Source organism: Phoca vitulina, unplaced genomic scaffold (genome assembly GCF_004348235.1).
Source record: "Phoca vitulina isolate PV1807 unplaced genomic scaffold, GSC_HSeal_1.0 scaffold7, whole genome shotgun sequence".
NCBI classification, from domain to species: domain Eukaryota; kingdom Metazoa; phylum Chordata; class Mammalia; order Carnivora; family Phocidae; genus Phoca; species Phoca vitulina.
The window spans coordinates 59,301,469-59,587,693 of record NW_022589710.1 but is presented as its reverse complement, the minus strand read 5'-3'; the positions used below and the strand labels follow the sequence as shown (position 1 = coordinate 59,587,693).

General features: G+C 48.9%; 4 protein-coding genes across 8 annotated transcripts in view; 3 read left to right on the top strand and 1 right to left on the bottom strand.

Moving 5' to 3' along the window:
- The window catches only part of PPP4R3A (protein phosphatase 4 regulatory subunit 3A), a 38,053-nt gene extending 21,826 nt beyond the window's left edge, over nucleotides 1–16,227 (top strand). Inside the window, exons 5-15 of one of the 2 annotated variants that reach the window (XM_032405796.1) lie at nucleotides 1,214–1,291; nucleotides 1,372–1,488; nucleotides 2,103–2,219; nucleotides 4,028–4,159; nucleotides 4,261–4,363; nucleotides 5,570–5,728; nucleotides 10,739–10,908; nucleotides 12,004–12,146; nucleotides 12,887–13,077; nucleotides 13,679–13,905; nucleotides 14,976–16,227. In XM_032405796.1, the coding sequence (XP_032261687.1) occupies nucleotides 1,214–1,291; nucleotides 1,372–1,488; nucleotides 2,103–2,219; nucleotides 4,028–4,159; nucleotides 4,261–4,363; nucleotides 5,570–5,728; nucleotides 10,739–10,908; nucleotides 12,004–12,146; nucleotides 12,887–13,077; nucleotides 13,679–13,905; nucleotides 14,976–15,086 (1,548 nt within the window). In that variant the 3' untranslated portion in view covers nucleotides 15,087–16,227. Of the gene's footprint in view, nucleotides 1–1,213; nucleotides 1,292–1,371; nucleotides 1,489–2,102; nucleotides 2,259–4,027; nucleotides 4,160–4,260; nucleotides 4,364–5,569; nucleotides 5,729–10,738; nucleotides 10,909–12,003; nucleotides 12,147–12,886; nucleotides 13,078–13,678; nucleotides 13,906–14,975 lie in introns of both variants that reach the window. The other variant, XM_032405795.1, reaches the window with a different exon arrangement.
- Nucleotides 16,228–83,404: 67,177 nt separating this feature from the next.
- Nucleotides 83,405–207,026, top strand: CCDC88C (coiled-coil domain containing 88C). The gene is made up of 30 exons (XM_032405794.1): nucleotides 83,405–83,608; nucleotides 84,376–84,476; nucleotides 91,509–91,617; nucleotides 134,284–134,353; nucleotides 146,545–146,603; nucleotides 147,375–147,458; nucleotides 149,775–149,915; nucleotides 150,201–150,385; nucleotides 151,064–151,145; nucleotides 151,736–151,894; nucleotides 159,900–160,046; nucleotides 160,559–160,703; nucleotides 164,061–164,245; nucleotides 167,628–167,765; nucleotides 168,800–169,870; nucleotides 172,103–172,230; nucleotides 173,294–173,435; nucleotides 174,264–174,452; nucleotides 176,043–176,204; nucleotides 177,386–177,663; nucleotides 180,666–180,809; nucleotides 182,968–183,154; nucleotides 184,762–184,907; nucleotides 187,354–187,443; nucleotides 188,766–189,001; nucleotides 193,703–193,891; nucleotides 196,498–196,563; nucleotides 199,367–199,435; nucleotides 201,086–201,375; nucleotides 204,596–207,026. Exons 1-30 carry the CDS (start codon nucleotides 83,549–83,551, stop codon nucleotides 205,613–205,615), a joined length of 6,072 nt encoding a protein of 2,023 aa, XP_032261685.1. The 5' UTR covers nucleotides 83,405–83,548; the 3' UTR covers nucleotides 205,616–207,026.
- Nucleotides 207,027–225,760: 18,734 nt separating this feature from the next.
- Nucleotides 225,761–244,216, top strand: GPR68 (G protein-coupled receptor 68). 4 transcript variants are annotated; one of them, XM_032405793.1, is made up of 5 exons: nucleotides 225,761–225,865; nucleotides 227,560–227,762; nucleotides 231,213–231,273; nucleotides 233,248–233,392; nucleotides 237,558–241,002. In XM_032405793.1, exon 5 carries the CDS (start codon nucleotides 237,694–237,696, stop codon nucleotides 238,774–238,776), a length of 1,083 nt encoding a protein of 360 aa, XP_032261684.1. In that variant the 5' UTR covers nucleotides 225,761–225,865; nucleotides 227,560–227,762; nucleotides 231,213–231,273; nucleotides 233,248–233,392; nucleotides 237,558–237,693; the 3' UTR covers nucleotides 238,777–241,002. The 4 variants fall into 4 exon arrangements, 3 of the variants coding, with proteins under 3 accessions (XP_032261684.1, XP_032261683.1, XP_032261682.1); XR_004299592.1 differs by lacking the exons at nucleotides 225,761–225,865; nucleotides 227,560–227,762; nucleotides 231,213–231,273; nucleotides 233,248–233,392 and adding exons at nucleotides 229,449–229,865; nucleotides 243,166–244,216 and having other exon boundaries at nucleotides 237,558–239,320; XM_032405792.1 differs by lacking the exons at nucleotides 225,761–225,865; nucleotides 227,560–227,762; nucleotides 233,248–233,392 and adding an exon at nucleotides 229,449–229,865.
- Nucleotides 244,217–244,357: 141 nt separating this feature from the next.
- On the bottom strand, nucleotides 244,358–285,537 carry DGLUCY (D-glutamate cyclase). The gene is given in 14 exon segments (XM_032404690.1): nucleotides 244,358–244,770; nucleotides 250,323–250,474; nucleotides 255,068–255,187; nucleotides 258,076–258,224; nucleotides 262,354–262,453; nucleotides 266,741–266,863; nucleotides 266,866–267,000; nucleotides 271,991–272,212; nucleotides 275,686–275,808; nucleotides 277,146–277,227; nucleotides 277,229–277,294; nucleotides 279,636–279,834; nucleotides 281,582–281,735; nucleotides 285,432–285,537. Coding segments are annotated over 14 exon segments (1,881 nt in total). The 3' UTR covers nucleotides 244,358–244,620.
- Nucleotides 285,538–286,225: the final 688 nt, after the last annotated feature.

Genomic DNA, 286,225 nt, shown 5'->3' with positions numbered 1-286,225 from the left:
CATAATACTATTAAACATTCCTTTTTTTTTTTCTTAAACATTTTTATTCTCTCAACTTCTGTACCCCCAAATGCAGCAGTTCAGAGACTATCATTTGATTTCCAGTTGGTGGGATATATTAGATCTGGGCTGCATCTTGAAGTTACATGCCATCTGAAGTATGGCATGTTTTGTACATTTTAGAAAAAGTAAAAGTAGGAATAACCAATTTAATATCACAGAAAATATTTCCTAAGAATCTGCAACAGTGAATATGGAGTTTATAATCTAATGGGAGATTACACATACATACATTTATACCTATGTAGATATATTTAGACTTAGGCATGTCTGTAGGGCTGAAGTAGTGCTGAATCTAGTACTAGCTGAGATAGTATGGAATTAAAGTATAACACCGTCTTAGTTAAAAATAGTGATGGAAAAACTTTTGAACAGGTTATCAGGAAGGTCTCTGCCACCTCCTGTGGTTGGTCTTTGGGTAAATTTCTTAATCTGTCTCAATTATAAAATGAGGTAAGATAACATCTGAGGTTCTTTCCAAGTTCTGTACTGACTTACCCAGATTAGTATCCTAGGAGAGAACCTCTTTAATCTTTTTTGAAATAATGCATATTAAATTCTGTGTGTCTGTATGGGATATCGTCAGATAATAAGTGTTTCTTTTAAAGCTCTGCATTTACCTTTTTAAATAACTGAATCATTTTCTGTGTCTTTAAAACATGAAAGCTTTATCTTAATTTTCACCTTCATTTGAGAGGTTGTAGAACCTTAACCTCTAAAGGTAAGATTTTAAAACTCTGCAAATGAGGGGTTTGCAAACTATGGCCCATATCTGTTTTTATAAATAAAGTTTTATTTGAACATAGCCACACTCATTTGCATATTGTCTATGGCTATTTCCTACTGTAATAACAGAGCTGAATAGTTGTGGTAGAGACCATATGGTCCACAAAGCCTACTACACTCACAGTGTGGCCCTTAAATAAACTTAGGAAATCAGGCCTTGCCAAAATATAAAGAATAATCTTCCTATATAAATCCCCAGTTTATTCTTTAATAGTTTGGTTATTCCTTCTCTCTTTTAAAAAAAACACCATTGCCAGTACCATCTTTCCTTTTTCCTAAGTTAGTGCAATTTATATTCTACAGTATCTGAAAATTATGTTTTAATATACTCTTACCATTAGCATAAATTTATCCTTTGATTTAACAGGAGGATGAAAAATTTCTGACAGATTTGTTTGCACAACTAACAGATGAAGCAACAGATGAGGAAAAAAGACAGGAATTGGTAAGAAATTTGATACTTAGGAAAGGCACAAAGCTAAAACAGATCTTTAATATATTCACCTGTCCTTTTCCTTATTTTAGGTTAACTTTTTAAAAGAATTTTGTGCGTTTTCCCAAACGCTACAACCTCAAAACAGAGATGCTTTTTTCAAGACTTTGTCAAATATGGGCATATTACCAGCTTTAGAAGTCATCCTTGTAAGTTTGTTTCTCCTAATATTTAATTACCATTACATATTTTTAATTTTTAAATTTTTATTTTTTAAGATTTTAGTTATTTGATAGCACGAGCAGGGGGAGGGGCACAGAGGGAGAGGGAAAAGCAGACTCCCTGCTGAGCCAGGACCCTGAGATTGTGACCTGAGCCAAATTCAGCCACTTAACTGTACGAGCCAGCTGGGCGCCCCAATTACCATTATATTTTTAATGCACAAAAGTATATTTTTATGTAATGTGCAGTGGAAGTGTTTGACTATAGCCAGTATTTAATATTAGCTGTGTATTACATAAAGTAAAAAAGCTGTAAAATTCTAGTATATTAGAGAGTCCTTACACATTACTGAAAGAATATTCAGAGGGATTTTCCATACTTTTAATAATAAATTGTTAATTTTGCAGCCTGTTGAAATGTTAAGGGAAGTAAACAAGAATAAAAGAAAGTAACTTTATTCATTGAACAAGTTTTATATGCCAGACTTCCTTCACCTCTCTTACTGCACTGTTTTCTTACAATTTGTTAGATTTTGGATTTACATAGCTATAAGGTCCGTATTTTTATAATTGTAGGAGAAATAAGTGCTTTTTATCTGCAGGGCATGGATGATACACAGGTGCGAAGTGCTGCTACTGATATATTCTCATACTTGGTTGAATATAATCCATCCATGGTACGAGAGTTTGTCATGCAGGAGGCACAACAGAATGATGATGTAAGTAAGAAGTTAACAGAGCAAAAAATAACCAACAAGGTAAATATTATTTGCACTAACAGTAAGTATTTATACATGGGGAGCTATAACTGTATTTATTATTTATTTTTTTAGATTTAAATAGCTGATATTTGGGGAAAGTGTAGCCAGAATGTCAAATGGCTTATTTTTCCCTAAATTGGCTCCTATCTCAGTTTACAGATTGTGTCTTAACAGCAGTTGTTAATGTTCAGCTGTGTCTTTTTAAGCTTCTGAGATCACGTTTCTTAATTCTGTCATTAACTTGAGACGTTGTCTTGTTTTAATCATTTAATCAATAAGTTGTTCTATATGTGGAATTATAAGTAACTTCCCTAGGAAAACATTGACTTTGCTAGGGATAGATTCTCAAAATCACCAAGAATGAAGGAATGAAACACAGTCCCTTGGAAAAGTGTTTAGGGTACTTTCTTTACTGCCTAACCATAAGGAACAAGCTGTTGTCTTGTTCATACACACACATCAGTTTTAAAGTAAGTGAGGGAATCTTTCCTGATAACGTGAAGGGCGCTCCTGGCGTTTATGGTACATGGCATGTGCAGCAGCCCCAGATGTGTGTGCTCCTCTGTTGTAGAACATTAAACCAATGATACCGATTTTTTTTTTCCTTCCTTCCCCCAAAATCTTACAAGTAACTTTTAAGAATAAACTGATATATTTTGCCCTCAACTGCATCTTAAAAGGGGAGGGGGGAATCCTCTTAGGAAAAAAAAAATCTATGCACAATTCCTACTGTATTTTTACAAAATGAGAAAATAGACTTCTGCCTTTAAAAAAATCTTAATGTGTTATGTCAAAGTGAAGTGGAATGCCTAGTAACTTCTGTATTTAAGGTTTTTGGGTGTTTTGTTTTTTTAATGGCCAGGATAAGTGTGGAAAAGTACCAGTTTGAACTGTTGAATATTATGTCACATTTTTCTTTAATAAAATAGTCTTATCCAGAAAACCAAAATACTGGTATTAATTTAAAATAAAGGCTATTCTTGCTGGCCCTGAAATCCACTAGTTGCACATACAGTGATGTACTTCGCTCACATGCAGTAGGCCTCTGGATTCCCAGTCTCAGTCTTTAGGTCCATCCTACCACTGCGTATACAGACAAAGCAGAGATTTCCTCACTGCATCCCTTTCTGTTTGTAGTTACTCCTTGGGTCAGGAACACCAGTCATAGAGCCTCAGGCAAACTAGTAATCAATTTTCAATGACATTTGGCATCTATGTAACAGATTTGTTCTCTGTGCTAAGTACCATAATCTTGTTGCCCCTAATTTCACACATTTGGGTACCAATTAAATTTACTTTAAATGGAAACTATGTATCATTTCCATAAATGGAGAACAAATACAGATCTTATTTGCCATGCCATAAATAGAAGGACTCTATAGAAATGCAGTGAAAGTAGAACAATGGCGTAAATTCTAGCTAAATATTCTATTAAACTGAAGGTCCGTTAGCTTTCTTCAGAAGGGAGATTTTGTTATCAAGAGGTGTAAAGATTAGCACCGAACAAAGCTAGTTTTTGCTTTAATCAAAGGGACTTAAAGATAGTAGAGAAAGAAACTTTCTTTTCTGTATTACTTAAGAGTAAATGTGCCTGTACCACACTTTAGGGAAACACTGCCATATATCCTATTAAAGAAATTGGTCGTTTCATTTTGATTGCAGTTAACAAGACAGCTAGAGCTAGGTATAATGCTGTAACATGTCATAGTATGTGCTTTTCCATTCTCATAGTAAGTGATCCTTATTGTGTGTACTTTTCTCACCAGGATATTTTGCTCATCAACCTCATTATAGAACATATGATTTGTGATACAGACCCTGAACTTGGAGGAGCAGTCCAACTTATGGGCCTGCTTCGAACTTTAGTTGACCCAGAAAACATGTTAGCTACTGCCAATGTAAGCCACGGGCATTTTTCTCTTTTTCATACTAGTATGTTGTTTATTACTGGTAGGAACCAGTGCAGTTAAAATTCATGGAAGTGTTTTTGATTCCTTAGAAAACAGAGAAGACTGAATTTCTGGGTTTCTTTTACAAGCACTGTATGCATGTCCTCACTGCTCCCTTACTGGCAAATACAACAGAAGATAAACCTAGCAAAGGTAAGATATTGCAGGTTGGTAGTAAGGTTCTTTGTTCTTGAATTCTAAAACTCAGAGTTGATTTGGTTAACACAGAGGTGTAATAATATATTTTCAAAAAAGGTGTTCAAGGTAGAATTTAAAGTGCTATAATTGGAGATAAAAAATGTAAACATGGAGATAATTGTTGCTTTTAGAATTTAAAAACAATTTTCTGTTAAAGCAGTATTTACACAGGTTAAATAAATGGAAGTAATTGTGAAAAAATTTTAGTTATTTGTACTCCAGATGTGTAGAGGAAAGCTGCTTACTGTTAACCTTTCTTTTGCATTGAGGATTATTCATAGGTTAAGGATTATTCTTATTTCTGCATTTTATTCCTTTAGCTTTAGCTTGCATAGTGTGTGTTTAATTCAGAAGGTAGTTTTAGGGTCTTCAATGGGAAATCTCCTGTTGACATTTCAAGAATATTATTTTGCCATATGAATTATCAGTATAGCATAACTTAAGACAGCACTTAGAAAGTAAATGTTAAATTTACCCTTTTTTGTGATCTAGAATCACGTCTTGGAAACGTGATACTCATTTTTCCTGTCTACTTTATTCATATTAGGTAAAGCTTGAGGCTCCTTTCAAACACATATATTTAGTTCTTCAAACGTTTATTAAAAAACAAAAAAAAAACTCATTGTCTGGAAGGTACTGTGCTGTAATCTTTAGGGGCTAAATGGGGGGAATAAAAAAGTGAGTACAATACTTCCAGAGGCTTACTGCCTGGTGAGGAAGAAAAGTAAGCCAATAATTATAATCCAGTGTGGATTCATTCTATATAATAAAGGACATTGGAATCATAAGAGCAGAGAGAGAGTAATTCCACCAAAGACCAGATGGGATCTTTCCGGATCTCCTACGCTGTGTGTACATCTTACGAGGGCTGTGTTAAGACACGGTAGAGCATTTTTGCACTTGGGAATAAAGCAGATCTAATAGATTGGTGTCCCAGCTCTGCCTTATTATTCAGACTTGGGTTTTGTGAAACTAATTTGTCAGAGTTAAGAAAATGTAAAGCACAGTTCTTGGGGCACGTGGTAGGGATTCAGTGTTTGTTCCCCTTTCCTTAAGTTTAAAATTTTGGGTCAACAGAAAGGATTTTACTTGGTTGGAATTTGGATACTTAAATTTAGAAAGGGAAAGAATATTAGTCATTAAATTGTGTTTTGTTTTTAGATGATTTTCAGACTGCCCAGTTGTTGGCACTTGTACTGGAATTGTTAACATTTTGTGTGGAGCACCATACCTACCACATAAAGAACTACATTATTAATAAGGACATCCTCCGGAGAGTGCTGGTTCTTATGGCCTCCAAGCATGCTTTCTTGGCATTATGTAAGTGTTGCTTCCGATAGAATTATTATCTATATCTTATCATGTTGTTGGTACCTTTGGGTCTTATTACCTGAGAAGAAAAGATCACTGATTTCAGGTCAAGGAGACCTAGATTCTAACAGGAAACTACACCAATTACATAGTTTTGCCAGAGTTGGAGATAATTTTCCTCATTTGCATCTTTCCCCACATACAGCAAAGGGCTCAGTGTGTATCCACAAAATATGTGAGGTATTCTATTCCACTATTAAAATGGCACCTAAGATCATTTTACCTCAGTTACGTTTTTAGTACTGCCTTCCTCATTACAAATTAGGAATTCTTGTGAATCTTATTAAATCATGAAGAACATTTTTGTAATTTGGAAAATCTGTAGCTAATGGCACTGAGTTGCTAAAACACATTGGGAGTTAGAATGCCCAGCACAAGTGTCTGTAGATGGTCCATTCATTAATTGCACAAGTATTTTTTCTCCACCCTATTGAGATACATTTGACATAAAACATTTTGTTACCTCAGATATTTTAAGAGCAAGGGTGCCAAACTTCAGAAGTGACCAGATCTACCCTGCGCTCTTTACACGACCTGCAAGCTGAAAAGTAGTTTTTAGGTTTCTTAAAGGGTTGTTTAAAAAAAAATACAAAAAACAAGTAGAGGCCATATGTGGCCTATGAAGCCTAAAATGTGTACATGTAAACCATATTTATGGGTAAAGTTGGTCAACTCTTAGAGCAACAGATATGTTCTTGGTTATGTATTCTTTTCAAAAATTAACTGTGTTCTTAAGGCCCTAGTTTGTTGAAGTAAAACATGTTTCAGAATTGGAAATAGGTTATTTAAGAATATTCTTGAGCACAGCAGCCAGCCTTCTTTGGTAAGTCGACAGACCAAGTTTGGGGGTACCTTAGAGGCTCAATAAAATATGTCTGCTGGTAACTTCTGTCTTTTGGTTTCTGTAGGTAAGTTTGGTTGTTTGATGGCATCACAATCATTCACTGTTCAGAGGCCTGAACCATATATATCCATTTTTGCTAATATCCTAAAATTAGAAAAACATGGTTTATAAGGATGTTTCTGATGTTGATTTGCTCTACAGTATTTTATCTTTAATATTAGAAATAGGTATCCTTCTAAAATCATTAAACTTTCCATCAGGGTAACAGTTATAGTTGTCTTAGTTTTTCTGGCTAATGTATACACTGTGGGATGGACTGAGAATACGTGTCTTCATGGTATATTTTCATTTTCCAACTTTCAGATATTTAGTGCAGTTACTTTTCTGTTGCTTGTCCAGGAACTCTGATGTTACCTTAGTAATCTTTTTCAGCCAAAAGTAACAGGGAGCATTTTGTGGCATTAACCTAGACTGCTAAGGACAGCAAAAATGAATGGATTATTTGGTTCTACTATATTAATATTCATGAGCTTAGCATTTGCAAAAGAAGAGCTTTTAAGCTCATATTCATTTTTCTTATACACCTACTACAGCAAAAGAGAGCCCCATGTTGAGAGGGAGTTCGTAACATTTCTTTCATGTCAACACAAAGTTTTTGTTCAAGTGTGGGAAAGAGAGGTTAGGACAGAATGGAAAAACTAAATGAGTAAGTTAATCAGTTTTATTTCGATAAATGTATTAAACACATGCTACCATATTTTATCAGTTTTAAGCAGTATTGTAGCCAATGAGGTTTATCCGAGGCACGATTATTGCTAAACTCTGCATTTTAGACATTTATCGTCTCTCAGATCAAGGTGAGTCTTACATTAATGGCATGTCATTGTAATTGATAGTTCTGTTGGTTTTTTTTAGTGGTAGAGAAAGTTTTTTGCAGTCAGGGGCATCTTAGATTTGATGAAGATGCTAGATACCGGAAATTACAAGGAAAACACAGACCATTAAGACCCAGACTCAGCTATCAAGGGGTTTTGAGTTCATTATAGTCATGGAAAAATCAAAATGTCAAAAGTACTATATTGAGGTGTGTTTGGAAGCATAGTGGCAGTAATTTATTCCTACACGAATGAGTCAGATCAGGAAAATTTCACAAGAGAGGTAAATTGGGTTGTCTTGGTCCTGGGAGAACGTGACCTTCTTGGTTGAAGGCACGGCTGACATACAGATGTGGGAAACGCGCCGCGTGGTAACGGTTTGGTGTAGGGAGAACACACGAATCCAGTAGGAGAGTGCAGGGAAGGAAAAGGCTTTTCAGTTCAGTTCATCTCGTTATTTTGCTTGCAGTATTATAAAGAAATTTTCTCAACAATTTAATGACAACTATGAAGATATACTTTATAAGGAAGGTTTATATTGTAGGAAACTAAGCATGTTAGCACAATTTTAGTTACGTTTTATTATTGTTTGGTTTAACGATAACTCAGTTTGGAAAATGCTGACTCTTAAATGATTCTATGTGGCTGTCTTCCCAGATTGAGAACATGAGTAGTTTGTGGAAGAAGATGCCAGTCATTAGGAATGAGCACTCTAGGACTGACTGTAAGAGAGTTTTTGATCAAGTATTTTTAAGAGAGCTAAGTGGGAGATTTAGGATATTTTCAGTCTTCTAAGATTATACACTGAAAATGTTAGGTACAGTGTTTAAGGGAGGGTTTCATAAGTAAGTTTAGATGCCCAATTGTAAGGAAAAAAGATGAGTGGTTAAATCTAAACAGTTTGGGGACTTACAGAACGTCTCCTTTTTTATATCTGATGCTTATTAGAATGCTTTTATCCTATTGAAAGACAACAAATCAGGTCCACAGGTGAGACCAGCAATCCTTTCAAAATGTAGGTCTTTATAAGCTTAGATATATACATATGCCAGTTTTAGCAGTCTTATTTCTTTCCTTGGCCTTTCACGATTCATGTTGTCTAGCCTTTTGTTAAAAATATGGAAATCTATGACAGGAATGAAATAAAAATTTTATTGTAGATGCTTTTATTCAGCCATCATAAGTTACATATGAGGCAAAAAGTCTCAACTTGTGACATGAAATCTCATGTTGTGTTAATGTAAAGATGAATTATTTGTTTTAGAGATGATTGAAACAAAGCACCAGAGATTCCTGACATGTTAATGAAGGTTAGAGATAAGAAGGGAAGCAGAGTGCACTTTACATTGGAAGTCCTACAGTTCTGCCAATGTGACCTGTCCCACAGGCTTTCTCTAATTTCCTTTGAGCAGTTGGACTTCATAGAGCTCGCTGGTAAATTTTTGAAAGCAACTTTTATTCAGCAGCAAGTAGTGGTTGGCTATTCTCGATGCAGGTTTCTTTTGGGAGAGGGATTTGAATGGAAATAACCCAGTTCTGGATATAAATGGGGCAAATTCGCGGAAATGAGGAGCAAAACAAAGACCGTTAGAACCATCTCTGTCTACACTGGCAGTTTCTGGACAGAACTGCTCTGGAGGAGATAGTGGGGCCACTGCATACCTTGGTCTTAGTGAATTCTAGGAAGGGAGGTTGTTTTCACTTACCTAGGAATTGCATGCGGCCCACAGGGTTCAGCTAGTGTGTGTTGTGGTAGGACACAAGTCTCCACGAAGCCTGCATAGTTGGAGTACCAACTCTTAAAATAACAGCTCTTGCCTTAATTACTAAAAACTTCACATTTGGCCTGAGCTCTGAAGTATTGATTTCTATTCTAACAAATGGAACTGCCTCATTAGTTACTTCGTCAAGTGACATTACAAAACACCAAACTCTAAAATCACTGCTTTGGGAAGATAAACCCTTGTTAGACTTTGACTTAACACACAGGTGCCTCTTACTGTTTAAAATGTCTTATTTGACCATGGTTATGTATTTGAAAATAATTCAGTAGAGTTTAAAAAAATGCAATTACTATTCTATAAATTATATTGAAACTCCCTGCCCAGAGTGTCACTTTAGAAAGAGACACTCTTAAATAAGTTGCATTGTTAAGGCAGTTTATAGCCAACTGTACCTAATTGGGCATTCACTTGTGGACCTCTTTTCTGCCAACTAAAGAAACATTGAGCTGCTTTACTCCTCTGCCTTCCCACCCAGAAACCGTGTCACCATGGTTGCCTGGCTACCTGCTCATGAAGGACTTGATTAATAACAAATTGGCAATTTAACGAGCCACTTCCATGATCTCCAAAGAAACCAAAATACAAACACAATATTTAATCTTGCCAACCGAAGACGATGTGACTGCATGAAGTGAGTATGCTTTTTTGAACTGTTTACAATAAGTGGGGCATTAACTTACTGACAAACTCCATGTAGGTAAAGAGGGCTTTGTCTAGCTGTCGAGTATATTTGGATCTTGACGAATGGTGACTAAGTAACTCCCCATACCTCAAGATGTAAATATACCTTTTAATCTGTAAGTTAAAGCCTAATTAATTGTAAAAAGGAAAATTAGGAAAAAAAATTAAAAAGCATACTCGCTGCAATAAGCATAGAGGACCACATTTTAAACACAACATCCTCTAAATTTATTTCTACACTATGGGAAGGCAAGTTTTGGGTCTTGCAGAGTTTTGTGGGTTTATAGTAGTTCTCTCAACAATCCACAAACCAACCAACGTAAACCCAGAACTCTAATGCAAAATAGTAAGAGTGTCCAAAAATAATGATCAAATTATACAGTGGATTGCCCTAATAAAACGATGGTTTTTCTGTTGTTTTTAAGGTGTATGTAAAAGGATATATTTATAATTTTCTCATCTTAAGTTGTACGAAGTTAATTCATATGTTAGCCCTATTTTAGCTCTTATTTTAGATGTAAAGTACATTTTGGTCACTAGTAAATTCCAGAGTTTTTCTGGCTCTCCAAGACTTGTGTTCTATAATGACATACACTACTTCTAGGGTACGTTTTTCTGATAACCCTCTTGCAGTCCTTATCTTTAGGTTCATGCTTCTGGAAGCAGTAACATATCACTGCACGAAGAATTATATTTATTAAGCAGGTCTTTTTTAATAAGTCTAAAATATGGAAGTATGGTATGTAATTTGAACAATAATGCCTCTGTGTTTCAGGTGCTCTTCGTTTTAAGAGAAAGATTATTGGATTAAAAGATGAGTTTTATAACCGCTACATAATGAAAAGTTTTTTGTTTGAACCAGTAGTCAAAGCATTTCTCAACAATGGATCCCGCTACAATCTGATGAACTCTGCCATTATAGAGATGTTTGAATTTATTAGAGTGGTAGGTTCTGTATTGTTGGAATGTTGGTTTTAACTGTTTGAGAATATTGAATATGCATTATTGGTATTTTGGCTTATTTGAGATTATATTTGAAGAAAATTTTTAAAAGAAGCTTGTAGGAATTCAGTTCAAAGTAATGAAAACCAAAACAATCTCTCGGCAGCTGTGAATCCTTCGTAGGATGGCTTGAATGAAAACTGATCTAACACTGTCCTGGTACGCCACTCATTTTAAGAAAGTAGAATGACAGTTGATAGAAAGTATTTGATGTGGTTTTATTGTTTTGTTTTTAACTCTGAGGTTTTCTGACTGGACTTTGTCCTCTATATTTTTTAAGAACTTTTTTTTTTTTAAAGATTTTATTTTTTGACAGAGACACAGCGAGAGAGGGATCACAAGCAGGGGGAGTGGGAGAGGGAGAAGCAGGCCTCCCACAGAGCAGGGAGCCCAATGTGGGGCTCGATCCCAGGACCCTGGGATCATGACCTGAGCCGAAGGCAGACGCTTAACGACTGAGCCACCCAGGCGCCCCTTCAGAACAATTGCGTAACAAACTTGATGCCCTCTGTATTTTTTAAGAACAATTTCATAACAAACTTGATTCTTTACTAATATAATAGTAGTCGGCTTGTGGTTCTCCCACAACTGTGTGTCAGAATTATCTGTGGCATGCTTTTTTAAAAAAATTATGGTAAAGTGTTTATCATGTAAAATTTGCCTTTTTAAGTGTAAGTGTACAATTCCTTGGCATTAAGTACACTCACACTGTTGTGCAACTATTCCCACTGTCCATCTCTAGCACTTCCCTGTGATGTGCCGATCCCACCCCCACACTTACTTGAGTAGAAGACATCTGGGGTGGGACCTGGGCATTTACGTGAGGAAGACCCATAGTTAATTCTGAGACACAGCAAATCAGAGACTATGGAGTAGTGAGTTATGCCCATTTTCATTGTTTTGTTATCTCTAAGATTGGCTGATAATTTTGTGAAGTTAAACTATTTGGGGCAGGTTTATGAATTGCCTGTGATTAAGCCTATCTTGCTAAAATAACATTTTTCCTATCGTATTTTTCATTATAATTCTTTTCTATAGGAAGATATAAAATCATTAACTGCTCATGTCATTGAAAATTACTGGAAAGCACTGGAAGATGTAGATTATGTACAGACATTTAAAGGACTGAAACTGAGATTTGAACAACAAAGAGAAAGGCAGGATAATCCCAAACTTGACAGGTAAATTACCACATTTTTTTTTTTTTTTTATTCATTCAAGTTGTATGGTGGTGCCTCTTTTTGCTTGTTTCGTATTATTTGGCTTGGCTGGGGGAGGGGATGAGCAGTGGTTGTAGCTTTCTGTAATGGCCAATATGAATATTTTCCTGAAGGTGTGTGTGGTGTTAGTAGGATCTGTAGACGCTTCCTCAGGCATATATTAAGTTAGATAATGAAAAAGAAAACCCAACCACTTAACGTGGTAGTGGGGCTTCATGTGTCCAAAAGTAAAATCAAAATAAGGTATATTTTAAAGTCCATGAATTAGGACTTGTTCGTTTCTGATGTTAACAAGTTTAATAACTGATCCATAATAGTACAGTTTCCATAATAGTTTGATTCCACTAGTTAACACTAGAAATGGTGGAGTGTTTAGTTCTATGAAAAGTCTGGTTCTTCATTAGCCTCTCTGTATATAAATCTCTTATCTCCTTGATCTATTAAAACGATCTAATTTGGAGCACCATTTGAAGACTAAGAGTATCTTGGGATAAGTCTCTCTTTTTTTTTTAAGATTTTATTTACTAGAGCACGGTGGGGGAGAGGGAGAAGCAGACTCCCTGCTGAGCTGGGAGCCCAATGAGGGACTTGATCCCAGGACCCTGAGATCATGACCTAAGCTGAAGGCAGACGCTTAACCAACTGAGCCACCTAGGCACCCCGAGTCTATTTACTTTCTTCTCTTTTCTCTTTACTCCTAGTATGCGTTCCATTTTGAGGAATCACAGATATCGAAGAGATGCCAGAACACTAGAAGATGAAGAAGAGATGTGGTTTAACACAGATGAAGATGACATGGAAGATGGAGAAGCTGTCGTGTCTCCATCTGACAAAACTAAAAATGATGATGATATTATGGATCCAATAAGTAAATTCATGGAAAGGAAGAAATGTATGTTGAAAAGATGGGCAAGGGAAAATGGTGGCTTTCCCATTCTAGGCTTATTCTGTATTTCTTGACAAAATGAGGAGTATCTACTTTGTCATGACAGATTTTAGAGACTTTGTTGCTTTCTAGAATGTGAATTAATAGCTGTGGGTGAAAGTATGGACCAAATTTTCTTTTTTTTTTTTTTTTTTTTAAAGATTTTTATTTATTTATTTGACAGAGACACAGCAAGAGAGGGGACACAAGCAGGGGGAGTGGGAGAGGGAGAAGCAGGCTTCCTACTGAGCAGGGAGCCCGATGCGGGGCTCGATCCCAGGACCCTGGGATCATGACCTGAGCCGAAGGCAGACGCTTAACGACTGAGCCACCCAGGCGCCCCTGGACCAAATTTCCTTAATCTGACTTGACCCAGGAGAAATACCTTATTTCAGGAAGGGGAGGGACACTGAATACTGAAGGTCTCATTCCTTCTCAGTAGTGAACTGAACTTGTGTTTTTCCCTAGCAAGGGAGTGAGCTAGTTAATTGTGGTTTAGTGCCACCTCATTTGGGGGGATTAAAAAAAGAGGATGGGTGACAACTATTGACAATATTCTTATTTTTAGTAAAAGAAAGTGAGGAAAAAGAGGTGCTTCTGAAAACGAATCTTTCTGGTCGGCAGAGCCCAAGTTTCAAGCTTTCCCTCTCTAGTGGAACCAAGACTTCTCTCACCAGCCAGTCACCTGCAACCAATCTGCCTGGTTCGCCAGGCTCCCCGGGATCCCCAGGATCCCCAGGATCTCCAGGCTCTGTCCCTAAAAGTACATCTCAGACGGCAGCTATTACTACCAAGGTACATTCTGACTTCCAGGCCCGTGTCATACCACCTTTCTCAACAGTAATCGTGACTAAGATTTCCTTTGGTTACCGTCTTTTGGAACTGATCTAACCTTTCTGAACGAGAGAGAATAATTCTCCCACTACTACCTGTATGTATGGAAAACTTGAGCAATTTCTCAAAGGTTTTTATAACCAACACAAAAGGCTAAATGAATTATTATGGTTATTTGCATTTTAGAACTCAGGTTCAGATTTGTGTCAGAACATTTACAGAAATTTTAAAGTTACTCTTTACCAACTTTCCCAATTAATACCCAGCTAAAGACTTGTGTGGAGGCAAGATCAATATCTGGACACTCCTAACACTGTTTTGTCAAGCAAGATTTATAAAAAAGAATTAACCATCTATCATTAACATTTCATAAGAAAGGATCACAATTTTAACACCAAAAATGTGGACAAGACATAATCTCAGAATAAAAACCAATTCTTTTCACTACCTCCTACTGTCCTGGATTAGCAGTTAACAGACTGGCATTTGGGATGGGTTGATCTAAACCAGGAATAGAGTGCCCCATACACAGTTCCTTTTACTTTGACATGAGCATGAGACCCCTGAGGGCTAAGAATTGAATCCATGTTAAAATGAAGGTGTGGGCTGAGGGCAGAGCAGGGTGAATTTTTCCACACCCACCCACACAGAAGAGCTACAGTGGTTTCTGGCGAAGGCAGGGGTATAAAAGGATGCCAGGAGGAAAGGCAGACTCGCCTTCCTAACTTCTCGGTCTGCCCTTACGTCTAGTAGTCTGTCTGTTGTAGTTTTCAAGATTTTGCTAATGCATTGTTAAGTCTTAGAAAAACAGTAATTATTAAATTGAAAAGGTTTTATCTCCTGGCTCATTTGCTAAATTTATAAACTAAAAATTTTATTACGGAAAATATAGGAAAAATACAATGACTTTCAGTTGCATATAATCTCACCATCCAGAAATAACCACATTTAGTATATAGGGGTGGGGGGGCGGGAATCTGTATCCTTTACCTAGTGTTAAGGTTTTTTAGAAGCTACATTTTTCTTAACAGGGAGGCCTCGTGGGTCTGGTAGATTATCCCGATGATGATGAAGATGATGATGAGGATGAAGACAAGGAAGACACGCTACCATTGTCAAAGAAAGCAAAGTTTGAGTCCTAATAATGGCAACGGCCTATGATCAGTACCTTTTGAGAAAACTGGTTCTCCACCCCTCCCCCCTACAAAATCCACAACAAAGCAGTGGTCTCTTGTGAATGACTGAAACAGATCAGCCTCGCACACTTGACTTCTGCTCATCAAGTGCCAATTCAATGGAGCAGGAGGAGGGGATACTATACGTTTAGGGGAAAGACTTAAGCCTTTGAGCTCTCCAGCTTGGACCACACATTGCCCTTTTCTCAGGGAAGGAAATGGAAACAAAAAGCCAACAGGGCAGGGGTTTTGTAAGTGGAACTCTGGATTGACTGGTCAGTTGCTACAATCAGAATATGATTTCTCGGACCATGTTTGAGACTCAGAAGAACAGGCTTTTGTGCCGTAATTCTTCTCCAGTTAAGAATGCCAGCAGTTTCTTTGTATGAAGAGACCTGCCTTTAAAATCACACGTTCTCAACATTTTAGTCACGCTACAACAGGTTTGGAAAACCTCTGGGGGAGGGGCGCATATAAAGTTTCCTCTTTTTTATCTGTTCCCTTTGCCCTTCAAACTGCAGATTTTTTTTTTTTTAAAGTGGGGATGTGTCCCTACTTGATTAAAGATTGAGTGGAATTCTAGATGTGGTCATTTGTGTCATAATTTTTTTTGTTTCATTTTGTTTTTGATTTTTTTTCTCCCCTGAGTGTATGCTTAGTTGTTGAGTATATATATTTGGGACCATTAAAACTTTTTTTGATGTAATATAACCTAACGTTGTGCTGGTACCTGTTTTACCATGTGTAATTTTTGTTCACATCACAGTTCTTAATTTGTTTAGAGTTTTATGAAAGATGGTATAGTTTTTATTGACAAAAACAAAGTAATCTTACAACTATGTGCATACAAAAGCAATACTATTTTGTGACTAAATATTTTATATTAAAATTTACATCAGCAACTGTCGAGAATTCAGGGAAATAGAGTGGAATTTAAAATTTCAACAGTTTTGTTAAACCTAGAAACGTGAAATTAGTATTCCAAAGAGATTCTGAAATTTCATATCTTGGGAAAATGACGGTACATTAAATCAAAATTGAGGCTGGATGATTTAAAAATAACATTTGACTTTTGAATAATAAAAAGAAAAGTGAAGAGTAAGAGAAATTGTATTAGTTGTATGTTTCTTTTTTTTTTTTTTTAACCACTCCCTTTGGAATACCAGCTGGAGTTGTAAGTGGTGGTTCCTAATAAATACTTGGCCAAAGGACCATCAGATAATTCCCTTGTTACAACAGTATTTTTAAATAGGTTCTTTTTATGGTCTTAGGTGTGCTAAAATTAAGGAAATGAAAACAAATACTTTAATGTCACATTCCCTTTTTTTTTAATAAGCTCTTAGAACTTACTGAAGAATGTGTTTGCAAATGTGAATAAAAATCCATACCCAGGAAAGGATACTTATTATTTTAAGTATCATCCACTTTGAGTGTCTAACAAGCACTGTGTGCTCTGTCTTCTCTTTTGCTTAGTCCTCCGTAAATTCAAACGTGTGGTACCAAAAACAAGGTTCCACTGAATAGCTGGATAGAAAACCACAAAGTGATAACTTGCTACAGTCACAAAACGAGTTCTATTGTTGGCTATTTTTTTAACAGAAATTTTAGGTGCATAATTAACTATAAGAGTTTAAGTGTATTTCACTACAGTATAGAGCTACTTGTGAGTCCCAAGTTCTGGCTATTAATAATTGAAGTTAATCAAGTTATCTTGAAAATAAAAGAGAAGAAAGATCTTAAGTTTAATTATATTACGTCTTCCTTTGTGTCTTAACCATACTGACTTTTCTGGCTAGGCTGTTGGAACGCTTACTTGTCTTGGTATTCTGAGGGTTCTTGAGAAGAGGGGAGGAGCATCCCACGTTTTCGTAAGTTCTGATCCAGTATTTAAAAAAAGCATTAATTATTGGCCTTCAACATGTAAGAGGTTCCCCTTCACTGACGGGACGGTTGCATTTTCTTAGCTATTAGTGATTACAGTTACTGAAGCAGAAAATTGACACAAGTCGCTGTAACAGAAATTAGGTCTAAAACAGCCTGTCATTTCATAGAGGGAGAACTTAGCAATAAATCGCTAGAAAGACACCACCACTGGAATTGACAAGTCCACCTGATTCAGAAGTCTGTGGTGTTGAACAGATACTGTCTTGGTAATGGATGTAAATACCATGGTGTGAACAGTTAGTTAGAAATTGTTATTTTCCATTTTAATGCTATGTATTGGCTCTTTTGCTCATGTTGCAATGTTGAAAATGAAAAAAATAATTTCACTTCCCATGTGATTACCCAACAACTTCTGACAAAGACAGACTTATAATTAACTGCAGGAAACACCTTGATGTCCTGTCTTGCCCAGAAATGCTACCCTGTTTTTTTTGTTTTTTTTCTTATAGAATTGAAGCCTGACTCTACTCAAATCCTGCACACAATTTTCTCTAGAAGTCAATTTTTGTGAATCTGGAAATGAAGGAGAGGCATGGAATGGGGAAACATTCCTATTTTTCTTCTTAATTGATTTAAAGCAGTAGTGTTTGTAAAGTTTGCAAGATTAGAACAAGCAGTTTAAACTGGAAGGTATTTTTAAGTGGAAAACCTCAGTCAACAGAGTTCTATATTTACCATAAATAACTTTAAAACTGCATTGTCAAAATCACTTGAAGGAAAATTCAGGACCTTCAAAATTCTTAATATACAAGGTTATATTAACTTTTTCTGCCCTAACATCCATTTTGAGCAAGAGGATTATAAAAACAAATTTTTATGGGATGGATTAATGTCTGCCTTTACACTGGGACGCTGAGAGAACATGAGGAAGTGGGGCAATAGTAAGTATACTGTGATACCCAGTGGTAAACCAGTTTGATTCCTCTTTGGCTTTAATGCTTCATCTTGGTTGTTGAGAATGATAATTAAAAGGAAACTACGTGTAGAACACCTCTCTTCGGATAGATAAATGTCTACTGGAGTTGGGTGTCTCGGTCCTTAAAATAGCTCTGGTTGGAGAGACCAGTTTCCTTGACCTTTTCGCTGCCCTAGGTAAGTTCTTCCACGGACTCAGGGAATACATGATGCTCCAACGTGATGCTAAGTGGGTTCTGGTTTAACGTACATTCCCGCTATATTAAAGAAACTGCTCTGGTGTATCACATTCTACCTACCAATTGAATGGACCCTTTTCCATTCCTTATATTTCTTGACCCTTAGGTAAGAAATCCTAAAGCACATAGTGTTAACAGAGGCCAAGGTGTGGAGAGTAGCCAATACTGCCTTTCTATCCCCTGACAGCTCCCCTCTCTACCCTTTAAATGCTGGGATTCTCTACCACCTCACCTTGGGTGCTCAGCTTCCTAAGCTCCAGCCAGGGCACCTTCCTTTGCTATCCCTGACCCGATCATGCATGTTGGGCCCTAAGAGACTGCCTGAACCTGTCCTGTGCCCCTCTGAGTGCTCTTCCTGCCTTGCCTGCTGATAAACTTCTCTTCATCTTTCAGCATTTGGAAGCGTGCCCCTGACACTGTTCCTTCCTTGAGGAAGGGGTTATATCCTTTTCAACTTTGTCTCCATAGTATCTGGCATGATACCTAGCCCACACATGGCCCTCTAACATGTTTACTGGGTGGATGAAAAGAAGACCGAGTAATGTGCACACAGAATACACAGACTGGGAAAGTCTTTTGGCTGATGCCCTTGGAGAGTCACAAGTTTGACTCATTCTTGACCATGAGATTCCCTCTTTGTGGTTGGAAAGAGAGGGCTTGAGGACCCTGTCCTGTCCTTTGTACCTTTGGGCCTTAGGTTAGTGATACCAACAAGGGGCAATTTTAAGTTCACAGAATTACCCCATACTGAGTCATTTCAGCAACTCCTAAAATTCTATGTAAGCTTTCCTGGTCTGTTCCCTGGCTCCAGCATCTTTAACTCGTTAACTATGTCTCTTACTGGGTCTTCAGATCTTGATCTTCATCTGTAAGTTCAGACCACTGCTTTTATCACTGGACCTAGCCCTGAGCTACCGATTCCACAGAACACTCACCTACTGGGATCGGACTTTATTAAATCTCATTCTCCTATTAAACTTTTATATCTCGGTATATTTCTTGGAATGTGAGATCCTAAAAGGCAGACCCAGATATATGTGATCCTCTTTGTGCGGCTATTAGTATAACAACACAGATGATAGGTAGGTAGATACGTAGATAGTAAACAGGTTGGGCAGAGAGATTTCCTGTGTAGAATCAATTGATACTTGTCCCAGGAATGATAAAGAGCCTGGAAAATGTGATCACTCAAAAATTACAGCACTTCATTTTAGCATGAAGTATCTTTCTACAGGAATCTGCTTCTGTTACCTTACAGAAAAAAGCAGATTAATCTTACTTTAATGTTACTGTAATTCATAAATTGCTACTTCAGGTTTTCTCATCCTAAATTGTAAAGCACTACTCAAGAGGAAGATAAGGAAATAATGAGACAGTTCATTAACCAACCTCCAAGATGGTTCTGTTGGGTTTGCACTGTGAGGTGGGAGTCCCATCAAAACCAAGAGCCCAGAAAAATTTAGCTTTTAAGATTCCAGGGTGGCTTTCAAAAAGTTTAGGTAGAGAATGTGAGGAATTGCTATTAGTGAAAACATTTCACCCAAATCCACCCTGCCCCCACTGAAGCCTTTTGAGAACCTATTCTGGAAGGGTAATAGGGGTTGGGTGGGGTGGATAAAATAAACCAAAGAGGCTGAGGGAGTACTCAGGAAATTTCACAGTCTGTGCTCCATGCGTGTTGACTGATCAATGGAGTCTAAGAGCAGATTTCCTGGTAGAAATTGGTGAAAAGTTGAGAACATAGACAAAGTATTACGGAAACAGCACAGTCAGAAAGGCCTGGGTTTGAATTCTCACTCTGCTACTAAGACCTTAGGTAAGTTCCTTGAGCCTTGGTTTCCCCATCTCTCTAATGGAAGTGACGTCACAATACAAGTGTGAGGACTGCAGAGTAGGGGTGTGTGTGTGTGTGTGTGTGTGTGTGTGTGTGTGTGTGTGTTGTGTGGGGAGAGCGAGCGAGCAAGCGAGCAACTCCCAATGGTAGCTACTCAATGGAGGGTAGCTAATGTGTTATATCACCACAGTCCACACCTGGGTGGAGATGGCTATGGTGTGAAAACTTCACAACCTGAAACTGCCTGTTTTTAGAAGTCACTCATAGTCTATGCAGTGTAGGGCTCAGTATACAATATACTGGTTAAGAGTATACATCCCAGAATGGCACAATAAGGAGCTTAGCAAATCCTCCCTCAAAAAGCAATTTAAAAACTGGGCAAAATTGTCAGAATGAACCATTTCAGGACTCTGGAAGTTAGCCAAAGACATAACAAACTGAAAAAAGTTCGCTCAAGAATCTCAGTAAGAGGGCTGCCTCGGCTTGGTTGAGCGTCCGACTCTTGATTTCAGCTCAGGTCATGATCTCAGGGTCATGAGCTCAAGCTCCATGCCAGGCTCTGCGCTTAGCAGGGAGTCTGCTTCAGATTCTTTTTCTCCCTCTCTCTCTGCCACCCCCTGCCCCCCCCGCCAAATAAATAAATCTTAAAAAAAAAATCTGTAAGAACAGTGAACAGTCTGGGGTTTCTCCCATCCCCACCCTCCCCCACTCCCTCAGCTCAACCTGCTAGTGGTCCTGCCAGAGCAGGTCAGCTGTGAACACACTTTCATAACTGGAAGTGGCTCACTCCAAGTGCAGGAAAACACACATACTGGGTTGTTCACAGAAACAGTAGCTTGACCAAGAGAAAAAAGATGATTCAAATTATTAAATTCAGAAATGAAAGACATTTGGTTGGGGCCACTGTTACCAACTTTACAGAAATAAAAAAATTTCCTTTATAGTTCTTAATTTTAGAGAGAGTGTGTGCACGCAAGCAGGGAGGGGCAGAGGGAGAGACAATCTGAAGCAGACTCTGCACTGAGTGGGAGTGGGGAGCCTGACTTGATCCCACAACCATGAGGTCATGACCTGAGCTGAAACCAAGAGTTGGACGCTTAACCGACTGAGCCACCCAGGCGCCCCAATTATATCATGATTAACTGTACACCAATAAATTGACTAACTTAGATAAAATGGAAGATTGCTGAAAGACACAAACTACTGAAATTAACTCAAGAAGAAACAGGCAAAAATCTGAACAGACCAGTAATCAAAAACTTCCCAACAAAAGTCCAGTACCAGATGGCCACAGTGGTGAATTCTACCAAATATTTAAAGAATAATTAATATCAATTATCAAATTCTTCCACAAATCAGAAGAGGAAGGATCACTTCCAAACTCATTTTACAAGGCCCGCATTGCCCGGATATCAAAATCAGACAAGGACACCACAAGAAAGGAAAAATGACAAGCTAATATCGCCAATGAGCACTGACGCCAAAATCATCAACAACATATATTATCAAACCAAATTCAACAATACATTAGAAGGATCAAACACCATGATCACCTGGGATTTATTCCAGGTCTATAGGGATGGTTCAACATCCACAAATCAATCAATGTGATACATCAATAAAATGAAAGATAAAAATCACATGATCATCTCCATGGATACAGAAAAAGCATCTGACAAAATTCATCTGATTATGATTAAAACTCTCAGAAAAACGGGTATATATAGAGAGAAGACAATTCAACATAATAAAGGCCACATAGGACAAGCCCACAGCTAACATCGTGCTCAACGGTGAAAAGCTAAAAGCTTTTCCTCTAAGATCAGGGACAAGACAAAGATGCCCACTCTTGCCACTATTGCTCAGTATAGTACTGGAAGTCCTAGCCAAAAATATTAGGCAAAAAGAAAAATAAAAGACATCCAATTAGAAAGGAAGTAAAATTGTCAGTATTTGCAGAAGACAGGATATTATAGAGGCTCCACTAAAAATCTGTTAGAAGTAGTAAACAAATTCAGTAAAGATGCAGAATACAAAATCAATATATAAAATACAAATATATTTATATTTTATAATATATAAAATTCTGTTGCATTTCTACACACTAATGACAAACTCAGACAGTGAAATTAGGGCTCAGGACCAAAGTAGAGTAGGAAGATCCTGAGCTCACCTCCTCCCACAGACACCCAACTCTATACCTACATACAGAACCACCACCTCTGGGGAGGAACTAAGACCAGCAGAACAGATCACACCCAACCAAGGATATAAGAAAAAGCCACACGACAGGATGGAGGGGTGGAGATGTGGTTTGGTCAGGACCCACAACCCCACAAATATAGAGGTTCTTCCTGAAGAACGAGGGGTCTGGGCTCCACAGCTTGGGGACCTGCCCTGGGAAGATGAGCCCCATAGCACCTGGCTTTGAAAATGGAGGGAGGGGCTTAATGCCTGGGAAGAGCCTTCTGCTCTCAAACGGTGCCCCCACATCTCACTCTGAGTCCCTGTGCAGAGGCAGCACTTTGAAAAGTGCCTGGGTTCCATGTGAAGGAAATCCACTCTCTAATTTAGGGCATTGCCAAAGGGGCAGGGATCCACTGGAACATTCCCTGGTAATGTAAGACCTGGTGGGCGCCCTTTTGGGGGCTAGTGGGGGCAGGGCACTTACCTTCCACCGGCAGGCACCATTTCTGAATGTCTCCAGCTACTGTGCCAGCCCTGCTCACCCCTCCCTGGTGCTCCCCTGAGGACGTGTTCTGCCAACCCACTTGATAGGCCTGGAGCCCCTCGCAAGTGGCTCTCTGCCCCACCTCACGTGGCGGGCGGGCTCAGCCAGCACCGGGGCCCTGCAGAGCGCCCTTAACCCACACGGCAACGTGCCTGCACCTGTGGCGACCAGGCGCCCAGGCAGGCAAGCCAAGGCCATGCTTGCACCTGAGCACACCCAGGCCAGACCGGTTGCAGCGGGACCTCACAGGCCATCACTCTGCGGGACAGCCCCACACGCCAGCGAGCCTGCACCAGCTGTGACCCAGCGGACACTCTGAGGGCACCTGGCTTGGGTGACCAGGGAGGTTTGTGCTACTGGGCCCCAAAGGACACCTTCTGCATAAAGCCACTCCTTCAAAATCGGGGGAACTAACTGACCTACCTAATACGTAATAATTAGAGAATTGGGCAAAATGAGGAGACAAAGGAATATGTTCAAAATGAAAGAACAAGACAAAACCTCAGGAAAAAAAGGAAACATAAGAAATCAACCTCATAAAGAGTTAAAAGTAACAGTCATAAGGATGGATGCTCAATGAACTTCAGTGAAGAACAGATGAACACAGTGAGAACTTCAAAAAACAGAAAATATAAAAGGGAACCAACCAGAGCTGAAAAATATATTAAAAAATAAAAAAATACACTAGATAGAATCAACAGCAGATAAGAGGATACAGAACAGATCAGTGATCTGGAAGACAGGGTAGTGAAAATCATTCCAGCTGAACAGCAAAAAGAAAAAAAGAACATTAAAAAATGAGGATAGGCTAAGGAACCTCTAAGACAACATCAAGCATATTAACATTCACATTATAGAGGTCCCAGAAAAAGAAGAAAGGGGCAGAAAACTTATTTGAAGAAATAATGGCTGGAAACTTCCCTAACCTGGGAAAGAAAAGACATCAGGCCCAGGAAACACAGAGAGACCCAAATAAGATGAGCCCAAGGAGTCTACACCAAAACAGATAATAACCAAAATGTCAAAAATTAAAGAGAATCTTAAAAACAGTAAGAGAAAAAACAACTAGTTATATAAAAGGGAAACCCCATAAGGCTATCAGCTGATTTTTCAGCAGAAACTTCAGAAGGCAAGTAGGGAGTGGTAGGATATATTCAAAGAGGAAAAAGGGAAAAACCAACAACCAACCATACTCCACCTGGCAAGGTTATCATTCAGAATTGAAGGAGAAATAAGAGTTCCCCAAACAAACAAAAGTTAAAGTTCATCACTACTAAGCCAGCCTTACAAGTAATGTTAAAGGGACTTCCTTAAATGGAAAAGAAAAGGCCATAATATAAGAAAATTATAAAAGGAAAGAAGATCTCAAAAAGCAAACATGAAGGTAACAGATCAATCACTTCTAAAGCTAGCATAAACAGATCAGTCACTTATAAAGCAAGCATAAATGTTAAAAAGACAAAAGTAATAAAATAAATACATCCACAAAAATTAGGTAAGGATCTACACAATAAAAATTGGACAATATGACATCATACACATAAAACATTGAGGGGAAGGGAGGAAAAATATAGTGCTTTCAGAATGTGCTCGAACGTAAGTGATCATCAACTTAAAATAAATGGCTGTGTATGTAGGATGTTCTGTATGAACCTCATGGTAACCACAAACCAAAAAACTCAAAAAATAGACATACACAAAAAATAAAGGAATCCAAGCATAATGCTAAAGAAAGTCATTAAATCATAAAAGAGTAAGAGAAGAACAGAGAAGCATGACAAAAACAGCCAGAAAACAACAAAATGTCAACCAGTAATACATACCTACTAATAATTACTTTGAAAGTGACTGAATGGATAAAACAAACACAAAAACAGGACCCATCTACGTACTGCCCGCAAGACCCTCACTTCAAGCCTAAAGACAAATACAGACTGAAAGAAAAGAGATGGAAAAAGATATTCCATGCAAATGGAAGTGGAAAAAAAAAAAAAAGCAGCTTAGCAGTACTTAAATAGACTTTAAAATAAAGACCATACCAAGAGACAATAAGGTCATTCTGTAATGATAAAGGGATCAATCCAACAATAATATAGTAATTGTAACGATGTATTCACCCAACATAGGAGCACCTAAATATATAAAGCAAACATTAACAAACATAATAAGGGAAACGGACAGTAATGCGATAATAGTAGGGGACTTTAACACCCCATTTATATCAACGGATAAAGCATCCAACAGAAAAATCAATAAGGAAACAGTGGCTTTGAATGACACCTTAGCCGAAATAGACTTAACAGATAGTTATAGAACATCCCATCCAAAAAACCGCAGAATACATACCTTTTCAAGCACACATGGAAAAATCTCCAGGATAGATCACATGGTAGCCCACATAACAAGTCTCAATAAGTGTAAGAATACTGAAATTATATCAAGCATTATTTCTGACCATGCTGGCATGAAACCAGAACCAATTCAAGGAAAAAACTGGGAAAACACAAACATGTGAGGCTAAACAACATGCTATTAAACAACCAATGGGTCAACAAAGAAATCAAAGATGAAATAAAAAAAAATACCTTCAGACAAATGAAAATGGAAACACAGTTGTCCAAAATCTATGAGGTGCAGCAAAAACAGTTCTAAGGGGGAAGTTTACAGTGATACAGACCCACCTCAAGAAAAAAGAAAAATCTCAAACAATCTAACCTGACACCTAAAGAACTACAAAAAGATGGGACTGGAGGAGATTATGCTAAGTGAAATAAGTCAAGCAGAAAAAGTCAATCATCATATGGTATCACTTATTTATGGAACATAAGGAATAGTATGGAGGACAGTAGGAGAAGGAAGGGAAAAATGAAGGGGGTGGAATCGGAGGGGGAGATGAACCAGGAGAGACTATGGACTCTGAGAAACAAACTGAGGGTTTTAGAGGGGAGGGGGGTGGAAGGATGGGTTAGCCCGGTGATGGGTATTAAGGAGGGCACATACTGCATGGAGCTCCTGGTGTTATATGAAAACAATGAATCATGGAACAGTACATCAAAAACTAATGATGTACTATATGGTGACTAACATAATAAAATAAAATTAAAAATAAAATATATATTAAAAAAAAAAGAACTACAAAAATAAGAATAAACAAAGTCCTGGGGAGCCTGGGTGGCTCAGTCAGTTAGGCATCTGCCTTCAGCTTGGGTCATGATCCCGGGGGTCCTGGGGCTGGGCCCCACATCAGGCTCCCTGCTCAGCAGGGAGTCTGCTTTTCCCTCTCCCTCTGCCTTCCACTCCCCTGCTTATTCCCTCCCTCTCTCTCTCTTCCTCTTTCTCAAATGAATAAAATCTTTAAAAAAAAAGAATAAGCAAAGTCCAAACTTAGAAGGAAGGAAATAATAAAGAGCAGAGTGGAAATAAATGAAATAAAGACTAAGAAACAATAGAAATGATCAGTGAAACTAAGAGCTAGTTCTCTGAAAAGATAAGCATTTAGGCAAAGTCATCCCGAAAAAAGAGGACTCAAAATCAGAAATTAAACAGAAGTTACAACTAATACCCCAGAAACACAAAGGACAAGACACCACTGGAAACAATTATATGCCAGCAAATGTGATTTCCTTTAAGAAATGGATAAATTCCGAGAAATATACAAAATTCCACAACTCAAACAACCTGAGGAAATTACTATTAATGAAATTTAATCAATAATCAAAACTTTACAATGAACAGAGGCCCAGGACCAGACAGCTACATAGGTGAATTCTACTAATTTAAAGAGTTAATGCCTATCCTCAGACTATTCCAAAAAACTGAAGAGGAATGAACACTTCCAAACTTCTATGAGGCCAGCATTACACTGATACCAAAACCAAACACACCACAAGAGAAACTTATACGCCAATATTCCTGATAAACACTGATGCAAAAATCCTCAACATAATATTAACAAACCAAATGAACAATACATTAAAAGGATCATACACTACAATCAAGTGGGATTTAATCCAAGGATGCAAGGATGGTTCAATATTCATAAACCTCCCATGTGATACATTAACCAAAAGGCAAAAATCATATGATCATCTCAATAGATGCAGAGAAAGAATTTGACAAAATTCAATATCCAGTCATGATTTAAGAAAAAAAAAAAAACAAAACTGAGAAAAGTGAATATAGAGGGAACATATCTCAACATAATAAAGGCCAAATATAATAAACCACATTCAATGGTAACATCATAATCAATAGTAAAAAGCTGAAAGCTTTTCCTCTAAGATCAGAAATAAGACAAGGATGCCCACTCTTGCTAATTTTACTCAACAAAGCACTGGAAGTCTAAGCCACAGCAATCAGACAAGAAATAACAAGACATCCAAATTGGAAAAGAAGTAAAACTCACTATTTGCAGATGACATGATACTCCATATAGAAAATCCTGGACTCCATAAAACAGTACTAGAATAAATGAATTCAGTGAAGTTGAAGGATACAAAATTAATATACAGAAATCTGTTTCATTTCTATACACTAAAAAACTACCCAAAAGAGAAATTAAGAATATCATTCACAACTGCATCAAAACAATAAACAAAAACAAACCAACCTAGGAATAAATTTAACCAAGGTGAAAGACCTGTAGTCTGAAAACCAGAAGATATTAATGAAAGACACTGAAGGGGACACAAATAAATGGAAAGACATACCATGCTCATGGTTTGAGACAATTAGTAGTGTTAAAATGTCTGCACTACCCAAAGCAATCTAAAGATTCAATGCAATCTCCATTAAAATAATCATTGTAGAAATGCAAATCAAAACCTCAATGAGATATCAACTCACACCTGTCAGAATGGCTAGTATCAAAAAGACAAGTGTTGGCAAAGATGTGAAGAAAAGAGAACCCTTATGTATTGTTGGTGGGAATGCAAAATGGTACATACACGATGGAAAACAGTATGGAGGTTCCTCAAAAACATTAAACATAAAACTGGCGTATGAACTAACAGTTCCACTACTGGGTATTATCACAAGAAATCAAAAACACTAATTCAAAAAGATACATGCACCCCTTTGCTTGTAGCAGCATTATTTACAATAGCCAAAATATGGAAGCAGCCTAAGGGTCCTTCCATTAATAGATGAATGAAAGAGATATGGTATAGTGTGTACCACCCCCCCCCACACACACTGGAATATTACTTGGCCTTAAAAAGAATGAAATCTCCCATCTGCAGTAACATGGATTGACCCAGAAGGTATTACGCTCAGTGAAATAAGTCAGACAGAGAAAGACAAATTATGCAAAAAAGTGTGATTTTACTTATATGTGGAACCAAAAAAACCCAAAAGAAATGAACAAACAAAACAGAAACAGATTCACTGATGCAAAGAACAATGTGGTGGTTGCCAGACAGGAATAGGGTGGGTGATGGGAAAAGTACAGTAAAGAGATTAAAAGGTACAAACTTCTGGTTATAAAGTAACTAAGACACAGAGATACAATGTACAGCATAGGAAAGAGAGTGAACAATATATAACAACTTTGCATGGTGACAGATGGTAGCAAGATTTATCATGGTGATCACTTTGTAATATATATATACATATATATATGTTGTACACCTGCAGCTAATATAATATTCTATGTCAACTAGAATAAAAAAAGAAATTAAGAAAACCATCCCATTCACAACTGCACCAAAAAGAAAACACCTAGAAATAAATTTAAACAAGAAGGTGAAAAACCTATACACTGAAAACTATATAAGACATTGATGAAAGAAATTGAAGACACACAGAAAAGGGGAAATATTCTGTACTCATAAATTAGAAAAAAATAGTTGTTAATATGTCCATACTACCCAACACAATCCACAGATTCAATGCAATCCCTATCAAAATTCCAATGGCACTTTTTGCAGAAATAGAAAAAACAATGCTAAAATTTGTATGGAACTACAAAAGACCCCGAATACCCAAAGCAATCCTGGGAAAGAAGAACAAAGGGGAAGGCTTCACACTTCCTGTTTCAAACTATATTACAAAGCTATAATAATCAAAAGAATAGGATACTGGCATAACAACAGAAGCATAGATCAATGGAACAGAATAGAGAGCCCATAAATATACCCACAAATATATGATTAATTTACAACAGAGGGCAAGAATATACAATGGGAAAAGGACAGTCTCTTCAATAAGTGGTTCTGAGAAAACTGGATAATCACATGCAAAAGAATGAAACTGGACCACTAACTTACAGCATATGCAAAAATTAACTCAAAATGGATTAAAGACTTGAACATAATACCTGAAACCATAAAAACTCCTAGAAGAAAGCATAGGCAATAAGTTCCTTGAGATGAGTTTTGATATTTTGGGTCTGACACCAAAAGGAAAGGCAACAAAAGCAAAAAATAAACCAGTGGGACTATATCACATTAAAATGCTTCTACACAGCAAAGGAAACCATCAACAAAATGCAAAGGCAACCTATATTAAGTGGGAGAAAATATTTGCACACCATATCCAATCAAGGATTAATATGCAAAATATACAAAGAACTCATACAACTCAATACCAAACACAGCCCCAAACAATCCAATTAAAAAGTAGGCAGAAGATCTGAATAGACATTTTTCCAAAAAGACAAACTGATTGCCACAAGCACTTGAAAAAATGCTCAACATCACTAATCACCTGGAAATGCAAATAAAAACCAAAAGGAGATCTCACCTCACTCTTGTTAGAATAGTTATTATCAAAAAGAGATAATTAGGTTGGTGAGAATGTGGAGAAAAGGGAACCCTTGTACACTGATGGTGTGACTGTAACATTATGCCACCATTGGAAAAAGGATGGAGATTCCTCAAAAAATTACAGAGAATTATCATATGATTTAATAATTCCACTTCTGCATATCCAAAGGAAATGAAAAGACCATACACCCCCATATCACTGCAGCCTTCCTTACACTAGCCAAGACATAGAAGCAAGAACAGATAAAGAAAATGTGGTACATACATACGATGGAATATTCAGCCATAAAAAAAGGGAAATCTTGCCATTTGCAACAACATAGATGGATCCTAAGGGCATTATACTAAGTGAAATAAGTCCAAAAAAGACAAACATGATCTCCCATGTGGAATCTTTAAACAAATAAACTGACAGAGAACACACTGGTGGTTGCCAGAGGTAGGGAGTGGAGGGTGATGAGAGGAGTCAAAAGGTACAAGCTTCCAGTTATAAAATAAGTAAATTATGGGGATGTAATGTACAGCAGGGTGACTACAGTTAGAAATATTGTAGTATAGTATATTTGAAAGTTGCTAAGAGAGTAGATCCTAAAAGTTCTTGTCACAAAATAAAAAATTGGGGGAGGAGCAAGACGGCGGAGGAGTAGGAGACCTGGATTTCATCTGGTCCCAGGAATTCAGCTGGATAGGGATCAAACCATTCTGAACACCTACAAACTCAACAGGAGATCGAAGAAAAGAATAGCTGCAACTCTGTGATAGAAAAGTGACCACTTTCTGGAAGGTAGGACGTGCGGAGAAGTGAATCCCAGGCGTTATTCGGGAGGATAGACGGCGGGGGAGGGGCCTCCGTCGGCCGCTTCTGGCAAGTGATAGACCGCGGAGCACAAAATCGGAACTTTTAGAGTCGGCTCCGCAGAGGGACGTCACTCTGGTGGCGAAGTGGGGGGTGGAACCCTCGCGGGACAGTGTGGTCTCAGGACCCTCGGGGTCACAGAAAGACCGGGGGTGCCTGAGTGCGGCAGAGCTCCCAGGTATCGGAGCAGGGAAGCCGGCTGCAGAGACGGAGCCCAGGCGCGGGCTCTCAGCTCGGGGTTGTCATAGACCGTGATCCGCAGCACAGTCGGGCCACTGCTCCCCCAGCAGGGACCCAACAAGCGGCAGATCCGGGGAGACTCCCCTTCCTCCCCCGGGGAGGAGAGGTGCGGGAGTGCACCGCGGGGATCTGCTGGGTTTGGAGACTCCACCCGGGGTCGGGTGCCAGATAGAAAGGCGCGGTCACAGGCCGGGTGAGCACGGAGTGCGGCCGGAGACCGGGGAGACGGGAGTGACTGACTGCTTTTCTCTGGGGGCGCACTGAGGAGCGGGACCCCGAGTTCTCGGCTCCTCCGGGGCGGAGACTGGGAGGCCGCCATTTTCACTCTCCGCCTCCAAAGCTGTACGGAAAGCTTGCAGGGAACAAAAGCTCCGGAGAGCAAACCCGAGCAGATGACTTAGCCCGGACCGGCAAGGGCGGGGCAGTTCCGCCTCCGGCAAAGACATTTGGGAACCACGGCAACAGGCCCCTCCCCCAGAAGATCAGCGAGAACAGCCAGCCAAGACCAGGTTTACCGATCAATGAGAACGGCAGAACTCCAGCGCTAGGGGAATACTGCACATAGAATTCATTAAGCATTTGCCTTCGGCTCAGGTCATGGTCCCAGGGTCCTGGGATTAAGCCCCCCATCAGGCTCCCTGCTCAGTGGGAAGCCTGCTTCTCCCTCTCCCACTCCCCCTGCTTGTGTTCCCTCTCTTGCTGTGTCTGTCAAATAAATTAAAAAAAAAAAAAAAAGAATTCATGGCTTTTTCCCCATGATTCTTTAGTCTTTCAACTTTAATTTTTTAAAAATTTTTTTCTTTCCTTTTTTAACCAATTTCTTATTTTATCAACTCCTTTTCTAAATCTTTTTAATTTGCATTTTTACAGTTACATTCTATCCCTTCATTGTATTTAATCTTATTTTTGTGTATATCTATAAGCTTTTCTTTACAATTTTGACATGTAGTTTCTTCTAACAAACTGACCAAAATACACTCAGGAGATAGTGTACTGCTCTGTTCTGTTCAACTGTTTATATCCCTTCCTTTTTTGTTGTTAGTTTTTTTTCTTTTGTTTTTTTCTTGTCTTTTAATTTTCATTTTTACATTACATTCTACCCTTTCATTGTATCTAATTTTATTTTTGTACATAAATTTTTCTTTCTTTACAATTTTGGGATCTAGTTTTCTTTCTTTACAATTTTGGGATCTATTTTGGGACCAAAATACACACAGAATCCAGTGTATTGCTCTTCTCTGCTCACATGTCTGATTATATTCTTTTTTCTCTCCCCCACCGCCCCCCACAGTTTCGGGTCTCTTCTGATTTGTTTAGTGTATATTTCTCTGGGGTCACTGTTGCCATTTTAGTATTTTGTTCTCTCGTTCATCTATTCTTCTCTGGACAGAATGACAAGATGGAAAAACTCACCTCAAAAAAAGAGGCAGTACTGACTGCCAGGGACCTAATCAGGATGGACATAAGTAAGATGTCAGGACTAGAGTTCAGAATAACAATTATAAAGCTACTAGCTGGCCTTGAAAAAAAGCATAGAAGACACTATAGAATCCCTTTCTGAAGAAATAAAAGAACTAAAATATAACCAAGTTAAAATCAAAAAGGCTATTAATGAGATGCAATAAAAAGTGGAGGCTCTAACTGCTAGGATAAATGAGGCAAAAGAGAGAATTAGTGATATAGAAGACCAAATGATGGAGAAGAAAAAGGCTGAGAAAAAGGGAGAAACACCTACTGGATCACAAGGCGAGAATTCAAGAGATAAGTGATACCATAAAGCGAAATAATATTAGAATAATTGGGATCCCAGAAGAAGAGGAAAGAGAGAGAGGAGCAGAAGGTATACTGCAGCAAATTACAGCAGAGAACTTCCCTAATTTGTGGAAGAAAATGGGCATCAAAATCCAGGAGGCACAAAGAACCCCCCTCAAAAATCAATAAAAATAGGTCAACATCCCAACATCTAATAGTGAAATTTACAAATCTGAGAGACAGAGAAAATCGTGAAAGCAGCTGGGGAAAAGAGGTCTGTAACCTACAAAGGTAGAAACATTAAATCAGCAGCAAACCTATCCACAGAGACCTGGCAGGCCAGAAACGACTGGCAGGATATATTCAAGGTATATTCAAGGTGCTGAGAAAAATATGCAGCCAAGAATACTTTATCCAGCTAGGATGTGATTCAAAATAGAAGGAGTGATAAAAAGTTTCCAGGACAAACAGAAACTAAGAATTTGTGATCACCAAACCAGCCCTACAAGAAATATTAAAAGGGATCCTCTAAGCAAAGAGAGAGCCCAAAAGTCACATAGACCAGAAAGGAACACAGACAATATACAGTAACAGTCACCTTACAGGCAATACAATGGCACTAAATTCATATCTTTCAATAGTTACTCTGAATGTAAATGGGCTAAATGCTTCAATCAAAAGACAAAGGGTATCAGATTGGATAAAAAAGCAAGACCCATCAATATGCTGTCTGCAAGAGACTCATTTTAGACCCAAAGACACCTCCAGATTTAAAGTGAGAGGGTGGAAAACCATTTACCATGCTAATGGACATCAAAAGAAAGCTGGGGTGGCAATCCCCATATCAGACAAATCAGATTTTAAACCAAAGACTGTAATAAGACATGAGGAAGGACACTATATCATAATTAAAAGGTCTATCTAACAAGAAGATCTAACAATCGTAAATAATTATGCCCCTAACATGGGAGCAGCCAATTAATAAAAAAAAAATCAAAGAAACACATCAATAATAATACAATAATAGCAGGGGACTTTAACACCCCCCTCACTGCAATGGACAGATCATTTAAGCAGAAGATCAACAAGGAAATAAGGGCTTTGATGACACACTGGACCAGATGGACTTCATAGATATATTCAGAACATTCCATCCTAAAGCAACAGAATACACGTTCTTCTTGAGTGCACATGGAACATTCTCCAGAATAGATCACACCCTGGGTCACAAATCAGGTCTCAACCGGTACCAAAAGATTGGGATCATTCTCTGCATATTTTCGGACCACAGTGCTTTGAAACTGGAACTCAATCACAAGAGGAGAGTTGGAAAGAACTCAAATACATATACATGGAGGCTAAAGAGCATCCTACTAAAGAATGAATAGGTCAAAAAGGAAATTAAAGAAGAATTAAAAAAATCATGGAAACATAAACATGAAAACACAACTGTTCAAAATCCTTGGGATGCAGCAAAGGTGGTCCCAAGAGGGAAGTGTAGAGCAATACAAGCCTTTCTCAAGAAACAAGAAAGGCCTCAAATATACAACCTAACCTTACACCTGAAGGAGCTGGAGAAAGAACAGCAAATAAAGCCTAAACGCAGCAGGAGAACAGAAATAATAAAGATTAGAGCAGAAATCAATGAAATAGAAACCAAAAGAATAGAACAGATCAACGAAACTAGGAGCTGGTTCTTTGAAAGAATAAGACTGATAAACCCCTGGCCAGACTTATCAAAAAGAAAAGAGAAAGGACCCAAACAAATAAAATCATGAATGAAAGAGGAGAGATCACAACCAACACCAAAGAAATACAAACAATTATATATGTATTATGAGCAAATATATGCCCACAAATTAGACAATCTGGAAGAAATGGATGCATTCCTAGAGAGGTATAAACTACCAAAACTGAACCAGGAACAAACAGAAAACCTGAACAGACCCATAACCAGCAAGGAAATTGAAGCAGTAATCAAAAATCTCCCAACAAGAGCCCAGGGGCGGATGGCTTCCCAGGGAAATTCTAAGATACATTTAAATAACACTTAATACCTAATCTTCTGAAGCTGCTTCAAAAAATAAAAATGGTAGGATAACTTCCAAACTCTTTCTATGAGGCCAACATTACCTTGATTCCAAAACCAGACAAAGACTCCACTAAAAAGAATTACAGACCAATATCCCTGATGAACATGGATGCCAAAATTCTCACCAAAATACTAGCCAATAGGATCCAACAGTACATTAAAAGGATTATTCATCACAACCAAATGGGATTTATTCCTGGGCTGCAAGGGTGGTTCAACATCCACAAATTAATCAATGTGATATACTACATAAATAAAAGAAAGGACACGAACCATAAGATCCTCTCAATAGATGCAGAAAAAGCATTTGACAAAGTATAGCATCCTTTCTTGATTAAAACTCTTCAGTGTAGGGACAGAGGGAACATACCTCAACGTCATAAAAACCATTTATGAAAAGCCCACAGCGAATATCATTCTCAATGGGGAAAACTGCGAGCTTTTCCCTTAAGGTCAGGAACACAGCAGGGATGTCCACTATCACCACTGCTGTTCAACACAGTACTAGAAGTCCTAGCCTCAGCAATCAGACAACAAAAAGAAATAAAAGGCATCCGAATCAGCAAAGAAGTCAAATTCTCAGTCTTTACAGATGACGTGATACTCTATGTGGAAAACTCAAAGGACTCTACCCCAAAATTGCTAGAACTCATACAGGAACTCAGCAACATGGCAGGATATAAAAATCAATGCACAGAAATCAGTTGCATTTCTATACACTAACAATGAGACAGAGAGAAATTAAGGAATTGATCCCATTTACAATTGCACCAAAAAACCATAAGATACCTAGGAATAAACCTAACCAAAAAGGTAAAGGATCTATACTCTAAAAACTACAGAACACTTATGAAAGAAATTGAGGAAGACACAAAGAAATGGAAAAACATTCCCTGCTCATGGATTAGAAAAACAAATATTGTTAAAATTTATATGTTACCTAGAGCAATCTACACATTCAATGCAATCCCTATCAAAATACCATCAACTTTTTTCACAGAACTGGAACAAATAATCCTAAAATTTGTATGGAACCAGAAAAGATCCTGAATAGCCAAAGGAAGGCTGAAAAAGAAAACAAAGCTGGTGACATCACAATTCCAGACTTCAAGCTCTATTACAAAGCTGCAATAATCAAGACAGTATGGTACTGGCACAAAAACAGACATATAGATCAATGGAACAGAATAGAGAATTCAGAAATGGACCCTCAACTCTATGGTCAATTAATTTCAACAAAGCAGGGAAGAATATCCAATGGAAAAAAGACAGTCTCTTCAACAAATGATGTTGGGAAAATTGGACAGCCACATGGAGAAGAATGAAACTGGACCATTTTCTTACACCACACACAAAAATAGACTCAAAATGGATGAAAGACCTAAATGTGAGAAAGAATCCATCAAAATCCTAGAGGAGAACACAGGCAGGAACCTCTTCGACCTTGGCCGCAGCAACTTCTTGCTAGATACGTCTCCAAAGGCAAGGGAAGCAAGGGCAAAAATGAACTATTGGAACTTCATCAAGATAAAAATCTTTTGCATGGCAAAGGAAACAGTCAACAAAACCAGAAGACAATCAACAGAATGGGAGAAGATATCTGCAAATGACGTATCAGATAAAGAGCTGGTATCCAAAATCTATAAATAACTTATCAAACTCAACACCCAAAGAACAAATAATCCAATCAAGAAATGGGCAGAAGACATGAACAGACATTTCCTCAAAGAAGACATCCAAATGGCCAACAGACACATGAAAAAACGCTCTACATCACTTGGCATCAGGGAAATACAAATCAAAACCATAACACGATATGCCTCACACCAGTCAGAATGGCTATAATTAACAAGTCAGGAAACATCAGATGTTGGCGAGGATGCGGAGAAAGGGGAACCCTCCTACACTGTTGGTGGGAATGCAAGCTGGTACAGCCACTCTGGAAAACAGTATGGAGGTTCCTCAAAAAGTTGAAAATAGAGCTATCCTATGACCTAGCAATTGCACTACTGGGTATTTACCCCAAAGATACAAATGTAGTGATCTGAAGGGGCACCTGTACCCCAATGTTTATAGCAGCAATGTCCACAATAGCCAAACTATGGAAAGAGCCCAGATGTCCATCGACAGATGAATGGATAAAGTGTGGTGTATATATACAATGGAATATTACACAGCCATCAAAAAATGAAATCTTGCCATTTGCAACAACGTGGATGGAATTAGAGGGTATTATGTTAAGCGAAATAAGTCAATCAGAGAAAGACAATTATCATATGATCTCATTGATAGGTGGAATTTAAGAAACAAAACAGAGGATCATAGGGGAAGAGAGGAAAAAATAAGACGAAACCAGAGAGGGAGACAAACCATAAGAGACTCTTAACTATAGGAAACAAACTGAGGGTTGCTAGAGGGGAGGGGGGTAGAGGGATGGGATAACTGGGTGATTGACATTAAGGAGGGTGTATGATGTAATGAGCACTGGGTATTATATAAGACTGATGAATCACATGCCTGTACCTCTGAAACCAATAATACATTACATGTTAATGAATTGAATTTAAATTAAAAAATGTTTTAAAAAATCTGGAATATGTGTGGTGATAGATGTTAACTAGAGTTATTGTGGTGATCATTTTGCAGTATAGACAAATATAGCCTTATGTTGTACACCTGTAACTAATATAATGTTATATGTCATTGCATCTCAATAAAAGAGACAATTTGAACAGATCCATGTAACTAGTGTAGAGATTGAATTAGTTATCAAAAAACCACCCACAAATAAAAGCCCAGGTGAGATGGTTTCAGCACTGAATTCTCCAATTTTCACAAATTCTTCCAAAACATAGAAGAGGGTCACTTCCCAACTCAGTCTGTGAAGTCAGTATTCCTTGACACCAATTTCAGACAAAGTCACCACAAGAAAACCACAAAACACTAATCTCATACATATGGTCAAAACATTCACAACAAAATACTAAGAAATGAATCCAGCAACAAATAAAAAGTATTATACATCATGACCAAGCAGGATTTCTCCTAGAAAGGCAGTGACCCTAGTTGCTCATTTTGCTTGAAAGGCATTTAATAGCTGAAAATCAGTCATAATAACGGTATAATGCACCATGGTGAAATAACAAAATACAAGACTACATGATCATCTTAATACATGCTGAAAAAGCATTTGACAAAATTCAACTCTCTTTCATGTTAAAAACAAACTGGGGAGAGAGGAAACTTCCTCAACCTGATAAAGAGGATCTACAAAAAACCTACAGCTAATATTATACTTACTGAGGAAAGAATGTATGTTTCCACCTAAGAGCTTGTACAAAAAACTATCTGCTTTTGTTACTTCTATTCAACAGTGAGGCAGAGATTCTAGCCAGGGCAATTAGGCAAGAAAAAACAAAGGCATGTAGATTGGAAAGAGAAAAGTAAAACGATTTTGTAGAGAACACGATCTTGCACATAGAAAATACGAAGGAATCTATTATAAAACTATTAGAACCAATAAAGTTTCAGGATGCAAGATCAATATACAAAAATAACTTATATTTCTATACATTTGTAAGAAATAGTCCAAAAATGAAATAGAGAAAACAATTTATAGTAACATGCAAAATTAGAAAAAATTTAAAAGCCGTGCCTGAAAACTGTAAAATACTGTTCAAAGAAAGATCTAAACAAATGGACAAACATCCCACACTTACGCATTAGAAGACAATAAGATGGCAATACTTTTCAAACTGATTTACAGAGTTAATGCAATCTCTACCATAATCCCCAGCAGACTTCTTTGTAGAAATTGAAAAGCTACCTCTAAAATTTATATAGAATTTCAAGGCATTTAAAACATCTGAAACAACCTTCAGAAAGAAAAATAAAGTAGGATGAGATAGATTTCCAAATTTCAAAACTTACTAGAAAGCAACAGTAATCAAGACAGTGTGGTACTGGTATATAGAAATACAGATCAATGAATTGAAAGTTCAGAAGGAAAATCATGTATCTATGGTCAAGTGATTTTTTTTCTTTTTAAAAGATTTTTGTTTACTTGTGTGTGTGTGAGAGAGAGAGAGAGAAAGAGAGAGCGAGTGAACACACACACAAGCAGGGGGAGGGACACAGGGAGAAGCAGACTCCCTGCTGAACAGGGAGCCAGATATGGGGCTTGATCCCAGGACCCTGAGATCAAAGCTTGAGCCCAAGGCAGACGCTTAAATGACTGAGCCACCCAGGCGCCCCCAACTAGCGTTCTTATAAGAAAAGGAAATTAGATGTTAACTAACTGGAATTTAAATAAAAACTTGAAACAAACAAACAAACAAAAATAAGAGGAAATAAGGACAGAGAAACACACAGGCAAGATATAGGAGGACAACTATTTTTGAGCCAAGAGAGAGGCTTGAGAAGAAACCAAGCCTGCTGACACCTTGGTCTTAGACTTCTGGCCTCCAGAATTGTGAGAATATAAATTTGTTGTTTCAGCCATGCAGTCTGTGGTATTTTGATATGGCAGCCTTGGCAGACAAATACAATTGGAAAGGAAAATGATCCTGAAAATTGGAATGGGACGTATGTGAAGATCTTGATGAAGCTGGAGGCACTGAACTCCTTAATTCTTTTTTTTAAAGTAGACTCCATGAAGCCCAATGCGGGGCTCAAACTCATGACCGTGAGATCAAGACCTGAGATGAGATCAAGAGTTGGACCTTTTAACTGACTGAACCATGCAGGCTCCTGGAACCCCTTAATTCTGATGAATCTTCTTTGCCAGTGGAAGTAGCTGCTCCACCTTCATCTAAGGAGATGAACCCTGCTGTGCCTGAGAAAACTGTAATGGTCTCCCCAGACGTAGCGGCCTTGCAAGATGCTGCTGCCTCACCTCCCCATCTCCTCCCCATCCCCCTTAGCTTCTGGATCTATACAACTAGACTTGAGTCCCTACAGGCCCCTAAAGGTGAGGTACAAAGTGTGACCTGTGAGGAGGTCTGCAGCACTCCAAAAGAACTACACGATTTTCCCAATTCATACAGCCAGAAATCCAGGGAATCTATGTGGGAATGGATTTTATGGTATGCAATAATGGTGTAAAGAACATAGAGCTGGATCAAGCTGAAATTATTTACAGAGTCTACTAAGCATTCTGCATTTAATAAGTTGGACCTTAGGGGGCTAAAAGGGGTTTTAACAGTTCCGACTGGTTGGTTGACACATGGACCAAAAGCTGGGTACATTAAATTGAGTTGAAATGCCAGACGTGCCTTGGTAGACTGGAGCAGAATGGACTCGAAGGCTTGGGGATGCTGGAATGTTAGAGATGTTTGTCATTTAATATCTGCTCACCCGCTCTGGGTGGATACACCTATCACCGCAACTGTTAGAAATCTGTGCGTGGAGCCCCCGCACCCTTGAAGTGCTGTGTGGTCACTCTTTTCTGTAGGTGAGGAATTTCTGTGGGAACTGCTGCTAGTGCACTGGGAAATCTAAATGCACAGGAGTGACTAGATCCTGGGGTGGCGGGGGCCTAGTGGCTGCACGTGGAAAGAAATCCTTACAGTGGTCAGAACTCTGAGCAGTGACCCTAGGTGCTCATTTTGCTTGAAAGGAGAAATGGCCAGGTGTCCAATTATATCAATTTATCAGCTGTAACCAATGAGTTTGCTGGATGGTCAGAAACTGGAAAGGAACATGATTGGAAAACTGGTGACAATGAAATCTGAGGAAGAAGTATGTGGACAGACATCTCCGGGCAAAAACCCAAAGATACTTGTTTCCCATGTAAATGCTCACCAAAGGATGACCTCAGCAGAGGAAGATTTTAATCAAGTGCATATAATGGCTCATTCTTTGGGATACTAGCTTCTTTCCCCGATCACCCATTATCACCCCCTGAGCTCAAGAACAAAGTAGCCAGGGTAGCAAAGATGGAGGTTAGGCAGGGGCTCCAGCAACATGGACATCGAGTCACCAAAGCCAACGTGGCTATAGCCACTGTTGAATGTCCAATATGCCAGCAGCAGAGACCAACGCTGAGTCCTCCACGTGGGACCACTCCTTGGAGTGATCAGCCAGCTACCTGGTAGTAGGCTAATTACACTGGACTGCTTCCATCATGGAAAGGGAGTAATTTTTTTTTTCTTACTAGAATAGACATTTAATCTGAGTACAGATTTGCCTTCCCTGCACACATTGCTTTTCCCTAAATCATCTGTAGACTTACAGGATGCCTTATCCACCATCATGGTGCTCCACAGCCCTGCTTCTGATCAACGAACTCACTTCACAGCCAATGAAATGTGTGAATGAGCTCATGCTCACCGAATTCAGTAGTCTTCACATGTTCTTCACCACCCTGAAGTAGTTGGTTTGACAAAGGATGTTGGAATAGCCTTTTGAAGACACAGATACAGCATCAACTAGGTGGCAATACCTTGCAGAGGTGAAGCAAGTTTTACTAGAAAGCTGTATGTGCTCTGAATCAGCATCCATATGTGGTACTGTTTCTGCAATAGCCAGGGTTCACAGCTCCAGTACTCGAGGCTGGAAATGGGAGTGGTGCCACTATTACCCCTAGTGACCCACTAGCAAAACGTTTGCTTCCTGTCCCCACAACCTGATGCTCTGCTGGCCTGGAGGTCTTAGTTCCAAAGGGAGAAATACTTTTACCTAGAAACACAAAGATGATTTTATTAAACTGGAAGTTAAGACTGCCACCCAGCCACTTTGGACTCTTCATATCTCTGAATCAACAAACAAAAAGGGAGTTCAATGCTGGCTGGGGTGACTGATCCTGGTTACCCAGGGGAAATTGGACTACTACTCCACAATGGATGTAAGGAAGAGTATATCTGGAATACAGGAGATCTCTTAGGCATCTCATCTCTTAGTATTACCATGAACTGTGGTTAAAGTCAATGGAGAACTACAACAACCCAACTTATGCAGGACTTCCAATGGCCCAGACCCTTCAGGAATGAAGGTTTGAATCATACCACCCAACTGAGAGTAAAGAGCCATGACCACCCGACATGCTTGTGAGAGCAAAGGTAATGTGGAATGGCTAGTGGAAGAGGTAGTTATAAATACCAACTACAACAAGGTGATCAGTTACAAATGTGAGGACTATTTGGGCACCTGGGTGGCTCAGTTGGTTAAGCATCCAACTCTTGATTTTGGCTCAAGATCTCAGGGTAGTGAGATGGAGCGCCCCCCCCATCGGGTTCCACAGTCAGTACAAAGTCTGCTTGAGAGATTCTCTCTCTCCCTCCCCCTCTGTCCCTCTTCCTGCTTGTGCCCTTCTCTCAAAGAATAAATTAATAAAATCTTAAAAAGTGAGGACTATAATTGTCATGAATATACCTTCTTTATTTCGTTATGTGTGTATCTCAAATATCTTTGTTTTCTCTTACCACCTTATCATATAAGGTAAGATGTCCTGACTTTATATATTTAAGTGCTCTTAACTACATCAGAGTATTTCAGTTACAGGGTTTCAAGTAGAACAAATCACATCACACAAGGACTTCACATTCTCTTCCAGGGAAAAGTTCAGTACATTTTCAGTTGTACACAGGATAACTGTTACCATGTTAGGTGGAAGCATAACCTTGTTATTGTCTTTTTTCAAGGATCAAGTATCCTTTAAGGAAGTGTGTCTGGGTACCAAGTTGATGAGCAGTAGGCTTGTGATGGTTAATTTTACGCACCAACTCAGCTAGGCCACAGTACCCAGAGATTTCATCAAACATCTGAATATTGTAAAGTCATTTTTAGATGAGATTAACATTTATATCACCGGACTTTGAGTAAAGCAGATTGCCCTGCAGAGTGTGGGTGGGCCTCATCCAATCAGTTGAGGACACAGAGAAAATAACTTCAGTCACTGGAGGAGTAGGCAATTCTGCCTCTGGACTGTCTTTGGACAAGAGCTGCAACATCACCTCCTTCCTGGGTCTCTAGCCTGCTGGCCTAACCCTACAGATCTGGACTTGCTGGCCCCCACAATTGCAGGGGCCAATTCCTTAAAATAGATCCCCCCCACATCCTCTCCCTCTCTTGATATATCAATATATACATATGTATTAAATGTACATACAAATATGACTATACATACATATTATTGGTTCTGTTGCTCTGGAGAACTCTGAGTAATACAGATGCCAAGCTAAGATCACTCAACAGAGGAAAAATAGTTTTTTCAACAAATGGTGCTAAAACAATAGACAGGCACAAGCAAAAGAATGAAATTGCATCCTTACCTCATACAAAAATTAACTCATATTGGATCAAAGCCCTAAGTGTAAGAGTTAAAACTATGGAATTCTTACAAGAAAATATAGGAGTATATCTTTTTGATCTTGGATTTGGCAATGAGCCAAAAACATGAGCAACAAAAGAAAATTACATAAACAGGACTTCATTAAAATTTTAAAGTTTTGTACTTCAAAAGACAAAGTCAAGAGGGTGAAAAGATAACCCACAGAATGGGAAGAAATATTTTCAAATTATACACCTGGTAAGAGACTCATCTCAAATATGTAACATGAATTTGCAACTCAAAAGCAAAAAGACAAATAAGCCAACTAAAAAACGGCAAAGGATCTGAATAGACATTTATCCAAAAGATATACAAAAATTGTCAATAAGCACAGGAAAACTTGCTATACATCATTGGCCATCAGGGAACTGCAAATCAAAACCACAATGAGATGATACTTCATACCCACTAGGATGGCTGAGATCAAAAAGTCAGATAATAACAAGCACTGGCAAGCATATAGAGAGATCACACATACATAACTGGTGGAAATATAAAATAATGCATTTGGAAGACAGTCTGGCAGCTCCTAAAATTAAATAAAGACAGAATTACCATATCACCTAGCAATTCCATTCCTAGGCATATACCTTAGAGAAATGAAAACATATGCCCATACAAAAACCTGTACATGAATGTTTATGAGAGCATTATTCATAAGAGCCAATGGGTGGAAACAACCCAATGTACGTTAATTGATGAATGGATAAATAAAAAGTGGTATATGTCCACACAACATTCAATCAGAATAAGGAATAAAGTACTTTGAAAATATCACGCCAAGAGAAACAAGCCTGTAACAAAAAACTATATACTGTATAGTCCCATTTATATGAAATGTCCAGAATAGGCAAATCTAGACAGAAAGTAGATTAGTGGTTGCTTAGGGCTGGGGATGGGGGTATAAGGAGGTGATGGCTGGTCCAAGATGGCAACATATGAAGACCCTAAGCTCACCTCCTCCATGGACACACCAAGTCTATATCTACAAACAGAGCAATTCCTCCTGAAGGAAAACTGAGGGCTGACTGAACATCTTCTGCACAATAAAGGATAGAGGGACCACACAAAAAACAGGAGAGATGAGACACAGCCATGACAAGAACCACTCCCATTCATGCTCTGAACTGCCATGAGAAAGGACAGTACTGAGGGAGCCGAAGCAGATTTATCTGTCCTGGGGCACAGAAAAAAAGGTTGCAGTTTAAAAGGGCAACTAGAATACAAAGGAACTAGCCTTCTACCAAATGGTGGGGAACCTGTTGGAACTTTCCCAGGTTAAAGGGACTGATAAGCCCCACTGTTTACATACCCCCTCCACCTTGATGGTGCAGACAGGAGCAAGGTCTGGGCACCCTAGCTGGCTTGCCACCTGAGTGAGCCCTAGGCCCCTAAGTCTGTATCAGCCCGTCTTTCCAACGGGGAGGCTCCAGCACAGTACAAACCAGGACACCTCTAGACAGTATCCTCTACAACTCCAGTCATCTCAATAAGGCAACGCAGGCACAAAGCACCCTGGGATACCCCAACTCATACCTGCTTCAACTCCAGATTACTCACCAAGGCACCTGCTGCTTGGAGCACCCCAGAATCTTCCACACCACATCTGCTTCAGTTCCAGGTTTCCTGCCAAGGTCTGCACTGCACAGAGTGCCCCAAGACCTCTGGTCCACACCCTCCTCAGCAACAGCCATCCCACCAGGGCTGCCCCAGCTCAGAGTCCTGGGACCCCCAGTCCACAACTGCTACAGCTCCAGCCAGCCAGCCAGCCAGCGCCACCAGAAACACAGTCTACACAGGGAATGTCCCTATGCAAGGTCATTACTTCAACGTTCAAAGTAGCTGTTCTGCCTTATTCATAGAAATAAACACAGAAAGTCAAACAAAATGAGGAGACAGAAGAACACACTTCAAACAAAAGAATGAGACAAATGTGAGAAAAATAACTAAATGAACCAGAGTTAAGCAACCTACCTGATAAAGAGTTCAAAGTAATGGTCATAAAGATGCTGACTAAAGAGTGGATAAACTCAGCGAGAACTTCAACAAAAAGAAAATAAAAAAAAGGAATCAGAGTTAAAGAATGCAGCAACTTAAATGAAGAATACACTAGAGGGAATCAAGAGCAGATTAGAAGATGAAGAAGAAAGGATCAGCAATCTGGAGGACAAGATAATGGAAAGCACCAAGCTGAACAGCAGTAAGAAAAAAGAATTTTTAAAAAATGGGGGTAGGTTAAAGGAACTCTGGGACATCAAGTATATTGACATTTGCACTATAAGGAGTCCCATAAAAAGAAGAGAGAAAAGAGAAGAAAAATTACTTGAAATAATAGCTGAAAACATCCCTAACCTGGGGAAGAAAAAAAATATTCAAGTCCAAGATGCAGAGAGCTACAAATAAGATGAACCCAAGAGGTCCACACCAAGGCACATAATTAAAATGTGAAAGATTAAAAGATAAAGACAGAATCTTAAAAGCAGCAAGACAAAAGCAACTATTTACATATAAGGGTAACCCCATAAATCTATGAGCTGATTTTTCAGAAGAAACTTTACCGGCCAAAAGGAGTAACATGATATATTCAAAGTGCTAAAAGGAAGAAAGCTACAACAAGAAGACTCTTCCTGGCAAGGTTATAATTTGGAAATGAAGGAGAAGTAGAGTTCCCCAGACAAAGAAAGGTTAAAGAAGTTTATCACCACTAAACCAACCTTATAAGAAATGTTAAAGGAGGCGTGCCTGGCTGGCTCAGTCAGTAGAACATGCAACTCTTGATCTCAGGGTCAAGAATTCAAGACCCATGTTGGGTGTGAAGCCTACTTTAAGAAGAAAAAAGAAAAGAAAAAAGTATTAAAGAGATTTAAATGAAAAAGAAAAGGTCATAATTAAAAGAAAATTATGAAAGGAAAAATTTCATGAGTAAAACACATAAACGTAATAGATCAGTCTTAGTTAAGGGGACTCACAAAATAAAAAGATGTAAAATATGACAACATATACATAGAATGTGGGGTTGAGGGAGTAAAATTGAAGTTCTTTTAGAATGCGTTGGAACTTAAGTGACCATCAGCTTAATATGTATTGCTACACATGTGGGATGTTATATTCAAACCTCATGGTAATCACAAACCAAAATCTATAATAAATACATGCAGAGAAAGGAATCCAAGCACAACCCTAAAGAAAGTGAGCAAGAGAAAAAGAACAGAGAAGTACTACATAAACACAGAACATTTATTAAACTGGCAATGCAAACCTATCAATAATTACCTTAAATGTAAATGGTCTAAAAACTCCAATGAAAAGACATAGGGTAACTAAATGAATAAGAAATAAAAAAACAAGACCCATCTATATGCTGCCTACAAGAGACTCACTTCAGACCTAAAGACAAATACAGACTGAAAGTGAAAGGATGGAAAGATATTCCATGCAAATGGAAGCAGAAAAAAAATCCAGGGCAGCAATACATCAGATAAAATCAACTTTAAAACAAAAGCTATAACTAGAGAAAAGATCATTAAATAATAATAAAAGCTCAATCCAACAGGAGGATGTAACAACTGTAAATATCTATGCACCTAATAAGGGAGAATTTAAATATATAAAACAAGTATTAACAGACATACAAAGAAAAAAACTGACAGTAATACAAAAATAGCAGGAGAGTTTAACACTCATTTACAGCAATGGATACATCATCTAGACAGAATCAATAAGGAAAAAGTGTCTGAATGACACATTAGATCTAATAGACTTAACAGATATATACAAAACATTCCATCCAAAAAGAGAATATATATTGTTTTAAGTGTACATGGAACATTCTCCAAGACAGATCACATGTTAGGCCACAAAAGAAGGCTCAGTAAATTTAAGGAGAGTGAAATCATATCAAGCATCTTTTCTGACCACAATGGTTTTAAATTAGAAATCAATTACAAGAAAAAAACTGGAAAGAACACAAACATGCGAAGACTAAACAATACACTACTAAACAACCAATGGGTGAACAAAATAATCCAAGATGAAAAGAGAAAAAATACACAAAGACTAATAAAAATTTAAACACAATGGTCCAAAATCACTGGGATGCAACAAAATCAGGTCTAAGAGGGAATGGAGGTTCCTCAAGACGTTAAAAATAGAGCTACCCTACGACCAAGTGATTGCACTATTAGGTATTTACCCCAAAGATACAGATGTAGTAAAAACGCACCCCAATGTTCATAGCAGCAATGTCCACAACAGCCAAACTGTGGAAGGCACTGAGATGCCCTTCGGCAGGCAAACGGATAAGGAAGATGTGGTACATATATACAATGGATATTACTGAGCCATCAGAAAGGATGAATACCCACCATTTGCATCGACATGGATGGAACTGGAGAGGATTATGTTAAGTGAAATAAGTCAAGCAGAGAAAGACAATTATCATATGGTTTCACTCATATGTGGAACATAAGGAATAGAGCAGAGGACCACAGGGGAAGAGAGGGAAAACTGAATGGGAAGAAACCAGAGAGGGAGACAAACCATGAGAGACTCTGGACTCCAGGAAACAAACTGAAGGTTACAGAGGGGAAGGGGGGTGGGGGAAATGGAGTAGCTGGGTGATGGAGGGCACGTGTTGGGATGAGCACTGGGTGTTATATGCAACTAATGAATTGCTGAAAACTACAACAAAAAGTTATGATGTACTATGTGCTGGCTAACTGAACATAATAAAAGAAATAAATCCACAGTAAAAAAGAAAAAAAACCCAAAAACCTCCCAACACACAAAAGTCCCAGACTAGATAGATTCACAGGTGAATTCTACAAAACACATTTAAAGAAGAGTTAATTCCAATTCTCCTCAAACTATTCTAAAAAATAAAAGAGGAAGGAAAAATTTCAAATTCATTCTATGAGGTCAGTTATCACCCTGATACCACAACTAGATATAGACACTACAAAAAGAAAAAAGAAAACTACAGGCCAATAACCCTAATGAACACAGATGCAAAAGTCCTCAACAAAATATTAGCAAACTGAATTCAATAATATATTAAAAGGATCATTCACCACAATCAAGTGGGGTTTATTCCAGGGATGCAAGGATGGTCCAGTATCTATAATTCAATCAATGTGATACATCACATTAACAAAATGAAGGCTAAAAACCATATGATCACTTCAATAAATGCAGAAAAAATATCCAACAAAATTCAACATCTGTTCATAATATACACTCTTAATAAAGTGGACTTAGAGGGAACTTACCTCAATATAATAAAGGCCATATATGACAAACCCACAGCTAACACCATATTCAATCTAAGATCAGGAACAAGAGAAAGATGCCAACTTTTTTTTTTAAGATTTTGTTTTTTTATTTGAGAGTGAGAAAGAGCAAGCAAGTGTAGGGGGAAGAGCAGAGGCAGGGGGACAAGAAGACTCCACACTGAGTGCCAAGCCCAACACAGGGCTCAATCTCAGGACCCTCAGATCATGACCTGAGCTGAAATCAAGAGTCAGACACTTAACCGACTGAGCCACCCACGTGTCCCCAAGGATGCCGACTCTTACCACTTTTATTCAATATTGTACTGGAAGTGTTGTCAGTCAGACAAGAAATAAAAGGCAACCAAATAAGTAAGGAAGAAATAAAACTGTCATTTTTTACAGATGTCATTACACTATATATAGAAAACCTAAAGACTCCATCAAAAAACTATTGAAACTAATAAATTCAGTAACGTTTCAGGATACAAAATATAAGAAATCAGTTGCATTTTTACACACTAATAATGAAGTAGCAGGAAAAAAAATTAAGATAATTCTATTTATAATTGTACTAAAAAGAATAAATACCTAAGAATAAATTTAACAAGGAAGTGAAAGACCTGTATTCTCAAAATTATAAAAACACTGATGAAAGAAACTGGAGAGGACAAATGGAAAAATATACCATGCTCATGGATTTGAAGAATTAATACCTTCAAAATGTCCATACTACCCAATGGAATCTACAGATTCAATGCAATCCCTATCAAAATACCAAGAGTATCTTTTTTAAAGATTTTATTTGAGAGAGAGAGAGAGAGAGTGTGTGTGAGATGAGAGAGAGCACAAGCAGGGGATAGGGATAGAGGGAAAGGGAGAAACAGACTCCCCGCTGAGCAGGGAGCCCAATGTGGGACTTGATCCCAGCACTCCGGGATCTTTTTTTTTTTTTTTTTTTTTTAAGATTTTACTTATTTGCGAGGGAGAGAATGAGAGACAGCGTGAGAGGGAGGAGGGTCAGAGGGAGAAGCAGACTCCCTGCTGAGCAGGGAGCCCAATGTGGGACTCGATCCCGGGACTCCAGGATCATGACCTGAGCCAAAGACAGTCGCTTAACCAACTGAGCCACCCAGGTGCCCCAGGACTCTGGGATCTTGACCTGAGCTGAAGGCAGATGCTTAACCAACTGAGCCACCCAGGCGCCCTACCAAGAGTATTTTTCACAGAACTAGAATACTAAAATTTGTATGGAACCATAAAAGACCCTGAGTAACCTAAGTAATCTTAAGAAAAAATACAAAGCTGGAGGTATCACAAACCCAGGTTTCACGATACATTTCAAAGCTATAGTAATCAAAACAGCATGATACTGGCACAAATAGACACAGAGATCGATGGAACAGGATAGAGCCCAAAAATAAACCAATACTAATCTGGTCAATTAATATGCCACAAATGAGGTAAGAATATACAATGGGGAGAAGTCAGCCCCCTCAATAAGTGGTGTTGGGAAAACTGGATGACTACATGCAAAAGAATGAAACTGGACCACTCTCTTACACCTTACATAAAAATAAACTCAAAATGGATTAAAGACCTAAATATGAGAACTGAAATCATAAAACTCATTTTTTTCTTCAAATTTTTATTTGCATTCTAGTTCATCAACACAGTGCAATACTGGTTTCAGGAGAAGAATTCAGTGATTCATCAGTTACATACAACACCCAGTGCTCATCCTAACAAGTGCCCTCCTCATTACCCATCATACACCTAGCCCATCCCCCACCCACCTCTGTCCATCAACCCTCAGTTTGTTCACTATCACTGAGTCTCTTATGGTTGAAGAGTTAAGATGGCAGAGGAGTAGGGGGACCCTAAGCTTGTCTCATCCATCAAACACAGCTAGATGGTTATCAAATCATTCTGAACCAGAGGTGAGAGAACAAAAACTGCAAGTCTACAAGTAGAAAAGTGACCACCTTTTGGAAGGCAGGAGGTACAGAAGTGGACTTGGGGGTGATATAGCTGTGGATAAGGTGGCAGGGAGGAAGCCTGCTTACGGAGGCTACTGCAAACTATTATAAGCATGGAGTCCAAATCTGAACTTTTAGAAGTCTGCTATCACGGGGGATTTGCCTGGCTTAAAGGTGCTCAAGTAGCGAAGTAGGGAGGAGTCCCAGGTGTGAAGCACGGTCTGAGGATTCCTTAGGTCACAAGAAGAACAGGTGGTGCCAAAGTGCTGCACTGTTGCAAGGCATAGGATCTGGGACACCAGCTGAGAACAGTGAGTCTTGGTGCTGGCTTTCTGCTCTGGTATTGCCAAAAAATGCAATCGCTTTCTTGGGACAGGGCAGCAAAAGGCAAAAGCCTGGCGAGACCATCCCCCAGAGGAACAGTGTGGGTCCACATCAAGGGAGTCCCTAAAATTTGGAGTTCTGAAACTCCGTCGCATGCCTAAGATAAAAAAGCTTGGACACAGCAGGGTGAACGAACACAGGGTTGTGACAGAAACCGGGGACACAAGAGTGATTGATCTTCTGTGAGGGGGCTCATTGAAGAGTGGGGGTGGGGGTGGAATTTCAGCTCCTGGGCTAGAGAGCAGGGCACCACCATACTCATCCCGCCCATCAGCACTGAGTCTTCAGAGAGCAAAACAGCACCACCTGGTGGAGGCCAGAGCCACTTACACAGGGCCTGCCTCCCTGTGCACTGGAGGCGCATTTCCACTAGGGCAAGTCCACCTAAGAATCTGTCCAATAGGCCCCTTTCCCAGAAGACCAGCAAATAACTTGCTCATACCAAGTCTACTAATCACAGAGGGCTGCAAAGCTACAGCTCTAGGGGAAATGGGACCTAGCTTCCTTTTTACTTTTATTCTTTATTATTTTTTTCATTTTCTAATTTTTTTCAATTCTTAATTTTTAAAATTTTTATTTTTGGCGAGGATGTGGAGAAAGCGGAACCCTCTTACACTGCTGGTAGGAATGCACAACCACTCTGGAAAACAGTATGGAGGTTCCTCAAAAGTTAAAAATAGAGCTACCCTACGACCCAGGAATTGCACTACTAGGTATTTACCCAAAGGATACCAACAGTGATCCAAAGGGGTACATGCACTCCAATGTTTATAGCAGCAATGTCCACAGTAGCCAAACTATGGAAAGAGCCCAGATGTCCATCGACAGATGAATGGATTAAGAGGTGGTATATATATACAATGGAATATTACTCAGCCATCAAAGAAATGAGATCTCGCCATTTACAATGACATGGACAGAACTAGAGGGTATTATGCTAAGCGAAATAAGTAAATCAGAGAAAGATAATTATCATATGATTTCACTCATATGTGGAATTTAAGAAACAAGATGGAGGATCATAGGGGAAGGGAGGGGAAAAGGAAAAGACAAAATCAGAGAGGGAGACAAACCATAAGAGACTCTTCACTATAAGAAACAAACTGAAGGTTACTGGAGGGGAGGTAGGTGGGAGGTTGGGGTAAGAGAGTGATGGGCATTAAGGAGGGCACTTGATGGAATGAGCACTGGGTGTTATATGCAACTGATGAATCACTAAACTTTACATCTGAAACTAATAATACACTACATGTTAATTGAATTTAAATTTCAAAAGAAAAAATTTATTTTTATACATATACTTCATAAATACTTATTTTTTAGTTTTCATGTCATTTTATTTTTTTATTTTGGGATCTAGATCCTTTTAACAAGCAGACCAAAACATACCCAGGATCTAGTTTTTTTGGGGGGGGGGGGTTGTTTTGTTTTGTTTCCTCTTTCTTGCTTTCTTCTCTGGACAAAATGAGATGGAGAAATTCACCCCAAAAGAAGGAACAGGAGATAGAACTCATAGCCAGGAATTTAATGCGTACAGACAGAAGATGTCTGAACTAGAATTTCAAACAGCGATTATAAGGATACTAGCTGGGCTTGAAAAAAGCATAGAAGACACTAGAGAATCCTTTATTGCAGAGATAAACGAACTAAAATCTAATCAGGTCGAAATTAAAAATGCTTTTACCGAGATGCAATCTCAAATGGAGGCCATAAAAATCAGGATGGACTAATCAGAGGAGTGAATCAGTGATACAGAAGCTAAAATTATGGAAAATAATGAAGCTGAAAAGAAGAGAGAAAGAAAGGTAATGGACCATGAAGGTAGACTTAGGAAACTCAGTGACTTATTAAAACATAACAACATTCATATCATAGGAGTCCCAGAAGATGGAGAGAAAAAAAGGGCAGAAGGTTTATTTGAATTATAGCTGAAAACTTCCCTAATCTGCAGAAGGACACAAACATCAAAATCCAAGAAGCACAGAGATCTCCCATTAAATTCTACAAAAGCTGACCATTACTAAGGCATATCATAGTCAAATTCACAAAATACACAGACAAGGAAAGAATCCTAAAGGCAGCAAGCGAAAAAAAGTCCTTAACCTATAAGATAAGACAGATCAGGCTCACAGCAGATCTGTCCACAGAAACTGGACAGGCCAGAAAAAAGTGGCAGGAAATATTTAATGTGCTGAATGGGAAAAATATGCAGCCAAGAATTCTTTATCCAGCAAGGCTATTGTTCATAATAAAAGAAGAGATAAAGGATTTCCAAAACAAAAACTAAAGGAGTTCATGAGCACTAAACCAGCCTGGCAAGAAATTTTAAGGGGGACTCTTTGAGTGGAGGGAAAAAAAAAGACCCAAAGCAACAAAGACTAAAAAGGACCAGAGAACGTCACCAGAAACACCAACTCTACAAGTAACACAATGGCACTAAATTCATCTCTCTCAATAATCATCCTGAGTGTAAATGGACTAAGTGCACCAATCAAAAGACATAGGGTATCAGATGGATTATTAAAAAAAAAAAACTAGATCCATCTATATGCTGCCTATAAGAGACTCATTTTAGATCTAAAGACACCTGCAGACTGAAAGTGAGGGGAGAGAGAACCATCTATCATGCTAAGGGACATAAAAAAAAAAAAGCTAGAGTAGTCATACTTATATCAGAAAACTAGATTTTAAGACAAAGACCATAACAAGAGATGAAGAAGGGCATTATATAATTAAAGTGTCTACCCATCAAGATCTAACAATTATAAACATTTATGCCCCCAACTTGGGAGCACCCAAATATATAAATCAATTGATAATAAACATAAAGAAACTCATTGATAATACTATAATAATAGTAAGGAACTTTAACACCTCACTCACAGCAATGGACAGATCATCTAAGCAGAAAATCAACAAGGAAACAATGGCTTTGAATGACACACTGACTTAACAGATATATTCAGAATATTTCATCCTAAAGCAGAATACACATTCTTTTCAAGTTCACATGGAATATTCTCCAGAATAGATCACATACTGCGTCACAAATCAGCCCTCAACAAGTACAAAAAGATCAAGATCATACCGTACATACTTTCAGACTACAATGTTATGAAACTTGAAGTCAACCACAAGAAAAAATTTGGAAAGACCATAAATACATGGAGGTTAAAGAACATACTACTAAAGAATGAATGGGGGGTGCCTGAGTGGCTCAGTCGTTAAGTGTCTGCCTTCAGCTCAGGTCATGATCCCGGGGTCCTGGGATCGAGCCCCGCATCAGGCTCCCTGCTCAGTGGGAAGCCTGCTTCTCCCTCTCCCACTCCCCCTGCTTGTGTTCCCTCTCTCGCTGTGTCTCTCTCTGTCAAATAAATAAACCTTTAAAAAAAAAAAAAAAGAATGAATGGTTAACCAGGAAATCAAAGAAGGAATAAAAAATATATGGAAAAAAATAAAAATGAGAACACAACAGTCCAAAATCTTCGGGATATAGCAAAGGCAGTCCTAAGAGAGCAGTATATAGCAATATAGTCCTACCTCAAGAAGCAAGAAAAGTCTCAAATATACAGCCTAACCGTACACCTGAAGGACTAGAAAAGGAAGAGCAAATAAAGCCTAAAGCCAGCAGAAGGAAAATAATAAAGATTAGAGCAGAAATAAACAATATAGAAAACAAACAAACAAAACACAGTAGAACGGATTAACAAAACTAAGAGCTGATTCTTCAAAAGAATTAATAAAATTGACAAACCCCTAGCCAGGCTTATCAAAAAGAAAAGAGAAAGGACTTGAATAGATAAGATTACAAATGAAAGAGATCACAACCAACACCACAGAAATACGAACAGTTTTAAGAGAACTATGGAAAAATTATATGCCTACAAACTGGGCAACCTGGAAGAAATGGACAAATTCCTAGAAACCAACAGACTACCAAAACTGAAACAGGAAGAGATAGAAAATTTGAACAGACCCATACCAGCAAAGAAATTGAATCAGTTATCAAAAATCTCCCAGCAAACAAAAGTCCTGGGACAGATGACTTCCCAGGGGAATTTTACCAGACATTTAAAGAAGAGTTAATACCTATTCCTCTCAAACTGTTCCAAAAAAGAACGAACGAACGAAAGGAAGAAAGAAAGAGAGAAAAGGAAAGAAACGGAAGTAAAACTTCCAAACTCATTCTATGAAGCCAGCATTACCTTGATTCCAAAACCAAAGACCCCACTAAAAAGAAGAATTATAGGCCAATATCCCTGATGGATGCAAAAATTCTCAATAAAATATTAGCAAATTGAATTCAAGAGTACATTAAAAGAACTATTTACCACAATCAAGTGGGATTTATTCCTGGGCTGCAGGGGTGGTTCAATATTCACAAATCGATCAACATGATACATCACATTAATAAAATGAAGGATAAGAAACACATGATCCTGTCAATAGATGCAGAAAAAGCATTTCACAAAACACAGCATCCTTTCTTGATAAAAACCCTCCATAAAGCAGGAATAAATGGATCATATCTCAACATCATAAAGGCCATATATGAAAGACCCACAGCTAATATCATCTTCGATGGGGAAAAGATTAAAGCTTTTCCCTTACAGTCAAGAACAAGATAAGGATGTCCACTTTCATCATTACTATTTAACACAGTACTGGAAGTCTTAGTCTCAGCAATCAGACAACAAAAAGAAATAAAAGGCATCCAAAGTGGCAAGGAAGAAGTCAAACTTTGACTATCTGCAGATGACATGATACCCTATGTAGAGAACCCAAAAGACTCCACAAAAAAATCACTAGAACTAATAATATATGAATTCAGCAAAGTTGTGGGATATAAAAATCAATGTGTAGAATCTGTTGCATTTCTATACACCAATAACAAAGCAGCAGAAAAAGAAATCAAGGAATCAATCCCATTTGCAATTGCACCTAAAACAATAAGATACCTAGGAATAAACCCAACTAAAGAGGTAAAAAATCTGTACTCTGAAAACTATAGAACACTTATAAAAGAAATTGAAGAGGACACAAAGAAATGGAAAAGCATCCCATGCTCATGGATTGGAAAAACAAACATTGCTTTGGGAAGTATAGACATTTTAACAATCTACAAATCCCTATCAAAATACCACAATATTTTTCACAGAGCTAGAACATACAATCCTAAAATTTGTATGGAACTATGAAAGACCCCAAATAGCCAAAGCAATTCTGAAAAAGAAAAACAAAACTGGAAGCATCACGATTCCAGATTTCAAGCCATATTACAAAGCTGTAGTCATCGAGACAGTATGGTACTGGCACAAAAACGGACCAATGGAACAGAATAGGGAACCTAGAAATGAACTCATAACCATCTGGTCAACTAGTCTTTGACAAAGCAGGAAAGAATATCCAATGGAAAAAAAGACAGTCTCTTCAACAAATGATGTTGGGAAAACTGGACAGCAACATGCAGAAGAATGAAACTGGACGGCTTTCTTACATCATACATGAAAATACATTCAAAATGGATGAAATACCTAAATGCAGACAGGAAACCATCAAAATCCTAGCGAACACAGGCAGCAACTTCTTTGACCTTAGCTGTAGCAACTTCTTACTAGATACATCTCCAGAGGCAAGGGAAACAAAAGAAAAAAATGAACTATTGGGACTTTATCAAGATAAAAAGCTTCTATACAGCAAAGGAAACCATCAACAAAACTAAGAGTCAGCCTACAGAATCGGAGAAGATATTTGCAAATGACACCTCATAAAGGGTTAGTATCCAAAATCTATAAAGAACTTATCAAACTCAACACCCAAAAACAATTCAGTGAAGAAATGGGAAAGATATGCATAGACACTTTTCCAAAGAAAACATCCAGACAGCTAACAGACACATGAAAAGATGCTTAACATCACTTATCAGGGAAATACAAAACCACAATGCTACACCACCTCACACTGGTCAGAATGGCTAAATTTTTTAAGATTTTATTTATTTGTTTGAGAGAGTTTGAGAGAGAGAGATCATGAGCGGGGGGGGGGGGGGGTAGGGGGAGAAGTAGACTCCCCACTGAGCAGGGAGCCTGATGCAGGACTTGATCCCAGGACCCTGGAATCATGACCTGAGCCGAAGGCAGACACTTAACTGACTGAGCCACCCAACTGACTGAGCCCCAGAATGGCTAAAATTAGCAATACAAGAAACAACAGGTGTTGGCAAGGATGAGGAGAAAGGGGAACCCTCTTGTACTGGTGGTGGGAATGCAAACTGGTACACCCACTCTGGAGGACAGTTTGGAGTTTCCTCAAAAAGTTAAAAATAGACCTACCCTACAACCCAGCAATTGCACTACTAGGAATTTACCAATTTACCAAAGGATACAAAAATACAGATTTGAAGGGGCCTATGCACCCCGATGTTTACAGCATCATTATCAATAATAGCCAAACTATGGAGAGAGCCCAAATGTCCATCGACTGATGAATGGATAAAGAAGATGTGGTATATATATATACAATAGACTATTACTCAACCATAAAAAGGAATGAAATCTTGCCATTTGCAATGATGTGGATGGAACTAGAGTGTATCATGCTAAGTGAAATAAGTCAGAGAAAGACAAATACCACAGGATTTCACTCATATGTGGTATTTAAGAAAGAAAACAGAAGAACATATGGGAAGAGTGAAAAGAAAAAAAGGAGACAGGGAAACAAGCCATAAGAGACTCTTAACGACAGAGAACAAACAGGGTTGATGGAGGGAGATGGGTGGGGGATGGGCTAGATGGGTATAAAGGAGGGCACTTGATGGGATGAGCACTGGGTGTTCTATGTAAGTGATGAAGCACTGAATTCTACTCCAGAAACAAATATTATACTGTATGTTAACTAAAATTTAAAAAAACAACAACAGAGTCTCTTATGTTTTGTTTCTCTCTTTTCCCCCTCCCATATGTTCATCTGATTCATTTCTTAAATTCCACATATGAGTGAGATCATAGAAACCATAAAACTCCTTAAAGAAAACACAGACAGTGATCTTTTTGACATCAGCCTTAGCAACATTTTTCTAGTTGGGTTGTCTCAGGCAAGGGAAACCAAAGTAAAAACAAACGATTGGGACTACACGAAAATTAAAAGCTTTTGAACAGTGAAGGAAACCATCAACAAAACAACCCACTGAATAGGAAAAAATACTTGCAAATGATATAAATGATAGGGGGTTAATATCCAAAGTTCATAAAGAACTTATACAACTCAACACCAAAAATACGAATAATCTAATTAAAAAATGGGCAGAGAACGGGAACAACATTTCTCCAAAGAAGACAACAGATGGCCAACAGACACATGAAAAAATGCTCAATACCACTCATCATCAGGAAAATGCAAATCAAAATTGCAATGAGATATCACTTCACACTTGTCAGAATGACTAGTATGATAAAGACAAGAAATAAGTGTTAGCAAGAATGTAGAGAAAAGGGAACCCTCATGCACTGTTGGTAGGAATGTAAATTGGTGCAACCATGGCAGAAAACTATATGGAAGTTCCTCTAAAAATTAGAAATAGAAATACGGTATGATCGGATAATTCCACTACTGGGTATTTATCCAAAAATAAATGAAAATACTAATTCAGAAAGATACATGCACCCCTAGGTTTATTGCATCATTATTTACAAACAGCCAAGATATGGAAGCAACCTGAGTCCATTGATAGATGAATGGATAAAAAAGATATGGTGTATATACACAACGGAATCATATTCAGCCATAAAAAAAACAATGGAGATCTTCCCATTTGTCACAACATGGATGGACTTAGAGGGTATTTTATGCTAAGTGAAGTCAGACAGAGAAAAACAAATACCATATGACTTCGCTTATAAGTGGAATCTAAAAAACAACAAAAAATGCAACAGAATCATAAATACAGAGAGCTGGTGGTTGCCAGAAGGGAGGGTTTTGAGGAGATGGGCAAAATAGGAGAAGGAGATTAAGAAGTACTAACCTAGTTACATAGAAATAAGTCACAAGGATGAAAAGCACAGCATAAAATATAGTCAATGATATTGCAATAAATAACATCGTGTGGTGACAGATGGCACTACTTACAGGGGTGAGCACAAGCTTAATAACCCACAGAATTCCCCATTCACTATGTCATACACCTGAAACTAAGATAATTTTAACAATACTTTAATCAACAAAAGGTTTATTAGGTAGCTAATGAAGGTAGATAAAAGATCCAGGGTTTCTTTTTGAGGGGATAAAAAGCTCTTATCAATACCGACACCATAAATGTTAAAAGGATAAGAGACTAGTATGAACAACTTTATGCTCATTAATTTGACAATTTGAATGAAACAGAGAAATTCCTTAAAAGACACAAACTACCAAAGTTTAATCAAGAAGAAATAGATAACCCAGGGGCGCCTGGGTGGCTCAGTCAGTTAAGCGTCTGCCTTCGGCTCAGGTCATGATCCTGGGGTCCTGGGATCGAGCCCCGCATTGGACTCCCTGCTCAGTGGGGAGCCTGCTTCTCCCTCACCCGCTCCCCCTGCTTGTGCTCTCGGTCAAATAAATAAATAAAATCCTAAAAAAAAGAAGAAGAAATAGATAACCTGAATAGTTTGTATCTATTATAGAAATTAGATTTGTAGTTTAAAACCTTCCAGCAATAAAAACTGCAGGTTGAGATGTCTTAGGCAAATTGTACCAAATGTTTAAGAAACCATAATGCCAACTCTACACAGACTTTTTTAGGATATAAGAGGGAATATGTCCTAATTCATTTTAGAAGGTTAGCATCAACACCAAAATCAGAAAAAGACATTACAGAAAAAGAACACCACTAACCAATATCCCTCAAGAATACAGATGTGAAAATTCTCAGGAAATTACTAGCAAATTGAGAAGAGCACATAAAAGGAATCATGGCCAACCGGGGTTTATCCCAAGAATGCAAAGCTGGTTCAGCATTTGAAAAATCAATCAATGGAATCCACTATATTGATAAATGTGGGTATACAGCAATACATCACATTTTCATGGCAAAAACAAGCACCATAAGCCAAGTGAAAAATGATAAACTGGCAGAAAGTATGCGCAACATGTATCACAGATTATGGGACAAAACCTCTAATTCATGTGAAGAAACTTTAAAAAACATTTTAGACATCCAAAAATCCTGTAGAAAAAAATGGACAAAAGATATTTGAAAAGATAGATCACAAATAGAGATATCCAAAGGCAGCTTAGAAACATGATGTTCGAGGTCACTCCTAATTAGAGAAACCCAAATTCAAACCACAGGGAGATGCACTTCTCGTTGTCACACTGCGGACTCAAAAGCTGGACAACACCCTTTGTCGGTGGGGCAGTGGGAACATAGGCACTTTCATATATTTTTGGGACACTCACTTAGATCTTAACATTTGATCACAGAATGACGCGTTCAGAACTGCCGAGTTAGGACACCACTCAGAGCCTGCAACAGGCCCTAAAAACGTTTTGTCCTATTCTGGCTCTGCCATTATGAGCAGAGGTTCTGAGGTAACTTTCTCAGTGGCAAAATGAAGTCATTTTCCTGTTGATTTTTAAAAATCCCCTCAATCAGCCAGCCTTTGTTGAATATATGCTCACTCTCAGGTGCTGGACAATAAACAGAGGTCTCACCTACCTATAGACTATTACAAGTGAAATCGTACTACAAATGTGGATTCTGTCTAGTCACTCTGTGACATCTGGGTGGCCCTGTGCCTTTCAAACCTGCTTCTGCTCCATCACCCACATACTTCTGATGCCAGACGCCACTGAACACATTCATATTGTGACAGGTCTTCCAATCCTGCTCCTTTGCAGTGTATCCATCTTTGCCAAAATGGAGGTTCATGCTAGAGGCCAGCAAGTCATGACAGGGTGAATGGAAGCAATGCTGCCCAGAGCCCTGCTTCTCAAACTTTCAAGTGCACAAGCATCAGCTAGAGATCGCCTTAAGATGCAGATTCTAGTTCAAGGAGGTCTTGGGAGAGTTCTGAGATTCTGCATTTATCCCAAGCTCCTAGGTGATGCTAATGCTGCTGGTCCATAGCTTGGGTTTTGCCAAGCAAGGGGCCATGAGACAGACGTTTGGGTAGACTCCCCGGGGTTGGTGGCACAGTTCAGTCTCCACCTTCCGCCCCCCACATTCAATCAATCACCAACCTCTTCTCCACTTCCCCTGCTCTAGTCTGGACTCTAATTGTCCCTCCGGTGGATTATTGCAAAAGTCTCCAGACATATTTCTCAGCCTCTCCTGCGTCTTTAATCCATCCTTAGAGGTTACACAGAGATGATCTTCCTAAAACACAGACCTAGTCAGGTCCCATCCAGCCTCAGCCCTTTTGATGACTTCCCTTTTCCTCACATTAATGTCTAAACTCCTTGACTGGGCCCATCAGGCCCCTCACAGGCTGCGTCCTGCCTGCCTCACCAGCATCTCCCTCTCGATGTCTCCGCACATCAGGTCACCTGTAGTTCCTCCGTGGGCCTGTGCACATGGTATGCCCACCTCTCTGAAGGCAAACTCTTACCCTTAAAAATTCTGGTCCAATATCCACCCTCAGCAAAGTGAAGGGTTAATCACACCCTTCTCAGTACTATTTGTATACCTTACACGGGCTTTCTGAGACATCTTTGAAAGTGATTTTATTCACGTGCCGTCCCTCTATGCACCAGAAGCCTCCCAAGGTCAGGGATCATGTCCTAGCCTTCATCATGTTCTTCGTGAACACAGAATTTTTTTTAAAAAGATTTATTTGTCAGAGAGAGAGAGAGAGACCACAAGCAGGGGGAGTGGCCAGCAGAGGGAGAAGGAGAAGCAGGCTCCCCGCCGAGCAAGGAGCCTGATGCAGGACTCCATCCCAGGGCTCAGGAATCATGACCTGAGCCGAAGTCAGACGCTTAACTGACTGAGCCACCCAGGCATCCCAAGCACAGAGTTCTGAGTGACAGACAGATCCGCAATGTGGCACCTGTCTTCAAAGTCATCAGAAATAGCAAAAGACTCATTCAGGACGCCAGGCTCTGGGTCCCAAATCTGCTGATGCTCAGCAACTTCAGGCACAATATAAAGGAGAACACTTTGAAAACTAGCAAGTGCTGCAATAATCTGACCAATAAAAAAAAGCCTCCTTCAGCCAAATGCTTCCAGTCTGCCATGCACTTTCCACTCTCCTAATCTTCACAACAGTGAGGTAGGAGTGGAGCCCCACCGTGCAGAGATACACACCACAGCTAAGAGAAGTTAAGACTCTTACTTAAGGTGATACCCCTGGGATCCTTGTTGGCCCAGAATTTAGGCATCTTCCAGTAAGGTCTCATGCAAGGTATTCTCATTGCTTGAAAGTATAGTGCATTGTTTAATAACCCAGCCTCATAATAAATGACAACATTTATTTTTATTGCTCTATATATGGCTCTTAAAAATGCTAAATGTTAAACTTGACCTGTGTTCGTTTCTCACTCCCTCTTGAAAAAAGGTTCATATCTGCTTAGCATGGAGCAGAGGCTGGATGTTTATTAAATGCATCCACTGAGAACACGGTCTTCTAACTGTAAAACAGGAACAATGACAGTACCAATTCCATAGGGTTGTTGTAAGGACTGAGTAATGTAAAATGCTTAGTAAAAGGACTAGCAGGGGCACCTGAGTGGCTCAGTTGGTTGGGTGTCTGCCTTCGGCTCAGGTCGTGATCCTGGAGTCCCGGGATCGAGTCCCGCATCGGGCTTCTTGTTTGGTGGGGAGTCTGCTTCTCCCTCTCTGTCTGCCCCTCCCCCTCAACTCATGCTCACTCTAATAAATAAAATTTAAAAAAGAAAAGAAAAAGGGCTAGCAGAGTAAATACTAAGTATTTGCTATAAGTCGGGTTTTTTTTTAGGTGAACCCCATGTTAAATTGCTATTTTTGTAGTCAAATTTTGATAAATATCAACAATTTCATATGGTTCAACCTATACCTTTAACAGAAAGTCACAGGAAAAAAAGAAATTGGTTGACATATGTTTACTTAGGGTTCCTGGCTTTCAATATAACATTTATACTTCAGCATTGCCATGTTTTAGTGTATTAACTTCTGTTCTCTCAAAAAAATATTCTTCAAAATAGTTTATTGAAATTTCCCTCAAGTGGTGGTCTGACATAACCAAGAGTAGATTGGCATAGATACTCTCTTATGCATTACATCCCAAAGGACTCCAAGTCATTTACTCTGTCCCTGCATTTGACAATAATATTAACTTATTTCTATATTTAAGCATGTTCCAAAATGTCAGAGCTGTGACAGAATATAAAAATACCATAATCATCTTTTGTTATATATGTTCATATTCCATAACTTACTCACACTGATTTCTGCAGAGATGTATTTCTAAAAGGTTATATTTAAATTAAACCATTAAAATTCAAACGAAATGACAAAGTTAAATGAATTCAACTAAGAACTGACCACTTAAAGGATATTTGTGACAAACCCTACATGCATAAATACCCACTCAACTTACGAAGTTTTTTTTTTTTTTTTAAGATTTTATTTATTTGACAGAGAGAGACACAGTGAGAGAGGGAACACAAGCAGGGGGAGTGGGAGAGGGAGAAGCAGGCTTCCCGTGGAGCAGGGAGCCTGATGCGGGGCTTGATGCGGGGCTCGATCCCAGGACCCTGGGACCATGACCTGAGCCGAAGGCAGACGCTTAACGACTGAGCCACCCAGGCGCCCTGAAGATTAAGTTTTCTTATCAGCATTTGACTTTTAAAAAATATTTTTAAGCTTTTCCTCTAAGATCAGGAACAAGGGAAGGATGTGCATTTTCACCACCTCCATTCAACACAGTACTTCTAGCCAGAGCAATTAAACAAGAAATAAATGTTGTCCAAATTTGGAAGAAGTAAAATTACCTGCAGATGTTAGGATCTTAAGTGTAGAAAGCAATAAATATTCCACAAAAAGTGTTAGGATAAATAAATTCAACAAAGTAATAGGATATAAAATTAACACACAAAAATCAGGTTTGCTTCCATATATTTACAATGAATAATCAGAAAAGAAAATGAGAAAACAACTACATTTACAATAACATCAAAAAGAATAAAATACTTAGAAATGAACTTAATGGGAGAGATGAAAGACATGCAGGATGAAATCTACAAAAGGCTGCTGAAAGAAATTAAAAAAGACATATATAAATGGAATCACATCCCATGTTCATGGACTGGAAGACTTAATATTGTTAAAATATAGTATTACCCAAAGCAATCTACTAAATTTACCTAGTATAATCCCTATCAAAATCCCAATGACTTTTTTTTTGCAGAAATAGAAAAACTCATCCTAAAATCCACATGAAATCTCAAGGGACCCTGAGTAGTCAAAACAATTTTGAAAAAGAAGAACAAAACTGGAGGACTTGCATTTCCTGATTTCAAAACCTACTACATGACCAAACTAAGAGTTCTGTGAAAAGGTAAACAAATAGGCCTTTAGCTAGACTGAGGAAAAGAGAGGACCCAAATCAACAAAATTATAAATAAAAAAGGAGACATTACAACTGATACTACAGATACATAAAGGATCCTAAGAGGCTACTAGGCACTTTCAACTAGACACCAACAAACTGGACAACCTAGGAATCCTGGAAAAATTCTTAGAAACATTCAACCCACTAAGACTGAATCAGGAAGAAACAGAAAATCTGAATAGACCAAGCACTAATAAGAAGATTGGATCAATAATAAAAATTCTCCCAATGAAGAAAAGCCCAGGACCAGATGGCTTCACAGGTGAATTTTACCAAACATTTAAATAAGAATTATCACCAATCCTTCTCAAACTCTTCCAAAAAATAGAAGAGGAGGTCCAGTTCAAGATGGTGACAAAGAAATAGACATTTCAAGTAGATTATCATATGAATTAAGTCATATAAGAAAACAGATCAATACCTAGTGGAATATACTAGAAAATGTGAGTGATTAAAATATCAGGGGCACCTGGATGGCCCAATTGTTAAGTATCCGACCCTTGGTTTTGGCTCAGGTTGTGATCTTGGGGTCCTGAGATTGAGCCCTGTGTTGGGCTCTGCACTCAGCATGGAATCTGCTTGGGATTCTCACTTCCTCTGCATCTCCCCACTGTGTGCCCACTCTTTCTCTCTCCCTCTCTCTTAAATAAATGTTTCTAAAAAAATTCAGTAGGGGTGCCTGGGTGGCTGTCATTAAGCATCTGTCTTTGGCTCAGGTCATGATCCCAGGGTCCTGGGATCGAGCCCCGCATTGGGCTCCCTGCTCAGTGGGGAGCCTTCTTCTCCCTCTCCCTCTGCCTGCCACTCCCCCTGCTTGTGCTGTCAAATAAATAAATAAAATCTTAAAAAAAAATAAAAATAAAAATAATTCATTAATCAGCCATGTAACACATTCCATTAGCAGGGGAAAAAAAGGTGATGTAGGAAAATCCTGAACTCCCCTTTTCCCACGGACACACTGAATCTACTTGAAATAAGTTCCTATGGGGGGAAAAAACCCCACAAACCCCTAATAACTAGAGGAGGGACTTTTCATATTGGTCAAGTGAGAAGGAAATCACATAGAAGCAGGTAGGAAAGGCTGAGACACAATCTCACCATATATCCTTGCTGGTGGTGCAGCAACCCACACTCAGGAGGGAACTCAAAACCCCCAGATTCTCCCTAAGGGCTGAAGGGTTCATACCCCACATGTGGCACCTCAATGTTTAAGATCTGAACTTGAGAGACCAGCACCCAAAACATCTAGTTTTGAAAACCAATGGGCTTAAGCCTGTAACCATGGTGGAGCTGTGGCAAACTGAGAAGGAGCTCTTCAGCGGCTTGCATGGAGACTCCCTTGCCCCAGAGCACAGTTTTAAAAGCACCCCTACTTTATGTGAAGCAGGCTCATTTGATAATTTTAAAGCATCGGACTGAGGGGTAGGGGCCTGCTGGGATACTCTCCAAAAACAGAGGCTGGTGGGTGCCATTTTTATGCTCTACCTCTACCTTGCTAGAGCAGAAAAGTGCCATTTTTTTTTCTTTTTCTTTTCTCTCTTTTTGCCCTGCTCCCACCACCCCTGATGCCATCTTGACACCTACCCTGCCTTGTTCCAGCTAGCAGGTACCATGTCCACACTCCTCCTCCATGGCACTCTAGAATGCCAGGGTCTCCAGAGGGGGACCTCCTTCCTACATGCATCAGGTGCCCAGCCTTTACATCTGGTCATCTGGTTTTTGCAGATGCCACCCAGGGAATGCCCCTGACTGGTTCTGGAGGCAGGGGGTGGGGGTGGGGTCCATGGGTGTCCCCTGGGATTGTTAACAACCAGAGAAACAATCAGTTGGCAGACTACCACTCCCAGGGCATTGCATTAACAGCACATGAAAACAGCCCTAGTTCAGCTGTGCAAGAGGTCTATTTGCTTGTCCTGGAGCTTCAGCCTGAGGGGCAGGCTCCAGGTCTGGCACACATCTACGGGTCTCCTGAGGGGCTCTCAGGGAATGTAGGCTGGGGAGGCCATCTTTGGGTTCTCCCTCTTCCTCTGCCTCTCCCCACTGCTCCTGCTCTCTCTCTCACTCTGTATCTCTGTCTCAAATGAATGAATTAAAAAAATTCTAAAAAAAAAAAATAAAAAATGAAGATAGCCTGAGGCTTATGGGACATCAAAAGGACCAATATTTGCACTATAGGTGACCCCGAAGGAGAAGAAAGAGGGGCAGAAAACTCATTTTAAAAAATAATTGCTGAAAATGTCTCTAACTTCAGGAAGGAAACAGACATTCAGATCCAGGAAGCCAAAAAAGTTCCAAATAAGACAAATCCAAAGAGACCCACAAGATACATTATAATGGAAATGTCAAAAGTTAAAAACAAAGAATACTGAAAGCACCAAGAGGAAAAAAAAAACCAAAAAACAAAAAACTTGTTGCATACAGAGGAATCCCAACGAGACTATATGCAGATTTTTCAGCAGAAGCTTTGCAGGCTAGAAGGGAGAGTGGCATGATACATTCGAAGTGCTAAAAGACACCTGGCTGGGGACCAAACACTACCCACAACAGGCAAAGAGAGCCTGTGCAAACAAATGAACTGAAGGGACAAGAGGCCAGGACTCAAGAGCAGAGCATAGGCAGCACACATAGGAGACACTCCCTGAAGCACCAGGTGCTGTGGACAGGGGACACTGCACTGCAGGGCACTACAGGACCTCTTCTCCATAAGGCCATTACCTTCAAGAGCAAGAGATGCAGTTGACTCTCTTAACACAAAGAAACAGACACAGAATTAGACAAAATGAGGAGACAGAGGAATATGTCCCAAATGAAAGAAGAGGACCAAACCACAGCAAGAGACTTAAGTGAAACTGAAATAAGTAATATGCCTGATAGAGAATTTAAAGTAATAATCATGAAGACACTCACTGGACTTGAAAAAAGAGTGGAGGACATCTGGGCACCTGGTGGCTCAGTCAGTTAAGCAACTGACTCTTGATTTTGGCTCAGATCATGATCTCAGGGGTGTGAGACTGAGCCCCATGTTGGGCTCCTTGCTCAGTGGGGAGTCTGCTTGAGATTCTCTTCCTCCCTCTCCCTTTGCCCCTCCCCCTCCCAAGCACACACTCTAATAAGTCTATCTCTAAAAAAAAGAGTGGAAAGCATCAGTGAGACCCTTAAAAAAGAGATAAAAAAGAACTAATCAGAGATGAAGAACATAATATGTGAAATTAAAAATACACTGGATGGAATATATAGAAGGCTACAGGAAGCAGAGGAATAAATTAATGACCTGGAAGACAGAGTTATGAAAAGTAACCAAGCTGAGCAAATGAGAGAAAAAGAACTATTCAAATTGAGAATAGCCTAAGGGGACTCAGTGACTCCATCAAGCATAATAACATTCACATTATAGGGATCCCAGAAAAGAGAGAAAAGGGGGCAGAAAATTTATTTAAAGAAATAATAGCTGGGCACCTGGGTGGCTCAGTTGGTTAAGCGACTGCCTTCGGCTCAGGTCATGATCCTGGAGTCCCTGGATCAAGTCCCGCGTCGGACTCCCTGCTTGGCAGGGAGTCTGCTTCTCCCTCTGACCCTCCCCCCTCTCATGTGCTCTCTCTCATTCTCTCTCAGATTCTCTCTCCCTCTCCCTCTGCCTCACTCTCTCTCTCTCAAATAAATAAATAAAATCCTTAAAAAAAAAAAAAAGAAATAATAGCTGATGGGGTGTCTGGGTGGCATAGTGAGTTAAGCGTCTGAATCTTGGTTTTGGCTCAGGTTATGATCTCAGGGTCGTGAGACTGAGCCCCATGTCAGGCTCCACATTCAGCATGGAGTCTGCTTAAGACTCTTTCCCTCTCCCCCTGCCCTTCCTCCCTTTCTAAAATAAATAAATATTAAAAAAATAGAAAAATAATAGCTGAAAACGTCCTGAATCTGAGGAAGTAAACAGATATCCAGATCTAAGAGGCACAGAGATTCCCCCCCACCCCCACCACCAAAAGCATCCTGAAGAGGTCCACACCAAAATGGCAAAAAGTGATGACAAAGAAAAAAATTTTAAATGACCAAAAGAAGACAGTTCATACAAGGGAAACCCCATGCAGCTATCAGCAGATTTGTAAGCAGAAACTTTGCAAGTCAGAAGAGAATGGCATGATATATTCAAGGTGCTGAAAGGGAAAAATCCACAGCCAAGATAATCCATCCAGCAAGGCTATCATTCAAAATAGAAGGAAAGAGTTTCTCAAACAAAAACTAAAGGAGTTCATGACCATTAAACTAGCCCTACAAGAAATATTAAAGGGGACCCTTTGAGTGGAAAGATCGTAAATGAGAGTATGAAAAGCATGAAACACAAAAGGAGTAAAAATAAGTATTTCTGTAAAAAGTCAGTCAAGGATTCACAAAATAAAAGGATGTAAAATATGACACTTAACACGTTGGTGGGGTGGGAAGAGGAGAAAAGAATGGGCTTGAATTTAAATGACCATGAACTTAATATAGATTGCTATATGCAGAAGACATTATATATGAACCTAATGGTAACCACAAATCAAAAACCACTGATATGCAAAGAATAAAGAGAAGGAATCCACATATATCACTAAAGAAAACCAGCAACCATGAAAGAAAGAGAATAAAAGATTAGAAAGCTACAAAAACAACCACAAAACAAGTAACAAAATGACAATAAATATATATCAATAATTACGTCAAATGTAAATGGACTAAATGTTCCAATCAAAAGACATAGGGTGACAGAGTAGATTGAAAAAAAAAAATACAACCCATCTATATGCTGCCTACAAGAGACTCATTTAAGACCTAAAGACACCCTCAGATTGAAAGTGAGGGGATGGAAAAACATTTATCATGCAAATGGATGTCAAAAGAAAGCCAGAGTAGCAATACTTACATGAACAAAACAAACTTTAAAAGAGTCTGTAAAAAGAAACAAAAGGACACTATATAATAATAAAGGGCACAATATAACAATATTTAACAATTGTAAATATTTATGCACCCCACATGGGAGGACCCAAATACATAAAACAGTGAATAACAAACATAAATGAATTAATCAAGAGTAATACAATAATAGTAGGAAATTTTTTTTTTTAAGATTTTATTTATTTGACAGAGGGAAACACAGCGACAGAGGGAACACAAGCAGGGGGAGCGGGAGAGGGAGAAACAGGCTTCCCACAGAGCGAGGAGCCCGATGCAGGGCTCGATCCCAGGACCCTGAGATCATGACCTGAGCCGAAGGAAGATGCTTAACGACTGAGCCACCCAGGCGTCCCTAATAGTAGGAAATTTTAACACCCAATTTATGTCAATGGACAGATCCTCCGAACAGAAAATCAACAAGGAAACAGTGGCTTTAAATAACAGACTGGGTCAAATGGATTTAACAAACAAAACCCCAAACCAGCAGAAGGACAGAATAAAGATCAGAGCAGAAATAAATGATATAGGAACAAACAAATAAAACAGATCAATGAAACCAGAAGCTGGTCCTTTGAAAAGATCAAAAATATTTATAAACTTCTAGCCAGACTCATAAGAGAGCGAGACAGAGAGAATGACCCAAAGAATCACAGATGAGAGAGGAGGAAACACCACAGAAATAAAAATTGTAAGACAATATTATAAAAAATTATATGCCAACAAATTGGACAATCTAGAAGAAATGGATAAATTCTTAGAAATACATAACCTACCAAAACCAAAGCAAGGAGAAATAGATAATTTGAACAGACCAATTACCAGCAAATTGGATCAGTAATCAAAAAATTTCCCAACAGGGGCGCCTGGGTGGCTCAGTCATTAAGCGCCTGCCTTTGGCTCAGGTCATGATCCCAGGATCCTTGGATCGAGCCCCGCAACGGGCTCCCTGCTCAGCAGGAAGCCTGCTTCTCCCTCTCCCTCTCCCCCTGCTTGTGTTCCTTCTCTTGCTGTGTCTCTCTCTGTCAAATAAATAAATAAAATCTTTAAAAAAAAAAAAAATTCCCAACAAACAAAAGTCCAGGACCAGATAGCTGGTCCAGGACAAGATAGTTTGGTGAATTCTACCAAACATTTAAAGAAGAGTTAATACCTATTCCTCTCAAACTATCCCAAAAAATAGAAGAGAAAGGAAAACTTCCAAATTCATTCTGGGGCCAGTATCACCCTGTTACCAAAACCAGATAAAGGCACCACAAAAAAAGAGAACTATAGGCCAATATCTCTGATGAACATACAGCAAAAATCCTCAACGAAATACTAACAAACCAAATCCAACAATACATTAAAAAAAAATCATTCACCATGATCAAGTGGGATTTATCCAGGATGTAAGGGTGGTTCAATTTTTGCAAGTCAATCAGTGGGATACATCACATCAGTAAGATAAAAACCCTATGAGCATTTCAACAGATGCAGAAAAAGCATGACAAAGTACAACATCCCTTTGTGATAAAAATTCTCAACAAAGTAGGTCTAGAGGGAACATACCTCAACAGAATAAAGCCCTTATATGAAAAACCCAGTGTCTATCATACTCAATAGGGAAAAAACTGAAAGCTTTTCCCCTAAATTTAGGAACAAGAAAAGGGTGTCCATTCTCACCACCTTTATTCAACATAGTACTGGAATTAAACAAGAAAAAAAGAGGTAAAAGTCATCCAAAGTAGTAAGGAAGCAGTAAAATTTTCACTACTTGCAGATGATATTATATACAGAAATCCTGAAGACTCCACCAAAAACCTACTAGAACTGATAAATGAATTCAGTACAGTTGCAGGATACAAAATTAACATACAGAAATGTGTTGCATTCCTATATCCTAATAATGAAGCAGCAGAAAGTGAAATTAAGAAAACAATCCCATTTACAGCTGCAGCAAAAACAAAAAAGTACCTAGGAAAAAACTTAACCAAAGAGGTGAAAGACCTGTACTCTGAAAACTATAAAACACTGATGAAAGAAATTGAAGACAACACAAAATAGACGGAAGATGCTCACAGATTGGGAAAAACAAATACTGTTGAAATGTATATACTACCCAAAGAAACCTACAGATTTAATGCAATTCCTATCAAAGTACCAACAGCATTTTTTGCAGAATGAGAACAATCCTAAAATTTATATGGAACCAAGACCCCAAATAGCCAAAGCAATCTTGAAAACAAAAACAAAACTGGAGGTATTACAATTCCAGACTTCAAGTTATTTAAAGCTAGAGTAATCAAAATACTATGGTACTGGCACAGAAATAGACACGTAGATCAATGGAAGAGAATAGAAAATCCAGATATAAACCCACAATTATATGGTCAATTAATCTCTGACAAAGGAAGAAGGAACATAGAATGGGAAAAAGAGAGTCTCTTCAACAAATGATGTTGGGAAAACTGGACAGCTACATGCCAAATAATGAAACTGGACCATTTTCTTACACCATACACAAATATAAACTCGAAGTGAATTTAAAATCTAAACATGAGACCTTAAACTGTAAAAATCCTAGAAGACAGCAAAGGCAGTAATCTCTCTGACATAGGCCATAACATTTTCCTAGATACGACTCTTTTTTTTAAAAGATTTTATTTATTTATTTGACAGAGAGAGACACAGTGAGAGAGGGGACACAAGCAGGGGGAGTGGGAGAGGGAGAAGCAGGCTTCCTGCCAAGCAGGGAGCCCGATGCAGGGCTTGATCCCAGGATCCTGAGATCATGATATTATATACAGAAATAAATGTAGACGCCTGAGATGAAGGCAGACGCCCAATGACTGAGCCACCCAGGCGCCCCTCTAGATACGACTCTTCAGGCAAGGGAAATGAAAGCAAAAATAAACTATTAGGACTACATCAAAATAAAAAGCTTCTGCAAAGTGGAGGAAACAATCAAGAAAGCTAAAAAGCAACCTACAGAATGGGAGAAGATATTTGCAAATGACATATCTGATAAAGGGCTAGTATCTAAAATACAAAGAATTTATACAACTCAACAACCCCCAAAACCAAATAATCCAATTTAAAAATGGGCAGAAGACATGAACACACATTTCTCCAAAGAAGACATACAGATCGTCAATAGACGCATAAAAAGATGCTCAACATCACTCATCATCAGGGAAATGCAACTCAAAACTACAATGAGATATCACCTCACACCTGTCAGAATAGCTAAAATAAAAACCACAAGAAAAAACAAGTACTGGCAAGGATGTGGAGAAAAACAAACCCTCGTGCATGGTGGGTGGAAATGCAAACTGATGCAGCCTGAAGACAGTATGAAGGTTCCTCAAAAAGTTAGAAATAAAACGACCCTGAGATCCAGCAATCACACTACTGGGTATTTACCCAAAAAGTACAAAAACACTACATCAAAGGGATATATGCACCCCTATGTTTATGGCAGCATTATTTACAATAGCCAAATTATGGAAATAGGTCAAGTGTCCATCGACTGATGAATGAAGAAGATGTGGTGCGTATATGTACGATGGAATATTATTCAGTCATAAAAAAGAATGCAATCTTGCCATTTGCAACAGTGCAGATGGAGCTAGAGAGTATAATGCTAAGCAAAATAAGTCAGAGAAAAACAATTATATGATTTCACTCATAATGTGGAATTTAAGAAACAAAACAAATGAACAAAGGGAAAAAAAAAGAGACAAACGAAGAAACAGACTCTTACCTACAGAGAACAAGCTGCTGGTTACCAGTGGGGAGCTGGGTGGGGGGGTGAGTGAAACATATGATGGGGATGAAGAATACACTTACCATGATGAGCACTGAGTAATGTATAGAATTGGTGAATCACTATATTGTACTCCTGAAACTAATGTAACACTATATGTTAACTATCCTGGATTAAAATAAACTTAATTTAAAAAAAGTGCTAAAAGACACAACTTCCAACCAAAAATAATCCGCCTGGAAAAATTATTACTCAGGATTGAAGGAGAGAGAGAGTTTCCCAGACACGCAGAAGCTAAAGGATTTCATCATCACTAACCCAGCCCTAGAAGACACGTCGAAGGGACTTCTTTAGGCTGACTAGTAATGAGAAAACATATGACAGAAGAAACCTCACTGGCAAAGGTAAACATATAGTAAAGACAGTAGATGAATCACATAAAGCTAGTATGAAGGTTAAAAGACAAAAGTAGCAAAAATAACTATACAATAATTAGTAAAGGGATACACAACATTAAAAGATGTGAGACGTGACATCAAAAACATAAAACATGGGGGGGGTAGAAATGCAGAGCTTCAGAATGCCTTCAAACTTAAGTTGTTATCAATTTAAAATGTTATAAATAGACTGTTAGAAATGGTTTTAAGTAATCCTCATGGTAAGCACAAGCAAAACCTATAGCAGATACACAAAAGATAATGAGAAAGGAATCTAAGCACACCACTAAAGAAGTTCATCAAACCACAACAGAGAGCAAGAGAAAAATAGAAGAACTACAAAATACAAACAAATGGAAGATATTCATGCAGAGGAACTGGGCGAATATTGTTAAAATGTCCATACGATCCCCACAAACTACAGATTCAATTCCATTCCTATCAAATTCTAATAGCATTTTTCACAGAAGTAGAACAATCCTGGGGGCGCCTGGGTGGCTCAGTGGATTAAGCGTCTGCCTTCAGCTCGGGTCATGATCCTGGAGTCCCAGGATCAAGCCTCGGATCAGGCTCCCTGCTCAGAGGTGAGTCGGCTTCTCCCTCTGCCCCTCACCTCACTTGTGTGTGCGCACTCTCTCTCAAATAAATAAATTCTTTAAAAAAATCATTGACAACTCCTAATAAATTAATGGATCTCCAAATGATGCTAATATCACAGATGTTATGTGCCTCCTGGTGGAAGTACAGACCAACTCCCATGAAATATACTTGCCAAAAAAATATCAAATCTAGGGGTGTGTGGGTGTTTCAGTCAGTTAAGCATCTGCCTTTGGCTCAGGTCACGATCTCGGGGTCCTGGGATGGAGCCCCGCATCGGGCTCCCTGCTCAGCCGGGGAGTCTGCTTCTCCCTCTCCCTCTGCCCCTCCCCCTGCTCGTGCTTTCTCTCTCTCTCCTTCTTTCTCTTTCTCTCTCTCTCTCCATCAAATAAAATCTTGAAAAAAAGAACAATTCTAAAATTTGTATAGAACCACCAGACTATGAATAGCCAAACCAATCCTGAAAAACAACAACAAAGTGGGAAGCATCATGCTCTGATTTCAAACTACATGACAAAGCTACAGTAATCCAAACAGTATGTAGCAGCAAAAAAACAGACACACAGACCAAGGGGACACAATAGAGAGCCCAGAAATAAACCCATGCATAAATGGTCAATTAATTTACAACAAAGGAGCCAATGATACACAATGGGGCAAGGACAGCCTTCTCAGTAAGTGGTACTGTGAAAACTGAACAGCCACATGTAGAAATATGAAACTGGATGAGTATCTCATGCCATACATAAAAATTAGCTCAAAAGGAATTAAAGACTTGAACATAACACCTGAAACCGTAAAGCTCCTGAAAGAAAATACAGGCTGTAATCTCCGTGACATTGGTCTCGGTGCTACTTTTTAAATCTGACACCAAAAACAAAGGCAACAAAAGCAAAAATAAACAAATGGAACTACATCAAACTAAGATGCCTCTGCATAGTAAAAGAAACCATCAGCTAAATGGAAAAGGCAGCCTAATAAATGGGAGAAAATATTTGCAAATTATGTATCTGACAAAAGGTTAATAGCCCCAATATAAAAAGAACTCATACAATGATAACAAACAAGGGGGAAAAGAAAGCCCCCCAAACAGCCTGATTTGGAAATGGGAAGAATATCTGAATAGACATTTTTCCAAAGAGGGGCGCCTGGATAGCTCAGTCGGTTAAGCATCTGCCTTCCGCTCAGGTCATGATCCTGGGGTCCTGGGATTGAGTCCTGTGTGCAGCTCCCTGCTCAGCAGGGAGTCTGCTTTACCCTCTCTCCCTGCCACTCCCCCTGCTCGTGCTCGCTCTCTGTCAAATAAATAAAATCTTAAAAAAAAAGGACATTTTTCCAAAGAGACTTACATATGGCCGATATATGAAAAGATGCTCACAAACCACTAGGGAAAACAAATCAAAACCATAATGAGACATCACCTCACACCTGTTAGAATGGTTATTATCAAAAAGACAAATAATAAATGTTGGTGAGAATGTGGAGAAAAGGGAAACTTTGTGCACTATTGGTGGAAATGTAAATTAATGCAGCCCCTATGGAAAACAGTATGGCTCTTCCTCAAAAAATTAAAAATATAATTAACATTATGATCCAGCAACTCCACTTCTGGGTACTTATCTGAAGAAAACAAAAACATTAACTCAAAAAGATATATGCACCCCCATACCATGTTCATGGCGTTATTTACAAGAGCAAGATATGGAAACAACCTAAGTGTCCATCGACCAATGAATGGAGAAAGAAAATGTGGTACATATGTACAATGGCATTATTCAGCCGTAAGAAATAATGAAATGTTGCCATTTGCGACAACATGGATGGACCGTGAGAACATTGTGCTAAGTGAAGTCAAAGAAAAACAAATATGGTTTGATACAGTTTATATGTGGAATCTTAAAACAAACCAACCCACAGAGAACAGTCTGGAGGTTGGCAGTGGGGAGGGGGTTGTGGGGGGGGTAGGGAAATAGGTGAGTCAAAAGGTACAAACTCCCAGTTGTAAAATAAGTCAAGGGTATATAATGTACAGCTTGGTGACTATAGATAATACTGTATTGCCTATTTGAAAGTTGCTAACAGAGTAAATCTTAAAAGTTCTTCTGACAAGAAAAGAAATATTATAATCATGTACAGTGACATGTTAACTAGACTTATTGCGGTCACCACTTTGCAACACATACAAATACTGAATAATTATGAAGTATACCTGAAACTAACATGTTATTAATTATGTCTCAAAAAAACCCCCAAAATAAAAAACATAGAAGAGGAGGAAACATTCCTGAACTCATTTTACGAGGTTAGCATTACCTTGATATCAAAGCCAAAAAATTCTTAGTAAAATACTCGCAAACTGAACTCAGCAGCACATTAAAAAGATCATTCACCATGATCAAATGGAATTTATCCCTGGGATGCTAGGATGATTCAATATGCACAAATCAATGCGATACATCTTATAGAATGAAAGGAAAAAAAATCATATATCATTTCAATAGACACAGAAAAAGCATTTGACAAAATTCGACATCCATTCATGATAAAACCTCTTCACATATTAGGCGTAGAAGGAACATATCTCAACATAACAAAGGCCACATAGGACTAGCCCACAGCCAACATCATACTCAATGGTGAAAGGTTGGAAGCCTTTGCTCTAAGATCAGAAACAAGACAAGGGTGCCCACTCTCACTACTCCTATTCAACCTCATACTGGAAGTCCTAGCCAGAGTAATTGGGCAAGAAAAATAAATATAAGGGATCAGAAATGGAAAGGAAGAAGTGAAATTTTCTCTATTTGCAGATGACATGATTTTATATATAAAAAACCCTAACAGATCTAATCAACAAATTCAGTAAAGTTGCAGGATACAGAATTAACATACAAAAATTCGTAGCATTTGTATACAGTAATAATGAACTATTTGAAAAAGAAAAAAATCCTATTTATAATAGCATCAAAAACAATAAAATACTTAGGAACAATTTAGCCAAGACAGTGAAAGATCTCTATACCGAAAACTATAACACATGATGAAAAAAACAGAAGATACAAATAAATGTAAAGGTATCCTGTGTTCATAGATTGGAAGAATTAATATTGTTAAAGTGTCCATAGTACCCAAAGCCATCTATAGATTTAATGCAATCCCTATTAAGTTCCAATAGCATTTTTTAACAAGTAAAAAAAAAAAAATCATAAAATTTATATGGAACCACAAAAGACCCTGAATAGCTAAAGCAATTATGAGAAAGAACAAAGCAGGAGGCATCATAATCACTTCCTGATTTTAACCTATATTATAAAGATACAGTAATCAAAATACTATATTGGCATAAAAAACATCATATAGACCAAAGGAACAGAACTAAGACCCTAGAAATAAACCCTTGCATGTATGATCAACTAATATTTGACAAGGGAGCCAAGAATACTCAATGGAGAAAAGACAGTCTCTTCAATAAATGATGCCATGAAAAAGGATATTTATAGGTAAAAGAATGAAACTAGACCCCTATCTTACACCACTCACAAAATTTAACTCCAAATGGATTTACATTTAAATATAAGACTGGAAACCATGAAAATCCTAGAAGAAAATATAGGAAAAAAAGATTTTTTTTTTTTAAAGATTTTTTAAATTTATTTATTTGACAGAGAGAGAGATAGTGAGAGAGGGAACACAAGCGGGGGGAGTGGGAGAGGGAGAAGCAGGCTTCCCGCGGAGCAGGGAGCCCGATGCGGGCCTCGATCCCAGGACCCCGGGATCATGACCTGAGCCGAAGGCAGACACTTAACGACTGAGCCACCCAGGCGCCCAGGAAAAAAAGATTCTTGACATGGGTCTTTTTTTTTTAGATACGACACCTAAAGCACAAGTGACAAAATCAGAGATAAACAAGAGGGACTACATCAAACCAAAAAGTTTCTGCACAGCAAAAGAAATGATCAAGAAAATGAAAAGACAACCTACAGAATGGGAAAATATATTTGCAAACCATGTATCTGCTAAGGGATTCATATTCAAAATATATAATGAACTTACACAACTCAATAGCAAAAGAACAAATAATCCAATTAAAAAATGGGCAAAGGACCTGAATAGATATTTTTCCAAAGAAGATATAAGAATGGGGGTGCCTGGGTGGCTGAGTACATTAAGTGTCTGCCTTAGGCTCAGGTCATGATCTCAGGATCCTGGGATTGAGTCCTGCCTCAGGCTCCCCGCTCAGGGGGGGGTCTGCCCCTCCCTCCCCCCTCACTCGCGCTCCTGCATGCACTTTCTCTCCCAAAGAAATAAAATCTTAAAAAAAAAAAAAGACATAAGAATGGCCAATAGGTATATGAACAGATACTCAATATCACTAATCATTAGGGAAATGCAAATCAAAACTACGACAACATGTTACCTCACACCTGTCAGAATGACCAAACAGACAAGAGATAACAAGTGTTAACACAGATGTGGAGAAAAGGGAACCCTGGTGCACGGTTGGTGGGGATGTAAACTGGTGCAGTCACTGCAGAAAACAGTATGGAGGTTCCTCAAGAAATTAAAAATAGAACTACATATGATCCAGCAACTCCACTTCCGGGTATTTATCCAAAAAACCCAAAAACACTAACTCAAAAAGATATCTGCATACCCATGTTCATAGCAGCATTATTTACAACAGCCTAGACATGGAAACAACCTATGTGTCCATCCATTGATTGATGAATGGATAAATAATTTGTGGTACACATATACAGTGGAATACTATTCAGCCACAAAAAAGACTGAAATGTTGTCATTTGCAACAACATGGATGGACCCTGAGGGCATCATGCTAAGTGAACTAAGTCAGAGAAAGACCAATACCACATGATTTCACTTTTACATGGAATCTAAAAACAAAACACAAACCAAAAAGCCGCACGCAAACTTATAGAAAATGTGGTTCCCAGAGGCAGGGGCTGAGGGGGAGGGGAAATTGGATGAAGGTAGTCAAAAGGGGAAGATTGGATGAAGATGGTCAAAAGGTACAAACTTCCAGTTACAAGATAAATTAGTACTAGGAAATGTAATGTACAACATGGTGATTCTAGTTTACACTGTGTATGAAATGATAGGTGTTAACTACTTGTGGTCATTTCAAACATGTAAGTTAAATCGTTACACCCTTTAACATTGCTGTAGTTCAATTTTACCTCAAATTGTAAAAAGAAAATTTTAAAAGCCTACTCTAAAGCTACTGTAATCAAAACGCTGTGTATTAGCATAAAGACAGATGTCTAGACCAATAGAATTAAGAGTCCAGAGATAAACCTTTGCATAGAAGTTCAAATGATTTTTGACAAAATGACAAAATGGTGCCATGACCATTCATGGGGAACAGGTGGTCTTTTCAACAAACGATGTGGGGAAAACTGGATGACCCACATGCAGAAGAATGAAACTGAACCCTTAACTAAGACCACATACAAACATGAACTCAAAATGAATCAAGTACCTAAAACAATAAAATTTACAAGAAACCGTAAGACAAAAGCTTCATGATATTGGATTTGACAAAGAGCTCTTGGACATGATGCCATAGGCAACAAAAGAAAAAACAGACAAGTTGGACTTTGCGAACATTTTAAAAATTTGTATGTCAAGGGACACTAGAGAGTAAAAAAGGCAACCTATGGAACGAGAGAATATATTTGCAAATCACTTATCTGATAACGGATTCATGTTCAGACTATATATAGGACTCTTTAAATGTAACAACCAGGGGCGCCTGGGTGGCTCAGTCGTTAAGCGTCTGCCTTCAGCTCAGGTCATGATCCCAGGGTCCTGGGATCGAGCCCCGCATCGGGCTCCCTGCTCCGAGGGAAGCCTGCTTCTCCCTCTCCCACTCCCCCTGCTTGTGTTCCCTCTCTAGCTGTCTCTCTCTCTGTCAAATAAATAAACAAAATCTTAAAAAAAAAAAATAAAGGTAACAACCACCAAAGACATTCAAAAATAGACATTTCTCCAAACGGGAGATACGAATGGCAAGTACATGAAAAGATGCTCAACATCACGAATCATCACGGAAATGCAAATCAAAACTACAATGAGATACCATCACACCCATTAGGATGGCTATCAAACCAGAAAACAAGTGTTGCAGAGGGTGTGAAGAAATCAGAACCCTTGTGCTCTGCCGGTGGGATATAGAGGATACTGCCACTGTGGAAAATAGGATAGAGGCCCCCCCCCAAAACTAAAAATAGCATTACCATAGGATCCAGCAATCCCACTTCTGGGTATAAACTCAAAAGAACTGAAAGCAAGGTCTCAAAGAGGTAGTTGCACACTTGTGTTTATAGCAGCATTATTCACAATAGCTAAAGCATAGAAGCAATACAAGTATCTATTGATCAGTAAATGGATAAACGAAATGTGGTATATATGTACAATGGAATAATATTCAGCTTTAAAAAGGAAGGAAATTCTGCAATATGGTATAACATGGATGAACCTTGAAGACATTATGTTAAGGGAAATAAGCCAGTCACAAAAAGACAAATGCTGTCTGATTCCACTTATAGGAGGTACTCTGAATAGTCAAAATCCTAAAGACAGAAAGTGGGGGCGCCTGGGTGGCTCAGTTGGTTAAGCGACTGCCTTCGGCTCAGGTCATGATCCCAGGGTCCTGGGATCGAGTCCCACATCGGGCTCCCGGCTCAGCGGGGAGCCTGCTTCTCCCTCTAACCCTCTCCTCTCTCATGCTGTTTCTCTCTCGCTCGCTCTCCAATAAATAAATAAATAAAATCTTAAAAAAAAAAAAAATTTCAAATAAAGACAAAGTGGAATGGCGGTTGCCAGGGATTGGGGGGTGGGGAGGGAGAAGAGAGTGATGGTTTAATAGGTATAGAGTTTCAGATGTACAAAAGGAAAAGAGTGATGGAGATAAATGGTGGTGCTGGCTGCATGACAATGCGAATGTATTTAATTCTACTAAAGCTGTACACTCAATCGTTAAGATGGTTTTATGTTATATCTATTTTGATAAAATTGTTTTTAAATCATGAAAGTAATATACACTTGTTATAACAAAAAAATCAAATACAGAGACACGTTAACAAATAGCCATTCCTCCCTCAACCCCCAAGTTGTACAAATAATTTCAGCTCCTATCAGGTAACCTAGACATGCCATTAGCTTACAGTGCTGAGCCAGCATTTTCCAGGAAGGGAAGCTAAATTCCTTTTCAGAATGAAGAACATAATTAAAATAGTTCTGTCCAGGAAGCAATGTATAAAGCAGAGAAATTACTTTTTATGCAGAAATGAGCAAGAAAAAAAATTTTAAAGAAAGCGTTAAGTCTCAGAGTGAAAGCTAACGGGCATTCAGGCAGGGATGGAGGGACTGCTTAGTGGTTAGTAGGTGGTCTGCGTGTATGCTCCCTGAAGCTTATGCCCCACCCCAACGGAGACTTAGAGGAAACAATTCTTATTAAAGTAGTGATAGAACCCAGCAGAATATCAGGAAGATAGTCATTAAGATCTTTATAAACTGTTTTACATGCACCACCTTGACCTCCCAAAATTATAAAGTCATATAAGGGGAAAATGTTCTTATTCCAATTTTAGGGATTAAGAGGCTTCTAGGATGTACCCTGTCCAGGTCGTCCAGCCCTTCAAAGCTTTTCAACCCTGTAACCTGGGCACCATCTAGTTTACCGGACCCCCTGCCTCCCACGGAACAAGGATGCTGAGCTAGTTCTCTCTGGGTGAGGCAGGGTCGAGGCAATGAATGACGGATACATCAAAGATCATGAACCAACACAGCAGCTAACTGACCCCAAATCAGAAATTCCTGACCTGGCTGTGGCCCAGGGACTGCCAATATCCCCAGGGACAAATTCTCTCACCACGAGGAGAAATGCCTCACAATGGTCAGAAAGCATTCATTCATCCAATGTGCTTCTCAGTGTGAAATAGTATGCTTATCAAATAACTTCAGTCTCTCCAAAAGAGCTGGGGTCAATGTGAAAAACACTCTGGTCTCACAGGCATTCCATATTTTACAGAACAAGGACCTTCTAAACAAAGATGGATGTGGATACCCATCACACCTGTTTTCCAAACATTTTGTAAGTGCAATTAGGGAATTAATGCATTTCTGGTGCATAAGAAAACCACTATGATAGAAATTTTAGTTCCTCCGCACTGTCCCCCTTTTTACCCCAGTTACCTTGACTTCCACATTTCTCTTTAGGGACTCCTGATCTCCCCCCTTGGCTCCTGGGGCCACAATGTCACCGCCTCACGAGCCCCAGATGCGGCGGAATTCGGCTGCAATACCACACTTCACCGGCAGATGCCGCAGCCTCAACACTTGACAGCCAACTTTCAAATTACTAACAACACAACCGGCAGCCATTTAGTGCCTACTGTATACTTTTTTTTTTTTTTTTTTTAAGTAGGCTCGCGTCTAGTATGGATTTCAACCGGGGGCTCGAACTCATGACCTTGACATCAAGACCTGAGCTGAGGCCGAGTCAACTGCCTAACCGACTGAGTCACCCAGGAGCCTTGCCTACTGTATACTTGAAGAGCAATACACTAGGCTCTTCAGGTCAACCTCGCACCGGTTGGCTCATCCGGACAACTCGTGAGGACTAAATCGCATGAAGTGCTTTGAACAATGAACTGAATTGTAGTCTGAAATTATTACCAGCCCAAGGTGAAGTGACAGAGATGGACGGGAACTCGGGTCCACCGCAGCTGTCTCAGCAGGTCGGTCTGGGCCCAGGGCTTGCTTTCCATCCAGTTGGGACCACTGTCCTTTCTCCTGTGGCCCTCCACTAAGCTGCTATGTCCTCCAACTTGGAATCCGGGAGTTGGCTCTTCTACTGCAAAATGACGGTAGTTTAGGGGGTCGGGTCCCAGGTGGGGCGGGCCCAGGGCGGTTTGGCCACATCACCGGCCTCCTGCGGGAACTTCTAGAAGGCAGGTGGCGCGGTGGGACGCAAGAGGTCGCGCTCTTACGATCTAAACTCAACACTAAGTTTCCTCCTTTGACTCCCGGGCTCGCGCCCTACCTGCCCGCGAGACCGACCCCCCCCCCCCAACGTGAAGCACGCGGGCTCCGCTCTTCTGCCTCGGACCCTGGAGGCACCTGGGGGAGGGGGGGGGCTGGAGCTCCGCGCGGCCGATGGGCTGCACCTGCCCCGGGCCGGCAGTTTCGGGATCGGGCTCCGCCGTGCCCTAGCGCGCGGTGGGCCGGGGACGACTCCGGCTGGCAGCTGAGCCGCAGCCTCCGGCCCGCCCCCAGGGGAAGGCAGAAGGGCGCCAGCGCCCGCGCGCTCGGGCCCGCACTTGGCGTCCGGGGCCGCCGCAGGCGCACGCGCGCAGGGAGGCGCCACGTGCGGGGGCCCCAAGCGCGAAGGCTGCGCTCAGCGTGGGCGCGTGGCGGCGGCCCCACGTGCGGGTTGCCGGGGCGCCGCGAGGAGACGCCCCTCCCCCCGCACACGTGCGGGCCGCCGCCCCCTCCCGGCGCCCCGCGCAGCCGCGCCCGCGCCCGGGCTCCTGGCCCCGGCACCGCGAGGCGGCGCCCCGGCTGCCTCGGGCCGCCGAGGGGCGGGGCTGCCGCCCGCATTGTTCCTCCCCGAGTGGCGGGCCCTCCCCTTCCCCCAGCCCCGGGCGGGGCGCGGGGCCGCCGTAGCCGCGGAACGTGGGCTCGCGCCCCGCCTTTGTCTCCCGGGTGCGAGCCGCCGCAGCCCCGCGCCCGTTGCTCGCTGCCAGAGCCGCTTTGTGCCGCGGCGCGGGGGACCCGGGCGTGGAGCCGGCGGGCACAGCCTCAGCATGGACGTGACCGTCTCGGAGCTCATGGAGCTCTTCCTGCAGAGCCCGCTGGTGACCTGGGTGAGTGCGCCTAGCTCCCTGCCCCATTGTTGGTGCACCCGCTCCTTTCCCCGCTGCCTGCGGTAGCCGTACAAGCTCCCTTCCCGGGGTCCCGGGTAGCCTCCGGGACGCGGGGGATTCAGCAAGTGCTCCTGGCGGAGGTCGAGGTCTGAGCCCTGGGGTCTGGAGGCATTTCTAACTCGGGAGCCCGCGCGCCCAGTGCGGGACCTAGCCGCACTCCCGGCCCGGCCAAGGGCTGAGCGGGGACACCTGTTCCGACCGGGCGCTGGGCTACGTCCCCGGAGCGGACAGGGTCCGAGTAATCACCTGGGCGACCTATGGCTTGACCACTCGAGGAAAGGACCTACTCCCCAAAAATAGCCTCGTGCAGTTTCTGAACCTCTGAGACCAGCAGGTGGGTGGCGGTGGGGATTGGGGGGCTCCGAGTGAGCATGTGTACAGGCTGGAGTCGGCGTAGTCATTTCCAGTAGATTTAAGACGTGAGAAATTTATTAAAAAGTCCCTTTTGGTTTTGTTTTGTTTTTTCCGCTCTGGGACACTGGAGAGGAGTGTGGGGAGGAAGTTTTCCTCTTGTTATCTTGCGTCTGTTGCCCGGCGCGGGGTGGGGGTAGAGGCAGGGTGGGCTTGGCGCCTGCGGAAGAGTGGGTGGGCGGGCGTAGGTGACTCCCTTTTCCCACGCGGGCCCTGCCCGCATTTGCCCTGGAGAGCTTTAGACAGTGCGCTGGGGGTGACTTTCCTGTCTTTCTCTCCACGCCCCTTCCCGGCAGGTGAAAACTTTTGGCTCATTCGGCAGCGGCAACCAGGACAACCTGACAATGTACATGGATTTAGCGGACGGCATCTTTTTGAACCAAATCATGTTGCAAATGTAAGTTATTTACAGGGAAGAAGGAAAGAACGATGCTTCAGAAAGTTTAAGGTTGTAGTAATGGAGCATGGAGTTCAAACAGGAGGGTTCTTTGCCGGGCGGGGGGCCCTGGTGTCTCCGTATTAAGGTGACTTCTTTCCATTCGTTGGATATGAAGAATTCCAGGACAAAGGGGTTGGCAGCTTGTTTGGTAAAGGCAATTTGGAATTGAATGACTGTCATCCACATGGTGTAGATAACACAACCGACTTCGAACTCAGATACTTGAGGTTTGAGCAATGAAGTTAAAAAAAAAAAAACACCCTTTTTGGGGGCAAGGAACTGTAACAGAGTCTGGTTACAGGAAGTGTCTAGGGTGGACCCGGAGCATCCATGTGACTATAAAGTTTCACTGTAGGTTGGGATGCCTGTGTTTCTGAGCTCCTTTTCACTTCACCCTGAGTTTTCAGTTGCCCCGTAGCAAGTGCAATTGGTTAAGGCCCTTCTCATGACATGGATTTAAAGTTAACTGTGTTAAGAGAACCCCGGGAGTCAGAATGCTGTGGTACTGTTTGTCTTGAAGCCCTGAGCTTAAACGGTCTTGGTGGAAGTTAAACTTTCTAGCATGTGTGTTTGACCACATCCTTTGCTGCAGCTGAATTCTCTAGAGCCTGTGATTGACAGCCTGCCACATGTAGGTGTTGGCTCCTACGCCTGTATTCTGTTTTTAACTCAAAGTGCGGGGAACATATTGGAACTGACTGTCAGTATGATTCACAGGCACTGGAAGCAAAATAAAACGTAATGTTCTCTGGAGCAGCCGCTTATGCTCACCTACTCACCTGCAACTAAGCAAGTTGTCCTACTTGAGCAGGAACCCATTAGCTAATGAGAATCAGCTCTGTGGCCCACACAGGAGGAACAATTAACTTTGGCATATTCAGAAAGTGGTTTAAATAGATCTACCTAAAAAAGGTCTGTTTTGAAAATTAACTGGGAACACTGCTGCTTTTAATAAGTCATTTGATGTCATTAGTTTTTTTTTTAAGGCACAACTAATCTTACCTAAATCTTGTGTTTGATTAGATCCTAAAAAGACAAATGTGTTTCCAGCTTTGGCAGCACTTGTCTGAGAACATTGATGAAAAGGAGTTTCCTGGGGTTGCCTAGTGGCATATTTAAGTCCTGGCAACTCTTCCCCCCCCCCATTTTGGTGGACCCCGAAAATGACTAGATTCCATTGGTGCAGTGACCGCTGGGTCCTTACCCAAGCTTGTTTAATTAAAAACAGCAGTATCCCCAGCCTTTTCATTCAGTTTTTACACCCAGGCAGAGGGGAGAACAAAAGCCCTGGGACTGTTTCTCTTTCTTCCCTGACCTTTGGAATTCCTGAAGCGTTTACCACTTGCTTGTAAATCAGGAAAGCCTGTTGGACCATTCCTTTGAGAAATGCCCACTCATCACTGGTTCACACTTGGCCCATGGCTAAATTCAGTTTGAAGGGCGTCTCCACTTCCCTTGACAGTTTTTACATGTTCTCTCCTCTGTGAAATGCCAAGATAATCATCCTAGGGGTGGGAACTGAGAAGTTTGCAGCTCTTACGGCCTCACACCGTGCTTCTGGTGCCTTCTGGCCAGGGTCAGGAGCAGATGAAGGGACAACGGGAAGCCGTGTGGATGACTTCCCAGCCGAGGACATCAAGGAATGAGGGGCACCAGCAGCACACAGTTTACTGATTGGATGATCAGAATAACCCTGTTCCAGGTGATAGGATAGAAATCAGAACATTGGTTGCTCCTGGAGGTGGGTGGGGATTGTCTGGAAAGGAGACACAGGTGAACTTCTGGAGGGGAGGGGTGGTGATAATCTGTGTATTCACTGGAGTACATCTTATTTTTCAGAGCTTATCAAGCTATAACTTAAGATCTATGCATTTCAGTCTATGTAAAGATTACCTCAATTGAAAAACAGTATGCCAAAAACATAAAAATGTATTTCAGCCTTAGTATTGACAGCCTAGGTAGCCATCCTGGATATGAACTCTAGGTCTGTCTTCTACTGGTCAAGTGATGCTGGGCACGCCACTCAACAATTTAGTTTCCTCACCTGTACAATGGGAAGTAAAGTGCCTCCCTTAAGAGATGGTTGTGAGGATTAAATGGGATGATGTGTTAGCAATTAGCACAGTGCTTATCACTTAATAGGTACTAGTGTCAAATACAAACACTTCATCTTAATCCAGAAAGGATTTGAGGCACCCCCTAAGAATTTTTCCAGTCTTCCTTTCTCCCACATTCTTAGTCTCCTAGATTACTGCATCATTCTTAGCCTTGGCCCTCTCTCAAGGAGAACTAGAGCAAAACTGGACTCTAGGACCCACATCCAAGCCCCACATCTAACATTGTACATAAGCCTCTGTGTTCACTTCTGCAAGATGGAGAAATGTCAGGCTAACTAGCAGGTCAGTGATAAGGTTCTGTTCTACCTTATCTCCTCTGCTAGTAGCTCCAACTGTGTGCTATTATTTCAATAAAGTCTCCCCAAGTTGGTAGAACCTAGGAACATTGTAGAGAGCAGTATGCTAAGGGGGTATGGCGCTCAGATAAGAGGCGTGTTACCTAACACTTCAGAGCCATACGGAGGCTGGCGGGGGTCACGTGGCTGCACCTGGGCATTGTCTCTGGCAACTGAAGAAGGCTGCGGTCATACTCTCTTGGCCCTCGCCTCCCGGTGACATCAGTGCCTGGAAGCAGGAAAGCCCTGTGGGCTCAGCTTTCAGGGGAGGCCCAGGTGTAGGAGAATTCCCAGTGAAAGGCATTGAATGGCCTGGAGTAAGATGCACGGGGGGAACCTGGTAAATGCAGTCTTTCTGGGCGATCTGCTGGTACCCAAGGGAAAACAAGATTTCTCATTCACTTTGGGCACATTTCTCACTGTCTCGTAGGAAAGGTATTTAAGCGCTTGGACTCTGAAAGCACTGGGCAGACAAGTTCACATTCCCCTCTCTGCCACTTCTTAGTTCTGCCCCCTTGGGCAAATTACTTAAACTCTTTAAGCCTCAACTTCCTGATCCGTAATAAGGGGATGGTATTTTATAGACTTGGGAGGATTAAATAAGATTATGCATCTAGAAAATGCCCAACAAACATCCATCATCGTTGGGAGCGAGGCCTCGGGCCCGGTGTGTGTGTGTGTGTGTGTGTGTGTGTGCGCGCGCGCGCGCTCCCAGGTGCCTGAGCCTGTGTGCATCTGTACTTTTGAGAGTGGACACCTTCTGATTTGAGGCAGTGGCTGTTGAGTGCAGTTGGGAATTTGGACTTGGGCTTGAGAGCCTGGGCCTTTGCAAGGCCTGTGGTAAGTCCAGCATTATTTGCTTTGTTCAGACTTTACCCCTGGTGCTTACTGCAAAATTCAGGATAATATTCAGGGGTTGGAAACATCCTCAGGTCAAATGGGAGAGCTTCCTAAAAAAAATTTTTTTTTTTAATCTCTGTACCCAATGTGGGACTTGAACTCACAACCGCAAGATCAAGAGTCGTACGCTCCACCAGCCAAGCCAGCCAGGCTCCCCGAGTTTCCTACGTTTCTAAAAGGACAATTTTTCACCTAGCATGTTGGAAGAGGAGTTTTAGTCCCATTCTGTCTATATAAAAGCTGAGGGCAAGTACTTGTTAGTTGAATGAGTTTGTGTTGGCGGAAAAGTGTTGGAACAAAAAAGATTTTTGTGAACTTACATGATTTCCTTTTTTGGCTACAGAGTATGACATTCTTTATGGGGGCTTTGAGTCCTTAAAAAAATTACACCAAAAATTTACATTGGTTGTAAGAGTGTAGGAAGAGACAGATGAGCCAAATAAAATTGCCCACGATTTTACCATGTAGAGGTAGCAATGCTATTATTCTGGTGTCTTCTGATGTCTGTAGTATGTAGATATATGCTCCTTAAGGTATTTTTATGCGGACATGGGCTCGTGCTGTTGTCTTTTAGCATCCCTGTTTTTCAACCAGTGATACATTGTGGACATGGATGTCTCTGTGTCAATAGATCGTTTCTTGATTCATTTTTAAATTTTGGAAGTCTTTGGAATATAACTAAAAGTTGCGGGCTGGCTTTCCCAAGGGAGGGGGGCAAGGTTGCTATAAATGTAAATCATAACTCTTAAAAATTCTAGGGCAAGTTGATTTGCTTTTTTTCTAGTTAGAAGTTTTCGTTTCTGTTTTTTTTAAAGATTTATTTGAGGGACGCTTGGGTGGCTCAGTCAGTTAAGCATCTGCCTTCAGCCCAGGTCGTGATCTCAGGGTCCTGGGATCGAGCCCCATATCAGGCTCCCTGCTCAGGAGGGAGTCTGCTTCTCCCTCTGCCTGCTTTTCCCTCTGCTTGTGCTTTCTGCAAATAAATAAAATCTTTAAAAAAAATTTAAAAAAATAACAGATTTATTTGAGAGAGAGCATATGTGTGCATGGGGGTGGGGGGCAGAAGGGGAGAGAGAATCTCAAGCAGACTGCCTGCTGAATGAGGAGCCCAACCCCATGACCCCAAGATCATGACCTGAGCTGAGATCAGGAGTCAGATGCTCAACTGACTGAGCCACCCAGGCGCCCCTCTAGTTAGAAGTTTTTATAAGGAGGTGCTGAGGGCCCCACACTTTGGACTCCAAACTGTTCCTGAGTTTGGACAAGCTACCAGATGCTTGCACCCAGTGCCTCTCAAGCTACCAGATGCTTGCACCCAGTGCCTCTCTCCTGTCCTCTGACCTCTCCATATGGGGCTCTTGGCCTTTTGCATTCTCGGGCTATCATGAAAAAAAGACCTTTGTTAGTAATGATGGCTTTTGGGGACATGCAGTCGTGCAGTGGTTATAGGATGTCCTCTTCCTGGGATATAGGACCAAGTACGGGTCCAAGTTTGCCGGTGCAGACCTGGCCTTCTAGAATGACAGCCTAAGGCTGGAAGGATCCTGTCATCATTTTGCAGATGAGCACCCAGAGAACCTTGGCCAGTCTTGTGCCCCGGACTGACATCTGTGTCTCCTGCCCCATTTCCTGCAGCACAGAAAGTGGGGGTTCCTTGGTGCTGGGAGAGTGAGGATGAGCCTTCCTTAACCGTAGTTGACTTTTGTTTCCAATTATTTCTTCAAAGTCTCTCTACCTTGAGAGCCTTCGCTAAAGGATGGAGTACTAATGATCGTGATAATTAGTCTATATTACTCCTACGGTGAATGTCGAAGCTCTTTTGGAGTGTTGTTTCAGTTAGCTGAACTGGGAGAACAAAAGCAGAGCTGGGCAGAGGCTTCTCTGCTGTTATCTATGGGACACGCAGGTCCCCACCCCGTGTGTGTGCTGTACGTTTGCACACGCAGTGAATGTGCACCGTGTATTCCAGCACGTGTGCTGAGGCCCCCTGATTTAAAGCTGGGACTGCAGAAACAAAACAGAAAAAGCTCTGCTTGCTAAGTTCTGTTTTAAGAAGTACTTTCGTCACTTAATAAAATAGCTTTTCCTCTCTTGAGGCATCTAAAGAGAGGAGAAGTGAGCCTTAAGATAAATTGTTTGCCACGTTAAGTATACTTCTGTAGCTAAAAATGCCTTTGTGGTTTAAATTCTGAATGCCGCCTCTATTCCTAAATTAATTTTCACTGAACTGTTAACCTTTGTTTTCTCAGTAATGAATGGCTCCAAGAGAAACGTAACGTGCAAATGGCTTGGCCAGACTCCATTACTGTGTGGGGACAATAAGAAATGTCGTCACATGACGGTTGAAAAGAGATTCCCTGGTTGCCCCAACGTGCCCATGTGATTATTTTAGGGGATACAGGCTGGTTGAATAAAATCCGTAGCTATTACTGCGTGTTACAGTTAAAGGGCTTTGCAAACACACAGTGCAGGGTAGGGTCTCTTGGTGTATATGTCAAATATTTAATGGTCAGATTCTAAACAGTTCATATTATTAAAGAAAAAAGAAGATTGTACTTCCAGTGACGTCTGAAATGATTTCTACTTGTGGATTTTTTTGTCAATTTTGTGTTCATTACTGGCTTTGGAATGAGCGGCGTGGCATCGAGGTTGATCTCCTTAACTGCCCAACTCCGTCTGTGCTTCCGTCCCATTGCAGGGCAATTACTGAGGAAGAGGCTGACTCTGCCCTCGTCCCCGTCTCACAGGGCCGGGGATGACCGATGAAACCCTAAAAACAGCCCTCATTTGAATTAGTGACATGGGAGGGAGGGCTTTGTGTGATACATGGGCAGGTAGAAGCTAAATCCGGTCTACCCAGTCTATTCTCTTCACGTAAGAAATATTTTGAGAAATGTCCTGGATGTGGATGAGTGGAAATACAAATCACTTGATTCACATTTCTAGTTTCATCCCAACCAGACCCGACTTTTGCCCAAGATTGGAAAATAAATGACACCGTGGGGGTTTCCCACATGAATTATTTATATCTGTGCACTTAGCATTTCTTGTAGGGTACGTAAGACACCATGTCACGTCACAGACTCCTGCTGTTGGTTTTTCAAAGTAGAACTATGTCCCCGAAATGTAAATCACAGGCAGCACCAGCCCTAGACCAATCTGGTGACAGAGGTGGGGGACCCCAGTGAGATGGAACATGAATGATTTTGATTTATTAATTCAGAAAAATACTTTTTTTTTCCCCTTTCTTGGTATTTCCTATATTTTGGTTCAGCTTTTAATCTTTTTAATCTTGAAATCTATCTTGGGAGAGGTTATAAGTTTTTCACACAGTATCACTTTTGGTGTCTGCATTGGCCCTTGGTGATGGTTTATGGATGCTGCTAGCGGTTGGAACGGAAATAACAGACTCAGGGCCCATGATGGGTTGGTGCTGGGGGTGGGGAAGGAGGGAGGTGATGGGGGCCCCCCCCCTAAGGTCCATGGCTTGGCAGTAGCGGAATAAGGATTTGACTCGAGCCACATTGTCATAGCCTCGTAGTTACTGAGGCTGGGGCAGACTGAGCTGGCTCTCAGCTGGGAATGGGGGTGTGTGGCAAATGCCGGGATATGCAGTTTCCGTTCTCTTCCTTCTCCAGAGACCCCAGGCCAACAAATCAGCGCATCAACAAGCACGTTAACAACGATGTGAACCTCCGCATTCAGAACTTGACCATCTTGGTGAGAAACATTAAGACCTACTACCAGGTAAGGGCTGGGAACTCTGTTCCCCTGGGGTTCTGCTGTGCATCTGGTGGTATCGTCACTGAATGGTTTCCCCCACAGGAAGCCGAGAGGAAATGGTGTTCATGGTTAGGTATCTGCTTGCTCACGCTTAGTGTGTTTTCACTTGCATCCTTTTTTTTTTTTGGCATTGTGGGAAGGGTGTCAGATGTTGGATCACTTTGTCTAGCGAATGTCCTTTGAGCTGAGCGCAAAGCATTGTGCCCGGTATGGTGGGGGCCCCAGGGATGGTCCTTGATTCATGGCGGCGGCCCCAAGCATGCTCTTGAATGCGGACCCTGACGTGGTGTAGCCCACAGCTGAGTGAGTCTTTGTTCAGGAGCAACCGAAAGGGTGGAGGGAAAGAAGGGACCACAGAAGGGTTATGTTCGTGCCCCCAGCTTGTGGACAGGAGCACTGGGGTTTGTGGTGTGGAGTGACCACTTCGCAGGTGGTCCCTGTGTCTCAGCAGCAGATAGGTGATGGGTTGGGCAAGGGGACCTGATGGGGAAGGGCTGTTCAAATATCCATCCCAGCCTTTGGAAGGTCAGGTGAGAATCGTTGACGTTGATGGGAAATAGATTTAAACTGTGTCTCTCAGAGCCCTGGTTATTAAACTTAGCATGAACCTTTTCTCCACCCCCCCAACCCCTGGTGCATTTTTCTTGAAACCCCAGGTGAAACCCTAGTGACTCTGATTGACTTGAGGGTTAGGGGGCCCTAGTGTTCTCTGCTCAACACCCTCCTCTCCCGCTGGGGCATCTCTGTGGGTTCCCAGGACCTTAGGGAACACGGTTTGAGAACCACTGCTCAAGAACAAATCTTTTCCAGAATTCATGCTGGGGCTTCGCTGATTCCTTGGGCAGACTCTGCCTCTGGGACCTGTTCTTAGCATCAGCTTCCTGGACTGTAACTCATCTTGGTGCTGGAGTCTAGGGGCATTTTCAGAGTGGTGAAGTCCCTGTCAACATGTGGGAGCCCTCGGGCCACCGTGCTTCGCTCTCTGTCTTCATGCAGTCGTTGCTGGTTCTGAGGTCAGCTGAGGCCTCATGCTGCATGCTGGGCCGGCTCCTGCCGAGGGCTGTGGTTGCTGCAGAAGCCCTCCTTCTTCTGACTCAGTACGAGTTTGAAGACGGAGGGGAGAGGAAGGGAGTAGACAGTGTCCTGAGTTTTCCAAGATGATTGTTTCCATCCTACTCCCATCGAGGTCGGGGTGCATGAGAGGGGGTTACTGTGCTGGGATGCTTTCCCTGTGTGGCCAGTTCCGCAAACCACCTGTGCTCACAGCATGGACCATTGGTGGCCCAGCACTGTGGACTTCCTGAGCAGCCTCTCTGAGGCTTAGACCCAGCCCCATCCTTTTAGTCCCAGATAGATGCCAGCTGGGCTGAGGAGGGGGGCCTGGGCGAGCTGGATCTCTGGGGCTGAGTGGCTTGGTTTTCCTGCCTGAGGGGTGCCACACTCAGGCCCAGGCATGCTGTGGACAGGTGGGAAGTATTTAGCGAGTGTATCCCTGGGGATGGCCATGGGCAGGGGAAGCTGAGCAAAGGCAATGGGGCTATTAGTGAACTTGGGTCTGGGCATGGAGGGGGCTGTCTGGTGGCTGGGCCGGTGGTTCAGCATGTCCTCAGGGCTTGATCCCTATCTGCAGGCACCATTCATGGTGAGGTGCTTTGATGCTGTGTGCTAAGTGCAAGGGGAAGTGGATGGTGTAGGTAGCTCAAGAGACCCCTAACCCCTGCTGCAGAGGGGTGAGGAAGGCTTCTTGGAGGAGGGGCCACCTGAGTGGAATCCTGGTAGGTGACTAAGTTTCCGTGTTTGGAGGGTCATGGGAAAGAGAGAAGAGGAAAGGGGGTGGAGGTAGAGGAAGCCATGGAAGCATGAAACAGGTCTGTCCTTGATCTATCAAGGTCCGTGTTTCGTGCAGTTGCTCAGCAAAGGTCTGTTTTATCAAGTTTCAGATGACTCCAAACTTGGGAGGATGTGAACATGAGAGATACAGAAATTCGGAACAGGCTTGCAAGGCTGGCCAGAGCCAGTGGCGATCGCTCGACAGGTGTATCTTGGGCCGCAGGTGTGGCTGGGAGGTGGTAACCTCTCCCTGGTGGCAGCAATGAAGCTCTTGGTGGGGGCGAGCTCTCTGTGAGCAGCATGCAGCAGTCAGGCTCTTGCCGCAAGCTGTTGGCCACGCAGGGGCTGTCCTCTGCTCTTGCTGGCCCAGGGAGTCCCGCGCTGGTGGTGGGCAGTGGATCTGGGCTGGCCCGAGGGAGCTTGACACCCCCTTGAGACCGTGTCAGTTTGGAGGCAGATTGCTGCTCTGTGTAGAGTTCCAGAAGATGAGACACAGGGGGAGGAAAAGATGTCTCGCCCATTCTCAGGGCCCAGAAAGACTCACAGGTAGAAAGGAGGACCCTGCATCCTTGTTCTGCTTCTGCGCTGTTAACTCTTTGGGGTTGGTGTGCGTTGGCAGCCCCAGCCCGGGGCAAGGGTTTGCTGCAAGCATTTGGCTAAAGACTGCAGAGCCGTCCCTGCTCCTTGGTCAGTCCTGCTCCCTGGGAGAAAGCTAGTGGGCCGCTTCCCCTCTGGGCTGGCACAGGTTAGGTGTGTGGGCAGCTCTGGGTATTTTTTTCTTTCCGATTTATTGTAAAATAAAGTTAAGTCCTGGTCCTATAAGTAATAGGTGCTCTTTATGAACAGCTTGGAAAATAAGTAACAAGAAGAAAAGAACCACCCACAATCCCACCACCTAAAGACAATCCCTGGTAACATTTTTACTGTTTCCTTCCAGTTTTTGCATGAATAGTTTTTGTTTTATACTGTTGTGTTCGTGCTGTATATACAATTGCATATCCTGCCTTTTCCCTGCCCCCTGACATTCAAGTGTAAACATAATTGGTTGTTATTATAAGGGGTCATGAAAGAAAGTTTTCCAAGAGGAGTACTGCCTGAGTCCCCTTGTGAAAATGGCCCCTCAGCTTGGGAGGGCTCAGGATGAGGCAAGACAAAGGCTGTTCCTTACTGTTGCAGTGTGGCCTGGACGGGCGAGAGCTTGCCCCCCGAGTAAGTGGGACTCCCACTTGCCTGGGGCATTTTGGTAGACTCCTTGAGGTCACGGAATCCAGCCTTGGGTCTTGTTTGCCAAGCAACGGTTCTGCCCACTGGCTGTCCCCTTCTTAGGCACCATGGGGCAGGGACAGTTAGGATGGGGACCTCTCTGGAGCAGCACGGGGTTTATCGCACAAGGAAGCTCAAGTTTTGCCTCTGAAAACCTGTGGAGTTGGTGACTCTTGACCTTCTTCTGGGGCAGACAGTAGACGGTGGGTGAAAACCAGCATGGCCGGACTCAGTCTGACCACTGGTGTGTCAGCCAGGGTCTCAGGCTGCCTCCTGACCTGCTGCTTGGACTTCTGTGGGGCTGGGGCCTAGAACCTGCATTTTCAGAAGTTCCCAGCTTTTGGTCTTACCATCCTCCCAGCAGGCTGGGGAATCAGTGGACTTCTCAGAGCGTGGTCCCCAGACCTGCAGCATCAACATCACCTGGGAACTTGTTCGAAATGCCGATTGTCAGGCCCCTCCCCAGATCGGCTGTGGAGGTCCGGCTGGCTGTCTTCACAAGCCCTCCAGGTGATTCTGATGTACACTCTCGTGAGAACCAAGGGTTAAAACTGTTTCTAGTGACCTCCAGAAGAGGCATCTTCGGCCAGTTCCCCCCAGGTGACTCCTCTCCATCACGTCCAGCAGACGAACGTCTCATCTGTCCAGGGACAGGGAAGTAGAGAAGAGAATGCTTCGTTTAGTTGCTGCCTTTTACGGAAGAAAAGGCTGACAGCGCAAGGTGGAGGTACCCACCCGCTGCAGGACGAGCCTCCGCAGACGGAGGCACATCTGCTGGGAGGCCTGGAGGAAAGGCAAGCTTAGACCAGACCTGCATGCTGCCTCCAGCCACGTGGCGGGCCAGCTCTGAGCCCCGCCATCTCATGATGTTTGTTTTACTTGCTCAACAGCCAAACTCTTTTTCCTGAGTCTTTTTTTTTTTTTTAAGTTAAATTTTAGATTTATAGAATGGTTCTTTTTATATTCAGGTTCTTGAGTATTAAATGTATGTTGATTTGATAGTGGAGCCAGTGGGAGAGTGATCTCGTAGAAGCAGAAGTCCCTGGGGCAGCGATGGCTGGTGTGTGTTTATTCCTTGGGGGTTGTGCACGGTGTCCCACTGCCATTCCCTGCCCCGGACCCCCGCAGTCCTGTTCCTTCTCCCAACAGTTCAGACCTGCCGGTCACGTGAAGTTACTGAGGCTTCTTTGGCCTTATGCCAGTGGGAAGCACTTCAAACAGTGACCTGGGTAAATTCAGCGTGTGTTGATCTTTGTTGTCAGGTGTATATAGATCTCTGTCCTGAAATCGGGACCCTCAGGGGGATGTGGGGACCCACCTGGAGAACTTACCCTGAGGTGAGAAATTTGCAGAGTTTCTTGGAGCTGCTTCCCTTACGGATCACGTGCCAGAACAGTCTGCTTTCCTTCTCTGGGCTGGAGTTCTCATCTGTCCAGAAGAGGATGCGCCCCCCGTGGGCCTCAGATTCCACAGTCACACGATGGCCAGAACCAACCAAGATGTACAGGTCACTTCCAGGAAGCTTTGATTTACGAGGTCCTTGAACTTGGCTCTTCTGAGCTCTGGTCTCTCACCATGGTCAGAAGGCTTGGACCGACCCAGAATGTCGGGTTTTTTTTGTTTTTTTAAGATTTTATTTATTAGAGCATGAACAGTGGGGAGGGGGAGGGGGAGAGAGAGAGAAGGAGAAGCAGGGTCCCTGCTGAGCAGGGAGTCCAACGTGGGGCTCGATCTCAGGACCCTGATATCATGACCTGAGCCCAAAGCAGACGCTTAACCAACTGAGCCACCCAGGGATCCCGAATATTGTTCTTTACCTCGGAAGAAATAGCAGAATGAAGAGTCTGGGGTTGCTTTATCTTCTGTAGTCTTTTTCTTCATTGCTTTGAAAAATTAAAGTAGTACAGATGTTTCTAATGAACACTTGTGTATCTCTTAAAAATAAATATGAACACATGAATATAGTTCATATCTGCTTGAGGCTTTTTTCTCCCCTTAAATAAAATTTCTCTTATCAAAGTCCCCAGGATGCCTCCAATGTGTCCAGTTATCCTTCCCTCCCTCCCTGGAGATAATCCTCATTGTTAATTTCGTGGGTATCCAGTTCACATTTTTATACTCTTGCTCCATGTATATATACCTTTTCCCCACTCAGCATGTTTTTGAGATCTGTCCATTTTTGGTGGTGGTTGTATTAGATAAGCATGGGCTGACTAGTTAAAATTAGAATTAGCTCTAGAAATATGTGCGCTCAGTTTGAGACATGAAAGACACTTCAAAAGTAAGAATAGAAGGAAACGTACATTTGATATTGTTGGTGGGAACATGGAAAACTCGCATAGCTTTGTCTCATTCATGTGGTCAGTAGGGTTCAGTTAAAGTGAAGCTTCCGTAGGTGGGTGTGGCCTGCTTTCATGGATAGGAATGGTGTTCAGGGGAATTTACAACAGTCCACACAGGCCATTTCTACAGTACCAGGGGAATTTGCTTTATGACGAGCACAGTGTATCCCATTTGCAGGGGAGAGCTTTCGCCACTGTGTGGTTTTTTTTAAGATTTCCTTATTTTAGAGCGAGAGCAGGAGCAGAGGGGGAGGGGGAGGAGAAAGAGAAGCAGACTCCCCACTCAGCTCGGAACCGGAAGCTGGATTCCGGATGCTGGACTCTGGACACGGGGCTTGATCTCGTGACTCTGAGATCACGACCTGAGCTGAAATCAAGAGTCGGACACTTAGCTGACTGAGCCACCCAGGTGACCCTCTTTTTTTGGTTTTATAGAGGAGGGCTGTGAGGTTCCACCAGAAGAGGATGGATATTCTTGATTTTGTAGCTTATATTTGTAGTCTGAGGGACGTAAAAAGTAATATCTCTTATTATAAAAATATTTTCTGATTGCAGATTGGGAGAAATAAGGAAAATTAAGTTCACCCATTATCTCACCACTTAAAGATGCCGTTGTTAACATTTTGGTATTTAGGCCTTCCATCTTTGTGTCTGTGTGTGCATGGGTTTCAAAGTGTGGATCACCTTATCTATATTATGTGTAACCTGCTTTCTTATTTACTGTGTGGTGAGTGTTGTTCCATGTCATTAAATGTTCTTTTGTAATAGGAATTTTAGTGTCTACATGGCAGGCCCATCATGTGGCTCTACTGTTAGGTTGATACTGAGTTACTTGTGTCTCAGAATCATAAACACCGCCACCATGAACATACTTGGTACTTCACCCTTCCACCAAATGTTTTCATTTCCTTGGGATAAACGCCTGGTATGGAATTCCCGGGTCAAAGGGCATGAATACTCCAAGGACTTCTGTTCCTCGCTGCCAGGATGTCCTTTCTTGCCGACTTGCCCGTTCGCGTCCTTTGCGTATTGTGTTAAGGTACGCCGTGTTCTGTATTGCTGTTGAATGCATGATGAATATTTCGGTGTCTCTGCCATGCGGATGAAGGTCTGAGGTTTTTACTGTATGCCTGGGTGAGTTTCCTTGCATTGGGAGTACTGTCGGAGGCTGGTTTGGCGTCTCCAGCAGGACATCCTCCCGGCGATGGTGGCGCGCAGTGGCGGCACGGTGGTGAGGCTGGGTGGTCTTCATCAGAGAGGCCCCTGCGTCCTGTCCCCAGGTCAGCAGTGGGAGCTCTCTTTCTGCTGTGAACTTGACCCGGGAACTTTGCTGCTTCCCCGTGCCTGGGAGCTGTCCGTGTACAGTTCTAGAGGGAACCTTCCAGATTATGTGGGGAAGTGAGCCCGAGAGGGACGGTGGTCTTTGTGGACCCCTCCTTTCCTCTTTCCTTCTCACTTCCTGGCCCTCATTGTCTCTAGGGTAGTGATGAAATGGGGGATGAGGAAGCTCTGGGAGCCCAGAGAGGTGGGTGTCCCTTGCCAGGGGCTGCCTGGTTCTTTTCTCTTTCTTGTTCTTAAGGTCCTTCTCCATGTCTGAGATGCCCACATCTGGTGGCGTGGGAGAGAGGCCAGGTAAACCAGCTGCTGTAACAGTTGGGTGATCAGAGCCCAAGAAGGGGTAAAGCTCATGGGGAGCTTTCTGGAGTGGGTGACACTTGCCCTGAGTCTTGGAGGATTGGCAGGGAGCTAGACTGGCAGAAAATGGGGTTCATGGGGGGATGTCCTTGGAGAGGAAAGGCACCTGCAAAAATGTAGAGACATAAAATAGCCTGAGGGCTGATTAGATCACTTCAGGGTGGCTAGAGGTTGGGTGTCTTTTGCGGGTGGTGATGGGTGAGGCAGGAAGATGATGAGGTGCCGGGGCAGGAAGGGGGCAGTGGATGGCATGCTGATGAATTTAAATTTCATCCTGAAGGACTCCAGAGTCTTTGGGAGAATTTTTAAAAGGGAAAGTTGAACAAAGGAAATGCTGGCCACCATATCAAGAATGGATTGGTGTCAGGAGGGAGTTGGGGAGTCAGGGCAGATCATGGGGGCCTGGACCAAGGCAGGGGCAGAGGGGATGAGTTCTGAGAGATACCCATGGGGTATTGCCCACGCGGGGCCATGGACAGCAGCTTGCTAGGTGCCCCACCTGGAGCACGCATCTGAGGGCAGGGTAAATGTTTTCCCGGGCCTCGGACCTCTGAGGTCTGCAGCAGATCTGCCCCCACTCCCACCAGGGCCTCGGGGTTCAGGACCTGCCCCATGGGGGCTGAGTGGCAGTGGCTCTGGGTCAGCTGGGGGGGGCGCTGCAGGAAGGTGGTAGCTTTCAGGGCCACTAGAATTCCCCTTTTCTACACTAAACAGAAGGCATTTGCTCCTGACCTATGCCCCTCCCTGTCCTGCTGACCAGGGATGGAGCAAACAGGGCTGAGGACACCTGGTCATGTGCTTCATCACCCCAGACCTTTCCAGAGGCAGGTTTTGCTTCTGCAAAATGCGAGATCAAGTGTCAGATGGACTTGATTCCTTTGTCTTTTCTCCTTTTCGTTTTTAGAAGAAATGTTGTCAAGGCATATTGAACAGTAAGAAGGGACTTTGAAATTCAGCTTTTTGCCCCGGTCAGAAGCTTGCCAGAAGGTAACAGCGCCTCCTGTGAGCCGGGCTTAGGCTCTGTGGGGAAGAAATTGCTGTCTCCATTTTACAGATTAGGAAAGTGAGGCTCATCAAGTAAGATCTAGAAACAGCCCCAGAGAGCTGCAGGTTTCCTCGGGTGAAATGTCTTTCTGAAAATCTGGCTTTCTGCAATCCATCATGGAGGGAGATAGCTTGGTGTTGGCAGAACCACTGTTGTGTGAAGGTGGGCAGGGCCCCTCAGGATCTGCACGGACACCAGGGTGAGGGGGTTCTTGAGCCAGAAGTCTCGTGTTGTGGGCCAGGCTAGGAGTGCTGCTTCCTGAGGGTCTCCTGCTTAGGCTCCCCCTTGTTGAAAGCTAGATTTCACACCAGCCTGGAGCCCCAGAGCCCCAGAAGAAGGGACCGGATTGCTTCAGGCGCCTTCTGAAGTCAGCACTTTGGGGTTGGGCCGTGGGTGGGATGCAGGGACCAGCTGGCCTCAGGCTGCACCCCCAGAGCAGCGGGAAGCAGAGAACCAGGGCTAATTGCAGAGGGTGGGGAGGGGTGAAAGGTGGGTCTGATGTAATTAGTGGAGCTGGAACTTGGCCAGGCCATGGAGGCTGAAGGCGAGGAGGAGAGAGAGACAGACACACACACAGAGGCAGAGGAGGCGGGGAGAATATGTGTAGACACCATCTTTCTGGTGTCTGTGGGCTCCCCCTCTTGACCTTGAGTCCAGACCCTGAATCGTCGGGGCTTTCCCTCCTGGCCCTGAGCTGCCACGCTCTCCTTCCCTCCAAGGGACCGTGGGCTGCCACCTGGCTTGGGCACAGCACTGAGCGCGCATGCCCCGTACAGGATTGGCCCACTCAGACCTTTGTATCTGCAAATCCGAACTTGGTCCTGGCTCCTCTCCTTCCTCTGAATGGCACTTCTTTCCAGAATCCTGGTCTCTCACCATGGATTTACTTCTCTATGCCTTTTGTTCAAGGTTTCTCATAGCTTGGGGCCATGCCTTTAAGAAGTGTCCTTTTTCCAGCCTGGCACAGAAGAGACCCAGGGGTGGAAGTTGGGGGGGGGTACCCCCCCCTCACAGAACAAGTGGTCTGAATTTGTGCTTCCAACAAAATATCAGCTGAACCACGACTGTGAAGCGCTCAGATGCTGAAGGTGGACTGGGGTGCTTTTAGGGGGAGCGAACGGGCCTCCTTTTCAGTTAGCTCTTGTCGGTCACACATTCAGAACTGGGCTGTGAGCGTTCAGGGGCGTGGGAATCCAGCACTGCTGGGTGAATGAAGGTAGAAATGTATTTTGCTGTACACTAGACACCAGAGACGTGTAGGAAGTGGGAAGAGGTACCCATTCCTTTTGTGACGAGGAGGAGGGAAATGGATTTCTTGTTTTTAGGGGGGAAAAAAAAAAAAGTCTCTCCCTTGCCTTGGGTTTTGGTGTTCAGTGCCAAGATCAGCATGTTGGATGTTACAACTACTTTGTCAGGAGGAGTCTCCGAGGAACTTGCCTGGGCAGGCTGCGCCCCTCCGTAGAGCCGCCTGCATGGCTCACCTCCAGGGTTAATAACAGTTTTTGTTATTCAGCTGTTCTTTTTGGAAAGGCGGGGTTTTTCTTGCGACTGCACTGTAGCATTCAGGGCCTTGGTCCTTTCCCTTTATGGTCTTATTGGAGTCATTTTTCTGGTTTTGAGGAGAAAGACTAAGGAGGATGAGGAAGTGCTTGTCTGAAATCGGTGGGTTCACCAAGGATGATAGCGGTGTTGAAGAGGCCCCCGATTCGGAGTTTGGTGGTGATATTTTGAGGGCAGATGGAGGTTTCAGAAGGCCTGCCAGCTACACCCCGCTCGGGATTAGGTTTCTCAACAGGTTAAGGGGGGGGAGGGGAGGTGGTCTAAAGAGAGGGCCGTCCTGTGAGGGAAGAGATGGGGCACGGTGCGGCCTTGGAGGCCGGGAAGCCTCCCATTGCTTCTGTCCACCCGGAGAAGAGGCAGGGCTGAAAAAGAACAAGGCCTTCTTCACTGGGGGTCTCAGAACTGCCATCCAGGGAGCACAGGTTCCAGAGTAACCAGAAGTCTCCCGCCTGTGTGGGGAAAGCAAGGGGCTTTTATGAGAAAGAAGGGGGAATTGCATGATGTAGATCGGGGAGAGAAGAGGAAAAAAACGGCTAATTGGGGCTGACTGGCTGAGCTGCTTCTGATTACTGTCTCGTTGATTATTTTATCGATGCACCAAACAGAAGTGTCCCGGGTATGTGTTAATGAACCTTACTGACCTCCTGTGGTACAACTGTCAGTCGGCCTGTTGAAATGTTATGAGCAATTGCCTGTAGAACTCTTGCCCCTCTGGCCCAGGTCAAGAGTTCATGCGTTGGAAAGGAAAATGGAGCTTGAAAATGGGATCTCTTCTGTCCAGAAATTTTATACAGTTCCATCCACGCTTCACTGGCCGCCACCCGATGGGTCCTGGTGTTGGCTCTGGAGGGGGAGGGGTCAGGTTTGCTTTCTCACCTGGGGGGAGGAGGTCAGACGCTGCTGCTTCGTGGAAGTGGATGCGTGAGCTCGGGGATGGGGGGGCGGGTGAAAGCCAGGAAGGCCAGGAAGGTGAAGCCAGAGGGGGAAGAAAGAGATGGAAGCGTGGGGAGCGAAGGTGGAGGGCAGAAGTAAGGGCAAGCCCCACTGCTTTGTCAGGTTGGGTCATTGAATTCTTGCAGGGGTCTAGAGACTCGTGCATCATTGTTACTACCGTTGTGACTTAGGGTGCATCGTTTAACTTCACCTGTAAAATACGGGTGACACCATATTGCAGGTTGTCGTGACGCGTCACATGAAATAATGCCAAGTTTCTTGAGGCCGTGAGTGTTAATAGCGGTAGCCCCCAGGCTGACTTTGCAGTCGGTCTGTATCCTGCAGCTGCAAGGGCCAGGCACAGAGAGCCAGCAAGGAGAGCCCCTGCAGGCCTGTCTGCAGAGGCAGGAGGTAGAGGCGTGGGTTTCTTGGAGCTCACCGCTCACATTTGTGACCTTGGGGACCTTCATCTTCCGAGAGTCTTATCTGAGAAGAGGGTAGTAATAGCGCCTGCCTTAGGACTGTGAGGGGGGCTGAATGAGGGCCTTGTGCAGGTACCACGGGGGTAAGATGCCCACTGGTCGGGCAGAGGGGTCGTGAGCAGATCCGCCTCTCTGGGCGTGCTTCATTGGTTTATTAGTGGGTGGATTGAGGGAAGGGCCCTTCCCTGGGGTCCACTGTGATGTGTTTGGATCAGTCCAGGAAGCATGCACATATGTGCTTGACTTGCCCTACACGTTTTTCTCCTCTGTGATCTTTTTAAGTTTACTGTGTGCTTACAGTGCACTCAGCGTCTTAGACCCATTATCTCACGATTTTATCTGCCACCAGCAGTGAAGTATCTTAAAAGCAGGCACGGCATCTTTGCGTCTCGCCATACCAGCGAGGAAACGGGTCTACCAGTAGTGTGTATTAGAGACAAGACACAACACAACAGAACCCATGACTCTGGAGTGAGTAATTCAGAAAATCAGTCAGTCCTGGCATTCGGGCAACTCGTTATTGTACTGGGTCTGGACCCAGGGTCCTGTCTCTAGGCTAGAATGGCCCTACAAAGTTTGTTCTGTGTCCCTTGAGTGCCTGACACGTATCGGGGACTTAGGACCTGACGGTTGAGGAGATCAGAGATGCGGTGGGGCGGGGTGGGCTGGGGTGGCTGGGGCCTTTGAATCCCACTCTTCCAGGGCTCCCCTGCTGCTTTCACGCCAACCTGTAGGCTTTTCATGTGGTGTTGCGCTTTGTTGATGGACATGCCATATGTCAGGTACTGGGGAGGCTCAGTCCCTGGGGGGTGGAAATTACATTGATTGTTTTCAACTTTGTCTAGCCAGAGTGGCTCCCCTGAGCTTTGTAGTGTTTAGGCTTAATGACTTTAAAACTTTAAAAATGAATGCCTCCTTTCTAAACCACAGCAACCAAACAGGCTGCTCCTCCTGCTGACTTCCCTTTACAGTGTGGAATTGTGGCTGCTTCAGTTATCAGAAACTCTGAAGCCAGTTCGGCACTTCTGGTGCTAAGTTGGTCTTCTAGATGCTTCTCCCGCACCCCTTCCCCCTTTACAGTGAGAATTTGTGATGCTGGAATTTTATAGACTAGAGCTTACAAAATTGGACTTTTCAGATGGAAACTAAGTTGCAGCTGTGGATGTCCCAAGGTTGAGATGCCAAAACAAAGAAGAGGTGGTGGTTTCTGATAAGTCCAGGCTCTTCTTCAGCTGCCTGGGGCAGTTAATTCTGAACGGCTTGCCCACACTGTCCGAGGAAAGCAGATGGGGACGGAGGTGTAGGTCACCTGGGAGGAAGAGGTGCTTAGATCTGACCTGCTTCACCCATCATCACCTGTCCCTACCCTGGTTTTTTCCTTTGGGAGGTAAACTCTGAGGCTTTTACCTTGTCTGCCCCTGGCCCATATCCTGGGGAGGCCTCTGGACAGTGTCCTCCCCATTGTTGTGCAGACAGCAGGCAGTGAGGTCTCTCCTCCCCTGGGGCAAGCCATCTGACCCCCTTGGAGCCATTTCCTCCTTCGTCCGAGGGGGACAGCTGCCCTTGACTCCCTGGGTCAGAGAGCGTGCGCCAGGATGTGAAATGCCCAGCGTGGCACCTACTGCCGAGCTGAAGGCTGGTGCCGGTGGACTGGACCTGTTACCAGGCTGTAGCGCTGACTTTGCCCCCTCCGAGCCCCCGCCCCTTCCCCCTACACCCCTGCGTCTTGTCTTGGCACTTTCTCCCATCGGAGCACCTTCCCTTGGTCCACCTCCATGAACCTGTGTTTAATTATTTTCCTGATCCCCATCATTTCAGCGCCCGCCTGCTTTCTCTGGGTCCTGCCCCAGCTTGCAGGTTTTTCCCAGGGCAGGAACTGGCAGCCTTTAGTCCTCCCGGGGACTGGAGGGTTAATAAACGCTGGCTGTTGGGCCACCCTGCTACTTGGTGTGATCCCAAGAGCTGTGTCTGGAAGCAGCAGCTGGGGGCCAGGCTGAGAACTGCTCCAGGCAAGCTTTACAAGGCAGGCCGGACTCCAGTGTTCCCGCTGTAGCTCATTCCCTGCATAGAGACTCCGGGTCTTTATTGACCCTGGGACTCAAAAGGTGGGATGCATTGATTTCTAAAGGCAGAGTCACTTTGAGGAGCCCTTTAGCAGGCTTTTTAAACAGGAAGTAATGGGAATTGTCACCAGCAGAACCTTCTTTTCCCTGTGAAAGTATCCTCCTCTGGTTCTGACTGAGGTTTCCCTCCCTGCTCTTGGGAGGTCAAGGTCAGGACATGGGAGTTCCATGTTCATAACTACCCTCCACCTCCAAAGGGTATTGGGTTGGGTTCTTTTGGGAGTTGGGAGGGGGCGGGCACGTGGTGGAAAAGGGGTGATCCAGTGCCAAAGTTATAGGTCATTTACGTCCCCGGTGTGTTTGAGCTCCTAGGTACAGTCTCTGGAAGGGAGAACTTGAACCACCGGGGATAGCCAGGTTGGCAGGAACATGGTCAACTGGGAACAGCTATTATGGTGGTCCTGGTGGTGGCTGCCACGCTGAGAGTCCTCAGAGGGCTGGGAGCAGCCAGATGGAGTTGGGAAGTGAATTCATGATATAACTCTGAAATTGGAGTGTATGTTCAGATTTGGATGGGAAGAGTTGAGAACGTGTAAGCGATAACTACCAAAAGAAAGAGAGAGAGAAGAATATGTTATGTTCAGGAAAATTGAACTTTTAGTCTTTGAGTAGGCTATCTGATTTTAGAAATCTTTGGCTTAAAAAGCGAGGAACAACACCCATACTCATAGAAGCATTATTCATAAAAGCCAGGGGGTGGAAGTAACCCACGTCTCCATCTGTGGGTGGATGGATAACAAAATACATACATGCAATGGAATATTAACCTTAAAAAGGGAATTCTGACACATCCCACAGCATGATGAACCTAGATGACATGGTGCTCATGAAGTAAGCCAGTCACAGAGATACAAATGCTGCGTGATCCCACTTCTGTAAGGGACCTGGAGCAGTCAGATTCATTGAGATCAAAAGCAGAATGGTGGTTGCCGGGGGCTGGGGAACAGGGTGGAGGGAATGGGGAGTTACATTGTCCAATGGGATAGAGGTTGACTTTGCAAGATGAAGAGAATTCTGGAGGTTGGTATAATTGTGAGTGTACTTAACACTACTAAACTCTACACTTGAAATCGGTTAAGATGGCAAATGTGAATGTGTATTTCATGTGGTTTTATGTTGTGTGTTCTACCATAGTTTTACCAAAAAAAAAAAAAAGTACTGAACCCATACCCTTTCCTTGTGGAGGCCCCAGGTCCCTCTGCCTTCTGGTTCAGATTGGGGGCCTGTGACCCAGGGACAGGAAGTAGGATGTTTCCACTCCTTTCTCTGGGCTTTGGAAGAGTCCCTGTGTTGTTTTGGATTTATTTGTTTTTAACTCCTTTGGGCTCTGGGAATCCCCGTAATAGAATGAGACCGGCTGTTGGGTTTTTTGGGTTTTTTTTAAGATTTTATTTATTTGACAGAGAGAGAGACAGCAGGAGAGGGAACACAAGCAGGGGGAGTGGGAGAGGGAGAAGCGGGCTCCCTGCTGAGCAGGGAGCCCGACTCGGGACTCTATCCCAGGACCCTGGGATCATGACCTGAGCCAAAGGCAGACACTTAATGACTGAGCCACCCAGGCGCCCCTGGCTGTTGGCTTTTTTGCATATGATGCCTGGAAGTTGGCTTCAGTGACACTTTTTAGGAGGATGCTGCAGGGGTAGTTGTGGGCTTGCTAGGGTCTGGCCGTGTGGATTTGACACAGCCAGTTAGAGAATCAAGAGGTTGGACTACTGCATGCTCCCAGGAAACCTATGTATCACAGTCCCAAGGATTTCTGCGGGGGGGGGGGGGGGGGCTTTATTTAGAATTGACACCTGTGAGATGCCTGCATTTAACACAGAGCTTGAGGCATGCTTTGGGTGTTGCACTGAGTTAGATTGGGTCCCCACCCTCTCTAACACGGTAATGAGGTGGAGATATTGAAAGCATAAATTAAGAGGAGGAAAGAAGGTTTTTGTGGAACATGTGGCTATGTGCCAGACACTGGTCTCAAATATTTTCTGAAGGAATGAAGGGAGCATCTAATAAGAACGTACGTGATGTTGATCATCAAGGGCTTGAAACCCCAGCCCCAGCTTAAGAGCGGCGTGTGTCTGTCCCACCAGGTGGCTGGCTGACCATGTGTGGCTAGTTGAGCAGCATCAATCAGCATTTCTTTTATTTCCCTTTCCTTTTTCCTCCATCTTTTCTTTTTTTTTTTCCTTTTTCTTTTCTTGTTTGTTTTAAAAGAATAACCTTTTCACCTGGAGTCAGCATAGGGGTTTTTCCACATCAAAGCAATTAATCTGAAGTCCTGGCGGCCAAGATACTCCTGTGGATGATGGGATTGTCCTAGGAGATGAGGACTTTTTAGAAGCTCTTGCTTAAATCAAACCAGGCTTAAATTGTCAGACCAGAAGCATCCCTTTCTCCTTGAAGTCCTTTGGGTCTAGGTCAGTGACCTCAGCTTTGAATTTGGGATCACATCTGTCTAGAAGAGCAGGCCATGACTCCCCCTCCCCCCCGCCGCGGGAGAAGTAGTCCGTGACCCCCCCAAACCTTCCTCACGGGGAGGGTGAAGAGGGAGCTGGTCACCGAGGTGACGGCACACAGGCCCTCCTATTCCCATTTTAGTGTCTGGACTTGGAAAGTGGATGGAGCTGTTTTTCCTCCCAGTCCCCCCCGCCCCCCGACCTAGCCCTACATTGACCTATAAAGGCCCCACTGCACTTGGCTGTTGCTGCCACAGCCTTAATATGAACTAATTGGACCCTCCTCCAGGTGGAGGACAGGCATGCTCCCTGCGTTCCTCGGTCCGTCCTGGATCTGTGGTGGCCTGACATCCAGACTAATATCCTGCCTTGGGTTGGTGAACAATTGCCGGGGGAGAGGTCCTTTTCCATCTGGAAATGAGCTTTTTCCGAGCCTTCCTCCCCGCCCCCGAAGGAGATCTTGGCCTGCTCTACAGAACCAGGTATCTCGATGCTTCCTTTTCTGCCTTCTATTGTTACCACATAACAGGGTGGTATTCAGAATAAAACTTCACATAAAAAGAGAGAAGGCAGATGTCTCCCCACCATCCTGCCATCTCAGCACATTAAAGTGGTTGGAAGTTCACTGACCCTCCTAGCCTGTGGCTCTTCCCTGGGAAGGGAATCTCTGGCTTTCGCGGGGACAGCTGGGGGTTATTAATACCCAAGGAAGTGCTTCACACAGGCCCCAAAGGGGAGGAGTGAGCATCTCTCTCCCCAAGCATGCTTCTGGGGCACAGCCCACTGTGAGAACAGATCTCGGTCTTTATTTGGTTGAAACGTCATGTGTTAGAGTGTTTCGAGCCTTTTTTAGTCCTTTTCTGTGCTGCCCAAGTGGCTGACAGCTTGCCATGTGTATTTCTTGTTTACAGATCAGTTTGAGAGCTTTCTGTGAGCTGCTGAGTTACGGCCTGAGCCGCAGACACACGCACGGTCTGCTCTGAGCGGTTGCTGTAACTTGGGTCTCGCAGGAACGGCTGAAGTCCTCGGCCAGGATCTAGAGTCACGAGGGTGGAGCGCGACAGACACCCTGAGCCTGGGGTGTTTCTGGGGCTGGTGCCACCTGGTACCTGCCCGGACCTCAGAGTTCAGGGAGCCCAAGGATGTAGAAGCAGCATCGAAGCTCTGGAAAGCTGTGCTGAGGCTTTTACCTGGGAGAGGGGGTTGGGGTGGGGGGAACGGAAAAGTGGGAGAAGGGCTTGGCTGTGGCCACACGGTGAGTCAGTAGCCGAGCTGGAAATCAGCCCTTCTCCGTGACATGACCGACCTCTGCTCATACGTTGATTGGGGCTCACTTACCACCCCGATCCTCTCTCTTGCTGGCCAGAGGCACGGCTGGGACATGCCTGGGGCCTGATAATTGTTCCTCGGTGATGGTCATGCTCAGGAGACTGTAACGGGGGTGTTTAAGAACAAGCCCCGATGGGGTGTGGCTGGTAGTGTGAAAGCCAGAAGGGAAATGAGGAGTGGCCCAGTGCGGTGTTCTCACTCCGGAATACCCGAAGCTCCTAAAATGCAGCATGTGGACCCTCCCGCCCCAAAGTGAGAGATTCGGCTTTTAGCTGGTCCGGGTGGGCTTGGGTATTAATACTGTTTAAAAGCTCTCTTAGATGCTTCTAATCAGATGATTGTGATGAGCAGCCAGGCTGAGAACCACTCATCCTGTTCAGCCTGCTCCTTGTTTAGCAAGTGGGGAAACAGAAGCCCAGGGCCATGGAGTGGTTTTCTTCTGTCCCTCCAGCGATTTGGAGGCAGTGGACAGCTGAGTCTAGGATCCGAGGCCTGGCTCTCTGTCTGCCCCCTCCTTGCCTTGTTTCCCGGTCCGGCATCAGCCGGGAGATCTTCATGAGGCTGCGGAAAGTTGCCTGGGTGGCTGGCGTGCTTGCGTACTTCTTGTAGACAGATGGACCTGAGAACGCCCGAGTTTGCTTCTTGGGGCCATTTCCCAGCCTAACAAGACAGGGCAAGATGGCTCAGGTCTTTGAGTTTGCATCTGGCTTTGGAACTTCCGGGGCGGGGGTGGGGGAGTGGGGGGGACAGAAAGTGAGAGCTCATATGCATGCGGCAGCTGTCAGCGCTGTCCCAGAGTGCTTTTGTCTAGAGTGGGGTTCTTACAATGCACGCGGCTCAGGCGCTTTGGCCTGGGCGGGTTTCTGGGAGAGGACACAGTGGAGCCATAAACATCACCGAGCCCGTTGGCCAGGCCCCCAGGGCTGCAGGCTCCTCTACCGGGTCTTCCCATCACGGCAGCGCTGCGGAAAGCACCAGAGCTGTTAAAGCAGGGGACCAGGCCTAGCCTCCAGGGGCTCACCTTATCAACACAGGCCCTTTGAACCAGAACTGGCTTGTCCTTGTGCCCCTAAAGATAAGGCTGGAAAACATGCTGTTGCTAGCGACCTTGGAGGTTGTCCTTAGGCAAATGTATTGCTCCTGTTTGGGTGTAATTATCTTGTTTTAAGCTTTAACCATCCAGAGTGTCAGATGCTCTGCTCCCATTTTGCTCCTTCTCCGATGGAAGGCTTTTGCAGAAAACCCCGGGTGCTCATTGCCCCCAGTCACTACTCTGCTCCAGGCTGGCTGCCTCTCAGGAAGCCCTCCCTCTGCTGAGGGCCTGCTGTGTGCATACCGCTCTGCGTGGCACCCCTGAGAGGGTCTGCGATGCGGGAACTGAGGGGCCCAGTGGTTCAGCAACATAACTAGGCTGAGGTAGCACCTTCACCAGGTTCAGAGCCCAAACTACCCGATGGCAGATTTCACAAACAAGTTCAATGATCTTTGCACAAACACTTTTTGTTTCCAGCCCCATGGTTTGTTTCCTTTCCCAGCACGTGTCCTCGTGTTAGAAGCCGCCCATTTTGACGTGAATGGTTGCACCAAAAGCTGATGTCACCTTGGGCTTGTCACTCTACTTCTTTGTGCCTCAGTTTTTCTCGTTTGTAAAATGAGAATAATAAGGTTGGGCTGAGGATAAATAAGTCAACATATTGAAGAGGGCCTGGCACTTAGTACGTAAGTGTTGGTAGTCACTGTCATGATTGCGTCTGAGAGTAGAGGAGGCCCAGACCAGCCCACTGCGTCGGGTTCTGGCTGCCTTCCCTGGCTGGGTGGGGGGGGGGGGGGGGGGGCATAGGTAGCTCTAAGGCCCCTGAGGTGGTCTAGGAGGCTACACTGGCCCTCTGGGTCCCTCGGGTCATCCCAGCACAGGGTGTGAGGAGGAAGGGTGCCAGCCTAGGGAATTGGGGAGGATCTCCTCCGGTCTGAACAGTCATGCCCCTCCCCCCCCACCATGATGTGGGCATCGTAGGAAGCAGGCTGCACGGGCAGAAAACAGATTGGCCCCTAGAACGGAAACTGTCAACCACCAGAGCAGTGGGGAATCAGGATGTGACCATGATGAGGACGTGTGTGTGCACGCGTGTGCAAATACACACAGATCCTGTTGGTGCTGGCCTGAGTCTGCTGGCCACATTTACGTTACTTATAGGTTCATCGTAGGAGAGAGAAAGAGAACACTCAGTCATCAGAGGATCTATAAAAAGTGTGCGGTGAATGGTTCAGGGATTATCACCCCCATTTTACAGGTGAGGAGATGAGGCTTAGCTTCATTTCCATTGCCAAGTGGCTTACTCAGGGTCACAAGCAGCTCGTGGGTGTCAGACCTGAAACTGGAAACCAGGCCTTTCTGCTCTCGATGCATGTTCGCTTCTCTGCTACGTGGCCTCTGAAGTAAAAACGCACATGGGATTTTCTAGGTGATGGGAAAGGCAGGCGGGGATGTGCCACAAGCAGCAAGCCTTGTACCCCATGACATAAATGGACTTGCAAAGCCCCAGAATAGGGGCACCTGGCGGGCTGAGTTGGTTAAGCCTTTGACTCTCGATTCTGGCTCAGGTCATGATCTCAGGGTCGTGAGATCGAGCCCTGGCGTGGGGCTCCACACTCAATGTGGAGTCGGCTTCAGATTCTCTCTCTCCTCCTCCCTCTGCCCCTCCCCAGCTCATGCACACATACTCTCTCCCTCCCACCCCTAAATAAATAAAATTTAAAACAAAAAACTAAAACCCCCCGAATATCCAGACCCTTGGGCATACCCTGCACTTCCCAGGAAGGACACCAGCTTCTGGCTTCAAAGCCATCTACCAGCTGGTGACCTGAAGCCTGTCTCCAAGCCCAGGTTTCCTGGGGGCCATGGAGGGATGGAAACCCCCACCCCCACCCCCTCAGAGGGCCAGCAGAGTTGCAAGACACCTGGCACCTTGCGAGTTCCTGCCCGTTGGCTCCCTTTCTCCTTTGAGACTGCAGGTGGTTCCCAGCTTCATGATGCATGCCTGGAGACTGCTGTCTGTCGGGACCGGAACCAGAGGTGGTCTGGACCATGGGTCTGACGGGGAGGGGGTGCTGGGGAGGGCAGCCACGGTGCGGGGGGGGCATTGCTGCTGTTAAAGTTCCCTGTTTCAGCAGGACAAGAGAACGCTGCATATGGCAGAGATGGGAGAAGGTGTGTTGGGACGCTGGTTGGATGACATTTGTTGGTAGGCTCCTTGTTTTCCCAGCTTGTTAGAAGTATTCAGAGTCCTGTAGATAAAACAAACCCTGGCCAACAATGCTTTTGGAGTCTTGGAGACCCTTGAACCTTAATCTCAAAGCAGTACCAGCCTGGGGCACATGCTCCTGGTGGACCTTTTCTGTCAGAAAGGGAGAATTTGTGGGTGCTGGTCTTAACCGTGTGGTTCATTAGGAAAGGCTCTTGGGGATCTAAGTGCTCACATTGCAGTGCTTCATGGGGAGAAGTTACTTTGTTTTTTGTGTTTTTTAAAGATTTTATTAGCACAGAGGTGGGGGAGGGAGAGGGAGAAGCAGACTCCCCACTGAGCAGGGAGCCTGACACAGGGCTCGATCTAGGACCCTGGGATCATGATCTAAGCCAAAGGCAGACGCTTAACCAACTGCGAGCCACCCAGGCGCCCCAGGGAGATGCTACTTTGAAAGAAAACAAAGGAAAAGTTTATCTTTGGAGATGCTGGGTGGTTGGTGACCTCAGAGCCACCCCCATGCTGTGGGTTTGAGGTCTCACCGGATCCAGTCATGTGTCCCCCTGTGGGGTGACCGAGGGTGCAGTGGGCCTGGATCCACATGGGCTGTGACCAGGGAGGAAGGGAAGTGAGGATTTCAGAGCCCACCCGGATGAGCCTGATTCACCAGCTGGTGCAGGAGTGTGTGGCCACTGGGGATGTAGGGGTGTGGTGGAGGAGTAGTGAACTGCCCTGTCCTGTGCCCGCGCATAGCTCACAGCCCAGTAGTGGGAGTCAGGTCTTTCCTCCTGTGACTATTTGGAGGATCCCCATGGCTTGGATTTTGATGCCTTGATTCTCTCACCTTGGGCTTCCTGGAGGCACGAGAGCACCACGGTCCCCAGCTGTGGCGCTCTCCGAATGTCTCCCCAGGATGCACCAGTGCGCCGGGGTCTGCAGCCGTGGCTTTCCAGAAGGCCTTCCCTCACACGGGCTGCCGCCCTGGTCTTCATAATGGAAACGGAGGATGCTGCCGTTCTGCAGGCTTCACGGTGTCACCTGTTACTGGAGGAGGTGACGCACACGGACGGAGACATTTGTTTCTGTCTCCCCGGGAGAAAAACGGATCTCCTGTAGTTTGAGGTGATCACATTTCGGGGGTACCTCCTCTCCACGGGTGGCCCCCGCTCCCTGTCCTAGCATGCAGCTGACAATAAAGTGGTTCATGACCCGCGGGAGCGCTTGTGTCTTTTCCCAGCGCTTCATTTCTCCCCGAGAACGGCACTGTTCCCAGGGGTGTCCGGTTTCCCACTGCCATTCACCAAACACGGTCTTTAAGCGGCAGAAACTAGTTTTGCAGCGTAAACTGATACTTCCGTGGGGATTCTTCCGAAGAAGGATGGGGCAGCTTAATAAGTTACCGGCGGACCTTTGAGGAGGCCAGATGACCCTGGCTCCTGGCCTTTTCCCCCACCCCCTTTTTTTCTGGCTCCTTAACACTTGAGTGCACGCGCAGAATGAGGGAGGGCCTTGCCTCTCCTGGGCGTTGGCGGGGGAAGGGCTCGATCATCAAGGCCAGTCTTGCCTGGGGCCCTTCACTGTGAGGACCCCCCACTGGAGCAAGGCCGGCCTGGGCTTTAAACAGACCCCTTGGGAGGATGAGCCTTTCTGTCCACCTGACTGTTCCAGGCTGGTGAGGAGAACGGGGCTCCTGCAGGCAGCTGTGGGCTTTTAAGTTTCTTGGTTTTGTTTTTTTTTTTTTGCAAGGTTTGGCAGGAAGGCCCTGGAGCTCGGGAGCACGTCAGGTGCTGAGAGGAGGTGCAGTGAAGCATGGGAGCCAGACAGACCCTGGGGTCCTTCAGCAGATCTCAGCCTGACCTCAGAGGCTGTAGCACGAGAAGCTGGGCTGAGGGAGGGCAGCCCCAGCCTGGGAGTGTGGGGGGCAGGGATTTCAGCAGGGAGGACCTTGTTCTCTCCCTGAGGGCTTTGAGGGTAAGGGACAGGCCCCCAAGCAGGGGTGACCACCTCCTCTCCCTCCTATGGCACAGGTGTTTAAAGAGGCGCAGTCCGATGAGGCCGTGTGTTCTGAGTGGGATAAATCAGGATTTAAGCCTGGTGTGGGCAAGTCTGTGCCTCGTGTCCTGGAGGGCTGTGGTCTCCCCTTGGATTTTCTGTAGACCAGACAGTCTGTGGGACCCCGAGGAGCCTCCCCTCGTGCCTCACCCCTTCTCAGGCTGAAGTCAGATGGGGTTTTATCCCCCAACCTTGGCAGCTGTGTGTCTTTCCTCCTCCTCTGCCCTCTCCCTTGACTGCTGGGTGCTGTAGGGCGTAGGGTGGAAGGGGCTGGGCCCTGGGCCCCGAGGAAGGATGGAGATGGCAGACATCACCCCTGCTCGAGGAGCTTGGGTTAAGGTACCTTCAAACACAGTGGAGGCAGAGGCTGAGCGGGAGAGGAGACCGCCTTGTCAGGGCCTTAATTTGGAGAACACTTCAGAGTCCAAATACTGTGGGGGAGGATTCCTTGTTCCTACTTTGTGTGTAGTCTTCCCCGGGTGCTGTGTATTTACAGTGTCCTTAGAAACCATCTAGCCGGGGAGTGGCAGATGGGTTTACGCTTGGGTGCAGGGGGAGCGTTGTGGCAGCCCGGAGTCCTGTGTTGAGAAGGGCTGAAAGGCTGTGACCTGGATCTGTGGGAAATGGTGCTTTAACCAGTATTAGTGCCTGCCACAGAGGTGGAGGCAGGAGGAGGAGGAGGACGGGGGGGTGTTCCCTCTCATTTTGCAGATGAAGAAATGCAGGCCTGGAGAAGTTGTGACTAGCTCTGTGTTTAATGGTGAGTCTGGACCTAGAACCTAAGGCTGCTGAATCTCAGCCCAGGGCTCTGTCTACTGCCCGGACATTGAAGAACCCACCCTAGCTAGAGAGGCCAGACATGCAAGGGTGAAGCAGGGAGGGGAAAATAAGACTGGCCAGGATCAAATGGGCTGGTCAGAAAATACACCGAAGAAGGAATCAGAAAGGAGACTGGGAGATGGGCTTGAGCTGCGGGGGGGGGGGGGGGGGGGGGGGGGGGTGAGCTGGGTCTTGCAGGAGAGGGCCCATTTGGATAGAAGGCAATTCTGCCATCCCCCCCACTAGGCAAGCCTGGCCACCTAGGGCAGAACGTGCAGAAGCTGCTGCCTTGAGCCCTCTCTTGATGGGTGGGCTTTGAAGCACTGACCTTCAGTAGCAGGAGGAGTGTGTAACTTCCTGGGCATAGGGAAATGCAGAGTCTTAAGATAAAATCCTAAACCCAAAAGATGGTTTCCGTAGTTAGCTAGCTGGTTTGTCACACCTGCTGTGTCCTCAGCACCTGTGTGTTGGTGTTTCTGAGACTTGGGGTTTTCTCCCCACCCCCGCCCTGCCCCCAAGTGGCCCCTTTGGTGATGTGTGATGGGTTTGGTGGGTCACAGCCCCCTTCCTAGGATAGGCGGGGGATGGGAGACTCAGACTCCCCACAGAGAAGGCCCCTGCACCTTTAACTTCTCCCCATGTTACCACACCCCTGCATGTTGTCAGCCCCCGCCTGCCCCACGGCCTCAATTTCACATGCTCCTTGGCCAGTGGTTAGAGTCACAGAAGGAACAATTCGGCTTGGGCGTGCACATAGGAAACCCTCCCTGGAGCTTCTACAGGTCTCTGTATCCACGCTCTCCCCGCCCCTCCCCCTCCCCCCTTCTCTCCCACTTCCGGGCTGGCCTCCAAAAATGTACAGAGTGCTTCATTTTAAGAAGCACATAGGGAAAAAAAAAAAAAAAAATGAAAGCATGTACTTGTGGTTATGTAAGAAAATGCCAGTATTCTTTAGAGAAGTGTTCGATGGGGTGAAATGACGTGATGCTGGCGTTTGCGTTAAAATAATTTTTAGAGCAAAGGGAGACATGATGAACTGGATCTTGCTCATTGTTGGAGTGATGGGTACATAGGGCTTGCTTATTGCACTGTTGTCTCCTTTTATTTACATTTGAAAATTTCCACAATAACATTGTTGTAAAAGTGTATAGGATTTTTCTGGAAACTTTTCGGCTTGCGTGTCATTTTTGGTGCTCTTCCATTAAACTGCTCTACCTGCTTCGAGATGCACGTGTGACTCACACACTGGCACTTGGCTCTCGTGTCCTTGCTTCTCCCGCTGCTGTTGAAACAGAGGCGCTGCTTCATATACCGTTTTCTGGAAAGTTGGCAGAATGTTCAGCCACCCCAGGACGACCAGAATTCTATCCATAGCATTTTACAAAGGTTTTTGGGTGCTCTTGTATAAATAGTAACGTGAGCATTGTTTTTATTAGACAAGTATTTATTGAGCATCTATGTGTGAAGACCCAACAGATGTGAGGAAGTGACGTGGGGGAAGGGCCCTGTTAGGGTTGAGATGATGCGTGAAGCTGGAAGGTGGGGCCCCCAGGAGGGAGGGAGGGTCCTAGGGCCCCATGGCATAGCGTGGAGGTGCTTTGTCCAGTCCCCAACCATCTCACCTTGGCCTGATGTCCCGTAACACACTGAGCCCAGACCCCTTTGCCTTTATGTTCTCAGAGTAGACCCTTTCTCCAGTCATTAAACTACCGAAGGGCAGAGAACGTTCAGTTTTTTGTGTGTTGGATTCAAGCAGGCCTGCTGGAAATGGGAACAAGGCACTCCAATGGGAGGCCCAAGCACCAGTGTAGGTGCCTGACCTGGCCATGGAAGGCCATCGCTCTCACCCATCCCCGGAGCCAAGAATGAGAGCTGGAATGGAGGAGGAGGAGGCAAGCTCAAGGGGCCAACGCTTGTGTGGCCCCGTCCGCTGCCTCCTCGCATGGGCTCGAGTGGAGGAGCCCTGAGAGTTCAGGGCGGCGGAGGACGGAATGAGAAAACTCTGGCCGTGGAAGACCAGTTAGACTGGATCTCGAAACAACTCATCCTTAGCCCTGGGTGACGAAGGCAGGATCCCGTGCAGACTGGCCTGGGGTATCTAGGTTTTAGCCCTTGACATTTTCCTCTGTCCTGCTGAGGTGTCTTTGATGTCCCTCGGCCTGCAGCGTCATCCTACCTTTCCAGCCTTCTCCGTCTGGTGGGAGTTGGCCTGTCAAGTGGGAGGCCTTCGTGGTTGGGGACACAGGGTCTTAGAGTCAGGCTGGCGAAGGGTCAAGACCCGGCTCTTGCACGCATCTGGAGGTGGTGGTACTGGGTCAGCATTTGCTCCCAGGCTAACACGAGGCAGTTGGGAAGGATCAAAGCTCCTGGAGAACTCTTGTGTGTTGCTGTTCTGTTTGATTTTCTGTTTCTCAGCCCCTCCTGGAGGGAGTGCAGATTGGTGCAGCAACTTTGGAAAACAGTCTGGCATGAATGCCAAAAGTTCAGCATCTCCACATACCCTATGGTCCAGCTCATTTTACACCTAGGTGTATACCCGAGAGAATCTCGGGCGCGTGGACTCTAGGAGACTCATACAAGAATGTTCACGGCAGTTCTGTTCACAGTGGCAAAGACCTGGAAACAGCCCAGATGCCTATCAGTACGGGAATATGGATGAATACACTGAGATGTGGCCACACAATGGAATATCAGAGAGCTGTCCAAACAGATTACCTGCAGCAACGCACAGTGATGTAGATGAATTTTAGCAATTATCATAAATATTAGGTAAAAAGAGCATTCCCTTAGATTACATACAGTACCGTTCCTTTTCTTACAATGTTAAAAGCAAAAAAATGTGCTTTTTAGGAATATTTACAGATGAAGTAAAGCTGTTAAAAAAAAAGGCGGGGGAATGTGCATTTGTGATTCAGGATGGAGGTGTCCTAGATGGGAGGAGGCGGGGCGGGATGGGGGCACCATCTGGTTAGATAGATTATTGTCAAGGTCGTAGCCTGTGTTCAGGGCAGTGGGTTTGCAGGTGGTTATTACATTGTGAAAAGTAACTAAATGAAAGTGAGCCATGTGTGACCACAGAGGAGTGTCGTGAGCCAAGGATTATGATTAATAATTAACCCACTTCTGTGCCTGTAGGGTCCAACATACCCCCCCGCCCCCCAATGCCAAGTTAGTTTTAGTAAAGGCTGTGATGACCCAGTGTTCACGGGGAGGTGGGGGGGGGGTCCGCTTTTCCAGAACTGCCCTCCCCCTGCTGCTCTCGTCTCCCCCCGCCCCCAGCTCAGGCCTCCCTCTTCCACAATGCCTGCAGGCTGTAGCAACCTCCTCGGCTTGTGGCTCTGTTCTTCCTTAACCACTTGTTTCCTGTATGTCGAAGTGCCTGGTTAGAGACGGCCTCACCCACTAATCATTTCCACATGTGTGTGTCTTTCTAACGAGACAGCAATTTTAATGAGGCCAGAGGTCGAGTTTTATCTCTTAAATGGCAGATTCCTCCCCAGCTCCTGTCCACTCTCCCCTTCTCCCTTCATTAAAGCAGCTCCAGCCTCCCCAACGCTGCCGCTTACCCCACAGGGCTTGATAGTCACCACCAGCGAGGCAGGGCCCTGGGGCCTGTGCGATGTCTGTGGGCAGCATGGAGTGCCCCTTCCGGGAAGCCCTCCTGGAAGGCAGCTGCCTGCCTTTCTAAGCAGCTTCCTCCTGCCCTTGCTTGGAATGCCCCGCAGTGCCCAGGTCCCTGACACCTGGGGTGGGGTGGTGGGGGGGCTCTCGTGGTCGACCTGGCTTCTCATGTCTTGACTCTTGGGTCCGTCACTGCTGTCAGGTCTTCGTTACTCACAGATTACTGTCATTCTTGGGGCTATTATCACGTAACCACCCCCATCTCCGTAGTTTCTAGCACTGCAAGGTGCCTCATGACCGCACCGTGAGGCCTGTGGATTGTAAAAGGTCAGCGGGGTCTTAAATTGGCATCTGGACTCCAAGGAGCTAGCGTTGGGTCCCACACCGCACTCACCCGCAGGTGACCTGGGCGTCCCTTAACCCCTCTGAACTCCGCTAATCAGCATAGACTGTCAGCCAGCTGTTGGCATCCCCGTGTGCTGGGTGCTGTAACTTTCCCAGCAGCCCCACGAGCTCCGGAACGCCGCCACAGAGGAGTAAGGTCACCACTCGGCCTGCCCTCGGCAGCGGTGCCACTTCCCCGGATGGATTCGGGGGCCCCCGTGACCCACCTGCACCTGTTGAAGGTGCTCTGTTCCCGGCCTGATGCTGCCAGCCCTCGGCGGTCACTGCGACCCCCGACTTTCTAGAGGGAGCTCGGGGTGGACGGGGTGAGATGAGCTGAGCTCGCGCTTTCAGGTGGGGATGCTTTCTCATGGCTTCTGTTTCTCTTTATGTTCCTGTCTTCTAGCAGAGACCAGCGTCTCAGACACAGGGTGAGAGGCACTCTGTGCAGAGGGGGTAGGGGGCGATGCTAGCGTCGGGGCGCAGTGGAGGGGGTGACGGCTTGCGTGTGCGTGGGGCTGTAGCCAGCCAGCCTGCCTGCTTGGAGCCAATGGCCAGCCTCATTTTCTGGGGTCTTAACGGCCTGGGCAATGGCAGAGTGACTGTCGGAGGAAAGGCTTCCCTACCTCTGCGGACCCCGGGGAGTCCGCTGCGAGCTGAACCAGTGCTGCAGTTTACCCCTCAGCCTGTGGCCCCAGCGGGGAGGGCCCAGCACGTCCCACCTTTCTGCATCTTTCCTCTTTGCTCCTGGATGGGAGATGGGATTTATGACGACCAGCTGCTGGCCTTCCAGCATTCCTTCTCTCAGCGGCATTCATTCAGGAAGCATTTACTTGGAGCCTTCCTCAGGCCCGACCAGAGCCCTGTTCCTGACTCTGAGCTTGCTAGCGAGGGTGGTGGGTACGAGGCCGGCTCCACCATGAGTCTACGTTCACTCACTATCATGTCCCCGACTCCTGGCACACCGCCTGGAACAGACCCGGGCTCAGAAAACACTTGTTCACTGAATTCCCTAATGAGCATAAGAGTGAGACAGTCCACGAGTGTACAAAGCACGGGGGGACCGTGACTGAGTTTGGGAGGCAGATGCACTCCCTGCAAGCCAGATGTGAAATGGGCACCTGCCCCACTGAACACAAGATGGTGTGTACCCACTTGGACCAGGGTGAGATGTCCTCTCTCTCTCTCTCTCTCTCTCTCTCTCTCTCTCTCTCTCACTCTCTCACTCTCACAGACACACACACACACACAGCCTATCTAATGTAGGTGCTCAGTTAAGGTGCGTAGAGGAGTCTCATCATCTTCTGGCTTGGGCTGGGAGAGTCCACCTGCTGTGTGGCGGGACAGGCACAGACTGTCATCCTGCTTGATTTGAGCTCAGGAACAGCTGGTGAGGGTGCCTTTCTCTGCCTGAAGTGTAGGCGCTCAGCTCCCCGAGGGAAGCCGGAACAGCTGGCCTGCCTTGTGACCAGGGACTGGGGTGGGTCTGCATGCCTTCGTTTCCCCACCTCCTCCCAAATGTTCTTTGATTTTGGTGGTCCTTACACCCACCTTACCCACATCTGAAGGAAAGCTTCCCTCTTCTTTTTTAAAAGAAAAAGAAAAGGGCGTTTACCCCCGCCTCCCCGCCTGCCCCACTGCAGAAAGGCCCGGTTGGTCTAATTGCAGGGCATTGTTTCTGTCCCCCTCCTGTAGGGATCCACAGTCAGGCTGTTCACACAGTGAGGACACGTGCCAGCCTAGCTCCTCTGACAAACACGGAGTGAGCCCCTCCTTGTGCCATGCCCTGGGCGGGGAGGTGGTCCAGATCCCCTCCCTGGGGAACCCACAGCCTGGTACGGAGGCTTCAGAAGTGAAGCCGGTTTAGCAGAGGAAACTTAGTCCGCAGCTTTATAACGAGTGACTGAGCATTGCTGGTCCTTTTCCGCGTGTCCCCACAGCATTTTATACCACAGGCGGTTACAGCACTTTATCACACTGGGTTACACCAGGGAGTGCCCCGTGTCTTAATTTCTAGCTCGGGCAGACATCACTAATCGATGGTGGCACTCTCTGACTCTTGAGCCCTGGCCTCGGGATCCTCAACACCGTGCTCCAGGACCAGTCCCCGGGGCCTGGTGTCCAGGCTCAAAGTCTTTATAAGCCCTGTGTCCTGGTGAGTTCCTTGTGTGAGAGCTTGTGCCTCCTCAGGTTTCAGAATGGATGTCTGACCCTGGAAATGACACCACTCTCAGCGTGCATTGTGTTCAGTAGGACTGCACAGCATGTTCTAGCCACAAGACTTTCCCCCTTGCTGGTCCCTGTGGCTGGAATTGTCCTATTTCACATGTCCACCTGGCTCCTGCCCTCTCTCCACTCACGTTTGTCCCACCATCACTTCATCGGTGGGGTGGGGGGTGGGGACTACTTGGGCTACTTGTCTGTAATTTCTTTTTCCCTCACTCTTGTCTTGCCTGCTTATTTTTCTTAGCACTCAGTATTTCTTGGCACATACGTATGATATACTTACTGACCTCTTCATTGCCCTCATTTGCTGCCTTTTCCCCACCAACCGAAAATCGTTGTCGATCAAACAGATCTTGCATGGGCAAATAGCCAGCCAGCCAGTGGACCTGGGGTCCTGCCTGCTGGTTGGGAAGGCTGGCTCATTAGTCCCTCTGACTATTGTTCAAAAGCGAGTGTCTGTTGCCCTCTGGAAGAAGGGCGAGGCTGTGTTCAGTGGCCCGAGGTCCTGGGGCCTCTGTTTTCACCAGGCCCTCCCTCCTTGTGGTCACTGGGTTTGGTTTAGCCAGCAGTTAGTGAGTGCCTGTGGGCAGCAGGTGCAGAGGCCTGGGGTGGGGAGGGGGGATTCGGAGATGAGCACCTTATAGCAGCACCCCAAGACCCTGAGGTTCCCAGGCACCTCGAACTGACCATGGGGGTACACTGTGCCAGGGCTTGGGGGCCCAGAGGAGGGAGTTACTATTTCCAGCCAAGGAATTTGGGTAGGGGATGGCATTGGACTTGAATGCTGTAGGCTGGGGAGGATTGCCTCAAGTGTTGGGGGCAAGGGGGTTGAGCCGCCGCTGACCCCTTGTCCAGCTGCCTTGAAGTTGATGCCATGTGTTGAGATTTTCACTTCCTGCTGAAATGTTACTCATTACAGACTTGTCATTTCTTAACCTTCCTCCTCCCCAGTTTTTCAACTGTGTCCTGAGCTGCCCTCCCCCAGTTTCCTGCTATAGAATACATTTTTGGTAATAGAAAAAAAAAAGAACCTTCCAGAGTTTCTTGCTCTCTAGATGGAGTCTGGTCGTCAGTTGCAAACTCCCGTAACGATGAGAAGTGACCAGTTCTTACAAGATTTGCTTGCTTGTACCATCTGTTTGTTGTCTTCGTTGTTCCCAGGTGGGTGATCTGTATGACGGGAACGCTTCTGATGCTTGGACTCACGTGGTGACTATGTTTTTAGAAATGCTATGCCTTTGGGGTGCCTGGGTGGCTCAGTCGGTTAAACGTCTGCGGCTCAGGTCATGATCCCAGGGTCCTGGGATCAAGTCCCATGTCAGGCTCTCTGCTCAGAGAGCAGCCTGCTTCTCCCTCTGCCTGCCACTCTGCCTATTTGTGTTCTCTTTCTCTGTCTAATAAATAAAATTTTTAAAAAATGCTATGCCTTTAATAAAACGGACTAAATACGCTCTTCCCAGTCTTATGTCACTGAACATTGATTTGAGGATTAATTTACAGACCTGCTTGAGGAGTAAATGTGTTCTCCCCCTTCTACAATGTAGACCTTAGAGTTGTTTGAGTTTTTTCCCTCCACATGCAAGGGTCCCTGCGCTCCTGACCCAGCGGAAGGAGTCTGTAGCCCTCTGTGGGCGCTTCTCCCTTGGTTCACAGAAATCCCTCCTCTCGGAGCCAAAAGTCACCTCTCAGTAACTTGTACCATCTGTTTCACCTGCAGCTGGGGCGACAGAGGCCATAGTCCAGTCTTACCCAGCTCACTTCTAGTGGAGGCAGGCATCACTAATCAACCATGCGCACCCCCCCCCCCCCCCCCAGCCTAGGCCTGCCCTGAGCGTTCTCAGCACAGCACCCGCCAGCCCTTCTCTCCGCAGGCTGTCTGGTGTGCTTTTCCTCTAGAGACCGGAGGGAAAAGAGAGAAAGTAAGAGCAAGGAAAGGATGGTCAGGTGGTGTTCCTGTTAAGTCCTCCCTCTCGCCTGGACCTAATTCAGGGCCATAGAGAAGGAGAAGGGGTGTAGGGTGATCCTGGGGGTAGGGAGGGTTTCCCCCATTCCCGAGGACCTCCAGGGTGAACCCCCCACACCCAGATAGCTGTGGCTGTCTTCCATTATGGGTTCACTTCTGGTCTCTGCCGGCCTCCTGCGTGTGTGCCTCACAGAGCTGGTCTGAGTTGGGACCCTAAGCAGGAGGCAGGCGCGTGTCTAGAACAGGTGCCATGCTCCGTCTCCTGTAGCTTAGGGGTGGTGCCCACCTGCCTGCCCAGCCACCCGGCAGGGGGTTGGAGCTGAGGCCCAGCAGCAAGAGGCTGCTGGTGGACGTGGTTTGGGGACAGCAGAGTCACGGCTGCCACCGTGCAGCTGAGCATAGAGCACACATGCAGGGCCCCAGCTCCCTCTGCTGCTGCGTCTGGGACTGCGCTGGGGGGTCTGACTCCAGCGCCCACGTTGGGACACATGAGGTGGAGGAGCGCCTTCTGCTGCTTCCTCTGCCTTGTTGCCTCCTTTCCCTGCCGCCAACCTGACCCCGATCCATACTCACATGCCTGGATGGCACCTGCTCTTCTTTGTTCCACTGCAGCTCAGTGCCACCTCTTCCTGAAAGCCTTTTCGGATTAGCCTCTCCTGTTGTCCCTCAGGTCAGATGCCTCCCCTTCCCCTCTGGCTAGCGGGTCTGTCCCCTGGGTCTGTCTCCCAGGCAGAGCCCAGCCCATGCGCACACAACCTGGGCACCCCCACTGCTTCCTGCAGGTTTGCAGAGCTTGTCTGTCTGCATATCGTAGATTTGAGGACAGAGGTCTTCTCTTTGTAACCCCCACCGCGCGCGCACCAGCATACCGCCCGACACCCGTTAGGCGCCCAGAAGCACAGTGGTGTCCGTGAGAGCGACTGGCTGCCCGTCTGTTCTCCCTGCCCTGGGGAGATGGGTGTGTGGAAGCCTGGCTGACTTGGGAGTGTCGGTGCCTCGGGTCCTGCGACGCTCACATGGCGGGGTGCTGGGATGGCCTGGCTTCCCTGCCTGCCTTTCCGGGCCCTCGCAGGTCCTAGCAGGCCGCCACGTGCAGCTTGAGGCTCCGGGTACTCTCTGCCCCCCCTGCTCTGGCTTGTACCCTGGGACTGAGGGAGCTGCTGCAACACCGGCAGGTATGGGTGAGGGCTGCTGGGGTGTGTGCTGGGGCAGGAGAGAGCCACACCTCTTCCCCGAAGCTCTGTGGGCAGGCCCAGAGCAGAAGGTGCCCAGGAAATCAGCCCAGGGCCCCCCACCTGCAGGTGATGTAGGGGAGCAGTTTGGGTCCCTGGGACCAGGCAGCATTGGCGGCTCCTCTAGCCTTCCGCTGCACGCACGCTGCACGCACGCTGCACGCACGCTGCGCTCTGGCCGACAGGTGGTGCTGCCTGTGAGCCCCACGCCCGCCCTCACCTGCCCATCGACAGAAATGTCAACTCTTCCAAGAAGCCTGAAGAAAGGGATTCTCCAGTTGCTGGCCCACAGCTGTAAGATCCCTCACTGCCATGGATTGGGGTTCCTTGTGTCAACGCCAAGCACTGATGCTGATGTTCTTGCTGGGAGGAGAGCACAGGGCATGAGCCACTCCAGGCAATGAGTGTGAGGACAGGACCCCCCCCCCAACCCCCCCGCAGCCCCTGCTGGAGCATGTTCCTGGGTGTAGGAGGCCCTCAGTAGACACTGATGAATGGAAGTGAGCTCCTTGCTGTACTGGAAAGAGCGCTAGGGCAGAGTCAGAGGAGACCTGGGTTTCTAGAACCAGATGTGATGCTGCACCCCTATGATTTTCCTCTCTGGGCCTCAGTTTCCCTGCTCTGTAGGTAATCTGGAAGGCTCTTTCACTTTTAAAAGGTCGTCTCACTAGCCCCCTGCTGTTGGCTGGGATCTGTCGGCAGGGCTGTGTGTCCATCTGCTGGTCCACCTGGGACCCCTTGCCCCCGCTCCCTGCACCTGTGGTTCCTGTTCTTCCCTAGAACCCAACTTTGGCTACTGGTGACAGGCTTGTATTTACCATGTAAAGTGGTTTCTGAAACACCCATTTATGGGCAGAAATTCTTCTCAGAGGAGCTGAATGCAGCGCCCTCCCCATGCTTCTGGGGCTCCCTCATAACCGTTTTTGGTCCAGGGGCTCACAACAGGCACTTCCCAGCATCAGATAAGACAACTCCTCCCACAGAGCTTCCCAGGCATCACACCAGCCCTAAAGGGAAGGTGACAGGCCTTTGCGGGGACACTTGAGCATCCTCCAGCCCCCGTCCCTGTTGGGTTTCCCCTGGGTTCTTCTGGGCCGTGTGGGCACTTGCCCGGGTTCAGAGTTGGCAGCCCTGAGTTAGTAACTTCGTAAAGATGTGCGTGCTCCTCCGTGCCAACACCCTGTCTCCTTTCCCACTTCCCCTCCCCTGACTTTTGAAGGAGCCAGACATCCCTTAGAGATGGTCCTGGTCCTGGAACAGATGAGGGTGCGGCTTGCCTGAGGTCACACTGCAAGTAGCTTTGCCTGCACACAGTGGTGATTGTGTTTCCAGGGGCTCCTTCCCACAGGTCTGCTCCTCGATCCGCTCAGAGGAAATACTTATTTTCCTTTCTGTGAATAAAGCATGGTCTTAGTTTGTTTTTGTGCACAGAGCCATGAGGAGAGGCAGCTACGAACATGGGGGCAGGAGGTTTGCTCCTGCCGCAGTAACCCTGGATGGCCCAAGTCAGTAGCCTTAAATCATGGGTTGCAGAGATGCAGTGTGGCCTAGTTAGGGGAAACCAGTGCTCTTGGGCTCGTGTGACTCTGAACTGGTTTCAGGCCCTGGGGACCCCAGGATTAATTGAAAGGAGTTAGAACAGATGGATTGAATCTATCAGCAGCTTTACGTGACAGCCTCTTAACATAAAAGTACTTCATTACCCACTCATTTTGTCAGGACTCCCTGCCCCAGTCAGAGGGAATGCGGTACAAGCCAGAGCCCCTTGTCCAGATGGAATCACAAGCACGTGGCCCCACGGGCCCAGGCTTTGAACAGGCGGCCGAGGATAAATCATCAGGCTTACATCTCCTCCCAGCAGCTCAGTTAGAAACTCGTGCTCTCGGCAGTGATATCCCAGAAAGCGGGCTGGGGCGCATGGTGTTGGAGTCAGGTCCCTCTTGATCTCAGATGAGGTGATACTGTGGGGGGCAGGATTCGTCGGGGAGAGGGCAGCAGGCTGTAAGTACCGTGAATCCCTACGGAAGGTATGAGGCCAGCATCACCGATACGGAGTGCTCCAGTTTGGGCCACGGGGCAGTTGGCGTGGCCCCGGGGAGAGCTCACCACCCAGAGTGCCGTTCTTGGCCGTCGCTCTGGACCCTGCCACCAAGCCCCGTTACCAGCACTGTGCCGTGGTTCTCTCAGATTGGAAATCCTAGTGATTCTTTTCCTGACCGCCTCACGAGACTGTGGGGAGCAGGAAAGAGATGGGACCTTGATGCGGTTGGGTGTGTGTTTGGCAAGGCCAGGCTTTCAGGCAGTTTTTGTTTTTGACCGAGGAGTGTTGAAGGGCGTTAAGGAACCCCTCTCGGCCAGATCCAGGTGGGAGGTTTTGAGATGTGTCGTGTGGAGGACAGCTCATTGATGACATGAGCATAAACCGTGTGGTGCGTGCGGAGGACCCCGGCACTACCCCAGCTCTGTGGGTCTGGGGTGCTCCGTGAGCATCTCAGCCTTGTGGAGTCCCAGAGGCGTGTCACCTGTGTGAGCCCTTGCTAGTGCTGTGTACTTCCTAGCAAGGTTCTTGCTGTGGGGTTTAGACATCTCTTATAGGGCACTGGAATAGACACTGGGAGCACTGGAATTCGGGTGATATCTTTCCTGTCGGAGTCACTTATGTAATGTAGGAATTTTTAATGAGCCTTGTTTTGCTTTGTTTCCTCCTAGAATGATCATATTTGGGAATTAACAATGGAAAAGTATCCAAACCAGCACTGCAAACTCACTATGAGATGTTTTAACTTTTGTTAACATCTGCAGGCTGGTGAATCTTAAGGCATACATACAGCAGCTGATTTTGCCAGGGTTCCAGGCGAAGAGAGTTGAGTTACTTCCATCACGGTGGTGGAGCAAAGCAGGTGGTTTTTGGGACTTGATTCCCCTGTTAGTGTGAGAGAGACAGGACACCTCTTCCAAAAAAAAAAAAAAAGTTTTTTTTTTTAAAGTAGGCTCCATGCTGGGTGTGGAGCCTGATTTGGGGCTTAATTAAACTCACAACCCTGAGATCAAGACCTGAGCTGAGATCAAGACCTGAGCTGAGATCAGGAGTCAGATGCTTAATGGACTGAGACAGCCAGGCACCCCCTTTTTTAAAAATCTTAATATAAATTTTGAGGAATCTTTTCTGATCAGTCTGATTTTGTCAGTTGTCACCATAGCAGCTTTTCACTGCCTCTGAGTGGGGCGTTGAATGACAGGGCAAAATGTGAGAAGGCCACGAATGTGGGCAAATGAAGCATTTAGAATTCAGAGGAAAGAAAATGGTATGTGATTCGGGGCATCAAAGGTAGCTGCATGGAGAAGGTGATGTTTTCTATGAGCTTTGGAGGATGAATAGGATTCTGATGGGGAGGAGTGGAGGCTAGGGTTGTGGGGGGAAGAAAGTGTGCCCCAGTGGGAACTGCAAAGCGTGTATAGTACAGTGTAACCCTAGGCTTGACTTGTTGGCCCCATTTAGCAGTTCAGACATCTCTGGGCGTTCTCCTCCTGTGGGACTCCTAAGCGTTCTGCATAGCCCAGCTCAGAAGCCGCCTCCAGGAAGCCTTCCCAGACTTGCCTGGGCAGAGTTTGGCTGTGCTCCTTGTGCTGTGCTGCTCTGACCCCCACCCTCTGTGCTATGATTTTCTACCCCCCCTGCCTTTCCATTCAGGCTGAGAGTTCTCAGCTCACAGCACGGTGCTCAGCATGTGTCTTCTGAATATCTGAACTGCAGACGTAAAGGTGGGTTGGGTGTGCACTCAAAGCCGATACCATGCGTGTTTCTGATTTTCAGTATTGACTCTGAGAACGTGGCTAGGTCCATAACAAGGCTCTCTGTTTCTTTGGCTCTGTGGAAGGCACATTTTTCTGTTCGGACCATCCTGACCACCTCGGTAACCTTCTGGATGCCTCTGCTGGGTGATTGTCTTAACTTTTCGGGGATTTCCCCTCATTTACTCAACATCAGCTCCTATCCAAACCCCTATGGAGGGTCACTCGTGGGCCCGAAAACTTGACCTTTAGCAACACTTGTTTTGTCTTCCCAGCACAGTATCAAGCTACAAAACGGAGTTTCATTTGGAGGGGAGAAAAAGAATTCCTTCAGTGTCTTCATGACATCGTGTTCTTAATCCAACAGGCCACACACACACACACACACGTGTTTCCACCCTGCAACTTCTCCAGGACCTTGCATTTCTTCCACGGGGGGAGAAAATGACCTTTCTGTTTGAGTGGGCACAGAGGTCCAGCTGGGCGCTGGCAGGATGGTGAGCCTCTTCAGTGCGGCCTCTACATTGCCCCCAGGCAGTGGATGGAACTTTTCTGGGAGCCCTGAGCCTCGATCTTCAAGGGCCTGGGACTCTGGAGCCCACCCCGCCCCCCAGGGCCTCCCTGTAAGTCAGCCCTGCCCCCACTTCTGGTCCGGGGTCGCCTGGGTCCTGCTGGCTGGCATCTGCTCTTCCCAGCTGGGGGAGGCTTTGCATTTCCTGGTGGGAGATGCCAGAGTGCACTTCGATTTGGGAGCAGGGGGGTGGTGTTTTAAAAAATGGTAAGGCAGTTGATTTTCCTCTTGGATACATGGTGAATTGTCTCGAAGGAAAAGATAATTTTCATGAGCCTGTCATTTCGTAGCTCAGTCGCTGGCAGATGCATGCTGCGCGAGAAGCCGTGCCACGGGGTTCGAATAGCATCATTTAAGGTGGTATGAGCAACACAGGATCGGTAGAAAATGTTGGCAAATCTTGCCCTTGTCCTGGTGGCCCTAGGAAAGAATGTGCTGTCATTGTGGTAGATTCTCTTTGAGAGTTTCTCTTTCTTTACTAACATGCCTTCAGTACCGTACATGCAGTTGTGTATCCGTGTCTTAAGCATCTTTTGTGGTCTGACGAACCAGGATGAGCGCTGGGTCTCTGAGGACCTAACCAGCCCCCGGGACCCGTTTGAAGCCACAGTGTTGAGGTGCTTCTCCTCTATCACACGCCTCGTCGTACTTTCATTTGTATTTTGAGGTGTTGGGGGAGTGTTTTAGGCCCTCCTTTTAATATACTGTTGTTAACAGTTGTACTGTGAGGTGGACCGTTTACTAAGAGTTTGGGGTACATGCACTTATGCCCAGGGGTAAGTGTGTAGGGCATTTTAAGGGGCCTGAGCTGAGTCCCCTGTTCCTAAACGAAGAGAGGAGGTCCTGGGAGAAAGCACGGGCTCATTTTGGTTCTTCCAGGACATTCAGCTGCCATGGTCGGGTGGGTACACTCTCTGTAAGTCTTGAATGGGGACTGGCCAGAATGGAATTGGGGGGCCCACCTCCCACAGGGACCTAACAATTAAATGGAGTGACTGGACAGAATGCAGAAATTGAGCTTCATTTACAAGCCCTGGGAGCGAGGGGGTCACATCAGGCCCCTGCTGGGGTCCCTCCCGGGTCTCTCCCAGCCCCTGCAGTGCTGCCTCAGGCCTGTGACTCCCCCTCACTGTGTCCTCCTGCCTCTAGCCAGGCAGCGCTGTCCACAGGGCAGTGACAGAGCCTTCTCGCTCTTTTCATCCTGAGACTTTGCTGATAGCCGCTAAGTGCAGACGTTCGGGAAGCCTTGAACGTTCCCTGAGAGGAGTGAGGTTGGAGGGGATTTGAGGAGGGCTGGGGACTGGAGGGTGCCGAGGGTGTAGCCTGGCCTTGTGGCGCCAGCCCACATTGCGGCCCGGGTTTCAGAGACCAGCAGGACAAGCGTTTGGCGTCCCAGGCGGTGAAGCCATGCTCCTGGGTCCACCGTGGCCACCCGCTTAGTTGTAATCAAGTGTGAGGTGTGCGAGTAACCCGGCGCCTCTGGAATCTGCTCATCAGCACCTTCTGTCATCCTTCCTGTCACTGGCAGTGTTCCGTGGTCCGTGAGGCCCCGAATGGGGCTCCCCTCCGGTGTCCTGTGTTTTCCCTCCCCACTGAATACATGTGTACTTGTCAGGAGAGGATTCGAATAGGAAGGGAGCTGTTTCCTGCCACTCAGCCGCCTGGTTCTGTTCTCAGAACTTCTCCCCAGCCATGACCTCTAGAGCCAGGCCATGGGCCCTGCGTCGTCGCCCTTGGGATGCTGCTGAAATCAAGAAGCTGGGAATCCGACGGGGGCGGGGTGGGGGGGCAACCCTCCAGGCTTGTTGACACCACGTGCGAACACAGATGCGCGGCCCCTGGCGCCCACCAACGGGGGCGACAGACGCTCCCTGCGGTGTCCTGGCCGGCCCCTTCCCTCCCCCTGCGCGTAGGGCTGACGGCCTGGGAGGAACTTCGGAATTCTGATAAGATGCCAGCTCCTGGATTTGCAGCCAGGCTGCTTTCAGGTGGGCTCTCTCCCCTTTTTTACATCACAGAGCACTTTCCAGCCCTCGGCCGCTGAGAATCCTACACGCCCACCCTCCTCTCATCTGTTCTTGGGACTCTTAGTTTGTTTACAGCAGTTACCAGTGGGAATCTTCCAGGATGCGATGTGTGGCTTCGTTTATGAAAAGGAACATCTGGGGCTTCCCCAGCAGCTTTTGTTAGGATCCGATAACCCACTCAGAGGAGGGGATCAAAAGCCCCCCTGGACCTCCAGATTTAACCCTTCGTCCTCCCCACTCTCTGCAGAGGGTGAGGGTTCTGCCTCTTCCCTCCTGCCCATCAGGTCACAAGGATGTGGTGACAAGACCGAGGCTGCATGGAGGCTCGTGTGTGCCCTTATCCCTCGTCCTGGCCTCAGCCTGTGGCAGTGGCCTTGCTTTTGCTCTTTGCAAAACTGGGAGGGCTTGCTGGCAAATTTGAGGGCTGCTTAGAGCACACCCCTTGGCTTGTGTTTTCCGTCCTGGCTCTGTCCCACCCCACGCAGCCGGCCAGGGTGTGACCAGGTGCCCGCCGAGCCGGCCGGTGTCAGCTGCGGCCTGCACAGTGGCTTTCTGTTCTCAGTCCCGGGCGGGAGGGTCTCCTCGTCAGCAACCACCTCACGTCCCCACTAGATGGAGGGCCTGGCCTGTCGCCTTGGAGGCCCTGCCACCCCGAGGGGACTGACTGTCATGTCGGGGGCATGACAGCTGCTAGGCACATGTGGCTCTCTGGGGCCTCCTCGTGCGGCTGGTGTGACCGAGGACGTGAAATTTTAATGAAATTTGAAAACTGTTGTTTGATTCGGGCATCGGAAAACTTTTAACTGTGTTGGGGACAACTTGGGGGTGTGAAGCTACTTTGTGCAGATCGAGTGTTTCCGATGAAAATTTCGCATCTGGGTTGAGATGGGCCCTGGGTATAATCCCCTCACTGGCTCCCAAAGACCTTAGCCTGAGAGGAGAATGTAAAATATCTCCTTCATGATTTTATGTTGGTTATGTGGCGAAATGATGGTATTTTGGATACGTTGGCTTAACGTATCATTCGAGTATTTTGATACACACAGACACACCTTTTTTCCTTACCTTTTTTAGGGCGGCTACTAGAACATTTGAAATTAATGTATGTCTCGCGCTGTGTTTCTACTGGATGGCTCTGCTACCTCGGAGTCTGCTTTTGCCGAAAACGTGCTTGGCGGTTCTCTAGGGAGATGGTTAATGTCTCGGGAGTGCTTTGGGCCACAGGATTAGATCTGAGGAGACCCACGGTGTTTTTTTTTTTTATTTTTTTGAAAGGAACAAATTTTAAAAATCATCTGTTCATAAAATACTACTACTTGATTGCACAAGGGATACATTTCTTGTGGGAAAATTAAAAGTAAAACACCCTGTTTTGGGAGAATACGTGGGTTTTCTAGCAATAGTTTCTAGCAGTGTTTCCAACGACCTTTTGCTGAGATCATCATTAGCATAAAAATACCACCTCGTAGGGGCACCTGAGTGGCTCAGTCATTAAGCATCTGCCTTCGGCGGCTCGGGTCATGATCCCAGGGTCCTGGGATCGAGCCCCGCATCGGGCTCCCTGCTTGGCGGGAAGCCTGCTTCTCCCTCTCCCACTCCCTCTGCTTGTGTTCCCTCTCTCACTGTGTCTCTCTGTGTCAAATAAATAAATAAAATCTTTAAAAAAAAAAAAAATACCACCTCGTATTTTTGTATGAGTTCTTCGAGATGATTTCACGTTCTGTGTCTCCTTTATAAGTGTGAGCAGTCCGATCATCGCGCCGGTGCCCCAGACCCTTGGACAGTGACAGACGGAAACTAGCCCAGACTTCAAAAGGGGCTCTAGCTGGTTGGACGGTGATGACAGGTAAATCTTCCAGAAGCAGGGCTGAGCACTTGAGTTTAGTGTTGAGGCAGAAGAGCGACTCCGTGACCGAATGGGCTTAATCTGGCCTGGAGTCTTTACTTTTGCTGGATGAGCGAGCTGGAAAGTGGATTTTGCTGATTGTACTCTTCATGTGTGTTTTGCCCCAGGGTGAGACTGTGGAATCCTTTGGCAAGAGCATTCAGTTGAGAGACTGTTTTGTATGTGTGTTGACTTCTTTCGGGCCCCGAAGGAGGGCTGAGGCTCTCTACGGCTCACACTTGTGTCTAGCACAGGTATTTGCCAACGAAAAGTGCTTGAGAAAACATGAGCATCTCCTGTGGTGACCTGCGACCCCAGATAAAAAAAACGTTCGCCAGCATTGAGTGGAGAGGGGTCCGGTGTGTTTGGGTCCGCATCCACTCCTCTCCTCCCCCCCCCGCCCCAGTCTGGTGTAGACAGGAGCCATAGAAAGACACTGAGGGGGAGGATGAAATCATTTTATACATCTTTTGAAGGTGTTGGCCTCTCCGGGCATGCTTGCCAAGGCTACCACTCTGAGCTGACGATTTGGACATCGTTCTGGGGTGTTCACCTGGGCCCTGTGGGGTTAGGGGATTGTGTGATTGTCCCCGTTTTCTTCATCAGCCCTAGTTGGCAGTATATAGAATACAGAGATCCTCGTGTTCACATTGTGCAGCAGAGTGACGCTGGAAAAAAGCCGTCTCACTGGAAACATTTTTAAAAAGGCATAAGAGAGGGGCGCCTGGGTGGCTCAGTCATTAAGCATCTTCCTTCAGCTCAGGTCATGATCTCAAGGTCCTGGGATCCAGCCCCACGTCAGGCTTGATCAGCGGGGAGTCTGCTTGTCCTTATCCCTCTGCCCCTCCGCCCTCCTCGTGCTCTCTCTCAAATCTTTTCTTTAAAAAGGCGTAAGAGGAGCTTTGTTGGTGAAGAATTTCTGTAGTGACCACTTTTGGAAGAACTTCTGTAGTGACCACTTTTGTAATATGTTAAGCCTGAGAAAACCAACTCCTTACTTGTCTCCGTAAAAATGAGACTTTTATCTTCTGATTGGTGAAAAACAAGGCACATCAGGGCAGGGAAGAAGACCTGTCCCGAGAAGTGCTCTGGGAAACGGTGCATCGGGGCCAGCACACTCCGCTGGGGGAGCTTGTTAAAGAGCCCAGACATGGGGGACATGACTGATGGCTGGTGCCTGGGCCTTCTTTCAAAGCCCCTTGGTGTGAGGGCCAGAAGGCGGCTCATTTCCTCGCGCCACCTTTAACGGGTGCAGATTAGCTGTGATTTATCCCCTCTCCCGGGGAAGCCGCTGCTGTAAATGAGAGAAGTCTCCTCATTTACAGCTTGTACCAAAGACGTGCTGAATGCTAGGATCCTGAATCATCAGGTTATAAAGACTCTGTAGCTTATCTCTCATCTTTACTCTATTTTTTTTAATTGCACCAGCAAACCGTACAATAAAAATAAAGACCTCTCTTAAAAAGAAATTTACACCTAATCCTCCATCCCAGCTTGCAGTAGATCTTTTTCCCGAGGTCTCCATCCATCTGCAGGCATGATTTTTATTTGTTCATGATCAAGGTAGAAGTATAATTAACTTGGACTTTCCACGTTTATTTGTATCCTAAATATTCCTTCCTATTATAGAGGATCTTCATACCTAGCGCTTAATGGCCACACGCACGTTCATCCAGTGACTTGATAAACTGTAATTTTCTTAGTCATTCTTTAATTTTGTTTCCTGTTCTTAACGGTATCTTTCCCCCTTTGTTTCTGTAGGAAGTTCTCCAGCAGCTGATCGTAATGAATTTGCCCAATGTCTTGATGATTGGCAAAGACCCACTGTCTGGTGAGTGGAAGCTGCCCCCTGCGGTGCCCGGGGCAGTGCCACGGGCCCCGAGCAGCTGCCGGACGCACAGCTCTGACGACCAGCTCTGGGCCGGCATGGTGAAAACACGTGATCGTTCCGGCTAGCTTTTGAAGGGTGGTTTATTACCCTGAGGCAGGAAGCCAAGCGCGCCTTTTTTCCCCTTAAGAATGAGTCCTCCCAACCCCTCCTTTGCAAGTGCAGAGGCAGGCGAGGCCACCGCTTCCTCAGTCTTAGGGACCTGAGTCATGTGGTGGACTTGCTGGGGCTCTCTCCTTAGTGAGCGTGGAACCCACACCATCATGGGATGTGGTAGCTATTGGCAAGAAAGCATCTTTTGAGGGAACTAATGTTCCTTCCGCGGGGATCCCGCCACGCTTTCGTTCACCCTGTGCTGGATCTCTCCAGCATGTCCCATCTTGTATCTGTTTGCACGCCTCCCGCTGGTCTCTGGAGCCCACTTGGGCAAGGTTTCTAAGTCCTAGGCTGGGACACTTGGTGTGACTTTGAAGGACTGAAAAAAATGTCCTCCTGGACACCTTGCAGAAAATCAGAGCGTCGCTCATACCTGCCAGCTAACTCACCGGGTGAGTTGAAGAGGGTGGTGGATTTCTTCCCTGCCACATCTGTGTGCCTTGACCCGCATGCATGGCTCGTGGACGTCGGCGTGCAGGCCCCGGGGACAGCGTACTCGCCGGCTGGGACTTGTGTCGGTGGAGACCTGGTTGGCGTCGGTCTCTGGCCTCCTAGAATGGGTGAGGGTCCAGGAGTGCAGGAAAGACCCCACAGAGTGGTGGCTTTTACAGAAAGGACCGAAGCTTTCCTCTGTGGCATCTCCTCTTTCCCGCCGGCGTCTGGCCGCCCTTGCCCCTGTTCATGAGAGTAGCTAGTGTTGCCTCAGGACTGAAGGAGGAGGACCCTGAGGGATCGGCCCAGGACAGTTCTCACGGAGAAGTGGTATCTCAGTGCCGTGGTGCCCGAGAGCTGCAGTAGCCTCTGGAGCCACTGGTCAGCGGCAGCGGGTGTCCTCCGGGGGCCCCGCGGGCTGGCGTGTCTGCCTTTTCTCCATGTGAGCCGAAAGGAAGAGGTTTCTCGGGCCTCCCCTTAGTCTCTAGCATAGCTGGCCGTGAGCACCCACGGCCTTGCACAGCTGTGGTTTTGCAGCGGCCGCGCAGGCCCACCTGGTGGCTCCTGGTGGCGAACGCCCCCCCCCCCCCCCCCCCCCCCCCCCCCCGCCCCCGCCAGGTAGAGGATGCCCGATGCAACCCATCCCAGCCACAGCCCCGGGCCCCAGGGGCAGTTGGCACTCTCGCGTTTCCGTAGTAACGTCAGGAAAGTGGGGGGTCTGCTTTGCTGAGCAGAATTGTGCTGATTTATTCAGGGGCTGGTTTTATAGGGGCGCGGAGAGATGCCTGTGGGAGGTTGGTGGCTCAAGCTTAGTTCTGCTGCTCTGTCTGCTCTGGAGACAGCCAGAGGTGTAAGGTGAAAAGGCAGGCGAGGAGCAGGAAAGGAGGACGCTCCCTCCTTGAGCCCTTGGTGAGCCCGCCACGTGCTGGGCACCGTGTATGTGTTAAAACATGGGAATGGGATCGTGCTTCTGGGGTGCGGCTGCGCCATCCCATTTATAGATGAGAAGACAGAGGCTCGTAGGGTTTAAGTGACAAGCCCTCGGTCCTGTAGCCTGTAAGCAGACCCCCGGAGCCTGAGCTCCCCGTCGGTATCACATGCAGATGTGTCAGGTTGGGCCAGTGTTTGACCATTTTGACCTACAGACATGGCGGTGGCGTATGGTCCAGTCTAACGTCAAACACATCCACTCCCCCATCCAGCCACCCTGTCACGCTGTCGTGCTGTGTAGCTTGCCCACCCTCCTCCTGGTGGTGTCCCTTCTCTTCCCTGTCAGTGTCCCCACTCCCCCCCTTCCTGCTGCCATCTGGAAGCCTGTACTCCGGAGGCCCCTTCACCAACTACCTCCATACCCTGGGACCCTGGCTCCAGCCTCCCCCTCAGCAGAGTCTCTGCTCAGCCTCTGAACCACATGGGGCCGAGAGAGGTTGTCCATATGCAGAGGACACAGGTCCCCACTTTGGGTCTGTTGATGAGCAGAAGCATCTGCAAGGATTGGACACTGACTTGTTTTTGAAATTGCTTTATTGAGGTATAGTTTCATACCATAAAATTCACCCATCCTCAGTATACAACGTAGTGATTTTTTTTTTTTTAGTCATAAAGGTATAGAATTGTGCAACCTTCACCACAATTCAGGTTTAGAACATTGTGGAGGAGCTGCTTTTGAGCCTGTGACAGGTGAATGGAGTGTCCCTAGCACCGAATAGAATCAGTACACATCCGTCAAAAAGGTGGTGTCACCAGCTCTGAAGGAGAGGCTGGGAAGAGACCGTGCGCATCGGCCTGGCAGTGAGCTTGGGTTGGGGGGGTCCTCCAGGCAGGGCCTGTGCCGGGGGCTTAGGCAGGCTGCACACGGAGGGCTGGGGCCGCCTCACCACGGCGTCACGGCCGGGGAGCTGTGAGCTGGGCGCATGCTTGGGTAGGTTTTGACAGGGGCCCCACGGGGCCTCTGAGAACAGGGAGGTTGGCAAGGGAGACCCACCAGCAAGAAGACAGAGAGGCATATTTATGGAATAGTGTTTTCTGTTTTAAATTTTAAAATATAGATGAGTGAAGAAGCATTTTGGGTTTCTTTTTAAATAAAGAACAAAGTCGGTTTCTTTTTTGTGTGGTTGCCTAGAAGTGGGCTTGGGAGGTGGGAGGGGTGCTTTTTTACTAATTCTGCCACACATATCTTAGGAGCATGGCTGTGCTCTTTTTGGCTGATGTTGGCACCGTACTATTATTTATAACATTTCACAGTTTAGGGTTTTGTTTTGTTTTTGGTTGTGTGGGGGGCTTTTTTTTTCTCTTTTGGCAAATGCACCTCAATGGAGCTGGGTGCCGGGGGCGGGACAGGGCCCAGCAGAGCATCTAGACAAACAAACACACATACACACACACACACACACACACACACACGATATAATCTCTCATGAAGGCAGGAATCTTTGGGTTTTTTATTTTTATATTATTGCCAGTGTATTCCAGGTGTTTAGAGCAGTGCCTGGTACATAGTAGGTGCTCAATAAATAAAGCATGCATGCTGGAGACCCACCTTTATCTCCTCCTCTCTCCTGTCCCCACTTCCCTATTCCTTCAAGCCAGTGCTCCTGGCGAGTGTTAAACACATGCTCTCCCAGATGCAGAGGTCGAATGTCAATGGTCAGGGTCAAGTGAGAGTTGATCTCTGCCCAGGACCATGTGTGTGGCTCCACAAGGCCCGAGATGATACACTGGAAACTGCCCTCACCCCACCATCTTGCGCATCCATTAAGTACATTTGCGTGGTTTACCAGAGTCTGTTCTGGAAGAAGTCACGAGAACCAAGAGAGGGTGATGTCTGCTTTATCCGTAGAATGAGGGAAGGTTCTGGACCAGACCTAGACCAGCTCCCCGGTCCCTTCAAGCCCTGCTTTCCTCAGCAGCCAGGCCTGTCACCGTGCCACACAAAAAAAGACTAGATTTGCCTGACAGGAAGCCAGGGTGTTAGCGAATTAATTTCTCTGATGAATCATTCAGCAGTCACGCTGGAAGAGAGCATGGCTTTTCTTCCAAGGTTTGTATCCAAGTGCAGCAGTGGTTTTCTGACTTGTAAATGGCTGATCCCAGCTCAGACGTGCAGAACGGAAGGGAGGGAGGAACCCAGCCCAGAGAGGAGAGGGAACTCCTTCAGAGGCACACAGCTGTCACCATAAGTTCCGCAGATGGATATATACGTGGACAGGCAGGAGGGCGGCCACTGTCATCATTCCGCGTGGTGCTTCTTGTATTCTAGACACCTGGCGAGATTCCTGGGTCCATGGAGGGGCTGACCCCGGACCCTGCAGAGTGCTCTCTGTGAATACGGCTGGAACTTTGGAGGATAGCCTGGGGGATTCCATTTATTTCTTTTCAGTGGGCTTGCCCTTGGTCTTTAGATTTCTCCATATTCTGGGGGCCCTCGAAGGGCTTCCAGTGACAGAAAGCACCTTGGGACCTCAGAGCGTTCTGTGCCCACAGATGCTATGACTGTCCTTCCTCCCACCCCACGCAAGCCTCCATTTCGATTGCTGCTCTGGCTGAGGAGACTGGAGGGCCACTTTCCCCCCCCCCCCCCCCCAATAGAAGACTAGAATGGCCCTGTTCCCTTCCTTTTCTGAGCAGGCTACCCCTCAGCCAGAGGCCCCATAGAGAAACTCAGTCTGTCCCTCTCCTTCAGCTTTTGTGTCAAATGCCCACCCTCTCCCACTGGGTCCAGGGGCCCTGGAAACAAGTAGGCTGTCTCTGCTCAAGAAGCCCCCAGTCTTTTTTGGGGAAGGGACGGGAGGAAGGCAGTGTTGGTAACTACTAGATCTGTTCTAGGGTAAGAAATGATGTAAGTGCATTTTCCACAGAGTGCAGAGCAGATACTGCTCTCTGCCTGGGCAGGCCAGGAAGACTTCCTGGAGGAGGTGTGTGGCAGAGCGTCAGAAGGGAAGGTGTCCTGGGCCGGAGGAGCTCAGAGGGGTGGAACTGTGCTGGGAATCCCATGAGGGGCATCATACTTGGGACACTGGGAAGAAGTCCCCGTCACAGCTGAAGTTTACATTTCAAAGGCCGGAGGGAAAGGGGAACTCCCTGAAACTCCTGGAATTTAATATTTAACCCTCTCAGTGTTTGCTTGCTCTCCTGTCAGGGGCATCGTGGAAGTGCTTTTCAGATCCCATGAAAACCTTCCCTCGTAGTCCACACGGTGTGGCTCTGTGTTTTGATGATGAACAGGGAGCTTGTGCTGGGCCGGTATGCCCGTGGAAGCCAGGAAGAGGGCCCGGAGTCTGGCTTATTAGGAACAATCTTCTTGCCCCTGAGAAGTGTGCCCTTAAAGACCACAAGGACTGGCTTCCCTCCCCTGCCATCTTCCTGCAGTCCTGCCCTCCCCCCACATACCCTGCTTGCCAAGGGACGGGGTGGCAAAAGCATCCACCGTTGGGGGTTAATGAGAGATTCTTGGGTTCTTTCTCCAAACTTTTATTTTTTTCATTTCTCCCTAACTCTGATCTCGTCTTGTATGCATATGTTTTTATTTCTGTATTTATTACAAAAACCTCACGTCCTTGAAATGAAGAGGCGAGAAGTAAGCGAACAAAGGAAAACCAACCTTGCAGCCATTCGATCCTGTTCATGCTCCCCCCCCGTTCCCTCCTTGAGGGAACAGGCTCCGAAAGGCCCCCAAACCCTATTTCACATGGCGAGGCCACGTCCTGCTACTTTGCTTCTATGCTGCTGGCTGGACTCAGAGATGAGTTTTTCAGTCCCCTCTAGGACGCGGGGGTTGCCGGGCACTTGAGCTGCCAGCCAGCACTTGGCTTTTCCTGGAACGTGAAGAGCTTGGTTAACACCAGGCCTGGGCAGGCGTTCCAGCGCGGCCAGAGGCCGGCCTTCTGCACAGCCCACGGGATCTGCCTGGATACCAGCCTTTGTTTAGTAAACTTCTTAGCGCTGGTCTGGACACAGAGACTGCTCCCCGGCTTCGGAAACCACGCCATGGCTTCCAGCGGGACTGTGCCCTGTGGCCGTGGCCGTCCGCGGAGGAGGGACGAGATGTTATTTGTGAAAGGTCTTTATGGTCACTGATAGGATGTGGGCTTTGAGTTTTCCTCCTGGTGGCCGGGAGGGACCCTGCCTCACATCCTGTCCTGCCTGGGCCGCCACCTTCTCGCCTACAGCCTGTGCGAATGCTGGGTCTCTCGCTGAAGTCTGGTGGTCGATTCTGCTTTTTCTGGTCTTCTGGTGTTGGGTGCTCGGGAGAATTAGCTCTCCCCTGCTGTGGCTCAGGCAGGCTGGGTGCGGTGGGGAGCCCTTGTGGTGGGTGATGCCATCTGAGGGGCTTGGTGTGGCTGTTGCCGAGCTCTCGGTCACCTGGGAGCAGCTGCCTTCCGTCACTGGGCAGAGGCTTCTTGCTGCCCACACGGTGCTGCTGGGGTGTCCACGGGATGGGGGCAGGCTTGCTGTGGGTGGTGGACAGACACTGGAATGAGGGGCCCACTGGTCAGGCTGCGCTTGGGAGGCCTCTGCCCATTTCACACGGACATGTGACTCCGTACCTGCCAGAGTCCACCTGTGATAACCATTTATTTAATAATTAAATAAAAAAGGGGTTATGTTAATGCCTGGTGGGGGCCGCGTTCTGGGTGTAAGAAAGCTAGGTAAGGGTTTCACAGGGTTTGCTCTTCAGATGGGAGGTAGCAGGTGGAGGTCCCTGATTCAGACCGCATGGACCGGGACCGGTGTGCGGAGGGTCCCCATGGGCCCACCCACCAGGAACATGCCATCCACTCTGTTCCTCGGCAGTGCCCGGGAAGGTGACCCTGACTGCGAATATAGTAATAAACAGCAGTTTTTGATGTCAGCGGAGCCCCCAGGAGGGCCCGCAGAGCTGTGCCATGTGTGGGTGAGTCTCGGGGTGTCTACACTGAGGAGACACATACAGGGGTCATGCTCAGTGCAGTGCTGGTTTCCAGCCGACGAGACAGCCCCACAGTCACCCTTAGGGAATGGGTGGTTTTTTTTATTTTTTTATTTTTTTATTTTTTTTAAATTTTATTTATTTATTTATTTATTTATTTATTTATTTATTTATTTATTAATTAGAGAGTGAGCAGGAGAGAAACAGCATGAGAGGGGAGAGGGTCAGAGGGAGAAGCAGGCTCCCCGCTGAGCCGGGAGCCCGATGTGGGACTCGATCCCAGGACCCTGGGATCATGACCCGAGCTGAAGGCAGTCGCCCAACCGAGCCACCCAGGTGCCCTGGGTGTTTTTTTTTTAAATAAGAAACCGAGCAGAGCATAGTTGGTGATTGACTCTAGCACATAAGGCAGAGGAGAGCAGCATGTAGGATTAGTAAGAAAAAAATACGTACGTACGTAGGCGTGGTCTCCATCCCAGCAGGGAGGGAAAGTGAGCCCGTTCTCTGTGTTCTTCTACCCGGGGATTCGACGTGAACGGTTTAACGTGACTCGTCCAGGCAACAGGCACTGCCTAAGCTTACCTGGTTAACTGCCTGCTTACCTGATTAACTGCCTGCTTACCTGGTTAACTGCCTGCACGCCTGGTTAACTGCCTGCACACCTGGTTAACTGCCTGCTTACCTGGTTAACTGCACGCTGGCATGCTGGCATCAGATGCTCAACCAGGTAGAGCCTTGCTCTGGAAGGAACTGTGACCATCAGTAACGACAGGGATGGTAGGGAGTTAGGGCAAAGCAGGCGGTGACCAGCCCGGGACCCGATCTGAGTTCTGTGACTCCGCTTGTCTAAGCCTGTTCTTGTTTGTAAGATGGAGAGAATACTGTCCTCTGGGGATTCAGTCAAACGATCGTGTGATCTGTGCAAGGGCAGTCATGGTCTGTAGGCATGAAGGGCATGTGGGGAGGGCAGAATTAACTCCAATGAGTCCATTCTCCAGCCTGTGAGGGTTAAAACCTCAGCCTTGCCAGCAGTTTGCGGATCCTGGGCCTCTGTGGTTGTGGAGAGCAGACTTAGCGAGACAGGACTCTGGGTCATTACTTTTCTCTGGTCTTAACAGGTCATCGCCATGCCTTCCGACGTCAGCCAGGCGGAGGGTGTGCAACTGGGGGCAGGAGGAGCTCCATCTAAGAAGGGACTGGGTGTCCCCTTGCCCAAATCCCCACCTTCATACCGAAGTGATCATTGATAGAGGAAAAGCTTTATTTTCCGTATCCAGAGACCAGGAAGTGTGAACGTTCAGACGGCTGCCTCTTAGAGAATCAGAGTAGAGCCAAAAAGGACCCTAGAGATCACGTACCGGGCAGGGAAGATGGGTTTTGTAGCATGTGTCAACTTCCGCCGATTGGCAGCGGCTGTCATGTGCTCTGTTCAGAAGGATTCTGAGGCCTCGTTCCAGGCTCAGTAAGCAGCTGATGGGAATGCGGAGCCGCGTGTGCTACGGACACAAGATGAGAGGGGATTTTCCAACCCTGATCTAATCCAGCCGCCACGTTTTAGAAGTTCATGTACTTTAATTGTCAAACTAGCCTCCTGTCCCCACGCCCACCCTCACCACACGTGCGGTATCAGATAGTTTCCCTTCTGTTTTGGGAGCTGACCGCTGCAAACATCTGTAGCTTTGTATGTAGCTTAGATCAGCAGATGCATTCCGGCTCTGCGAAGAACAGCTGCTCTGAGTTTCTCTGCGTCGAGACTTCAGGAAGCAGGTAGTAAAGTAAGGTTTTTCTTAGACTCAGCCATTAGCTCAGGCTGTCATGGGATTCCCCCTGGGGTTGCGGGTAGAGGCAGAGGGTATCGGATGTTTTCAGCCCTCCCCCCACCCCTTGGTTGCTTGTGACTCACTCGGTACAGAAATCCACATCGCTTTGTACCCTGCCCCCATTTCTCGCTCTGAAAAGCCATCCTAGTGAGCTTAGCCAGGAAGCATTTATAATTTGACAGACGCCCTCTTCCCTTACCTCTGGGCCTTGCACGTGCTGATCCCCGCACCCGAAATGCTCTGGTTCACCTGCCTCCCACATCGCTCCTCATCCTCGGTTCTCAGCTCAGAGGTCACTTCCTTGAGGAAGCCTTGCCTGAGCCTTACTGCGAACTAGATGTCCTTCCTCTGGGTTTCCATAGCACTTATCAGCTTTTTAAAACTGCTGGTGGTCTTGGTCTGAGCTCAGAGGACTGTGTTGATTCCAGTTCTGTGCTCATCGATCCCCCGGCACGTAGTAGGGGCTTGGGAGGGCGTGGTCTGTAGGTCTGTTTCTTCTTTGCCGGCTTAACTGTGTCACTGAGCTAGCCTCGCTGGCAGGGACCCAGCACAGAGTCTTCTGGTATGTTTTGAAACTATTCAAAACCCACAATCTGGCAGATTTATGAAAATAGCAGTTCGCCTTACTGTTGAAATCTTGAGAGAAATTTGGTAGCAGCTTCCCGGGAAAAACGAGGGAACTTGTGCTCTTTTTTATTTATTTATTTTTTAAATTGCATGGGAATCTGTGGAGGGGTAAAAATCACAGGGTGCATTTGTTGTAAGCAAATGTTTGTATTTGCTTCGCCTGGTGAGACTGAGCACACACAGCATTGCTTCATTTGAACTGAGGGCAGAGGTGGGCGCCTGGGTGGTGTCTGCCTTTGGCTCAGGTCATGATCCCGGGGTCCTGGGATGGAGCCCCGCATCGGGCTCCCTGCTCAGAGGGGGGTTTGCTTCTCCCTCTGCCTCTGTGCTCTCTCTCTCTCAAATAAATAAAATCTTAAAAAGAAATGAATGACGGCAGAGGCAAATTTCCTAGGACCCCGTTCATCGCCAAAAAGTTAATTTTAAATAATTTTTTTCCGTGAAAATTTTTCGAAGACCCTCTCCCTTTAAACACTTTGCCCCGACTCTGTTCTAAAATGTAGCAAACAGGAATTCCATACTTTCCTAATGGGTGCGAGCGAGTGAGTGAATGACTCACGGTTGTCATTGTGTGTGGCTGCTCGGTGCTGAGGGAACAGAACCCTTTGTTCTTTTACCGAAAAGTCACAGAATGTAGTTTGAGCCCTTTGTGTGCGTGTGCACGGAGTTTCTGGTCCCTTCCCTGCAGTCAGGTAGCTGACTGATGCTCCTGATGTTGTTAGTGGGCCTGTTCGGTGGTGTTCCCGCAGTCAGTTTGCTGTTTTTATCCATCGTGAGCTGGGGAACGTGGATCATCGGAGTTTAAATTATTCTAAAGTATGATATAATTAGGACCTTTGGGGCCTTTCCTGTGAACAGAGTATGTAAAGATTCGCCGTGTGAACTCTGACTTCTGTCTGAGCCGATCTGAGACCTTCCAGATGCTTTCCTCCTGCATGTCTGCTCCCTGCTGGTTATATACCAGGTGCGTGGCCGGTGGAAGGTGAATCATCACTGGCAACACCTGGGGGGGGGGGGGCGGGGCTGCACCTTTTAGGTCCACCAAAGGCTTATGAGGGGCACTTGCCAGGTGTCTGGGGACTGATCGAGGGGACGGAGGTGAGAGCACTCACATGGCTGGATGCAGCACTGTGGCCAGGGAAAGATTTTGGTGAGACTGATTGCAGGCTTTGAATGTTCAGGTGGGCATTTCCTTGTTATCAAAACTAAAATCATGATTGATCATCAACTCAGCTTTAATGCAAAAGTTAGTCATTGTGGTCATGCATTTATTTATGTCTATGGATTAGAACCTCTTGGGCCAAGGAAAAGGCCTCCAGTTAAAAGAATGCATTAGTCTGAAAATTTTTCCGTTTCAAACATTGATAAAGTTCTGGACCTTATCAGCAAAGAGAAGGGCTTGACCATAGTACACTGATGTGCGGTGCCAAACCTTAAGCATATTCTTAGGACTGTGGATCTGCGTGCTCTGAAGAGTCCCTGAGGCCTAGTCCCCAACCCCTCCTGCCCACCTTCAGGCTAGAAGGTGAGAAGGGGGAGTGCAGTTTTGGTTGAGCTAATGCCCAGCCGCCATACCTGAGACTCAGCCATGATCTCGGGAAAAGCTGTGTTGAGCTATTTCTCAGTTGAGAAATATTAGGACAAGATCGCATGTCACTCCACACACACATTACGCCCAAGGACTGGAAATGAACCACAACACTGATTCTTGGGACTCAAGTTCGGTTTTTTCGTCCTGGTGGTCATTGGGGATACGTTGGGCCATATTTGCACAGAGTGAGCAGGTGCCGCTAAGTCTGTCGAGAACACCATGCTATTTGTGGTGTGTTGCTTCTCTCCCAAATAGAACAGGACACAATAAGAATGGGAGAGCCTTGTGGAATTTTTCACCTGCAAGCAAACTTGCACATCACCCAGTTCATCACACTGTAAGGTATGGAAACCGTTTCGTAGATACGGAGACCAAGCCTGCGAGACAGAGTTCGGCTTGTTGGAGTCACACCTCTTTGGGTGACCGAGCCGGTCTAGAGCCCAGTGTCTCTGTTTATTTACGTGATCAAAACTGATTAGGCCAGCAGGTGAGGATGCATTTGGCCTCAAGCATAATCAGAGAGACAAAACGCAGAACGACGAAATAAGATTTTTTTGGTCTCTCCGGCAAAACGGAGAAAGAGTGGGAGGATAGAGACGTGGGACAATGGGGGATTGGGACTTGCTGTTTTTCGGCTATGAGAAAGTAAAAGGGTAAAGCCTTTCTGCAGGGCAATTTATTAAAGAAGGAGGTAAGGATGTGCATAATTAGCCACTAAGGTGTTCTCTGTAGCAGTGTTCAGATTAAAATAGTGAAAACTTGAACCTCTCAAAGAGGATTGGTTGAATAAGTTTGTGGCCTTTGTATAAAGTCAATATGAGACCATCAAAAATGATGCATATAGGGGCGCCTGGGTGGCTCAGTCGGTTAAGCATCTGCCTTCGGCTCAGGTCATGATCCCAGAGTCCTGGGATGGAGTCCCCGTGTTGTGCTCTGCGCTCAGCAGGGAGTCTGCTTCTCCCTCTCCCTCTGCCCCTCTCCCCACTCATGCTCGCTTGCTCGCTCTCTCCCTCTCTCTCAAATGAATAAAATCTTAAAAAAAAATTGACACATACATGTTTGGGATCTGTTCTAGAATACTCCAGCCAAACACTGAGACAGAGAACGCGGGGGAGAGGGTGAACCGATGTGCAAACTGTTGATCATGTGAAGCGGGGTGATGGGGGTGGGGGGTTTGTTCCGCTATTCTCCCTTGTCTGTTTGACATTCTGCATGATGGAAAGGCAGAGTTATATACAGCCTTATTTTGGAGCACTCGGTATTTTCCTTGGGGATTACTCTCTCCCCTGTGCTTTGCTTCCCACACACCAAAAAGAGCTGCTGGTTCTGAAGTTCATTCATTATCATGAGAGGATATTTATGCTATCTGAATGGAAAAGGGCCACAGATAGCTACAGACAGAATTCTCATTTGTTTAAAAAATCAGCCCATACAAAGAAAACAGATGGGAGTGTGCACACCTAGATGGTTATCGCTGGACAGAAAGACTACTGTCTCTCTAGCTGGGTTTCACCTCCCCTCCCCGTGCTGCAGACACAGATCACTGGTGAAATTTTATGAACAGTTGAGCTTAACTAGATATGTTGCTCTTTTGGTTTAGGGAAGAGCATGGAAGAAATAAAGAAGCTGCTGCTGCTGGTACTAGGCTGTGCCGTCCAGGTAGGGATTGGGCCGGGGCCGGGGGGTGGGGGAGGGCCTGCTCTCAGCCATCGTGGGTTTGCAGTCGTGAGGTAGGAGTTCTTGGGTTCCTGGGAGAGTGGTGGCCACCATGTCTGGCACAGGGCACCTTGGGCCAGAGGGCAGGTGGGGACCCGTGGGCCATGATGCCATTAGCACCCTGTCCCCAGTATAGAAGCATCTGGAACTACGGCCTGTGGGCCACATTGACCTGCCACCTGTGAAGTCTTATGAACACAGCCATGCTCGCTCCTTTACATGTCCTCCGTGGCTGCATTCACGCCATAGTGGCAGAGCTGAGGCCAAATGGCCCACTGGGTCTGAGATTTTTTCCTTTTTTTTTTTTTTTTTTTTACATCTGGCCCTTTACAGATGAAGTTTGCCAGCCCCTGGCCTAGACCGGGTGTTCCTGCTCTTGTTTAAGAATCCCCTGGAGAGCTGATTAAAGTACAGACTTCAGCATCCGCTCCCCCCCTCAACACCTCCCCAGTGTTGTCAGTCTGGGATGAGCTTTTTCAAAATCACCCCCCAGGTGATTCTGCTGTAGGTCTGATACCGGTAGTCTGAGCAACTTGTAGAGAAGCCTCCGTGGGGGAGGGCTTCTGGGAGGACAGGAGCTTGCTTGGTTATGAAGGAGGAAGCCAGGAGAAGGCTTGGGTGGCTGGGCGGTTCGTTTTGAAACTATACTTTGGCGGCGGGGTGGTCCTAGGTTGCCCTCGCAGAGCTTCCATTAATACCTGTAACCCTCCACAGTGTGAGAGGAAGGAGGAATTTATTGAGAGAATCAAACAGCTGGACATTGAGACCCAAGCCGGGATCGTGGCCCACATACAGGAGGTAGGTGTGAGGCTCTGTGGGGTGTGGCGTGGACGGCGCTCCTGTGGCCTCCCGGAGCTGGGCACGCTCCACGGGGGAGAAGCTTAAACATCATGCTTCTGTTAGGATTCAGACGCCGCAGACGCATTGATTCTATTTGGAAAGGTAACCATCAGCAAGCTAAAATGGGGTAGAAATAAGAAAAAAATTTTTTTTAAACCCTCAATCAAGTCTTCTTTTGCCTCCTCTTCTTGCCTAATATGGACTCAAACTATTTTTAAGAGCTATCAAGTGGTTTAGGCTCAGAATTTGATTTACAGACCCTGAGAATGTCTTCTGGCAAATGTCACCCTCCTTAGAATGGTTGATCTTTATAGAGAGAGATTCTCTGCTTCTGTCAGTGACGTGGCAGAGAAACAAGCTGCCGTGCTTTAACTTGGGGAGTTAAAAACTGGCAAGTCCCAGAGGGCTTGTGCAGAGACCGAGTCTCCCGGATGGATGGGGTCAGGAGGGCTCTGCCTGAGAGCAGCCCCTCCGCCATTGCCCTTAGGTGGATGTGGTTTCCCTGGAAAATGAGCCTGGAGAGGCAAGTGCCCACCTGAAAATTGCCTTCCCTGACCTCCATACCATCCTCTCTCCAAAAGGAGCCCTGTATGCTTTAATCACCTCAGGAGATACGGTTCAGCCTCCAGTGTAATTGGACAGATGAAGTAAAGACACAAAAAAGACACGCAGAGGAGCTGGCAGAAGCAGCTGAGGGCAGAGGTCCCCGTGCTGGCACCGGGGACAGGCTGCTCCTGGGCTCGGGGGGGCTCCCACAGCTGCCCAGGGCGCTGCGCATGGGGGTGGTGAGCTCTGAGCCAGGATTTGAAGGAGGTGGATGCAGCTCGTTGCAGGTAGGGAGGGGGTCCATCAGGGAAAGTCAGTAATGTAACAGATATTGTCAACCGCCCGTATCAGGGGCTGACCAATGGTGAGCCTCAGAATGGTTCTGCTTTTTAATTTTCCTTGCACGTCTGTGTATTTTGAAAATTGTGTTTATTCCAGGGCCTGGGTCCTTGAGACTCACCAGGTCTTTCCACTTTCTGGCTTTCCTGCTCAGACAGCAGGATGTTAAAAAGAGCGAGAGAAGCGATGTGGCCAGAAAGGAGTCCTGCATGCCTCTCATGTGGTGACTGGTGGTGGGGGCTGGGCTTCACCATTAGCTGGGTGCTTCTTAAATGTTCGGGTGTGCAGAACTAGGGGAGGACGGGCACCAGCCTTTAATTAAAAGCTCCTTGGGGGACTGACATGCTCCTGGGGTTGAGCCCCTGCGCCCCCTCCACAGAGGCCTTTCTCCAGCCTTGGTTTGGGGGCAGGCCTAGCACCCAGCCTCCGCTCCGAGTCCTGAGTGCGCCCTGAACCACGGGATGAGATTTCTCCTGATCCTTCGTGATCAGCTGAATCTCAGTGTTTCCTTTGTAAGGTGGGGACAGGTAAGAAAGGGGTTGTCTTTGAGACACTAAAGGGCCCTATCTTTTGTTTTTGTTTAACTGTTTTCTGTCTCCATGTACTGCTCTGAAAAATTTAAGAACTTTTTTTGGTGTGCCTCACTGAGTGGATAGCCGTGGTTTCTTTTTATTTTCCCTGGTTGAAGCCTGAGTCCACGAATACTTCTCTTCCCAAAACTGAGACATCAGATACTCAAAATAGATCTTCTGCCCCCTTGGTAGGTCTGGAGGGGGAGGTGGCAAGAAGGTCAGGCTGGCAGAAGCCATAGAGAGGCTGCCCAGAACAGACATAGCTGGGGACCTCTGCTCACACCTGACGGAAAGGGGAAACCAGATGATCTTATGTGACCTGTGGGGATGAGATACAGGCTTACCTGAAGGTCGTTTTAGATTATGACCTATTTCCCCCCAAAATAAAATTGTCAAGTACCCAGCATTCTGACGTAAGAGTTTGATTTAACATTTGCCGTATTCACGTTTGATTTGAAGTAATAACACGGGGTCCCTCTCCTCCCCCTCAGAGCCCCTGAGGCGTCCCTTCCTTGTGTTGGAAGTTGACGGTGCTCCAGGAACAGTATCTGAGGACTGTTTAGGGAAAGACTATATTGTAGGAGCGCTTTCTGGCATTCAAGCAAAACCCAGGTCCTCTTAAAGGTGGTGTTGAAAGCGGGAGGGGTTTGTTGAAGGGAGCTTGCACCTGCTTACGCAGCGGCCTTCTGACGGCAGAGGATTTGTCGGTGAAGGGTTGATGGTGTCGGCGGAGTGAGTCGGCCAGGACCCCACCTCGCCTAACCAGGGGGTGGATGCTCCCGGCCGGCCTCTGCAGTGCCTACCTGTGTGCCCACAGGTGACCCACAACCAGGAGAACGTGTTCGACCTGCAGTGGCTGGAGCTCCCCGACGTGGCCCCAGAGGAGCTGGAGGCCCTCTCGAGGAACATGGTGTTTCATCTCAGGAGGCTCATCGATGAGCGAGACGAGTGCACGGAGGTGCGTCACCTGACACCCGCGGGAGAAGGTCCTAGAAATGCTGAGCTCTTGTCGGGGGCGGGGGGGGCTCCTCCAGTCACACGCTCCTGGTCGTCCCACTGGATATTTCGTCTCTTCTTAAAAACTCGCACCCCCTTTCTCCTGCCTCCCTCCCTCGTGGTTTCTCGCTCCCAGCCAGCCTCTTCTCTCACTTTCTCCTTGTCTTCCGACGAGTGTGGCCGTGTGCGCTGTGCGGGGTGCGCTGGTGAGACGGCTGCTTTCCCTCCTCTCTCCGCCCCGCCGCAGCTGATCGTGGACCTGACCCAGGAGCGGGACTACCTGCAAGCACAGCACCCGCCCAGCCCGCTCAAGTCCTCCAGCGCCGAGTCCACCCCCAGCCCCACCAGCAGCCTCTCCAGCGAGGACAAGCAGCACCTGGCCGTGGAGCTGGCCGACACCAAGGCCAGGCTGCGCCGCGTCAGGCAGGAGCTGTGAGTCTCCGGTGACCCTGGGCTGCCTTTCTGTGGTGTGGCCGTGTCTGTCGCGCGGTCTACTTCTGCGCCGTGCAGCTGACAGGAGCGCTCTGACGTGGGCCCCGGCGTCAGCGGGCTCAGCTCCGAGTGGGGTGGCTGTTTGCATGTGGACTGGTTGCCTCCCTGTCTGGGCTCCTGCCAGTCTGGGTTACCGATTGTCTACGGAAGTAGCCTCCTGTCCACACGAGTCCAGCTGGGGGCAGGAACGGTCACACACGGGGATGTTTTCTTGGCTGGAGGGAGGATGCAGTTCACCCCATCGGGTGAACCTGCTGTCCCATCTTTCCTACAGCAGGTGAATATCACTTCACCCCATCTCGGGAGCTGCCCGCCTCCCCCTCGCTGCCTGCCTGGCTATGGGGAATGCGTCTTTGGCCAGAGCCTCCTTACCTGGCCCACACCCTCAGAGGGAAATCCAGCAGAGTCTGGTGGGTGGGGTTTGAGAGCAGGCTTTAAAAAGTTAAAAATGGGAAAAGCATTTGAGTAGAAACCTTTTTGCAGGCTCCGTCTGCAGACTGCCCTCCTCACTCCCAGAAGTGTCCCCTTCCCTCTCCCTGCTCTGGTCTCATGAGGTGGGGGGCTGGGGGAGTGTTAACTGAGGAGGCCTCACTATGGCCCCTCCAAATTGCCCCCCAGGGAGGAGAAGACAGAACAGCTTGTGGACACCAGGCACGAGGTGGACCAGCTGGTGCTGGAGCTGCAGAAAGTCAAGCAGGAGGTGAGCGGGAGGGCCTGTGCGTGTGGCCAGGAGGAGCGGCTGCTGGTGGCTGGGCTCCCCGGTAACTGTGGCCTGGAGGCTTGGGAATGCAGCATCAGGAGCTTCCAGCAAAGGCCTGTTTCTGTCCGGCCCAAAGCAGCACTGCCTGAGAGCCACTTGTCTTAAGAACTGCTTTGGGGGGGGGGGGGCGCCTGGGTGGCTCAGCCGTTAAGCGTCTGCCTTCGGCTCAGGTCATGATCCCGGGGTCCTGGGATCGAGCCCCGCGTCGGGCTCCCTGCACCGCGGGGAAGCCTGCTTCTCCCTCTCCCACTCCCCCTGCTTGTGTTCCCTCTCTCGCTGTGTCTCTCTCTGTCAAATAAATAAATAAAAAATCTTAAAAAAAAAAAAAAAAACTGCTTTGGGGGGTGACCCTGTGTCTTCGTGACAGTGTATGGGGACCCCCCCACACACACACACAGACCTGCCCAGCCATCAGAACCTGGCTTCTCCTGGGACATCCTTGAAACATTACACGGCAGGCACTTGGCTCCCTCTTCCCTCCAAGGAGGGATGCCCTAACCTGGGTTCCCCTGCCTTTTCCCACCTTCCAGAACATCCAGCTGGCGGCTGATGCCCGCTCTGCTCGCGCCTATCGAGATGAGCTGGATTCCCTGAGGGAGAAGGCCAACCGCGTGGACAGGCTGGAGATGGAACTGGTGCGCTGCAAGGAGAAGCTGCACGACGTGGACTTCTATAAGGCCCGCATGGAGGTGAGCCTGCGCCTTCCAGACGCACCTGCGGGGTTTGGGGAAAAGGGAGCTGTAGGATCTCCACAGCGATGCTTTCCCCGTACCTCAGCCTGTCTGCGCTGCCCCAGAAGGCCCCTCTGTGCTCCTTGCCTGGCTGGAGGTGTCAGAGGGGTGAGGGAGGGGAGAGAACATGGTTCTGTAATGCAGAGCTCTGATTTCTTTTAGGATTTTTCCTTCTCCTGCTTCATACCACAGTGATGACCTTCTACGCAAGGATGATTTTTCTTCTTCTTGCTGTTTTCTCTGGTTAACTCTTGCCAGGACTCCGTTTCTTCATCCTTAAAATAGAGATAGTCCTACCACTTCGTGAGTTTTTTTCAGATGAAAGAGGCAGAATTCCTGGCACTTGGGCTGGTCCCATTATAAGCCCTCAGTCGTGGAACCCACTCGGATCCTGAGGTTCTGGGTGGATGGCAGCGGGTGGGGAGGGCATCAGGGCTAACGGGGGACTGGAGACCAAGACCCAGGTGGGGTCACTGATACTTCAGCCCCTCACCCATCAGCCGCAGGTTCTGGGACCCTCTTTTCCAAGGATTCGGGGATTTTACCCCCATCACCAATCCCACGGGGTCTGGAAGTAGTTGTCATGAGCTGGTAAAATCAGGATGTCAGCACAAACCAAATGGGCTTGTTTGGTAAGAAATAACCCCAGTTGCCACTCAGGAGGCTTTTGAGGGGACTGAACACAGGTCTGGGGAGCATGGTGGCCCTCTCCCAGCCGTGCTGCTGGCAGGCACGCTTGGGGAAGGCTGTGTGGCTGAAGACGCGGACCTGCTCTCCTGCTGCAGCCAGGCCCTGCCTCTGGGCCATGGGAGGAGGGTGGGGGAGACCGTGGGGCAGGCCCTGTTTGTTACCCCAGGAGTGTCTGTTCCCTGAGGAATGTGACACCCTACCTCCTGCGGAGAAGGCGCCTTTGGTGCTGCGGCCTTGGCCTGAGCCAGAGGTGGGGGTGGGACTCCAGCTCTGGCTTTGTCCTGGAAACGGTCCGCTGGCCATGCTGAATTTGAAAGGCATAAATCCCCGGCACAGACAGGTTCTGGGATGTGGGCACACACCGGGGCCTCTCATCACTTACTAGAAATGCCACAGTTGGGAGAAGGAGAGACAGTCTTGCACGTTTGCCCAGACTGCTGCCCTAGCATCCCCTCCTGCACATTGGGAGGACCTTACGCAGTCCCCAGATGGGATCAGAGGCGGAGTGTGGTTCCCACCTCTCGCCCCGACTCTGTCCCGTGGAGTGGGTGGCTGTCAGGATCCAGTCTCTGATCTCTGTGTTCACGCCTGGCCCTGTCCAAGCAGCCTTGCACGGTCCTCCGGACACAGCCCGTTAGCGCCTGTGGGCGCCCAGGCTGCACCAACAGCGAGGGATCCAGACACAAGATGATGCATGCCCTGCTTCATGGAGCTCCCAGACTTTCGGGGTTTCTCCTGGGACCCCCGGGGCCTCAGATTTCTCCAGTTCTCATATTTCTTGCCTCTCTGTAGTAACTGGAACATTTTTCACATTGATGAATGTCCTAGTGAAGAGTTATGGTGAGATTGGTAATGCCTTAAATTTTGCTTTAGTTTTTATTAACCACAAGAGAAATAGTGTGTGTCTGCGTGAGATTTTACTTGGGGGGCAGGCAGTGGCTTTGCAGCCCAGGCTGGCTGATGCAGTGGGACTGGTCCGTGGAGTCCAGGGCACTGTAGAGAGGATGGGTCTTGCTGTGCTCTGATGCCCATGATTACAGGGGTCAGCGGATGGGAGTACTTGGGCACTCATTTCCCCCCGGCCAGCCGCCTACCAGAGCACTCAGGTAGGTATGTGTTGGGAGTTAACCTGGAATGCAGCTCAGAGACCTCAAAACATGTTGCTTTGGGTTGAGAGCCAGCGGTATTTGGGGCCTGCAGGGATTGAGGTGGGCCACCTGCCCTGGAATGCGGGCGGGCCCAGGCCTGGACCACTCAGTCCCCCTAGGGCTGCGTGTCAAGGGACAGCGCCGCCTTGATGCACAGGTTTATTCGATGGGCCCATGTTTGTGTTTCAGTAAACAAGGTTGCCCAGGTTTATATGGAAAGTCAGATTTTCCAGAGTGTGCTAATACCCATTTCCAAGGGATTCACCGTAGGATTCCTGAATAATTTCTAAGTAATTAGAAGCACTCAATGACATACAGAAATGTGTCTGTGAATTGAGATTGACCTGCATGTGATAAAACCTGAGATTATAAAAGAGCCAAACATGATGTGTACACATCCAAAAACCAGAGACAAACTGGACAGAGAGCTGGGTAGATGGGTGGATGTGTGACAAAGCAAATAGAGCAAAACACTAATTACAGAATCTAGGTGGTATGTGCATGACGTTCAGAATACTTACTCCAACTTTTCAGTGTACTTTAAAATTTCCATAACGAAATACGGGGAGGGGGGTGGAAAGTGAAAAGCTAGCAGTGGGCGTTAACTCTTTTGAATAAGCTGATATGTGATTAACATTAACTTAATAATGAAATAATTTAAAGTATTAATCAGTTTAAAGCTATGAAACCGCTGCATGTGAGTGTTAGATCTCTATTTCTCAAGATGTGGTCTGTATCTACCTGTGTCCATGTCTATTCAGGAGGCCAGTTCAAAATGCAGATTCCTGGGCACCACCGTAGATCCTGGGAGTGGACCCCCAGGAATGTGCATTCTGTGGGCTCTCTCTCTTCTGCACTGCCAGGCATGAGGCCCCCAGTTGTAGATGGACGGGATATTTTTCTCCTTCCTGCTGGCTTTTCTCTGCCAGATGTGGGGTGGGCAGGGCTGATGGCAGGTCTGTGGGTGGAGCTTGGCCAGAGGCTTCCTGTGTGCACCTTGAGCCCCTGAGGGCAGGGACTGGGTCTTAACTCGACTGCATGCCCGGGGCCTGGCACTCACTAGGTGCTTCTTAATCGCCCCACAAGTCGGGTAAAGTGCCATTGCTCAGCAATAGAAAGACAGCCTGGGGAGGACAGGAAGAATCAAGAGCCTTTGTCCTCTCCCGAATGGAGTGGTGGTAGGTGTGAACGGGCAGGAGGGCAGCGAGAGGAGCATGATGGTTTTGTTTGTGCCAGCTCATGAATACCTACCCTGTAGGGGACCCAATTCTAGACACAGGGCATGGCAGATGGCCCAGGTGCCCTCCCCGAGAGCCTGACCAGTGTCACTGCTGAGAAGCACAGTAACACATATCACGGGGGCAGCGTGTGTTAGTGCCACATGGGAGGAAACGATAAAAGGCTTTGGAGTTCAGGGCGAGGGCAAGGTTAATTTTGGTTTGAAAAATATGGACCACAAGTTTCCATGTTTTGGTGTTAAGCTTCTGGCAGCTCTTCTGTGGCTCCTAGTCTGGTTTACTTAAGGGTTCACGCGGCGTGGGCATCCGTACGTACAGCAGGAAGCATGGGTGGGTGCACCGGTGGTCCTTGACTTCCCTTTGCAAGCAATGTGCAAGCAGGCATCCCACCTCACTGCTGCCATCGGGCCGTGTGGGAGGACGATGGAGGCAGAGAGGCTGCCTGGAGGTTCCTCTTGTCCCGTGTTCTGTTTCTGGCTGAAATTCCCAACAGCACAGGGCAGGCGCCTTGCTGCCGTCTGCGTCCTAAGCAGGGTCAAGGTAAGATGGGCCTTGTCCTCACTCCTCTGAGATTTATGGCTTTCTAGGCGGTGCTGGCTCCAAAGTAAACATAGTCTGAGAGGTGGAGACCGAGCAGGGCACAGTCCTAATTGCCACACCCCTTGCTGGGTGTTGGGTGAGGCTTGCCCCCATCTGTAAAACGGGGTGCCTGGCATTGTGCGTGGTATAAGGGTGTGTTTCCAGTGAGCTTATCCTAGCGAGACATGGGAGCCGATCGTGCAGCGAGGGGTGGGATGGGTTGTTGGCAAGGCAGTTGGGAGCTAGGTTCATGATCAGTCCACCCTGCCCCCCGCCCGGCCCCAGGGGCTTCCCATCCTCCAGAGCGTGTTTCCCCACCTGCCAGCATGTCTCCCCACTGCTGCCCAAAGGCAGGTTGAAGAATGAGGGCCTCTGTCCACCTTCTCTGTCGTTGCTCATTGACCCCAGGGCCTGCACACAAGATGCCATCCATAAGCATCTGAACTGGCTATTCAGCTTCCATCTGTCCTCTTTCACATCCCTCTGTCCTGCCACCACAATGACCCCTTCTAAGAGTTCCTCGGGCACCTTTGCATTGCTCTTGGGATAAAATCCACACTCTGCCCCTTGTCCAGCACTCCTCCACTTCTGGTCCCCCATGGGACTCTCTGCTCTGGCCATACTGAGTCCCCTTGAGGTCCCCCAGTGCCCCCCTGAGGCCTCCTGGGCCCAGCCCATCTCCCCCAGCAGGGCCAGATGAGGAGGGGGTAGGCCAAGCTCTGCGGGCCGCATCCCGGGGCCTTCTGAAGCTTCACATTTCCTGTAGGCCCCTTGCACACGCCCAGCGGTGTTCATCCTGTGTGGCTGGGATGATGTGTGTTCCTATGTCCCACCCACACCGGGAGCTCCTGGAAGCCCGGGTCTGTGCCTCACTGATCTGGAGCTTGAGTCGAGCATGTTGTATAGCTTGGGGATGGCCAAACTCCAGTCCATCCAAAGGTGAAATCCGGCCCCCCATCCATTCTTGTAAGCATAAAGTTTTATTGGAACATTGCCGCATCCATCCATGCACGTGTTTTCTGTGGCTGCTTTTGATAACACCTGCAGAGTTGAGGAGTTGTGACAGAAACTGATGACCTGAAAAGCCAAAAATACGGAGCTGTGTTCTGGCCCAGGGTGGTGCACAGCAAGGTTTTTAGATGAGCAGTAAGAACTGTATTTATGGAGCGTGCCAGGAACGGCTAAGCTCCAGCCACATCATCACACATAAACCTCATGATGGCCCACAAGCTTTAGCGGCCGCTGCAGGTTCCCCTCCTTTGTTCCAGATGAGAAAGCTGAGGATTCATTCATACCTCGTGCAGCTTGCCCTGTCAGTAAGGAGGCGGACCTGGCATTGAAATGTGTCTGTCTGCCTGCAGGGCCTCAGCCTTGAAGAGGAAGGAAATAAGGGAGGGGGGCTCACAGAGACTAAGGGGGTGCAGGGGAGAGGTGAAATGGGATTCGGGGAGAAGGGGTGACAGTGGAAGGGCAGAGGGGGGCCCCGCCTCCAGCAGTCCACATGGGAAATCGGACATCCGTGCTGTAAGCGGGGAATGTTCGTACTCAGGGAACGGAGTGAGAACCTTGGAGCCTTGATGTTCTTTCCACCTGTGACTTTGTGTTTCTTTGTGTAATTTAATGGGCTGGCTTTCGGTTGCTCTAGATGCCTGAGAGATGCACTGGGGACTGCGGTCTGAGCACGGTGGGGAGGAACCGGTTGTGTCTTCGATTCCACATTCCCCCAGCCCACTCTGCCACCACCGCCTCTGATGTTTGGTGCTCGTTGGGGGTCAAGGCGACCCCATGGAAATAAGCCAACCTGCTCACTGGGCCTCAGGCGCCGTGCACGGAGTACTTCACGGGCATTATTGCATCTGATTCCGTATCAGCCCCGTCGGGGTGCCTGTCATAGAAAGGGAGGGATCCCCGGTGGAGGGACGTGCACTTGCTTCACGTCCGCCAGCTAACAGCGAGTTGGCAGGCCTGGGAACTGGAGCCTATCAGCCCACATCCCCAGTCACTGCTCCCGGTCACTGGGCCAGATTAGCAGTGGCTGCTCTCGAGCCCCTGGGGGACCAGCCGTCAGGCCTGGCCTGTGACTGCCTAAATGTGGCCCCTCAGCTGTTCGCAGGGCTGGGTCAGGCCTTTAAATAGCGTCCCGGTTCAGTCGAGGTCAGGTCTGCAGGGGGGCGGGGTGGCTTCGGGCAGCTGCCCAGGGATGAGGAATAAGGATTCTCAGGCCTCCTGGCTGAGCCCGTGGCTTGCTGTAGGAGCTTGGGCACAACTTCGTGCGGATCTGGTTTCTCGCTTCTGAGCTAGTGGGGTGTACAAGGCAAGCTGAGGTATTTCTGTGGCCTTGTATACGGTGGAGGTTGAGGTGGAGGCCAGAAGATGGAGCTGTATTTGAATAGTAGTTAGAATCATCATGTTCCATGCTGTATTTCACTCCTGGGCACCCTTATTCATCCCTGCCTGTTGGAAGTCACTGAGTCCGTCAGGACCCATGTCACATGCCCTCTAACTGCTCCCCCCCCATGGCATGATTCAGCCAACAGGTGTTATTGAACACATCTCTGAGGCCCACAAGAGCAGAAATGGAACAGCCCTACCCTGAGGAATTTATGGTCTGGGGGAGAAGGGCAGGTCATGTTCCCTCACGGTGTGTCCCGGGCACTCTGGGAGCCCAAGTACCTGGCTCAGCAGGAAGGACAGAGTGAATTTGCAAGCCTTTCTCAGAGGGGGCAACTGAGGCTGGGTTTTGCAGGCTGATTAGGAGTTGGTTGTGGGGCTGAAGGGACAGCCTGTGCTGCAGGAGCTGAGGGCCTGGCAGTGAGGTGATAGTGGGGAGAGCTGGTGGGTGGGCCTCCTGGAACTCAGGGTGTGAACAGTGGGGGCAGTGGCCAGAGAGGGAGGGCCAAGGCTTCTTATGCTTGAAACCCACCTGTGTTCTCTGGCTCACCTCATTATTGCTGGTCGGGGCCTCTCTCCCCCATGAGCCCGTTGAGGATGGGTTGCAGGCAGCCAAGGGCAGTGGAGAGAACACAAATCTGGAGCTCTCGGGCCAGAATTCAAGTCCCAGCTTCGCCCCTCGCCAGCTTTGTGACTTTGGGCTCATTTCTTAATTTACCCAAGTAAGCCTCTTCATCTGTAGGAAGGGACTGTCCCTGCCTCCCTCTTGGGGCTGTTGGGACGAGTGAGGGAGGTAGGGGCAGGGCCAGCCGCACAGTGGACAGGGTCTCTGAGAGAGAGAGGGCACCTAGGTAATCCTGAGTCTTAAACCCTTCACAGCCACCAGCCTTTGATCAGAACCGTGACCACTGACCAGAAGGCACGTGGTTTCCCCTCTACCGAGAATCTTTGATGCAGGGAAAATGAACATGCAGTGGGTGGGGGGGGGGGGGCAAGCCTTTGAAAACTGCCACCAGGAAAAGTAGGCACATCCCCACATGTATGTGTTTGCACACTGTGAAGGCATTTGGGGACATTCAGTCCCCCCAACATACTGAATGGTGCTGGAAGGGCTCTGGGGAGAGGAGAGACCAAGAAGCCCCATAACTGGGGTGGGGAGGGGAGGAGAAATGGGGTGAATGAGCTGAACCCCACCTGGTGCAGGTGTAAGTGTCCAGCGGCCCCTCATGCATGAAGGGGCTCTGCGAGGAAATGGCCACCACGTTCCACACCTGGCACATGCCTAACACTCAGGGTGTGTGGTATGTAGTTGCGGGGTTCCCATTTTTTTGTGACTTAAGTCTCAGAGACTCCCCCTTTCCAGGAAGCTGCTGAGAACCGTTGCTCATCCAAGAGTACGTACGTAAAATGTTCTGGGTATGGAACGAAAGCTGATCTCAATAGCTCCTTTCTCCCAGGACCCTGATCACAAAATACGTGTTGAATCTGGAGGACTAGAATCAGCTCTCGAGCCTGGGACCGTTTCTCAGCCCCACCTCTTCCTGCTTAAGGAAACGGGGCTCGGCAAGGTCCCGTGTCTGTCGGCAGTGGCCGTTTGTCTGCCAAGATGAGGTTATAAATGCCAAGCGCCTTCCTACCACGGGCGGCATGAAGTAGACACCGAGGAAGTGTCCGCTGGAGGAGACACTGAATTCAGACATCTTCCTGATGCGTCGATTTTCTCTTTCAGTAGATGAACGCCTGTCTGGCCTGGCGTAGTGGGAGAGGTGAAGGTGCTGAGAGGTGGGGCCCTGCCCCCCCACCGCCACCCCCCAGTGCAGCGGCCTCACCCCTGCAGCGTGTGTTTGGGGCCTCGAGGCCTTGTCGTGAACCAGGTGCCTTCAGCTGATGGTTCTCGCGTGTGTCTTTGCGGAGCAGGAGCTGAGGGAAGACAACATCATCTTAATCGAGACCAAGGCCATGCTGGAGGAGCAGCTGACCGCGGCCCGGGCCCGGAGCGATAAGGTTCACGAGCTGGAGAAAGAGAACCTGCAGCTGAAGTCCAAGCTCCACGACCTGGAACTGGTACCGCCGGCTTCTGTCACCACATCCCACACAGATTGGGGCGCTTTCAGGTGGCCCGGGGGGCCGTGGAGGGGGCAGCAGTTGACTGCTCATGCCTTCCTGTAAAGATGGATGTACGGGTGTGTGTGTTGCAAGAAGGGTCTCGGCTGGCCTTCGCGGTGTGTGGGCTGAGCTGTGATTCGTGAGCCTCTTCAGGGCGAGTTGGGCCCGCTCAAGGGCCACAAAGCCGCCCGTCCTCACGGTACTTGCTTTAAAGCCCTGCTTTGTCTAGACAGCATTCAGTTAGAGACCTCAGGGCTCTGTTCGTCACCTAGGTCACCAGGGCAGGGTATCTTTTAGTGGCTGTAACTCTCACAGCTGGCTGTGGGGTTGCAGACATTTCCTTGCGGCTGTGGGGTTTGTTTTTTTTTCTTTTTTGGCAGTGAGCAGGTGTATGGAGTCCCTTCGTCCTGGGGGAAGGAGGGCAGGTGCCTGGGGGTTGGGGCCTCACTCCTTCCCTCTTTCTGCACCAGGACCGGGACACAGACAAGAAGCGAATTGAGGAGCTGCTAGAGGAAAATATGGTGCTCGAGATAGCCCAGAAGCAGAGCATGAACGAGTCCGCCCACCTTGGCTGGGAACTGGAGCAGCTATCCAAGAACGCAGAGCTGTCCGATGGTGGGTAGTGCCCGGTCTCTCCTGCCAGCCTGGCTGCAGCTCCTTCCTCAGCCGGGGAGCTGAACACTCGGCTCAGAATCTTCCATGTCTGTCTGTCCTTCCTCCCCAAGTAAATAGGAGTTCTTCAAGTGCCATTTGGAACGGTTTCATTACAGTTCTCCCCAAGGAGAACATGAGGTGTCTGGCAGGCTCAGTGTCGGGACATGAGAAGCAAATTAAGTGTTGCCCCAGCTTTCTCATTTCCCATATGGACCATCCTAGGAGCTTCCCGATTACAGCATGCTGACCCCCAGAGGACATCTTAGGCCTATCTGTGGATGGTTGAAAGCTCTGGATGGCAGGTGACATCCCCAGTGGTCATTAATCTCCACTGTAGATGTACCCCGGGCATCATTTCCTCTGTTCATTTGCATAATTGGGCAAGATGGATGCAGTCTGTTTTCTGTCTCTCTGGGTGGGGATTGCTAAGTGGCAGCTCCTCGCTGGACCCGGGCCTCTTCCTCTCCCCACCGTGCTTGCGCGGCCGCCACTGCCCAGCACCCCAGACGAGGTGTTGGCCCGGGGAAGGTGGGTGCGGCCGGAGTCAGCCCTGCAGCAGGAAGCTCCAGCACTGGGCAAACAATAAGCCAGTTCCTTTGTTCAAAAATAGTACTCATGCACCTGATAGTGCGAGTTAATGTTTACTTAGAACTTTACAGAGCGTTGGTAGGGCATTCGGCTGGTTTAGGGGTGGCTTATTCGATTCTAATAAACATCCCTAAGCATCATGGAAAGGTTGCTGAGAGCAGCTGGGTATTTCTCGTCTTCGGGCTGCGAACCTAAAATCAGTTGAGTAAACTATTAATCTGTGTGAGAAGTTAGTTCCATCCGTGCTTTGGTGCCCCGGTGCTGTGGGGGGAGGGGGTCACACGGATCCCCTCCTCTGGGAGTTGAGGTCCACTGGGGAGGACCGCTGCCCCCTGGTGGAGCAGAGAAGTGGTGCGGGCTGCCTAGGACAGTCTCAGACCAAACACGAGTGTTCCGGTGAGAGACCAGGGAGGCTGATGGGGTCGGAAGCCTCACCGACTCAGACTAAGTATGTTTGTGAGCCCTTTCAGGTCAAGGATGACGGTTTATTCTTGGTGGTCCCAACTCCTAGTGCTTAGCTGGGGGCTAATGGGCGTTGGTTTGAATGGCGGCATAATGGGAACAAAGCCAGGATGTACTTGTGCGTGTGTGGTGTGGTGGCTTCTCGAGTCAGAGCTAGTTGGCTAGATGACCTCCTTTAAACCTCAGTTTCCTTACCTGCAAAATGGGGGTAATGAAGCCGCCTCACAGGATTGCCGTGAGTTTCCAGTGACAGGAGGCGCGAAGCCTTACACTGTACCTGGCCCACAGGCACTCCGTAAAGGGCACCTTTCCTCTTGTCAGATCAGAACCCATCCCCCCCACGCACATACGCATATGCACATGCACACACACGCACCCCTTTCCCACGCCTCCCGATGGCTGGGGCTGCTAATGAGCATAGCACTCGGTGACAAGCCATTGGTTTTGTTTTGTTGTGTTTTTCTGATAAACTGTTGGGTCCTCATCATGGTCTCTGAGGCACTGCCTTTCACTGAAGAGGAAATGAGGTTTGTAATCAGTTCCATTGTTTAACTCGTGGAACCTTCACATTGATGCTGTGAGCACAGAGCCTCAGTTTGGGACGATGACAAAGTCTGGAGGTGGATGGCGGGGACGGTTGTAGGACAGTGAGAATGTATTTAATGCCACAGAGCTGTACGCTGAGGATGATTAAAATGGTAAATTTTATGTTCTGTGTATTTGACCACAGTTTAGAAATGTGATTTTTCCCATCGATGCTGCAGGGGTTCTGTCTGAGTGGTCACAGGTTCTGAGTCACTGGGGCCTCTGGTCAGGCTTGTTGCATTTGTAGCGCGGTCGAAGCCGAGCCCTCCATGCATGTGTGTCGGCGCTGGGATGGTCAGCCCTGTGCACGCTCCATCCACCTCCTCTGCTGCATGCCTGTTGTTGCTTGGGCTCTACAGGACACCCTGGCTTGTTGGGTCTGTCCTGCTGTCCTCGCTGGATGAGGAGAACTTAAAGACGGATACAGATGCCTTCTGGTTCTTATGAACAGACAGAGGATTTGAACGCACACGTTTTGTGTCCAGCTTGATGTGCTTGCTAGGAAGGAAGTACCTCTGTGTACCTCCAGCCCCTGGCGTGATGATAAGAAGCAGGTCGGGGAGGCTGTGTTAGCAACCACAGTGTGGTAAGGCTCCCAGAGCTGAGCCGGTGGTACCACTCACGGGACAGATGAGGACGGGACAACCCTGATCTCTTCTTTCCTTTTTTTTTTTTTTCTTTTAAGATTTTATTTATTTATTTGAGAGAGAGAAAGCATAAGCAGGGGGAGGGGCAGAGAGAGAGGGAGAAGCAGACTCCACGCTGAGCAAGGAGCCCAACGAGGGGCTCGATCCCAGGACTCTGGCGTCATGACCTGAGCTGAAGGCAGACGCTTAACCGACTGAGCCACCCAGGCGCCCCGGCACCCCTCCACAATCCCTTCTTTCAAGGGCTTTCACATACATTCCTTTTTCCTTTCCAAACCCCCCCCCCCCCCCCCCGGGTTACCTAATGTCATTCACCTGCTTGTGGCGGGAGGGGGCCAAGAACTCCAGTTAGTAACTCTTGGGTCTGTGCCCCCTTCTTCATTTGTATTTGAGCTACTTCAAAGCAGAGTAGATAATCTTTTTTAGGTCTTTAACTCACATTTCCATCTCACTTAGAATTTTAAACCAATTTACACATACCATCTCGTTTTTTTCCAATACAGTTGTGGAATTACAAAGTCTCTGTCCGAAGGATGGCACGTACTGGGCATACGTACCCACACGGCCACCTTACCATTCATGGCAGACATAACTAGTCGATTACCGTGCCCCTCCTGCTGAGCCTCCCAGAGCTGGCACAGAAATGTTACCGATTTGCCATCTCTTTTGGTCTCTACAGCCCTTGACCTGACCAGTCAGGTTAACAGCTTGGTAAAAAACGGTTCCCATCCGTCAGTCTGTAACTTTTGCATTGCCTTCTTCACCATGGCCTGCTCTCTTCTTAAGCTCTGGGTTGCTCCCCTGATAGACCCAGCTGAGCCAGCAGAAGGACTGTAACTGCCTGAGGGACTCTCAGGTGCTGACCACGACAGCACCACATGAACTGGGGATGAGGCACCCAGCTGACCCCTGGGAGCCCCTCTCGGGCCCCTCAAATGTAGGGTATGGGGGCTGATGGCCTCATTTCAGGGCTGGGGGTAGAGAGTGGAAGCAGAGGCTCCTGGAACCTGGCCTCTGACCCGACTTTGTGCTTCAGCCTCCAGGAAGTCGTTTGTGTTTGAGCTGAACGAATGTGCCTCCAGCCGCATCCTGAAGCTAGAGAAGGAGAACCAGAGCCTCCAGAGCACCATCCAGGGGCTGCGGGATGCGTCGCTGGCCTTGGAGGAGAACAGCCTGAAGTGCGGGGAGCTGGAGAAGGAGAACCACCAGCTCAGCAAGAAGGTAACCCCAGCCAGGTGTGGGTGACCTTCCTCCACCAGCTCTTGTCTGTAATATACGGCCGGGCAGAGCATTTAGGTGTCAGCGAGCATGCGCTGGGAGAAATGCAGAATCCCGTGCAGCCGCAGTTAATTATAATAGAGGGACGGGAGAATCGTTGACGAGTTAAGAGGCGGTGAGGCTCCTCCCTGTACCACTGCTTTGAGGCTGTGACCCACGTGTGACTTGACCTCTGTGTGCTTTGTTGTCTTTATCTGTGAAACACCAGCCGCCGGACCCCACCTGAGGGAGAGGGCAGGAGCGCTCTTGCTTGCCGAGCACCACGCAGGACAGACCCTCGGGTGTCCGGCTGTCCGTCCCACCCCAGGTGCCACCGGCATCACGTACTGAGGCTGCGTTGGCGGGGGAGGAGCTCGGGCTGCAGGCCGGAGACTGGGTTCCCCTGGTCCTGGCTCTGTGGGCACTTCCTGTCGGGGTGAGGCTCAGGGCGGGGGGGACGGTCTCTCTAGTCCCCTCCGGGGGCCTCCCCGGCTCCGTCATTCACCGTCCTCGCGCCTCAGAAGCATTGTGTGCCCTGCAGCGTGGCAGGTGCCAGGTAGTTTGTTGTCTCCCAGAGGACAATGGAAAGCTCCCCCTCTCGAGTCCTGGCTCCTGAGCAGCAAGTGGGAGGCACCTAGACGGTTTGGGGTTTTAGATTCACAGGGGCCTAGCACAGGAAACGTCTTTATAAATGGCAGTCTGGCCTCAGCCAAGATAAAAAAAAAAAAAAAAAGTGACCTTTAGAGAGATGAGAACATTCAACTCCACAGGTCCTCACGATCTGCCATAGAAAGCGGCCGTGTAATCTCGCTGGCCCAGCTCCCAGCCGGCCTCAGAGGTGACCACTCACACTTTCCCCTGCCCTCGGGGTCCGCCCTGGCCCCTCCTCTGCAGACAGGACTGGCAGTGGGTGCTGCCTGCCCAGCATTACTCCTGAGCCCCCGTCTCTCAGCGCCCCCACCCCCCGCTTCCTCTCTGCATCAGTTCTCCAGGGGGACACCCGCCCTCCCTTGCCACAGCCCCCCCTGCCACAGGCATGGGGCACAGCATTCCTGGTCAAAGGGAGGTGCCGCTGTTCCCAGACCGGAGCCATCCTGTGTCTGGAGCCAGGAGCCCTGGGAAGAAGGTCCTCCCGCCTCTCTTCCTGGTCCTGCTCAGCCTGCCCAGGGCCTGGCTGGATCTGTTCTGACCCGGCGCGGGTGGTTATACTTTCTCCTCCACAGCCTGGCACACAATGCTGGAGGGATGAGCCCCTCAGCTCACCCTGAATTTCCTTTCCCCAGCCTTGGTCACCTCACTCTGCTCTTCTCTCTGCGGGGTGTGTCTCAGCCACCAGCTGCCGTTTCTTGGTCAGTAGGTGAACCACCAACCCAGCAGAAGCCCACAGGGGACACGGCTTTCACACTGACTTTCATAGAGCAAGGGTGGGCACAGCCTTGGGACAAGTCCTCACACCATAGCCACTCTAGGAGGTGTCGGCCAGGGAGGGACAGGGGCCAGCCGGGACACAGTGACCTGGAGGCCAGACTCCCTGGTGCCAGCCTGGCTCTCCCACCATCCCGAGTATAGCCCAGGCTGCAAGCTTGCTTAGGTTTGCAATGTCTGTGGGAACCATCGTTCCTCAAAGTTAATATCTTCCCTCTAAGTTATGGAACTTCTGTGGACCTTAGAGAAACTGCCTCCCACTCGTGACTGTAACTTTGTGTTGATATCATGAGAGTTCATGCCTTGAGCCAAGAGGTAAAGAATCCTTATGTTCAGAGGAAGGAGGGCAACCCTTTGGGGGTGCCTGCAGCCCCAGGGCTGAGAGGAAGGTCCCTGGCACCCACATACTCTGGGAGCCCACAGCCTGAGCCAGGTGCTTAAGGAAGGACAGAAAGCCCTCTCTGGGCTAGCAGGCTGGCAGCCGGCTCACAGCTGAGCCCCATGAGCTCCCCCAGGGTCGCTGCGGTCCCTCGGGGATGGGTAAGAATCGGGGCTCCAGTTCCGTGGCAGAAAGAACCAGAAAGGGAGAGAGATGACGGTGAGCATCCAGCAGTGATAGGTGGGATGTGGGGAAATCATGTCTTCAGACTGGAAGCCTTTCTCTGGGAGAGAAGGGACAGAGGGGTAAAAGATTAACAGTGAGGTCAGGGGGTGAGCTAGGAAGGCAGGGGGTGCACACCACAGGCCCCCCAACTGTGCACCAGAGCAGGGCTGGGGTGGCCCACTGGCGTGTGTCCTACCTCTGCTTTGTGCTTACTGTAAAGCCTTGGGCGAATCACTTAGCTCCTCTGGCCCAGAGTCGCCCTCCGTGCGATGATCAGTAATAACCACCAGCTCGCTCTCAGGGAGGTCAGTGACGCTGGCGCACCCGACGCCTGCCAGGTGTGTGAGGAGCGCTCCGTGCTGATGGAAGCTCATGAAGATGGACACTGCTGGCCCCATGTCAGAGAAACTTGTGGTCCTGTTGCTAGTGGCAAGGGACCAGACTCTGAACTTTTGTCCCTCTGACACCAGTCACTGCCCTTTTCCCAACTGCTGTCCACAGTGATAAGGAGTTCAGTGTTGGCAGGAAGGGACAGTAGCCCCCTTGAAGCCCTCGCGCTGCAAACAGCAACATGGGCATTGCCTCACCCTGCTGAGTCAGCATCTGCACCCACCACACTCTCTGGGCATCGGGCACAATAAAGTGTGAGAAGCCCTGAGCTAGGTAGTTCATGTTTAGGAAGCCTGGGTGCTGGTGGGGCCCAGCAGGAGAGCTTGGTGCTCGGGAGGGGTTTGGGTGGTCGACCAGGCAAGATGGAACATGGTCTGGCCTGCGGCAGGCAAATGGGCAGGTGGGGGGGTGGGGGCACAGGTAGACAGGACAGGACGTGGTGACGAACTTACTTGGAGGGTGCAAGAGGAAGGAGAGATGCATCAGAAGACCGCTCCGAGCAGCTGGGTGAACAGGACCATCACCAACCAAGGTGGCAGTCGTGGAGGAGAGGGTAGGGAGGTGGGTGAGTGGGAGGTCCCCTCAGGGCATCCAACGGTGGTGGCTGGTGGCCCCTGGAGCGTGTGGTCCGACCCTTGTGTGGGTGGACAAGGCCTGAGACGGAAGCGAGGGACCTGGAGGAGGTTGAGAACATGGCAGTGAGGATGAGGAGGGCTTGGTGCCCAGGACCTTCCCCTCCTCCCTGAGCTGGAAGTGCAAGGTGTGGGCTAAGGACTGAGGTCACTATGGAACGCCATCCAGATATTTTTTCCTCGAGAAGAGACCTAGTAAAGTATTCTGTGAAGCTGACAGGTTTTTGGTTGATCTTAAAATGCAGTTCACCTTGTGAAGCTGACTTTGCACGGGCTGGGTCTCTGGGCTCTACAGATCGAGAAGTTACAGACTCAGCTGGAGAGAGAGAAGCAGAGCAACCAGGATCTGGAGACCCTCAGTGAGGAGCTGATCAAAGAGAAGGAACAGCTGCAGAGTGACATGGAGAACCTGAAGGCTGACAGAGCCAGGCAGGTAGGTGCCTCCAGAATGAACGAATGCTCCCGCCTGCAAGAGGGAGCGTCCAGGATTATGGCCATTTCCTGGTACTGGATGAATGATACGTGAGTTACTGCTTGCCCAGCTTAGCTGCACCTCAAACCAGCAGTTCTCAACCGACCGTGGAGGAACGGGGTCAGATTTAGCCTCCCAGGGGACATCGGTAGGCCTCGTTTTGATTGTTGTAATTTGGAAGAGGAGGAGAGAGAAGGTGCTCATGGCATGTGGGTAGAGGTCAGAACTGCTACCAGATGTCCTGCACTGCGCAGGACAGCCCCGCAGGACAAGGAACTGATCCAGCTGCAAATGTCCACCGTGTCCTAGCAGAGAGTCCTGGCCAGCCTCCATGCTTTATTTAGCTCACACTACGAGAAGTCCCAGGGTGGGCCGCTCAGTGCTGGTGCAGTGGCTCAGGGATGCCGGCCAGAAGGCAGGCCTATCTCTTCCTGCTCTGCCGCCCCCAAGCTGCGGGCAGGAAGAAGGTCATGATGCCCAGGGAGAGCGTCCTGTGGGGTGCCAGGCATGTAGGAGTCACGGAGCTGACACTCGCCCTGAGCCCTGAAGGATGAGGAGTACCCAGGGATGCTGAAGGTCGGTGGGGCGGGTGGCGCGAGGAGGGGAGGATGGTGAGTGTTCAAGGCAGAGGGAAGATCACCTGCAGTGTCTGCTGGGGGAGAGTGGTGTAAGGGGAGGCCACAGGTGGACGGGCCCAGGTCGTGGGGTCCTGCCGGCCAGGGTGAAAAGTACCTGGGAAATCTCTTCCGTTCTTCTGTCTCCGAGGGAGAGCTGGGGCTTATGTTTCTGAATCACTCCGGCTGCTGTGGGTGTGTTTTGGCTTGAACTAAGGCATGAGTGCCCTTTCCCTGGTATCCATACCGGGCCCCTGGGAAGCAGTGGGACGGCTCTGGGCGCTCTCTCAGGGGCCTACACGTTCGTCTCCCAGTTTGGATCCAGATCACTGGACGACATCCATGCAGCCGCCGTGTCGTGCCCATTCTGTTTCTCTGCAGATCAAGGATCTTGAGCAAGAGAAGGATCATCTCAACCAGGCCGTGTGGTCTCTGCGGGAGAGGTCACAGGTCAACAGCGAGGCCCGCGCGAAGGACATCGAGAAGGAGAACAAAGCCCTCCACCAGACGGTGACGGAGACCAGCAGCAGACTCAGCAAGCTGGAATTCGAGAAGCAGCAGTTGCACAAGGACTTCGAGCAGGTGAAGGAGAAGGTGGAGCGGGTCGAGGAGCTGGAGAAGGAGCTGCACCGGCTGGAGAAAGAGAACGAGAAGCTGGCCCAGAAGGTGGCCTCCCTGAACACTGCCACCGAGAAGGTGGACGCCCTGGAGCGCGAGAGTCGGGGCCTGGCGCTGGAGAACCGGAAGCTGAGGAAGTCGCTGGACACCCTGCAGAACGTGTCGGTGCAGCTTGAGGGTCTGGAGCGGGACAACAAGCAGCTGGACGAGGAGAACCTGGAGCTGCGCCGGATGGTGGAGACCATGCGCTTCACTGGCGCCAAGATGGCGCAGATCGAGCGGGAGAATGAGGAGCTCGAGCGGGAAAAGGAGGAGCTGAGGAAAAACGTGGAGCTGCTGAAGGCCCTGAGCAAGAAGTCTGAGCGCCTGGAGCTCAGCTACCAGGGCGTGAGCGCCGAGAACCTGCGGCTGCAGCAGACGCTGGAGGGCAGCAACCAGAAGGCCCAGGCCCTGGAACAGGAGCTCAGGGAGCTGGAGGCCGAGAACCAGGCCCTGCAGCGCGACCTGGAGGCCCTCCGGCTCGCCAACAAGCAGCTGGAGAGGTCGGAGAAGGACAGGAAGGCCCTGGAGCAGGAGGTGGCCCAGCTGGAGAAAGACAAGAAGCTGCTGGAGAAGGAGGCCAAGCGGCTGTGGCAGCAGGTGGAGCTCAAGGACGCGGTCTTGGACGACAGTACCGCCAAGCTGTCCGCTGCCGAGAAGGAGAGCCGCGCCCTGGACAAGGAGCTGGCCCGCTGCAGGGACGCGGCCAGCAAGCTGAAGGAGCTGGAGAGGGACAACAGGGACCTCACCAAGCAAGTCACCATGCATACGCGGACGCTGACTACCCTGCGAGAGGTGAGTGGCTGTGGGCGGGGCCCCCACGGTGAGGTGCCTGGGGGGGCAGGGTTGGTGCCTGGACCCCAAGTCGCATGGGCGTCCTGGGTGGTGCGCCTCCCAAACAGAAGCGGGCCTGTGCGTGTCCTCCCTGATTCTGCACAGGATGGTGTCTGCAGGGATGAAGAACGAAGGGCACATCCCCTGTTACGGTCTCCCCGCCCAGAGATAACCACCACTCACAGTGTGGCTCGTTTTGTCCCATCACTTCCCGTGTGCCTTTGTATATACACATGCTTGGCATCCTGCTTTCCTGCATCCTAACCTCTTCTGCTTTCTTATTTACTATACCTTTTCTTATTATAGCAAGTAAGTTTTAAGCCATGGATTTCTAATGGCTGCAAGGTATTAATCCAATAGATCCTGTAGATTTACTGCCATTACTTTTTGGACATTTAGGTGGTTTTCCAGTTTTTTTCATTATTTTAAATAACACCGGACATCCTTGCACACACATCTCTCTCTTTTCAGGTTGTATTCCTAGAAGTGAAACTATAGGATCTAAGGGCATGAACATTTTACTTTTTTTTTTTTTGAAGATTTTTTATTCTTTATTTGACAGAGAGTACAAGCACGGGGAGCGGCAGGCAGAGGGAGAGGGAGAAGCAGGCTTCCTGTGGAGCAGGGAGCCCAATGTGGGGCTCGATCCCAGGACCCCAGGATCACGACCCGAGCCGAAGGCTGACGCTTAACCGTCTGAGCCACCCAGGCACCCCGGGCGTGAACATTTTAAAGTTTCTTGCTAAGTGTATGTCCTACTTTTCCCCCCAATATTTATGGCATGGGTCATCTGAGCATTCCTTCAGTATTTGGGGGGGGGGCGGGGGGGTGGGGGGAGCAGGGAATAAACTGCTTTCAAAACTAACTTGAACATCTGAATGGCCCAGCACGGCAGTCGGGTCCCGCGCATGTAGGAGCCCAGCGTGGCTGTTCACGGGCAGCCGTAAATGCAGTGAGTCAGGCTCCTGGCTTCTGCCACCCTGTGGCTCGGCCGTCCCATGGCAGCATGTGGGTGAGGGAGAGCGTGAGTGAGAGGGACCACAGTGCCCTGTGCAGAACGCGGTCACTCAGCCGCATCTAGCTACAGGTGAGCCGGGGAAATGTGCGTTAGCTGCGTGCCAGGGAGGAAAAGGGAAGAGATTTGGTGACCACACAGCCGTCTCCGTGTCCTAAAAGGCGTACAGACGATGGTGCAGGCAGATCCGTGTGCTGTCGGGGGGAGACCCAAACCAGGAGTACCACCCCTAGTCCCTGTCTCTGTGAGCTTCACATCGGTTACGCCGTGGTCACAGACAACCCCAGAATCGTAGCGGCTCCTCACACCCGTGGCTGACTTCTCACTCACGAGAGTCCAGGTGACTCCCCGGGACCCTGCCGTCTGTGCTGTGATTACGCAGTCCCCACCGCCCCAGCACGGGGCCTGGCCAGTCGCCGTGGCAGGAGAGAGACAGCCGGGAGGTCACACGCGGGCTCCTCTGTGCTGCAGCCCGAAGTGGCCCACGGCACGTCCGCCTGCGGCTCACTGGCCAGAACCGCCCACCAACTGCAGGGGGGCTGGGAAATGGGGGGGGGCCGGCGGAATGTTTGGCGAGCCCCACTCTGTCACACTGCCACGGCAGGCCTGAGGATTTGGTGGGGGGTCGGCTCGTGTGCCGATAGCTGTCGCCCTAGGCAGAGCACGGTACCTGCCTGGAGAGCTCCCGAGACGCGTGGGAGGAAGGTGGGCCTCCAGGAGGTGACCCACCTGAGGGAGAGCACCCGCTTGTGCAAAGCGAACCAGAACCAGGGCTTAAAGTAACATCTTTCTCCTTGTACTTCTTGCAGGGAATTCGCTACAGAAAAAAGTATTTCATTACATTATTCCACAGAAAAGGCAATCCTGTCCGAATCCAGGCCTCCTACTCAAAGGCCAACATACAGGGTGTTGCAGACACACATCCTGGATGCGTTGCCATGTAGTCTGGTCACCTTCGGTGCCGGGAGGCTGGGAACGTGTGTCTCTCCCCTGACCTTTGGAAGACATCCCTGGGGTTCACATGTCCCCGTTGAACTGCCTGCTCAGCCCTCAGGACACCTGAGTCAGCTATGACCCGGGAAGGCAGCTGCTCAGCCTTCAGAAGGGCCTGTGCCAGGCCCTCCCTGCTGGGCTCCCGTCCCACCCGTCCTCTCCCTGTCCTCTCCCTGTCCTGGCAGGAGCTGGTGCTGGAGAAGCTCAAGAGCCAGCAGCTGAACAGCGAGCTGGACAAACTGAGCCAGCGGCTGGAGAAGGCTGGCCTCCACAAGGAGCTGCTGCTGCAGGACGAGAGCGGCCATGGCGACACGTGAGCACCTCCCTGCTGGGGTCTGTGGGCTCTCACAGCGCATACCCGTGGCCACGCGCTGCACGCCCCCAGCTCCAGAGCTCGGTTCGCTCTGTGCAGCTCGGGGCTGCTTGTCACGTGGTCTCTGGAAAGGGCTGGTGTCCTTTATGGGACGGGGCTTCTTCCTGGAGATCCCCAGGGAGGAGGGAAAGGAGACTCTCTTGTGCAGTGGAAAGGCTTCTGAATTGTTTTAAAATAGATTTTTTAGAGCCAGTTTTAAGTTCAAAGCAAAATTAAGGGGAAGGTACAGAGAGTTCCTGAATGCCCTCCACCCCCCGCCCCAGGCATAGCCTCCCCCGTATCAGATTCTCCCACCAGAGCGGTGCACGTGTTGCACTCGATGTGCCCCCACCGACCCACCGTCGCCCCGAGCCCACAGTTGACAGTAGAGCTCACTCCTGATGCTGCACATCCGTGTGTGATGACCTGTATCTACTTACAGGATCCTACAGGCTAGTTTCACTGCCCTACGCATTCTCTGCGCGCCACCTGCCCATTCGTTTCTCTCCCCCGCCCCAAAAATTTAACTGTTGTGATCTCTGCCTGCAATTCTTTCCAAAATGATCTCATTTTTCAAGGAAATCCAATATCATGGACTTCTGCTGGACTTGTAACTGACAAGATCCACATGATGGATGACGTGACACCCAGTCAGTGTGGCAGAAAGGCCACGCAGACTGACCACTTACCTAGCTCGCAGTGCGATCTTGGGCAAATTGCTTAACCTTTCTGAGACTCGGTTTTCCCATCTGTGAAATGGCCACGATAGTCCCTCCCTAAGACTATGCCTATAAAACTGCAGCAGTCATGTTTCATTTGAAGGTGTCATGGGTGTGTGTCTGTGGGGAGCCTTGGGGAGGGTTCTGGTGATGGGTTGTGGCTCGTACGGTTCTTCCTGGGCCAAATGCTATAGAATTACAAAGGAAGCTGGCTCATTGGGGGAGACAGGTGTTGGAAGCTGGGAGATTGGGAGCTTGTGGGCAGAAGAGACAGATAAATAGTACTGTATATTTGTATTTTTCAGAAAATTCAATATTTCGGAGGGCAGAAATGAGTCAGCGTTAAAAACAACATTAGCCATGAAAGAAGAAAAGATTGTGTTCTTAGAAGCACAGATGGAAGAGAAAACCAGCCTGAACCACCAGTTACAGAATGAACTCCAGGTGGTAAGACGTGACCCCTTTTGGGGCCAACTGTGAGTCCCAGCTGTTGAGGTCCCTGCCTCACCTTCTCCAGCCCCTCACCTGGGTAGCAGAGGGGCCGTTGGATGCCCGTTTCCTGGAGCAGATGTGCTGACCCACGGGGTTCTGACGGGCGCTACCATCAGAATCCTACGCACCGGGGCCGGACGGAACCAGAGTGAATCAGAGGTCTGGGGGCAGAGGAGGCCACATCCAGAGCTGCGTTGAGTCTGATAGGCAGGATCTGGGACACTGATGAGAGCCCGTGTGAGATTGTGAGCATCAGGACCAAGCAGAGGCCTAGAGTCTCGTGGGCACCCTCAGATGGGACAGGCATGGGTACCTAGGGGCTCGGTCAGGATGTCTGCTCCTGGCACATACATGCTTTCCAGCTCTTCTTTTTGAAGCCTTGGCACATTTCTTGGCTGTGTGATTGAATAAGGAAATCTAGAGAAAAGCAGTTCTCGAGCTGGAAGGGTCTTTATAACATCCCCTGGTCTGTATTCCCCAGGCTCGCTTCCATTTTATGGAGTGGGCAGCTGAGGCTCAGGGAAGCGAGAAGACTTGCCAGGGTCATGTGGCTAAAGTTGGGACTGAGGCAGATTTCTGGAAGGATGGGGAAGCACAGGATGGGTTGTGTGCATTCCTTATAGAGCAAAAGCCGGGTGTCGGGCTTATCCCTAGTGCCAGGTGAGGGTTTAGGGATGCTGAGGAATCGAGTTTGCTGCGGGGCTGTCCTCTAGCTGTGAACATGGAGCTCTGAGCCGGCCACTTCCTGCCCCAAGTCTGCTTTCTTGTTCCCACACCCCGCAGCTGAAGACAGAGTGTGAGATCCTCAGGCAGAACCGGGAGGAAGGGAAGCACTTACAGAACTCTTTCAAGCACCCTGTGGAGACTTTGGTCACTGGTTACGAGGGGAAGGAGTCCTGGGGGCCCAGCCACAAGGAGGCCACCATGGAGCTGCTCCGAGTGAAGGACCGGGCCATCGAGCTGGAGCGGAATGTGAGTAGGCTGCCCCTGCTGCCTTCGCTCAGAGAGAGGGAGAGAGCAAGCCAGTGTGCCCTATTGATTGTCCCATTGATAGGCCACCATTCGTGTAAAGGACCCAGGATGTCAGAATCTGCTGAGATTTATCCAGATCTAGTTGAATACTTTTTTTTTTTTTTTAAAGATTTTGTTTATTTGTTTGACATAGAGCACAAACAGGCGGAGAGGCAGAGGGAGAAGCAGGCTCCCTGATGAGCAAGGAGCCCGATGCCGGACTGGATCCCAGGACCCCGGCATCATGACCTGAGCTGAAGGCAGACGCTTAACTGACTGAGCCACCCAGGCGCCCCTTCTCTAGTTGAATACTTCTTAAGTTGTCCTGGCAGGTCCTATAAGCTCCTTTTCATTGGAGATATCTTTGCCCTTTCTAGTGGAAAGGGGTGGATTCATGTTTTCCCCACGGCGAATCCGTCTGCCTGCCCATCAGACTTGGCCTGTAGCTTGTACACCAGTCCTCTGTCTCCACAGTGTTTTCCCAGGGGTTGACAAACTGTGGCCCGCTACCTCTTTTTGTCAATAAAGTTTTATTGGACCAGAGACACGCCCTTTGTTTACATACTGTGTGGGGTTGTCTTCCCACCATAGTGGTGGCAGAGGTACCTGGTTGGAATGACGCCCACATGCCTGGCAAACCCCAAAATTCGATCTGTCCCTTTACAGAAGATGTTTGCTAGTGCTTGTCTAATCCCCTGAATTTATTTGACTCTGCCAACAACCTTGTGAAGCAGATAGTGAGGATTTTCACCATTTGACAGATGAGAAAGCGGAGACGGAGTTTAAGAGACTCATCCTATGGGGCGCCTGGGTGGCTCAGGTGGTTCAGCATCTGCCTTCAGTTCAGGCCATGATCTCCAGGTCCTGGGATAGAGCCCCATGTCGGGCTCCCAGCTCGTGGGGAGTTTGCCTCTCCCTCTGCCTCTCCCCCTGCTTGTGCTCTCTCTCTCAAATGAAAAAATCTTTAAAAAAAAGTAAGAAAGACTCAACCCTACCTCCCATGCTAGCGACAGGCAGCACCAGGCTACACCCCACATGTGCTGGCCCCGTTGGTGGCCTGTTTTACACTGTCTTTATCGGTCTCATGAAACAACTCATTTATTCTACCAGCTGTCACTCCTGAGCAGGGTGAGGTGTGGTCACAGGCTTTGACTCCCTGTCCAGTGGGAGAAGCTCACAGAAATGCACTCTCGGGGTGTTCAACAGAAAGCATTAAACAAGCATTAAAGAGAGAAGAGATGCCTTGGCTTTAACCCCGGCTCACCTTGGCCTTGCACTCAGATGCTCAGGTTGGAAGCAGTGTCCCCATTACGTGCATGCATTTCTGTCTGGAAAGCACATACCAAAAAAAGTAGTTCTCTCCCCCTGCCCCTGCAATTCCGTTGATCGTCTTTTCCAAGAGGGAAACATGTTACTTCTCTTAACCTGTGGACTCTGGCTTTAGACCCCAAAGTGTCAACTCTTGAGGGTTCTTTACAGCCCCCGTGCTTGGGGCTGGTGAGCATTGACCGAGCTGATGTCTGATGGGCCTCCTGCTTCCGCCTCCCCTAGAATGCGGCCCTGCAGGCTGAGAAGCAGCTGCTCAAGGAACAGCTACAGCACTTGGAGACCCAGAACGTGGCTTTCAGCACTCAGATCCTGACGCTACAGAAGCAGAGCGCCTTCCTGCAGGAGCACAACACCACGCTGCAGACCCAGACGGCCAAGCTGCAGGTGAGCACTGTGCCGCGGGCCCTGGGCCGGGGAGGGGGGGTCTCTGCGTCTCCTGGAGACCAGCCCCAGCACGCTGGCTCCTCAGGAAGCCAGGCTACGCATGGGAGGGTGTGCGGTTTTGTTTTGTGTTGCATAGGCTTATTGGAAACGGGGGTGCCTAGCCTCAGGATCTTTGAAGGTAGTTCTGGTGTGTAGCCGTTTCCATGACTGAGCGTGTGAGGGCAGGGCTGGGGACTCGGTTTCTCTGCTTTGCCTTGTAGGGTTGTCTGTTTCCCAGAGTCTGTTCCTTGAGATTTTACTAGGAATGTCTTGGAAAAGAGATCCTAGGCTCAGATACATTGAGCTCAACAGAGTTAACCAGGTTCGTTTACTCTAAAACCTGGCAGAGCCTTTTTTTAAGCTGATGGAAATTTTGAATCTCCATGAGGGAAGTAGGGGATGAAGTGGCTGCCAGGCTGTTGGGAGCTTCTAGCAAAACTCACGTCCCGTGCCATCTATCTGAGGATGTTGGTTTTTATTTACAGTCAACAGATTGTGGGGAAATGAATTAATCCTTCATTAATGCTGTTTGTGAGAAAAGTGTTTGAAAATGTGCAGCGTGGGTCAGGACAGTAAACAGGAAACTATTTGGCAAAGGGGCTGGGGTTGGTCCTATTAAAATAACAGAATAGGAGACTGGTTCATGGTTTTGGTGGTGGTGGTGGTGATGCCTTTGGTTTTGCAGTTGGTCATTCTGGCCCCAGAGTGAGTTAGGCGGCGCTCCCTGCTCGGTTTTCTGACGGTTTGGGATGTTGTTGGGCGGTGGTTCTGTAAACATCCGTTCGGTGAGGGTGGCTGGTGGTGGTGGTCACGTGTTCTCTATCGTTACTGATTTTCTACTTGTCCTAGAAAATAGATGTTTGAAAGTGGTCAAAGAGGGCGCCCAAGGAGCTTCTCCCGAGAAAGGACATAATTTGCCCCAAAAGGTCACCTTTGGGGAGGGGTGCAGGACAGAGCCCCGTGTGACGGTCTGATGAGCCTCTTCCCAGAGCAGTTCCTGCAGTTCAGAGAGAACCGTCTTGGCGGCGGGGTGTTGCCTGCCCCGAGGGTCCCCGGGGTCTTGGCGTCCCCTCTGGTGTTGGCGCGGTTGTCGCGCGTGGGGACGCCGGGTCTGTGAGGCAGCCCCTTCTCCCTCTCGGCAGGTGGAGAACTCCACCCTGAGCTCCCAGAGCGCCGCGCTCACCGCGCAGTACACGCTGCTCCAGAACCAGCAGACGGCCAAGGAGAGCGAGAACGAGACCCTGCAGCGGCAGCAGGAGCGGCTGACGGCGGCCTACGAGGCCCTGCTGCAGGACCACGAGCACCTGGCCGCGCTGCACGAGCGCCAGTCCTCGGAGTATGAGGCCCTCATCCACCAGCACGGCTGCCTCAAGACGCTGCATCGCAACCTGGAGCTGGAGCACAAGGAGCTCCGCGAGAGGTGCGTGCGGGCGTCTGGGCGCCCCTGGGGCTCGCGTCCCTGCCCAGGAGCCTTCCCTGCCTTCCCTGCCTTCCCACGTTGTCCGGGGACCCCCGAACTTTCCCGAAGGGAGGTAAAATCGGGAGTCACGCTCAGCGGTTGAGTGTGTGTGCAGTTGAGCCTGAGTGACAGGAGGGTCCCCGCGTGGAGAAGGTGCCACGGCGAATCCCAGCTCAGGGAAACCCAGCCTCGGGGTCCCTGCTTCCCCGAGGACCCCCGCCGCCTCCCCCCTCCTCTCCGGAGGAGGCATAAGGGCATGAGGAGGACGTCCACCACCACCACCACGGCCAGTCCTCTGTGACGTGCTTACTTGGGCTTCCCGGGCCTTGGTTTCCCTATCCAGCTGTGGGACGCTGGCTTTCCAGCCTTCAGTTGTGGCAGCTTTTGAATATATAGAAAGCAAACAGAACAGTAGAGTGAAACCCCCAGGTCGGTTTTAGCCATACCCCTCTCTCGCCACCTGCCTGCCCTCCTTTCGTTTTTTAATCTAAAATTTGCATACGTTGAAATGGACATATCTTCATTTTGCACTCTTGACAATCCAGGCTCGTGGGTGTCCAGTACGTTCTGTCAGCTCAGGTTGCCCGAGCTCCTGCCCCAGGCAGGCCCCTGATGGCCCCCGGCCCCCAGGCAGCTGTGGCAGGACCTGGAGTCTGGTGGGAGGGGGAGGGGTGGCGTGCACCTGACTCGGACACAGGAGGGAGCCGTGTCTCTGCAGAGGGGCTCGGGCACACGGCGCAGGCGCAGCGTAGGAGGGAGCGATTACCCACATCGTGTGCCTGTCAGGTGTCCCTGCGGGCGGCCTTTCCCTTGGCTCGTCCGGATCACTGGGCCGGCAGAGCCTTGTGAGGGCGTCTGATGAAGCCGAGGGCACGGGGGGGGTGATGTTCGTTAATTCGCCCACTGCTTCCTTTTTGCCTCTCTCTGGGCTCCTCCACCTGCTTCACCCACCCAGATCTCCTTCCTTCAGGGGCTGCTGAGAAGCCAAAATCAGCATCTTCTGCGTGCAGGCATCTGCATCTCCATCTCCATCTCCGCCCTTCTCCAGAGCCCGTCCCGGGTTCATGCGACACGTAGCGTGTACTGTGTGCACGATGCTGTGTCTGGACGTGGCAGGGGTCCTCCCCGGTTGGCTCAGGAAGGGGAGCAAACAGCATTCACTGAGCTCTGAAATGAGCTCCATGCCCACCGCTCACCAGACACCTACGTGTCTTACGTTAACGTCCTGTTATGTGTTAGGATAGCGCCTGATGATGTTCTTAGTGTCCGTTTAGAAGGGGGAGGGTTTTGCAGGTGGAATGTGGACCAGCCTTGAGGGAGGAATTGAGCATTGTTTTCTGTCTGGGTCCTGGTCAATACAGTGGGCTGAGCTCTGGTGGCACTCGAATCTTCAAGTTGGCTGCACAGATGGCTGGAGGCCCCTTTGGTCTGTCTGCAGCAGGGCTGTGGGTTTGGGAATGTAGGTACCTGGGACACGGGCGATGGCTCTGTATTCACTTCATTTGACACTTAAATTAGATGCTCATTTCCTAATTCCCTTCATAAATATTTACTGAGTGCCGTGCCTCATACCCGGGACTCACTGGTGAGCAAGACACACAGTTTCTGTCCTGCACTTGGGTGGTTACCGGTGGTTACAGTTATCCCTGGTCAGTGGGCTTTTCTAAGACATGACAGTAGGGAAGCAGGATTCGGGGAACCCTAATCATCTGCCCGTGGCCCTCATTTGTCAAACGTGGATGACTTGACACCACCTGAAAAGCTAGACAGGGCCCCCACTTCCAGCCCTACACCTGTCCACATTGGGGCAGCCTCCGCCCTGTGGCTAAAGGCCGCACGAAAGTTCGTCCTTGAACAGCCGCCTGAGCACGTTTCTGAGTTTGACTCCCCGACAAGTCCTGGCTCCAGTCAGACGGTTCGAGTGCGGCTGCTGTGGGGGCTGGGGGGCCAGGGGCGGAGGTGTGCAGACCGGTTGGGCACCCTGGTCCTACTGTCTGTGAGTGTGAACAGCTCAGACAAGGAAGGGGGGTCTGGAAAGAGGGTTTCCCTGAACGGGGACAGCTGAAAGGTGGTGTGTCAGTCACTGCCTTGGACTTGAGGGAGATCGTGAGTCCTCTGTGGACACGGATGTTTCCAGCAGGCAGGAGGGACAGCCCGGGCTGGTCAGGAGCTCACCCTCCTGTGCTCTGCTGCCCTCCAGAGCCAGCTGTGCAGTAACCACGGAGACGGAGGCTGGAGAAGGAGAGAAAAGTCCAAGCAGAGGGGGAAGGGGGAGGGCTGTGGTTGGGGCTCCTGAGAAGGGGGGGTGTGCATGTGTGTGTGTGGACGCACACACGCGCACGTGCATGCATGAAGAATTGGCCTCTGGCAGCTGCTAGGCCCCCGCCAGGCAAGCCTCTGTCCCTGCAACCAGGACAGACCAAGAACAAGGAGACTCAGTTCTCAAGGGGAGGAGGGTAGGGTGGAGGGCCTACCCAGCCCCCAGTGAAGAGGGATTAACTGCTATGTGTGGTGGAATTCAGCTGTTTATTTTGTGGTTTCTTTTAGATCTGTTTGTGCTTAGTGAACCACCTAGTAATGTATTTATAACTCCCGAAATGAAGGGCTCCAAGTGCAGAAAGCAGAGTCTTGGTGTGCCCAGGTGGCCAAGGGAGGGAGGGCTGCTTTGGCAGGGAATCCAAGGGACCTTGGAGACTTGTTGGGTGGGAAGAAGAGGACTCTGCTGTGGGGCTAGAGAAGATCCCTGGCCCAGACAGCTCTCCCAGCCTCCATTCTCCCGTTCTTCTGCTGCCCTGCCTCTTGCCCCGTCTGTTCCCTGCCCCGTCCCCCTCCACTTTGCAGAGAGAAGCCGCCAGAGGAACCCCATTTTCTATGGGAGGCTTCATAGTCTTCCGGGGAGTTCGCTCCCTGGAGGAAAAGAAGGCCCCAGGCAAGCTCCCAGCGGGTGTGTTCCCCTCCAACAGGCATGACGGCATGCTGAAGCGTAAGGCGGAGCTGGATGAGCTGGAGAAGGTTTTGAACACCGAGAGGGAGGCTCTGCAGCAGGAGCAGAGGACGGGTGCCATGGCCGTGGGTGAGAACCAGCGGCTGCGGGGCGAGCTGGACAGGTAAGCACCAGGAATCCCACCCGGCCCCGTGCAGGGCGGTCGCCGCCTGGGATTTCCCGTAGACCCGCCCTGCCCCCCGCGAGAAGGTCCGCGGAGTCCCCTGGCAGTCGTGTGTTTTTACAAACCCTGTTGTGTTCACGGCTGGGGGGGCACAGGCTAAGAGGGGACTCTCGCCAGTGGCTGGGATGGAAGGACCCAAGGGACACCTGGGGACGGCGCCTTGTATCCGGCGTGGACCCTCCTCTGATGTAGGCCACACGGCGATCTCGTGAAGGACACACTGTTGATCCACATTATTCACATATTCTCTATTCGTGAATTCACCTACTTGCTAAAATCGCCTATTTGCTAAAATCATCCCCAGATTGATATTCATGGTGCTTTCACGTACGTGCCCAGGGTGACCCGATTCTTGAGTCCCCCAGAGCACATGTTTCCAGCTGAGGGCAAACAAGGATGCTCTGCCTTCTTATTGTAGTTTTCATACTGCAAAAAAGCATATTTTTGTAGTCTATTTGGTGCCATGGTGTTTTCATATTTTTGTGCTTTTTGGTAGCTATTTCGCTGTTTTTTTAAAGATTTTATTTGAGAGAGAGAGCACAAGCAGGGGGAGAGGCAGAGGGAGAGGGAGAACAGGCTCCCTGCTGAGCAGGGAACCCAATGCGGGGCTGGATCCCAGGACTCTGGGATCATGACCTGAGCCGAAGGCAGACGCTTAACTGACTGAGCCACCCAGGCGCCCCTGCAATTTCACTATTTAAAATAGCCCCCGAGTGGAGTGCTGAAGTGTGGTCTAGGGCTCCTCGTGCAAGGCTGTGACAGCCTTCTGGAGAAAGTGTACATTCGAGAAGCTCCGTTCAGGCATGAGCTACGGGGCTGTGGTCATGAGTGTATTACAGGAGGCGTCTTTAAACAGAAACCCTGATAAAATAAGGAACGTCTTGATCCCTTTGACTAAATTTAACCAGAGCTTGCAGGAACGTATACCCTGTGCTTTTCCAAGAAGCCGTGGTTCAGTATCCGCCAGTTCAGTGATCATGGGGACTCTATAGAGCATTACTACCTCGAATAACAAGAATCCACTGTACAACTAATATCCCACCCACCCACCCTCCTTTTTTAATAATAGATAAGGAAACGGGCTCAGGGATGAACTAACCTGTTCAAAGTCAGTGCTTCTAGTGAACGGCAGAGTCAGGATGTGAATCAGGTCTTGTCTCATCACAAAGGCGTGACTGTATGAAGCTGCTTCCTCTCCACGTCCTTGCATGCATGTGCCACTCGGGGGCCTCCAGTGACCCAGGAGGCAAGGCTTATGGGTGAGGGAGTGCCGGTGACAGGCCAGACGGGGGCGTGGGGAATACACACCAGCTGAAGGCTGTTAGCCGGCAGGCAGGCCGGAGCTTTCCAGGTCATTCTTTCATCTTACGCTTTTTTCTTAAGGGAAACTGGCCATCTGAGCGTTGATGTGAGACCTTCAGGTTTTTAAATGTTGGCACACTGACCCATTTAAAAGAAGTCTGTAGGCCAAACAAGACACATCTGTGTCCAGATGAAGTCCGTGAGCCTCTAGTAATTTGAGCTTTCGGATACAAATCTTCCCCCCTAAGAAGTCCTGGTTGGATGATAGTTATGATGATGGTAATTTTAGTGGATTTCCATAATACCCTGGCATCTCATACTTTATTCATCTCAGGAGTTGAAATTAGAAAGGAGCTTGAAATTGGGAAGAAGAGCCAGACGTAGACACATGATTTTAAAGAAGAAATGTTCTGGTTCGTTGTTTTTTTTTTAGATACGTTGGCTAAACAAAATAGCTTATTAAAAAAAAAAAAAAGTTAACAGCCGAACCCTTTTTTCCGAGTACATATGCAGATACGCCAAAGCTTTAAATGTAAAAGAGATCATCACAGTGATGCTCTGTGGGAGCAGGTGTCTGAGCCTGCCCACGCTGTCTCCCCCAGCCCAGCGTGGGGCATCAGGGGGACCCTCACAGAACCCCAAAGAACACAGTTGGAAAACTCATTTTGTTCAACCCCCTCCTTTTACACCTGAAAAACCTGAGGCCCAGGGAGGCTGCCGTCTTGTGTCAGGTTGCATGGCGGGGGCAGAGCCTGCCATGCCCTTCAGCCCTTGGCCTGTGGCTCTCCGCCCCCAGGGTCAATTTCCTGCACCACCAGCTGAAGGGGGAGTACGAGGAGCTGCACGCCCACACCAAGGAGCTGAAAACCTCCCTGAACAACTCACAGCTGGAGCTGAACCGTTGGCAGGCACGGTTTGACGAGCTGAAGGAGCAGCACCAAAGCATGGACATCTCGCTGACCAAGCTGGACAACCACTGCGAGGTGAGGCCCGGGATGTGGACGAGAGCCCTGGGCCCAGTGGTGGTGATGGGTCCTCGTTGGCGTTGGCGCTCGAAGACCATGTGGAAGGTGGTGCAGGGGCTGGGAGGGAACAGAGGCATTTGAAGGGGAGACGGACACCATGATTGGCAGGGATGTGTCAGAAGAGAGCTTTCCATCTGCCCTTTGCTTCTCGCAGGGTCGGGGAAGTGCATGAGAACAGCAGAGGATGGTCTTCTGTCCGTCCCCTCGGCTGTGTCTACAGTTGTCTTTCGTCTTTGCAGTTCGGCATCCACACCGTTCTAGCGAAATGGCGTGAATGGCTGACTCGGGCTCCGGATCCCGGGGCAGCTCGGATGGAGCTCACCCAGGAGCGCCCGGTTTCCGGACAGGCATAGCTATCCCTTGTGGTGCGCGAGGTTGGAAATTGTCTTCTTAAGCAGCAGAACCATCTCAGTTGAGATCATAAGCAGATCCCAGGACAGATAGGACAGGCAAAGTGGATCGAGCTGGGAAGAGCGGCTTGGTCCCAACCCCCTTCAGGACAGGACGCCTCAGGGACAGCAGCGTCCCCAGGACACAGCTCCTCTTGCCTCTCATTTGTCCAGAAACCGTCTCAGAGGCCTTGTGCTTTGAGCTCCTGGTAGCCGTGTGGGACATCAGAGCTGAGGAGACCGAGGCCCCGGGTGCACAGATGCCTCCAGGCCCCCCTGGGCTGGGGCCGGGGGCGTGTGGAGGAGGTGGGGGCCGGGCCCTCGGGCAGAGGAAGCCTCAGCCACCGCGGGCTATGTTGTCACAGGGAGGTGCTTTAGGATTTCTGAGGAGGCCCCAGACCGGGGGGCCTCCAGTCATGGGTGGGAACTTGGGCTGTGTGAAGCCCGAGCTTGGGATTTTCCTGCTACTTCAGCCATGATGATATTCTGGGGCAGGAGCTAGAAGCCCTCAGCCCGCGAGTCAGGTCCAGCCCACTGCCTGTTTTCATACAGCTGTGAACTAAGACGGTCTTTTACAGTTTTAGTGGTTGGGAGAAATCTCAGAAGAAGAACGATAGTTTTGTGGCAAGTGGAAATGATCGGAAATTTAAGTGTCCGTGATTGGGACGTAGCCGCACGCACCCGTGTGTTTGCATGTCATCCCTGGCTATTTCCCGGTCGTGGTGGTGGTGGTGGTGGTGGCCGAGTTGGGAGCATTGCAACAGACACCCCCCCCATCCAGCCTGGAAGCCTGAAATGCAAATGGTCATATCTAAAATATGACTATTTTGACATGTGACCCAAAAAAAACTTTAATGAGATATTTTATGCTCTCTTCTTTATTATTATGAAGTCTTCAGAATCTTTGTATATTTTGGCACATCTCGGTGCAGACTGGTTGCATTGTAAGTGCTCCGTGGCCACACGTTGCTGGCGGCCGCCAGATCGGACAGGGCAGGTGCAGAGGGACTTCGGCTCTCCCCAGGCCGCTGGCTCTCTCGGTCCTTACAGGTTCTCACCGGCGGAGGAGTGGTGCGCATCTCTGTGCCCGTGACCCTTCCCTTGGAAGCCAGATTCCCAGCAGTGGAATCCTGGGACCATACAGTGTTTGAAACATTGATCTGATTTGTGTTTTAGTTGCTGTCCCGTCTCAAGGGGAACTTGGAGGAAGAAAATCATCACCTGCTGAGCCAGATCCAGCTGCTGAGCCAGCAGAACCAGATGCTCCTAGAGCAGAACATGGAGAGTAAGGAGCAGTACCATGAGGAGCAGAAGCAGTACATGTAAGGACTCGTGTGGGAGCGATGCCTGTAGACAGAGGGACTCCGGCTTCCCCGGCCCCGTGCCAGGACCGGTGACATTCTGGGCAAGGAATGGCCCCTGGGCCCGTTGGTGTCCTGAGGGCACGGGGACAGTCTTACCTGCACATCCTTCTCTTGACGTCCCTGGAACGGTTCTAGGTTTGTGCACGTGTGTTGGTTGGCTCTTGTTTGCTCTTCAGAGACACTGCCTACCACTAGAAGCTTCGGAATCTGCTTTTGGAATTAAGCTTACTTTTAAAAATAGGACCGTGCCCACAAGAAGTATCTCAGGGAAAGAACTCAGATGGAAGGCTGAGCCCGGGTGCCATAACTGGTGTCTTTCTGTCTCCTTTGTCTGTGTTCCCCTGGATTACTGGAAAGTGGCTTTTTGTCCTCTCTCGGCTGGGGTCAGGGAAGTGCCCACTCTGGCATGGGCCCCATGAGGTGCACAGAACCAGTCCCCTGGGAGCCAGGAATGGGTAGGGGTGGTGGGGTGTGTGGGAGCGTGTCCATGCCGGGCTGCTGTGGTGGGAGCTGGGGCTCTGTTGCTGACATGGGATGGGGAGAAGGCAGGCAGGTGGGGGGACCCGAAGGTGGAGCCCAGCAGTGGTCTGGGTGCCGGGAACATCAGGAGAGAAGGCTGGAGGAGGAGGCGGGCGCTCAGCTGATGAAGGCTTCTGTGCCCAGCTCATGAGTTGGGATTCGCCAGGAAGTGTTAAAGGATGCTGGTCTAGCGGGGCCGATGAAGCTGCCAGAAACAGAGGTCAGGAGGACGAGCCCCGGTACGGGAAGCTTCATGGTGTTGGAGTCAAGTCATTCAAGATACATCTCATGGATCCAGGGTGATGTTTAAGCCTCGTGCTGTGGTGGTTGGACTGTCCTTCCTCATGAGGGGGACCGGCGGGCCAGCACTGGGACGGCCAGGGGAGATGCACCGGCAGAGGGACGTGGTGCAGTGAAGCCCAGTAGCCCGCTGGCCATGCTCTCCAATGTAGCAGTGCTTCTTGGTCAGTTTTCTGGCTTCACCTGCTCCTGTAGAGGGGCAGGCTCACCACTTACTGGATGATGGTTTACATTGAAAACCACGCTGTAAATTTGGGGTAGATACGACCTTTGACTGAAGTTGGCTCTCTCGAATCCAGCTGATAGAAGCTGCCTGCAGGGGTTGGGCAGGTGCTAGCGAGGAGAGTAGGAGCCTGGTACCCAAGGGGGATGATTGGATGATGGTTTTGCATTAGACAGTGGAGGATGCCAGAAGTTGGCATAAGAGCACCATTCCGGGCCCTGGGAGGGGTGCAATGCCGGCTGTCTGTGAGTTAATGTGCATTTCTGGGTCCAGACAGCCACGAAAGCATGCAGAGGGTAAGGCCAAGCAGAGTGGGGTTTCATGGTTGGGGCCAGAGGTTCACAGAGCTGTCACTCTTTGTGGAGGTGTGCATGTGCGGTGGACTCAGCCCCCCGTTCGGCTGGAACCCCAACAGCCTCACAGCAGAGAGGCCTGAGCACTCACCTCTGGTTCAGAGGCCTCCTTTTCAGATGAGGAGACCAGGGGGTGGTGATGGCCTGTGGGCGGTGCGGATGGAGTGCTCCACCCCCGTGACTCCCTGAGATAAAGCAGAAGCACGCTCTTCCTATCAGGAAGGCCAGACACTCCCGGGAAGCCCAGGCGCCCTCTGGCAGCCCCCGGGGTCCAGAGGTGTCTTGATCCTTTCTGTGTTTTTGAAAACGTGAACTTGTTCCCAACATTTAGAAATCAGATTTGTCTTCATAACCTAGGTGTCCCAGCTTCTCTGAAAAAATTGGCGGATCTGCCCTGCAGGCCTTGCGCATGGCCGCCTGACAGCGAGCTGCCAGACCTACAGTCCCCGTCAGTCCCCTGCTTTTTCCAGGCCTGCTTTGCTCCTTATCTTCCCCGTCTGGCCCCCAAAAGCTTTCGAGTTTGCCCCTGTGGAAGTGTTATCAGAAACCCGGCGTCGGAGTGGGTCCAGGTCAGAGGCCTGACTTGGCGGAGCTGACTCTTTCAACCTTGATGCCCATCCAGCTCCCTGAGGGCATAGCTCCCCCCCTCACCAAAGGTATTACTAACACACAAGCCCCGTGTCTGACCCCGAATGCCCAGTGTCCCGAGTGACCTGGCCGGCGAGTCCTTGGGGCTCTAGAAGCACGTAAGTTTTCAGATGGTTAGGGGTTTGCTCCCTTGAGTTGACTTGCACCCAGACCCTGAGTACTCCAGCACAACTCCTCAGGGTATCAGGGCTTCCTGGACCAATGCCAGACGTTTCCATTCACACATCCCCGACTTCGTGATCATGACGGTCATGAGCATGATGATGTCCGAATCCCAGAAAAGGTCCCGGGCTGGCCTGACAAGTTCATGGGTTTTATTTAAAACTGGATTGAGAACCCTCCTTTTCCTCTCTCTTCACAGAGACAAATTAAATGCCCTGCGGAGACATAAGGAGAAACTGGAAGAAAAAATCATGGACCAGTACAAGTTCTATGATCCTGCTCCAAAGAAGTGAGTTTATTTAAGTGTCAGGGACGTAAGCCCAGGACAGAGAGCTTCCTCGTGCGTGAGTGGAGTGGAACCCGCTCCCATCTAGAGCAGCACCCAGCTTGGAAGGCCCGTGCCTCCCGCTCTGTGGAGGTCCTCTGTGTGCAGGCCGCCCCCGTGACTGAAGGAGTTAGATTTTCAGCGCCGTACTCTGTACTCTGGCTTGTCCTGGGAGGGTCAGTGAATGCCAGCTGACCCTGATGAGACATGGGCTTAACTTAGCCACAGCCCTTTCCAAGGGGCGGAGAGTCTGTGGTGTGGGAGCCATTAAAGTGGGACAGAAGGATGGCCGTATCAGGTTCTGTCCAACGATTTAATAGGACACTGGAAATCACATTCCTGTTTCGGGGACAGAAGCTGGTGTACCCAGGCTCTTTAAACACGGGAACCTTTGGGCCTCACACAGATTCTTCTGGACGCCCTGAACCTCAGGGCAGGCTCACAAACTCAGTCCGTTCTCCAGGGACAAGCAACCTCTGGTGGTGGGGCCAGCTCAGTCCCTGGGGACTGCCAGCCTGGTGCCACAGGCCTTCCCCTGGTCCAGGCCTGAGCCCCAGGAGCCGGCCGTTTCTGTGTCCTGTCCCAGCCCAGCCTCGAAGTCAGGATCACCGTGAATCCTTCAAGGTTCTCTGGTGAACCACAGAATTTCTGAACCTCGGTCCTCCTCCCTCTGGCAGAAATGGAGGCCCAGATGAGGAGACCAAGTGATTTGTGCAAACATGGTACTATCTAGTTTCAGAGCCAATTTTTTTGGTGATATCAATACACCCCCATTTCCAGTCAGCTGCAACTCTATCGCTTACTCTTGAAATTCACTGGTTTTAATTTAAACGGCCCACTCTTCCCTCCCCTTCCCTTCCCTCCCCTCGCTCTCCCAGACTCCTCCGTGCCAGAGACTGGTTGAAGAATGTCAGCTTATTCCATTTACTATTAACTTTAGCAGAAAATGAGGAGGTCCGTGGCTCAGTTCCAAAATGGCATTTTGACAGAAAAATTGCCGACGGACGCGGCTTTGTTTCACGCACATAATAAGGAGTTTGGAGTTTGCATCATATTTGAAGTTCTGTTTCCCCAAGAGGCTAGTGTGGATTTCCGCCACAATGCACACTTCTACCATCCCTGGGCCCCAAATCCGATGATCATGGTGTTGGTGAGGAGTGCCATCATTCTGAACCCCAAATTAACGGCTTGAGATGGAAAGCTCGGCTCACGTCAGGGCACCCCGTGACCTGCTGGTGGGGCAGCGAGGGTTGGTTGTGTCCTACTAACAATTGGCTTCTCGCTAGGAAAAACCACTGGATTGGTGCCAAAGCCTTAGTCAAGCTCATCAAACCAAAGAAAGAAGGTTCCAGAGAACGACTGAAGTCAACCGCAGAGAGCCCTCCTTGGCAGGTGGAGTCCCCGGACCCAACCTCGCCATCTCCTCAGCTCCTCAGATTGCAGCCAGAGAACCCTGAGGCCACCCCGTCTGGCTCCAGCGGTGCGGAAGAGCGGGACACCCTCAACGGGCCTGTGGGTAAAGGTAGGAGCGGCTGACCAGGCTGCGGTCAAGCTACGGAAGGGGTGCTCTGAAGGGCTCTGCCTGGATGGGGTAGAACGCGAGACGGTGTGTGGGTGTGCACGCGTGCGTGTAGGAGCGTGAAGAGGGTGTGCTGCTTACACACAGGTCTGCCTCCTTGCGTGTGTTAGCAACCCAGGAGAGAATACAAATTCCCATCAGCAGCTTCATCCTGTGACAGTTTCATTATTTTAGAATGAGAAGCGTCCCCCATCACGTAGGCTGTGGTAGCGTCCAGGGCTGATAGGTACGCAGGTGCTGTAGAGACGGGCTGTGTGTGTCGAAGATTCAGAGGCAGATGTTTCTGTAGGGAGATCCCAGGGGCATCTAACCCGATCTGGACACACGCGGGATCTTCAGGATCAGGAAGTCCCCGAGTCCTCCCAGCCACAGGGCACGGCTTACCTTTTTACTTACTGCTGTCATTTGGAGTTTGCCAGACGTTCTGATGTGGATTCCTGGTCGTATATGCTGTATTTCCTCAAATCTAAGAGGCTGTCAGCGATACGCTGCATAATTACTTTATATGCCGCCAGGAAAAGCAGGGCATTCCAAGAGGGCCGTGCTCTACAGACTTAGAGCGTTGTGCACAGACATAAGGGGAAGACAGGAGCGCAGCACATGGGGCGTGGCAGTGACCGTTTCGTCAGAGGTGCCTCCTGGCCAGTGGTGACCGACAGACCCCGTCATAGCTGCATCCGAATTTCAGAGCCGTGAAGGAATGGGGGAAAGCGTGTGCCTCAGAATCAACTATTGTTTTCAGGTTTACTTCTAAAATATAACTTTGAGGGTTCTTTACCCATAAACGTGCCAGGCATGCACCTTGAGTAATTTGAATTTTTATGAAGGACCCTAGGACTTTCTGAAGACCGGGCCTAGGCCTGGTAGCCCTGTGCCCCCGGGGGCTGACGTTACAGTGCTGGGGGCCGGTGGCGACAAGCTGCCCTGTGAGTGTGATACGTGCACAAGCCTTCTGGGGGTGCCATTCAGTAGGTCCTGTTGTGTCACTTCCGAATGCAGAGAAGACAAATGCTTGCATTCCCGTTCTTTAGAGGAGATCAGATTAGGTAAACAGCTCAGGTGCAGCTAAGCAATGATGGGGCCGAACCTTTGTTTCTGTCCAGCAGGGCTCTCTCCCCTCGGGTTTGCATGTTGGCTATTTAAAGTTGTTGGCCTTTATCCCCTCAACTTGTATTATTCTCTAAACTGACTTAATTAACTACCATCGGCCTAATGAGCTAGGAAAACTTGGAGAGGAAAGAAATACTTGACTGGTCCAGGCTGCTGTGCTGATCCACGGACGAGCAGATCAGGGAAAATTCTTCATAGCAGCAGCTGTATATGTACTGGGCATTCCTCCCTGGCTCCTTTTAGCTAATTGACATGCTTTACCCGTCTCCCGGAGCCTACCTACCGCCTGACGTGGGCACGATTAGTCATCCCTGCTCAGAGTTTAAACACTTGCCGGTGTAATCAGTGGTGGAACTGGGGTCCACACACGGGTCTGCGGGGCCGCTGAGCTGGAGCTCCTCACCACTGTGTGCAGGAATAGCCATGGACAAACGTGCTGCGGAGCCTGGGGCCTCTTGTTCTGTGGCAGGAGCACCGGCCACCAGGTGGCGCTGTGGAGGCAGAAATAAGCAAATCGGAAATCCCTTAACTCTGCAGCTTATTAATCAGAAAGTAAGACTGAGTGTCTGCTCTGACAAGCCACGAAGTGTAAGATTGGAGTAGAGGTTGTGCAGGCGATCTTAAAGGAAACAGTTCTTGGTGTGGCGGGGTTTGCGGGTACAAAAAGAGGTATTTTCATTATTTTTAAATGGGTGCTGTCAAAAGAGGTTATTTTAGATATACAGAATTATTGGTGAATACTTCAGGAGACTGTGGTCTCATGACCTCAGGCCAGAAACATACTGTTAGGTGTTTGCAAGGCCTTTGAGCAGGAACGGGAGTGGAGTGTGCACCTGATCGTCAGGGGGCCTGTCATTAAAATGGATGAGTAAGAGAAGCCAGGTCCTAAATTAATAAACATCCTTATTTAATAATTTAACACGTTGAAATTGAAAAAAGTCTCAGCCATTGGCTCCTTGAGCGATACATAATTCTCCTCCCGTGCAGAGTATAGCGTTGGCACTAAGACACCCCTAAATTAATCACGTTGAGTCAGAGCATAAATGATTCACCGAGTCCTGATTGGGCTTGTCGTGGGTATTGTTCCCGTCTTTCCTGGGTCGGACGGGATTCTGATCTCCTGCCTACATTTAGGTAATTTAGAGTCATTTGTTATTATTCACTTCATTTATTTGTTGTTTTTTTTTTTTTTCCTTCCTCTCTTGGGTTATCCGGGGAATAACAATTTAGCAACTCAGCGCAAAAAGAGTCCCTTTTTGAGAAGCAAAAGCAAGGACAAAGACAAGTCTCCAACGGCCCACCCGACTCTCTCTAAACGCCTGCGGTTCTGGTCTTCTTCTGACATCCCATCCTCTCCTAACGAGCCTGTCCCTTTTTCAGAAATTGGAGATTTCTAATCCTTTTCCTTTATCATGTGTTTTCATCATATATCCTCCTTCATTTCTGAAATCCAAACAAACCAAAAAAAAAAAAAAAAAGTACCTAAAGGCCTGATGACCCCTAGTGGACCCCTCCTCCTGATCCCAATTCCAAGCCAAGTTTAAAGTAGCCAGCGTGGATTCTGATTTCAAAAGAGAAGATGAGTTGTCACACCCTCTGGACCATTTCTCCAGCACAGCCCAGTTGTAGGGGAGCCTCGGGACATCCGTGCACAGGTCCGTGGGCCAGCATGTCCGTGCTAAGTAAGTCTGGCGGCCGCGTGCCGCCCCCCCACGCTCGCACCTGCAGGCTTGTGTCGTGCCCGTGTGTAAAAGCAGAACTGGTTGGTTGTCGCTTTGCTTCCTAAAATAGACGGCCTCTATCAAGTGAGATTTTTTTTGTGTGAGATTTTTTTTTTAAGACTTATTTTTAGCAGCTAAATTTAAAGCTGCTGCCCTTTCCTCCTCCTCTGTCAGAGCACCGAGTTGTTAGCTTTTGCTGACAAGGCCTTTTGCAGACGTGCTCTGTGTCCCGAAGGATTTATTGCTCCGTTCAAGCATTTTGTATAATTGGATCGCTGTTGCCAAGCCAGAGGTCAGCCTAGAATGAAGTCTTATGACTGTGCGGTGGCTCTCTGACCTCTCGGATGCGGACGTTAAAACAGTAGCGGACAGAAAGACCGTGAGCACACCAGTCACGCCCAGAGCGGGGGCAGGGGGACGCTGGTCCATAGAGGCCTTTAGCTACTGTGCTGTCTGATGTCATTCTTGTGCCGTCTTCCTGAGTTTTGCCACATCTTTTTATCCACCCGTGTGGATCATGTACATGTTTTCCCTTGAATTGACTCACCGTTGCCACTTAAATTTATTTTAAATTAAAGGGAAAGATTATTATCAGTGCTGTCTGTGGAAAACCCATATCACCGCAAAAACAAGGTAACCGTACAAACAAATACATACCTATTAAGCTGTTGAAGTCAGTCAGTGTGGCACTGACTTCATGTCACGCGCTCCCCCTCGGAGACCCTGGGCCGCCGTGCCCCCGGTCCTCGGGGACTCTGTCTCGCCAGCATGCTGTCGGCCTCGTCCTGCTTCTCTGTCCGCTCCCCTCCACCTCCCCTCCGCTCCTCATTTTAACTGCACCTACTGGATGCTTGTCCCCATTCATTCCACCAGACTTGAATCTTGCTTCTCATCAAGGGTATCTTTCAGAATCCAAATTTTGCCTTGGTTTCAAGTTGTAAGATTTGGGCACTGAAAACTTCCCAGGGAGTCCAGACCCCCGACTGGCTGAGGGGCCTGCGGGGTCAGCCCCGAGGGAGGGCGTGCCTCTGGGTCCCGGCCGTGGGGTGCCTGGAGGGGGACATGGTGCCAAACAGCGCTGTCCTCATGCTCTCAGGAGCTCCGGCTGCACGCATGTTGATCTTCCATTTAGAGAGCCCGGCCCCTTTCCTACTACTAGGTAGTGGGAGGGGTTTTTTTTTTGTTTTTTTAATGTTTTTATAGAGATTTTGTTTAGCGAGAGTATGTGTTCGGGGTAGAAAATGTAGCGATTGCAGACAAGCACAAGATACAAGGGAGAAGTCACTCTTACAGAGATTAAGATTTCTTAAATGATTGTTAGTTTAGGAGTAAGCTGCTTTCTCAAATCCTAAGTGAAGCCAGTTGGCCGGATGCACGTCCGTCCGTCCGTCCGTCCGTCCGTCCTGGACCTTCGGGGCCTTGGCTGCAGGCCTGGAGTGATCCTGAGCAGATGTCGTCAGGATCTTTTGAAATCGGGCATCTGAGTTACATGTCACATTGTTACACGACAGGCGTGCCCAGAGCTCACATGCTGGTCTTCTGGCAGTGGTTCATCCTCTTGAGTGCCTTATCTTGTCACAGCCTTGCAGGGCTCGCAGTCGGACCCATGCGTCGAGCCGGGGCCAGCCTCTCTGCACGCCCCCCCCACCCCCCGCCGGGCCTGTAGCCAGGGCCCTCCTGCTGACACCGCAGCCCAGCTTCTGTCCTTGTGGTCCGTGCGCTCCGGTGCCCCTGCTTCTAGGCCTCGGTGTGGTAGCCCAGCTTTGGCACGGGATTTTGCCGCCCCGTTTCTCAATGTCCTTCTCTGCCCCAGGCCCTGGGGACCTAAAACCAAAGCAAGGGTCCCCGCACAGAGGCAGCCTTGACCGCACGGACGCCTCCGCTGACCCAGCCATGAAGCTCTGGCCCTTGGAGCTGAGCTCGCGGACCTGTTCGACCTCAGCCATCACTACAACCCCTTCCAGCTCCACCCCCCTCACCCGGCACCCAGGCCGCACCAAAGGTGAGTCGTGGGCCCCTCCGGAAGAAGAGGGATGCGCGCCCGGGGTCCTTCCTGAAGACCCCCGGGCTCACAGAGACAGGCGGTAAGCAGGGCGCTGGGGCTAGAGACGAGCTTTGCCATCACGTAGGCACGGCTTCTGCCTGTCGGCTGTGTGACGTGGGGCAGACAACCTCACCCCCTAGAGGCCCGATCCTAAGCCACTCTCACCACCACTGTTCAGGAATTGGTGGCACCCAGTCGCTCCAGAAGGGAGGCGAACTGCAGTTTGGGCTAAAAGCACACAACGCCCTCACCCCACGTTGGTAGGAGTTCGGGGGTTATTCTCTATGGAGGAAATGTGAGAGTGTCTCTGAACCTGGAGGTGGCTTGCGAGAGCGGGAGGCAGGTCTCCTTCGCTGAGAACAAGGGGATTCGGGGAAGGGTTTACACAGCGAACCTCTCCCAGGGGGCCAGTAGCCATGCGTGGTCACAGCTTTAGACGTGAGACTAAGATGTTCTTCAAGCCATCTGATAAGCTTGAGAAATTCCCCACAGAACGAACGGCTCAGTCAGATCTTGTCAAGTGAAGCCTCTGGAAGTTCGGGGATCCCCGGGCCCCTGAGGAGATCCTCCACCAGTAGTCCGGGATAGGTGAGGTGGTTCTCCCCACGAAACAGGAACGGGATGCTGTAAAAGAGAGCAGTTAAGGGAAAGGCATTTGCAAATCTAAAAGACGCAAACAGAAAGGAAGATAAAGCCTAAAACTAAAGAAGACTGTTCTGCTTGTAACTTAGAAACATGAGAGTATCCGAAGCAATATCTGGCAGAGCCGGAAGGGGGGTGCCTCTCAGGCGTTGGGAATCGGAGAGAACTGGGAAGGATGATTGTGTTTTTGTCATCACCCCACCCACTCGACTCTTGGAACCTGGCTGTGCAGAACCTTGCTGGGACAGGCAGAGCACACAGGGTTCCCACCCTCAGGGCGCACCTGGGTTAGCGTCGTGACCTTGCTCACAAGTCACAAACACCCCTGGGGAGAGGAGAGGAGTGAGCACAAGGCCGCCAGGCAGTCCTTCTCCACTCCCGGCCAGACCCTGGAAGCGGCAGTCGCTTTCTGCTGGAGGTCAGGGGAACGGGGCGGCGTGCCGGCTGGGACAGGCAGTCAGCAGTCCTCCCCCCCCCCCCACCACCACCCCCTTCTCCCAGGCTTGGGGTGCAGAAGCCCTGCCTGGTCTCAGAGGGGGGGCTGGGGACTCCCATCTCCCCTCGGACTTCAGCGGCCTTTGTGGCTCAAGGTCCAGCCCTTCAGACTAAGTCACGGGCCGTGTGAGCCTAGATCCCATTCATAAACAAGAGCCCGAGCCCCAAAACACCTCTGGCCGTCCCTACACCTGCAGAGCCCCGCGGGAAGGTCGGTCACCGCTGCAGACCCCACCCCGGCCACGCGATTTCCTGGCAGCCTGTTCCCACACTCCCGCGTTCATGGCCACAGTGGGCACATAGCCAGCTTCACGTGGAAGGAAACCCCCTTAGAGTCAGCCATTTCTTTAAGTCCGTCTGGTTTCTTTTAGAGCAGAATTTAACAAACAGGATCTGGGCCCTATGGAGTTGCCTTGGCTTCCAGGTCCTTTCAGTAAAGGAAGATAGGACACATACATATTACTGGTTTGTGTCAATATTTCCAATTCAGGTTTAACATTACAGGGATTTCATATTTGCATGTCCTTTTCTTTACGGAATGCTTGTCTCCTGAAACATTGATTTTTTTTTCCCCCCCAAAAAATATGCAATAATGGTTTAAAAAGTAATCCTACCAGTGCTACCAGTCACCATAAACCCAGCAAGCAGTGTTTTCTCTGTAGCTCTTAGTCCTTAGATTATATTTCACTAAGGATGCTCTCACAGAGTTTTACATTCAAAGTTCACTGCAGATCAGTGTTTCTCCTTGCGTGATAATGCTAACAATCTGACAAGGTAAGGTTTGTTCCTGTTTCCAATTTTAGACTTTTTTCTTCGTAAATTAAGCCCTGTGTGTTTTAATGTGTAAAATAGATGAAAAAACCTGAATTACGTGAAAAGCTGTGCTTGGGTGCTCTAGGCCCCCTCTCCCCCTCAGTCCCCCCGACTCCATTCCCAAACTACCCTCTGGATAACCTTTTTTCTTAGTTCCTTGTTTATACACCCGGTGTTTCTTTTTGCAAAAATAAACCAAAATAGGGGCACCTGGGTGACTCCGTCGGTTAAGCGTCTGACTCTTGATCTCAGCTCAGGTCTTGATCTCAAGGTTGTGAGTTCAAGCCCCACATTGGGCTCCATGCTGGGCTTGGAGCCTACTTAAACACAAACACACACATAAATAAATAAACAAAATCTACACACCTTGTTTTTTTTCTACCTGGGCATACATCATGGAGATCTTTCTCACTCAGCCTTTTTATAGCTCTATACTGATGAAAGTGGCCACATCGCGATCTTTTCAACCACCCTACCTCCAGCGTTGATTCCTAGAAGTAGGATTGTCATGCCAAAGGACAGATAAAAAATATACTTTTCCTAAATAAGAGTCTGTAGTTGTTCCAAGTGTTCCAGAAAACCCTATCTTAATAACCAGCGACTTTCCACCATAGGCTGTAATTCAGACGACAGCTTCTGTGACCTGTCCCTGGAGCTGGATTTCAACCACAGGCAGCACGGTGAGTGCTCAGTGTGTCGCGCCCTTGGGCCTGGCGTCTCAGACTGGTTTTCATCAACAGTACTTTTCCTTCAAGCTCAGTCCCCTGTGGAAAACAGGTAGACATGAAGTTGTTGTGTTGAAGCGAGAATGGGGGGGCGGGGGGCGCCCTGCAGCCTCCTTCCTGCCCTACCCAGGGGCCTGGGCATGTGACTTCTGCTTCCATACCTCCGTGACAGGGAAGTCACCACCTGCAGAGTGTCCCACTCTATAGGCTCCAACTCCCCTTGTTTGAAAGTGCCCCTCAGGTTTGCCAGGACATTCTGCCGACCCCCACCGGGAGCACTGACTGCAGGGAGGCCTCTCACTGTCCTCACTTGGATTTTAGTTGTCCAGAGTAGCTCGGAGTTTTGTGTGGCCTTAGAAATTGTTAGAAGCGCTCGGCCATTTGACTTAGATATATTGTAAGTTTCTGCAGAAGGGAAACAGTGAATTATACCAGCCTTCTTTTAAAAATTAAAAGCTGCTTTGGGCTTTTACAATTTTTTGAAAAACAAAAATCCTAGAAGAGTGGGAAAATAATTCTTAAAAAAAAAAACTCAGAAAGCTCACAGTGAGCTGTTTACTTCTAAGCAACAATAAATGTGGGAGCTAGCATAATCTCCTGCCTTAGTCATTGTCTTTTTTTTTTTTTTTTTTTTTTAAAGATTTTGAGAGTGAGAGCAGGATTTGGGGGGGTGGTAGGGCAGAGGGAGAGGGAGAGAGAATCCCAAGCAGACTCCCAGCTGAGCACAGAGCCCAACTTGGGGCACCATGTCACGACCCCGAGATCACGACCTGAGCCGAAATCAACAGTCGGACGCTTAACCAACTGAGCCACCCAGGCGCCCCTCCTATCCTTGTCATTGTCTTAAACGTTTTATGATGCTGATAATTCATACGGATACAGACACCGGCACTGGGCGTGAGAAAATACAGGCTCTGTGGCAGAAGAGTTTAACGCACGGCCCTCGTGTCTTCACACCAAGGGGAGGGGAACACACCGGGGGGGTATTGTTAAGGCGAGCTGAGGAGCCCGATCAATGCTACAACAGGTGACCGCTGAGGGGTTTTCTTCCTAAGTACTCTCTTTTTTTTTTTTTTTTAAGATTTTATTTATTCATTTGAGATAGAGCATGAGGAGGGGGAGAGGGAGAAGCAGGCCCCCCGCTGAGCCAGGAGCCTGATGCGGGGCTCGATCCCAGGACCCTGGGATCATGACCCAAGCCGAAGGCAGATTCCTAACCATCTGGGCCACCCAGGCACCCCCCTAAGTACTCTTAAGCACTCTGATTCCTCCAGCTTTTCTTAGCAGGGAAAAAAAGGAAAAGCAGTTTTCAAAGTGGTACCTGAATAAACAAAAGTACTTTGGGGGCTAGGGGACTCCTGGCTGGCTCAGTCAGTTAAACGTCCGCCTTTGGCTCAGGTCATGATCTCGGGGGCCTGGGATTGAGCCCCATGTCAGGCTCCCTGCTCAGTGGGGAGTCTGCCTGTCCCTCGGCTTCCCTCCCCACCATGCTCTCCTCTCTCTCAAATCAAGTTGTTTTTTTTTTTAAGTGCTTTGGGTCCTATTGATTTGTATTACAGTTTTAATGAAACTTCATTCTTTTTCAAAGAGAGATGTGCATTTTTCGTGTCAGTTTTTCCCTTCTCGAAGAGGGGACTTACTCTGCTTTTATGCTTTTTGCGAAAACCCAAGTATTTTTTGGATCCTCCCCAAACCCCCTTTGTTAATAAGAGTTTTCCAGATGCCTGGTATTTGCAGAGTGCACCAGCACTTGGGAACCAGGCGCCCTATAGACCCAATCAAAAGGAAAGTGTCCCCGGGGGTGCGATGAGCAGAGCACCTCCCAGCGAATCTCCAGTTCTCCGTGCAGTTCAGCTCAACAGCCGCTGTGCGCTAAGAGGGATGCTGGGAAGACGGAAGTGCAGTTCCTGTCCCCCAGGGGTCCGTGGTCCAGCAGGACAGATGCTGGTGCGGGGCCAGCTGGCAGGGCTCCTGCAAGAGTGGACCGGGAGAAGCAGGTCTGCAGGCCTTGAAGGGGCAGCTGCCCTTTGCGGGGGTGAAGCCACCCCTCCTGCCGCCGGGCTCAGCCTGCGACCTGAGAGCTGCCACACACCTCCTCGGGCGGGCACCGACAGCAGCCGTGAGGGCTGGTTCCTCCGGCCCTTGTCACTGTACGGCTCGATTTTTCCCTTGGGGGTAAATGTGAATTTGAGACAGGGGAAGCAAGGAGCTGACGGACGACAGACGACCAGGGAAAGCCAGCTCTCTTCCTCCTCCTCTGGGTCCCAGCACTGCTCCCGGGGATCACCAGAGTGCTGGTGCCCTGTGCGCAGGCGCAGGCCCCCCTGTACACCCTGCTGTTTCCCGGCTCCCACCCTCACCAGGTCTCACGTGGGTTCCAGAAAGCTCTATGCAGTCATAGGAGTGGGTACTCCCACCCCAGCCACTGGCTTACCCCGAGCCACCCTTCTTTTCGGTCTGCTTGCTGTACTAGAGTCGGTGCGAGATTTCTTTTAAGTCCCAGCCGTAGACCTAATAAAAACAGTGCTAGTTGTTGTTTCTGGATCGCCTGCTGGATGCCATGCCTCGCACCCAAGTTGGCGAAGCTGGATCTCCTGATGGGAGAGCATAGAGAACCCCAAAGTCCATCCTTCCTGAGGACGTCTGCCTTAACTTTGGCATAGAGCGGCTCTGTTATGCAGCCTTTCTCAAATTGGACGGTTCAGTCTGGGGCATGCCTGCCCACTGACCGTTGAGGCTGGGTGTCCCTTCCTTTCAGTGTCCCGGCCAGACAGCTTGGAGAGCAGTCGGAATGCGTCCAGCGACAGCTCGCCTCTTAACCTGAAAGGTAGGTCAGCCTTGGCTTCCATGCACGTTTCGTTGTATTCGGGTCTTTGGATCTGGGCTCATTTATTTTTAGAGTTAAAGCGGTAACACGGGATTCTCCGCTGCATCTTGCATTTGCATGTATAGTCCACATCATGCGGTTTCAGGCACAGACCTGGACGTCTGAGTGAATCCCTTTACCCCCAGAGACTAGCCCAGAGCACCCGGGCACAGCACCCTTGCTCTGAATCCAAGCTACCTCATCTTTCAAATGGGTGTAGTAACTGTAGTTCCATCCGTGGGGGCCAGAGAGCACGGTTGGACGGCTTTGATTCTTTTACATGTCTTAACTTTGTCGTATAGTGCACAATATCGACTGTCTGAATGAACACTTCTGTGCGTTTAAAAAGAATGTGTATGTTGTCTCAAGACTAGAAACTTTTCAGAGATTATTTTTCTCTTAGCATGCATATGACCAGCCCCTAGAAGACCCTGGCATGGAACAGGCACTAAACAAACCTTTAATGAATGGATGACACCTAATGTGTGTGGTGCCTTATAGCAATTAGTATTAAAGAATAATTTGAACTTCGCTAGAAGCTTTCCACTTTTATCTCAAGTTATTTTATTTTTAAATGCCAGACTGAGAAAGGGGAAGCCTCCTACACTGTTGGTGGGAATGCAAGCTGGTGCAGCCACTCTGGAAAACAGTATGGAGCTTCCTCAAAAAGTTAAAAATAGAGCTACCCTACGACCCAGCAATTTCACTACTGGGCATTTACTCCAAAGACACAGATGTAGTGAAAAGAAGGGCCACATGCACCCCAATGCTCATAGCAGCAATGTCCGCAATACCCAAACTGTGGAAAGAGCCCAGATGTCCATCGACAGATGAATGGATAAAGAAGATGTGGTGTATATATACAATGGAATATTATGCAGCCATCAAAAAATTGAAATCTCGCCATTTGCAGTGATGTGGATAGAACTAGAAGGTATTATGCTAAGCAAAATAAGTCATCAGAGAAAGACAATTATCATGATTTCCATACATGGAATTTAAGAAACAAAACAGGAGCATAGGGGAAGTGAGGGAAAAATAAAACAATGAAATCAGAGAGGGAGGCAAACCATAAGAGACTCTTAACCATAGGAAACAAACAGGGTTGCTGGAGGGGAGGGAGGTAGGGCGATGGGGTAACTGGGTGATAGACATTAAGGAGAGCACGTGATGTAAAGAGCACTGGGTATTATATACAACTGATGAATCACTGAATTCTACCTCTGAAGCTAATAATATGCTATATGTTAATTGAATTTAAATAAAAATAATACCACACTGAAATTCTGAAGCTCTCAAAAAAAAAAAAAAAGGCTCCACGCGCAGTGTAGAGCCTAATGCGGGGCTTGAACTCACGACCCTGAGATCAAGACCTGAGCTGAGAGCGAGATCAAGAGTCAGCCGCTTAACCAACCGAGCCACCCAGGTGCCCCTTTCCAGAATGTTCTCAACCTCAAAATCCCAGCTTGGGAGAAGTGCGCCCGGGTTCTCTCTGTTGGTGAATGCAAGGCAGCACAGAGCGCCCCGCCCCCCGCCCCCAGAGGCAGGTGAGCCGGGGAGACAGACTCAGGTGTGTTCCTCTGTACCGCCCCGCCCCGCCCCACCATCCAGGTTCATCCGACCAGCTCCACGGCAGGTCCGAGAGCTTCAGCAGCGAAGACCTGATCCCCAGCAGGGACGCGGCCACTCTGCCGTGGGATGCCAGCACCCCGGGACGCACCGCCCTCAGCCACCATGAGTACCCCCCACCCCGGAACGGGCCTCTCCCCCAGGACGGCGTCCAGAAGAGAGGCGCCGCCCAGCCCCACGCAGGGGGCCGGCCCTGCCCTGCCTCCCCGAGCAGTGAGATGGTCACCCTGGAGGAGTTTCTGGAGGAGAGCAACCGGAGCTCCCCCACCCCTGTGAGTGGCCCAGGGCTTGGACGTGGCGCGCCTCTCTTCCCCCACCCTCTCCCCGCCTTAGGCCCTCCGGACAGAGACCTTGGCAGCAGAGTCCCAGAAGGGGGTGGGGCGGGGTGGCGCGGCCTGGGTGTGGAGCTGGCGTGGGGGGAGAAGGATGCCCCCTGGGGGGCAAGCCACGGCGCCCTGGCAGCCAACCCCACACCTCAGGGGCTGTCTGCTCCATCTGTGGCGTGAGCGGGCAGGAATTTGTTGCCGACATGGAGGGCAGGGATGGGGTGGTGTGCCCACCCCTGGGAACCTCTGTCAAGCTAGGGCCAGCGCCCGACTTGGTAGGGTGACGATCCCACAGTAGCTTCCGTGACGGAGCCCTGAGTTACCCACTCGCCCTGAGCCTTCAGCAGAGGTCGGTGGACTGTTTCTGGAAAGGGCCGGCTAGTAAATGTCTTCGGCTTTCGGGGCCCTCAGTCTCTAGGCAAGCTCTCAGCTCTGCCGTTTCAGTGCGAACACAGATGGAGCCCATCTATCGGCGAACGGCCATGGCTGCGGGCCCACAAAACTGTACTCACGGACAGTGACATTTTGAATTTCGTATGATTTTCACGTGTCACGTAAGGCTGTTGTTTTTTTAAAAAAAATTTCATTGATCATTTAAAAATGTAAAAACTATTCTTAGCTCGTAGGCCGTGCAAGAACTCGTGGCAAACTGAGATTACGCCACAGCTGGAGTTTGCTGACCTGCCTTCTGCACCTCTGACCCCCAGACGTCCCGGGCATGAGGGTCCCCTCCTCTGTCCCCTTTCCAGGGTCTCAGGTCAGCTTTTCGGAAGCTCCAGGCGTGTCTTTTGCACACTCTGCCTGACTTCAGTCGTCGGAGCAGTTGGCTTACTAGACACGTGAACATGCTCTCTTGCAGTTGAGATCTTTTAAGGATTTTTAATGCTTCCAGGATTCCGTCTCATTCTCCTTAAATAGTTGAACTTTCCTTAGCCACACGGTGAGCTCTGTGACCCACATTAGTAGGCCGTGGTGGAACGCAGTTTTGTTCAGGAGCTGTTCACTGAGCACCTACTGTGTGTTACACAGTGTCTTGTTCAGTAGCTGTTCACTGAGCACCTACTGTGTGTTACGCTGTGTGCCTGTAGTGCTTGCTCCCGAGAAACGAAGCAAACCAGGGAATGGCAGGCTTTTCCAGCATACTCGCTGGTGCCGAGTCTCCTGGTTGGCCCTGAAAGGAAATGGAAAACGTGGTCCCTGCCCTCCCTCCGTTTATATTTCCGTCTGGCGAGCACTTACTCCATGCCCTGGGAGTTGGAGAAACCAGACAGACGCCCTGCTGCTTTCAGGAAGTTTATGGTCTGCTCGGCGGCTCCCAGACTCACTGGGCGGCCTTGCCAGGACACAGGCTGCCCCCCGGAGCTTCGGGCTGCGTGGGTCTGAGGTGGGGCTCCCTGAGGATCTGCAGCCGTACTGGCTTCCCACATGATGCTCTGGCTGTCAGCGTGTGTCCAGGCATCCCACACTGAGAAGCCCCGATTTGGTGGAATAAATGAGAGTAGTCCAGAAAGTAGGGCTGCCTGCAATTGGGAGGCTTTCTCTCTCCACCCTTTTCTGACTATGTACCTGTCACAGTGAGTTTCCTTTCCCTTTGCAGATTTCGGGGGGGGGGGGGGGCGGGGTTCCCATGCAAGCGACGGGGCCCCATCCTGCTCCGCTCAGACCTGTCCCTCGTAGTCCTTGTTCCTCACTCACACTCCATATCCTCACCTGTCCCTTTTCAGCCTAAACAAGCCCGAAATAATCTCACTGCGGCAGTTCGTGCTGGGAGCTGACGTGTGGCCCTGGAGAGCCATGCTTACCTCTCCGCCTGCCCGGGATGTGCGCCCCCTGCCAGCCCCACGCACCCGACCCTTCCCACCCTCCCCTGACCAGCCCCAGAGAAGTCACAGCTTGCCCCACCCATGCCTGTACTCCCTGAGTATTGATAATGCTGGGGGGGGGGGGTCTCAAAATGGGTCCCCTGGGGGTGCACATCCAAGAATTAAAAACTCACGGCAGGGACCCAGAGACCCAGCCAGACAGCAGTAGGCGTTCATCCCTAGTCTGCTCTCTGGATGCAGGACCTGTGGAAACCCTATGGCTTCAGCTTCCTTATCTATTAAAGACTGTTTTAGCCCAACCTTAAACAGCCTTGCAAGGTTGCTTTGAAAATGAAGGGAGGTTTTGGTTTCTTGGTGATGACACGCGCGCTTCTTAGCACAGTGCCTGGCATGCAGGAAGTGCTCGAGAAACGGTTCCTGTCAGTGTTAACATCGCAGGGTCTTACCACGTCCTCCACCAAAATCTGCGGCTTCGAAGGAGTATCCAGGGACAGGGTGTGTCTCTGGCAAGTTGAGCATCCAGCTCTTTCCAGGGGCCAGGAGCTGCTGGCAGGTGCAGACGGCTTCTGAGCTCTGTTCCCCCCTCCCCCCCCGGCCCCACTCCCACCTGCCCCGTGAGTGTACTTTCTTTCCCTGTTTGGCAGGGTCCGTCAGCCTAAGGAGGAACCTGCGCGTGGCTCCTCCAGGCTCTGAGGTCCTGACAGAAGGCTGAAGTAACCGAGCAGCATCATAGCCCCGGCCTCTGGTGGCTCTGCGTGTCTGCAGGGTGGTGGCCGGGGGGGACGGTGCCTTGGGAGCAGGCTGGTGGGCCGGGCCATCCCATGCCCCCCGTTCCCCCCCGGCAGCCTCACTGTCCCGGGCAGTCTGCCCCGTGCCTGCCTCTCATGTGTGGCCGTGGTCTGAGCGGCAGGCAGGGGTCTGGCTTTTCAGGAGCTGCTCTTGTTCTCCTTCCTCCGTGGCCCCAGACGAAGCCCTTGCGGCGTGCCTGAGCGTGGTGGGCTGACTGGGGAAGCAGGCGCAGGGCTTCCGGTCAGCTTCCTCCTCCTGCCTCGCCAGGGAGAGCAGCGAGAGCAGATGGGAGCGGCTGGCTGTGGTCAGGCTTACAGCCCCGACCTTGCTGTGGCGTGGAGGAGCTTTGCGGGAAGTCCTTCCCCTCTCGGACGTTTTCTTGTTTGTAAAGTTAGGGGGTTGTCACAGTGGCTTCTGGGGTTCTCTCCCTGCTGATCCACGTATTGCCCCCCAATCCGGACCAGGGGACATCCTGGGGGGGGTGGGGGGAGGGCTGTCCCAGCCCCGGCCTGGCCCTCGTGCCCACCTCTCACTTCTTCCTCTCTTCCCCGTAGGACACCCCCAGTTGCCGGGATGACCTGCTAAGTGACTACTTCAGAAAGGCCAGCGATCTCCCGGCCATTGGAGGCCAGCCAGGACCACCTACCAGGAAAGAAGGGGCCAAGATGCCCACCAGCTTCGTGGCCCCTACCATCAAGATGGCCGTCAACACCTCTGAGGGGAAGCTGCTGAAGCCCGGGCAGTATGTGAAACCAAACTTCAGACCCGCTGAGGCCGAGGCTCTGCCCAGTGCCCCCCCGAGGCAGGTCCAGCCTCCCCAGAGCCTGTCTCTGGGCAGACCCCGGCAGGCCGCGATGCCCCCGACGTCCCACACGCCTGCCAGCCGGAGCGCGTCCCTGAGCCGGGCCTTCAGCCTGGCCTCCGCCGACCTTCTCCGGGCCAGTGGGCCAGAGGCTTGCAAACAGGAAGCCCCTCAGAAGCTGGGGGGTCCTGACAGCTCAGGGGGCAGAGAAACGGGCAGCCATGTCCTCCAAAGCCCCACACCCCCCAGCTCCCACAGCCTGGCCCGGGAGCGGACCCCACTTGTGGGAAAGGCTGGCGGCTCTGGTCAGGGCCCAGCCCCCCGAAGCCGGCCCCCGGACATGAGGCGCTTCTCACTGGCTCCCCCAAAGGAGGAGAGACTGGCCCCCCTGCAGCAGTCCGCCACGGCCCCAGCCATCGCCACTGGGGGTGGCGGTCCCTGCAGCAGCAGCAGCTCCCAGACCCAGCACTTCCCAGCGGCCGCAGCGCCGGCCACCAGGACCAAACCCCAGACGCCCCCGCACGCGGCAGAGGTGGCCACCATCGCCCCTGTCCGGGGGCCGCTCAGCCTCTCCGAGGGTGATGGGGTCCCAAGGCAAGGCCACAGTGAGGGGCTCCCTGCCAAGAGCCCGGGTAGGTCTCCTGACTTGGCTCCCCACACGAGCCGGGCCCCTGAGGACTTCAGCCGCGGAAGCAGCTTGAAGAGCACGCCCGCGTCCCCCGAGCCTGGTGGGGACCAGCAGACGGTGTGGTATGAGTACGGCTGCGTGTGACTCATCTGGCCCGGCAGCTCCTGGACCTTCAAACTACTGACTCACCTTCTAATTACGATGGCCTTTTCTTCCGTCTGCCTGTGGTGCCGGGAAAGGGTTTTAGAATGCGGACAGGGGTTCCTGGGCATCTCTCCTGCTTGTTTTGTTCATGAAAACACTGTGCCAAGCCCTAAGAGGATTACACTCGTGTGTGTGTGTGTGTGTGCGTGCATGTGCGTGTGTTGTATCTATAGCCTCCAGGAACTGCTTTTGAACAAATCCACTTTAGCGTGGGGACACAGTACAGTGACGAAACTGATCACAGAGTAGACACTATTTGAGCGTGTTCCGGCAGAACACTCGTTTGCAACTTGTCGACCTCTCTTAAAGCACGCGTGTGTGTATGTGCGTGTGTGCAAACACACAGGTTCACATGGCCAAGCCCTCGTGGCTCTGGAAACTCCCTGCCCTCTTCCTAAAAGCCATTTGAGCCTAGGAGAAGTCCAGACTGGCCAAACTACAAAGAACTTGCGGACCTTGGGGAGACCCCAGAATGAGGACTGCTGCTGAAAACCGGGAGTGTGGCCACGCCATTCCTGGGGGTCCCAAGCAATTCCCTTTTACTCCAGGGCCAAGGTCCCCTTCCAGGCAGGTGGCAGGTAGCCTCGGGCTTTGGCCACCCGCCTGCCGCCGGCTCTTGGACTCTGCACGGTGGGCTCTGGGGGCCCCACAGAGACCTGCCTTCCCTGGCTCGCTCTTCTCTGAACACTGGATCTGCTGGGGCTGGGGGCCGGGGCAGAGAGAAGCGCCCGCCTCAGCCCCCTCGCAGCAAGCGTATCGTGTACAGAGGGGAAGTGTGGGCGGGAGCGGGGTGCACGCCTGCCTAGTAACGTGGCTGCAACCTCTGCCCTTCCCCAATCTCAGATGAGGGATTGATTATTTCTGAATAACTTCTTGGGGTAGAAACCAAATTTCTTTTAATATATTACGTATATATGTACACACTCCTGTGAAATATATGTACTTTGAGGGGGATCTATTTATGTTCCATTGGGAGTCTCTCTTTTCTCTCAGGAATCTTACCTGCTGCTTTGTGTATTTGGTCAGATTCCTGACAAACGTTTTGTTTTCTGTTTAGTAAAGGTGCTCTTTCTGGGATGTACTAAACCTGGTGATTTTTTTTTAAGGTTTTTTTTTTTTTTCTTTTGATTTAATATACTGAGCAAGAAATGGGACTGTTAACAAGATCAGTTGTAGGAGTGCTTTGGGTTGTGTGTTAAGTAGCCGTTCATTCTGGAACACAAGGACAGGATGGTAATAAAATGAAACGGCAGAGAATCGAGTCCTGGTTTTTCTCACTGGGCGGTGCTGGTGGCATGGGACCGGCCGCCAGGGGCTCTCCTGGTGGCCCGCTTCACCTCCAAGAGCCTTCCCGGCCATCGGAACCCACAGCTCCCTTTGCCACCAGGTCAGAGAACACAAAAGAGCAAGGTTTTCGTGCTCACTATACAATGGCTTTTTCCCAGACTCGCGTTTATGTTCAGCTAGTAAGAGTCGGACCCCATTTTGGTGTGGGATTCATCTCGTGACAGAAGCTCAGCTTCAGCTGGTCCTTTGGGTTTTCCCAAGGCTACTCAACTAGGAAGGGCCGGATCTGGAATTTAGAGCTCCGGGACCTCAGTTCAGATGCTTAAGTCAGATGGAGGGAGGGAGGCCGGCATACACATACCCACACATGACAAGATCTTTCTTCAAATGGTTCCTGTCTAGCAGCTTCCTCTGTCTCCCTCCTCCCTCCCCGAACTTTAAGAGTCCCCTCCTGCCCCCTCGCCCGTCCTTTCTGGAGCTCTGCAACCTGGGGCATGTGACCACTTGGTGGGAACTGCCATCCGCCACGCCTGGGCCCAACTGAGCAGCGGCGTCCTCCTTTACCAGGGTTTGACACCTGGCCAGTTACTCCTGGAACTTAGCCTGTGAATCTGCCCTCTGGAACAGCTCTTCAGTGCTCCCACTTGCCAGCCCTTAATTCATTCACTCATTCCCTCCACAGACTCATTGAAAGCTAAGGTGTGGAATATTACTCAGCCATCAAAAAAATGATATCTTGGGGCACCTGGGTGGCTCGGTTGGTTAGGCGTCTGCCTTCAGCTCAGGTCATGATCTCGGGGTCCTGGGATCGAGTCCCATATCAGGCTCCTTGCTCAGCGGGGAGCCTGCTTCTCCCTATGTTTCTCCCTCTCCTCCTCCCCTGCTCGCGCGCTCTCTCTTCATCTCTCTGTCAAATAAATCTTTAAAAAAAAAAGAAATCTTGCCATTTGCAATGACATGGATGGAACTAGAGGGTATTATGCTAAGCGAAATAAGTCAGAGAAAGACAAGTATATGATTTCACTCGTGGAATTTAAGAACACAGGAGCAGAGAGGAAGGGAGGGGAAAATAAAATGACAAAATCAGAAAGGAAGACAAACCATAAGAGACTCTTAACCACAGGAAACAAACTGAGGGTTGCTGGAGGGGAGGGGCGGGAGGGCTGGGGTGACTGGGTGATGGGCATTAAGGAGGACACGTGATAGGATGAGCACTGGCTGTTACGTGCAACTGATGAATCACTGAACTCTACCTCTGAAACTAATACACTATACGTTAATTGTAAATAAAATTTTAAAAAGCTAAGGTGCTAGGTCCTAGAGGCTTCCCTTTCCACGCACCCCCGGGGCTAGCCGAGTGTTAACCACTCCTGAGCTTGAGGCCTGAAGTCACACCTGCTGTGTGTGCCGATCCCCCTACCTGGGCCTGCAGGCCTCAACTCCTCTGCCTGGCCGCCCCCACCCCCCACCCCCACCCCTCTGGCTCCCCTAGCTCATCCAAGGGCAAGCTGTCCTGCAATCACAAAAACCAGAAGCCCATGATGCAGGCTTGGCCCTTCCTCTCTCCACACCCCACATGTTATAGGTCACACCTTGGGCTGAGAATGGGTCTGGAATCTGCACCTCCCCCCTTCATCTTAGCCAGCTCTTCTCATCCCAGGTCACACACACACCTGGCCCTGGGGTTTGGCCGTAGCTGCCTACCTCAGAAAACTTAGCCTTCCTGGCACCTCTCAGGGCATTCACCCCAGCTGACCTTTTGGACCATTACCCCCTCTGCCTACCTCCACATTAGCCACACCCATCCCGTTGTGGACTCGGTCCTCTCTGCATGAGTCATTTGAGGTGCACCCAGCCCTCATATCACTCCTGTCTCCCCAGACAAGCTCATACACATCCACAATTTTAATTACAATCTGTTCCCAGAAGGCTCCAGACATCTCCAGCCCTAGGCTCTCCTTGGAACCTCCAGACCTGACCTGTGTTTCCAGCTTGGATGTCCCAAAGATGCCTCCAACTCAGAATGCTCAACATGCAGGTCACCATCCTCCCCAACCAAAGCCTCTTTATGTTCCCCATCTTGTCCTATCTGTCCCCTCACATCTAGATGATATTCAATATTCCCTTCCCCCTTCCCCGTGTCCTATCCATGACTTCATCAGCTGGTTCCAACTCTGACACCTCGCTCACATTCACAGCCAACCCCAGGCAATGGTTCCCCCTGGGCAGCACCCCAGGGGCCTGCTGCTGAGCGGGGCACCCCAGATCATGCCCCTCCCGAGCTCCAGGCCCCCACCCTCTGCACTGGCCTGGGAGATGTGTGACTGGTGTGACCTGGAAGGAGCCAACTGACAGCTGGTATTCATGCCCCTCGCTCAGGGTGAGGTCTGCCTGAAAAGAGATGCGGGATCATCTCTGGGACAAGAGGGGCTCACCCTGGGTAGAACACCAAAGTGAGAAAATGAGAGAGCATAGGACAAACCTTGGGAAGCATCCAGCCAGTGTTAAATATCCAGCCAAATATTTATCAATCAACTGGGGAAAGAGGAGAGAATGTGTGTGTACACACATACATACACACACACACACACACACACGTATATAAAGTTTTGCTGATATAATGATGTGTAACAAAATTTACAAATAATAAAATAATAAAATATAACAAAATCCACACAGCCAATTGCTTCTCTTAGAAAGCTCTCACTGATTTTTGCCGAACTTGTGTATTTATAAACAACCTATGCTGGTGACCGACGATGTGTGTAGCTCCGGCAGGAATGCTGGTTCGTATTTGCGTGTGTTAACCGTAAGATCAAAGTGAAACAAGCCAAAGACACGAGTCAGAACGTCACTCCCTGGTGGATGACGGGGTGACGGCTCCGTCATGCAGTTCTGAAGGCAGTACGAGAGAACTTCCTCAGTTTCCCCACTGTTCACATTGTGTTGGCTACAAACACAGCTTACCTGCCATTATATGCACCCCAAACCCCCTTTTACGTTTAATCCGCACTCTTAACATTTTCTCCATCATTTTCTTAAGTCTAGACACTAGACACTGAAGAAAACATACATCAACCCTTGATTGGGACTATTTGCCAGTTTCTGGGGTGTAAATACTCTCACCGCGGCCGATCCCAAGCTGCTGGCATGACCTCCGGAAGCTCGGACGTGGGAAGAGATGTGCGGTAGCCCCCGTCACAGAACCTCCTCCCCCGCCCCCCCCACACCTATAGAGTGGGTGTAAATAACCTCAAGAGTATAGGAAACAGTAAAATAATTAGGAAGTGGCAAATTTTATGGTTTTATTACCTTTGCTTTTAAAATACAGTATTTAATCATAGGTGTACAGAAGTCAGTTTTTAGTGATGACTATTTAACAAAGGGCTTGCAAAATCCCTGCACACCACCTGTTTAGGGATGCGCTGAAAAAGCAGAGACAGAACAACTGAGAAGTGACCAAAGGAGAAGGAGGAACCTGCGAACAGCTGACCACCTACTCCCTGTTGGCATGTGTGGACCCTCTTCTTCCTGCACCGGGCGCACGAAGCCACCGCTGGAGGCTGGAAACTCTGCCCCGGGGCGGCTGGCTCTCCTCCCATCCCCCCTCCTTGCCCTTCTGCGGGGGGGGGGGGGGGGGCGGGGTTGTGCAGAGGGAACGAGTGGGCCTGAGGAAAGCCCATCACCTCTGCCTCTGTCTAGTGGCGCGGTGAACACCACGAGGTCAGGCAGGAGCCTGGGGCGCCCTGGCAGGCCTGGCCCGTGCCTGGGGACGCGCGCCGAGGGGTCGAGGCAGCACTCAGACCCGTCCTCCCCTTGCCAAGCTCTGGCTTTTTGGCCCAGCCCACTGAGGTGAAGTTTACGGGGGAATCACAAGGCCCCGGCAAAGCCGGCCACCTGCCACCCCCGCCCCCATCCCTTCTCCCAAGAGACCCCTAATGAAGAGCGGGGAGGAAAGCTCTGGGCCCCACGGGACTGGGAGCGCAGCGGCTCTGGAGCAATGGTTCTGGAAGCCGCCCCCTCCCCGGGCCGCCGGAGCCCCCGCCCCCTCCACCTCCTCCCGAGGCGGCGCGCGAGCGGGAGCAGGTGCGCAGGGCCGCCCGCACCACGCCCCCCGCCCGGCCCCGCCCGTCCCCGCCGTCCCCGCCGTCCCCGTCCGTCCTCCCCCGGCCCCCGCCGCCCTCCCCCGGCCCCCGCCGCCGCGCGTCCCTCCGCTCCCGCCCGCCGCGGCCCAGCTTCCTGCGCCCGCGACCCGAGAGAGGTGAGTGCGCCGGGGCCGCTGGGGTTTGGGCCGGGACGGCGGGGCAGGCAGTGCGGGCATGACAGCGGCTGCCGGCCGGCCGGCCGAGGGGACCGCTGCACCTTCAGCAAGGCCGGCTCCCGGACATCTCCTGCGGCGGAAAATTCAAAATCCAGTCTCCGGATAAAGGCCTTTGTGGGGAGTGGAGGAGGAGAAGGGCTGGGAAGTAGGTCCCTGTCATTCCAAGGTCCACACTGATAGTGCTTTGGGGCCCAGGGACCTCCCACCCAGAAGCTGTTTCACGAGGGTGGCATTTGGGGAGGTGGGCAGCAGGCCCAGGGGTCCCTGGGGTGGGGGCAAATCTCAAAAGGCCAACACCATTCAGGTCCTCTGGGGACATGCCCTGACCCTGCATAACTGCCGCTAAGGTGTCCCCCCTCCCCAAGAGCACTGGGGGCGGAGTCCAAGGGCCAGGTCCCAGGCTGGAGACTTTGCTGATGGGGAGGTGGGAGAGAGAGCGAACTAACACCCACCTTTCTCAACCGCTCCCCGCTCCATTCCTTATCACTCATTCAGCAAATGGGCCCTCTGCCAGGCTGAAACCCAGGATGGAGGGAGCTGGTCCCTGCCCATCTAACTCACACTCTAGCTGGGGAGACAGGCTATAATTCAAGGAGTAACTGGCAGAAGGTCCACCATGCTTCTCTTTCCTGCCCTAAGTGATCAGAATCTAAGGCAATATTATCCCTGCACTGATGAGAAATTCTTAAGACCCCGCCATCAATACTCTCAGGACCCCTTCTATACCCACAGCACCATACACACCAGTCACTGGGAGGATTCCCAGGATGCCTCCTCGTCCCCTTGCAGGTTTCAGTTTAAAAGTCACCTCTTCCAGGAAGGCTACCCTGACTGTCCTCCTCTTGATCAGGTACTCTGGCCTTCCCTGCCCATCATCCTGTACTCATAGCTGTTATCAGAGTATTGTCATTGCTGTGTGAATCCTAGCTTTCCCTCCTAAGTCAGTTTCAAGAACTCAGCCACTCAAGTTCCATTTTATTATACACATAATATTTTTCTTGAATATTTTTACTTTAGAAACTGGATTATGGCAGAACCTCTACTCGGGAAACAGACACTTGAAACCTAATCTCTTGCTATCACTATTTTCAAATCTTCCCTAGGCTGCTTCACAGCTTCTCGAGCAGAGTCCATCAATTTTTTTGGTACCTTGGGTACAAGCCCTGATACCCCAGAATGACCCCTGGGGCCCCTGGCTAAGGACAAAGAGAACCTATATTCTGAAGAGAGGACAGGGACGAGGGCCCCCTCCTTCTCCACTCCTCCAGGGCCTGACGCCCTCACTGTGTTGGGGGCAGGAGGGAGAGAGACCAGGATCCTAGTCCCATCATGCAGCCTCCCCCCAGCCATGTCCTCTCACTGTTGGTCATCTCTTCTCTCTGGCCAGCCTGCACTGGCCCTGATGGTCCCTGATGGGTGGCCCCTCGGGGGTACAATGCAAAAGGTCCTCCGGGACCTCCCCACTGTCCGGATCCCTGACACGGGCGCCTTGGCTCCAATACCATCTCCTCGTGCCCCCGTGGCTCCGGCCCCACCAGACAGCCCTCTGGGAACTTAGCTCCTGTCCGCCACGCCAGGCTGCATGACACACGGAGGACGTGCAGGCCGCTCACTGCCCCCTGGCTGGCTCCTGTCTCTCCCCAGGCTTCTTTTCTTCCCGACCAAAAAGGCACACTGAGCCCATTAGCATGCCCCTGCCTGAGCAGAGGGACTGCTGGGCTCCTCGCTCTGGAGCAGCCCAACCCCGCTCCATGGGAACTCACTGGGAGAATCTCAGCCTCCCAGTGGCTCATCCTCTGATCCCAGTTCCCGCTTGCCCTCCCCAGCACTGCAGATGTGGGTCAGGGGTGCAGAACAGGAAGTGGAAGTCCTAAGGAACGGTCAGGCCCATTGCTTTGGGGCACCCTGGGTGCCCCTCTTTGTCTTCAACTGGGCCCCACTGGTCAACTCCAGGAGGGAGAACCCCCCCACACTCATGGTTCTATGACACTTAAATACCCTTATTTTTAAAAGGAAATTGTGTTCCACTCGCAGAAGTGGAAAATCAGTACCCTCTGCCACAAAAGTAAGGTAATTAAACAAATAAAAACAAGGAAAACCAAGCAATGTTGGTTTTAAACTTAGATTAGCACCTATTGCCTGCAGAACACACCTGAGGCTAGCTTACAAAGGGAGATTAACAAGAATTAAGAACTAAAGGCACACTAACACCCAGCTGAGACTTTCTCCTTAGTGCAGTAAAACAGGTTAAGAGAGAATTGGATAAGGAATAACAAAATACGTGGCTAAACTTCTATCAGTCGGCACCTACTGAATACAGAGCATCACACAGAGCCTGAAGTGATGCAGAACAAGCCTTCAGTTTATCTATTCCTGAAGGGCCACTTCCTCCAGGAAGCCCACTTCTTCCGTTGTTAGGGTTGTTATGCTTTACTGTAATGGGGTATTGGCTTCCACTCCCAAGTATAAGTTCCTAAGAACCACCACCAGGTCTGTCTCACTCACTTCACCATCCAGGTGTTGGGTCTGGAGCACGGGTGTTGAACAGATGAATGAATAATGAATGAATAACTGGGTTGACCTCCCTGACTTTGGTCTTGCTGGGCCCCCTCCTTTCCTTCTTCCTCCTCCTCCTCCTCGTCCCTGCCCAAACCCCACACCTTCCATCCTTCAAGGCCCCGCTTGAGAGTCCAGCTTTTCCAGGAGGCCTTTTTCAACCCACTGAGCCCACCCTGAGCTCTCCTGCCCTTGAATATTCAGTGCCTAGCGGTGCCTGTGCGCAGGGGACATTCAGTTCCATGGTCCGGTGTGTTCCCCACACCTGCACAGGACAAGCAGTATGGGTGACACCACAGAGGCTTATTATCTACTGTGGGGTGACTCAGCGTGGTTCCGCCTCCAAGGATGCAGCTGTGTTGGGTCTGGGCCGCTCGCCGTATGGCTCCCCATGCTGCCGTAACAATTACTAGAAGCTTAGTGGCTTAAAACACAAATTTAAACTTACAATTCTGGAGGTCGGAAATGGGTCTCGAGCTGTCAGCACAGTGGAGCTCCTTTATGGAGGCTCTAGGAGAGAATCCATCTCATTTCCTTTTTCAGCTTCTAGAAGCCGCCTGCATTTCTTGGCTGGTGGCCAACTCCCATCCTCAAAGCCGACTATTGCTGGTTGCGTCTTTCCCACCCGTGGAAAATCGAGGATACTTTCCCACCCGTGGAAAATCCAGGATACTCTCCTCATCGCAAGATCCTTAAATTAATCACACCTGCAAAGGCTCCTTTACCAAAAAAAAAAGATACATCTATTCATTTGAGAGAGAGAAAGAGAGCAGGGGCAGGGCCAAACAGGCTCCCCCTGAGCACTGAGCCAGACGTGGGGCTCAATCCCAGGACCCTGAGATCACGACCTGAGCCAAAACCAAGAGTTGGACGCCCAACCCACTGATCCACTCAGGTGCCTCATCTCTTTTTTAAAAATTAATTTGAGGGGCGCCTGGGTGGCTCAGTCGTTAAGCGTCTGCCTTCGGCTCAGGTCATGGTCCCAGGGTCCTGGGATCGAGCCCCGCATCGGGCTCCGTGCTCTGCCGGAAGCCTGCTTCTCCCTCTCCCCCTGCTTGTGTTCCCTCTCTCGCTGTGTCTCTCTCTGTCAAATAAATAAATAAAATCTTTAAAAAAAAAAAAATAAATAAAAATAAAAATTAATTTGAGAGAGAGACCTTGTGAGAGTGGGGGGAGGGGCAGAAGGAGAGAATCTCAAGCAGATCCACACCCTGCCGAGCGTGGAGCCAGACACAGGGCTCGATCCCACCACCCACGAGACCTTGACCTGAGCTGAGCCGCCCAGGCGCCCCTGCAAGGTTCCTTTTGCCATGAAAGGCAACATATTCACAGGTCCCAGGGATTGGGACATGACATCTTGGAGGAGGGGCATTACTCAGGCTGCCGGAATAGCTGTCCCTGGTCGTCAGAGGGCACCGTGGCAGGTGGTGTACTGGTAATAACTGATGTTTACTGAACATTTACTCTGGCCAGGGACCATTCTGAGCACACTCTCCAGCACTCTGAGGTGGGTGCCACTGTTATTACCCTCACTGTACAGGGCAGGCGCTGAGCGATTAAATAAGTTGGCACGTGGCAGAGCTGGGATTTGAACCCAGGCGCTCTCGCTGCACCGTGTGCACCTCCTAACCTTGGGGCCTCACCTCCAGGATCCCAGCCCACAACCTGGGAGAGGCCCGGCGGGGTCTGAAGCCCAACGCAGAGGGAGAATTTTCACTGAGATTTTCTGGGCGAGGCTCCCTCTGGGTCACACATTCTCTGCCAGTCCCCTCCCACGTCAGCCCTTTGTCGACCCCATTAGAGACACCTAAGCCCATCCCAGGGAGCAGTGGGGAGCTTCCAATGGTTCTCGTTAGGGGCTCCAGGCAGGTGAGTTTGGAAGAGCTCCTGGATGCCACCTACCGGTCAGATTCTCCTCTGCCCTGCCCCCACACTCACACCCCAATCATATGAGGCCCACAGGAAACAAAGAAACAAACCAAAGAAACTAAACCACATTTCCCTCGCTCGCTTGCGGTAATGAAGAAGCCTGCGTACCTGAGCCAGGGGGGAGCACACAAGCCTTCCACGGGCACTGGATGGAGAGGGGTGCCCTAACACCTATTGAGCGTCCAGTGGGGCAGGCATATTTCTAAGAGTTTTATACTTATTAATTCATTGACTGCAACAACCCTGTGAGGTACTGTTATTATCCCCATTTTACAGATAAGGGAACTGGGGCAGAGAGCAGTCATGTAACTTTCCGAGGTCACGCAGCCAGTAGGAAGAGCCACGATTCGATCCATTCTCCATAAGCAGGAGAACCAAGGCAGAGACTGGTCAAGGCTGGTTGAGCAGTCGCAGCCTGACCCACCCTATGTCAGTCGGCCAAGCCCCCTTTTGTGCCTTCCCAGCATAACCTGCTCTCTTTGCACCTGCTAGGCTGGGCGACTGGTTTCTATGTCAATAGATTTCTTGAGAGCACTTTTATATTTCATGCTTACACCGATCTTCCATTATTACCCCCATTTTTAAAGGAGGAAACACAGGCTGCAGGGACGCTGAAAAACTTGGCGGAGCGCTCCCAACCAGAAAGCAACAGGTTTGGGATTTGAACCCAGACACTCAGATGCTACCCCCCTCTCCCAACTGCCTGAGCTTGAGCAAGCCTCGCCTGAAGGCCTCTTACAGAAGTCTGCAGCCCAGCCAGGCATGCAGCAGGGTTTCCCCAGCGTGCCAGATGTGTGTGCTCACACTTCATCTGGACTTGCACTCCCTCCCCACCAGCCTCAGAGTTTCCTGCCTTCGGGTGGCCACATTAGTCACACTCTGTCTGAGAGCCCAAGGATTATGAGTGGGAGCGGAAACAACAGTTATGTTAATCAGGTCAGTCTGATTAATCAGTTCAGGTCCAAACCTGCTGGAGTGTGGTTGATGCCAGGAAAGAGAATTCTCAGAAAAACCATCTTCTTGCTGCTTGAAACTGTCCAGGGACGAGCTTGACTCTGCAGTGGCAAGGATTTCTCAAAAGGAAAGTCAGACACACCAAAAGGAGTAGCTAGGAGGCTCACAACGACAGGAAGCACAGGGCTGGGGAGTCTGCAAGAGGCAGAGGAAGCAGGGGCTCATTCTGTTATTCACGGGGATAAAGACAGATTTCCTCTGAGGCTGGCCAGCTGTGCTAATTGGAAGGAACTGGAAAAAACAGTAATTTATTTTAAAGTAAATAATCTGTGCACATTCTAAACTATGTGCCTATTCTTCCATTAGTGCGAGTTTACAGTGAAGACGCATCTGGTCCAGTCAGAGACTTGGCAGGAAGAAGAGGCACCATCAGGCAGGGTGACCAAGGAGAGGTTAACCCAGGCACGGTTTTTCAAAGGTGTGGGTAGGGCTAAGGGCACCAGTGCAGGACGGTGCAGCAGCCTGGGCCTAGCTCCTCGGGCTAGCTGTCGTTACCCCAGGCTGGAGGAAGAAGAGGGAGCAGCCACACAGGCCAAGGACTCCAGCTGCAGCTAAAGGCAGACAGCCAGCCTGGCGGGGAGAAATACTCCCTCCTCTTCACTCTCCTGCCATCCTCTGATCCCAGTTGGCGCCTCCCATTGGCCAAACCCAACAGAAGCCAGAGGGCAAGGGAGGCCAGTGATTCAATCCGTGGAGTTAGGATGGAGACAGAGAGTGGATCTGGATGGGCTGATAAAAAGTCCTTGGCACACTCCTGGCCCTGGTACGACGTTATCTTTCCTCCACCCCCTCTACTGCCATTTCTGAGCACCTACAGGCCTTCCCTAACCAGACACTGGGAAAATGCGAATGCCGAGACCAAAAAACCCAGGGGAGACTGGAAAAGAAGCAATGGACGTCAAAGTCACTTATGCCAGGTATGGAGAAATTCTGCCCATGTCTCTGGAGTCCAGCCCATTGTGGGAGATGATTGCTGTGGGCAGGAAAGACAGTTATTAGTGCAGTGTCTCAAATCAGCATTCCAGGAGCATGGGCCATAATTTGCCATCCCCTAGAACCAGGAAGGTTCTGGAAAACAATGCATGCTTCATTTTAACTTAGTGAGCTGTTTGTTGTTTACAAGGCCAATGCCAGGTTTTATTTACAAAAGAACAAATTCTGCTGCCCCTGCCAAGGACTGGATATCTTGACACCAAGAAACACAGCAGAAGGTGACATTGTAGGCAGCACGATGAGTCTCTTTGCTTCTCCAAATCTAGCATCTTCTTAGGGAGGCATGGCCAGAGATGCCAACCCTTTTCCCACCGGCCAATTCTGGATCTTTAAGTAACCAGTATAGGTGCCATGCTGTTCAAGCTCTAAAAAGTGAAGCAGGAGTCCAAATGGAGCTTGTTTTAATTGAAGAGTATTTACACTTGTAAAAGGTTCTGGGTTTAGAGATCCATGAACAGAGAACAGAGACTGAATGCTAGAAAGACATAGGCAGGGAGAGAGGGGCCACCATCTGATCAGTTACAGTGTGTATGCCACCCCCCCAATTGTGAATCTGGCAGCCCCCACAAGATTCACTTTGTAACAAACTTTCTACATGGCATGCACTGTTTGCACCAGTGGGAGACAGAATCCTGGATCTGGCAACTGACGATGGGCTTTAAAACACCCCACTTCTCTCCTGGGGGGATAGGATGAGGCAGATCATAGTTGCTGCAAGCAGCAGCTTCAGTTAGGACTCTATTCAAGCCCTGGTTCAGACACTCAGAACTGAGTGGCCTCGGGCAATTCACTGAACCTCAGTTTCCTGATCTGTAAAATGGAAAGAAAACTACTTGTTGGAATTCAAAGAGACCATTCGTAAGCACTAGGGACACAGTAAGCATTCAGAAGATAAGAGCCGTATATAAGAGGGTATGTGGCGGGGACAACAGCGAACATCCATTGAACCCTAATATCTGCTGGGTGGCGAGCTAAGGGCTTTGCCTGATTTAATCATGAAATCACCTCAACTTCCTTTTGAAGCAGTGTCCCCGTTTCACACATGAGGAACTAGGCACAGAGAGTTTAAGGGATTTATCCAAGGTCGTCCTACTAGTAGGTAGCAGAGCTGGGGCTCCAACTCTAGACACTCTGGCTTTTGAAGGCAAACTCTGATGTGCATTTTTATGGCATGCATAATTAATCCAGAAAACTCCATTTGTGAAGATTTCATGAGAAGGAGGAATTTCAAAATGAGGACAGCCTCTGAGAAGAGCTTGCCAGGAGGTTCTTGCTTCCCTCTGCTGCCCCTGCCCCCCCCCCCAGCAGGGTATCTTCTCCCCGCTTGTCCACTGTCCATTTCCCTCCAGAGACTCACCGAGGGGCCCAGTCACAAAGCGGGCAGTTTTGAGCCACCTGGAGGGCTTAGCCGAGGGTGAGACATCGACTTCTCTCTTTACCTCTCTGCCCGCTCTCTGGTTGCCCTCCATCCTAACCCCTGACCATGGGTCCTAACAACCATAACGGCACAGGATTCTGCAGACTCCCGCAGGGGCCACTCCCAGACACTCATTTCACAAACAGGAATGGGGTGCTCTCCTCTGAGCCAAGCGCTGGGCCAGGAGTGAGTGTCCTGTAGAGAGACAGCCGGGTGCCAGTGACCCCAGTGGATGGTGCAAAAGATGCTGGGAAGGGAGCCAGGGGAGCACCGCACAACTGAGAGCCAAGAAGCCTTGATAGGGGAAGTGACATTTGGGTCTAAAACCTGGGGCTGGAGTTCAGGAGATGGAGTTCAGGAGTTCTTTTGAGTGGAGAGGGACACAGTTAAGATCTGCGGGTATGAAAGAGCAGAGGTGCTGAAGGAACAGCTAAGGGTAGCTCGGGGTAGGATGCTGGCTCCCGACTCACCTGCTTGGGTTTGAATCTCAGTGCCTCCACTTACTACCTGTGTGACCTCGGGCTCATTAGTTGACCTCTCTGTGCCTCATCCCCCCCACGTGCAAAATGGGGATGATAACAGTATGTACCTAGTCGAGTGGCGAGGATCCGATGAGTTCCGTGCATCTAGGTGCTTGGCACAGTGCCTGGCACGGAGTGAGTGCTCAACCCCGCGAAGCTCTGGCTACCGTTACCGCTGTTCTCTGGGGGTTTGGGGCAGAGGACAGGCAGGTGGCCTTAGTGCCTCCTTGAATTCCCAATAAAACCAGCAGGAGGTCCTCTGTGTTGTGCCTGGCCACGCATGACTCAGGCACACCCCGGGGGTGGGGTGGGGGAACACCAGGGCAGGGATCCAGGAGGCAGCAAACCTAGGCTGGGCCGCTGCGGCTGAGGTCAGGGGAGCTGGAGAGAGGCTCGGGGCAGCAGCGCGGGATTGCACGTCCTGAGTGGCTACCGATGTGCTGGCGCTGCGGATAAGGACGTGAAAAGCACAGAAAGGTGCTTCCCGGGCTCTGCTCTCAGCTTAGGGATGTGGCGGAGAAGGACCCTTGTCCTTTTGCAGGCAAGGCCAGTCTGAGCCCACACTCGGCCGCTCCAGAGCCTGTGCCGGGGACACAATGGTATGGGGGTGGGGAGTGCTGTACCTCTAGGACAGGTCTGAGCGACTGTGGTTCTTCCTGGCAGGCGCCTAGCCTGTGGCCTGTGGTCAGTGACGGGCAGGGCAAGGAGCCGCAGGACTGGGTGCGCCCGACGGGGGAAGGAGGGGAAGGGGGAGAGGATGGGGGAACTCGGGGCACCACGAGGAGGAGGGTCTGGCCAGGAAATGGACCCGCCAGCGTTCCCAGACCACCTCGGCCAGCAACCAGAGGACGCAGCGCCCACCTTGCTCGCTGCGCGCTGGCCCTAGGAGGGGGCGCGGACAACGCGCGGGCTAACTGCAACCGGCACTCTGGCCCTTCGCCGCGCAGGTATGTGTCCCCCGGAGCCAGGCCTCTTCCTCTCGCCACGGTCGGGGGCGGTCGGTCGTGGGGTCCCTGGCGCACCAGGAAACGGCCGGCGCACAGCCGAGAGCACCGGGTCCTGGGCACTGGCAGCCAGGTCGGCGCCTTCCCCGACACGGCCCCGCGAGCGCGCGCTGAAGCCGCGGGCCCGCGGGGGCCACGTGTACGTGCGCGGGGCGCGGCGGCCAGTGCGGGAGCGACGGCGTGCGCGCGTGGGTGCGCGGGACAGGGCGGGCCAGCGCGGGAGCGGCCGCGTGTGCGCGCGCGCGCGGGGCCGGGCGGCGGCGGCCAAGTGCGGGCGCGCCCCGCACGAGCACGGCGGGCGCCTAGCGGAAGCGGGCAGACGCGGCTGCGGCCGGGCCAGCCTGGTGTCTAACCCCCGAGCGCCGCCGGCGCGTCCCGGTCCTTCTCCGGGGTGGAATGTCTCTGCCCCGCGGTTGCTGCCTGCTTTGGCAGCCACCCCCTCGGCTGGCTCAGTGGCCACCTGGTAATTACACACACAGACACACACACACAAACACACACACAGCTAACCCTTCCCAGATCTCGGCAGGCAGCCCAGTGACACAAAGATTCGCCAGGTTTTCCTTTCCTTCCCCCGAAACTGCTCGGTGTCTCTTGCGTGAAGGGCAGGTGTCCGGCCCAGGGAAAGCTTGCCTGCGATTGGCCGAAGGAACGCCGGATGGGGCTGGCAAGGCCTCCGGCCTGGGGCCTGGCAGTCGGTGGGCCCGGATTATCCTCAAGCTGGAGAACAGTGATATGGTGGCCAAACGGCACAGGAAGACACTTTTGGATTTAGGAGGAGGGAGCACAGTCTTGGAGCCAGAGGCTCTGTGACTTTGGGCAGGTCACTTTCTGTGTCTGGGCCTCGGTGAAACAGAAATAACTATTAGCCATGGCAACCACATAGAGGGTCGTGAGGACAAAAGAGATGTGAGAATGGTCCAAATCTGAGATGATGTGATTGTGTCTTCTGGCACAGGTAAGCTTTCAAAGAAAAGAAGTTAGGGAAAATTCCTGAGCTTAACAGAGGACATGGGGCTTAAGCAGTGTGGATGCCATAGACTAGGGCATCTGCTGCTGAGAGCCCCATTCCAGAGCTAGAGGACTATGGTCCACATCTCAGCTCTTCCTCTTATTAGACCTATTACCTTAGGCAGATCAGCTACCCTGTTTTGAAGCCTCAGTGTCACTTTCTGTGAAATGGGCATGATAATAGAGCCTGCTTCCTAGGGTGGTCATGAGATCATGCAGCTGAAGATCTTGCCTTGAAAGCTTTGCAGTGCCCCCTAAACCTTAGCTATGAATATTGTTATTACCATCATGTTGAACCCTTCTGGGTACAGTGCACGCTGTAGGGAGGGAAGACTCATCCAACAGCAAACAGTGGAAAACGGGTTTTATCCTTCCTAGCTGGCTGGTCTCAAACAAGATACCTTCCCTCTCTGAGCCTTAGTAGTTCATGGGGAAAATGATGATTATTATATCCACCCCACAAAGTTGTTATAAAAATTAAAATAACCATATGAATGAATCCAGCACATGATAAGCCCTCACCTGATTTTGGAGAAAAATAATACTTGTGTTCCAGTTATCTACTGCTATATAACAAACCACTTTAAAGACAGCTGCTTAAAATAACAGCATTCATCTACTTTGCTCAGGAATCCACGATTGGGGCAGGGTTTGGTGAGGATGGTGTATCTCTGCTCCTTGCAGCATCTGCTGATGGGGCCCAGCTGGGGCAAGAGAATCTTCTTCCAAGATCACACACTCGTGTGCTAAGCCAGTTGATGCTTGCCCTCAGCTGGGACCGTCGTTCAGGGTCTGGGTTCCTGTCAATGTGGGCCCCCTCCCAGCACGGTAGCCAGGTTTTAAGGGCAACTATCCCAAGTGATAGGAAGTGGAAGCTTCCAGTCTCTTCAGAGTTGGCCTCAGTAGTAACAGCCCACCGAGATTCAAGGGGAGAGGACTTAGACCCCGTCTCTCAATGAGAAAAGCATCAAATCATTTCCAGCTGTCTTGAATCTACCACAACTTGAAAACCTTCCTTTGTGCTTTTGCTTTTTTTACTTTTCCTGGGTGCCATGGTGACAAATTAATTCAACTTCGCAAAGAAGACGAGCAGAGATCCAGATATCCATAACTAGGGTCTTATCACAGAGCCTGTTTTGGTCCGGATCTCTTTCTCTGGGCCTGATTCCGGGCTGAAGGAGCAGGCATCCTATATAGTGGCTTCTCTAGTATCTGTTTCCTTAGAACTTCCGGGGCTTCAGTCCCCAGCTCCACCAACCCCTTGTCTTTAAAACAAGAGGGGGCAGCCAGGAAGAGGGTAATTGGGGTTTAGAAAAGCAGATTTTTCGCAGGTGGCCCAGGCTGAGTATAATGAGCATCGATGTAGCTCTCAGTTTCCTAGAGAAATCTGTTTGTTTTTCAAGAGGGTTGCTGCCTGGGTGTTTGGAGCGACTGTTGTCCTACATTATTAGGTTATTAGCTGATGGGTTGAAGTACCGTGGGTGGGGAGGGCAGGAGGCCAGGGAGGGCAGCAGGCCCCGGGAGTCGCTATGGCAACCTTCAGGTCTGTGGTTTGTGCTTTGGCTCCAAGCAGGAAGGATGTCCGAGACAGTTGAGACCTTCTCAGAGAGACCACAGACTCTCCAAAGAGAGACCAAAGTCTCTCTTTCAGCAGTAGGTTTCCACTGAAATGTATTTTCACGCATGGCCACCCACCCATGTCCTCAGAGTCAAAACCAACCCTCTTCCCGTTGCCTCCTCCCAGAGTCTGACTGTCTGCCCCAGTCTGTTATTTCCCGACTTCCATTTCAGCCACACTGGGCTGCAGAAAGGAATGGATTTTAGATTCATGTATTCATTCACACATTCAGCACATTGTTGTTGTGCGTTTATTTTGGGCCAAACCACCTTCTCCCAGAGGGAGAACAAAACAGACCCAGCTCCTCCTTCCTCCTGGGGCTTACTATCTAGAAGGGGAGATGGGCATGAGCAAATAATCATACAAATTCCCACGCACTGCATTGTTAATTATTAGAATATAATTAATTCAGACCTGACTTGAACCCCAGCACTGCTGCGAGCCAGCTCTGTGACCTTGGTGTCTTCGGTGGTGAAGCCAGGATAATAATATTTACCTTACAGGGCTGCTGTGAAGCATCATCAGGGCACGCTCTGGGATGCACAGCATCTCACATGTAGCAGTAACTCCAAGTGTGTAAGCACCCACCCGGCGTCCCCTTGTCCATGGCCTATCTGTCGTTTGGAACTCACCGGCCACTTCTCTCTGTATGAGGAGCCCTGGTCTCCCCAGCTCTCTGGCAGTCACAGCAGTAAAACACCCAGACCTCACCTTTCAGAAGTTTCAAGCTGGCCAAGGAAAGACAAAAAGAACCCAAGGAGGGATGTGTGGAGGAGGGTGGCATTTGAACTGGGCCTTAAAGCTCTGGTGCTCAGACTTCGGTGTGTGTCAGAAAAACCAAAAGGAATTGCTCAAAGGCCCGACTCTTGGACCTCATCCCGAAGTGATTCTGATTCAGTGAATCCAGGGCAGGGCCTGGGAACACTGGTGCGGGCTTCCTGAAGCTCATCTGGGAGATGCTGCCTTGAAGACCGGAGGCGGGATTTGACCTTGAATAGTAGGGAGAAGAAGCCAGGAAGTGGGTGGGCCGCGAGAGCAAGGGCTGATGGGGCCTCCTCCCTGCCTTCACACTTCAGCCACCTTCTGCCCATCTTGCCCGCCCTCCACTCCGGGGGCACAGCTCCAAGCCCATCCCTGCCCAGAGGCTCTGTCGTAACTCCCCACACCTCCCAGGTGACTCTACTGATTGGGCCCCATGGCTTTGGTTCCATCACGCTCCCTTCTTGCTCGCTGTTAGACTTTGTCCTGGAGTCAGGGTGGGCATGGGGGACAATGCCCAGATATTTATTTCCTTCCTTACCTCCTCCACCTCCCAGCCCCTTACCCCAGCTGCCCCCCGTCTTTGGTTATCAAGCATTTATTAGTGCCAGACCCTCGGGCAGTGTGGTACCAGTCACTGTGAGGCTGCAAGAGAGAGAAAGGCGGGCCCGGCTCAGGGGCCTGGGAGCTTGTTAGACGGACATGCTCAGGCCTCACCCCAGACCTACCGAACCAGATTCTACGCGTAAACGCGATTCCTGGGAGATTCACGTCGACATTTGTGAAGCACTGCTCGGTAGGGTTTTTTGTTTTTGTGTTTTTTTAAAGATTTTATTTATTTATTTGAGAGAGAGAGAATGAGAGACAGAGAGCACGAGAGGCAGAGGGAGAGGGAGAAGCAGACTCCCCGCTGAGCAGGGAGCCCGATGCAGGACTTGATCCTGGGACTCCAGGATTATGACCTGAGCCGAAGGCAGTTGCTTAACCAACTGAGCCACCCAGGAGCCCTCGGTAGGGTTTTTAATAAGGGCAATATGGTGGCACAGTCGGCAGAATAAGGACCCCCAAATGATGTCCAGGTCATAGTCCCTGGAGCCCATGAATATGTTACTTTATGTGACATTAAGGGAGATTAAGGTAGCAGGTAGAATCAAGCTTGCTAATCAGCTGACCTTTAAAGGAGACTGTCCTGGTTTGTCCGGGTGGACCCAGTATGATCACAAAGGTCTTAAAAAGTGGAGGAGGGGGGCAGCAGGGTCAGAGTCAGAGAAGGAGATGTGAGGCTGGGAGCAGAGACCAGAGTGACACAGCGTGACACGGGCTCAACCTACCGCTGCTGTCTTGGAAGCTGAAAGGGGGCTGAAAGCCAAGGAATGCTGGAAGCCTCTAGAAGCTTGAAAAGGCAAGGAAAGGGATTTTTCCCTGGAACTTCCAGAAGGAAGGCAGGCCTGCCAATACTTTGCTTTCAGCCCAGTGAAACTAATGTCAGACTTCTGACCACTAGACTCTAAGACAATAAATTTATGTTGTCTTATGCCGCTAAGCTGGTGGCAATTTGTTCCAGCAGCAACAAGAAACTCATACAGTGGTCAAGAGTCTTTGGAGTCAAACAGTTCTGCTCTTTCCTAGCGATGGGACCCTGGGCAAGTTGCTGGCACTCTTGAGTCTCCGTTGCCCTACCTAGAAGACAGGGATAACCCTGCCTCACAGGACTGGTGCAGAAGTTAAAACAGGAAGCATCTGAAAGGTGCTCAGACCAGGTACTAAGCACATGCTCCCCAAATGGCAATGACTGCCCTCCTTGATCCTAAGTTGCTCCCACCTCTTCCCTGACTCCACCAGGGCCGTGGTGCCAGGCACTCAGGGAGGTTCTCTGCTGGTTCTTTTCTTGGTCCTTGAAGCCATCTTAACTTCACACTTGGCCACCTTTGAACCTGCAACAATATTGCACCTTGCATCAGCTCCTGTGGTGTAAGCCTGTGCGAAAGTAGAAGGCCTGGGGAAGGTCAAGGCCGGCCTTCAAGATACAAGTCAGTGAAGGTCCCTGCAGTCAAATAGCAGATGGCTCATGATAAGACACTTTACTTGTCAGAGCCCTCAGGGAGCCTCCGAGGTCTTCACCCCAACTAGCCCCAAATCGGTAGAGTAGCCAGGGGAAACCAGGTAGCGCACCACAACAAACACCTCACCGAGCTGGCCTGCTCACCCTCCACTCTTCCTAGGGTAAGTCAGACCATGGGGCAGGACCTTCTACCCTGTTTCTTACCATCATCATCATCCCCATCATCACTGTATCCTGACTAACATCAAGGACCTACTAGGCGCCAGGCACTTGCTGGACCTCATCCCCTTTGGTTCTCATAGAAGTCCATTGGTCAGCAAGGTCTGCGGTTTCTCAAGGTCACACAGCCGGACAGTGGCAGCACGGGGATTGAGACCTGCACGGTCTGGCCCGGCGCCTCTGCTCTTAACCTTCATCCCGTGCCCTTGGGCTCGCTGCCACGTGCTGGGGGTCTTGCATGGTGCCACCGGCTCAGGGCCGACTCCACGGTCCTCCCTAGGGTGCTTCTCAGATTGCCTGGACTTCTAGGGGCCAGTGGGTGCCCAATAGCCTTGTGGCCTATGGTGCTGTTGCCCTCAAAATAATAGGCTCAGAGGGGCTCAGAAAAGCCCACCAGCCCTTCAGAGTCAAGGTTCTTGGAGGAGATGTTTATGCTGGGGGCAGACAGGGAGGCCCAGGGCTCAGTCTGACCTTCTGGGGCTGCTGTTCTCGTGGGGGTCTACAATGCTTCCTGACTGCTGTCCCCAAGGGCTGAGAGTGGGGAACCGTGATTTCAGGTGGCAGGCCTGGCGCAGTTTAGGCCCTAGGTCTTTCCAGGATGGAAGGAGCCGCAGAGGTAGACCCTGGCAGCCCCTGGGAGGTCACTGTGCCCCACAGAGCTCAGGCATTCTTGCCCTTCACTGAACTCCCCCCTCTGCCCAGCGGCAGCTCCAAGATACTATCACTTTGGGCTGAAGGACAGAGTATGAATGGGGGGAGGCAGGCCAGGGGCTTCTCTTGAGACTATGTTTTTATTACAAACTCATTACTTTGCACTTAATTGTAGGTTTATTTATTTATTTATTTATTTATTTTTATTTTTTAAAGATCTTATTTATTTATTTGACAGAGAGAGACACAGCGAGAGAGGGAATACAAGCAGGGGGAATGGGAGAGGGAGAAGCAGGCTTCCCGCGGAGCAGGGAGCCCGATGCGGGGCTCGATCCCAGGACTCTGGGATCATGACCTGAGCCGAAGGCAGACACTCAATGACTGAGCCACCCAGGCACCCCTAGTTGTAGGTTTATTGAGTGAGGTTTGGGGGAGTCGAAGTGATGGGGTCCCCAGGACCCCTCAGGCCACTGCCCGATGCTTGGTGTCATCACAGTTTCTAGTCCTTCTTTCCCGTTTTAGGTTAAGGACAAAATCCTGGCACCAAAGTAGAACACAGCACAGGCTCCTTTTTCTCTTCCTGAGTGGGTGTCTCAGAAGATGTGGGCTCAGCTGATTTGAGTTCAACTAAAGTAAGAATCACCCCTCCACCTGCAGTCCCAAAGGCCCACTGGGGAGGCAGAGGGGATCTCTGGCCCTGGAGAAAGGAAGACTCCCCACTGCAGGTGAGATATGGTGTCTATGTGCTGCAGAGGGGGCTGGGCAGCCTGGGGGCAGCTCCTGGGAGGGGAGGGTTCTGGGGCGGGGGAGGGGATGCAGTACCATCCGTGGTTTCCGCAGGTATAGACAGTCTGCGGGTCTATGTCCTGTTAGGCTGGGCCAGCCTGTAGAGAGAGCCTTTTCTCTGGCCTGTGTGTCCCCCGGGTAGCCAGGCATTCACTACTAAGTTGACCGTGCACTCCTCACCCACCCGCTCCTTCCTGTGACATGAGGGAAGACCAGCCACACTTCTGCGGCTCGGGAGAAACATCTGGGTCTAAACCTGCACTACGGCTCCATCACGAGATGCAGACTTCTGCAGCAGCTGACATAGAAGCTTTTGCTTGGAGGGCCCAGACCCCACAGGAGGGGATTTTCTTCTGACACCCCTACCAATATAGTTCCCCCAAAAGACTATAATAGTGATTCATCCTCAGGAGAGGATGAGTCCCACAGATCACCCAATGGGGCAGAGAGACTGCACTTTCTCAGTGACCCCCAAGCACAGTGGATGTTGGCTTTCTGGCTCCAGCAATGCATCCTATGAGCCCCTTCCAAGGTGATCACGTCAAAGGGAGGAGGCTCTGCCGACAGAGCGTGGCACCTGCAGTCAGCAGCACGTTCTGAGAATCGCCGCTCTCTCACTTAGCTGTGGGGCCCCGGTCTAGACCCTTGGCCTCTGTGTGCCTGAGTTTCCCCATTTGTAAACTGAGGGGGCGGAGCTGGGTAACCTCCAGGGGTTCTTTCAGTCCTGCGGCACTGAGGAAGTTTAGTAAATGCCCCTGAGAGACAGAAGACCCCATGAAGCCAGAGCCCAGTGCTGGCTCCCCGCTCGGGGCCAGGCTACTTTAAAACACTGCTGTTTGCCTTATTCATAGCCCAGAACCTTCCTCTGTTGCCCTGGCTTTGTTGGTCCGCAGAACAGGACCCAACGTGCTTCCACCCCATCAGCACTGCTGCACCTGGCTGCCCGCTGGAGTTGTCCAGAGACCTTTAAAACCCTGGTGCTCGCACCTCCCCTCCAGAAAGGATGATTTCATCCATCTGAGGTAGGGCATGGCCATTGGCATTCTTTTTTATAAGCTCCCCAAGTGTTTTCTTAGGTGAGGTGTGACCCACTGACCCAGATGTTGCTTGTGAGCCGCCGAAGGGTGACAGCCCGGGGATGGGCATGGAAATAGCCGTCCTCCCCACTCCTTGCCTGTTACCTGTTGTCCTTGCCCGGTCGGTGTATGCAGTATATTCTAGTTGCTGGAGCACTGGCCTGTCTGAATGGCTCAAGCAAGGACCCCTGGGGCAGGGGTTCAACCTCCTGCACCCCCTCTCCTGGTCTTCTGTAGGTGCTCAGGGTGGTTTGATGGGTAGAATTAGTGCACTCGGCTCCCCCCGCAGCCCCCCTGACTCCCCAGGCCCCCTGCCCCTAACTCAGGCTTGAACAGTCCTGGTGAGGTCTCTCCCTGCCCCCTGGGGTGTGGGGCAAGCATTCGGAGGATGCGTGGAGGGAGCCGTCCCCCCACCCCACTCTCATCCTTGGCTGGGGAGTGTTCCTCGGCAACCGCCCAGCCTGATACCAGATCGGAGTTCACATGATTCTGCCTCAGCTCAGGAATGGGCAGCCTCCTGCTGGGATTTTCTAGACCGAGCTGGGAGGTGTGGTCTGTGGAAAATCTCCGGAGGGGAAGCGCGGGTCCTGGCTGCAGGGTGACTGCCTGGGGCGTCCCCCGGGGCCCGGCAAGGTGGGTCCAGTCTCCTCCCCCAGGCCTCTGCAGAGCGGCTGGAGGAAGCCCGGGCTGTTTGAGGTTTGAGGGCACAGCTCAGCCAGGTGGACAGTCAGAGAAGACCCAGATTCCCCCTTTGCTGCCGCTCACTCCCTGCCTGCCCCTCACCTGGCGGCAGAGACCGTCATCACCTTCCTGGGGTCTGGAGACTGAGCAAGGCGGGGGATCAGTCCAGCTGCTTCCCAACGGAGGATGGTGACTCATTAGTGGGTCAAGAAATCAATTTAGTAGCTAACGAGCTGCATTTTGAAAACCAAGTAGAAATGATCAGAGTGCGTCGCAAGTCCTAGGGTAAGTATTGCTTTGGGGAAGTTTGTTTCTCACTGTGCATGCATGCGTGTGTATAATGTCTGTGCGTGCTTGGTTACAATGTCAAGTGTGTTCTTGCTGTGGCTTGTGGTCGAAAGAGCTTAAAAGGCAGCAAATTCGTGCCATGATGCCGGGTTCTGGATTCAGATCCACCTGACTTACTGTATGAACTTGAGCCACTGGCTTAGGCTCTCTGGGCTTCAGGTTCTGTGAAAGGGGACAGCCGTGCCAGCCCAGCTGCCTCAGAGGGACAGCCTGAGCCCCGAGGCCCCCCCAGCTCCCCCATGGGACTGAACTTTGAAATAGTTGCAAGGGCTTTAGAAATGATATAGTCTCCTTGTTGTTGGTGCTGGAGTGAGGACAGTTGGGAGCCAGATGGGACCAAGGCAGACTGCAGCCTGATTTCTACTTGTGTCCCAGAGGGAAATGTCAGCCTCTGAGAGCATGCGGAGGTTTGACCGCTGAAGGGAAGGGAAGCTGGGCCTGCAGGAAACTCTCCGCTCTGTGGGCTCGGGGCTCCGTGAGTAACTGTCTGTGTGCGTGCCTGAGTGCAGCGCACGGAAGAGACGCGAAGATTAGATCACTGTTTATGCACCCGCTCAATGCCAGCCTCAGGCACCTCCGCCTTCTGGCTGGGAATGTGCAGGAGACTCTCAGCTTGCGTCAAAGAGGCGCTTCCTTCCTTCCTCCCAAAGAGGGCTAGTTTCTCATGGTCGTTAAAGTCCTTGGAGACCTCCGTGCTGTTGGACATTTGTGTAAAGATTTGCTTTTAGGTGTTGGGTTGTTTTGTGTAGTCTCTGGGTTTCTTAGCTGGATGATGAAGTGTTTGAGGCAGATGCAGGGGCTCCCCATGTTTGTTCTTTTTCCCGATCCCCACCCCTTGGGCAACCACGGACTGGGCGCACCTTGGGTTTTCCTCAGTGGGTGTTGAGGAAACAGTTGACCTGGTAGAGCACCTGCCAGGTGCAGGGGACCAGCCCAGGACTAAGCCTGGGGGCCCTCGTGGTGGCATCCGAGGACTGGGGCTCAGTGAAGCCTGGAGGTAGAGGGTGGTTGCTCAGTGATAATCATGACGGACAGAAAGAGAACGTGATGCAGAAGAAAGTGTGGGCCGATCTGACTTCAAAACCTGGCCTGCCACATCGTGACTGTGGAATCTTGAGCAGGTTGGTTCATCTCTCCAAGCCTCAGTTTTTTCGTCTGTAAAGTGAGCCCAGATAAGAGTGGTGTTGAAAGAGAGTGAATGTACGGAAACGTTCCTGGCAGGTGGAGGGCTCTCTGCTGATTTGGCTTGGTTCTGCCACTCTGTCTACGTTTTTCCATTTACAGATCACTTTTGCATCCACTGTGTCCCTTGATTTTGGAGGAGCAAGTTTCCTATGGAGACCAGGTACAGAAAGGACACTCCTGGGCAGGGTGTAGTTTCCATCTGGCGGTACGTGTCCTCAGGAACCAGTAGGGGAGGCTGGCTGGGATTAGACCTAGGAGAAAAAGCTGGAGCCTCTGACCAGCTCTGGAGGCTTGAGCAGATGCCCGGCTGCTGGAGTGGAGGCTACAGTAAATCTTCCTTCTTACTTTTCTGTTTCTATTAATGACATCCCCACTGTCCCAGCACCCAACCTCAAACCCATCTACCTATCCAGTCACCCATTCATCCATTTCTCTACCCGTTAACCCATCCATCTATCCGTCTACCCCTCGCCCATCTAGCTGTTTACACATTCAGCTACCCATGCACCCACCCATCCATCCATCTCTCTACCCATTCTCTTACTCATCTATCCATCTGCCTTCATGCATTCATTTATTCATCCACCTGCCCCCCATCTATCCACCCATTCACCTATCCACCCACCCACCCACCTACCTCACCACCTCTCCACGCATCTACCAAGTAATTTTTGAGAGCTTACAAGGACCAAGCACTGAGGAACATCTCAGATTTGCCCCTGACTCAGATTTGTCCATCTCCCTTCTCATTAGTTGTCAGTTGCTACAGCTTCTTCTTGTCCCCCCTCTGGCCATGCTTCCTCATACCTAGACCCCGTCATGCCAGGCTACTCTCAGTTCCCCAAAAGTGCCCATTATCTCTCATAGCTGGCCTGTTGCACGCATTGTTTCCACAGACAGAAACTCCCCTCTGCTTGGGCATCCCTTCCCCCTTCTTCTGTCTTAGCCTAACTTGCTGCTCAGGAAGGCTTTTTGGGCTGGGTCAGGTTACCTCCTATGAACTCCCTTAAAATCCTGTGCTCTCTTTAGGAGCTGGTTTCACCTGTCTTCTTCACTGTCCCATGAGAGTAAATGCACCTTGAGTTACACTAAGTGACAGTGTCTAGCGCAGTGGCCTCCATACAATAGATACTCAATAAGTGTCTGTTGTGTGAATGGGTAAATGAATGGATGGATGGATGGATGAAAGATTGGAGGGCCATTGAAGGATTTCAAGTAGGAATGATTATGTTAGATTTGTATTTTAGAGGATGGCCTTAAGGGTGGTAAGATGGAGCCAAAAAATCCAATAGGAAGCCATTGCACTGATTCTGGGGATGAAGTCTTGACCAAGCCAGTCTAGAGCACTGGTGAGGAAACTGAAGAGGAACAGACTGATGTGGGAAATATTTAGGAGCTGAAAATGGTAGAACTGGGTAATTAACTGGATGCTTTGGATGAAGATGAGGAAAGAAGCTGAAGGCCCTTCAACTGGGCAGGTAGAGATGACCCTTCCAAGAGCAGATTCATGCAGAAATGAGGGAAGTGGGGTGGGCCTGACTGACCATGTCCGGTGAGGCAGCGGGACGCTGGTTTTGTCCACCGTCCACCTGGTGGGAGGTCTAGGAGTCGTAGAGTGCAGATGGGGTTGAAACCAGAGAGGGATGCTGTCCCCCAGAGGATGTGTGTGGTGTGAAAAGAACAAACCAACATTAAATGTGAGTGTTAGGGATGCTCACAGCACCACCATACACTGCCCCCGGGTGAGAGTAATTTATGCCTATGAGATTGGAGGTTCCCTGAGGGTGGGAGAAACACAGAGGAACTGGACTCTTGGGCAAGCCACTCCATCTCTCTGGGCCTCAGTTGCCTCATCCCTCAAATGGGGGAAATAACAGGGCCTTTGTGAAGATGGGGGAGAGCAGATATGAAATACTCTGCAAACTGTAAAAGATTTTGCAAATACGAGGTGTAAGTACCCCGACAGATCCAGTCACTGTTTGTCGAGAGATTGAATCAGGCTATTGACCTTGCATGGGCTGTATCCTGGTTCTGCCCACGAGGTCCTGCTGGGTCCTAAATTTCCCTTCCAGCCACCTCTGCTCCCCAGCTTGGGAACTCGTGTTATCTGGGTGCTTATCCTGCTACTTATCAGGAGCCAAATCCCAGACGTTCCAGACGTTTGAGCGCCTTGCTACACAGGAGTGTGCTTCGTGGGTCAGCCGCACCAACATCACCTTAGGAACACGCTGGACATTCCCAAGCCCCACCTCAGACCCGCTGACTTAGAAACACTGAAGGTGAGGCTCAATAATCTGTTTTAAACAAATCTTCCAGAGCACTCTAATGCACCTAAATTGAAAACCACTGCTCTTAGAACACCCTTTTTCTACAAGGGAACGTAGGAGGTGCTTTAATCTAAACATAGTAAATGTTTCTTCTTTGCCCTGCAGGCTTGAGTATTTTTGACTCTGGTTGCCAGATTTCGATTATTGTTGGCCTAGGAAAGAGGAAGGGACACGCCGTTGCCCCAGCACCGCCCCGTCCCCCACACCCCTGCCCCCCACACAGATACACACCCACGGCTAGTAAACAATAGGCTTCAGCCTGGTGACTCTCAGTGAATTCCTAAGACCTGACAGGACGTGTTTTTCGCTATGGCTTCATTCGCCCTGGGTGAGTGCTCCTGGGGACGGCTCGGGGCCCTGGACTGCTGTCCACTTCTCATATGGAAGCCAGCCGAACCGTCTGGCCCCGCAGATGTGGGCTTGGGATTCGGGGATAGGAGGGCTGGCAAGAGGAAGGTGAACGGAGCCACAGTTTGACACACTGGGCAGAGTTTCGGGGTCACAGGCCTCAGCTGCCCCTTTCCCCTTCTTCTCACCATCAAAACATATAAGCAGAACCAAAACACACAAAAAGCAAAAAAACCCAAAAAACAAAAAACAAGAAAATGCCCTTGTGCACCACTGGTGGGCATGTAAAATGGTGCAGCTGCTGTGGAAAACAGAGTGGCAGTTCCTCAAAAAATTAAAAATAGAACTACCATCTGATCCAGTAATTCCACTTCTGGGTATCTACCCAGAAGAGCTGAAAGCAGGGACGCGAATAGATAACCGTACATCCATGTTCATAGCAGCATTATTCCCAAAAGCCAACGGGTAGGGCAGAAACAAGTGTTCACTGACAAATGAATGGAAAAACCAAATATAGTAAATACATACAATAGAATATTATTCAGCCTTAAAAAGGAAGGCAATTCTGCAATATGCTACAGCATGAATGAATCTCGGGGACATTTTGCTAAGTGAAATAAGCCAGTCACCAAAGGACAAACCCTGAACGATTTCTCTTAGACGAGGGCCCTAGAATAGTCACATTCACAGGAACAGAGAGTAGAATGGTGGGTGCCAGGGCCTGGGGTGGGGGGGCAGAGGGGGATGGGGAGCTCAGTTAGTGTTTCATGGGGACAGAGTTTCAGTTTGGGAAGATGAAAAAGTTCTGGAGACGGATGGTGGTGCTGGTTGCACGACAGTGTGACTAATCAACTGTACATTTTAAAATGCTTTCCATGGTAAATTGTATGTTATATATATATGTAACCACTGTTAAAAACACCAAGAAGCACTCCCCTCCACCACCATCACTGAGATTCCAGGCTTGTGTAGGATGGAGAGCTGAGCCCGACCGGGCGTCCTCATCTTCTGGAGACTGAGAGTTTGGGAGCGAGCCTCAGCTGGGGATGGCTGTCAGGAGGCAGGGAGGTGGGACATGCAGCAGGGAGACCCAGGCTTCCTTCCTCAGTCCGGCTTCGGGCGACCTTGGTTTCCCCACCTGTGAAATGGGGCGGTGGCATTCACTTATTCCTTCCAGAAGTGTGTGTGAGAGCCTCTGAAGTGCCAAGCACAGTGCAAGGTGCACCTGGCCTCTGGCCTCTTGGAATTCACATCCCCGTGGAGGAGACAGATCAGCAGCCGCAGTCAAGTTAACCGACAAGAGCAATCTCGGATGCTGCTGGGGGCTCTGAGGAGCAGTCACGCAGGAGGTGTGAGGGTGGCCGGGGAGGGGGCTACTTACGTGGGGTGGTCAGCTGAGATCTTGCAGAAAAGGAGCCAGCCCTGCTGTGGAGGTGGAGGTTGCGGGGGGGGGGGGGGGGGTGTGTGCAGGGGACAGCTGTCCCGAGAGACAACGGCTTATGCCGCCGAGGCCTGAGGCGCAGGCAGCTGGGTTTTATGGCTAAAGCGTGGTGGTGGTGGGCGAGGCCGAGGGAGCCGGGGCCAGATCACGCTGGGCCTTGTAGGTCCTATCAGGAGTTTGGGTTTTACTGTAGGTGTGATAAGAAGCCATCTCAGTGGCTTTTAAGCAAGGAAGAAGAGGACCTGGCTATATTCTAGAAAGAGGGCTGTGGCTTCCATGTGGGTCATTGGCGGGGGACGAATGGGAGAGCTGGGGTGGGGGAGGGAACCATGTGAGGAGGGTAGCTTTGGTAGAACCATCTCTTGGCCATCTAGAGACCCTAATGAAAGCTACAGGGTACTTTCCCAGGAAGAATGCCCATACTTACTTATTTATAAGATTGAGCAGGGGGTTGCAGGGGCATCTCTCAAGTTTACCCTCCCTGCACCCCAGGACTGGAACTGCTGGGCTGGGTGTCTCTGAGCCCCTTCCCTGCACGCTGCACCCGCTTCCAGGCTGAGCCCTGGCTCCAGGGGCCACGGGGCCAGGCAAGAGCCACAACAGAGCTGCAGGGGTGAGGCGGTGGAGGGAGGGGCCGTGGTCAGCAGGTGGTGAGGTGGCTGCCCGGCATACTCTGAGGGGTCTCCCTTCTGGGTCCCTGAGTCGCAGCTTGACTATGGTGAGAGACAATGCAAGGGGCAGGGTGGATCTGCTGATACTTCAAAACAGCTTAATTCAAACCTCCTCACTCATTCAGAATTTGCAACCCTATGGACTGTAGCTGCTCGAGGCGGGGGGTGAAATTGGTTCTTGGGTGGGGTGAAAAAAAAACCTTAGCTATTACCATGATTTGTCACCCTTCAAAGGGCCACAGTACACAAACAGATGTGCAATATATTTGGGGTATTAAAATTTCACAGAAAGGGGGCAGTCGGGAAAAAAGTGGCTAACGAGGCTCTCTGGGAGGATGATTCTTACACAAACAAAAAATTAGAAGTCCTGATTTAGAAACAGTGAGATTTTTCAGTGGGGCCAGAAGCATTCAATCAGTAGAGTAGCTCAGGCCTTTCGTTTCGATATATTAATTTATAAAGTGGGCTCACAACAGAAATCTTTGTTCTCTCTTGTTCAAATGGATTTGTACACATAGAGGTAGCATTTTTTTGTTGTTGTTAAATTCTCAACAATATGGGCGCCTGGGTGGCTCAGATGGTTAAGCGACTGCCTTCGGCTCAGGTCATGATCCCGGAGTCCCGGGATCGAGTCCCACATTGGGCTCCCTGCTCGGCGGGGAGTCTGCTTCTCCCTCTAACCCTACCCCCTCTTGCGCTCTCTCTCACTCTCTCTCTCTCTCACAAATAAATAAATAAATAAAAATCTTAAAAAAAATAAAAAATAAAAAAATAAATAAATTCTCAACAATATGAGCTTTTCACCAATGTTAAGACTTGCCATATTTTACTCTGCCTCTTTGCCTCTGGTGAAACAATGCCGTGGATTTTGGCATCTGTCATTTTACGTGGCCCTGCTGCTGACCCGAGGACAGGTGTTTCTGTGCCCACGTTACAGATGAGGACACTGACACTCAGAGACGGGAAATCGCTCGCACAGCCTGTAAGCGGCTGACCCTGGCCTGGCACTCATTTCTGTTGGTTCCTTGTGTTGTTCCCTGCGCTGGGTCCTCGATTCCACGGAGAGGGGGTGAGGTAGCCCCTCCTGATGAGCACCCAGGAATCCAGGCAGTGCCCCGTGGGAAGCATGCTCTTTGTTCCTCACCAGAGCACAATAGGACGAGGCAAGGTTGGGCCCCTTCCGGGCTGTCTGGAAAGGCCCCCAGAAGGGGCTGTGGCCTCAGGACTAACTGACCTGGTACATTCTTGGGAGCAAGTAGGAAAACTGTGGATGATGCATAGTGCTGTCATAGGGAGAGTGGCCGGGGCCCTTGCTGTTGTGTGTGGGTTGGAATTGGTCTTTACCTTGAGCGGCCCTTGGAGAGCGGGGCTCGGGATGAGTCTGTGCTCACGAGAGCTCCTAGCCTTCCTTGGTGCCCTGAGAGACCAGGAAAATAAATAAGGGTTAGGAAGCCAGGGAGCGGGGATAGGGAGGCACGAACCACCATTGGGTGTCTTGGTGCGTGACCAAGGTAGTCAACTAGATAGTCGAGTTGAGTTGAGGTTGGTCCAATCTTCTCCCTTGAGTGAGGCGCTTAGAACGGTACCTGACACCCAGTAGGGGCTACATAAACGTTAGCTGCTATCGTCCTAAGCCTTTCCTGCCTTTACCTTTCAGGGGCTTACCCACCACCGAGGAGGCCCAGCTTTTGATCCGGCTTGAGCCACACCCGGCGAACAAGATGGCTGTAGAGAGACCGGCCCGGTCCCTGAGCCGGTGAGGGGCGAGGCGCCCGGCGCCCTGAGGCCCAAAGATGGGCAACGTCACTGCGGAGAACAGCTCGCTGTGCGCCATTGACCACACCATCCACCAGACTCTGGCCCCGGTGGTCTACATCGTGGTGCTGGTGGTGGGCTTCCCGGCCAACTGCCTGTCCCTCTACTTCGGCTACCTGCAGATCAAGGCCCGGAACGAGCTCGGCGTGTACCTGTGCAACCTGACCTTGGCCGACCTCTTCTACATCTGCTCGCTGCCCTTCTGGCTGCAGTACGTGCTGCAGCACGACCACTGGTCGCACGGGGACCTGTCCTGCCAGGTGTGCGGCATCCTCCTCTACGAGAACATCTACATCAGCGTGGGCTTCCTCTGCTGCATCTCCATCGACCGCTACCTGGCCGTGGCCCACCCCTTCCGCTTCCACCAGTTCCGCACGCTCAAGGCGGCCGTGGGCGTCAGCGCGCTCATCTGGGCCAAGGAGCTGCTGAGCAGCGTCTACTTCCTCATGCACAAGGAGGTGGTGGAGGACGAGGACCGGCACCGCGTCTGCTTCGAGCACTACCCCCTGGAGCCATGGCAGCGGGGCATCAACTACTACCGCTTCCTCGTGGGCTTCCTCTTCCCGCTCTGCCTGCTGCTGGCCTCCTACCGGGGCATCCTGCGGGCCGTGCGCCGGAGCCACGGCACCCAGAAGAGCCGCAAGGACCAGATCCAGCGGCTGGTGCTCAGCACCGTGGTCATCTTCCTGGCCTGCTTCCTGCCCTACCACGCTCTGCTGCTCGTGCGCAGCCTCTGGGAGGCCAGCTGCCAGTTCGCCAAGGCCGTCTTCAACGCCTACCACTTCTCCCTGCTCCTCACCAGCTTCAACTGCGTGGCCGACCCCGTGCTGTACTGCTTCGTCAGCGAGTCCACGCACAGGGACCTGGGCCGCCTCCGGGGGGCCTGCCTGGCCTTCCTCAGCTGCGCGGGCCCCGGCCGTGCCCGGGAGGCCTACCCGCTGGGCGCCGCCCAGGCCTCGGGGAAGAGCGATGAGCCCGAGCTGTTGGCCAGGCTCCACTCGACCTTCCAGACCCCGAACTCGCCCGGAGCCGGGGGGTCCCCCGCGGGCAGCTTGGCCTAGCCGGGCTCTCGCCGTGGGGGGCCCGGTGAGGCCCGAGCTTGGTGTTGCCGCCGCCGCCGGCCTCCCCGCTCTGCCAGGGCAGGTGCCTCTTTCTGCCGGAGGGAAGCATGGGCCGCGGCCCGCGGCAGGACCTCTCTGGTCCCGGGGAGCCCGCTCCAGCTTGCTGGGCCCGGCGGGGATGAGCCCCTTCGGTTCCTGGGTGTTGTCTGCTGCGGGCGGGGCTTCTGGCGAGGGGAAGACGGCCAGTTGTCACCTCCACGGGGTTCTCGAAGAGAAGCTGCCGGGGCGGGGCAGGGCCGGGGGGGGGGGGTGGTGCAGAGTGTGAGGACATGGAGGATAGGGATTGGGGGGAGGCGAGGGTGGGGCACCTGGGGGCACACGTGCCGGGACCTTCCAGTGCCATTGTCACGGATGACACCTCTCCAAAGGCACTGGTGCCTCCTGGGGACACGACACATGAAGCTGTATTGTCATCATTAACGCTCGGGACCCACCCGTTTGTGGGAAGAGGACCTGCCAGGAGGAGGTCGGACGGGGAGAAGAGGTGGGGAGGCTTTTGGGTGCCGGGGGTGCATGGTCGGGGACAGTGAAGGGAGTGACAGGAGAGGAGAGACCCCAGCTCCAGGCATGTCTCACGTTCAGAGGGAGAGTTGAGCGGATTCCCCAAGCCCCGGGACTGATAGAAGACAAATCCCAGGGCTCCCCGGGGCTCCCTGGGGCCATGTCTGTGTCCTTTCCAACAGGCAGTACTGAAAGCTCTGTGTCAGGACGGAGTTCCCAACACACAGAGTCCTCCTGATTAGTTTTCTGTTTCCATCTGCCCAGAAGCACTGGGCACGGAAGCCCGGGCTTGTGTGCACGCGCGTGTGTGTGCGTTAAAATGCCAGGGTCTCCATGAGAGCTCTGTGCCAAGACACTGAGGCCGGGGTTATGTGAGTGCTGGTGGTGTTGCCCCCCGACCCCAGTTCCCGCCTTTGTCCCCTGCCACACACCCTGTGGAGCGTCTAGCAGTCTCAGGAGCATGACATGCTCTCCGTGTTCTCAGATGCAACAAAGCAAAACAGAGACACGTTCTCTAGCATCTCTCAGCCCAAAGGCCTGGGGTTAAGCTCCACAACGGTTCAGATAGCCCCTAGGACAAGGAGAGGAGGGGGCCCCCGGGCTCGTCCTGCCCCCTTTCTTCTCCAGCACTGCTCCTTTGCCAGATGTCCCACGTCTCCACCTGGAGAGTGACAGTGGGCCCCAGGGGCCGCAGGTAGCCCAGCGTACTGACGGCCACCTCGCTGCCATCATCTTCTGTCCCAGAAGCCTCGGTATGGGTCTCATCTCTCCTACAACTTTGTGCCCAACCATGTTGAGCCTCCACCCTGGTGAACACAACCAAGGACCAGAAGAACTTCTTGCTGCTCCAAGGATCTGGCCACCTTTGCAGAAATGCTAGCCCTTCAGATTTGCTGGTCGGTGGGCTGGGGCCAGCTCTGACTTCCCTCAGAGTTCTGGATTCAAGCTCCCCACACCCAAGGGGCTAGGTGGACCCAAGCCTTGAGAGGGACCAGGGATGGGGAGATACAAGCTGGCATCCACAGAACATTTCTGGAATCTGCTAAAAGGAGGGCCAAGGAGAATATTTCAATCTCTCTTCCCCTCTCCTCCCGTCCTTCTCTAAGAGGCAGATTTATCCTGAGTCTCTGATACCTCAGGTTGGAAGTGGCTTTGGCTTTGACTGGGTAGCCCTACTGTAGCTCCTTATGGAGGGCCTCCCATAACCTGGGGTGCCTCTCTTCCCCTTCCTGAAGGAGGAAGTGACCGGATCTGAAGGTGGCAGAAATGGCCACACTGCCAAGAAAAGTCTGCCCAGTCCCAGCCCAGAATCTTACTGGGGCGATGGCACTGGTTGAGGCCTCCACGCCTCCTCATCCCAAATTTCCCCCTATTTTGACCTTAAACATGGGCATTCCCACTGCGATGGACTGGGATGAGCTGAGGGCGGTTCCTTTTACTATCAAGAGTTGTATTTTTGTATTGTCTTCTCTTTTATGCCAAGTATGTGTGTGTTGGACTGTGCAATGGATTTATGTAGCAAACTTGAGTCTGCAAATAAAGCAAAGTAGCCAGCCACAGCTGGAGTGTGCTGCAGTCCTTATGGGGAAGGAGGATCTTTCAACACCAGGGGGATCTAGAGGGCTCTTGAAATACCCAGCAGAGTCAGGAAGTTCCAGGATTAGCTTTCTTAGAGAAAACTCAGAGAAATTAGGGTATTTGCCCTTGGTCACCCAGCAGTGACCAAAAAGGATGGAGCCTTCAAGTGAAGTTGGGTCTTCTTTCCCTCCTCTTGAGATTCATAAAGTATCTTCAACTCTTTAGCACATTGTTGCAAATCCACTCTGGGACTTAATTTGGCCCCCTCCCTTTTGAGGACAGAGTCCAGCCCTGTGATTTGGAGAATATCACTCTGTCCTTGGACAACATGATCCCTTCTACCCTCCAGGCTCTGTTCCCCACAGTGAGGAAAGGCTTGATCAGACCGACCACCCTCCTCATTAGCGAAGATTGCCAAAGTAGAAAGACCTGTTGGAGTCATCTCTTGGGGCTCTTCTCACTGCTTGGGCTTTGTTTGGGGAGGCTCACATTTGTTGGCCAGCCCTTTTAGGTTTTAGCATCTTCTCAACAGTGACAGGCTACATATTTATTGCTCAAGATCAACTGCATCATATTAAAATGTAAATTTGGTTTTGGTTACTTAATCCTTCTCTGGGTCAGATTCCTGGAGTCCTGAAGGATTCTGCAACAATTGATCCTTCTTCCAAACAGACTAAGTGAGGACATCATTGGGGATTAAGACTCCTTTCTCTCCTGAGAGAATGGATGGAGGAAAAGGCCCATCTGGTTTGGACAGAAGGTGACAGAGTCATTAGATTCCTTTCTTATTCACCAGTGTTGCTTAGCAAGATGAGGGCTCATCTTCCTGTTTATATACACTGGTCTGTGGGTTGGCCAGACAAGAGTGGGAGAAATTTTCAGCACAGAATACATCCCCATCTGCTGCTTTCCTCTGAATGGTATAACCAAAAGAGCCAGAAGGTGGTCTGCTTGGTTCAGTGCTTTTCTGAAAAACCTGCTTCTTGAAGCTGGTGATCCCATAGCCTCCATGCCTGGAACTCATCTAGCAAGACAATGGCCTTTGACGGCAATCACCCTGAAGTCACAATGGTACCCAATGATCAGGAGAAATGGTAGGATTTCAATTCCATCTGCTTTAATTCAACAACTATCAGGACACTGCTAGATTAGACATTAGATAGCAGTGCTGGAATGTACCATAGAGGTCATGATATCCAATTTTCTCTCCATTGAATTATCCCAGCTATATCCCACCCCCCCAAACGATGGTCCAGTTTCTGAACAAATACTGCTAATGACACCAATTTGCTACTAACCAGCATGAGTCATTCCAGGGTTGGGGCTGGCCGTCAGCAGGGCCTGCTCAAAGAGGGGCAGGAAATGAATTCAGAGGAATGTCTTGCCCAGATGAGCAATGGGACGGCCTTTGACCAGAGGACAGCAGGGGGCTAAGGAACCCTGACCCCATTAGCTGGCTGGCTTGCCTTTGAGTCCCACTTCCTGTAGGGTCTACAGGGCTTGTGCTCCTTGGTGTGCCCAACGTCTCCAGCCTGCCCTTGAACACCCAAAGAGCACGTCAGACCCAGCTTGCCAGGAGCCCTCCTAACATTCCTGGAAATGCCCAGAGATGTTCACCTGCCCCACAAATCCATCCTGCTGGTGGCCCAGCCCATCTCTTCCCCTGGGCCGCCCCGCCATTCCCTATAGGACACTCTTGTCCCACTGTAACTGGCTTCTCCAGGCCAGAGCCATGCTCACCGTGCTACCCCAGACGTGGACACAGGCTTTTTATCAAAACGCAGACAAGACGAGGACGAACTTGAGCAAAACTTTACTAAAGGCTTGACTAGGAATCTTACTGCAGAATAGAAACACAAGAAAACCGGATCCTGGAGCTCAGAGCTCCAGTGGTCCCTGGGCTGGACCCTGCTAAGGGATCTACTCCTGGCTCTCTCTTGCACCTTCGACCATTTCTCCCTGCAGAGGGGCCTTTGGGTGCCTCACTCCAGAGTGAGGACCCTCACTCTCAGCCTTCTCTGGGCTCCACCCGGGTCTCGGCCTCCTTCCCAAACAACTTCATCATCTCCCCATAAACTTCTGGCCACAGTGCAGATAACCTATTACACAGTCCTGCTTTAAACTGCTCCATGCCGGAACAGAACTCTGTTATTACTATTGCAAAACCCAAAGCCCATTAGTGTCTTCCCCCAAAATATGAATCAGAAGAGTGATGGCAGCTTTACCGACATGATGTTTTCTCTTCCCTAGGCATCGAGACTTCAAAAATGCCAGGGGATGCTCTCGAGACCCCGCAGGACATGGAGCTCTGCAGTCGCAAGTCAGGGACCAAAACTGTCACTGGAGGATCCCCGGCCCTCCGTGGGGCGGGGGGGTGAAGCTTGGGGCCGGGAGGGACTCGGTGAGCTGTGAGAAGCTGCAGATGGAGGGAGCGTGAGCTCATCACAATGAGCACATCAGCCCTGAGCCCACGCCAGCCGAAGCACAGACCTGTAGGTGGGGACTCCCGGACACAATGACAAGGGGAGGTCAGGACGGTCCCCACCCCGGCTGCTTCCGGCCAGGGGCTTGGCCATGCCGCAGCGTGGGGAGCACTGGAAGTGAATCCCTGATTGCTTACTCTACACTTCGGCTTTAACTTCTACTGTTGAGCAATTTAGAGTAGCAAGTGTTCCACGCTTTACAACTAACGTCCCTTAAAGAACTGAAGTAGCCACGTTTAAGGAAATAAAATGAAGCAGGCCCAATAAGCATCTGGGGCTGCAGCTGGGAAGCCGGACTCTTCCATCTGGATGAGTCAGCCATCACTCAGCCGTGAACTAGCACAAGATACTGTCCTCGTTCGATACAGGAGTGTAATGGGATGTGGTCAATGACTCTGCTTCTAATTTTGTTGGGAAATGTGCAGTGGAAGATTGTGAAGGAGATGTGGGCGAGCTGACTACTGTTGTCCAGAAGGATCCTGTGAGCCACCTGAGCCCAACACCATCCCGACCCCTTCCCCCAAGCTCCAGGAGTGTGCCTGCCCTCCTACATGGGGAAGCCAAAGCCTCCGGCTCTGGGCTGGGGCTGAGCATATGGGGAGGGAGTGGGAGAAGTGTCAGGCTCCTAGGGGTGGGGGGTGTCAGGACCTGTGGGAGTAAAGAGAGGTGGGGGCCTCACAGAAGGTGATGGTGATAAATGTAAGGTTTGAATGCCCACGCAAACAAAACATTGTTTGAAAAAGAAAGCATTTCAGAGGTATAAATATTTTGGTGCTGGTGGTAAAGTCCCAGAGCTTCGTAAATAGACACTACGTATTTGTACATTTTACTATTTCTTAGTTAGCCTGGGGGATTATTCACGGCCCTGGTCGTGCGTGCTCTTCTGTCTGCCTGGCAAGGAATATTTTTGCGGGTGTCCCCACGTGCGGTTTGTCAGACGACTCTCACCACGTGGGTGCCCTGAAGGAACCAGGAGGAGGAGGGTTGAAATCAAAGCCTCTAAGCACTTAGGAAGAAAAGAAAAAACCCCAAAGAACCATTCTCCTCGGTCCGTATCATCCGCACGGTCCCGTCCCAGGCAGTGGTCCTGCAGGGTCCCAGGCGGGGCTCACCCAGGGCCAGTGTTTATGTGCATAGCCGTCGTGGAAAGAAGCCGGGGGCCCTCGGGGAGCTCCTCCCGAGGTCCAGGCACGGCCATCTGGTATGCGGTCCACAGGCACAGTCACACGCACACTGTGGCGACATCCACCAGCTTCTGGACCATCTGGGCGTGGGTGCCACAGAAGGGCAGCCCGTCCACCTCCATGCCCACGACGCCCGAGACTCCACTCCGAACTTTGTGCCGCACCAGGATGCCCAACATCTTTTCTTCCTGGAAAAAAAAAATGAGAACAGAAACAGAAGGGGTGGAGGGGGAGGAGAAAGAAAGAGATGCATACATTTATAAGCGGAGGAAGAGTGTTTGACTCGGCATGGTCTCTTTCTTAAAAATAAAATTTCGCGTATCCATACAAATGCCACTGGGAGACTCATCATGAAGAATAGGTGGCCTACATCATGCCCCATCTGCCCCAGACCCACTCCTCAGAAGCAGCAACTTCAAACAGTTTGGGGTGTTTCTTCTGGGAATTATGGTCATGTAACTAAATGTGGTTTTGATGGAAAACTGAATTTAATGCTTGTTCAAAAAACCCGGAAGATTCACTTCTGCGGGTACAGCGTGGGCTACTTCCTGCAACCGAGCCCCTGCTCAGCTCCGGTCATCTGCCAGTGTGGGCCATGTCCCATCTCCTGCAGCAGGTGTCCTCTCCTCCAGTGTGGATGTGGGAGGCTCAGAGGGAGCAGAGCCCTGCACAAAATGCAGCCTGATCCTGGGCCCAGCAGGCAGGCTTTGGGATCAGACAGATCTGACGTGGGTCTTTCCTGGCAGGTGTTTTAACCTCTCTGTGCCTCAGTGTCCTCATCTGCATAATGGGGATGTTGATGATACTAATAGTAATAATGTCTCCTGAGTGGGTTGTTGTAAAGATTAAATGAGATAATGCAAATAAAGCACCTAGTGTGGTCCTTGGCACACAGTAGGCGCTCATGAAATCAGGTAAGTTATTATTGGCAGCATTGGGTCCCCTGGCCTCTCGCCCAGGGCTTTTTTCCTTTGACATACTTGCTGATTTTTTTTTTTTTTTTAAGTGATTTGATTCTCTCCCTCTCTTCCCTTCAAAAGTAAGGTCCCAAAGAACTACTTGTCTACTTGCCCATCATGCGTCTCTCTCTGGTTGAAAAGTTCTGATCCCCCCTGAGGAAGGTGAAGACACAAGGAGAGAGGATGGTGCCCGAGGGGCAGAAGTCCTGCACATCCTCTCCCTCCTCCTCCACCAGCAGAGGAGGGGGAATGGGTGGAGGAGGCCAAGGGCTCTACAACAGGAAGGTTAGGATGGGTCTGAGAAGGGCTCTCACCTTCCTCCCCAGGCACCTGCTCATTCGTTCCATCCCCCATCAAAGTTTTTTTGAGCACCTGCTACGTGCCAGGCCCTGAACCAGGGATACAGTGGTGAATGGGACGTGGTCCCTGCCCTGGGGGCTTCACGGTCTAGATGAGTGATCAGGCAGGCATGTGGGGATCACAGCACAGAGCAGGGGCATCCCACCCCGTTTATCAGAGTGGCTCAGGAAAGACTTTCTGGAGGAGGGGCAGCTAGGACCACAGGTGACCAAAGAGCTGGAATGAGCCAAGCCAGGGGCTAGGAGGAGCACTCACTGAAAACTTGTCCAAACAATGGAGAACGTGCTGGCAAAGGTCACATGGGAACTGCCTCTACTCAAGGCCGGCCTGAGAGTCTGCACCCAAAGTGCATTTCCTGGCATCTCTTTGTCCACCAGCCCCTTCCCAGAGGCTGCCCAGCCCAGAATGACATTTCCTGCCCTTTGTTTGGGTTTTATTCTTCCATTTCTCTCTCCATTGGGTCATATCCTTTCTTTATGGGGGAGTGCTGCTTCTGGGACCCGGGAGTGGAGGGAGGGAGCGTTTCCTCCCAGCACACTGCCTGCTGGCACCATTCCCATCCTTCTGGGCCCCAGGGAGGACCTTGGGGTGTCAGGGCGCATGTGATCCATCAGCAGCTTAGGAACGGGCTGGCACTCAGCCTCTAGAAGAGCCACGAGGAACAGCTGCGCCCACAGGGACTGCCTGCAAATTTCCAGGAATCACTGAACCACCACAGCATCTTCCAAGAGACCCCACCAAGTAGAGGAGGTGACAGAAGGAGAGGAGAACTGAGCTGGAGGCAGAGCACCTGGAGGCCGTGACCCCAGGCCAGGCGGAGACAGTGTGGCGTGACAGGAGGGACAGAGGCCTGAAGTGAGACAGAGAGGACAGGGCTTGGGGCCCAGTGCATTGTGAGCAGGGAAAGAGGCCCAGATGACTTCTGGGCTTGGAGGCTGAGCGTGAGGGTGGTCGCTGGGGCTCACACGGGGAGCCTGGCAGGCTGATGTTCATGGGTGGGTGATGGTGCTCTTCTAAGTGGGGCGGGAGAAAGCGGCCTTCTGGGAAGTCAGAACTGTTCTGTGTCATGACCTCAGCACTGGCTGCATGGATGTGTACATGTGTAAAAATAAAAATTCATCTACTGTTTGTGCACGTCTTTATTCTATGTAACTCAGTGTTTAAAAGCTAGAAAGAGAAGTGGAGTGGGATGGGAGTGCTGGAAGAGAACAGGAGCCCAGGATGAAGCCATGTTCCTGCCTCTCTGCATTATCCATCTGTCCGTCCGTCCGTCCATCCATCCACCCATCCTTAGTCCCTCTCATAAGGTGTCATCAATCAGCTCGTAGCCCCTGATGAGGTCTGAGGAATGCCCTCAGATAGACCTCCTGGGCACAGCAAAAGCCCAGAGTGGGCAGGGTGTGCCCTAGACAGTGGCGGCCGCCTCCCCAGGATCCTCCGCATGGTACTCACACTGTTACAGCCACGATCAGATCAGACCCCTGAATACGGGAGGCCCCGTTACAAGCAACTCACAGAGCAGAGATGAGGAACATTCCTTACCCCCCAGCCAATCAAGCTGCACCGTCCGTTCAGGCCACAGCTCTGCCCAGCACTTCTCGATGACTCGGGGATGCCTAGGGAGTGACCTACAGAGCCCTAGTATGATGATTCCAGTTCTTTCTCCTGCACACTGCATTTCTTCATGTGCCTGCACCTTTGCTTTGTGGGTCTTGCTGCCTGGAGGCCCTTCCCACCCTTTCTTACCTGGTTACTTATAGCCTACTCACCTTCCAAGGCCCAGCACAGTACCCTCTCCTCTAGGCAGCCTTTCTTGAGCCCTCGGAGTGAGCTAAGGGCCTGTTCTCTGTCCCCACAGCATCTTGCCCTGCACACTTCCATCCTTCCATCTTCCATCCACCTTCAGGGGATCCCGAGTTCCCTACCCAGGGGCTGGGTCTGACCCCTTGTTGTCTCCCAGAGCAAAGCTGGTCTGGCCCGGAGGAGTGGCTCAACACACATGGGCTTATACTTTTGCTTTGATAATGTTCCCTTTTATTTTCCTTACAAGGGTGATACATTATTAATGTATTTATGAAGGACTGTGTGGAAACCCGAAAGGAGAATTTTCATCCCTGGAGGGTAAGTGTTTGGGTTGTATGAATTTGTCTGGCTGGGTTCATTCTTTGGTGTCTGTGTGAATCAGGAATCATGTGTGAGGCAGCCCCCTGAGGCTTTTTTTCCAGTTCAGATCCAGGAAATGCAAAGAAAGCACCCAAGGCCCTCTGGGCCCCACTGGGGCAGACCATTTCCCCTGAAAATGTCACTTCAGCTGCTCTAGTCCCCCACCCCACCCCACGTGGCACCCTGGCATTACCAGGAACCGGGAAACTTCTGAGCCATGGAAAGAGCCCAGAGAATGGAGTCAGAGACCTAGGCTCAGGTCCCAGTGCCACCCCTTAGCTGGGTGTGTTGGGCAAGCCACCGCCCCTGTTGGACTCCCAGCTCCCTCATCTGTAAAGTGGGCACAACATCAATCCAGAGAGGTGTTGGAGAGAAACGGGGTGGCAGGAGGGAGAAAGAGACAGAGAAACAGAGGGAGAGACAGGGCTCTGGATGCACCCACTTCTCAGAAGATGCACCTGCTTCTCAGAAGTGAGGGGCTCTGGGCCTCAGCCACTGGCTGCCTGGGGACTCATCAAACCACTCCCCCCATCCAAGCTGCTATGTCCACGCTCAATGCTCAGGAACCTTCCTGCCCTCAGACTGCATTCCTATCTCCCCAGACCAACCCTCTAATCCAGGGTCTCCGAGTGTGGTCGGCCAGAACGTGTCAGAGATGCTGCTTGTCCAGCCCACCTCAGGCCAAGTGAGTCAGGAAGCCTGGGGTCGGCTTTGCAACTCTGTGGTTTAAGATGCCCCTGAGGTGATTCTGAAGTTGGAGAACTGCTGCGCTAACAAGGCACTGCGTCCATCCATCTACCCGTGTGTTCATTTATTCATTCATTCGACAAGAACTTACCAAGCACCCTGTTTCCCTCTGCTGGTTGCTGGAAAAGCAGACACAAAAGACCCGGTTCCTGGTCTTGCGTTGAGCAGTCTAGACCTCTGGGGGACCAGACTGGGAAAGTGAGGCTGGAAGTTGCAGGAGACTGTTCTGGACTGGTTACGAGTGGCCGTGGGGTCGGTGGCCCAGCCTGACGTAGCAGGGGAACCCCTCCCCCAACCCTGACTGGGCCCCTGTCAGAGGCTTCCTCCTCGCAGGGCTGGGCAGCTCTGCAGAAGGCAAGCTCTTCCTTTCGGTGAATCGGTGAACCGTATTCTGCTCTTGTGACCTCTGCCCTTCGGCCAGCTTTTGTCCCTCAGGCGGCCGAGGCCGTGGTCTGTCTCCTCCCCCAGGACGCCATTCAGGTGTGAGGCCTCAGGCCCCGCAGTTTCCCCCGCTCCAGGCTGCACACCCCAGCTCCCTCCACTGATTCTCAGGCTTTGCAGCCCTGTCAGCCTCCGGCCTGCTCTCAGGTGAAGGGGAAGCTCAGGTGAAGCTGCAGCTCCCCGGGGAGGTCACTTCAGGCCTGGGATTTCGACATAAAATCAGGGCTTTGGCGCCAATTTCCCACGATCCAAATTACTCTGGACAATTCCGCCAGAAGGTGCTCTAGGCTCTGGGAGGAGCAGGGGATGAGGAGGTGGGTTTGAGTCTGGAATCAGTGTCAGTGGGTGGGGCCATGGGAACTGAGGCCCAAAGAGGGGATGGCAGAGTCATTGAGTCCTTCTGTTTTTTTAAAATAATCAGCCTAAAATAATCCACATGCTAAAGAGCCACATTGTGTGGTGGCAAATTCTGCTCTCCTACAGAGGCAGGCTCTGCTTCTGGCTGCTGACAGGAAGCGTGTGGTGCTGGCCTTCGGTTTACAGCCTGGAACCCTCATCTTATAGCCTGGAACCCTCGGCTTATAGCCTGGAACCCTCGGCTTATAGCCAGGAACCCTCAGTTTATAGCCTGGAACCCTCAGCTTATAGCCAGGAACCCTCGGTTTATAGCCAGGAACCCTCAGCTTATAGCCTGGAACCCTCAGCTTATAGCCTGGAACGCTCGGTTTACAGCCAGGAACCCTTGGTTTATAGCCAGGAACCCTTGGTTTATAGCCAGGAACCCTCGGTTTATAACCCGGAACCTCGGTTTATAGCCAGGAACCCTCGGTTTATAGCCAGGAACCCTCGGCTTATAGCCAGGAACCCTCAGTTTATAGCCAGGAACCCTCAGCTTATAGCCTGGAACCCTCGGTTTATAGCCTGGAACCCTTGGTTTATAGCCAGGAACCCTCGGTTTATAACCTGGAACCCTCAGTTTATAGCCAGGAACCCTTGGTTTATAGCCAGGAACCCTCAGCTTATAGCCTGGAACAGGCCTCACGTAGGGCATGGCCGGCTAGGTGTGTTACCTTGGCAACAGATGGAAGGGCCTGAGTCCAGTTCTGTTCCCCGGGTGCTCTGGAGGGCCCAACTGCCTTCCTTAGGTAACGTCGGTGGACCTCACATGAGTTTAGGATGTACAGTGCACAGGCCAAGGCATAGCCTCCCCAGTTAGAAACACCTAGAACAAAAAAAGATTCTATCATAGAAGTGGAAAGGTGATGGGGCCCATCACCCTGCCTCTAAGCAGCAGAACTCATCTCAAAGAATGGCCCCAAGGTCAGTGGCACCCATGGCACCGGAGAACTTGTGAGAAACAGATTCTTGGGCCCCAGCGCAGACCTACTTCATCAGAAACTCAGCAGGGAAGACAGGGAGCACATAAGCTCTCCAGGTGATGCTGATTCAAGTTAAAGGTTGAGTCACTGCTCTAAACCAACTGGGTTACGTACTGTTACCAACCGACTGACTAACCATCAGAGAAGATTTAGGGGCGCCTGGATCGCTCAGTCGTTGAGTGTCTGCCTTCGGCTCAGGTCATGATCCCAAGGTCCCTGCTCAGTGGGGAGCCTGCTTCTCCCTCTCCCACTCCCCCTGCTTGTGTTCCTTCTCTCGCTGTGTCTCTCTCTGTCAAATAAATAAATAAAATCTAAAAAAAAAAAGAGAGAGAGAGAGAGAGAAGAAGATTAGGCTCTACCCCTAGGAAGCCTTTGGAGAGCTTCCGACATTAAGAAACTCTCGGCGTGGCGGACCTGGATCCATCTTGCTGCGTGGAAGCCGGTCCTCCGAGGAGCTGGCTGACTGTGCGGCATCGCCTCTTCCTTGCTTGCAGAACGCTCCTAAGTCAGCCAGCCCCAAGGCGCCTATTCCCCAGCCTGGGGACGACCTCACTGGCTTTTCTCTGAAACCTGCCTGAGTTCTCCATTCAACTGAAGAAGGATTGATTAAGGACCTGCTAGACTCTAGGTGTCAGAGCTAAAAAAGGAAGAGGAACTCCCACCCAGGGGAGAGAGGGCCTGTGCACACAGCCAACGCTCAGCGGGGGAGGGAGGTGCTCACAGAGGATGATGGGAGCACTCAGGAGGGGCCACTCATCCTGCCTGTTTTGGGAAAAATTCACAGAAAAGGTGTCATTTCATACGGGCCTTGTAGGCTGGGCAGGATTTGCCAGAGGAAGGGTGGAGAGTGGGGGCATTTCAGGCAGGAAAAAAATGCAAACATACATTGAGTACAAAGGTGTGTGGCACATAAATACAAGGCATATATCAGAATGAGGCAGGTGAGGACCAGGCGAGCCAGGGGAGGGGGTTGTGGGGGACAGGCAGAGGGAGAGGGAGAGAGAATCTTAAGCAGACTTCACGCCCAGCATGGAGCCCGACACGGGGCTCGATCTCATGACCCTGACATCATCACCTGAGCCGAAATCAAGAGTCAGATGCTTAACCCACTGAGCCACCCAGGTGCCCCTCAATTATTTCCAGTTAGTTGGTGGTGTTGCTGATTTCAACTAAGTCCTTACTAATTTTCTGCCTACTGGATCTGTCCCTTTCCGATAGAGGGCTATTAAAGTCTCCATAGATATTAGAGTGGATATACCCATCTCTCCTGTACTTCTACCAGTTTTTGCCTCACATATTTGACACTCCTTTTTAGGAGCATACACATGAAGAATTTTATGTCTTGGGGAGCCTGGGTGGCTCGGTTGGTTGGGTGTCCAACTCTTGGTTTTCACTCGGGTGGTGGTCTTGGGGTCATGGGATTGAGCCCCGCAGAGTCTGCTTGGGATTCTCTCCTTCCCCTCCTGCCCCTCCCCTTGCTCACGCTCACACACTCTCTCCCTCTAAAAATAAATGAATAAATAAAAACTTAAAAAAAATTGTTATGTCTTTGGGGCACCTGGCTGGCTCAGTCAGAAAAGCATGTGACTCTTGACCTTGCGGTTCTGAGTTCAAGTCCCACACTGGGTGTAGAGATTACTTAAATAAAACTTGAAAAAAAGAATTGTTATGTCTTCAAAAACAAACAAAAAGAATTGTTATATCCTCTTGGAGTATTGACCTCTTTACGTTATGGACTGCCCCCTTTGACCCTGATAACTTTCCCTTCTCTGAAGTCTGCTCTGTCTGAGATTAATATAGCAACGTATACTTTCTTTTGGTTACTGTTAGCCTGGTATATTTTTCTCCATCCATCCACTTTTAATCTATGTGTTTCTTTATATTTAAAGTGGGTTTCTTGTAGACAACTATAGCTGGGTCTTGTTTTTTTATCCATTCTGACCATCTCTGCCTTTTAATTGGGGTATTTAGACAACTGACATTTAAGGTGATTAGTGATATGGCTGTATTAATATCTGCCACATTTTTACTGTTTTCTGTTTGTTGCCCTAGCTCTTTCCCCCGCCTCCCATTTTTGTCTTCCACCATTTTTCTGCCTGTTGTGGTTTTAATTGAGCACTTTATAGGATTTTATTTTCTCCCATTTCTTAGCATATCAATAATACCTCTTTAAAAAAAATTTCTTTTTAGTGGTTGCCCTAGTGTTTGCAATATACATTTACAACAAATCCAAGTTCACGTTCAAACAACCATTTCACAGTTAGGGCAAACACCTTAGACAAAATATTCGTCATTCTTCCCTCCCATCCCTTGTATGATTGCTGTCATCCACTTCACTTATATACATGAGCATAACTGAAGAGTCATTGCTATTATTATTTTGAACAAAGTGTTATCTGTTAGATCAATTCAGAACAAGAAAAATAAAAATTATTTTACCTTCATTTATTTATTCTCCAATGCCCTTCTTGGTGTAGATCTGCGTTTCTAACTTATGCAATTTTCCTTCTCCCTAAATAATTTCTTTTAATGTTTCCTGCAAGGCAGGTCTATTAGCAACAAATACCCTGTTTGAGAAATTCTTTCTTTCTCTTTCACTTTTGAAGGATAATTTCACAGGGCACGGAATTCTAGGTTGGTGGTTTTTTTCTGTCAACACTTTAAATATTGCATGCCACTCTACTGGCTTGTGTGATTTCTGAGAAGTTGGATGTAATTCCTACCTTTGCTCTTCATTTATCCTGCTTGGTGCTCTCTGAGCTTCCTGGATCTATGGTTTGGTTTCTGACATTAATCTAGGGGGAAAATCTCAGTCATTATTGCTTTAAATATTGCTTCTCTTCCTTTCTGTCTTTCTTCTCCTTCTGATATTCCCATTACACGTAACAATTCTTGGATATTCTATTCTGTTTCATCCAGTCTTTTTCTCTTAGCTTTCTAGTTTTAGAAGTTCCTATTGTCATATCTTCAAGGTCAGAGGTGATTTTTCTCAGCTGTGTCCAGGACGCTAATGGGCCCATTAAAGGCATTCTTCATTTCTGTTGCAGTGTTTTTGCTTTCTGACATCTCTTCATTTTTTCCTTAGATTTTCCATGTCTCTGCTTATATTATCATCTGTTGGTGCATGTTGACTATTTTTGGGTATTTCCCTTCCCCAGGTAGGCTAGGCTGTGGTAAAACGGTTTCTCCTGAGGGCAGGCCTTGTTAAGAATGGAGCGCTCTTCTGGGTGTTATGCACAAACAATGAATCATGGAACACTACATCAAAAACTAATGATGTAATGTATGGGGATTAACATAACAATAAAAAATTAAAAAAAAAAAAGAATGGAGTGCTCTTGGGGGCACCTGAGTGGTTCAGTGGGTTGAGCTGCTGCTTTCGGCTCAGGTCATGATCTCAGGATCCTGCGATCAAGCGCTGTACGGGGTGGGGGGGGGTCCCTGCTCAGTGGGGAGTCTGCTTCTCCCTCTGCCCCTCCCCCCACTTGTGCTCTCTCTCTCTCTCTCTCTCTCTCTAATAAATAAATTAAATCTTAAAAAAAAAAAGGATGGGGTGCTCTGATATATTTCAAAATAGTTTCTTCCCTCTACTCCCTAAAGCACAAGGGGACTTTTCTCTGATATCCGTAGTGTGGACTGAGTAGAGCTAATGGGGGTAGAAGTCACAAAAGTGTGGGGTCCCCCTGTGACTGGGGCCCCCTGGAGTTTTGAACTCTCAAACTTGTCCACACTGAGCCTCCAGCCATTCATCAGGTGCAGGTTTTCCTACCCTAGGCCTAATCCCCTCAGGGATTTCTGCTCATCTACAGGCTCTGTTTTGAGGAGGAAATGGGAGAGCCTTTCTTGGGTATCTGTCAAAATCCCTGAAACTTATGGTGCAGTCAAGGATGGAGAGCTGGGGCCTCAAAGGACCTGGGAAAGGTTGGTCCTGATGGGGAAAAGAGGGACAGGGCAGCCTGCGGCAGAGGTAAGTTTGAAGGGAGGTGGGAAGCCTTTTGCCCCCTCCAAACGTTTACCAGATGGTTCTCTTCCTTTCCACCCTGCAGGAGGCACAGAGGAAGGCATGGATGACCCCGCTTCAGAGAGGCCTTCCCTGACCACTGATCTAAAGTGGCCTGCCTGTCCCTGTCTTCCATCTTCCTCTTGGCACTGTGTAGCATGAGCTGGTGTGTTTCTTTCGTAGGGCTCCTTGTCTGTCTGCTACCCCTAGAGCAGGAGCCCTGGGGAGCCCGACCCTTGCCACGTAACTCCAGGACCGATGTTTGTTGGATGACTGAATAAGGGGCCAAAGGCTGAGAACCAGGTCCCCTTCTTGCCCTGGTGCCCTGGAGACTCCCCTCACAGAGGAGGGGAGCTTCTGGCCAGATAAGCTCCAGGCCTCCGGGTCCCTCCCCCTGGGTAGCCGGGCCTGACTGGCCCGCCATCTGAGCACTCACCAGTGATGATAGCAAAGTCAGCCTCCGCGTCATAGGCGATCACATCCCCATTTCGAATGTGTCTCTTCACAGCCTCCTCGACTTTGCCCATCCCAAGCTCATTGCCCCCGTCACCGACTCCTGAAGGGAGGGGGAGCTGAGTCAGTCCGTGTACAGGATTGGGCAGAATGGGGGTGGTGGTTTGGGGGCAGGGCAGCCCCTCCACATGTGTTGTGTTGCCTCAGGGAGGGGAAAAGTGTTGGCTCAGGGTCTATTTTCAGACAACCAGGAGATGTACTTCTCCTTCAGGTCTTCTAGAGACTTCTCTAGTTAAAAGTGAGTTGAAGTTTGGAACTCACCGGTGTGTAGCCATGTCCCTTACTGAGTCACGCTCTCTAGTCACAGACGGGGCACCCCCTATGCTGGTGCTACCAGGCCCGTGGGAGAAGGGGTGTGGCTCCTGCTCAGGATGGGCTGCAAGGCCGTGAGCCCCATCTGTGTGACGGGGAACTGGTAGAGATGGTTAAGGCCAAATCTGTAATTTACTTTAAAGGCTTCTGGTGAAAGAGTATGAAATATATGTGTGTCAGTTCATCTTCGTCTACACCAGAAGGGTGCCCAGTGCCCTGTGAAGTAGCCGAATCAGGAATACAAACCACAGGGGTAGTTGGTTAGCATGTGGAAGAGACCAGGTCTAAAGGCCAGTCTGAGCGTCAGCACCTGAGGGTTTGTTGATTCACATAATAAATGCTAGAACAAACATGTTAGAATAAATCGGTGTTAGAAATTATTTAACTCACCGGTGAAATGAATGGTGTTGAAGATAGGTGAGTTGGCTAAAAATAATTCCCAGGCAGCTCCAGCCTCACGGGCACAAGATGAAAAAAGTCGAACCAACCCTGCAGCCTGTCGCCCTCATGGGTGGTGCTAGAGGAGCACCATTTGGTCCTGTGTCCCAATGTTTCTGGAGGATTCTGTAGGTCAGAGGTCAGCTGCCTCAAGATAACGGCTCACCCAAGGCCCTGGTCCAAGGCACGGTTGCACGGCTGTTTCTGTGTGGGTTTCTACGGGTGGAAGAGATCCACCTGAGGCCAGCATTCACTGTGAGGTGGTGGACGGGACTAGAGCTACCCCACCTCGAGCACCGGAGACCTGGGCGCAGCCAAAAGAAGCAGACGGTTGCTATGGCCTGGTGCCTCAGGTCCACCCCCCTGAGGATTTCTCAGGGGAGCCTCCTGTTCATCAGATTCAGATGAACGGACACACATCATTTTCTAGGCCCACGACAGCCGGCTGAATGAAGGGGAATAATAACAAAGCTAACATTGGTGTTTGTCTACTTCTGTCTCTGCTCTTTTTTTTTTTTTTTAAAGATTTTATTTTACTTATTTGACAGAGAGAGAGAACGTGAGAGAGGGAACACAGCAGGGGGAGTGAGGGAGAGGGAGAAGCAGGCTTCCCGTGGAGCAGGGAGCCCAATGCGGGGCTCGACCCCAGGACCCTGGGATCATGACCTGAGCTGAAGGCAGACGCTTAATGACTGAGCCACCCAGGTGCCCCAGTCTCTGCTCTTTTGTACTTTATGAATTTCATCTTGTTTGCTCCTCAGGTCAGTCCTGCCCGTGGCCTTATTTTCCTCACTCAAGGGCATTCCCAGGGTCTCCGAGAGGGTTGGGACCTGGGTGCTAAGTAGAAGGTCAGTGCCATGTCCATGACAAGCCAGCTGCCTGTGGAAACTGAGAAACGGGGTATCGATGGAGCAGAGGAGAGAAAAGACAGGGGTGGCCCTGCTGGGCAGGGGGTCGGAGGGACCACAAGAGAAGCCTGTGCTCCTGAGGGTAAGAGAAGCCTCCAGAGGTCCACAGAGGGAGCAGTTTGAAGGCACAAACAGCCAGCTCTACCTGCTTCCTCTGGGGTCTTGGGGGCGTCCTTGGGGGGATCAGCAAAGATTGAGGTCCATGTGGCGGGGGAAGAACAGCTCCTTTGGATCCTGATCGCCCCTTTGACTTGGAGACCCCTTCCTTCTACACTCTGGGCATTCCTTCCTCCAGCCCTCAAGTCCTCGGCCTGTCCAGCCCAGAGAGACAGGAAGCTGAAGCCAAGCGTGCTGTGGGTACCACACCCAAGGCCTCTTCTGGGAAAGACCAGGCGCTTTGCAGAAATTTTCTACTCAACCAGGAAGACTTTCATTGTCTCATCAAAACCTCAAAAGCCAAAGGTGACTAATGAGTCTGGGAAACACTCTGAAGTGTTTGAACGAAGAGAACAATTAAACACAGAACGAGAAACTTGCCTTCATTACCCGAGGGTCTATACCTACCCCCAGGGGAGGGGAACGCTGTTCTGGGAGTTGTGTCAAGCCTTTCAGAAATTCATTAAGGCAACATGATTCCATGAAAAGCATGTCGGAAGTGGTCCTGGGAGTCTGGACTCCTAATTCTACCAGCAACACTAATGGGCTAGGTGACCTCAAGGAACTTCCTGGGCCTCATTTTTGGACACTCTGCCTGCCTTATCTACTTGCCAGGGTTTTAAAGAGGCTTCAAAAATATGTTGGTGTGAAACCTCTTTGAAAAAGATAAAGTTCTGTACAAACACAAAGGGTCACATTACTATATTATTAGCAATCAAAATATCGCATTAATCATGTATTGAAGTTATACTTAAAAATTAATGCATTCATAAGATGAAACACAGTATACACGATACATTTGTCCTGTATGATCAATAGAATATACCATGCTTCAATTTTATTATTGTTATTATTTTATTATTAGTTTTAATATTTTAGAGCTGGGCGAGTAGAACACGCTCGATTAAGCGGCATTTCCCTTTCTTGCTTGTGGGAATGCTGGATTTCTAAGTGACAGTGTCTTTATCGTCTATACCAACCATAATAAACAAACAACATCTCTGGACCAGAAAACTATGGTCCCCATAGAACTCTTTCTTGTCATGTGTTGCGTAGTCAATAAAAAGGCAGTTCGTGCTGACACATTCTTACTGAATTCTCAGTGCTCCCTGCTTACCAGTTGATGAGATTCCAGGAATCTTCTGTGTTGCAAGGAGAAGGTCGTCAGTGGGGTCAACCAAGTGCTTGATGTTCATCTTCCTGGCGTTACAGTAACTGCCATCGGAAGCCCTTCCTGCCCGTTCTATTGCCACCAGATGGTCGAATCTGCCAGGAAGCAAGGGCATAGGGGCCTTATGGAGAGGGTGACTGCCTTGTTGGGTCATGTGTTTGTGTGAAGGACCCTTGTATTCTTTCTTGGATTCCTTCATTCCTACAGAACTTGGCTAAGCATTTAGGTATAAGTGCCAGGGCCTGTGCTGGGGGCTAGTCTATCAAATCATTAAAAAAAATATCATCAGAATCTTGGGGCACCTGGATGGCTCAGTGGGTTGAGCATCTGACTCTTGATTTTGGCTCGGGTCTGATCTCAGGGTCGTGAGATTGAACCCCGTGACGGGCTCCACGCTCACCACAGAGTCTGCTTGAGATTCTCTCTCTCCCTCTGCCCCTCCCCGCTGTGCGAATGCACTCTCTCTCTTAAATAAATAAAATCTATTAAAAGATAAAAATGTCACCAGACTCTTCAGCAGTTCATTAGAGTCAGAGGCTGTGAGATTAGGAAGGTTGACGGTCAGGGTCATGTGCTAGATGCTGCCGGTGTCCTAGCCCGGTCTCCACTAGCCAGGGGGACCAGCACCCAGAGGTTTGAGTGAGGGCTGCTGTTCGCACATCGCTGGTTTCTTCCAGGGTGTTGTCCCATTTACGTACACAAGCAGACTTAAAAAGAGTTGAAATGGAAGACGAATCTAATGCAAGACAGAGATTAGGTAAGAGGCACAGATGGTGGGAGTAAGCCTGTGGGCTGTGGGATCAGATAGTGTAGACGCCGGTCCAGACCCTCGCACTCCTGGCCGTGGCCAAGTGCTTAGCCTCTCTGACCCACATTTGCTACATCTGATGACCCGACAGAGACCCTCTCTGGGCCTCATTTTTGGACGCTGCATTATCTACTTCAGAGAGTTGTGTTTTTTTTAAGATTTTATTTATTTATTTGACAGAGAGAGACACAACGAGAGAGGGAACACAAGCAGGGGGAGTGGGAGAGGGAGAAGCAGGCTTCCCGCCAAGCAGGAAGCCCAATGCGGGGCTCGATCCCAGGAACCTGAGATCATGACCTGAGCCGAAGGCAGACGCTTAACCGACTGAGCCACCCAGGCGCCCCTACTTCAGAGAGTTTTAAAGAGGCTTCAACAATATAGTGGAGAAAATGCACAAGAGGTACTTCGCAGACAGCCCTGTACCTACTCAGGGCGCAGGAAGTGGTGGTATTTGTGGTTGCTTTTGTTATTAGGAGGAATCTTGTCTTGATAATCCAACTTAAAAATATGAAAATTGCACTTTTATATCTCTCTAAATCCCCCCATGATGGAGTTCTTTATTTTTTTGTAAGATTTAGTTATTTATTCTAGAGAGAGAGAGAGAAAGAGAGAGAACTGGCAGGGGTGGGGGAGGGGCAGAGGGAGAGGGAGAATCTCAACCAGGGATCCCCGCTGAGCATGGAGTCCGAAGCTGGGCTCAATCTTACGACCCTGAGATCCTGACCCGAGCCGAAATTAAGAGTCAAGTGCCTTCAACAGATGAATGGATAAAGAAGATGTGGTCCATATATACAATGGAATATTACTCAGCCATCAGAAAGGATGAATAGCCAACTTTTACATCAACATGGATGGGACTGGAGGAGATTATGCTAAGTGAAATAAGTCAAGCAGAGAAAGTCAATTATCATATGGTTTCACGTATTTGTGGAACATAAGGAATAGCATGGAGGACATTAGGAGAAGGAAGGGAAAAATGGGGGGGGAATTGGAGGGAGAGATGAACCATGAGAGACTATGGACTCTGAGAAACAGGGTTTTAGACGGGAGGGGGGTGGGGGGGTTGGTTAGCCTGGTGATAGGTATTAAGGAGGGCACGTACTGCATGGAGCACTGGGTGTTGTACGAAAACAATGAATCGTGGATCACCACATCAAAAACTAATGATGTATTGTATGGTGACTAACATAACATAATAAAATAAAAAAAATAAGAGTCAAGTGCTTAACTGACTGAGCCACCCAGGTGCCCCATGATAGAGTACATTAAAATCTTTGCTATGGAAAACTGTGTGGCGGTTCCTCAAAAAGTGTGAAATAGAATTACCACACGATCCAGCAATTCCACCCCTGGGTCCGCAGCCCAAAGAATTGAAAGCAGGGTCTCAAGGAGATACTGGGACACCCTTGTTCACTGCAGCATTATTCACACTAGGCAAAAGGGATGAACACCAACAGACGAACAAAGAGGCAGAGTGTGGTATGTACATACAAGGGAGTATTATCTAGCCTTAAAAAGGAAGGAAATTCTGACATACGCTACAACGTGGATGAATCTTGAGGATAATTTGCTCACTGAAATAAGCCAGTCCTGGAAGGACAAATACTATATGGTCCCTATGGTTATATGAGGTACTATAGCAGTGGATTCGTAGAGGCAGAAAGTAGGGGCTGGGGTCGAGGGGGAATGGAAAGTCATTGTTTATGGGTAGAGCATTTTTGTTTGGGAAGATGAAAACGTTCTGGAGATGGATGGTGGGGATGATTGCCCAGCAATGCAGATAGACCTTAATACCACTGAACCGCATGCTTAAAATGGTTAAAATGGTGAAATTTATGTTATGTATATTTTACCATAATAATAAAAAAATCTGAACTCTGAATGCCTGGCTATGCCCCTTGGTTGTGTAGAATGTGGCGGCATCATATATGCTTGGAATCAGGCCACTGAGTAGGTTTTGGAAAGTAATCCTGAGGCTCCACACCCAGGGCAGAAAAAAAGCAGCCACTGAGAAGCAGAGTCAACAGGAGGAAGGAACTTTGACCTTGAATTTCCCCTAGACCTATATCCATGGTGATGAAAAGCCTCTTTAGAACAGGACCTCCGACTGGGATCAATATGTTCTCTGTTCTGCAGGGAGAGCACCACTTCTGGACCTTCCCCCTAGGAGAATTTCAGTTATATACCTAATGAAGGTATATAACCAATTTATCCATTTGGTCCATTTATGCTCAAGACAGGGAAGAAATGAATAAGCTTTTTTTTAGGCCAGCAGGATCCATTTAGTTACAGTGGGAAGTAATTCACTCCTGGGAAGCCGGCTTCCTGGAAAGAGTTAACGCATCTTCTCCAAAGAGAGCACAAGCCTCTCTCCCCACAATCAGATCTGCCCGGCCTCCCTCCACTCAGCAAATAGAGCAGCACCTGCGTTAACTGGCATCAGGGATCCCACACAAGAGAATTTTCTAGCTTCTCCCTGAAGATCCAGAGCTTTGTTTATATGTCAACCATTTGGAGAATATAAACATCTCTAATATGAACCACACATGTTTCTGCTGCTTTAAATAGCATATGGGATCCACGATTGAACTTTTTCTTGGTGACTCAGGATCCTCATTATGATCATCAAGTTCCACTGCGAGCTGCAGAACAGCTATGCCCGCCAGGCCTATTAAAGCAGTGTTTTTAAGTTCTAACTGGACACTCATTAGTGGGTTGTGAAATAAATTTATTAGGCCAGGTCAGCATTTCCAGAAAAGTAAAACAGAACACTGTAGAATAGAATAGAATAGACTGGAATAGAAAACGTCAGAATATATTGCACATAGCAAGAGTAAATACTGTTTTCTGAATCTTCGTTTTAGTTGTGGGTGTGGGTACGCGCACGTGTGTGCGTACTGTTTGCAATGCAGAAGGTATTACTGCTGTAAAAAAGTTTTAGAAACGCTGTATTAAAAATGGTAAGATCTGAAATGCATCCCTACATACAATAAAGATGTATTTTTCAAAATGTCTGATCACGACACACAGTAAAAAACACACGCATTTGCACAAAATTTCACGAGAGAGTACTTAGCATTACGACACAGGACGTACGATGGTATTTCTGTTTCTCGTTCCCCTTGCAAACGTGCCGGTTACCCCACTGAAATGACTCACTTCTCTCTAATGGGTCATGACCCAGTTTGAGAAACTGCTAGTTTTTGGTTTTTATAATTTTCCTATCTTCTTTCTCTATCAGGAGGGCATGCCATGCCCAGAAATGCTTTGTGAAGCCCCCAGGACTCCTTGAAACCCAGCAGCCTGGCCCGTCAGAACCCCTGGGCACATGGCTCTGTTCTCCCTGGAGTCAGCAAAGTGAATAGAGCATGGGCTTTCCACCATCACCCGCTTACGCTGGGATGGGATGCACATACCTCGGTGACTTGGGGTCCCCATCTTTGCAGAGAAATGCCTGAGCGGCTCCCGCTGATTCACCTTGGAAAGTTAATAAGGGGATCGGTGTCTTCAGAACACCTTGAAAATAAAGACAAAGGGTTGACACATCAGCCCTCGTGTTGCATTTTGGAAATTCATGTTGGCTTTTCAGAAGCTTCTTTGGAAAGTATCACTATCATTACCTACCTGTCGAATACTTTGTTAGGAAAGCTGAGACCTCAACACGAGAATGAGAATACTTGTTTACTTATAGTCCTTAGTAAACCCTCGGTTGGCGGAGTGTGTGACCCTGAGTGGCGTGGAATTGGGCTACTGTCACCACTATTGGGGGCTAGCAAATACGCTGCCTGTAGATGTCCATGAGACCCCATGAATGGAGGCCTATTCTGGCTCACTGCCATCGTGAGTGCTGGGGACACGTGGCACCCATGGTGACGGGGAGCTAGCCCTCCACTAAGCACCTGACATGCATGCTCTCACTTAATTGTCACAACAATTCTATGTGATAAGAACCATTATTAACCCCATTTTACAGAAGAGGAAAACTGAGGCTCAGAGGTGCTACGTAAGTCAGGTGAAGCCAAGGATGGAGGTCAGTGTCACGACCCCAGTTTCCACCCCAAGTTCTCATCTGCTCCCCCCCTCCTCCCTCCCTGCATACCTTTAGGGAAGTTCTAGAACAACAGTGGAGAGGTCCCAGAGTCTGGGCGTGGAATTAGCTACTGGTATTGGAGTGATTGCCAAAGTGATTTTGACTCTCAAAAACAGCACCTTCTCTAATTACAATAATAATACGCATTAATGTAGAATATGTGGGAAGCACATACAAATCCCAAATTAAAATAAAAGTGACTTGGTTGTCATTAACGAATCCACCTCCTAGCAGGTGGAGGTAGAATGCTTGTGCATTCACTGGCCCAGGATGAGATCTCCACGCAGAGCTTGAGACGGCGAACAGGGGGCCTGCGACAGGGATGGACCCAGCACTTACGGTCCCACTGGTTCTGCAGGACCCCCCGGCCCACTCTGGGGACCAGAGGGGCTGCCATAATCTCCATCATCAGCCCCTCACACACCTCACATAAACCCAGCCCAAGTAAGCACCCTGTCCATGTTAAAACCACATGGTATTATAAATGTGGCTGCTTCCCACCTCAGCTTCACCATATGGCTGTCCCAAGCCCTTTGGGAGCTGCCACCGCCCCCCTCCCTCAGTGGGTAGAGAAGCCGGAATCATTGGCAGAGACCCTAAGGGGTCTCCAGCGTGGCTCCCTCCAACATCCCTCCCCAGTCCCACCCCATGTCTAAGGGGGAAAGACAAGGAGAGGACAGTCAGTCCATCAAGGGATACTCGCCGAGCACATTCTACATGGGACAAGCCAGGAAACGGGGGTGGGGTGGGGTGGGGGGTGTGGTCACAACAAGCTGAAAGACCCAGCCCCTTTCTGTGCTGTGAGAATCAGCTTGGTGACCCAGCAAGGGGACTGACTACAACCAAACAACATTCCTAGCTGTGTAACCTTGGACAAACCACAGAAACTCCCTTAGCTGTGGTTTCCTCCTCTGCAAAACGGGGTTAGTCATGTCTCCCTTGACCCAGGATTGCTGTGGATGCAATGATGTGATATGGGCCAAACACTGAGCTGGGGGTCTTGCATGTAGTAGGTGCTAAGTTAAGGCTGGTGATTTCCTACTTCCTGACATTGGATCAAGGATACAGGATACTAGTAAGAAGGGGCACCGGGGAGCCAAACAGGGCAGGGAACCTAACATACCCCCCCAGAGGGGAACACAGAGAGAAAGAATCTCTGCAAAGGAATGTCAGCGCAAGGTATGAACCCGCACCTGAGCTGCAAAGAACCAATTTATCCATTTGGTCCATTTACGCTCAAGACAAGGAAGAAATGACTAAGCTTTTTCTTCTTTAAACATGTGCAGTCTTTGGTTATAAAAAGAACTGAACTAATTTTCATTAAAAGGCCAAATCTTTTTCCCTTTCTTCGTCCACATGTCACAAAAGTTCTGCAAAATTGAATAGAGCAGATGCTACCTTCTAAACCGCCCCATGGGCGAGCCCCAGTTCCGAGCTCCCGAGCAGCTGGAGCCTCTGAGCCAGGCCAGCAGGTGAGCTGCGAGGGCAGAGCTGCCTCTGGGAAAGTGGGCAGCTAAAAATATCCAAGCCACTTGTCAGATGGGGGAGGCTGCCAGCCTGTTGGCAGCGGCTGGGACTGTGGCCCACCCGTCCTCCTTGTTCACAACGTGGTCCTTCGGTGTCCCTCGGTCCTCTGTGCAGTTCCTTCCCGGCCTCCCTGGTGGCTCCCCCTCTCCTCCTTGACCTTTCAATGTGGAGCATCCCAGGGTGTAATCCTGACACCTTCTCTCCGTCTCTTATTCCCTGGGTGATCTCACCCCGTGTCTGGACTTAAAAGGCCATCAATATGCCAACCGGTCTCCGATTTCTCTTTCCAGCCCAGACGGCTCTCCTGAACTTGACTCGTAGATCTGTCTACTTGACATCTCCACTTGTGAGGCTAGAGATTGCTCACACTGAGGCTCAGACCTGCACTCTTTTAAAATTTTTTAAAAAAATTGTAATTGTGGTAACATACATAATGTGACTTTTACTTCCTTAGCCATTTCTAAGCGTACAGGTCTCTGGCGTTGAGTACGTTCACGCTGTAGTGCCACGAGCACCACCACATCTCCAGAACTTTCTCATCTTCCCCAAGTGGAATTCTGTCCCTAATAAACACTCCCCAGCAACCCCCCAGCACCCTGAACCACCGTTCTTCTTTCTGTCCCTATGACAGCAGTTGCTCTCAGTCCCTCGTGTAAGTGGAGTCCTACAGTATTTTGTCCTTTGTGACCGGCTTATTTCACTCAGCATGATTCCTTCCAGGTTCACCCATCGGTCAGAATTTCCTTCCTTTTTAAGGCTGAAGGACATATTCCATTGTCTGTCTATACGGCATTTTGTTTATCGGTTCATCCGCGGACGGACCCTTGGCTTGTCTCTGGTGAACAACGCTGCTGCGAACGCAGATGTGCAAGTATCTGTTTGCGTCCCTGCTTTCGGTTCTTTTGGGTGATACCCAGAAGTGGGATTGCTGGATCATGGGCGATTTTCTACATTTTTTGAGGAACCGCCATACTGGTTTCCAGAGCGGCCACACTGTCGGGTGTTCCCAGGAGCAGCGTCTCCGCGGTGTGGGTCCCCGGCAGCTGCGCCCTCCCCGTCACCCTGCCCGAACTGTGCAGCCATCCTCATCCCCTGTCTCACACCTGCGTCCAATCCACCCGGAATCATGACTCTCCCTTCAAAATACAGACAGAGCTATCTACTTCTCGAAACGTCCACCTGCACTGTTCATCAGTTTGGGGTTCTCTGAAACCAGAGTCTGACACAAAGACTCGGGTGCAGGCGGTTTATTTGGGAGATGACCTCAGGGGGCAGGTGGGAAGGGCAGAAAGTGAGGGCAGGAAGGAGGAAAAACCAACAGGGGGGAATGGGCACTTTCGAGGTCACTGCTCCAGGCAGTGGGGTCCCAGTTCCACGGGGACCTGCCTGTCTCTGAAAGACAAGAGGCAAGGCTCCTGTGCCCTGTGCCCCCCTGGTTGAGGGGCTCCCGGAGACACCAGTCCCCTTACTTGTGGACTGAGTGGTTCTGCACAGCTTTGAAGAAACCCCGAAACGCATTTTCAGGGACACAGAGACACAGGCAGCGGGAAGTAGGTCAGAGCACCAGGCTCCGCGCCGACGCCCGCACAACCCTAGTGGGAGGAGAGGCGAAGAGCCGCTGCTCACAGTGCACCCCAGCCGGTCCTGACGCGGACAGCGGCACGGCCTCACGCCAGCGTTGCCTGCAGCTCTCAGGCACCTGCGTGCTCCAGGAGCCTGTGTGGCGCGGGGCATCCGCCCCGCTGGCCCGGGAGGGACCCTGCCACCTCTGCTTTCGACTATCGCACCTCCACCCCCCCCCGGGGGTTCGGGGGGTGGGGTCCAGGGCTGGCCTGGGTTGCTGAGTCCCCTGCAGGTCACACAGGGAGGGGAACAGGAGCACAGCAGGACCCTGGGCTCTGGAGCCTGGAGGACCCGGGTTCAAACTCGAGCTCACCATTCCCACCCAGGCAACTCACCCGGACCCCTCAGAGACTCAGCCTCTTCATCCATAAAATGGGGCTAATGCTGCTGATACCAGAGAGGTTTCGAACAGGAAGGAAAACGCCCCCTGTCCGGTGCATAGCCCTGAGCTGGGTGCTTGGCAGGAGCTCCACACACCCAGGCCCCCCCCCCATACCCGCCCACAGCCTCTGCCCGCAAAGGCCCGTTTGGGGGAAACGGACTATCCTCATCTCACTCCTCACCTTGCTCAACAGCTTCTTTCACGAGCCTCTCGAACAAACTCAAGGCTCTCTGGTCAACGATCATGGAGACCCCCTTCCCCAAGGCCTGCAGGAAGGCGGCCAGGGCCATGGCTCCCGGAGGGCGTCCGTCTCTTCTGGGGGCTGGTGGTTGAAGTGTGTGGGGAAGCCGGTGGTGACAAGCACCGAGCGGACGTGCGACAGCAACAGGGAGGCTCGCAGCAGCTCATCTCTGCAGAGCAGGTGTCCAATCCCCTGCTGGCCTAAAATTATTTTCAGATTTATTTATTCGCTTGAGAGAAAGAGAGAAGGCGGGGGGGGTGGCAGAGGGAGAGAGAGAGAGAGAGAGAGAGAAGCAGACTCCGCACTGAGCGGGGAGCCCGACGCGGGGCTCGATCTCACGACCCTGAGATCACGACCTGAGCTGAAACCAAGAGTCGGTGACCCAACCGACTGAGCCACCCAGGCACCCCATTTTTTTTTTAAGTCATAAGATTAAAAAAAAAAAGTCATAAGATAACGTCATGTGTTTCAAGTAGAAACTTATGTAAACAGCAGTTTGGGTTTTTATTTACTCTTGTTTCTGAAGTGGATTTGAGGGGATGTGGCAGAGACCACTGGTTGTTCCCCGGAATTCCTTCTCCACCCCCGCCCCCAGGCACAAAGGGGAGCCGGTCTGTGGCTGACCAGCAGCTCTTCCGGTTAGGGCTTCCAGTCTTCATGAGCCTAGGTCCTCTCTGCCACATCCGGGGAGTAGCCAAAGGGACCAGGAGTGGAAGTCATTTGCACCCCCTCTGGGCCTGCCACCCCCCCACCCCTGCCTTCCTCCCTTCCTCCCTTCCTCCCTTCCCAGCTGTTGACAACCAACACCTCCTGGGGGTCCCAGGGGGTCATGGCAGAGCTTCTGGCTGGAGCAGGTCCCCCTTCCCGCTGAACACCCACACTCACCAGGGAAGGCCTGCTCTGGACGGTTGCGTGAGAGGCACACACTCGTACGGTATTTGAGGAAAGCATCTTGGGGTTAATTTGTTCTAGCGGTCTAGCAGACTCTAACCGATGCAGGAATGTTGAAGGAGAGGCAACGGGACTGCCCTAGTGGGGGAGTCACCAGAAGAAGGCCCTCAGACAAGGACTTGGGTGCAGGTATTTCTACGGAAAGTGAGCCCAGGAACACTAAGTCAGAAGATGGAAGAAGTGTGAAAAAAAGGGAGAAAAGCTCCTGAAGAATGAATGTGTGAGTGAGCAAATTAACTACAAAGGCAACTGGGCCTCAGTCCTGCTTGAGCTGCTCTAGGAAACTGTGGGGTCCACACCTCAGGGCTCTCCTGCCAGAGGACAGGGGGACCGGGCATTGATGCACCTGCTCCTGCCCCTTGCTGGGTGCGGGGGAGACAGGCAGGGCATCAGCATCATCGGCTCTAATGCCCTCCGGTGGCTGCCAACCTGGTCCCAGCTGGACAGCACAGCCCCCTAGGGCCTGTCATTGTGCCCCTGTCCATACTCAGGTCACCCCCAAGCATATCTGGGCCCGGTGAAGGCAGGATGTGACTCAGAACTTCTCCCCCAGCTGTGGCTAAAATGAGAGGTAGACCGACAGATGGGGCCTGAGGGTGTCAGCTTGCCCTTGAGGTGCATGGAGAACATGGAGGGACACACGGTTGGGGTTCCTGTTGTGGAGGGACAGTTCCAGACTTGGAATTCGGAAACTTACGTTCAAGCCCAAAGTAGCTCTGGGACCTTGGCCTCGTCCCTGGATTGCTCTGGGCCTCCGTTTTCCTACGTGGAGCATGGGGAGGGGGTCCAGGTGGAGGGAGGCTGCAGGAAAGGGCCCTGCACATGCCTGCAGTGGGGGTGGAGACTGGAACATTTGTCTGGAGGGTGATTTGTACTCAGATTTGTACGTGCCCCTTGTACCAGCTATTCACGTCCAGGAATTTATCCTGATAAAGGGATCGTGGGGATGTACACACACGTAGTCAGAGGGTGTTGACTGCAGCCTTGTTTATGGTGTCAAATGATGGATGTTAATAAAAATGGTGGAATGTCTATAAAATGGAATTCTATGCGAACATTAAAAAGGATGTTGTAGAAGACTAATGACATGGAAGGATGTTCACAATATATTAAAAAGGGGACTATATATATACAAAAAGAATATATATTCTTTTTTCAGTCTTACAGGCTTAAGACTGAAGAAAAGGACTTTAAGGGCAAATATTGAACTGTTTGTGAATAACGGTTAATTGTGATGGGATTCTGGTTATTTTCACTGCCTCTTTACGTTCATATATTTTCTGATGTTTCTACAACGAACGCGGATTGCTGTTGGTGAAAGGGGAGAAGAACAATATTTTTAAAGAAAAAAACCGGAAAGTAACCTATTTCATAGGATGTGATAAACATCAAAAGAGAGAGGAGGGCAGAGAGAGCTTTTTTAAATTTAGAGCAGCCGATGAGCTCATCATTTATGATGGTTTTTGCATGAGAGCAAACATCGTCACTATAAACTTTGCCTTCCTTCTTATTCTCCAGGCACCTCAAATGCAAGCCAACGTCCTCTCAAAAATGACTGAGTGGCTCTATTATTAAGCCCAGTGAGCAATGCTCAGTATACTGCCATTAATCTTATATCTGCTTATTTCATATAGCAGGAATCAAAAGCATCTGTTGTTCTTGAGGATGAACGATGTTCCGTCATAGACAGTATTGGCCCATCCGGACGCTCATAAATCTGCCTTTCCCCTATTCCTCACGCCTCAAACCTAGACAGTCTGCACAAGCACCAAAGGGGGGGTTTGTGGATGCCCTCCCGGGTCATTTTTATTAAGCTGGGGTGCGCCGAGTCTGCCGTAAATTTACTTACCACTTACTTTTTTATCTGAGCTAATGGCAGAGTTAATAATTCATCTTCCCTCACGACCCCTGTGCTGAATGGAAGGGCTGTTAGCCTGGGTAAGAGTGTTTGTGAGGGAGAAAGTATTGCAGAAATTAAAAAGAAATATCCACCCAGGAGATCAGCCTATGTAAGAGGCTCTAGGTACACACAGCCACGAGCTTCCGTCTCTATACGTGTATGTGTCTGTCCTAAAAGGGGCATCAGGGGTAGGCATTGATCCCAGATTTACTGTGAGTTTACGTGCAAAAGAAACCAGACTCTCCGCTGAAAGAATGAATGAATGAACAACACAACAGACAGACAAAACATCAAAAAGCTAGGCCTTGTAGTTTTGAAGGAAGTTTTGCTATGCCCACCTTTGGTCCCAAGCCCAGGGGAGAGAGCAGACATTTTTAAGGCCGTTCTGCACTGTTTGATTCTTGGCCACGGTTTTAGTTCACGCAAAATGGCACCCAGCTTGGTGGCTCTATGACTGTGCCCAGGTGCTGTCCTCTGTCCCAGTGTCACTGTTCTCTGTCTGGGTGCTGGGACTTCGGCCAGGAGGCTCGACCTCTCCAGGCTGACCTCACCCCTCTGCTTTCCACAGGGACCCCAGCACCATCTATTCAGATATCTGGCAAACAGGGGTCTGATGGACCAACAGGGAGACCAGGTACACCTCCTCCAGACCTTCAAAGTACAAAGAGCACCCAGGTCAAGAATCACAGCCCATGAGAAGGTATGAGCCAGCAGAGGCCGGAGCACTCTTTTAACTGGCCCGGTGGGACTGTGATATACCATGTAAACTCAGATTCCAATTTATGCAACCCTTATCGATCGTGGGCCTTGGAGTCAGTGGGTGCGGATTCAACGTCTGCCCCCACCATGTACCAGCTATGTGGACTTGGGCAAGTTTCTTAACCCTTTATGACTCAGTCTCCTCATCTGTTAAAGGCAGTTAGTAATAGCTGCCCCAATGGGTCAGTGGAAGAATCTAAGATGAAATGTGCTAAAGCTTTGAGTGCATGCCTGGTCCAAGGTAAAACTCAGTAGATGATAGCTGTCATTCTTATTACCCATCACACCCCGCAAAAAGGAGGTCTAGTTGTTATTTCTCCTGTTATACTGATGAGAAACTGAGGCAGAGAGCCCCAGGGAAGGCTGAACCTTCATTCTCTCTGGAACCTTTGCCAGCAAATGGATTGAATTTCTTTGCACACCTGCGCCCTCTGCTGGCCACCTTGGATTAGACATGGGGGCTCTTCAGTGACCATGCCCGGGGATGAGAAAAACCCCTCAACTAGCTGGCAGCCAACCTCCTCCTAATTGGAACCAGAAGACCCCTAGTGGATCCCATGTCTAGAAGCCAGCGGGTCACAAGCCACAGAAGGACTGTCCTTTCTCTGAGATGCAATATACAATATACGTGTTGGTTGCAAACTCTTATGAGGCTATCACCTGTAGGGTCCTGCCCCACCAGCATCCTCAGAGGAGTGGGGATCCAGCCCCTGCCCCTACCTCTGCTGCCCAGCACAAAAACATCTATTCTACACCCAAGCCCAGGGCGATGGCGCAAAAGGAGGAGATTAGGGACACAGGGATGACTTTGTTTAAATGGTGGCGGTTGGTGACCTAGGAACCATACTACTCCCTTTTTTCTTACCATCCCAGTCCCAATTTAGTCGTGATGGCAATGTGTCCAGCTAATAAGCTCACCTTCCAAACTCCCTCTTATGTTTAGTGTTGAAAATTCGGGGAAAAAAACAAATAAAAACCCAAAAATTATTCACATTTGAACTACCCAGAGATCATCAACATCAGGATTTTGGTGTATTCACTTCTTTTGGGGATTCATACATACTATAGGCATTGAAAAAAAATCACACTGTGGGAATGCACAGTAGAGGCAAAGAGAGAATTTAGGCAGCTGACCCTTGTAAATGGAGATGGAGGTTGAGGGGAAAGAGGACTCAAGCAAATATCTTAATGATTCCCAGGTAACTTTTTAAAGAGTTTGGATTCTAAATAACTTGAAGCCTCGTTATAACATTGTTTTTGAGGTTTATGCTTCAGAATGACCCCTATAGGTGAAAACCTGCCCCTCATTGGATGAAGTCTCAATTTTCATAATTTAATGAAAAATGTTATAGTCTAGTAGCCTGACATTAAGGCTATGCCTACTTTCTGGATAAAATAGCAATCTCTGCTCTTTGATAGTGTTAGCTAAATAAAGAGGAATACATTCTTCTCTCTCTCTCTCTCTTTTTTTTAAATCCATCCTGTAGATGCATGTAGTTTGCATGCTGCCTTTTTCACTGACCATTACGCCAGTGATGAATTGCTCCAGGTCATTAAGGTGAGCACGCTTTGTTTCTTACCTGGGTCTACGGCAATTATAGTCTCTAGCTCTCTAATCTTCTGAATAGCTGAAGCCGATGCCATGCTGTAGTGCAAAGGATCTTGGGAAATGCGATGGACCTCTGGTGGAAGGTTCACGCCTGGAATTCCCTCAGGGGTAAGACAACGGGCTGGAGGCTCTGTATCTTTCAGGTTGGTCATGACTGTGCAGCCCGGCGCACTGGTGAAAGCCAGTGGGGTCTCTAAAACACACAACGGGAGGGACTGAGTGCACTCACTTCATCAAATTCAGTCCATTCTCATCTAGCCCACGGTTGGTGGGCAAGATGGTGCCAGGCCTCGGCTCTGCCAACAGCGCTCCTTACATGGCTTGTTGGACCAAATCAGAAAAAATTAGCTGATGGCTAAATCAAGCCCCACTTAAACAGGTGCCTCCAATGTTTAGGAAAGTGAAGATGAGATGCGTGTGGGAACAGAAGGGAGGGGCAGCCCAGCTACAGATAGGAATTGCCATCAACTGAACCCCATGGGTATCAGAAAGTACTTACTGAACTCTTACAGATACACAAAGCCACCTTCCTGGACTTGGCTAATAAATAGCTCTCTCTGAACATAGTGTCTATTTTTCCCACGGCACTTTTATTTTGCTTTGGTGTCTAATGTCGCTCTTTAAAAAACTCTCGCGTACCAAATTCCAGGCAATGTGAAACACTTTAGCATCGTTATTAAGAACATGGCTTTCCTGTGCCAGAGTTTGAGATGAGACTTTATCCTCTCTAAACCTGTTTTCTCAACTATAAAATGATGATAATGCTTCCGATGGTTGTTGTCAGAGCTAAACTGGAAAATGCACATAGAAGTGTTTTCGCAAAGTGGTTCAGAGTGAGCCCTGGATAAGTGATGGTTTGCATTACTGAATCAGGTACTCTATCTCACCCGCTTGATGTCCTTGCACCTGGCCCATTAGGGGCTTCATACTTACTCAATTTACATCGTCTGCTTTCTTCAGTGTCATTGTTATCCTTGGGTACTTTAATCCTACTCAGCTGTGTGCTCCCAAAGATGAGGACCACTGTTTATTGATCTCAGAATGCCACATAATACCTTACACATAAAAGGCGCTCCGTGTGAATTGGTGTGAATTGAGTCAATAACAATGTCTTGGATGTCACAGAAAACAGTAACATTTTTTTTTTCAAATTCAACAGAAAGCCAAAGTTAACACTTCAAAAGGAAAACCTACTGATAATTTCATGAAGCATTTTTTTCTAAGATTTTATTTATTTATCTGAGAGAGACAGAGGCAGCGAGAAAGAGCATGGGCACGGAGGAGAGGGAGAAGCAGACTCCCCGCTGAGCAGGGAGCCCGACACAGGACTCGATCCCAGGACCCTGGGATCACGACCCGAGTTTGAGGAATGCAATCACTGTTTTTGTGTGTTTTGGACAGCACCTACAACGGGTCACTCCAATGCCAGGTCTACACCAGAATAGTCAGCTCGGAGTGTGACACGGACTTCTGCCCCATCAGCTGTGAGGTGTGTAACAACTAGTCTACCGTTAATTGAAGTTTATTTATTTATTATTTATCTTTAAAAAGATTTTATTTATTTGAGAGAGAGAGAGACAGAATGAGCAGGGGAAGAGACTCCCAGCTGAGCAAGGAGCCCGATCCCAGGACCCTGAGATCATGACCCGAGCCAAAGGCAGACACTTAACCCACTGAGCCACCCTGGTGCCCCACTAATAGAAGTTTAAATATTGAAGTTTGAGCATGATTTTTAAAAAGATTTATTTATTTATTTTTAGAGAGAGAGAGAGCGCTAGCGGGGGGAGGAGCAGAGGGAGAAGGAGAGAGAAAGAGAGAGAGAAGCAGACTCCCCGCTGAGCACAGAGCCCGACATGGGGCTCGATCTCATGACCCTGAGATCATGACTTGAGCTGAAATCAAGAGTCAGATGCCCAATCAACTGAGCCCCCCAGGAGCCCCAGCATGATTTTTGTAAAATTAGAAATATTCAAGGTCGTCCCTAAGCCAATGATGTCATTTGGCCACATTTACAAATCAGGTGTGCTATTTCAAGCCAGAGCTAATGGGCTGGGATGCTCGTGGCAGTGAGCTCTCTTCTGCGCATCCCCTGTGGCTGGTGGCAGGGGAGGGGCGACGCCATCGTGCTGCACAATATTTACCACATGTGTGTGGATGTGTGAACATACATGAGCACACACACTCAGAAATGACCACAAACTCCCTGAGAACTGCATCTTATCTCATGCGGCATTTTATTCCCAGAATCTGGATCCATGCCTGGTACATAGTAGGTGCCCAATACATTTAATATTAAATAAACAAAGGAATAGGGGCGCCTGGGTGGCTCAGTGGGTTAAGCGTCTGCCTTCAGCTCAAGTCATGATCCCAGGGTCCTGGGATCGAGCCCCGCATCGGGCTCCCTGCTCAGCGGGATACCCATGGGATTCTCTCCCTCTGCCTGCCGCTCCCCCTGCATGTGCTCTCTCTCTGTGTCAAATAAATAAATAGATAAATAAAATCTTAAAAAAATAAATGAATAGAATTCCATGAATCTTGGCATTTATGCCTCATCACTATATTAGAAATAATCTTCCCCTATCGTGAGGCCATTCTGATAGCTAAATTTATATGAATGCTTTCAAAAAAAATTAAGGTAACATTAAATTCTGTGATTTGTAGTTCCAGTGTGCCTGACCTGGCTAGAATTTTCTGGTGTCTACGAAATGGGCTGCCATAGTTACTCTTAAGGTTTCTAGCACATCCCTACCTTACTGTGAGCTGGTTAGGGCGCCCTCGTGTGTCTCTTCATTGTAATATCACCCTATGTCTGAAAAAAATAAACTGACCATATTGCTTTAAATGCAGAGGTCCCCCCCTTATCAAGATATGTTCCAAGACCCCCCAGTGCACATGAAACCCTGCATAGCACTGAACCCTATATAGACTATGTTTTTTCAACCTTGCATAGCACTGAACCCTATATAGACTATGTTTTTTCCTATCCGTACATCCCTATGATGAAGTTTAATTTATACATTAGGCACAGTAAGAGATTAACAGCAATAACTAATAATAAAATAGAGCAATTAGAAAATATACTGATAAAAGGGTTGTGAATGTGGTCTCCCTTTCTAAAAATACCTCACTGTGTTGTCCTCACCCTTCTTCTTGTGACAACGTGAGATGAAAAATGCCCACGTGATGAGAGGAAGTGAGGGGAGAGGGCATGTGACGTAGCATGAGGCCACGATTCGTCAGAAGGAGGATCATCTGCTTCTGGACTGCAGTTGACTGCGGGCAATAGACCTCAGAAAGCAGAACTGCGGGGAAAGGGGGACCACTGTACCCCGCAAATACCACGTGAAATGGAGTGTTTAGTGGTGCTGTTTGCCTTCACTCTTGTTTTCAAAGCCCTACCAACCTTCAAAATGTCTCAGAAAGTCAAGCTAAATATTGGTCTTTCTATTAGAATGGCCTGGGAGCCTTCTGCAGATGGAAATATATTTAATCAAAACGTACAAGCTGCTGGTGAGACCCAGCCCTGGGAGATCTGTATGTTTTATATTTTGTTTTGTAACTCGGTTTCTTAAGTCACTGCCCTGCAAGCCTATGCTTCCAAGAACTAGAGACCCACCCTTTTCCATCCTGGGTCATAGTCATAGCCCCCTCTAAGCCCAGACATACTGCAGCTGCTGACGGCTTTGAGACTGGGTATCTGAGAAGTCCAGAACACTGGGACGTCCCCTGGTTGACACACCACAGGATCCCCATAGTCAGGTTTGGAAAGATCTTTGATTCCCAACCATTCTGCAAATGGAAAAAGAAAATGAATTCCTGCAGGTCCTGTCTTGGTAGGTCCCATCCAGGTTGAACACATCGAATGGTTTATGTTTCTTTCTCCTAGAAAAAAACTCTAGTCATAGGATTGCTCTCAGTGGTACTGGAGAAAAGGATTTGGGACTTTAAAAACCCAGGACACTGGCTAGCTTCTAGTCCATTCTGAGTAGTGCAGTTTCAGAACACGGAATCTCAGACACCTGCTGTGATTGCTGGAGGAGACCCAGGTGCACCCAGCCTAACACCTGGTGCGGATCGCCAACCCAAACCGGCATTTGTGAGCCAGCATTTATCTCGGTGCAGGCTGAGTCACATAACACAGACCTAAACTCTGTTGCTTGACTACCAACAGCGTCCCTACCCCTGGCCCGGCATCAGAAGGCTCACGAGGACAGCAAAGATGGATGTGTTGGGCCCAACCCAGCTCCACTAACGAGAAGACAATTCAACGATTCAGCAAAGCACTTTGCTTTGGGTGGTCCTGAGATCTTTCTATGAGGGAGGTGGCCGGTGCTGATTGCATCGTTATAGAATGCAGGCTTTGTTTGATTCTGCTTGTTACACAGCTGAGCGAGTTCAGGTACACTGAGCTTCAACTCTCACCCGAGACCCAATCCCAAGCTTTCATCGGGCTCTCTGAGAACCACAAAGAGGCCTAGACAGCTGCCAAGCTTGGATCTGCTCGCTCACTCTCAGACTGAGTTAATACACCGGGGATCAGTTCAAGTTAACATTTGGAACAAAGCCCTCCCCTGTCCAAATAGGCTACTGCACAACAGCCTAGATTAGAGGTTGCTCTGAGCTCAAGTTCCAGGACAAATAGCTCTGCTGCTGCCCTCTACCACCTGCTCCTTCCACCCCAGGTTCACCTGAAGGTCACAGGAGATAGTGGGTCAGGCTGGCCATTCTGCCAAGGGCAGCACTTTTAAACCTGAGGGGCCTCTGTAAACCCAGCCCGAATGTTGCTGCGGGAGTCCGAGCCTTGTCCAGGACCCCTGGGGAACCCTGGGGAAGATGAGGACAAGCCGGGGGAGTTCAGGAACACTGAAGTTCAAGGGTGGCTGTCAGAATCATGAATGAGGGGCACCTGGGTGGCTCAGTCATTAAGCGTCTGCCTTCGGCTCAGGTCATGATCCCGGGGTCCTGGGATCGAGCCCCGCATCGGGCTCCCTGCTCCACGGGAAGCCTGCTTCTCCCTCTCCCACTCCCCCTGCTTGTGTTCCCTCTCTCGCTGTGTCTCTCTCTGTCAAATAAATTTTTAAAAAATCTTAAAAAAAAAAGAATCATGAATGAGAGTGGACGCTCACCTGGGTCACCGATATGAATGGGTTGTCCCTTATTTCCCATGGAGCAACTGGCCTGCACCAGCCTTTCCAGCTTGTCCTTGGGGAATTGGCCCCATTGTGACCACCAGGGGGCAGCAAAAGCCAGCCATGGCGACACAAGGCACTGTTGTCTGAGAAGATGAAAAACACAATTGACCCAGATGGAAACCCTGAGCACCAACAGTTCAGGGCAGCCGAATGAAGGAGGGGGTCCAAGTAGCTATTATAAAAATATGGCTTCTACTTTTATGTGACATAGAAATGAGAAAGTCTGCTGGTAATGACTGGTTTAAAACAGAGAACCTTCACTTTGTATGTGCTGTGGACCCTTCTGGTAGTCTGGTGCAGCTATAGACCCCCACTCCAAGTTTCTAATTGCAAAAGAGGAAATGCATAGGTTTACAAAGGACACCAATTATATTGCAAATGCGGTTATCAGATTATGAAAAAATGTGGTACAGTGATATGTATGCTTCATTAACAGCTTAAGGAACAAGATGACAGATGGATCATTATAAATATGAAATAGTGATCAACATATAGGATATTTCTGAGATATCAGGAAGAACTGCCATGGGACAGGAAAATATCTGGGAGTCCTTTGGGCAGCCGCAAAGTCACAGGGTCTGCTGATACAACAGCAGTTTGTTGTCTGCGTTTGGAATGGAAGGAAATGCTCAGTTTCAGTTTGAGGCTATGACAATCAAAATGTTAATTTTTTTTCATCCAATTCCGCGGGCCCCTGAATTTTCTCCACGGACTTCAAGGGGCCTGTGTACCACAGGTGAAGACCTTGGGGAGAGGCGGAGCCACCCAAGGGCAAAGGATCTCGCAGGAGGCACTGAGGTCTGCTTGGCCCCCTGAGTCCACACAGGGGGTGTGGGTCTGTGTCCAGACCCCACCGAGCCCTGCCTCGCTCCTCCTGCCTTGGGATGACCTGCGTGACTTTCTCTGGTGGTGGTGTTTTCTCCCCTGAATGGTTTCCGGTCGCTGCAGTGGGGCTTACATGGCCAGGATGGTGATCGGCGGGGACAGTCTTGGCTACTGCCGAAGGGCTTGCTGTTGGCACTGAGGGGGAAAATACGCCACCCCCAAATACACCACTTTGGCATACTGATTATTTTGAATTAAAGTTCCTTGGGAGGCCGCCAGTGCAAGAAAAACATTCTGACATCCCTTCCCCCGCCCCCCCACCGTGAAAAGCAGGAAATAAATCTCCCGCATGGAGGTACCCTCCCTATACCAGGAGGGCAGAAGGCGTCCTTATCCCCCGCGATGGGAAATCCAAGGCCGAGAGGGCTCTCTCAACAAACCTTGCGACTTCCTCACTAATCTCCTACCCCAAGCCCGAACTTCTCTGTCTTATCAGTCCTTCACAAATTCATTGTTTGTCTGAGAGGCACAAAAGCCTCCTGCTTTGGTCACTTCCTGGAGCCTCACACCTTTGGAGCTCCTGTAGGTACGACGCTAAATTTGTTTTTCTCCCGTTAATCCTTCTTACGTCTATTTAAGTCGGAGAGCCGCCGAAGGACGTCGAAGGGAAGAAGGGACAGGTTTCCCTCCCCTGCAGCATGCTGGTGGTGTTGGTTGGCGTGTGAATCACAGCACTTGGGAAGGGACACAGGCTGGGGACTTTCACAGGGGACAGGCAGGGCTCCCCTCGGGGCCAACACTGAATACAGGAGGGCTGGCTGGTCTTTTTGGATAGAGCCCCGGGCCAGACGGGACCACGCTGAACCAAAGCTGGTGGCTAGGTGCGGTGTCATGGGAAAAGGACGGCTCTGCTGCGCACCGACTAGGGGCAGTGACGAGCACTCTGTGCCAAGCATCCCTTCCTCGTCACACCCCCACCGGTGACACTTTACAGATGGGAGCCGGGGCTCCCGGGTTCCAGGCTGGCTTTGGGATGTGGCCAAGTCCTCTTCCCTCTCCAGGCTTTAAGTTCCTCATCTAAATGAAGGGTTGCACGTGATGTACCTGCTGCAAATGGCCATGTGTTTGGGGGGCCAGACCCTGCCCGGGACCCCCATCCCACCCCAGTAGCTATACTTCTGTCGCCTCCCTCCCCTGCCCTGCGAAAACCGCTCAGGCACATACTTCACACATAAAAATTGCTTCTCGGGGCGACTGGGTGGCTCAGTTGGTTAAGCATCCAACTCTTGGTTTCAGCTTAGGTCATGATCCTGTGGTCATGGGATCAAGCCCCGCATCAGGCTCTGCACTCAGCATGGAATCTGCTTCAGATTCTCTTTCCCTCTCCTTCACACTCACTCACTCTCTCTCTCAAATAAATAAATAAATAAAATCTTAAAAAAAAAAATTGCTTCTCATCAGAAGCAGCTCAGGCTGCACACCTAGAAGTGGCTGAGCTGGGGCCATGTCGGTCTCCTTTCTCCCATGTCAGTGTTCTCCCCACCACGAGAAAACACAGGGTGACCCACCTGTTCAAGTCATTGTCGATTGTGTCCTTACCTTGTAGACCCCCATGAGACTGTGGCGGGCTGAGTCTCCTCTGGGGAGCTGCAAATTCTCCAGAGCTGCTTCCGGGGAGAAGCCGCAGTCCACGAAGAAGGCCACCATGTCCTCCAGGGGCTCCGTGTAGTCCTCCAGCGAGGTCAGGCTGCCCGTGCAGGCACCAAACTCGTACTTCTGGAACTGGGGACAGCCCGTCCTGGGGACACAAGGGAAAGCTCACAGGCCCCAGGCCCAAGATGGCCCCTGACCATGCATTGTTTGAAAGGGTGGGGAGAGCGAAGAGGATGTCTGGAGCTGAAGTTTCAGGCACCTTGCTGGCATCCTTCAAATCATGCCAGATTGGAAACCAATAAATCAGCGTGCATATAATGTACTCCCTGCTCCCACCCCATTACATTTTCTATAACCTCAGCCCAAGACCAGCCAAACCAACAAGAAAAACAAAACAAAAACAAAAACTCTGCCATTGAGGCAGGGCTGGCAGGCCAAAGGGACAGAAGACACATGTCTCAAGAAGTTTCTAGCGCTATAGCAGTGGGTGAGGCCTTTCTCTTTCCTGAAAGAAACTTCCGTAGAGTTGAAAGATTCTGGTTATAAGCCTATTCTTCATTCACTCCAAAATCATTTTGCTCAGCCATTCCTTCATGTCAGGCACAAGCCAGGTGATGGGACCATAGTGATAGAGGGGACACCGGCCCGGCCCTGAAGCAGCATGCAATCCTACACTGGCAACACAAAATACTTGCAACACAGAGCAGTTCGTGTTAACAGTCCAGGTAGAGGAGTGACCCAGAGAAGGGAGAGATCCATTCTCTCCCACAAAGGGGGCGGTGCTGGAGTTGGGTCCTGAAGGATGAATAGGAGCTCACCAGCCACAGAAGGAGGAAAGCACATCCTAGGCAGAGGGAACGGTATGTGAACAGCATGGAGGCATCAAACATGTGACCCATTGGGCGATGATCTGCTCTAAGAGTCCCCAAGATGGCAGCATGGGGTGTTAGGAAAAAACATAAGGACCTGACCTCAGGTCTAGATGGGGTTTCTGAGGGACCCTCCCACCCCGGAGTCCACAAAAAGATAAAAGCAGAATGTTATTGAGAAGCTTTCTCTTTGGGGAGAGGACTGGGGATGGCTGGAGGGTCAGGAGTGGGGGAGGACACTCAGCCGGGGCCAGGTCACTACAGGTTTGTTTGTTTTTTTTTAAGATTTTATTTTATTTGTTTGAGAGAGATTGAGAGCACACACATGTGTGTGAGCAGGGAGAGGGGGAGAGGGAGAAAAACAGACTCCCTGCCGAATGCAGAGCCCAACACGGGGCTCGATCTCATGACCCTGAGATCATCACCTGAGCTGAAATCAAGAGTCAGACGCGCAGCCAACGGAGCCGCCCGGGCGCCCCGCACAGGTCTTGCTATCAGGCTAAGGTGCAAGGCACGGGAAGGCACTGAAGATTGAAATAGGGAAAGTCGCTCTGGGGGGCGAGTGGGAGACAGAGAAGATGCAAGCCTGAGCTGGGGCGGTGGGAGCAATGTGGGCTCCCTGCAGTGCTTCTGTGGAAGCAGTCAGTGGGGCCATGGTGCAATATGTTCTATTCCTAAGTCTGGGAGGACACACTGCACAGTGTCAATAGCGCTATCTCTGGGCATGGTTCATACGAGTGTTTTTATTTTCTTTCTTGTGCTGTGCGGATGGGGTTCTGGCCTAGGTGATGAAGTGGGTGGGTGACAGCACCAGCAACATTTCTGCAGCCAGGAAGGAACTTTCTGGGTGATCCCCAAGATTTTTCCCAGGGCAGGGGCACGGGACAGGAGCATGGGTAGGGATGGGAATGGAGGGGAGGACAGCTCGTTCCTGAGCGAGTCATGAGCGAGGCTCTGTGCCCGGCACGGAGGGTCCCTGTGGCTGGACACAGAGGTCCCTGTTGACGCTCCCAAGCATTTTACCTGGGGTCCAGGACAGTGTTCGGGACAGGCGAGGGCCACGTGCCTGGCTTGCAGAGGCCCAGCAGGGGCAGAGGGCCACTGTTGGCTCGGCAGAACTTTTCAAAGGCTGGAGCCAGGGACCGGTGCAGGACCACCACGCTGGCCGGTCGGAGCCCTGGGTTTGGCGACAGAAGAGACACACGCTTGGTCAGTTGCTTCTTGGTAGAACCTTTTCATTGAACTCTTTCTTGCAGCTCAGCACCAAAAAATGCCCGTAAGTGTACAGCTTGGTGAATTTTCAGGAATCGAACACACCCAGGTCACCAGCACTTAGGTCAAGAAACAGAACATTACGAACGTCCCAGAATCCCTCTGGGCCCCTTACGGTCATCACCCCAGCCCCCACGGCAGACACTACCCGGACTTCTACAGATTACTTTTGCCTGTGCTTCATCTGATGGAATCATACACCGTGAGCCTTTAGCGTCTGGTTTCTGTCACTCAGCTGTACGTTTAGGAGATCCATCCATACTGCCGTGATTGACAGCAGCTGGTTCATCCTCGTTGCTGGGTGATATACTCATTACCACAACATACTTACCCAGCCCTGTTGCAGACAGACATTTGAGTGGCTTCTGGTTTGGGGTTATTACCAATGGTGCTGCCATGAGCATATTAATACATGGAATTCGGGGTCTGCATGTGTGCATTTCTGTTTGGCATAGACCTAGGGTCTTGCGGACAGGCTTGCTGCAGCGATGAAGGAGGACCCCCCACTTGCATGCCACGACCTCCCCTGGGGTAAACAAACCTGTGTTTGAATCCTGTGTGACCCTCAGCCTTGGTACTCCCATGGATGAGATGGCAGTCACGACACCCACCTCAAAGAGAACCCTGTGAGTTCATTCCTGTGTGTCAATTACCCAACACACAGGTGTACAGGAAGCGGGGGTTGGAGTTACATTCATTCAACGGAATCTTGTGTAGACATTTAAAATTATGGTACAGAAGGAATCTTTCATGATATGAAAAGATGTTTGTAACATAGGGTTGAAGAAACAATACCAGATAACGAAACAGTGTGTTTGGCATATTCTCCTTTTCATAAAATTGATGAGAGAAAGAGCTAGAAGGAAATACATCTACACGTTAATCCTGGTTATCTCCGGCGACAAGACTGGGTGATTTTTTATGTTCTCTTTTGTGCTTTTCTCAATATTCTCAAATTTATGTAATAAATAGGTAGCATTCTGTAACTGGAGAAAAAAACAAACAAGAAAAGTTATGGTTTTTTCTTTTAAAAAAAGGATTATTTCCTTTAAAGAGACCATCCCAAAGAAAAACATAATTATGCTGTTTTGGAGAAATAAGCTTGGTGACAATTCTAAATGCTCAATTTGCTGTATCAACATGTGGACATCTCTTTTCCACCATGATACTGTCCGCTAATACTTCCAGGGTCCTTATTACATGCCAGGCTATCTGTGGGAAGTAATTTATAGATGTAATCACTTGTATTTTATACACGAGGAGAACAAGGCTTGAAGGGATGAAGTGACATCGTGCAGCTGGTACGAGGCACGGCCAGGATTTAAGCCTGAGATGGGGGGACCCCCGAGTCTCTCTCAGGTCACCACGGGGCTGCAGGCCCCGGGCCTCCCTAGGGTGGGTCCACCACCCCCTCTGGCACCTTCCTCCTTGGGGATGGTAGAATGAAGCAGCTGTGACCATCCGCAGGGAAAGTTCTAGAACCAGCTTCTGCTCTAATGGCCTGGAACTGACCTCAAACCCTCAGTGCCTGCTAATGCTACAGATTTTCAAAACGAGGGCAGACTGGACACTTCCAGCCCCTGAAAGCCCAAGGAAGCTGACTGCACATCTCAAGCAAGCCCAGCGTGTCTCCAGAAATAATCTGGAGTGAGGTGGAAGGGAATTCAGCCAGCCTAGAAGCCTAGCTTTCCTTAGCCGCTCCTTCCTCACCTCCAAAGCCTGTTGGGAGAGCAAAGTGGATTTTTAACATCACAAATCAGACAGGTTATTATGTGCACAAAACTTTTTTGTTTCCCTTTTAATTAAATGCACTTCAGAGGGCACCGTGTTTTGGGTTTGTTCATCTCCACTGCTGATCGGAGAGAGTCCCCCGGTTGTCCCCATTAGCAACAGGACACCAAGAGAGGGCTCTGTGGCTGGTGGCTTTTTGGAAGGGGTGGTGGACACGTGAGGGGAGGGTCTGAAGTGATTGCTGCATCCCCTGGGTCTCTCAAGCTCTATCTAAGGTCATGATGGCTTTTTTCTTTGTGAAGAGAAATGAAGTGAGTCTTCTGAGGCCTTTTACCTCAACACAATGTTTTCCTTTTTTTTTTTTTTTTTTAAATATATTTAATGATGAGAGAGAGAGAGAAAAGCCCCTTTAACATTCCTAATCTGATGTAAACCCCTGGGGAAGGACTATGGAAGACACAGTCCCAAACTGGGGTGTCCAGCTGTCCTGAAGAATGAGCGTCTTTCCTTGTGGTGCTTTCCATGACAGCAGCCAACTTAGATTGACCATCTTACCCACACGAGCTCAATTACTCCTCCCAACAGCTCCTTAGGGAGGATTGTATTGTTATGTCCAGTTTCCAGGTGAGCTTAGAGAGGTCACACAGCTCACCCACAGCTATGGCCAGTAAGGGGCCAAGCAGGGACTTGCACCCAGGCTCTCCGATGCACTCAGCTCTCTTGGCTCCCCAAGTTCTAGCGAGCAGTAGGGTTCAGCTGGTGTTTGCTTGTATGTTGTGTGTACGAAGGGTTGTGGGAGACCATTACCTTGGTGGCTTTCAATAAAACACATTCCCCCGTGTTCACAGCCTTGAGTGGCCCCTTCCCTGTTGACTCTGTCCTTGGCTGCATGCCTTGCTTTGACAATGGGACATTAAGAAGTATGACACAAGCAGGGGTTTGATATGTGCTAACTAATTACAGCTTGTCCTCCTGGAATCCTGAGCTACCTTGTAAAGAAGTTTGGCTACCACTGCTGGGGAGGCTTCATGGCAAGAAAGAAGCATTAGGCCAGCCCCGGGCTGCTCCAGATCCTCCCAGTGGACACTCCAGACACAGGAGGAAGGAGCCATCATAGATGGTCCAGCCCCAGCAGACAGGACACCACATGAAGCAGAAGAACCACCCCACTAAGCACAGCCTCATTGCAGAATATGGTTTAAGCTGCTAAGCTTGGGGGTGCTTTGTTATGCAACAATAGATAATTCTACTGGCCCAGAAATAGCAACAGAGCCAGACGTGTCAATCAACAATGAGAACTGTCCTGATGTAGCACTTTAAACCACTCTGCTGGCTCTCCATCTGGCGATTCCCATTACCAGAAAAGTCTTCCTTGTCATGAAATTTTGCTGGGACTCAGGTCAGTGACAACCTGGATGTCTATTTTCCCTCACAGGACCTTTCAGAGCCTTGCGTGTCACTCATCACTCCGGGAAGAGACTGGGGAGATGGTGCAGAGGAGACCAAAACAGGGATACTTGGTCTAAATCAAAGCCAGCTTAAAATGCAGTGTAATCTGGGGGCACCTTTCCCCAGAGGGAAAACCCACGGCATCATCTGAGGCCATTGGCGGTTCTGCCTGTGGAGGTGGGGTGACCGAGCAGAACTGTTGGTGCTGAGCTGTCCGATAAGGTTTTCACACCTGAGTCTTCTGGCCCAAGGGCCAGACCTCCTTCTGCGAAATTAAGTAGCGACCAGAAGTAATATCCTCCTGCCCTTACTTCCTGTTTCCCAAGCCGAAGCTAGAAATCGCAGGAATTCCTGGGCCCAGCACAGCTGGTATTTCTAGGGATTTTTTCTTTCTTTTTTTTAAGCATCTGGCACCACTTACCCCCAGCCATGCCGGACACATTCCTGATGTTTGGTTTCTTTTGTAGAATCAGGGTCCTAATGGCAGGGGGAAGGTAGGACTTCAGGTGGAGTGTGAAGGTTATCATGCCGTCCTTGAAGGGGCCAGAGTCTGGGTGAAGGAAAGAATGGGGACAGAATGAGAAGCACAGCTTTCCCGAAGGTGGCAGATTTGACGTCAAGTACCTACCACCCCCTCTGGCCCTTCCTGGTCCTGCCCCGAGTGGGCATTGTTTGGAGAAAATTCTCCCCCCACCCCTGCCCACATTCCCAGTCCCTTCATGTCTCAGTTGCTTTCTTTCTTCTTCTTTTTTAAAAAGATTTTATTTATTCATTTTGAGAGAGAGAGAGAGGAGGGGCAGAGGGAGAGGGAGAGACTCTCAAGCAGGACCCTTCCCACTCCCCCCCCCCGCCTCACCGGGCAAGCGCACAGTCAATGCAGGGCTCCATCTCACGACCCTGAGATCATGACCTGAGCCGAAACCTAGAGCCAGATGAACCACCCAGGCACCCCCTCATGTCTCAGTTTCTAATGAGAAATTCCCAAAACTTCAAGACCTTTGCTCAAGCCCCTCCCCTGGCCTGGAACGTCCTCCATCCCTCCTTCCTGAAGACTGTCCCATTCCTCAAAACTGGTTGGAAGCTTCCCCATCTAGGCAGCAACCCCTAGGCCCACCCTGGCTGCTGCTGGGCCTCGGTGTCCCCAGGGTGTTCTTTGAGCCACTGACTTCGGCCTGATGTTTTCTTTGACTCTGAACCCCCCCCTTTCTCTTTCCC

Bases quoted from the DNA above. Each gene is read 5' to 3' on its own strand.
- CCDC88C (XM_032405794.1), top strand. From the start codon at position 83,549: ATGGACGTGACCGTCTCGGAGCTCATGGAGCTCTTCCTGCAGAGCCCG. The intron at 184,908-187,353 runs GTAAGGACTCGT...CTCTCTTCACAG, and splicing joins GAGGAGCAGAAGCAGTACAT to AGACAAATTAAATGCCCTGC. The intron at 193,892-196,497 runs GTGAGTCGTGGG...TTTCCACCATAG, and splicing joins GCACCCAGGCCGCACCAAAG to GCTGTAATTCAGACGACAGC.
- GPR68 (XM_032405793.1), top strand. From the start codon at position 237,694: ATGGGCAACGTCACTGCGGAGAACAGCTCGCTGTGCGCCATTGACCAC.